Source organism: Diceros bicornis, chromosome 24 (assembly GCF_020826845.1).
Source record: "Diceros bicornis minor isolate mBicDic1 chromosome 24, mDicBic1.mat.cur, whole genome shotgun sequence".
Lineage (NCBI taxonomy): Eukaryota > Metazoa > Chordata > Mammalia > Perissodactyla > Rhinocerotidae > Diceros > Diceros bicornis.
Genome location: NC_080763.1, coordinates 25,123,984 through 25,408,604, shown reverse-complemented (window position 1 = coordinate 25,408,604; position 284,621 = coordinate 25,123,984). Strand labels below are relative to the sequence as shown.

Below are 284,621 nucleotides of genomic sequence, written 5' to 3'. Positions count from 1 at the left end.
TCAGGTATGGCTTACTTACTGTAAGTTATAGCTCACTGTACAGTTACTGTGTTGTATGGTGTTGCAATTACGTGTTTACAGGTCAATGTCTTCCTGCTAGACTGAGTTGATGGCAGTTGTGACTGATGAGAGCCAAAATTATATTCACATATTCAAACTAGAAAATCTTTATCTACAAGGACCTCTCATAGTATTGACACACTGTAGAGACCTAATAATTGACACGAAGAGTTGGGGGTGGGGGGAGTGCTGATTTTGGTGTAGAGAGCATTCCTGGCTGAGGGGATAGTATAGGCAAAGGCATGTGTGGGAGAACCTGGAATGTGGATGTATGAGAAACTGTGTTTTGAATGTCAAACTAAGAAGTTTGGTAGGCAGTAAGAAGTCCTGGGCAGTTTCTGAGCAGGGGAGTGACCAGAGTTTGCACAGCTGGCATTCTGTCAAAGTGTGATGAATGGATGAATGAAACAATGAGGATACGTCGGAATTACTCTCTGAATGTGTAATTATCTTTGGAACTGTTTCATATTTCCAGAGGATAAATTGACTGTTTTAAGTATTGGGGCTGCCTGTATGTTCTTAACTATGTGTGAAAGAATTGGAACACATAGATTTTATTCCTACGTAGTTTCTAATTTTGTTGAGGCAACATAAATACTTCAAACTTAGGGGCGTTTACAAAGCACTATACAGGTGAGTGGTGCTTGAGTTGTATGCAGATGTAGAAAAGAAAAGTAAACTGAGTAGCATAGAGTTAATCAGGAAATAATTCTTGGAGGAAGTAATAGGAGGAAATATCTGGGACAGAGTGGGACATTTGCCTCTACAGTTTGTTTAGAGGAGGACTGTACTAATTTATTCAAATTTTCAGTAGAATTTTCACAGTAGATAACATCAGCAGTTAAAACAGCTGAATCCTGCCATTTTCTTAACAAAAATTCAGCTGTGAGAGGGAAAGGAAAGGAAGGATCATTCAGTCTTATGGTAGATCATGCTTGTTTTCTGATGCTAGATTAGATGTAGTGAGAGAGGCAAATTTTAAAGTGTAACACTGGAAAGAGTGGAGGGAAAGTGCTTGCTTGGAATCATAAAATGCAAATATAATGTCACTTCCTCATTTCACAACCACATCCTTATTTTCTTCCTCATTCTGTTACAAAAGAGAGCCCTTGTAACTATTTATGCTAGTTTTTCATGTGTTGCTTTGGGTAGAACTGAAAGCACACGGTCCCACTAATAAAGATGAGTTAGCATGAGTTTGTTCTATTTTACATAAATTGCATAAAATTCTCGAAATTGTTTACTGCTTGCTCCTCTGTTATTAGTGGTATTTTGGGTGAGAATGTTGTTTTTTTCCAGTCTGTGGTTTATTTGTTATGTGAGGTGAAGCTAGTAGTCCAGAAACGTGTGTGATAGATCTAGCAAAAGCTTGAATTAATAAAAATGTTCTAACATCCAGATAGGAAATACTTAGGAATCTAAGGAGTAAATTATGGTAGGTAGTTAACACACACTTACTAAACTTTAAACCAACATTTTACCTCTTCAGTTTGTTGTTCATGATCAAATATTCAAAAATGGGAGGGGTAGGATACTGGGAAGGGACATTATGTGTCCACATTCTGATATATTTAATTTTCAAGATACAAAAGAAAGAAATCATTTGAAATCTATTAATAGATTCCTGGAAGGATTTTATTCTTGATCCCCTTCAAAAAGTAGCTTACTAAGAATATTCTGGTAATTGTCATTTTAGCAGTATCTTTGGAAACTATTAATGTAGTACAGTTGCTTGATGTTTTAAGCTGGGGGATTATCAATTGGTTTGTCTCTTTTAGTTCTATGGATTTAAAAAGAGGTCTACTTTCCATTGTTTTGTGGTATATGTGGGAACCTAGGACAGCAGTCATCTATTTTTTTAATAGCTTTATTGAGATATAATTTACATACCTTAAAAGTCACCCAATTAAAATGTACAATTGAGTGGTTTTTAGTATTATTTACAGAAGTGTGCAGCCAACACCATAATCTAATTTTATAATTGGATTTTCATCATCTGAAGAAAGAAACCCCATACCCATTAACAGTCACTCCTTCCTCCCCCTCCCCACTCTTGGCAACCACTGATCTAGTTTCTGACTCCAGACATTTCATATAAATGGGATCATATAACGTGTGATCTTTTGTGTCTGGCTTCTTTCACTTGGCATAATGTTTTTGAGGTTCATCCATGTTGTTGTATATTTCAGTAATTCATTCCTTTTTATTGCTGAATCATATTGCATTATATAGAGCAGTCTTCTGTTTTTATTTACTCTAGAGGTTTTTTTCTACTGGTAAGAAGTTGTATCCAAAATAAACCTTTTAAAAGAGTTTTGTAGTGCTTTACCACTTTATCTTTTTGCCTTAGTGACATTACTAGGCTTGCAACAGTTTCTCTGTCACCTGTTGGGCTTTTTTTTGTTTAGAGCAACAGTGTAGCCTTTTTTAGCAAGACGTTTTTGTCTTTTGAATCTTTTAGGCTTCTGTTTCTTTATTCAGCTTTTCTTTGCATTCAGCAATTTTGAACTGTTTTTTACTATTAACTGAGAATGTAAAAGTTTAAAGAACTGGTGCCCTGTCTGATATCCTAAGTCATTCCAAGTTTACATTGAGTATTGTTGGGGTGTTAAACTGGTAACCTGAGTTTAAAATGTTTATGAAAATAGGGCCGGCCGGGTGGCGCAAGCGGTTAAGTGCGCGCGCTCCCCTGCGGCGGCCCGGGGTTCACTGGTTCGGATCCCGGGCGCGCACCGACGCACTGCTTGGCAAGCCATGCTGTGGCGGCGTCCCATATAAAGTGGAGGAAGATGGGCACAGATGTTAGCCCAGGGCCGTCTTCCTCAGCAAAAAAAAGAGGAGGACTGGCGGATGTTAGCACAGGGCTGATCTCCTCACACACAAAAAAAATAAATAAAATAAAATAAAATGTTTATGAAAATGAAAAAATAAAGTTAAATGAAAATAGAATTCATGAATCCCTCAACAGTTCTTACATTCCAGTTTAAGAAACCATGTTGAGGTTTCCTTAGATTTTAAGCTGTATTTTGGTTTTATTTATGTTTCTTACTAAAGCATTTTGAAAATGCCATGGCAGCTTTGGTAGTAAGTACCTAAAAATGTAAAAAAGTTATCTACTCGACTTAAATCTGGCCATCCGGTAGAGCTTTTTAGAGATAGCACATGATGACTGGCTGGTCCTCTGCTCCTGTTGACTACACATTCAGTTTTGACTGCTAGGATTCTGGTGAGTCAACTGTACATCACTTTGTGCTCTGCTAGATCATTCCCAGTAGCATAAACGTGTTATTTCTCCCACCTTAAAAAACGCCTTCTCCTGGGCCGGCCCCGTGGCTTAGCGGTTAAGTGCACACGCTCCGCTGTTGGCGGCCCGGGTTCGGATCCCGGGCGTGCACCGACGCACCGCCTCTCCGGCCATGCTGAGGTCGCATCCCACATACAGCAACTAGAAGGATGTGCAGCTATGACATACAACTATCTACTGGGGCTTTGGGGGAAAAATAAACAAATAAATAAAATTATATAAAAAAAAAAAAACGCCTTCTCTTGATCCTACTTTCTCCTCCGTCTACTGCTTCATTCTTTCTTCCTTGTAGAGCAAACTTCCCTGACATAGCTGTGTCCGGTCTCTTGCTTCCTACTCTTTACTAAACCTACTTCAGTCAGGTTTTTGCCCCCACCACTTCAGCTAAAACAGTTCTTCTCAGGGTCACCCATGACACCTGTGTGGCAAAATCTAAGTCCTCTCTCTTTACCCTGTTTAACCTACCAGCAGCCTTTGACACAATTGATCTCTTCTCCTTCTAGAAGCATTTTCATCACTTGGTTTCCAGGATATTATAATTGCCTGGATAGTCTCCTGCCTTTCTGGCTGTATTCTCTCTTGCTGAATCCTCTCCATCTGCCCACCTTCTAAATGTTGATATGGGTGTAGCATAGGCTTCATCCTTAGTCCTCTTCTCTTCCCTTCCCATCTGTACTCACTCCCTTGTCATCCATTGTCATGGCTGTCAGTACTTCTTTATGCTGATAACTTCCAAATTTATGTCTCTAACACTGACTTCCTCAGTGGACTCTACCCCTGTATATCCAGCTGCCCACTTGACTTCTCCACGTAGGCATCTCAAACTTTGCATGTCTACAACTGAGCTGACATTCCCTTCTAACTGTCTAGATGTCTTCCCTATCTCCATGAATGACAATTCTCTACTGCCGGTTGCTTCGGCTAAAAATCTGAGGCGTTATCCTTGATTCTTCTTTCTGTCACACAACATTTACGGCCCATCAGGATATCCAAATTCAGCCACTTCTTATCAACCTCCATTATCACCTGGACATCATCTCCTCCTGCTTAGCCCCTCACTCATCTACTCCAGCCACACTGGCCCGTTTGCAGTTCCTTGCACACACCAAGTACATTTCTGCCTCACTGCCATTGCACTTGCTGCTCACCTGCCGGAAAACCTCTTCCTCCAGATAGTCTCATGGATAGTTCCCTTGATTCCTTTTCCTTCTTTATTCTACACCCTGGCCACTCTAGCTAAATTTTAGCATGACTCCAGCATTTTACATCCTCCCTCCTTGTTTGATTTTTGTTTCCATTAGTATTTTTCACTATCTTACATACTTTATATTTTATACATTTGTCTCATTTAGTATCTCTCTCTTCCCCAAAATATAAATTCCAGGAGGGCAGAGATTATTGTTATCTATTTATTTACTGCTGTATACCCAGTGCCTGGAAGAGTGCTTGGCACATATTAGACATTAGTAAATGTCTAAATAGGAATAGTATTGTGAGTGGTGGTAATAATAATGAAAAGTTTTGAGTCTTTTGAATTGAAGTATTCACAGGGGTGTGTGTGTCTGCGTGCGCGTGCGTGAATGCATATGTACATACAGACACACAGATGACTTGGTTTTAGATCTAAGGGAAACAACTGTCTCTAATCTTTAAATCTCATTTTATGCCTTCATGGAGAGGCATAGGAAGTGGCTTCCTGTTTATAACATTAAAAACAGGAAATAACAAACAGTAGTATGACTTATATGAACTGTAGGGAAAACTCTTAACAGTGGTTCAAAGATTTTAAAGTCACCGGTGTAATAACCTTTCACAGGTTATTTCACCTAATTTTCTTCATGAAATAGAGGTAAAGACAACATTGTTGGTTTACAAAATAACTACTCCTTGCTGTATAATGCTTTTTAACCATAGGATGACTCCATTTTCAACACTTCTTCAGGCAGGAATTATTTGGGATTTTTGAATTCTCTTAGTTTAAGTTTTGAAACAATTTGTTGTGTTTTAGCTGTTTATAGATATATTTTATGAGGTTATTTCCTTCTCAAGAAAAGACATTGCCAAAATAAAAATTCAAAACACTACAGACTTGTTTTTCACCAGCTGTCTTTGGTATGCAGGATTATGTTTATTATGGCCAAATGTCTTGAAATATTTCAGCAGTACTGTAGTAACCTGCAGACAGCATTGGTGTGTTTTTAAAGAAAAGCTTTCAGATGTATAGCCTTCAGTTTCAGTAGCTGAGAGTTCTGGAGCACCCTGATCTTTTCCAGATAGATAAGTGTCTTAGCACATTCAGACAAAGTGGATTTTCTTGTGATCACTTTAGGCTCGGTAAATTGGGATACACGTTATTGAGTTAGGCAGCTGAACAAAATCTGTCACATAAAACTTTCAGATAAATTGTGTGTCATAGAAAAAAATGTATGGGGTTAAGAACGTAGACTTTGAATTAGAAGACCTGGATCAGTTCCTGGCTCTGCCTCTGGCTCGTTCCCTAAGTGGAAAAGCCATTTTTCCTTTCTGAAAATGGGAGTAATCTTCTGTAAGAAGGTGCAGGGATATTTAAGAGAAAATATGTGTAATGCAAGACATATCGTAAGTACTCAGTAAATGGTAACTCTTGTTGCTATTGTAATTATGCATCATCTTTATCATCATCGTTTAAGAGTATTTGGATATCTTTGTTGGGCCAGAATTGCTCTTAACAAACATGGAAAATAGTTATAAAGTCAACTTCTGAAAGTGGTAGCACCCAGCCTTTAAGATCCCCTATAATCTTAAGGCCCTCGTAGGTACTAGAATAGGGAGTACCTGTTTATTTTAAACAATATAGGATATTTTCCAGAAGACTCAACCTCAAATAGGCTTAAACAACAAAGGATATTTATTGGCTAATTCATGACTACTTTTAGAAGGTCTTCGAGGATCCTTACGTAACATATCCATGAATTTGAGTTTTTCTCTGAGGCTAGTGAAGTCACTTAATAGGTGAGTACTTCAAGCCCAACAATCCAAGAGTAGTCTCCACTAGATATTGTTCTCTATGCATCATGTATGTGCACTACTATATGGGGTTTGTGAAAGGTCTTCAGGAAACGTGTCCATGAAGAGTGCATCCTTAAGGCTGTTTGAACTTGATTCTATCATTGCTCCTCACCTACCAGTTAGGTATTCTCTCTGGGCAAGCATCCCTTTACAGTACTTGTTATATTGTATCATAACTTTATCTATGGGCCTCCCCACCACACTAAGAGATCCTGGGAAGTGTCGAGGTTGTGTCTTACTCATTTTTATCTCCACTGCCTAGCTTAGTGCCTGGAGAGTACTGCTCAGTAAATGTTTGTTCAGTGACCGAGCAAACAAGTGTTAGGTCGGTCTTGACTAGTCATTTCACAGTGACTAAACTGAGGAGGAAGAAGAGGGGGATGGGGATGTGGAGTAGGCTGGGGGCCAGGTGGAGGAGGGTAGGAGTAGTGGGAGTGTCTTGTTTGCAAAGAGGACTGTCTTGTTCTTTAATGTATCCCAAGTCTAGCAAAAGTGTTCAATAAAAGATATTTGAATGAATGAGTGAAAAGATAAGTCCTCTAGTTTAACCCTAGTCCTAGAATGTTTAAAGTCCTAGAATGTTTAAAGTGTATGAGATATTTTTGGAAACAGATGCTCTCATTGCCTAGAACTGGAACCCCGAATAGCGATCCCCTTCCATCCCTTTTCTTACTTCATTGCTAAGCTGCTGGGAGTTTGGTTAGCTGCCCTCAGATCTCTCTACCAAACCTTCTCACTGCAGTCAAACTGCTACCTTGCCCACGAGTGCCTCTCCTGCCTTTCTGTCCCACCTGCTTTTGGTCTCTCCCATCCCTCACTGTGACAACTTCTTCACTCTATGCAAGTCTGTTCCCATCTCAAGGACTTAATTAATCTCTCATTGTAATGCTAAGGAGAGGTAGAGTTCCCTGATCTTGGCAGTCTCTGTTTAGGAGGTTGTAACCCATCCCTTCCCTCCTAACCACAGACAGCTGTGTCACTGGTTACCCAAAGCTCTACCCCATTTAGCCTGCAGCCCTTTTTCTGTCTTGGAGTTGGTAACCGTTCTGGTAGATAGGACCAGACTCTCTTAAGTTTTTCCTGATGTTTATATAGTAAAAACAAAAAATACTGCTCTTTGTTAATAAAAATTTGCCTGTGATGGAGTATTTCTCTCAAATATTTGAGTTAATACCTTCAACATTAATGTGCACTGTTTAGAAAGGTTATAAAGAAATGAAATCAAGAAGAATTAGTACTGTTTACCCTATTTGATGTGAATTGAAAAGGATCGGAGACAACTTTTTTGTTTTTTCCTTTGGGAAATAAGTGCATGGTAATAGCCGAAGGAAAGTCCTTAATTAGAATTTAGATGTCTCTGTTCCAGTTTTCATTCATCCAGGATTCTTGTTGGAAGAGGAGACTGTCAAAAGGGACATGCTGTTTAAGTAATACATTTCCAACTGTGATAGACACATTATCTCTGGCTATTTTCTCTTAAGGAAATGTAACTGTTAGAACCAATTGCTAGAGAGGTGGTATCAGGTCCTGCAATTTCCTAGAGTACTTTCTGACTCTGCTAGGCCTTATTTAAGGAGATTTTATGTTCTGAGACACTTATTTAGTAGGCACTTTAGAGTCCAGTGTCATAGAAGTTTATTAATTTTAAAGTTTTATGTAGAGTCTTCGTTAGCAATGAAATTCTTTACAGAATAAGGCTTAAACCTTGAATGTTTCGATTAACTTATTTTTTTTTTTAAGATTTTATTTATTTATTTTTCGCCCCCAAAGCCCCAGAAGATAGTTGTATGTCATAGTTGCACATCCTTCCAGTTGCTGTTATGTGGGACGCGGCCTCAGCATGGCCGGAGAAGCGGTGCATCGGTGCGCGCACGGGATCCGAACCGGGGCCGCCAGCAGCAGAGCACGCGCACTTAACCACTAAGCCACGGGGCCGACCCTCGATTAACTTATTTAACAGATTAATTTAGATTGGTACCAAGCCGAGATCTGAGGGCTGGCCGCTCAAGTGGTTTGCTGACTGTAGTAAAACTGTAGTACAGTTTTCTTTTTGTTTGGTTTTACCCTTTACCTTCAGGAGTTAAGTAGATCTCGTGTTCTGGTCATGTGTGTTCTGATCAGTGGTCATACTACATGGGACATAACATTATGCTTTCATTTTAGCTCCATTGTGACTTTTTTACAGACTTAAATTTTAATATAACTTAATTTCGGGGAGGAAAGAAAGGCTTTAAGTTCCCAGTCATGGGAATTCATTTTGAGAATCTTTTTTTTTTTTTGTTTATTTTAATTTTTTAAATTCCCACCCAAGGAAAGAAACCTGAGGTAGGTGTCTTTCTATAAGCTACATGTTAATGGTTCTTGTTTATCGTTTTTCTTTGGATTTGTTTCGTTTTGATCCTTGAAAATATAGAGAGGATAGAATCTTAATTTTGGGATTTTTTTTCTTGTTTGAAACTGGAATCGTAGGGGTTTTTATGGCATTTCCCCCAAGATTTTACTGCAGGGCGAGCAGAAGAGCAGTCTCTATTAGTTTATTAGGAAAGAAAACCATTCAATGACAGAATTGTACAACTAAGTTTTATTTTTATGAAGCCTACTTTATTAAGTTAAATTCTTTGACTCTGCATTCATGCTGGCAGGTGGTTATTTGCAACCGTTTCATATAGGTCAACCATCAAAGCTAATTGACCTGATTGAGTTGTTTTAAAATAAACATAGAGAATTGATGCCTTTCCAAATGTTTTCTATATCAGTTAATTCAATATAATTGACCTCTCATTCTCTTGTGCTCTTGCAACATGAAAAGGAAAGTTGTAAAAATTTTTAAAGTGACTCAGTTAAATTTATAGCATTCCACCATTTGTTGGCAGGACTTTGTGTCATTGTATCAGGATTTCGAAAACTTCTATACAAGGAACCTCTACATGAGGATTAGAGACAACTGGAATCGACCAATCTGTAGCGTGCCTGGAGCCAGGGTGGACATCATGGAGAGACAGTCTCATGATTACAACTGGTCGTTCAAGTGAGTCTCGGTCAGGAAATTATATGTTGACAACAACAAAAGAATTTCTTTACGTCAGAAAATATTCCATTGCAAATTGAATATTGTGTCAAAACAGCAATAAAAGCTGAGAGTACAATACAAGATGACTAGTTTCCTTTCATATTGTTCATTGTTATTGAGATTTTTAAAATACATTTCTTTTATTACATTTGATACTGTGATGGAGTATAATTGAAAACAAAATTTGATTCATTTAAAAAAACAAGAAAAAACAAAAATGTTCTATCTATTATGCCACTTACTAGAATCAAGTGTGTGAATTTATTTCTGGATATTTTGATTTCTCACATGATTCGAGGATATATAGAGTATTTTTACTTAAATGCATTGAATAGTTTAGAAAACTTTTTATATTTATAAAATTTTATTTTATTGTTTAGATTGCCTAAGTATTACATGATTGCAGTCATTAAAAAAAAAAAGACAAATAATATAGATAAACTGGAAGTCCCCTGTGACAGTTAACCACTGTCCCTCTGCAAATCCACCCCCCCACAAATCCTCACTCCCCAGAGGTACCCATTGTTACCAGCTTGTGTATTATTCTTCCAAATGTTTTCTATGGGCTATGAATGTAGTGTATCTACTGGGGTTACACACAGGTACTTTTTGATTTCAAAAAGTGGGATCATACTATAGAAATCTTTTTTTTTTTTTGTGAGGAGATCAGCCCTGAGCTAACATCCACCAATCCTCCTCCTTTTTTTTTTTTTTTGCTGAGGAAGACGGCCCTGGGCTAACATCGGTGCCCATCTTCCTCCACTTTATATGGGACGCCGCCACAGCATGGCTTACCAAGCAGTGCGTCGGTGCACGCCCGGGATCCGAACCAGCGAACCCCGGGCCGCCGCAGCGGAGCGCGCGCACTTAACCGCTTGCGCCACCGGGCCGGCCCCTAGAAATCTTTTTATTTTATTTATTCATTTATTTTTTTGAGGAAGATTGGCCCTGAGCTAACGTCTGTTGTCAACCTTCCTCCTTTTTTCCTTTTTTCTCCCCAAAGCCCCAGTAGATAGTTGTATGTCATAGTTGTACATCCTTCTAATTGCTCTATGTTCAATGCTGCTTTGGCGTGGCTTGATGAGCGGTGTGTAGGTCCGTGCCCAGCATCCAAACCAGCAAACCCCGGGCTTCTTAGCAGAGCACGCTAACTTAACTGCTCTGCCACCAGCCAGCCCCCTAGAAATCTTTTTACATCTTGTTTTTTTTTTTACTTTCTGACATATCAGTAATATCATCCTTGTGTATGTTCACAGCAAGCTCATTATTTGTAGTGGCTGCTTAGTATTCTACAGTATAGATACATATAGTGTATAGCAAGTTGGGCCGCATCATCCTATGTTAAAATCTCAGAGTTAAAACAGCAGCAGTTTATTTCTTATCCACACTTCACGTCCATCTTAAGTCGATGTGGCCTCTGAACCATGTTGTCCTCACTTGGGGGCCCAGGCTGACTGCGCTTCCACCATGTGGAGTGTCACTGGTTTGTGTGCCTGGGGAAGAGACATGGTAAATTGTGCAGTGACTCTTAAAGGATCCTTATGCATATATCCTTTCATATGCCTGGGGGAATTGCTGAGTCAGAGTCTGTATATCTGTTAATGGATAAGTACTGCCAAACTGCCTTCCAGAAAAAAGTATTGACTGATATTCTTTTCTACAGTGTATGAGACTGTCCTGGCCAACACTGAATGTAGTCAGTTTTTAAATCATTTTAACTTGATTTCCCTAATTGGTAGTGAGTTTGACTTGCTTTTCATCTAAACCATATTCTCCCTACTTCCCATATATGGTGCTTCCTTTTGTATTACCACTACACTTACTATCACATGTAGGTATTTGACTTGCTCGTGAGTTTCATGAACTTTTATGCTATTGGAATACAGGTACACAGGGAATATAATTAAAGGTGTTATAAACATGGGTTCCTACAACTATCTTGGATTTGCACGGAATACTGGATCATGTCAAGAAGCAGCTGCCAAAGTCCTAGAGCAGTATGGAGTTGGAGTGTGCAGCACCCGGCAGGAAATTGGTAAGTGTGGGCTATGTTTGGTTAGCTGAGGATGAGAGAATAATACTGATAGAGAGCTAGAATATTAAGCATCCAAATACATACTTTGCCATGTAGGTTACATCAGGTAAAGAATGCTTTGTGTTTCTGAAGTGATGGATGATTTTAATACTTTCAACACTTTTTGAGATATATTTATCTTTTCCATTATGTTATACATACAGAATAATTCTAGAAAAGTTCCGTAAGTATTTGTTTCATTTGTAACTTTAATGTTGACTTTACTGGGTTTTGCAAATGATAGTAGTTAAGCGTGCTGCTTACTTGTACTGAGTCTGTGGTGTGGGCATATGAGAGTTAATCTGTTGCCATACTGGTAAATTGGGGCTAATAATAATTCCTACCTTTTTTTTTTTTTTAATAATTTTATTTATTTTTACCCCCAAAGCCCCAGTAGATAGTTGTATGTCATAGCTGCACATCCTTCTAGTTGCTGTACGTGGGATGCGGCCTCAGCATGGCCGGAGAAGCAGTGCGTCGGTGCATGCCTAGGATCCGAACCCGGGCCACCAGCAGTGGAGCACGCGCCCTTAACCGCTAAGCCATGGGCCGGCCCAATAATTCCTACCTTATAGGGCTGTTTCAAGAATTAAATAAGCTAATTCAGTTAATTTTTATTTTTATTATTTTTTTGTGTGAGGAAAATCAGCCCTGAGCTAACATCTGCCAATCCTCCTCTTTTTTTTGCTGAGAAAGACTGGCCCTGGGCTAACATCCATGCCCATCTTCCTCCACTTTATATGGGATGCCGCCACAGCATGGCCTGACAAGCGGTGCGTCGGTGCGCACCCCGGATCCGAACCCGGGCCGCCAGTAGCAGAGCGTGCGCACTCAACCACCAAGCCATGGGGCCAGCCCCATACCTTACATCTTTATGGCGCTTTATATTTTATGAAGTGCTTGAACATATTATCTCTTGTGATCCTCACAACAATGTCATGAGGTAGATAGAGCAAATATTATTATTGATATTACTGATAAGAAACTGAGGCCCAGAGAGGTTAAATGACTTGCTTAAGCTTTCGGGACATGGTAGTATCCAAGTTCAGCAGTCTTCTTTCTCAGCATCTTTTCTCTCTGCGTGTAGCCAGTGTCATTGATCAGTGTTGTTTGGTCCTTCAGGATTTAAGTACTGATGTAAAACACAATACAAATTTACCAATCAGATCGAAGTGAGGGAACGTGCTTTTTAACCTGTCTTTTTCTACATAACAAACCATTCCAAAACTTAGTGGCTTAAAACAGAAACATACATTTGTGTATTTGCTTGTGATTTCTGCAGTTCTTCACATTTATCTCAGCTCCATGTGGTGTTGGGTGGAGCATTATGACTGAGAATAGAGTATCCAGGATGGCCTCACTCACATGTCTGGCACCTCAGCTGGGTAGTGGGATCAGCTGAGGGCTGCCAGAGCCTACCTCCACCCTTTCTTTCGTCTCTTATTCTCCACAGTCCCTGTCTCCACCTGGTCTCTCTTTACAACAGGCTAGTTAGACTGTTTTATATGGCAGCTAACTTCAAAAGTATAAAAGCAGATGTTGCCAGGCCTTTTAAGGCCTAGACCTGGAACTGGCCTGTGTGAACAGGAATTGGAGAAATTGTTGGCAATCCTCTTTACGGAAATTCCACCTCAGGTGCTGAATCTGAATTTATTCAGCTATTGTGTTCTTTATGAGCCAATACTCTTCATAATACTGACTCCTTCATAGAGCTTAGTCTGAAAAGGTTATAACATGTAATCATAACATGTAATCTATGATTTCTTTTTATAAAGTAATGAGTAGTTCTTAAATTAGGGATTTGGTGGTATTGACTTCGTTCACTTCTTCACACAGGAAACCTGGACAAGCATGAAGAACTAGAGAAGCTCGTGGCAAGTTTCTTGGGAGTAGAAGCTGCTATGGCATACGGCATGGGATTTGCAACAAATTCAATGAACATTCCGGCTCTCGTTGGCAAAGTAAGGCTTAGTCTTCATTTATGAAAACTTCCTCGTATATATCTTCTTTTGCTTTATAAAGCATTTAGAGCAAGCCAGAAGCTATTGTAAACTTTAGACTAAACATAGTTTACCCAAAGATATTTCTACCACAAATTTTTGGAAAAAAATATCCCGTGGAGACTTACATCAGTTGATGCTTTCTTGCTAGAACCCATGATCCTCTCCTCTTCCATTAGGGGACTCTTGCCTTCTTCGTTTCATACAGTTTTGAAGAGATTCTAATAAATAAAACCTCATAAAAGGCTAAAATTATGGAAGAAAGAATGTTTAGTTTAGAAAGATTTAACAGGTAGTTTTACCTAACTATAAAAATATGAAAATACATAGGTACCCTAATACTTGTTCTTACTGGAATGCATGTTGCTCAGAGACATATGGGCAAATTATGTGTATATATGTATAATACAGGTAATAATATAGGTTAAAAGTAATAATACAGGTTAGTAATAGTATAGGTTAAAAGCAATATATATACACATACACGTATGTGTGTGTTTATATGTGTGTATTTTATTTTCTATGGGTAGAGTTTGTGAGGGGACAGTACAAGAGAGAGGAGATAAGAGACTTTGTAAATCACATTTTAGCACTATCGACTTGAAAGGGTCCTCAAGGTTATTTATTCTCATTTTAACATTGCTTCTAAGAATGGTATATTGGAAAATCAGTGGATTAATGAGTCTGAAGACTTGAGTTTTTGTTTGATTGGTTATATGGTCAAATTTAGCTCCTTGACTGTGAGCATGTCACAACCATTCTGAGCCTCAAGTTTTCCTTTGTAAAATGAGGTACTTGGACTAGGTTAACTCTGAAGTCCTTTTCAGTTATATAAATGTATGGTTCCTCAAGGAACAAATGGGACAAATAGAAAACAAATAGCTAGAAGGAGATTTAAACCCAACTATGTTGATATTACCTTAAATGTAAATGGTTTATACATTCTAATTAGAAGGAAGAGATTGTCAGATTTCCACCAGAAACCTACTTTAAATTGAAAGTCACAGATAGGTTAAAAGTAAAAGATGGAAAAAGATATAGCATGCAAAGAATAATCAAAAGAATGTTGGAGTGACCATATTAATATAAACAAAGATTTCAGAGCAAGGAATATTTCTGGGGATAAAGAGGAACATTGCATAATGATAAAGGAGTTAATTCATTAAGAGGACATAACAATTTGAAATGTACAGACACCTAATAACACAGCTTCAAAATACAGGAAGCAAAAATTAATGAAACCGAAAGGAGAAATAGACATACAGAACTGTAATTAGAGATCTCAACACCCTTCTCAATAATTGATAGAAGAACTAGAAAGAAAATCAGCAAAGATATGTAACACTTGAAAAACAGTGTCAACCAACTTGACCTAATTAATGTTTATGAAGCACTTTACTCAACAACAGCAAAACATTTACCAAGATAGACCATTTTCTGGGCCGTTAAACAAGTCTTACCAAATTTAAAAGAATTGAAATTATTCAAAGTGTGTTCTCTAACCATAATGGAATCAAATCAGAAATCAGTAATGCAGGGCCGGCCCCGTGGCTTAGCGGTTAGGTGCGCGCGCTCCGCTGCTGGTGGCCCAGGTTCGGATCCTGGGCGCGCACCGATGCACCACTTGTCCTGCCATGCTGAGGCCGCGTCCCACATACAGCAGCTAGAAGGATGTGCAGCTCTGACATACAACTATCTACTGGGGCTTTGGGGGGAAGAAATAAATTAAAAAAAATTAAAAAAAAAAGAAATCAGTAATGCAGAGATGTCTGGAAAATCCTTGAATATTTGAAAATTAAACAATACACTTCTTAAATAACCCATAGGTCAAAGAAGAAAGGCAAAATAGAAAATATTTTTAACTAAGTGGAAATGTAAGATGTAATTTGTGGAATGAAGCTAAAGCAGTGCTTAGATGGAAATATATAGCTTTAAATGCTTATATTAGGAAAAAAGAAGAGTTTTGAGAAAATAGACAATAGGAGAATTCAGTGAAACCAAAGCTGGTTCTTTTTTTGTTTGTGTTTTGCTGAGAAAGATTAGCCCTGAGCTAACATCTGTGCCAATCTTCCTCTACTTTTTATGTGGGTCGCCACCACAGTGTAGCCGACGAGTGGTGTAGGTCCGCGCCTGGGCTCCAAACTTGAGAACCTGGGCTGCCAAAGCGGAATGTGCCAAACTTAACCACTCGGCCACGGAGCCAGCCCCCACCCCCTCTTTTTTTTTTTTTTTTGATGAGGAAGATTGTCCCTGAGCTAACATCTGTGGGACTCTTCCTCTGTTTTGCATAGGGGATGCCACCACAGCGTGGTTTGCTGAACAGTGTGTAGGTCCGCACTCTGTAGATCCAAACCTGGGAATCCTGGGACGCCAAAGTGGAGCTTGCGACCTTAGCCGCTACACCACTGGGCTGGCCCCCCAAAGCTAGTTCTTTGAGAAAGTGAATCAAATTTATAAATCTCTAACCAGACTGGTCAGGATGAAAAGAAAGAAGACACAAATTACCAGTAGGAGGACTGAGAGAGTGTACGTCACTACACAACCTGTGGACATTAAAAGGATAATAAGAAAATATTAAGAACAACTTTATGTCAGTAAAGTCAACAACTTAGATACAATGGACAAATTCTTTGAAAGACATAAATGTATGGTTCTTTGATTTCACGTTGATTATAATACATTGCTGTCCTTCATTTTGGCAGCATGAACCTGAAATTCTTATTTGGAATTTCTTAGAATTTTTTACACTAGAGGGTTAAATAATCTCATCCTGCCTTTCCCTGTATGCTTACAACCTCTAACAATCATTATCTAGAATTAGATTTCTTATATACAGGCATGGAAGATACTACCTTAAAGACATTCTAGATGAAATGTTATTAAATATCATTTAATACATTAAAGGCAGCAGCTAATCCAATTTCAGTATTTCTTTGAATCTGATACTAAATTTCTATGTGAGGTGGTTGGCAAGGGGTTAGCTTAGTGGCAGGGGAAGATGATATATTGATTAAGAGCATATGTTTTGGAAGCAGAAGCTTTGAATTGAGTCGCTTGCTATGTTTGTGACTGTGGCTGAGATTTGTAACTCCTGAACAGCAGTTTCCCCATATGTAAAATGGGGATAATAATAGTACCTACCTCACAGATTTGTTGTGAAGATTAAAAGTAATAATACATTTAAAACTCTTAACATAATGCCTGAAATATATTAAGCACTTAGATGTTAACTGGTGACATTTAATTTTTATTTTATTTTTGAACCAAGAATATAATAGAACCTTACAGTAGATTAGAAGAAAAAACGGAGTGATACACAGAAATGGTGAATAAGGCTATCTAAAAAGAAGATGATAAACAAAAAGAGCAAAATTATATTGTAGATTTTGCCAGGAAAGAAAATTAGTTGGAAAGAGAAGAAAATAAAATTGTGTGGAGGGAAAGGAAGGGGGGGGATCCTTTTAAGGTATAGTGGGATGCCCAGAGTGGTAAGTAAAGGATTTAGAGACTTGCAGAAGAGGAATTCAGCCTCTCTCTATTTTTTTTTTCCAGTTTCTCTCATTTTTTTCAATTTTAACACTATTTTCTTTTCTTTTCTTTTTTTTAATAATTTTTTATTTATTTATTTTTTCCCCCAAAGCCCCAGTAGATAGTTGTATGTCATAGTTGCACATCCTTCTAGTTGCTGTATGTGGGACGCGGCCTCAGCATGGCCAGAGAAGCGATGTGTCGGGGCACACCCGGGATCCAAACCCGGGCCACCAGCAGCGGAGCGCATGCACTTAACCGCTAAGCCACAGGGCTGGCCCCTAACACTATTTTCAAAGATAAATTTAGACTTAGAGAAGTATTGCAAACGAGCACGTAGAAAGACTCCAGCCCGGTGGCATAGTAGTTAAGTTCCTGCACTCCGCTTCTGCAGCCTGGGGTTTGCGGGTTTGGATACTGGGCTCGGACCTACACACCGCTCATCAAGCCATGCTGCGGCAGCGTCCCATATACAAAATAGAGGAAGAGTGACACAGATGTTAGCTCAGGGCTAATCTTCCTCACCAAGAAAAAAGTACAGAGAGTTCCTGTATGTCAGCTTCTCTTTATGTTAACGTCTTACATAACAGTGGAACATTTATCAAACCTAAATAGTACCTTGATATGGTACTGTTAACTAAAGTACAGAACTTATTTTGATTTCACCTGTTTTTCCACTGATAGCATTTTTCTGTTCCAGGATCCAGTCACGTGTCCACATTACATTTAGTTGTTGTATCTCCTCAGTCTTCTGCAATCTGTGACAGTTCCTGTCTTTCCTTGTCTTTCGTGACCTTGACTTCTTCTGAAGGAAGGGTTCTTCTTCTTTTTTTGAAAAAATTTTATTTGTGTGTGTGTGTGTGTGTGAGGAGTGTGTGAGGAGGATCAGCCCTGAGCTAACATCTGTAGCCAATCCTCCTCTTTTTGCTGAGGAAGACTGGCCCTGGGCTAATATCTGTGCCCATCTTCCTGTACTTGATGTGGGATGCCGCCACAGCATGGCTTGACAAGCGGTGCATTGGTGTGTGCCCAGAATCTGAACCTGCAAACCCCCGGCCGCTGAAGCAGAGCCCGCGTACTTAACCGCTACGCCAAGAGTTATTCTTCTAAGGAAGAGTTATTGCTTCTCCCCTATTTGTTTATATCAATATAGGTTCATGAATATTTTATTATCTGGGTCCAACACGACTGCTTTTTATATCATTGCTCACGTTGTTCTAGTTTCGGCCACTGGGAGATCTTTCAGGTGGGCTCCTGTGCCCTTTAAATATGTGCCCACCCATCCGTTGTTTTTTTTTTTTCTAAAGCACTTTCTTACTTTCTGTCATAGCAAGCTGCTCCAGGCTCTCTTTTCCGTAGCCTAGCCTTGGGGTCAACCAGTTCTCCATTGAACCCTGGTTCCTTTTATTGGAGGCTGGTATTTAGAAACCAGTGTCTGGTATGTTTATTGCTACAGGGGTGTCACGGCTTTTTGCCCCTCAGTTGACAGAGCTAGAAAAATATATGCAAGTGTACTAACTCATGCATGCACGCATGTGTTTGTGTGTGTGTGTGTGTGTATACATATGTATAAATTTTAAAACCATCAGTCCGTATTGGTACCTCCAACTCTACTTCTCTTCATTTATATTCTATACATTTTTAACTTGGTAGCTTTTTTATCTTAATAATAAAAACTTTACACACAATAAACATTTCAGACAGACAACTGCAGTTACAAGTTTCTTAAGTATCCCACTAAGAACACTCTGTAATAAATAGGCATCTGTATGACTATATATCTTCTCTCTTCCTTTTATTCTCATGGGAGCATGCTGATACTTCCTGAGCCTTACTTTTTTTGGTCTAATTGGATATTTTGAGGGCATTGTTGATAGAGAAAAACCTATTTCTGAGTTCACATCTTATGGATTGAAGGGCCCCATGAGATGTGGACAAGTAGGAATTGGGGAAGAAATAAAAACCTGAGAGCTTCTCAGACTTTTCTTGTTGCCTTAGCAGAAACCTATGTTTACCTGTTAAAATAAAGCTTGTTCAGGGATTTTAAGTGAGGCATGTACTCCATGTCACTGGGGAAAATGTTAACAAGTGGGATTCTCATTGGACTTTGGATTTGGTTAGGAGTGAGAGGAAGAATGCACTGTTTCCACAGACATTACTGCCTCAGCTGCCTTCTCCACCCAGCACATTTTCCATGAATAAAGTAGTACATCATACGAAAACTCATGTGGAATTCCATCAAACCAATGCAACTGAAAGCCTGTAAAGTCTATCTGATATATCAGATTTTAGTTGTAAATAAAAACCCGTTGCTATATATGTAAATAATAAGTCAATCACAGGACTGAAGAAATTGAATTAAAAGGTTAGAATTTTGCATCTACTTCTAAGTTAATTTTGAAAAAAAAATGATCATTGATACTTTTTTCTTCTTGAAATTGATAGCGTTGCTGTTGTAAATCTTTCCTTAATATGAAGTAATTATAATTAATGATTTTAGCATTTTGTAATTTGTGTAAGTAAAACTTTCCCCCTAGCTTCTTACCTTCCTATGCTTGTGGTTTTGCAGGGTTGCCTGATTCTGAGTGATGAGCTGAACCATGCATCACTGGTTCTAGGAGCCAGACTCTCAGGAGCAACCATTCGAATCTTCAAACACAACAGTGAGTTTCTCATGGAATTTGCATCTGGCCTTAGCGTTTAATATTCAGCAGTGGTAACATTGGTTACATTAATAATAGAAAATATAAATGAAGCTGAAGTAGCAACATTTAAAAGGTCCTTCTGGTTCAGTCTTTTAAAAGTTACTCTCTTCCTCGCTGGAATAAAAAGAGGCTGAAGGAAGCCTTTGGTGCAAAATATAATGTTCTCCTTTTTTTTGTGAGGAAGATTAGCCCCGAGCTAACGTCTGTTGCCAGTCCTCCTCTTTTTGCTGAGGAAGATTGGCCCTGGGCTAACATCCATGCCCGTCTTCCTCTACTTTATATGGGATGCCGTCACAGCATGGGTCGAAAAGCGGTGCGTCGGTCCGTGTGCGGCATCCGAACCGGCGAACCCCGGGCCACCAAAGTGGAGCACGAGAACTTAACCACTACGCCACCAGGCCAGCCCCTAACATTCTCCTTTTATTTGACTTTCAGCCTTTTCATCTTTTTTGTTTACAAGTCACTTGTTCAATATGCATTTACTAGATGCCTATGATATATTTACCATACTAGGAGTATTGAGATGAATAAAGGAGGATCCCTGATCTCAGGGATCTCTGACTGGTCAATGAAGAGACTATAGACAAACCAGTAGTTAGACTACAAAAGACAGATATTGAGATACTGTTATGAACAGATGCCGTAAAAGCACAGAAAAAGGTGGCACTAAGCCAAAATTTTTCTCTCTAAATGGAAATATCTGTGTTATTAAAATAATCATTTATAATAAAAATGCATAACTTTTGTAGTTAAAACACTCACATGTAGGGAGGAAAGATAACCAAGCTGTATGTTTAATATCATCTTTTACCAAAATGTGTTCATATACAGGCAAAAGTAGAATAATATAGTACACTCAAATGTTAGGTCTGTGCCTCTGGGTGGAAAGTTTATGGATGGTAATAGCTTTCTTCCTTTTGTCTTTGTCTTGTCTAAAATGTTTTGCAATGAGAATGATACAAACAGTATTTTGTTTCATGTAAATGGGATTTGTTAAACACCGTTGGGTAAACTGCTGATTTCTTACAGCCCATCGTGAACTTTGTTTGACAGTCCGTGTGACTCTCTCCTCCCCTAGTGACGGGGTGGCAGGCAGTGTCTGGAGGTGCCCTCATTCAGTCCGTCCCTCAGTTTGGACATCGAGGTTGTTTCTAAATTTTTCTACTTAGACAGTACTATACACACTCACATTTTTGCTCAATGGTCTGATTAGTGCCTTAGGATAAATGCCTAGCAGTCTTGTAATGCCTGGTTAAAAGAGTATAAAGTTTTTATACTTTTCCAAATTGTCTCCAAGCATTGTACACATTTTACTCAACAACATGACTGACTGTTTCTACTTACAGGCCAAAACAAAGATTTAAATCTTTCCTAATCTAATAAGTTAATGACATGTTAATTTTTATTTCTTTGATTAATAGATGTCGACCAACTTTTTATACAATTATTGTGTTTGTATTTCTTTGTAAATTGGCCATTTTCAAACTTTCTCTTTTTCCTGATTATAAGAGCCTTTTATATTAATTATTCTTTTATGTTGCAATATTTTTTTTTAACTTTGTTTTTAGTGTCTTGCTGTGCAGACTTATTAAAATGTTTATGTTGTCACACTTAATGTCTTAGGACTTTTGGATTTTGCATAATACCTTCTCCATTCTAAGATCATAAGGTTGTTCTCTTATATTTTCTTCTGGTAGTTTTGTGATATAATTTTTATTTAAATCTTTCATTTACATGGGATTTGGAGAGCATTATATGAGAGAGATACTAAATTTTTTTTCCTAAGTAGATAATATGGTCCAGCATTCTACTATAGATATTTCCTTTTATCTAAAATTTTGTTGAATCAATACTTATTTTTCTCTTCCTTTCTGTATATAAACAGAGAAAACTGAAACAATAAGTACGTTTTTACTTTTCTCCTGCTGGTTGCCACACCTTGCCCTCTACAGCAGGACTAGCAGCTTCTAATCGGACATGTTTACTTCTGTGGGAGCATCTCCTGTCTCTGGGTTAGGTAGCAGACAGATTGATTTGTTATAAATAACTGAAGGTGTAAACACAATCACAACCTTTGGCCATCTTATTTGTATTTGTGGTATGTGTTTTTATTACCTTATTTCTCTTTTCTACCAAAGTCCTTTTATGTAAAGAGCAAAATCATGTAAATTTGTAACTCACTCCTTCAGTGGTGAACAATAAAGAGTATAAAATCAGATTTTAGGATGGCGTGCCTCCCACCCCTGTTAAATACACCCTAGACTTAATATTGCCTAGATTTTTGGGGGGTTTTCTTAAGGGCATTATTTCAGAGCAAATATTTTAAGTATGAAGTCTATAGTGGTGGTAACAGTGTCTTCAAAGCATTTATCTTTAACAGGAAAATTATGATCCTCATTAATGGTGGTACCAGCCAAGTAGTTTTCTAGGCCTGGTAACCACCTTAAGGACCAACAGAGCCACAAGAACTTGGTTGGGTATAGACAGCTGATCAAGTTAACTGTGGAACAATCTCAACTGATTGCCAAGCTTGTTTAACACATAGATTCATGCACGCCTAGACCTAACCCACTACCAAGATAAAGCTGTTTGACAAGCATTTATTGCATATAATTTTCAGTAGGTGAAAGGAAATGGGGTATGCATTTTGAAGTTTTCCCCTATATTTGCTTTTTAGGGGGTATGTGTATTTGTAGTAGTTTATTCACACTCTCTCATTCAGTCTTCTTCATGCATTTATTTCTGAATGACTCACTAGGATTAAAGATACAATTGATTCTATAAATAGAAAAAAAGATAACTGAATGGCAAGGTATTTAACATGAAACATTAGTCATTTCATAAGCATACTGACCAACTGAATCAACTGTGCCACAGTCATTTAGTCAAGTTTCTATGGTTTTGAACATTTGTTCATGTTAGATAAGAATTTAAGTCAGGCTAGCAGAAGCTCGCCCATTTTGCCCTATCTTTTTTCTGCCCCATTCTAGTTATGTTACTGTCCTTTGCTATCTGAGACATAACTTCCTGAATAAGAAATGTGGAAATGTATATTTGCATTTCTGGAATAAACTTAGGAAAGAGAAAGGTACTTTGTGCTGAAATTCTGCTTTGTGTGCTGTAGATATGCAAAGCCTAGAGAAGCTGTTGAAAGATGCCATTGTTTATGGTCAGCCTCGGACTCGAAGGCCCTGGAAGAAAATTCTAATCCTCGTGGAGGGAATATATAGGTAATCCTGCTTTGTTATTCTTATCTTTCTGATTTGGCCCCATAAAGTCATAGAATTTTCAAGCTGAAGGGAACACTAATCTAGAGCCCTCTGGAAATAAGGAGACATGTTGATGACTTGTTACAATACCTGGAGGCGGAGTTAGCGCTACACCAGAGGTGCTCTTGTCTGGCTCTTCTTGATTCTGTCCATCATGCTGCAGGGTCTCCAAGTCCCCCTTCTATTTGGGTCCTTTATTTTTCTACTGTTGGTAGAGGGAATTTATACCTGGGGGCAAGAATTGGAATATGTTTTCTTTTTTTTTTTTTTTTGTGAGGAAGATCAGCCCTGAGCTAACATCCATGCCCATCTTCCTCTACTTTATATGGGACGCCGCCACAGCATGGCTTGACAAGTGGTGCGTCAGTGCGCGCCCGGGATCCGAACCTGCGAATCCCGGGCCGCCACAGCGGAGCGTGTGCGCTTAACCACTTGCACCACCGGGCCGGCACCTAGAATATGTTTTCTAATTACACACTATTTAATTTTAAGTAATGTTTTATTTTGGTTACCTATTTATAGCCCGTTCACTTATTCTCTTATCTCCTAATTTTTTTAATTCTTTTGTGTAATTTTAATAACATATGCAATGTGATGCAAAGTCTAATGTTGCCTATAATTACAAGCTTTAGAAGAATCTGCTGTGATCTTTATTTCTCTTTGGTGAATTAAGATCAGCCGTGTTCTGGTGCTTGTTTTAAAAAATGCAGTCTCCTTTCCCCTAGACATTTGCCTAGCCATGGCATCGTCTTACTTTGCCTGTTTAAAACCACTGGCAGAATTGTCAGAACATTTTAAAAAGCAGTAAACTTAAAAAATTAATAATCATAAAGTGGCCAACTCCTAATTTTGAGAGTTAGGAAGTCTCAGTGTATGTATTTTTTACCCTGTTTTGCCAGCATGGAGGGATCTATTGTTCGCCTCCCTGAAGTGATTGCCCTTAAGAAGAAATACAAGGCGTACTTGTATCTAGATGAAGCTCACAGCATTGGGGCTTTGGGCCCTACGGGTCGAGGTGTGGTGGATTACTTTGGCCTGGATCCTGAGGATGTGGACGTTATGATGGGAACATTCACCAAGAGCTTTGGTGCTGCTGGAGGATACATTGGAGGCAAGAAGGTAAGTGGGCTTGAGGAACTGAGCTATTTAAGATAAAGATACTGGCTACTAGATTTGGTGATTCACGTTTAACGGATAAGATCCCAAACTGGGATGTGGATCCCAAACTGTGATGTGGAGATCCTGAATTTATTTGTGGCTTAGGCTCATAGTGCCAGCAGGCATCACTTCAGCTGCCTGGTGAGTGACTGATGAACTAAGGCTGGTTCTGTTCATTGTTTGTTGTTTTCTTCTTTGAGCTTCGTTCTAAACTCCATGCTGGTCTGAGACACAGAGTACCCCCTTGTGTGAAAGAACACACAGTGGTGCTGCCTGTTTGCCACAGTCTTCTGTTGGATTTGAGTTGTGCTCACAATTTCAAAAGTAGTGGGGTTGTTGTGGGAGCCAGTGGGAACAGACGACCAGCAGTTCCCTGCCCTTGAACTCAAAGACATCTTGGGTGAGCCTAGAGACAGGAAGAAAAAGGATTATTTTGCTAGCTTTGGTGTACGATGAGGCATTGTATTTTTCAGTTTAAAAATTATATAGTGAACTCCGAGGCATTTGAGAATCAGTGTGGCATGGTGGAAATGGATGAGTCATGGAGACAGAGGCCAGGGTTTGAATATTTCCTTGCTAACTTTTGAGACTGTGGACAAAGCATTTAACCTTTCAACTTCCTTAACAGTGAAACAGAGAGAAATATGCCTAGCTTATAAGATTGTAGTCAAGTTTTAAAAAATAATGTATGTCTATGCTACAACATGGATGAACCTTGAAGGCATTATGTTAAGTTAAAGAAGTCAATCACAAAAGGTCACATATCGTATTATTTCTTTTATACGACATATCCAGAATAGGCAAATTGTAGAGACAGAAAGTAGCTTGGTGGTTGCCAGGGGCTGAGGGGATAGGGGAAGTGGAAAGTGACTGCTAATGGGTATGAAGTTTCTTTTCGAGGTAATGAAAATGTTCTAAAATTAGATAGTGATGAAAGTTGCACAGCTCTGTGAATATACTAAAAGCCACTGAATTGTACACTTTTAAAAAGTGAATACTACCGTATGTGAATTATATCTCAATAAAACTGTTGTTTTAAGAACTCTCTGCAGTGTTAGAAAAAAACAATGTATGTCAAGCATTTGTACGTGGCATGTGATAGATGCTCATAAATGTCCTTAATTCCTCTTTAACACCTGACATTGGGAGTCTGAAAGCATGGACTTTTATTAATGGATTGCCTTTTAGAGAAAACCCATTGTCAGTGGTTTTAGTCAAGTTTGGTAGATTTTTTTTTTTTTTTTGTGAGGAAGATCAGCCCTGAGCTAACATCCATGCTAATCCTCCTCTTTTTGCTGAGGAAGACCAGCTCTGAGCTAACATCTATTGCCAATCCTCCTCCTTTTTTTTTTTTTTTCTTCCCCAAAGCCCCAGTAAGATAGTTGTATGTCATAGTTGCACATCCTTCTAGTTGCTGTATGTGGGACGTGGCCTCAGCATGGCCGGAGAAGCCGTGCGTCGGTGCGCGCCCGGGATCCGAACCTGGGCCATCAGTAGCGGAGCGCGTGCACTTAACCGCTAAACCACGGGGCCGGCCGAGTTTGGTAGATTTTTGTCTTAAATTTTTGTTAATGGGACCAGGTTCACTTTGGAGAGTTGATTGCTTATTGGTAAGATTGTCGCTAAACCAAAAGATAGAAAAATAATACTCTGGGAGATCACTTAGGTATAGAATATTTTTATGCTTTTGTGGTTTTTTAGTATTTTTGAAGTGATAACGTTGTTTTATAGCCACGTTTTGTGTCTCCTTATTGGTTGTGGTACAGAAGCTTTTGTGTGCATATTGTGTTTAAAGGTTTAGTGAAGTTAAAAGGTATCAGAGAATAGCAATGTACAACTGATTGTTTTGAAATCCTTTTAACTGACAGAGAAGGTTTTTCTTATATTCATTGAGATGACTTTAGTGTTCTCATGAAAGACCCTGTGAATTTCTGCCACATTTATATCATTTTATAAATCTCTGTGTATCTGGAGGATATTTAGTGCCTTTAAAATTGATGTTAGAGAACTTTCTCTTATGTAGAGATGGGCTTTGCAGGCATAGGGTAAGATGCAGGTGCTGTTTTCTGTAATACTTAGAAGTAAATCATGTATCTGAAAGCAATTCAAACACTTTCTTGTTTAATTCACCATTGTAGATCTATTTATAACATTAAATGATATGTTCTCCAAATTTAGAGGGCTTCTTTAAAGCTAGTTTTTCTTTCTCCCACGTTGTGGTGTGTTTAGAAAACAAAACAAAGCCTAAGGACATTGCTGTGTGAGACCCAGGTGCTGGCAGGCTTTGACTGTGCTGGTTGACCTGATTAGTGACCCTGCTCCAGTGTTATTGCAGGCAGGAGCAGTCCACTCGCACCTGGAAGGAAGGCAGTGACATTGCCAGTGAATTCCAGCATTGCTCTAATGACTTCTTCTGTGAACTCCCCAGGAGCTGATAGACTATCTGCGAACACATTCTCATAGTGCCGTGTACGCCACGTCACTGTCACCACCTGTGGTGGAGCAAATTGTCACCTCTATGAAGTGCATCATGGGGCAGGATGGCACCACTCTTGGTAAGTCTTTCTTTTCTTGGAAAATTTCCTGAGCTCAATAAATACTTAGCAACTAAACATGGTCTTTTTCTTGAGCTTTTTTCCTAAAATGAGGAATCAGGTGTACTAACGGGCAGAGCTGGCAGGCGTGTGAGGCCTTGTTGTCTTTCTTTTTTTTGTGAGGAAGATCAGCCCTGAGGTAACATCCACGCCAATCCTCCTCTTTTTTTTTGCTGAGGAAGACTGGCCCTGGGCTAACATCTGTGCTCATCTTCCTCCACTTTATATGGGACGCCGCCACAGCATGGCCCGACAAGCGGTGCATTGGTGCGTGCCTGGGATCCGAACTTGGGCCGCCAGCAGCAGAGCTCGCGCACTTAACCGCTATGCCACGGGGCCAGCCCGGCCTTGTTTTCTATGAACACTTTTTGGTGGGTTTGATACACATGCCAACAGAACAAACCTGGCTCGCTCCCTGTTGCATTTTCTTGTCTACAGATGGTGAGGCTTTAAGCTGACCATTCTATCTGTCCTCAGAAGTCTTAGGTGATAAGCCTTCAGGGTCTTTATTGAATTGCACAATTTTATGTGAAGATGTTAATTCACTGTGTAGTGATGTTTCATTCCCATAGTATTTAAAAGCTCTTTCCGTGAATTAGTGTCTTTGATTTAATCCCTTTTAAAAGAGTTTCTAATTTAACATACAGTAGATAATAAAGGTCATCCTGAATCTGTTTGTTCTGTCTTTGGTGGGATTTGTAGTGGAAACTAGATGCCCTGACTTAGGCATACTAAAATGAGCAATAAAATGTGATGTTCACTTTCTGATATTTGATGCTAGAGGGCAGTGTTGAATGCAAAAGAGTTATAATAAAAGGGGAGCAATTGAATTTTTTTGTTTTTTCACTTTTAAAAGTATTTCCATTATGAGTATGAGATATACGTAATTTTACTTGTTGCTTTTTTAATGCTTCTAAAATCAGTTTTACTCCTGTAAAAGATTTTACTCTATCAGCCTTCAGCTCTCCACTCTTCAGTTATATAATATTTTGTGGTAAGATTGATTTGGTTTGTGTTGAAAAACAAGAAAGAAGTGGTATGTCTGATTTTTATTGATTTAAGCCTGTTTTCTTGAATCAGAATTTTACCTTAACATTTTTTCTGATGTGTGATATATCCTTGTTATCTCTAGAGAGAGGTTTTTGGAGATAGATTTTGAAAGTGTTGATCATCTTCAGTTTCATAAATTGATGGCTTGGGGAAGGAAATATTTAATTAATGTTGTGAACACAGCATGGAGCCTTGTGAGTAGCTCCCTGTTAACAGTAGCTACAATTTTATCTTCTCTTCTTCCTATATGGTGTTATTAGAAATAGTATCTGATATATATATATATATACACACACACACACATACATATATATATAGCTAGCACTTATCTAGTTATTTCACATGGATGCATCAACATTATTGATTCAGCACTCAGATTTAGGTAACTAAAGAATGAATGGCTAAGAGCTATCAGAGTTAACTCTGAATAATTTCTTCACCCTATCCTAGAGCATGGATCTATGTGACCTCTGGATAAATGACTTATCTGTACTAAATGATGAAATCTAGGCTCTGCTGGTAGTGAGAAAATGAAGTATGGTAATTAGATATAGGCTTTGGGTTAGCACTCGTTTTCCAGTTTATCTGTTGCCTCTCTCACCACCCCCTCAGCTTAGTGGTGTCAAACAACAGCCATCTTATCATGCTCACAGATTCTGCGGGTCACAGATTCGGTCAGGGCACAGCAGGGATGGCTGTCTTGGCTCCACAGTATCTGGGGCTTGAGCTTGGAAGACCCAAGCGGCTGGGGAAGACTCAGATGGCTGGAGGCTAAGATCATCTACAGGCTTCTTCACTCACATGTCGCCTGGGCCAGAGTGATTTGGAGGCTGGGCTCAGCTGAGACTGTTGACCAGAGCCCCTTCACGTGTCCTCCCCATGTGGCATGGGCTCCTCAGAGCATGGTGACTGGGTGTAAAGAGAGGATGCTTCAGAGAGCACATGTGCCCGAAGAACCTGCTGAAAGCTCCACACCTTTTCTGATCTGTCGTTAACAAGCGGGTCAGAAGGCCAGCCCATCAGGGCGTAGGAAATTTAAGACTCCACCTCAAACGGGAGGCGGGTCGGAGAATTTGTGGCCGTTTTTACAACTTGCCACTACCATCTTTTAAAGAATGTATTTTAAAAATTACTCCCTAAAACTTAATTAGTATGATAAACTTATGTTGGCTACCTTGTTTCTCTGCCAAAATAGAGGATAGTAAAAAAACTAACCATCAGTAGAGATAAATACCATTTCTCATAAAACCTGCTACCTGATCTTAATTAAATTTGGCTTGGTTTCTTTTAGATTTGAGTGTGTTAAGGTAATGCTTATTTTTATGGCATCATTGAGTGCATCTTGTTATTGTTTTTGTAGGAAAAAAGGTGTGAAGCACGCAGCGGCTTTTTGACTGTGCCTCAAGGTGACCTTTAAAAAGAGCTATCTGCAGGGCTGGCCCCGTGGCGTAGTGGTTAAGTTTGCGCGTTCCACTTTGGCGGCCCGGGGTTCGCAAGTTCGGATCCTGGGTGGCACGGACCTGCACGCTGCTCGTGAAGCCATGCTGTGGCAGCGTCCCATATACAAAATAGAGGAAGATTGGCACAGGTGTTAGCTCAGTGACAATCTTCCTCAAGAAAAAAGGGGGATGGGCAACAGACATTAGCTCAGGGCCAATCTTCCTCACCAAAAAAAAAAAAAAACCAGGTATCTGCAACTAATTACCTGATTGTTATTTTATAATAGAAATGGCCTGCCTTAAGAGAAACTTAATCTCTTACGTTGAGGACATTGAATTTCATTAATTCCACAAACACTGAGTATCTCACTATGCATTAGACCCTATGAATCAGAATCCACGGGAAGTGGACATACAAGCAGATCATTTGAGTGAAGTATATACTTGGGAGGTATTGGGGATGCATAGGATAGTGGGTTGTTGTATTAGTCACAGAGAGTACTGAAGCACAGAAGAATTAAAGTTTTATTAATTATTCACCAAATATCTGAGTGCCCGCTGTGTGTGCACTAGGTGCTGTTTCTAGGTACTTGTGATTTGTCAAAGAAGAAAACACCCCCAGATTCCTGCCTTTTGGGCTTTCTAGTGAGGGATATAAATTATACAGTGTGCTAGGAAATGGTAAGCACTCCAGGAAAAAGATAAGCAGGGAAGGTGAGGGCCCAGGAGTTCTGGGGACCCAGTTTGTAATTTTAAATAGGGTAGTCATTGAGAAGGTAAGATTTTAGCGAGGACTTGAAGGAGGTGAGGAGATAGCCCTGAAAATCCAGGGACAGAAGCCCCTGAGATGGAGGTGACTCTGTGTTCAGGAAGAGCAAGTAGGCCACAGTGGCCTGAGCATCTTAGGACGGGGAGAGTGAGTGAGGTGTGAGGGTAGAGGTTGTGCCGAGGGTGGAAGTTCTGACAGGAAGCAGTCTTGTCTTGTGAGGGTGTTCGGTTGACAGGAAAACACGTGCACACTGTTCTTTTGCCCGGGCTAGTATCAAATTCAAATTCCTGAATAGTTTCTGTGGGCTGCTCAGTATTGGCAGGCTTGTGGCCTGTTTCAAATAGGTTAAGAATTTTATTGATCCTTTAGATTTCATGAAAAGGTATGGAAAATAATGTGCCCATGATCCCATATTTTAATAATGTTAATATTTCACCCTATTTATCTCACTTTTTTTGAAAAAAAGATAGCTAAAACTTCTTTAGTGTCCTTTCCTGATTCTGTTTCTCTCACGCTTTCCCCAGAGATAATCACTATTCCGAAATTGTATCCTTCTATACTTTTATGCTTTTACTGCAAATATATTCATAAATAGTGTATAAGTATCCCCCACTGTTTGAAGGCTGAACGTCTATTTGTATAATGACTTGCAGAAATGCTTATGAGATTTAACTGTCTGAATGAAAACTCGCTGTAATACATCCTCATGTGCACACCACTGAAGATGCGTTCAGCTGCATGTGAGTCTGGGGAAGAGGCTGTAGAGTACACTTCCATCATGTTGCAGCTCTGTTCCTGATTGTACTGTGTCTCCTGTCCCCTGAGTTGTTTAAATGTGCAGTGTGTCAGTCATCTTCCCCATATCACTAATGCAAATGTCCTGTGACATGTGGAAAAGCCTCTGAAGAAAGTAGGTGAGCCTAAGAGGCCCAGAAAGTCTCTGCATTTGAAGGAAATGTAGGAGTGCTAACGCTTATTGAGACAAAAAATGCGCAAGTGGGAAATACGATGGGTTTCATACTGTGCGGTGTTACTGAGCGCTGCATGCAAGTGTGCCCAAATTTCTTAAGGGTTAAAATAGGAAATTTGTATTTTAGATGCTTCATTTTTTACAGAAATTTTTGGTAGATTATTATGTGGATATTTTTTTAGTAGCTTAGGGGAAAACTGGAGCTTTGGATGAGCCAAGAACATGTATTTTTTTCCCATTTTTAATCATGTAATATAGACTCTACTACCTGAAAATTCACACTCTGACACTCTTTTAGGAGCAGACTGGATTCCAGTAATGAGGATTGTCTATATTGTTTTGTGGTGTTTTTTTTTTTGTGAGGAAGATCGGCCCTGAGCTAACATCTGCTAATCCTCCTCTTTTTGCTGAGGAAGACTGGCCCTGGGCTAACATCCATGCCCATCTTCCGCCACTTTATATGATATGGGACACCGCCACAACATGGCTTGCCAAGTGGTGCATCGGTGCGCGCCCGGGATCCGAACCAGCGAACCCTGGGCCGCTGCAGTGGAGCAGGCGCACTCAACCGCTTGCGCCACTGGGCCGGCCCCTTGTTTTGTGTTTTTAAATGTTACATAAATTGGTCATATTATGGGAATCTTTCTACAACCTGCTTTATTTGCTTAATATTATTTGTTTGAGTTAACCTTGTTGAGTGTGAGGTTCTCATTTATTCCTTTTCACTGTTGTATAGTACTCCACACCGTATTACCACAGCTTTTTTGTTCATTACTCTGTCGGTGGGCATTTAGATCATGAGCTCTTTTTAGCTGTCACTTGGTACTGCAGCAACGATCTTTGTACACATCTCTTTTGCACGTGTGTGAGACTCTTTAGGGCACACACCTCATGGTGATATTTGTGGACCTCTTTAGAGGTTGCCAGATTCTTTCAAAAGTGCTTGTGCCAGTTTACTCTCCCATTCTAGTAGGAAAGTTACAGTTTGCCCCTGTCCATGCCTAAGAATATTAAAAGATAATGTTGATCCTTTTAATCTCTGTCTCTATGAGGTGTGTGAAACAGTATCTCATTGTAGTTTTTATTTGCATTTTCCTGATCATTAGTCATATTGGGCCATCTGTTTATATGGGTGTTTTTAGGAGTTCTCCATGTATTCTGGATAATAATTCTGTATTATTCTTTTCTCTCAAACTTAGAGAAATAACTTTTCTTTTAATTTTATGTATGGTGTTTTGTTTTATAAAAAGTTTTCCTTTCTAATATAGTAGAATTTATCAGTCTTTTCTGGACAATGTTTTGTGCCTTAAAAAATCTTTTCTTAACTCAGTGTCAAATATATCTTCTGTAAGTGTTTCTTGTTTTCTTCTACTTTATGTTAATTAATTTTTGGTATGTCTTTTTGCCTGGCCATATTTGTATGTATGTATGGTTTACTTTAGGGGCGTTACTCTTTTTCAGTTTCATCTTGGATTATCTAGGCTTTCTAGATTCATAAATTTAGAAACTGCACATTTTTTCAATTTTTATATGTTGAAGAAATTTAGAAAGAATCAGATTTGCATAAGAGCTACACCAATATTTCTGTCTTTCATTGAGTTTCAGTAGTGCTACGAATTGGAAATATGGGAAGCGAAAGATAACCCATATATGAACAGAAGGGACTGTTACATAATGATACTGAAATTGTACATTGGAGAACTCTTTCTCCACTTTGTGGTAAATATCTTACATATAATTTCTATTTAAGACTAAGGGAGGGCCGGCCCCGTGGCTTAGTGGTTAAGTGCATGCGCTCCGCTGCTGGCGGCCCGGGTTCGGATCTCGGGCGCGCACCGACGCACCGCTTCTCCGGCCATACTGGGGCCGCGTCCCACATACAGCAACTAGAAGGATGTGCAACTATGACATACAACTATCTACTGGGGCTTTGGGGGAAAAATAAATAAAATTATAAAAAAAAAAAAAAAAGACCAAGGGAAAAAAGATCATGCAATGTAAGTGCTTGGTCCTATGTTTTGTGTTGTTGTTGTTGTTTTTTTTTTGGTAAGGAAGATCAGCCCTGAGCTAACATCTATGCCAATCCTCCCCCTTTTTTTGCTGAGGAAGACTGGTCCTGGGCTAACATCTGTGCCCATCTTCCTCCACTTTATATGGGACACTGCCACAGCATGGCCTGACAAGGGGTGCGTTGGTGCACACCTGGGATCCGAACCTGGGCCGCCAGCAGCGGAGCGCACGCACTTAACCGCTAGGCCACGGGGCCAGCCCCGTTGTGTTGGTTTAAAGGAATATTAGAAATAAGAAGCTGGTTTCTGGGCCTGCCCTGTGGTTTAGCGGTTAAGTGTACGCGATCCGCTGTTGGCGGCCTGGGTTCAGATCCCGGGTGCGCATCGACGCACCGCTTCTCGCGCCATGCTGAGGCCGCGTCCCACATACAGCAACTAGAAGGATGTTCAGCTATGACATACAACTATCTACTGGGGCTTTGGGGGCGAAAAATAAATAAATAAAATTATATAAAAAAAAAAAAAGCTTGTTTCTTTTCATGCCCTTACACTCTAGTTTTCTGATTGCTGTTACTGGATGTACAAATTTTAAACATTTATTTGAATAAGTTCATTTTTGGCATAATATTTTCCCTTTATGTAGGATATAATAATTTTATTTACTTGTATGTTTTTTATTTCTCTGTTGTGTGAATGTGTTTCACCATAAGCAGTCCTTCTTGTGGGACCACTCCAGAAGGCTTTCTCGCACCAAACAGGATGCTAAACTAACGAATTCCGTTGCAAATGGGACTAAAGGCAGTGAAGAGTCACCAGGAACTTAATTTCCCTTTTTTTTCCTCTATGTCAGTTTCAGATAATTCAAAGAATTATTGGACCAGAGGCTTTAGATAAGCTACAGTTAGCATGGCATTTTTCTTGTTTTGTTGTTACACTTGACCGCTTGCATTCCTGTGTGCATGTTCTAATCTCATTACCGTACACCCTACCCCATTTGGGACTCAGCTTCACTTTTCTGAAGATACGGTTTTTGAAAAATATGTTCTTTTTAAGGTCGTGAGTTTACATATGTCTTCTCTAAGCTACTCTGTTGTTGGAGTTTTTAGCATTTTATATGTGGTTGTAAATTTGGAATTTTCGGAATTTGGAATTTTATTTGGAATTTCATCTTTGAGACTGATTTAGGAGCTTAAGGAGTTTGTATATTACCTCTGCTCAAGTATGTCTTATTTTCTTCTTTCTTGGCTCAATGTGGACCCTTATTGATTTGCAGTGCAGGTCTCTTGTTGCTGTACAGAGATCATCTTTCATATGTCCTTTATTTTTAAATGTACATATTGTTTCACTTTATGAAACTTCCTGCAACTTCCGGAAAAAATGAAAAATTTGAGCATTCTAGTCTTCCTGGGTGTTCTTGCTTTTCCCCACTGGCGTTAAGGGGCTGGGGACAGGGGAAGAGAACTAAAAAAATTATGAAAAAAAATCAATAATTTTATTTATTTGTTTGTTTGTTTGTTTGTTTATTTATTTATTTATTTATTTATTTAGTGAGGAAGACCAGCCCTGAGCTAACATCCATGCCAATCCTCCTCTTTTTGCTGAGAAAGGCTGGCTCTGAGCTAACATCCGTGCCCTTCTTCCTCCACTTTATATGGCATGCCGCCACAACATGGCCTGAGAAGCGGTGCATCGGTGTGCGCCCGGGATCCAAACCCAGGCCACCAGCAGCGGAGCACACGCAATTAACCACTACGCCATGGGGCCAGCCCCCAAAATCAATAATTTTAAGCGTTTGCTGCCAAATTCCATGAAGCAGAGCTTATAGTCCTGTGGCAGAGTTAATATTTCTGAGCATATTTTTAAATCTTTTTTCTCATTGTAAAACAATCACAAATTTGCAGAAAAGTTAGAGCACAAAGAACTTTTTTTCCTGAACCATTTGAAAATTAATTGCTGATCAGAAGCCTCATCATCCCAAATGCTTTAGTATTTTTTACAAAGATGTTTTCCTACGTAATCACAATACAACCATCCAAAGCAAGAAATTGACTAATACACTATTTAATTAACTGATATAAACATGAAATTAATTATTTCAATAACTAATATTGATACATTATTACTGTCTATTCCTCAGACTCCATTCAGGTCTTGGCAGTGTCCCAGTAATGTGGATGTGGTTCAGAATCACACATTGCATTTAGTTGTCACGTCTCTTTAGTCTTCAGTTACAGTTCCTCAGTCTGTCTTTGACTTGCATGATGTTGACACTTTTTTTTTTTAATAATTTTATTTATTTTTTTCCCCCAAAGCCCCAGTAGATAGTTGTATGTCATAGCTGCACATCCTTCTAGTTGCTGTATGTGGGACGCGGCCTCAGCATGGCCGGAGAAGCGGTGCGTCGGTGCACGCCTGGGATCCGAACCCGGGCCGGGCCGCCAGCAGCGAAGTGCGCGCACTTAACCGCTAAGCCCCGGGGCCGGCCCGATGTTGACACTTTTAACGATTATAGGCCAGTTATTTTATAGAATATTCCTCAATTTGGGTTCACCGAGTGTTTCCTCATGATTAGGATTCAGGATATGTATCTTTAACAGGAACATCACAGAAGTAATGCCCCATTTTTATGATTGCATCCTCTCTTTGTATTCTCAACTAAATATATCACTATCTTCAAGTTAGTTAGGCCTGAAATCTTAGTCAGCTGTCCCCGTATCTAACTCAGCTTTTGTTGATTCTGCCTGTCACTTCTGCGTATTCCTACTGCCACGTTACTATTTCAGGCCCTGGTTACCTATTGCTTAGACTAGTGCACCAACTGCCCTAACTGCCTTTTTCTTGCTCCAGTCTTTCCTCTACACAACCACTTGTTAATCTTCCTGACATACAGCTCTGTTTGTCATTGTCTGTTTAAAGATGCAGAATTAGAAAAGAGCAATCTTCAGTGACTCCGAGTCGCTTACAGAATAACATCCAAATTCTTTATGAGATGTTTAAGATCCTCTCTAGTTTGATTTTAGCTTAACCCATCTTTTTCTGTACCCTTCCATGTACCCTTATTGAAACCAATTTGGTCCCTCTGACAGAATGCTTATCCTCCTTATAGTCCCCCAAACTGTTCACTCTTCAGGGCCAACTGAAATGCTATGTCTTTTATGACACCTTTGTGTTAATACTTTTTTTCTTCCAAAAGCCGTATTTCACAACTTTATAATACCACAAATTTATAATTTTGTCTCACAGAGCCAGTTTGAACTGGCTGTGTTTGAACACAATATTTTCTTCAAACTGTGTATGCAAGTCAATCAGTAGACTAACATGCTAGATGTTACCATTGGTGTCTAGTCCTAAAATACTAAACATATAATGAAATCTCTAATTAAGCCTTACCTTTTCATTATAACTTGACTATCTCAAGTATTTTATGTTACTTGATTTTGATTTTTTTTGTCGTAACTGATCGTGCAGCTATAGCATAATTCTAATAAGTATAAAAGGTTTATTATTGCCACATTCAGCATGTCTAATAATTTTTGTTTTTGTCTCGAATGAATTAAGTTTCTGAGTCCTGTGTATCTTATGAGGACTAACACTTTACTTTTCCCTTTAGCAAACATTTTTGGTAATACAAGGATAAAACGTAATAAAGTATTAGAATAATGCTGTTACAGAAAGATGGAGACTTTATCAAAAATGAACTTTCAGTTAATAGGCAATATTATTGGGCATTAACTCCAAAAGCTAGTTGTTCATTGATGTAGAGATTTCACTGTATAATGTGTGAAAGTATGAGTTGTACCAAAGCTACGTGTATGAGAATTGACTAACGCTTTACTGTAATTTTTCCATGTATGTCATCTCCTCTATTAGATTATAAGTTCTTTGAGGGCTGGGACTCATGTCTTTCTCCTCCTTTGCATCTTAAATAGTATCTACTTCAAGACCTTAGAGTCAATAATTATTTATTTGACTTAATTATCCTCAAAGTTGTTATCTATCTTCCCCCAAGTAGAATATTAACTCCATGAAAACAGGGAGTTTTGCCACCTTGTTCACTTTATTCCTTCTGTTTAGAACCGTATTTGGCACATGCAGTAAATACTTGGTGAATGATTAAATGAGTAATCCTTTGGTGCCTTGAAGATAGGCAATAGAACGCTTAGTGACCTATGATTTAGTCCATTATTATCTTTTTTGTATTCTTAAACTCTGAGAAGTTAAGAAATCTATACACCTAGGGAGGATAAGATTGATCATTCACTCACACAGGATTATTCTTGAGCTGAAGCCTCATATATATTGACCAATGTGCTTAGATTTGTAGGATTTAGGAAAAAATATGTGGTAGATAAGGTTAATCATATATTTTTGGGTGTTTTTTTGTTTTTGTTTATTTTTTAGGTGAGGAAGATTGGCCCTGGGCTAACATTGGTGCCCATCTTTCTCTACTTTATATGTGGGACACCTGCCACAGCATGGCTTGATAAGTGGTGCATAGGTCTGTGCCCGGGATCCGAACCTGTGAACCCTGGGCACTGAAGCAGAGCACATGAACTTAACCACTATGCCATTGAGCCAGCCCCAATAATTTGTATTTTTTGTTTGTTTGTTTTTTGTGAGAAAGATCAGCCCTGAGCTAACATCCAATGCCAATCCTCCTCTTTTTTCCGAGGAAGATTGGCCCTGGGCTAACATCCGTGCCCATCTTCCTCTAGTTTATATGGGACGCCACCACAGCATGGCTCAACAAGCAGTGCGTTGGTGTGCGCCTGGGATCTGAACCTTCGAACCTTGGGCCGCTGGAGTGGAACTCGCACACTTAACTGCTGCGCCACCAGGCCTGCCGCTATTTTTTTAAATATAAATGCAGTCCTTGGTTTGATGCTGTTTCTGATTTTCTCTTAGTGGGAAAATCTTCTTACTTTCATGATACAGTTGGCTTGGCCTTCACTATCCCTAGCCAGGTCCTCTTGTAACTGGAAGCAGCTGTTTGTAAACTGCGCTAGAAAGCTTTCAGAGCCAGAGAAGCATTTGCTGCAGCCTAATTGGCAGGTGTTGTATCTCATTAATGATATAAATATGGAGACTAGTAATCATTGGAAGAATATTAAAAATCAAATTAGGATAGAGAAGCTGAACTTAGTTTCTTATAAATAGGACTTACAGATAAAGCATATTAGACTTGAATTAAGTAAATACTTGCTTGTCATTGAATACTTCAGTTGGGTTTTAGGGAACATTGTTTAGGGAACATTAACATCTATTCTATTCCAAGCAAAGATATGACCTGTGTCACACTGTAGGATTTGTGGCACTATGTGTTCACACAGTGACTACTATTCTCTCTCCAACTATGAGCTTAGCATGATTTTTTTCTTTTTTTCCCCAAACCAGAATTACTCAAACCTGAAATAGTTGTTTCATAATAATAATACTATGAGCTATGAAATGTTGAACAACTCTTGTTCATTTAAGGTTCATTTAAGGAAATCAAAACTAAAGTGTGACTTGAGTTGTTAGGGATTTAAAAAGGAGAAAACACTTAGCCTTGACACTTGGAAAACTGTCTTTTGTTTAACACAAGTGTGGTGAAATAATATACATTATTGCTTTTAATTAGTTTCTAATTTTTAGAGTCAGTTATAGGTGAAACATGGAAGGTTTAGCTATGGTAAATGTCAAAATGTACAAGTAGCTGACAGAAGGCATGAGGTATCGAAAGACGGGAAAGGAAGGTGAGGGACGTGCAAATATATCAGTCTCTATTGTCATCCTTGGTAGAGAGTCAGTAGATACTGTCTTAAGTTAGTAAGTCAGCACATTTTGAAGTTAAGAAACAGTCTTTAGATTTGTGAAGGTAACCAACCACTAGAAGACTTAGAAATGACTAGTAATATTATAAAAGTTGGTGGTGATTAGTGGAGGAAACATGGAAAGTAGTAGAAGTACAAATGCCTCATCTGGACACTATCTAGGGTTGGTGGAACAGGAAGCAGAGGTGTGAGTATCTTATTCATCATGGTGGTGGCAGGCTACTAGAAAAGCTGAAAACAGAACCTGGAGCTGCTTCCTGGGAATGGAAATGGAGGTGGCTGGGCAGAGGGGGGAAACTGCTATTTTTTATTCTTTGTTTTTTTTTTTTTAAACCACCACACTTTCTTTTCATTTCTCTTCTCTTCTTCTTCCCTTTTCTTCTTTTTTTTTTGATGCAATATTTTTTTTATTGTGAAGTTTTTGTTGTACGTTATTGTTTTATCAGTCACCATATAAGTGCATCCCTTCACCCCTTGTGCCCACCCCCCAGCCCCCAGAACCAAACAGTTCTGTGTGTTGGTTTATCTTCCACATATGAGTAAAATCATGCAGTGTTTGTCTTTCTCTTTCTGGCTTATTTCGCTTAACGTAATACCCTCCAGGCCCATCCATGTTGTTGCAAATGGGATGATTTTGTCTTTTTTTATGGCTGAGTAGTATTCCATGGTATATGTATACCACATCTTCTTTATCCAATCATCTGTCTCTGTTTTTTATTTAATAATATTCTGTACTCCTAGAATTTTATTTTACTGTGTGAATATATTACTTTATGATTAAAAATTTTTTATTAGATTCCAGAGTACATTAATAACATATATGAAATAAATCCTGCTTAAAACAAGATTGAAAGTTAGGCTTAAACAAAGAAACAAATAGTATGTGGTTGGTTATTAATAAATGTTTTCATCTTATTTGTGGGAAGACATATTGCTCTAAAACCTACAGCCTGCAAGGGGAGTTGAGATTCATTCCCTATCCCACTTTGTAAGCACTCCTTTCTTCTTCCAACCTTTCCCACATTTCGCTCCCCCATGCCTATCCTTTTCCCAAAGAGGAGAGGGACGTGTGACTAGATTGATGAGTAGATATGGAGAGACATCTTACATGGGAACCAAAAAAAGGTACTATTGGATGGGAATGGTGCTGCCAGTGTGCTTGTCCCTCGAGTGGACGTACGGAGTTAGAACAGGCTGGTGAGTAGTAAGTGAGACCTAGGAAATTCTGACAAATTCCACCAGACGTTTGAAATTCTGGTTTTACTTCACACATCACTAAGCCACGTCCAGTAATGGAAATTTAGCTGTAAGATCTATTTATGAATCAAGGCGAAGTGTCTGGCCAAAGTAACTAAAATTGTGCTTTTCCATTTTTCAGAGCTGTGCTTTGATGTATTTTATGGCCAAAGATGTGGTTAATAACATATTGCATAGCACCCAGCACAGTGTCTGACATCTAGTAGCCTTTTGCTAAATTTGCTGAAGGAATGAATGCACACATGATCCAGAAATATTAGAAAAAGGGTGGAGAATGTTCTTAAAGTACATCACTTGTGTAGTTGAATGTTAAGCCAGAATGGCCAAATCATCGAACAAAATTAACTAGATAGGTACATTTTACTAGATAAATTTAAAAATGATGACAGAAATAACTTTCTATGTAGAAAACTGTGCTTTTTGTACTTCTTAGTTTTGAAAAGAGCTGGGCCCATTCGGGTGGCTATTGGTATAGGAGAAAAAAAGAATACCTTGGGCAGATTAAGGTTTGTTTAATTAAAATTAGGGTTGGCTCATTTGAATTAATTCCTATAATAGACTTGTTAATGAGGTGTTAAATGATCCATCACCTTGAGAATCCCAGGAACTGTCAAAAACTAATTTAGGAGAACCGAGAAACTTTTTTTAAAACACTCCAAGATTTCCATGCTGAGGGGGCAGATCTGATAAAGAAAACAGTCTTTTTTTGAGGGATGGGGGGTCATAAAGAGAGAATTTCCTGCTTCTCCGAAGGGGGCTGACAGCTTTTAACAACCACTTGTTATGTTTGGCCAGTGCCTGGGTACGCTTTCTCCAAGCCCTGTGCTTTCTGAGCCCAGGAATATTTCGGTTCCAGTTTTTTCTTTATTATTATTTATCTGCTTTTACGTAATTTGCTTATTTCACTCTTAGAAATTCATCCAAATAAAAATCAAGTTTTCTAGTGAACAGTTTTATTCTCAGCCACCAGTACAGTTCAGCAGTGTGTCTTTTGTTGAGAGGCAGGCCAGATCCCTCCTGTCTTGTAACTTATTACATACAACACCATTAAAAAATATTTGTTTTTGCGTTTGTCAGACATTTATCAAGCATCTGTTCTGTATCCTGTGGTGGGTATGCTATTAAAGAGTGCAGAGTTGAACAATGCATGATCCTTGCCTTTGAAATAGTCTAGTGGTTGGAGTAGTATTCCAGGAAGGACTGGTCTCAAAGCCACGGATAAATTCTTGCTTTGTTCAGCTTCCCCTTTTCTCAGTTTCCTCTTTCCTTCTCCCTGAAAACCTCCTCCCTCACCCCTTAAACCTTAAACTTCTCAAACCTTAAACTTCTTTAAAGCCAGCTAACTATTTGAAGCAAACTCAGATCTTAGCAATCGTGCGTTCCTTATCAATCTAAGTGAATTTTTTCTGTAGAAGTTATCACTCTAGTAAATTACCAGCAATCAAAGAAAAGAAAGATTTCCTTTTGTAAAGTAGCCTCTTCATTATCTAACCCAAAGGGCTTTTAGGGCTTTTTTTTTTTTTTTTTTGATGAGGAATATTATCCCTGAGCTAACGTCTGTGCCAGTCTTCCTCTATTTTATATGTGCAACACTGCCACAGCATCGCTTGATGAGCCATGTGTGGATCCCCACCCAGGATCTGAACCCGTGAACCCTGGGCCGCTGAAGCGGAGCACTCGAACTTAACCACTACACCACTGGGCAGGCCCCCCAAAGGGCTTTGTAAACAATGGCTTAAGCCTTCTGAAATTAGCAAACGATATAACCACTTTACAGGTGGAGAAATTTGAGCTCACAAATGGGACCAAGTTTTCGCAGTATCTTGTCTCTGAATAGAATGTGGCTTTCCTAAACTCCATCCACTTCTACTTCTGAAGTTGCATTAATGATACTTAACATTTTATTAAAATGGACCATTTTATAACCTATTTTTAATTTTCTGATTTCTGGTCTGCTAATTTCCAAAAAAACAGCTAAGTTTAGTTATGAGTTATCAACCCTACAAATGAAAGCCCTTTGGGCATTTACCTACCTGTTTCCTCTCTATGGATCAGTAATCCCTTTCAGCTCCCTCTCTCCTTCAGAAATCTATTCTGAATACTCAAGAACTTCTGTGGTGTGGTCTGTCTGTCTCTTCTTTCACTCCCATCTCTTTCTTCCAAATCCAAATGCTAATAAACGTTTCTTGCAGCAAGAGTGGTCTCTCCTTTTGTGTCTTGTTTCGGAGTTTGTTTGAAGCTGGCTGTTAAGATGCCCACAGGCAGCAGGCTGGAAGCTAACCTTTGAACAAATGTAGACTTGTTCATTAAGTAGAATGTTGTTCTTAATACAAAACGTAAATAAGAAGTTTGAGTCTGTTCCCCTGGGACAGGAAAGGAGCCTTGAATGTTTTGGAGGAGATGTGGTAAGATAATAAAAGGAAACTGTAGGGGAGAAGGACCTATTCTTTACCTGCTGTGGGTCCTTTCTGGCTGGGCTATGAATTAGATTGACCTGAGACAGAATAACAGGAGAAAATCAAACAAAGCTTTATAACATGTACACAGGGGAAAGACCCAGGAAAAACTGGGTAACTTGCCAAAATGGTGGAGGTTCTCATCTTAAATACTGTCTTCAGGTAAAGACAAAGGAGGATGTTGGGGGTAGGGGTTTGGGATCTCACAGGGGAGGAAGGCAATTCACATGGAGATGGAAAAGCAAATGTTTGAGAATGTGGCCCCAGATAGAACTTCAACAAGATGGGCTTGTTGGTGCCTTTCTTATCACACCTATTTTACATTATACTATAGTTTCTCTTGTTATTAGCTCCTTCCTGGAACAGGCTTTCTATCTTAAATTCTTTTAGGCAATTAGTGGGGGGCAGGTCAAAGTTTCTTTCAGAGTCTTTTGTTCTTGAAAATAATCAAGATAAAGAGACATATTTTGAGGTGGCCAATTCTGATCCCCCACAAAACTAAACTCTTAATTAAAGTACTGTGAGTCAGGTTACTATTATTTATTTATTTTTTTTTAAGATTGAAGTGGGTGAATTATCTTAGTTTTATTTAATAATAAAATTTATTGTAAAGATTTTTTTCCACGATTCAATTTGTTCAGTTACCGTTTAGCTGAGACGGATGACCATTACTTCAGACTTTTCTTCTCATTACTTCTAATTTGTGACTTTTATAGCCCAGATTCTGTTTTGTTTGTTGAAGAAGAATAACTTTCTAAACCTGAACATGGTTGGAATTACTTTTTTCCCTCAGAATTATTTCTGAGGACTTTGTTTAGGAGACTTGATCCTAGCTTTTCATCAACTCTTTTGCTGCTTATTGCTACAAGCATACTTAATATGTATTAAAAAATGACAAGATAGATGGACTCTGTGCTGAATTAAGAACCAGATACCCTTCTGATGGCCTGCCAAATTTAAGAGCTTTCTGAATTGATAAAAAAAAATTGTCACCTATGGTTTTTCTAATTATCTAAATATTTGTATCTGCCTGCCATCTACTTTGGCAGTGGATTGAGGTTCAGAAGGACTTCATTAAGATGTACTCTTATAAACCCCTGTTCTCGAACTTTGTCCATGGATCACCTACATGAGAAGTACTTTTAGTATGATGGTTCCTAACTTTGCTTACACACAGGAAAGCTTAAAAATTAGTGATAATGCCGATGTCAGTGCCCCTTTGCAGACCCAGTGACCGTTTGGGGGTGAGGCCCCTGCAGGATATTATTTAAAAGCACTCCAGATGATTTTATTGTGCAGCCAAGGTTGAGCACCACTGCTGTAGAGCTTGTTAAAAACAAGGATTCTTGGCTGCTCCACCAGACCACTGAGTCTTGGTGGACAAGGCCCTAGAATAGGCATTTTAAAGAAAATCTCAGTTAATAATGCCAGCTAACTTTTAAGAGATTTAAGGGTTATCTCTTTTTTTGAGCTTGCTTACATCAAAGAGAATCAAAAGCAACTCTACTGATGAGTGGTAGTTGGGGAAAGAAAAGGAAATTGAAGGCAGATATGGGATCTCTTTCTTTTAAAAGAAAAAATCAGGGAAATGTTGGCTTGTGGAACAGGAGTTTGGTGGTAAAGCTAAGTTGCCAATTTTCGTTTTTGGAAATCTCAGTGCCTTGATGCTTCCTTGTAAAAGAGCTAGTGATGGGCCGGCCCCGTGGCTTAGGGGTTAAGTGCATGCGCTCCGCTACTGGCGGCCCGGGTTCGGATCCCAGGTACGCACCAACGCACCGCTTCTCCGGCCATGCTGAGGCCGCGTCCCACATACAGCAACTAGAAGGATGTGCAACTATGACATACAACTGTCTACAGGGGCTTTGGGGGAAAAAAGGAGAAGGATTGGCAGTGGATGTTAGCTCAGAGCCAGTCTTCCTCAGCAAAAAAAAAGAGGAGGATTAGCATGGATGTTAGCTCAGGGCTGATCTTCCTCACAAAAAATAAAATAAATAAATAAATGAAAGAGCTGGTGATCCTTGCTGAATGAATCAGGGGCATAGGTAGAGAAGTTGGAACCCAGTTAGGGGAGGGAGAAAGAGAACTGAGGATTCAGAGATCTATCATCAGGCTTCCTAAGGCTGGTTGGAATTATTTTTGTTTTACTTTTTTTTTTAATAGCTTATTAATTCAGAACCTCAGATTTTTGAGTATATAACCTAGAAATGGCCTTTCCCACTATAAACCTTTTTTTAAAAAAGTTCACTACTTGTCAGTTTGTGAAACTCTTGTTTATTGCCTTGCCTTCTGCCTCTAGAACTATTAGTTTAATTCCAAGCCTACCCTTTTTACTAGTGATTGCCTCATTTGCTACCCCTCTTCCTCTGAAGGTGGATGCTTGACGACACGACACATATTTCCTCATCCCTTTAGTTCTGTCTGAAAGTAGCCTGTGGTATGTTCCAGCCCTGAAGGAGGACAGTAGGATAGTCTTTGGACAAATTAAGACTTTCTGTCCCTACTGTAGCTGGCCCCTTTTAAAACTCAGTTCCTTAATTTTTCACAGGCCCTTGGTCTCCTTTCTTCCTTTTGTTTAGGGCCCTCTGTTTCTGGCTGTGCATTAGCAACCATCCTTTGAAATTCTTCATGATATTGAATCAACAGCTTTAAGCCTTGGCCCCTGCTGCTTGTTGCATATCCAGTGACAGCCCTCAGGAAATCCTAGTTTTTTGGCATTTAAATTAATTAAAAGATTAAGCTGCTGCTAAGGAAGGGATGATAACCATGCTTGTGAGAGGAATTTACTGTGCAGTGCTTGGTGTTAACAAAAGCTGCTCTAGTTGCAGATGGGAGAAAAGCAGTAGTCATATGGGAGAGTAGATTCAAATACTTGGACGCGTTCTTGGGGAGATAAAAAGCCGAAGGGCTGCTTTAGAACAGTGTCCCCAGGATGGGGAGAAGCAGGCTGTCTGCTTTGATGTTCATTAGCTTGACAGTTGCCCAAGCTGAGCACTTTGATATTTGTCTCCAGTCTAGCAAAATAGGGGCTGTGTCTAGGAGATGGGACACCTAGTTCCTACTCATTTTGCTTCAGTGTTACAGAGTTACTGAACTCTTGTTTCCTGGAAGTCCTTTATAAATATCCCTTTTACAAGACTGTTCCCTAGAGCACAAAAGTAGCTTGTAAAAACTGGTTGTGGGCCGGCCCCGTGGCTTGGTGGTTGGGCGCGCGTGCTTCGCTACTGGCGGCGCGGGTTCAGACCCCGGGCGCGCACTGACGCACCGCTTCTCCTGCCGTGCTAGGGCTGCATCCCGCATGCTGCAGCTGGAGGGGTGTGCAACTATAACATACAACTATCTACTGGGGCTTTGGGGGAAAAAAAGGAGGAGGATTGGTAATAGATGTTAGCTCAGAGCTGGTCTTCCTCAGCAAAAAAAAAAAAAGAAGAGGATTAGCATGGATGTTAGCTCAGGGCTGATCTTCCTCACACACACAAAAAAAGAGTTGGTTGAAGGTACATTTATTTTTCTCTTCCTTGGGTCTCTTAGGGGCCCAACAGAGATTTTCCAGTGCCATTTAGCTGGTACTTAAGGGGAACGTGTTATTAAAATCAGCCTGCCCTGCCTTTTAGCTGATGCTTCTTTTATTTTTGTTTTTGGTAACATTTTTAGACAAAATACTTTATCCTTCTTTCTCTGAAATCATGTGAAAAACATGAACAGATAAATTCAAATTCTAACATAGTGTGGTTTTAAAAATAGCTTCACTGATGTTTTCTCTTTACATCCCATGCTCTACTCTCTCTTCCACCCTTACTTCCTCCTCCAGTCTCATTTGGCTCTTTAAGATATTTTTAGATACAGTGATCTTAATTTCAACCTACATTTCTGTGACTGTTCACGGCAGTTAAAGAACAAAAGATGACCTTAAAGGTCAGTTGATTTCTGTGTTTACTGGCCTTCTTTTGTCCCTCTTTCTCCTTTCCAGTGAGCCAGGGATCCTATTCTTCATGGTACATCCTGTCTTGTGACAAGTGTATAAGTGCTGTGATGAGAGCTGAAAGTGTTGTCTGCTGCCTTCTCCCCCCACTTTAGAGCTGTTCAAAGAAAGTGACCGTTGATGATTGAGAAAGATGAGTGAAGGAGAGACTGCTTCTTTAACAAAGAAAATTTGATGACTTAGTTAAGAATTCATCCCTATTTTGCCCAGCCCACACACTAAGGTATCATCTAAATGTGGAAAAAGATATGTATATATATATATTGTTAAGTAGAAGTTCCTTCATGGTTTAACTTTGTTAATTATCAATATATTTCTTTTGGCATGGAAATCAATTTCAGTATCCATATACTCATAAGATTCGTAAGATAAGCAAAAATTATAAAAATTTTAACAAGTATCAAATGTTTGCCACTACTTACAGAAAGGTTTTTTTTTTCCATTAATGGATTTTTACCTCTACTTATTCAGTTTTTAATTATTTAGTGTACCCTGTTTTTTTGTTTTTTTTTAAAGTATGTTTATTTTGTTTGAGTGCGTAGTTTTTTTGTTTGTTTGTTTGTTTTGTGTGTGAGGAAGATCAGCCCTGAGCTAACATCCATGCTAATCTCTTTTTGCTGAGGAAGACCGGCTCTGAGCTAACGTCTATTGCCAATCCTCCTCCTTCCCCCACCCCCCAAAGCCCCAGTAGATAGTTGTATGTCATAGCTGCACATCCTTCTAGTTGCTGTGTGTGGGACGTGGCCTCAGCATGGCAGAAAAAGCAGTGCGTCGGTGTGCGCCCGGGATCCGAACCCGGGCCGCCATAGCGGAGCACGCGCGCTTAACTGCTAAACCACAGGGCTGGCCTGAGTGTACCTGGTTCTTGTGGAATGTATAGAGAGCATGGCTAGAAGATTTTTTGTTCTAAGATATTTGCCACTATATGTGATTTTGAGTAATGTGTACCCTTCAGTGTTTCCTAAACAACACCCTATCAATTATAGGGTTCTCTCTTCCCTGGAGACCTGGAGTGCTATTTTTGCAATTGGTAAAGAATAAAAGAAGTACTTGACAGTTTTTATATTTGGTGTGGGGAGGGGTTCGTTTCTCTTCTTTATAACCAAAACCATTTAAATGAAGTACAGTAATTGTATGGGTTAGTACTCTTTCCACTTCCATGCTTATTCTTCATGTGGTAGTAGTGGGGATTGTGACCATTTGGGGAGAGAAGTAGAAAGGAGATAGTGGAAGATAGATGGCTTTAACAGCAGTTAGAGGTTATTTTTAACAGCAGTTAGAGGTTATTTTTAACTTCTAAGTAAAAGTGTGGCCATTATTCAAGAAAATGTTGTTTTATTAAGTATCATCTAAGTCCCATTGGGGCTGGAATAACTTGGTCAAATGAATAGATGGCTGTCTCTTGGAGAGGATTCTAAGCTTTCTGAGACATCAAAGCTGCAATCATCATCATCAAGTATTTGGTGGGCTTTTCCTGTGCAGTATTTTTATAGAGAGATTATAAGGAATTGGCTCATGCACTTATAGAAGCTGATAAGTCTCAAGATCTGCAGTAGGCAAGCTGGAGACAGACCCAGGAGAACTGATGATGTAGTTCTAGTTTTAAGACCCAGGAAGAGCTAATGCTTCAGTTCGAGTCCAAAGGCAGGTAAAAAAAAAAAAAAGAAAAAACACCACAATGTCCCAGCTCCACTGTCAGGCAGGAGGAATTCCTTCTTACTTTGGAAGGCCTTTTTTTTTTTTTTTCTGTCGAGACCTTCAACTGATTGGATAAGGCCCACCCACATTAGAGAGGGCAATGCACTTTACTGTGGCCCAGTCAAGTTGGCTCATAAAATTAGCCATCATGCCATTCTCAGTTGATTAGCCCACTTTTTTGAGGGGTATAGGGATGGAAGATTGGTCCTGAGCTAACATCTGATGCCAGTGTTCCTCTTTTTGCTTGAGGAAGATTGTCCCTGAGCTAACATCTGTGCCACTCTTCCTCTATCTTGTGTATGGGATGCCGCCACAGCATGGCTTGATGAGTGGTGTGTAGGTCCACGCCCAGGATCTGAACCTGCGAACCCCAGGCCCCCGAAGCGGAGCACACAAACTTAACAACTAGGCCACCAGGCCAGCCCCAGCCGCTTTTTTGTGTGTGTGTGAGGAAGATCAGCCCTGAGCTAACATCTGATGCCAATCCTCCTCTTTTTGCTGAGCAAGATTGGCCCTGGGCTAACATCCGTGCCCATCTTCCTCTACTTTATATGGGACACCACACCACAGCGTGGCTTGACAAGCGGTGCCTCGGTGCACGCCTGGGATCTGAACCTGAAACTTCTGGGCTGCCGAAGCAGAATGCACGTACTTAACCACTGCACTACCGGTCCGGCCCCAGCCCACTTTTTTTGAATATTAAAATTTGCCTTCAAAGTTTTCCATCTTCAATAAAAGTAAATAAGTAAATAAATTCTATTCTAGGCCTGTCAACTTTTTTTTCTCCATATTGTGCTTGGCAGTGAAACTCTGGTTCCCTTGAAATATTGACAGTTTTATAATATTAAGTTCAATTAACTTTATATTTTACTTTCTATTCATTGATTTTTAGTTGGTCCCATACATGATGTTTATACCGTTGGCAATTTGCTAGAAAGTAGATCATTAATAACAGCCAAGAAGAACAAAAGAATTAATTTCAGAACTTTTTTATGATTCTAATTAATGGCAGTAAAAGACTAACAAAGTAAAACTCCTGTGAGTATGAAGTTTATGTTTGTGTGTACAAACATGAAGATGTGTTTTTATATTCTGACGTAAGTTTTGATTTTGGAATTCTTTTTATAAATAGTTTTACTTTGTTTGAGTCCTGTTGCTGCATGAATATGTGGAGCTCAGATCAATCTGTTAAGGATCCCAAATATGGGATTTTTAATACTACATTTAAATTTATTCACCTATTTATTCATTATTATTTTGTTTATAAAAGCAATACATGCTCATTTTCAAAAACCTAAATATTACAGATAGATGTCACAGAAAGTAAATAGAAATAACCAATGTCACTTGTTTGGTGTATAGTCTACAGGTTTCTTCTTTTGCATGCACATATATACAAATAATAATCTTTATTACTGTTATTTTTAGCAATAGCATATAAATAACACCACTTGATTAGACGAGTTTGACTGGTAGTCAATTATGGGAAGGAAGGAAATGAGGATATTTATTGCCTTTTTAGCAGTCATTGGGGACAGTTTCATTCTAGGGTTATTAGAATTTTGGCAAGAACAAAAAATAGATGAGTTCTGCCAAGACACCTCCCCTCCGCCAGTGTTGAATGGTGCTTAAGAATAACCAAAGAGAAGGAAATCACACTATGAGGGGGTGTCAGTTTGTGAATTCTCCATAAGTGGGGGCTTTAACAATGCCTAAACAAATGATAAATACCTAAGTTGTCTTGAATACCAGAATCTTGTCATTATGGTAAATGAAGTGTTCCATATTGTTCCTGCATTTATGTGCATACTTCCATCTGACAATTCCCCATATAAGGCTAATTTGTTATAATGTTAATTCTTTTGGAAGTATTTTTCTTCAAAAGACAACATAAAATAAGGCATTCTATTACTGTTCCTTGTTAATTTTCCCTCTAGAGCCAGTGAGAGCTGAGTGTAGCCAATTACCCTCCTAATCGTTTGTTTGTTTGTTTGTTTGCTTGTTTGTTTGTTTGTTTGCTGAGTAAGATTAGTCCTGAGTTGATATCTGTTGCCAATCTTCCTCTTTTTGCTTGAGGAAGATTTACCCTGAGCTAATATCTGTGCCAGTCTTCCTCTATTTTGTTTGTGGGTCACCACCACAGCATGGCCGCCAGTGAGTGGTGTAGGTCCACACCTGGGAACTGAACCCTGGGCCGCCAAAGCAGAGCGCACTGAACTTAAACCACTAGACCACGGGGCTTTTGACCAGGGAGAATTCCCTGCACAGAACACATATACTCTTGGCGGTCATCTCTTTCTCATGTGTGTTTTCTGTTTTGACCTATATGTAATGGCTGACAGATGTGTGCAAGTGAGAGAGCTATCACACAAATAAGGAATGGGTTATGCCAGGTGTTCAAATGCACATTTTATGACTCCTGGAGGTTTCTTCAAGGAAATGGTTGAGGACACAGCTAGTAATGGTCAGCAAGAAATAGAGTGAGTTAGTAAAGGCCTTTGATACTATATAAGGCATCATAGATGTCACTGCAGCCTGGGAGTAGTGACCAGTAGTTGTAAGAACAGTACTTGGACGAAACAGTGGTGTTACCGCCCAACGTGGGGCCTTCTGCTCACCGCAAGACATGCCAATAGTCAAGAGGCAAGGTGGTAGGAGAAAAAGGACTTTTTTATTACAGCTTGCTAGCAAGAGGGAAGATGGCCGACTCATGTCCAAAAGAACCATCTTAAGGGGGCACAAAATCTTATTACAGCATTGCGTTATTGGGGAGGGGGTTAGGAATGTTGACCTTCTGGTGTTACAGACTGGGAGTGCCATACCAGATCTTTCAGTTTTCACTGATGATGGCTATCAGCATAGATTCTCTGTTCAGGGGTCATTACATTCCTAAGGAGCTCAAAAAACAGTTATCATCTTATCGCAGCTGGGAGGTACATGCACAAGCAGAGGTTGTAAAATCTACAGAACAGTTAGATCTGCTAGAGGGTGCATATCCAGCTGGGTTAGTTTGTCAGAGGTCATTTGAAGTTACAATAGAGTTTTTCTTTTCTACAATATGGCTTCCCTTATGTCAACCTTGTCTTGAACTGGTATCAGTGGCATTGCCACTGATATCAGAAGCCTGCCGTTACTACTGGGATTCAGGAGAAGCAGTTGTCTCTGTTCCTTTTTAAAAGTACTTTTCATTAGAGATTATGCTGGAACACATTTCCATACAGACCCAACCTCTCCTAAAAGGGGTTTTGTGTATGTCCAGATCATGTAGTCTGTATACATAGAATCTCTGCATTTCTAAGCTCAAAAGAGTAATTTAAATGAAAACAGGCCATGATAAGGCATTGCTCTGAAGATGAATGTGCTGCTTTTGGTTAACTGCTTTGTTCTTATGTATATTTAAAATGATTGCAAACAAAGTTTATATTCTTGCTTAGTACAGTTATATTTTTGCATGTTCTTGGATTTTGCATGATACGTATATTTTTGGTTCTATGAACAGATTATTTATGGTACATATGTAATCATAATCCATCTCTGCAATTAAATATGTATATCAGTCATTTCCCCTCTCAGTGGAACTGGCATATATGGACTTATGCCAAAATTAAATGTTAGCAATAAGACGTTTGCTTTTAAAATAATAAAATATATTTCACACTCAAATGGGGATTTTTTGATTACCTGGGCACCATTGCTGCTGTACGTGACCCTTCCCCCATCTGCACAGTTGAGAGGATGTTGTTAAATTTATTTTATTAGCAGATAAGAGCTGGATCTGTTACATTTTTATATTTTTTAGTCTTTTTAAGACATATTATTCCTTTATTTGATACCTGATCTTTAAAACATCCAGAGAGACCTTCTTACCACCTCCTCTTTTTGGTTTTGGCTTTTTTATTAGTTTAAGCCACAATAAGAATTTCATTCATTCAGCAATCATTTTTTGACCATGTGCCAGCCATGAAAAATGACATAGTATCTTCAAAAGCTTCTTAAGGCAAAACATTCAGTTATTTTAATTCTCAAAATAAGGAACATCTCCTTAGTATTTCTTAGTACCTCCTGACCCTTTCTGTGTTTTAGTTTATTAATTTTTTTTTCTTTTGTGAGGAAGAGTAGCCCTGAGCTAACATCCGATGCCAATCCTCCTCTTTTTGCTGAGGAAGACTGGCCCTGGGCTAACATCCGTGCCCATCTTCCTCTACTTTGTATGGGACGCTGCCACAGCATGGCTTGACAAGTGGTGCGTCGGTGTGCGCCTGGGATCTGAACCCGCGAACCCCGGGCCGCCGAAGGGGAGCACGCGCACTTAACCGCTACACCACCGGGGTGGCGCCCAATTTATTAATTTTTATTCTCTCCTCTTTGGCATCTGATTAGACCTTAGAGTTAGAAGAGTCATTTGGCTTGTGTTTTCTCTTTTTGCTCAAGGTGTTTAATATCTCCTTAGAAGACAAAGTATATATACTCATCTATTCCTGGTTTTTTCTAATTTGAAGATGGAAGAATAATGCCTTAAAATATCATTATAGGTAAAATAATACAAATAAATAAAAATAATATAAATAATCTTATATATGTAAATATAAAATAATCAGTTTTTAAACACCATGTGTCGAGTATTTCATTAAGGGTTTTACATGCATTATCTCATTTAATCCTTAAAACAAGCTTATGAAGTAGATATCATCATCATCATCATTCCCATTTTGCAGATGAGGAAACTGGGGCTCAGTGAGGTTCAGTGACCTGGCCAAACCATACAGCTGGTAGGTGATGGAGGAGCCAGAATACAAACTCAGATAGTCTGACTTCAGAACCATATATACCACTAAAGAGCCAAACTAAAACTAATGAGTGAAACTTAGGAAGGTAGTGGAATTATTAATTCCTCTCTTTCTCAGATCTGCTTTTACTGCTTTGATGTGTTACCTCCAAAATGACTGTCTAATGGTTTCAGATTTTAATTTTTATTTATTTTATTTTTTTCCCCCAAAGCCCCAGTAGATAGTTATATGTCATAGTTGCACAGCCGTCTAGTTGCTGTATGTGGGACGTGGCCTCATCGTGGCCGGAGAAGTGGTGCATCGGTGCCCGCCCGGGATCCGAACCAGGGCCATCAGCAGCGGAGCGCGCGCACTTAACCGCCAAGCCACGGGGCTGGCCCTGGTTTCAGATTTTAAATATCCTCAATGCAAGCATTTCTTTATGCCCATTCCAGGTTATTAGGTGAGAGAATCACTTCAGCCCCGTTAAAGACCAGGTTTCCATCTTAAAGTAATTGAATATAGGTAATTCCGCTATATAATTCAAATTAGTTTGTACACATAAAAAGGTTTCCATTTTCTCGGAATCTTTCAACTTGAACATCTGCTGTGTATTCTTGCGGGAGGTACTAGGGGAAAAGAACCCACAGTGTTTGCCCTCACGCTTTGCAGTTTGTTTTGAGGACACAAGAGCACACATGAAAGGCATAAGAACAGAAACAGGAACTTATAAACAAGAGCAAATTAATGAAGTATGAAGTAGAGGCATGTCTTCAAGTGTGCCAGGAATTTTTCTGCAACCTGGTTTTTCACTTCTGTCCTTCATCTTTCACAGTGCTCTTGGCTCCTTTGGAGTTTTTAAGATTAGGAGTATAAGGGCCGCAACATCACCAGGTGATAGGAATTTCTTAGCTCCATTATCATCTTATGGGACCACTTTCATACGTGTGGCCCGTCGTTGACCAAAATATCGTGATGTGGTACATGACTGTGTTGTGATGGTTGCACAGCTCTATAAATATACTAAAAGCATTGAACTGTATACTTTAAGTAAGTAAATTGTGTAGTATGTGAATTACAGCGTGATTAAAAAAATTTGCCTCTAGTGAGTGTGCGTTGTGGTAAAATATACATAACATAAAATTTACCATTTTCACCAATTTTAGATCTACAGTTCAGTGGCATTAAGTACATTTTACAGTGTTGTGCAACCATCACCACTATCCATTTCCAGAAGCTTTTCATCTTCTCAAAGAGCAGTTAACTTTTAATGTGCCAATCCAAATTCGGAAGCTGTAGTCTTGACCTACTTAATTTTAAACCTTTAGACTCTAAAAATGCTTACTCCTCAAAAATTGTCTTGTTTCTCTAAAGTTTTTAGCCTTTTCCATTTGTTTCCCCTGAAACCTGCTTTTTCTTTTGTTCCCTATCTCAGACAATGGTATCACTATTTATGAAGTTCTCCAAAGAAGAAATCTCTATTGTATTTCTCTCCTTTATTCCATATATTTAATCACCAGAGTGTATAGATTGTGCTTCCTTAATCTCCTTGAACCTGTCTCCTTCTCCGTATCCCCACTGCTATTTACTTGACTTAGACTCTTGTCTACTTGCACCTGGATTTCGTAGCCAGTCATAGTAGAGGGATCAGTCAAACAAAAACAATTTGGAAGGATTAAGATAAATAAACAATGCTGAAAATTAGGAATAGGAGACATCCATGCAGAGGGTTCTAGTAAAATTTTATGGCTCTATGATGCCTTTCTTGAGTACTGGAGTTCACGTTGGTCTCTCCCTCCTATTCAAGATTCATTCATTCATTAAATATTTATTTAGTATCTCCTGTGTGCTTTAACAGTTTGCAACACTTCAGTCTGCCTTCAAAATATATATCCTCCGTCCACTTTTCATACCTATTGCTATCACCTTAGTCCGAGCCACCATCATCTCTCCCGTGCTCTCTCTGCTTCTGTCTTCGACTCTATTCTAAACAGCACTCAGGGTGATCCTGTTGAGACATAGGAGATCATATCAATCTTCTGTTAAGAACCCTCCCAGGGGGCTTCTCATGCCCCTTAAAGTCAGAGTCAAAGGCCCTTGTGCTCTGCCCTCTGTTGACCTCTCCCCTCACTGCCTCGGCTCCAACCGTGTGGTTTACTTGGCTCTTGGGAATGACAGGCGTGCTTTTGCTTCTGGGCCTTGGCGCTTTATGGAGATAGCACTTGGCTCATTCAGGTCATTTCTCAAAGGCCACTTTGAGGCATTTATCTTTTTTGTTATCCATCTCCCACACTGAAATGTAAGCTCCATGCAGGCAGGGTTTTTCGTCTCTTTTATTTGATAGAGTATATCCAAGGCCTAGAGCAGTGTCTGGCACATAGTGGTGGGTACACAAGATATATATGTTTAATATCTGCTTGCCTAGCACATAATATATTCTTCCCATTCTGTGTAGTCTTCCTGGTGATATTTTGGTGTCGTGACTGTGATACCGTACTTTTGTATCTCCTGTACTGCTAGCAAATATATACTGAAATAAATGAAATCTGTATTGTTTGATTATTTTTATGTACTAGCTTTCTGGGTTTTTTTAAAATAGTTTTATATCTTAGAGTTAGCTGCCTTGAGGCTTCAAAAATATTAGTAGCCCCCAAATTCAGCTTCTTTAGTGTTTGTTTTTAAGTTTCTCTAAGAAATCCTGGAGCATATTCACAACTACTCTATATGCACAGTTTCTTTTAACTCTTACTTGGTGAACTTATCCATGTAAATTGGGCGTCTTTCTCAAATATGAGCACTTTTGTTTTAATTTACAATATTGAATTTGATGAAATGGTTCATCATTTATATGGAGTAAATAATGTGATATGGAACAAATTTACATGTTCTATTGAGACCTTTATAGATATGCAAATTTTTTTTTTTTTAAATAGATAGCAGTTATAATGGGGATTTAAAATTCTGTTGGTTTCTTCTGAGTTCCCCAAAACCCCAAAGACTTCAGAATGTTTTTTATTATTGTTGGTATCAAATCTAAATGTTCACTTGCCAACCCACTTCCCCTTTTTTGGAAGAAGTAAAAGTTATTTTTGGATTAAGTGGAGTCAGGAATCCCAGCAATTGTCCCTATTAAAGGATATGCTTGCACATGTAAGGAATGTTCTGTTTACCTAAAGTTTACTAGGTTTAGGAACATCTTAGGCCCTGGTACAAGTCCAGCCTTCCTTAAACTGCCTGTCTGCGTATACTCCCTCTGCTCAGCTTCACCCCTTTTAAAACGGAAGTCAAACCCCCTACTTTCCAAAAGAACCCACCTTTCTATTCTAATTCACAAGTGTCAGTCTTAAGAAATTATTTTGCCAACATTACCATATTTGATCTTCAGAATTTCACATTCCAGTCTTCCTAGAAAACACACAGTTTCAGGAGAACCTTTGTTGTACGTTGATATAATGCTCACCCAGAGACCTTTAAGCTTTTTCAATGCCAAATTGACATTTTCAGTGAACATGAAGCATTGTTCATGCTTTAGTACTACAGTGGTGTCGTTTTAACTTTTTCTTTGCTGAATAGTTTTGTACTCCTTTGCACCCTAATAATTTCAATTATAGTGTCCCATAGCTCTCCTAAAAGGTGTCTTCGGTAGGCTGTCTGAACCAAATTTGTTAGCAATACTTTGTGCCAGCCTTTCATGAACCCCTCCATTTGGGCAAAGTATGTAGAAGAAAAACCTAATAGTAAAGCATCTAGGGGAGGGGCGAGCCCCGTGGCTTAGTGGTTAAGTGCACGCGCTCTGCTACTGGTGGCCCGGGTTTGGATCCCGGGCATGCACCGACGCACCGCTTCTCTGGCCGTGCTGAGGCCGCGTCCCACATACAACAACTAGAAGGATGTGCAACTACGACATACAACTATCTACTGGGGCTTTGGGGGGAAAAAAAAGGAGTAGGATTGGCAGTGGATGTTAGCTCAGAGCCGGTCTTCCTCAGCAAAACAAGAGGAGGATTAGCACGGATGTTAGCTCAGGGCTGATCTTCCTCACCAAAAAAATAAAATAAAATAAAGCATCTAGGGGAAAAAAAAAACTTTATGGGAATCAAAGTTGATGCACAGATGGAAAATAAATATTTGTATGGTCAGTATTGTCGGATTTGTGCATTCATTCATGTGATTATTTAAAAAGAGAAAGGAGGAAAGAAAGGAAGGGCCAGCCCCGTTGTGCTTTCATTTCCTCCCTCAGGGCAAGGGCCTTAACTCTGAAGTGCAGCTTTCGTAACACTTCCCCTGTCTTACAAATTCCTGGAACACCCACCGCCAAAAATTTCATTATTTTTCCAGGTTTGTCTTAAGCAACAAAGGCTAAGAGGAGAATGCCTGAGCCCACCCCTGTAATATCTAGATGGTTCTGCTTTGGTTTTGTTTTCTAAGTAAAAGAGTGATTATTAAATAGTAGTTGGATATTAAGATTATAAATTGAGGGATCAGAAGTTTAATCTCATTCCAGTTTTTTTTCAACTTCAGTTGACTTTCCAAGTATTTAAAATTTTATTTTTATTTTTATTGAAGTATTGGTATTTATAAAGAAAAATGCACAAATCTTAGGCATACAGTTCAATGAATAAATGTACACCTGGGTAACCACCACCCAGATCACGATGTAGAACATTTCCAGTATCCCGTAAGGCTGTCTTATGCCTCTTCCCAGCCCATTCTTTCTTGCCAGAGATAACCACTATTTTGACTTCTATCTCTATTTATTAGTTTTGCCCATTCTTGAACTTCATGTAAATGGAATCTAACATACAATACAGTACATATAATCACTGTTTTGAATCTGGTATATTTTATTCATCATGTCTCTGAGATTCATCTACATGTTTGGGTGGAATAATTTATTTTTGTTGCTGTCTAGTATCCCCTTGTTTAAATATGTTATAGTTTATCCATTCTGCTGATGGCCATTTGAGTTGTTTCCTGATTTGGGCTGTTATTAAGACATTCTCGTACATGTCTTTTGGTACACAATTTTGTTGAGTAAATATACCTGGGAATGGAATTGCTGGGTCTTAGAATAAGACATTTGTTAAGGTTCAGCATATATTGCCATTTTTACAAAGTACCAATTGACAGTCTCACTAGCAATGTACGAGTTCTATATTCTTGCCAACACTTGGTGTAGCCTTTCTAACTACTTGAAAAACACATTCCCGGGGCCGTCCCAGTGATATAGTGGTTAAGTTCACGCACTCTGCTTCGGTGGCCCTGGCGTTCACAGGTTCAGATCCCTCCTGCGGACCTACACTGCTTATCCAGCCATGCTGTGGCAGGCATCCCACATATAAAGTAGAGGAAGATGGGCATGGATGTTAGCCCAGGGCCAATCCTCCTCAGCAAAAAGAGGAGGATTGGCTACAGATGTTAGCTCAGTGCTAATCTTCCTCACTGAAAAAAAATTCCCATTGGGAGAAATTAGAGATGGAAGTAGGAAAAAAAAGAAGAAACGTTGTTTATTCTTACTCCAAATTAGGAACCATATCATTTTGTATTTAATGTTTATTCATTTCTTCCTTTTGCCCTGTCTTCCCAACCCAAATCAGTATTTTGAGAATATTTACTAAATTCCACCCAAGAAAAAAAATGTACATAAACGAGCAGGAAGAAGACTTAAATAAAGGGAAAGATATCTGTGCGCATGGGTTAGAGGACTTACTATTGTTAAGATGGCAGTACTTCCCAAGTTGAACTATAGATTCAACAATATCCCTATAAAAATCCCAGCTGCCTTTTTTGTGGAAATTGACAAGATGATCCTAAAATTCACATGGAAATGCAGGAGACCAGACTTGAAAAAGAGCCCAGTTGGAGGACTCACACGTCCCAAAGCTGTAGTATCAACAGTGTTGTACTGAAATAAGTATAGATATGTAAACCATGAAATAGAACTGAGAGTCTAGAAGTAAACTTTTTCATTTATGGTTAGTTGGTGTTCAACAAGACAATTCAATGGGGAAAGAGTAGTCTTTTTTTAATGAATAATTCTCAGACAACTGGATGTTGGACCTCTACTTCATACCATATACAAAAATAACTCAAAATGGATCAAACACCTAAATTGTAAGAGCTAAATTTAGAAAACTCTTAGAAGAAAACATAGATGTAAATCTTCATAACTGTGGATTAGGCAGTGGTTATGTAGTTATGACACCCAAAAGAACAAGCAACCAAAGAAAAACTGAGAAATTGGACTTAATCAAAATTAAAAGCTTTCGTTGTTTAAAGGACACCCCATCAAGAAAGTGAAAAGACAGCCCTCAGAATGGGAGGAAATTTTGCAAATCATATATATGATAGGAGTCTAGTATCCAGAATATATAAAGAAATCTTACAACTCAAATTAAAAACCCAGTTAAAACAACCCAATTTAAAAATGGGCAAAGGATTCAAATAGACGTTTCTCCAAAGAAGATATACAAATGTCCGATAAGCACAGAGGAGAAAGTACTCTGCAAACTTTACACCCTCTAGGATGGCTAAAATAAAAAGATGGACCATTACGTTATTGGGGAGGATCTAAGAAATTGGAACGCTCCTATACATGCCCAGTGAGAATGTCAAATGGCCCAGTGACTTCGGACAGCAATTTCCAGTTCTTCAAAAAGTGAAACATAGAGTTACCGCATGACCTGGAAATTCTATTCCAAGGTGTATATCTAACAGAATTGAAAACATATGTCCACATGACAACTTGCACATGAATATTTATAGCAGCATTATTCATGATAGCCAAAAAGTGAAAACATCCCAAATATGCATCGACTGATGAGTAGATAAACAAATGTGGTATATCCATACAACGAATATTATTCAGCTATAAAGAAGAATGAAGTGCTAATACATGCTACAACATGGATGAACCTTGAAAACATGTTAAATGAAAGAAGCCAGCCACAAAAGGTCACATATTACATGATTCCATTAATGTGAAATGTCCAGAATAGACAAATTCGTAGAGACAGAAAGTAGGTTAGTGGTTTGCTCAGGACAGTGGACAGAGGGGTTGGGGAGTGGTTGCTAATGAGTATAGAGTTTCTTCTGCGAGTGACGAATTAGATACTGGTGATGGTTGCACAACTTTGTTTTTGTTTTTTGTTTATTTTTCCCCCAAAGCCCCAGTAGATAGTTGTATGTCATAGTTGCACATCCTTCTAGTTGCTGTATGTGGGACACGGCCTCAGCATGGCTAGAGAAACGGTGCGTTGGTGTGTGCCCGGGATCCGAACCCGGGCCGCCAGCAGCGGAGCGTGCGTACTTAACCGCTAAGCCACGGGGCCAGCCCACAACTTTGTGAATATACTGAAATCCACTGAATTGTACATTTTAAAAGGATGAATTTTACAGGATGTGAATTATATCTCAATCAATAATAATAATAATAGAATGAGGAGAAAAACTCAAAAGAGTAGAATAATAGGGGAGTAAAATTTATTATGTAAGCATAATCATTTGTAACAGCCAAATTAATGGAATAGAAACAAAATTCCAGAAAGGAATCCAAAAATATGCAAGGAAAGGGTCTACTGAAGAGAGGACCTACTTAATCATAAGATATTGCCTTTTAATATACTGGTAATCAGTTAGCTCATATTTTATATTGGGTTTGCCCACGTGTGGTTTTGTCCTCTAAGTATATCAGATTGCCCCACATTTATATCTTCCTCTAGAATAAATATGGTCATTGAATCTAAGGGAGGTAAGAACATGCTCAAGATCACATAGCTAATGTGTATCCAACTCAGGTTTAAGGGTACAAGAGAAAAAAACCCATGGTCCCTTTGAAGAAATAACCCATAGGGCCAGTAGTAGTTCTCAACCAACCAGGAACAATGCTGCCTGCCTTAGACACATTTGGAAAAGTCTAGGGACATTTTTGGTGTCGCAGACTGAGCTATGGAGAGGTGCTATTGGCATTTATTGCCAAGAGGCCGGTGATTTTAAATGTTCTGCAGGGCACTGGACAGCCTTAACAACCAAGAATTGTCGTGCCCAAATCCAATAGCAGTCTTACTGAGAAACGCTGGCAATGGTGGACTGAAATTTTGCAGGATGCCTGCCGTTGGAAGATGGGGAATGAAAGAAATCTTAGGATGGAAATTGGAAGGGAGAATGCATAATGAAAGGAAGTCTCTGGGCACCACCTCTTTCTGTAGGAGCAGATGGAGCAGAGCTGGAGAATCAAGGAGGCCTGGTGTGGGCCCCCTGGGGTGGGGTGGTGGAGGCAGTGTTAGTGAAGGATTCCTAAGAGGCAAGTGAGTCTCCAGGGGATGGGCCCAGCAGGCACTGCCAGTTACTTATAATTAAACACAATGAGTCCCTTGTTCTCTCTTTACATTCCTGTTACCTAGCATTCCTTTTTTTCTGTCCTACTTAATACAGAAGCTAGAGTGGATCAGTGAATAGTGGTTAAAAGTACAGTCTTTGAAACCAGAAGAGCCAGGGAGTTCAAATCCTGGTTCCTCCACTTTGAGTTACGTAACCTTTCCGGGCATTAGTTTAGTTTCCTCAGCTGCAGAGTAACTGTTAAATTTGCCTCTGTTTCTAAAAGAGGGAGGTGAGCAAGCCTACTAAGTCTCTTCTTCCTCTCAGAAGTTACTGATGTGGTGTATGGAAGATGCTGTGGTTTAAGTGTTGAGCGTGAAAGGAATTTGAATTCTTCCTAGCCCAGGTTTACTTGTCTCTTTTGAAAGAGTCATTGTGATTGCATCTGAGGTTTTCTACCATGCAAACTACATACCGTTCTTGGAACTGCTGTAATAGCAATAGTTAAGGCACACCTGAGTCCTCCTTCACTAAGCCCCAAATAGTTCTGGCTGAGTTCTGTTGTCCAACGTTGGATTTAGATGTAGCACCACTAGTGCAAGAGAATGCCAGGTTAATTTAAATTAATATAGATCAACATGTTCTTGCATTCTCTTATGGTAGCCTCTAAAGTAGTATCTTATGAGGAGGTAAGGCTGGTTAGTAGTTGACTTGGTAATAGTTAGAGGTATAATAACTAAAGTGAAGTATAATTTTCCCGTGATTAGAAATTACTGGCAAAAGGAAAGGGAAGAAGCGTGTATACAGCTTGGCACTGTGTTTGCTGCGTGACATACTTTTTTTGCCTTAAAGGGAGTCAGTACTAAGAGCTTCCATAACTCCTGTGGGAATAGACTAGCCTTTGAAAATGTGGTTTACGTTTGATTTTACGTACGTAATATTGTAAACACCACAGAAGAGGTCTTTAAGATATAAGCTGCAGTTTTAGGTTTCAGTGGAGACATGTGCTTAATATAGGTGAAATGAACACTGAGAATGTCGGAGTTTTTTTATTCTGTTTTTTAAAAAAAGCTTTTCAAGAGCAAAACCACAGGAGTGAAACATGTTCCTTTTCACTCTGCAGTATAATCCAAAGTAAAATATTAGAAAAAATAACCTTACAAATAGCAAAAATAAGACCTTTTAAACTAAAAGATTGATAGTTAAGTTCAATTCTTAGACATAAAGTATTAAATTAAAGAGATACTATGTGAAATATCCACAATGTAATGTTTTGGATAGTATAAATTAGACCAAGGTCATGGGTTGTATTTTTCCATGTTTTATCCTACCTTATGTCACTTAACACCTAGTTACTGCTGAAAACTAACTGAATCCATTCTTAGGGCTGTCATTCTGCTTGGGGGACCCTAAACTAAGAAAACTCTTCATCTTTGAGATTGTGACCTTGAAGAAGACGCAGGGAGGGGGAAGAAGTTCTTCAATTTCAAATTCTCCCAGCCCATTGTAATTATTTGGAAAGTGTAAGTGTGGGGAGTAGCAGTAATTTTATTTTATTTTTCCCAGGAAGGCAGATTGTATCAGCATATCCAGGAAATCTAAGAAGATTAGGAGTTGGGCCGGCCCCGTGGCTTAGCAGTTGAGTGTGCGCTCTCCGCTACTGGCAGCCGGGGTTCGGATCCCAGCCGCGCACTGACGCACCGCTTCTCTGGCCATGCTGAGGCCGTGTCCCACATACAGCAACTAGAAGGATGTGCAGCTATGACATACAACTATCTACTGGGGCTTTGGGGGAAAAAATAAATAAATAAATAAAATTTAAAAATTTAGAAGATTAGGAGCTGTGTAATGGGGTATAATGTGAGTTAGGAGATCAACTCTGGCTGAACATCATTTTTATTTCTGTCCTTTATTTTCAAATATTTCAGTTAACACCGGAAATGTTATTTAGGAAGTTGCAGACTCAAACACATTTTATTGATTATAAGTTAAATAAAAGCTCATCAGCTAAGTTGAAAATTATATTGCTATTTAAGCAGGTAAGTACATGCTGTATTCTTTGAAGCGTAAGTTCTGAGTGGTTAGCACCAGAGCCATTTAAGACAAAGTGTCTGCTGCCTTTTGTGTCTCTTTCTTTATACATAGATGCTATCCTGGTTTTTTAACCAGTCCTGAGACTTCAGAAAATTTGTAGCTCATAGAACATTATCTGTTCTGATTGATACCTTTCTGGGTGGGCTTATGAAATTTTATTTGAGTAATAATACAGTAATTGCTTCAAACCTTAAGATTACATGGCTGATAATCTTGAGAAATCTGGATTAAGACTTGATAAAAATATTCTCTTTGAGGGCTGGCCCGGTGGCTTGGCGGTTAGGTGCACGCGCTCCGCTGCTGGCGGCCCGGGTTCGGATCCCGGGTGCGCACTGATGCACTGCTTCTCTGGCAATGCTGGGGCCGTGTCCCACATGCAGCAACTAGAAGGATGTGCAACTGTGGCGTACAGCTATCTACTGGGGGGCTTTGGGGAGAGAGAAAGGAGGAGGATTGGCAGTGGATGTTGGCTCAGAGCCGGTCTTCCTCACCAAAAAAAAAAAAAAAAAGAGGAGGATTGGCACGGATGTTAGCTCAGGGCTGATCTCCCTCACAAAAAAAAAAAAAAAATATTCTCTTTGAAAAAGACTGGGGCCGGCCCCGTGGCTTAGCGGTTAAGTGTGCGCGCTCCGCTGCTGGCGACCAGGGTTCGGATCCCGGGCGCGCACCAACGCACTGCAGCTCCAGCCATGCTGAGGCCGCGTCCCACATGCAGCAACTAGAAGGATGTGCAGCTGTGACATACAACTATCCACTGGGGCTTTGGGGGAAAAATAAATAAATAAATAAATTAGAAAAAAAGAAAAAGACTGGAATGCAGTTGGTACAGCTTCAAAATCTCTTTGGCAATGGTTAATAAATATAGCTCTCTAAATCTAATTCTGTTTTGTAAAAGTGATTCGAATTATCAATATATAGTGGTTATCAATAGTAGATAATTGTAATACTCTTTCCACCCACATCCTTCACCCTTTTTAGGCTTTCTCTTTCCTCAAAAGAGTTAAATCTAATGATGCCGTCACAACCTATTGATCCTTCATATCCATTAATGACCTTAATTAAAGTTACCTGCTACATTTTCTGAGAAATTAAATGAACTACACACGTGTTTACTTTTCTCTTTCATGCCGAGCTGTAGATTTTTATTGAAGAGGTTCTAAAAATGGTTTCTAACAAATTCTAAATTTTAACAAAGCATATTGAAGAAGTCCAAAAGGACAGCCACACAGTGAGGTTCATTTGTAAAGTTCAAGAGAGTCAGTACAAAGGTTTTCTCCAAATTGCTTTTATGCTTTTTACCACCCTCAAAAGTAAAGATTTATGTTTGAAACCAGATACTTGCTGCAATTCTGCAGTAAGAAAACGCCTTAGAACTGAGCTAGCAGATTAGACTTAAATAGCAATTATGCTTCTTGCATTAATATTAACTGGTATTTTATATAGTAATTTAATTCAAAATGGGTAACTGCGTTGTCTTTAAAATTCAGTATCACCTCAAGACTAAGGGATAACTACTTTCCAATATGTTTAAATGCCCAAGCTCACTGATTTGTCTGCAGTTATTTGGCTGCTTTTCCTGCTATCATCTTTGAAATTATTAGGTTGAACCACAAGAAATTGCCCTTTTTAGGTCGAAAATAGTCAAATATTGGCAGTTTCATGTTTCAGCCTCGTAGTTGAAACAAGATAAACAGACCACTTACCTCTGTGATTCACTCTGACCGCCACTTCTAATTTAGTTGACTTCTTTCTCTAGCACTGCTCCTGACTCGTCCGCTCAGTCCTTATTCCTCTGCTCACCAGGGAGGATTGCAGTTGACTCTTTAAGATGAGTGTGTTGGAAGAACTACTTTTCACTTGTCTCATGTTTGCCCTGTGTCTCCTTGGGCTCCTTCACCCATTCATCCCTTCCCCACTCATTTGCCAATGAGTACCGTTTTATTTTATTCTATTTTATTTGTTTATTTTTTTTGTGTGGAAGATCAGCCCTGAGCTAACATCTGTGCTAATCCTCCTCTTTTTGCTGAGGAAGACCGGCTCTGAGCTAACATCTATTGCCAATCCTCCTCCTTTTTTTCCCCAAAGCCCCAGTAGATAGCTGTATGTCATAGTTGCATATCCTTTTAGTTGCTGTATGTAGGACGTGGCCTCAGCATGGCTGGAGAAGCGGTGTGTCGGTGCACGCCCGGGATCCGAGCCCGGGCCACCAGTAGCAGAGCGCGTGCACTTAACGGCTAAGCCACGGGGCCGGCCCAATGAGTACCGTTTTAAAAATAAGATACAGATATTGTTACCCAGTAAAGGGTTAAATGCTTTAAAGTTTAAAGTACATAGTTTCTTGGTATGGTGTAGAAGAAAAAGCACTGAACTGAAGTCAGAAAACCTTGATCTGCCTCCTACTGAATGAAAGGCCTTAGAAAAAGTAACTTAACATCTGCAGACCTGTTTCTTTATGGGTAAAGTGTAAATAGTACATCCTTTTACCATATTCATCCAAAGTTAGGATCAAATGAAATCGAGCTATTAATTGCTAATTTTAGTAATTCTTCCCTTGTTTGAGTGTGACTAGGATGCTTAAATCTATATGAAGGAGAGAATTCTGTATAATCTGAGCTTTACAGCTGTCAAAATGAAGGTTGATAATCTCAACTCTGATGTTCATTAACATGTGAATGGATAAATTGTGGTATATCTTTACAAAGGAATACTATTCAGCAATAATAAGGATACATAAGTTGGAGATTTGTGTGTGTGTATGAGGAAGATCAGTCCTGAGCTAACATCCTCTGCCAATCCTCCTCTTTTTTTGCTGAGGAAGATTGGCCCCTGGGCTAACATCCATGCCCATCTTCCTCTACTTTATATGGGATGCCGCCACAGCATGGCTCGACAAGCGATGCATCGGTCCACGCCCGGGATCTCAATCTGCGAACCCCGGGCTGCCGAAGCAGAGCGTGTGAACCTAACCACTACGCCACCGGGCCGGCCCCTAAGTTGGGGATTTTAAGTGCCTATTCCCAGTATCTTCAAGTTGTATATGTGTTATTTAGATGTGTTTCCTTCTGGGACTCTTCTTGTCAGAACAGATGACAATGGTGAGACTTGAGATTTCTATTTCTTTCGTTAAATAACACTTGCCTAGAATGACATAGCAATTAGTAGAAAAGTTAGGGTCTAAATGTCAACATTTCTTCGTTTCCTTGATAATTTTTCTTGATATTCTTGGAATGAGAAAAATTTTTTTTTTATAATTTTTTTAATTTATTTTTTCCCCCAAAGCCCCAGTAGATAGTTGTATGTCATAGTTGCACATCCTTCTAGTTGCTGTATGTGGGACGTGGCCTCAGCATGGCCGGAGAAGCGGTGCGTCGGTGCGCACCCAGGATCCGAACCCAGGCTGCCAGCAGCAGAGCGCGCACACTAAGCCACAGGGCCGGCCCGAGAAAAATTTTTTTAACAGAAGCTGATTGGTTTGTGATAAGAAAAAGGTAGAAAGTTGCAAAATAATAAAGTGGGTGCTGGAAAAATTAATGTACAGTAATATGCAAATATCAATTTTTTAAAAACCATCTTTAATGAGGTATTATTTATATACAATAAAATTCATCAGTTTTTTTGTGTGTGTGTGTGAGGAAGATTAGCCCTGAGCTAACACCTGTTGCCAATCTTCCTCTTTTTTTGCTGAGGAAGATTGGCCCTGGGCTAATATCCGTGCCCATCTTCTTTACTTTATGTGGGACGCCTGCCACAGCATGGCTTGATATAAGCGGTGTGTAGGTCCACACCCGGGTCCGAACCCGTGAACTCTGGGCCACCGAAGTGGAGCGTGCAAACTTAACCACTATGCTGCCGGGGCAGCCCCAAAATTCATCAATTTTAAGTGTATAATTCCGTGAGTTTTGACAAATGTATATAGTCATGTAAGCATACCACAGTCAAGGTGTAGAATATTTTTGTTACCCCCACAAAGTTCCCTCATACCCCTTTGCTGTCAGTTGTCTCTCCATTCCCTGCAACCATTTATCTGTTTTCTGTGGCTATAATTATGTCTTTTTTAGAATTTCCTATAAATGAATTCACACAATATACAGTCTTTTGTGTCTGGCTTATTTACATAATGCTTTTGAGCTTCATCTGCATTGTTGCATGTATCAATTGTTTCTGTGTATTTTCTCTCTTCGTCTTATTTCCCTTACCTTTCTGAGTGTATGGAGCATACTCATAATAGCATTTTTTTTTTTTTTTCTGAGGGAGATCAGCCCTGAGCTAAGATCCGTGCTAATCCTCCTCTTTTTGTTTTTGCTGAGGAAGACTGGCTCTGAACTGACATCTATTGTCAAATCCTCCTCCTTCCCGCCCCCGCCCTGAAAGCCCCAGTAGATAGTTGCATGTCGTAGTTGCACATTCTTCTAGTTGCTGTATGTGGGACGCGGCCTCAGCATGGCCGGAGAAGTGGTGCGTCGGTGCGCGCCCGGGATCTGAACCCGGGCCGCCAGTAGCGGAGCGCGCGCACTTAACCGCTAAGCCACGGGGCTGGCCCAAGGTCCCTGGTCTTCTATCATGGCCCGAAGCGGAAGTCTCTGCTAAATGTAGAATAAGCACGTGTTGGTATTTTTAGGAAAAAATTAGGATACATGGCTAATCAATTCTCAGTGTACTTAAATATGACACACTTCAATGTCTGCTTTATTATTTGTAAGACATATGTCATAACTTAAGTGATGTACTTCATTGTTCACACTAACCTAAGCTTGAGTGCTATTCTCTGGTCAACTTGAAATTATTTACATAAAGAGCATTAATTTGGAGGGCCAGCCCCGTGGCTTGATGGTTAAGTGCGCGTGCTCCGCTACCGGCAGCCTGGGTTTGGATCCCAGGCGCGCACCGTCGCACCGCTTCTCCGGCCATGCTGAGGCCACATCCCACATACAGCAACTAGAAGGATGTGCAACTGTGACATACAACTATCTACTGGGGCTTTGGGGGGTGGGGGGAAGGAGGAGGATTGGCAATAGATGTTAGCTCAGGGCTGATCTTCCTCACAGAAAAAAAAAAAAAAAAACAAGAGTATTAATTTAGGGTTATTTGCAGCAACCTTATCCAGAGTAGTTTCCCATCAATGACAGGTATGTTAGTGTTCTAATTCTAAGGACATTTGTTAGCCATCTGTATTTCTGATTGATTAATTTATCTTTTGAACTGTATGATGTTTATATTTTTTTAAATATGGATTTGCTGGCTTTCTAATCTATGTCAGAAAATGACTGCAACCGTTTCCTATTTGTATTTGTGGTTGAGAAGACCCTGAAACAGTTCTTAACCCTTTGCGAGCTGATTTTTTTTTTTCTTTTCCTCCCCAAAGCCCCAGTGCGTGGTTGTATATCCTAGTTGTAAGTCCTTCTGGTTCTTCTATGTGAGCTGCCGCCACAGCATGGCAGCTGACAGACGGGTGGTGTGGTTCTGCGCCTGGGAACCAAACCCAGGCCCCTGAAGCCATGGGAGTGTGGGACTTGAACCACTAGGCCGTCAGGGCTGGCTCGTGGTCTTCTGAATTTATGCTTGCTCTCTGTAACAGAACAATTGTTGGGACATCTGTTTTGATTGACCTACCATGATGTCAAAACCAGGCCAAATATGTAGTTAGTTAGCAGTTAGAGAAACGTATGTTTTAATCCATTTGTGTTTTATGGAAGGTGAACCAAGTAGGGTGAAAAATAAGACTTTACATTATTATGGATATGCTGTTGCTGTCTGGTAGAAGTTTTAGGGAAATGGTAACATAAAATCAGACCCTTAAGAGGGAAATTTGGGGCTCTAACTGGCTCTATCTGTGTCTTATGTGTAAAATTATTTGCACCATAGTTAGTTGGAATGAGTATTGAAATTGAGAAACCTAGATTCTGGTCTCAGCTGTGCCACTCGTTACTGTGTGCCTGTAGGCCAGTCATTACCTTTGGGAGAATCTTCTAATCTATAAAATGAAGATAGTAATAAACATCCTACCTACTGTAAAGGGGTGGTAGACTGTTAAATGAGATGGTATTGATGAAAATGTTTGAGGATGCTCTTGTGCCATGGAAATATTTGTTGTTAAACTTTATTTTGTATGTTATTAAATCTGCTATCCACACCTCGTATGACAGAATACAATGCAATATATATTTGTTTTTACTTATAGTCCATACACTTTGCTCTGCAAAAATATTTTATGTGGGAATGGAAGAAACAAGACATAAGACTGATTGATAGAATGGAGACAGAGGAGATTGCTGTCTTTTTCTACTCCTTTTTTCTCAGTATTATTTTGTTTCCCTCCCCATGATTTTCCAGGCAAAGAGTGTATACAGCAGTTAGCAGAAAACACCAGGTATTTCAGGAGACGTCTGAAAGAAATGGGCTTCATCATCTATGGAAATGAAGATTCTCCAGTGGTGCCTTTGATGCTCTACATGCCAGCCAAAATTGGGTACCTTTTTTTGCAGATTACAATGGGTCTCTCATTAGACTTAAGGTTTCCGTGATGTGAGGCTCAGGCTTGTGTATTTTGTCAGGGAAAATTGTTTTGGCCTCATTATGTTAACCTTCATTTGCTAGATATGCCATAGATTAAATAGTAAATGTTTAATTTTGTAAATAGTAAATAGTACTACTTTGTAATAGTAAAACTAGTACTATTTTGTAATTTGTAAAATATGTTAACTTGTTAGTCTTTCTGTAAACAAACATTTGAGTTTAATGCACTCTTCTAGGGCATTGAGACAGATCAGTAAACAAATCACAAAAATAAAAATCCCTGTCCTCGTGGAGCTTATGTTCTAGAGGGGCAAGAGTCAGACAACCGTAATAAATAAATAGATGATGTAATACGATAGAAGGTGTTGAGTGCTATGGGAAAAACCAGAGCAGGACATCGGGGGTTGAGAGTGCCCTGTGGGCAGGCAGATTGCAGTATTCAATGGGGTGGTCAGGGTGAGCCTCAGTGGGGAGATGACGGCTGAGCTTGAGGGAGCTGAGAGTTAGGCACTTGGAGAAAGAAGCTTCTGTGAAAAGGCCGTAACACAGGAACAGGCTTAGCTGATGGAAGAACAGCAAGGAGGTGAGTGGAGCTGAAGTGCAGTGCCCAAGGGGGAGCAGTGAGCCACGAGGTCGGGGTGTGTTACTGCTCAGTTACCAGACATGCAGATTACACCAGCTGCTTTGGCTTGTGCAAGGTGTATATAATGGAAAGCCTTGCCCCAGAATAGCTTTCAAGGTATTTGAGAAGTCCAGATGTATAACAAAACCAGAAAACATTTGAAAAGCAAATATGAAGTGAACAAATAGAATTATTTGCAAAATAGTCATGTGCAAAATTGCACCAGAGATGTAAAATAAAGGAGTCATCTGCTTTAGTATAGGCTCAGTAAGAAAGACACATCTTTTCAGGTTTGTGAGTTTTGGCTAGATCTTAAATATAAAATTGGATAAGGATCATTTCTCAGGTTTAATTGAACTCATTAAAGGAGCAAATTTTTCTCTTTTTTGCTGAGGAAGATTGGCCCTGAGCTAACATCCATTGCCAATCTTCCTCTTTTTGCTTGAGGAAGATTGTCCCTGAGGTAATGTCTGTACCATCTTGTTCTATTTTGTATGTCTGATGCTACCACAGCGTGGCTTGATGAGTAATGTGTAGGTCTGCTCTCGGGATTTGAACCCACAAACCCTGGGCTACTGAAGCAGAGCATGCAAACTTAAACCACTACACCACCAGCCCCAAGGAGCAAATATTTTTATTCATCTTTGAATCCCCACTGCCCACCTGTTGCTGGCATCAGAGGGCACTCAGTAAATGTTTGTTAAAGTGAATATAGGAGGGAAAATTAAATTGGAGAACTTGGAAGTACGGTGATTTCAAAGATAGTAGGGGGGAAATTGGGAAAAGGTGCTCACTGAGGGAAAAAGAAGAGTTGGGTTTTCCACAGGGAGTCTACGGGCAGTTGGCATTATGGCCTTCAGAGAGGATGGTGGAAATGAACCCAAGCGAAGGTGTAGATTTTCCTCATTCTTCTTTAAATGGAATTATCATAAATGAACTTGAAGAGTTATCCGGTCTGGAGGACTGTGTCTAATCTGTTCTATACAGTTAAGCTGACTGTGTACATTATAATTAAGATTTAGAGAGGATGAGGCAGAATTGGAATAAAGCACTAGGCAGTTTGGGAGCATGTGCTGAAGATGCAGGGTACTCAGGCTCATCCTGACACAAAGGAAGTACGTTGAAGACGATGTGCTGGTACTGGAGGGAGTGCGGAGAGGCTGGTGCTAACGTAATTGGCTCCTAATGTAACTAAAACCTGTGAGATTTTTTATTCTCAAACAAATGCTTTAAACAGCTAAAGGAAAAGTCAAAACTGAATAAGGTAGGTCAACGATAGGAAAAGACGAACAACAACATAATTTATTAAATACAATTTACATGCAAGTTAGAATTGTGTTATTTAGACAAGATACAGATGTGGAGTAAGGTCACCTGCCACCAGTTTGGCTTGGGGTGGGGTGTTAAATAAGAATTGTGTAGTCTGGGTAATCAGCTGAAGCCTGGGGCTGAGCTGGCCTCAAAGACACCAAAGGAAACCCTGAATTCCAGAGACAGCTTGACACCCAAGTTGATCAAAGAAATGCCTGGTCTGGAGGGCTAATGTTGGTCGGCCATTCTGCCAGCATAAAGAGGTCCATGTTACAGCAGATCCTCTGCGTCCTTAATCTTAAGAATTTTTTAAACTGCCAAGCCTAACATTTCAAGGACCAGGTTTTAAACTCCAGTTCATTCTGAACCGCTGTTACATGTCAGGGACAGTTTAAGGCTACAATTGCAAATTACTTTAGGCAAGCTCTATTAAAAATTGGTCTCTGCCAACTATACTCTTTCACCTTTGTGAAGGAAACCACTTGGGAGAAGACCACTTTAGGGTTGAATAAAAGCAGTCTTTGTGAGTTGTCAGTTTTAACTTTAAAAGAAGTGAGAGGGAATTCCTAATAGAAGTCTCCAGTGCCTGTATGGCCTGCGAGTTTAAATCATTCGGGAGCACAGGGCTCTGTACTGCGTGCTTTATGACTCTTCCTGTTTCTTTTCCTTGTTCTCCCTTTGCAGCGCCTTCGGACGGGAGATGCTGAAGCGGAATATTGGTGTGGTTGTGGTGGGATTCCCTGCTACCCCAATTATTGAGTCCAGAGCCAGGTTTTGCCTGTCAGCAGCTCATACCAAAGAAATACTTGATACTGTGAGTAGACAGTTGCACTTTGATATAAATATACCTTACACTAAGAAGGCCTAGCATTAGATGTTAGCTCAGGGCTGAGCTTCCTCACAACAAAAAAAAAAAGAAGAAGGCCTGTATATCTGGTGAAATTAATCATCTGTTGATCCTGATGTTCTTTGAGCACCTGAGATATTTGCTGGTAAAATAGAGGAGGGAGTATGCAGTGCTGCCTAAAACATCGCTATTTACAAAAGAACTGCAAAACCGTTAGCATCGCCCACCAGACCCTGCACGATCAGGGCTCTGGGGAATTTTCTGGCTTCATCTTGTTCCACTCTCCCTCATTGTGGCCTCTACATCTGTGCAGTTCGCTTTCTACTCCAGCTGTTTCTACTCTAAGCTTTCTTGTATGTTGTTCTGTCTGTAGAGTTTTCTCTCTTGAGCCTTCGCTCCCCTTTGCCTGGCTGACTCCTACTCATCCTTCCTATCTCCACTTAAAGGAAACATGCTCAAGACTATTCCTAAACCCTCTTGCTTGACGTTTGCTTGGAATCTTAAGATTCCCCCTTAGTAAGTTCTTCACACCTCTAGTTATTGAATGGCAATCTTCTCCGTTAGATAAATCTTGAGGTTGGGGAATGAGTCTGTTTTGCTCATTCTGTGTCCCGAGGACCCACCACAGTGCCAGGCACATAGTGGGGGCTCATAGTTATTGCTGAGTTTAATTATTTAGAGTCTCTGAATACATTCTCATCTTTAGATGTTCTCTTAATGTGCTATTATTTCACACCTAGGAATTCAAACTTAAGTATTGCTTTCTGGGAGTTTGTAGAGCTCTACAACATGATATTTGCAAAAAATTAGTTGCTAGAAATATCCACTAATTCATTGGAGACCTACTAATCTTAAAGAATACTATTATGAATGCGTATTTTTAAAAGTTCATTATAGGGCCGGCCCCGTGGCTTGGCGGTTAAGTGCGCACGCTCTGCTGCTGGTGGCCCGGGGTTCGGATCCTGGGCGCGCACAGACGCACCACTTCTCCGGCCATGCTGAGGCCGCGTCCCACATACAGCAGCTAGAAGGATGTGCAGCTATGACATACAACTATCTACTGGGGCTTTGGGGGATAAAATAAATAAACAAAAATTAAAAAAAAAAAAGTTCATTATAACAATTTAATTGACATTTTATATTTCTGAACAGCTGAAGACTGATTTTTCTTCCCTATTTCTACATAGCAAAATTTCTGAGTGTATTTTAATCACATTCTGACACTGTGAAATTCGATTCAGTTTATTGACATTGTATCTTTGTTTTTCTTTTTCTTTATTTTGATTATGCCTTTCAGATTTTGTTTTTCAATAGATTTTCCCATTTCTCAAAACTCATACTGGTGAATTTCTGCATTGATTATTTTTTTTTTAACCTAGTAATATCAGCTTCTCTTCCATTCTACTCTGTTTGGATGTTTAGGAGTTTTGACATGCCTTTTAAAAAATTATCTGTGTCACTATAAGCGGTAGCTATAGTAATGCACTATGTTTTCTAACAGCAACTTTGACTCCTGAGAACTGTACACATTTGTGAAAGAATTTAGATGTAACCAGGATGTCTAAGTTAGATTTCTGTTGCCAACAAACATGTTTGCCAATTGAGAATTCTAATCCTTTTCATAAGATCCATTTGAGAGTTTTATTTGCCTTGCATTTAGTTGTTTTTTTTTTTTTTTTTTTTTTTTTTTTTTTTTTTTTTTTTTTTGTGAGGAGATCAGCCCTGTGCTAACATCCGCCAATCCTCCTCTTTTTTTGCCGAGGAAGACGGCCCTGGGCAACATCCGTGCCCATCCTCCTCCACTTTATATGGGACGCCGCCACAGCATGGCTTGCCAAAGCAGTGCGTCGGTGCGCGCCCAGGATCCGAACCAGCGAACCCCAGGCCGCCGCAGCGGAGTGCGCGCACCCAACCACTTGCGCCACCGGGCCGGCCCCTACATTTAGTTTTTTTAAGCATAAAGTGCATTTTTTTGAAACCATAGGTTTGTTGAAGTCATTTTGTCTTATGATGTTTTATGGGACTAAACATGAACATTATGAGATACAAATGAATTTTCATTTAGTAATGGACCCTGTGATATGATTCAATATGTAGAAAATGCCACAAAATCTGCAAAGAAGAAAACAACTTGCTAGAGCTAATAAACATATTTGGCAAAGTTGCAGAGTAAAAGATCAACACACAAAAATTAATGTTTCTATACACCAGCAATGAACAAATGAAAAGGAAATTAAGAAAATTTCATTTACAGTACCATCCAAAAGAATAAAATACTTAGGAATAAATTTAACCAAGGAGGTGAAAGACTTGCATACTGAAAACCATGAAAATATTGCTGAAAGAAATGAAAGAAGACTTAAATAAATGGAAAGACATCCCATGTTCACGGATTGGAAGATTTAATACTGTTCAGATGGCAGTACAGTGAGATCTATAGATCCGGTGCAATCCCTATCAAAATTCCAATGGCCTTTTTTACAGAAATGGAAAAGCTGGTCCTCAAATTCATATGGAACTGTAAGGGGACCCAGAGAGCCAAAACAGTATTGAGAAAGAAAATCAAAGTTGGAGGATTTAAACTTCCTGATTTTAAAACTTACTACAAAGCTGCAGTAATTAAAACAGTGGGGTACTAGCATAAAGATAGACATATAGACCAATGGAATAGAATTGAGAGTCCAAAATAAACCCAAGCATCTTTGGCCAATTGATTTTCAGTAAGGGAGCCAAGATTAGTTAATGGGGAAAGGACAGTCTTTTCAACAAATGGTGCTGGACAACTGGATAACCACATGCAAAAGAATGCAGTTGGACCCTTACAACATGGATGAACCTTGAAAACATTGTGCTAAGTGAAAGAAGCCAGACACAAAAGACCACATTTTTATGAAATGTCCAGAATAGGCAAATCCATAGAGTCAGAAAATAGATTGGTGGTTGTCAGGGCCTGTGGGGAGGGAGGAATGAAGTTATGGGTATGGGGTTTCTTTTTTGAGGTGATAACGCTTTAAAACTGAATAGTGATAAAAGTTCTCCAACTCTGTGAATATGTTAAGCAGCACTGAATTATACACTTTAAAAAGATAAATTTTGTGGCACGTGAGTTGTATCTCAGTAAAGCTGTTATTGGCTCAGGGGCATAGCTGTCCTAGAATATTCTCTTATGCAAGGACCATACTCACCCCTATAATTAACATTTTTTTTTTTCCTGAGAACCCATCTTACCCTGTGATCCAGAAGTTTAGTATAGACTATTTGCTAACAAATGCTGATACTTGTAATGGTTCCTTATTCCTAATTTAACCAGGTAACCCCACATAATGGCCAGCAGTTTCTAGTTACAATTTTATCTTTTATGTAAATAAAACCTTTTCATCTGAAATATTTGTTATGAGATGAGGAAATCTTGTAATCTAGATCCCTTTGGGCTACTGTGGGGTTTTTTCTGTCCCTATTCATTTTCTTTTTACATTGAAAAAATATTAGATTCTTCTGAAGTCAAAGTTCATAAATGTCCTATACTTCGTGATTTTAATAAGTCATGTGTTGTTTTAAATTAATAAGTCCTATATCAGAGGTCAGGGGAATAAATGGTTAATGGTTTCTCTCAGCTGAAATTCAATCTTAAATTGTTTCCATATGGAGCTTTCAATTAAATCGCTTCTCAAAGGTACCACTGTTCTGATAGCATATTGAAGTCCAGCTCTTATTTGCTTTTTGTATTTTTCATATTTGGAGTGGAGAATATTTTTTTCTAATGCTAAAATAAATAAGGAATACTATTTATTGGTGGTTTTTTCTCTCTACAAATACTGATTTTTAAAAGTTAAATTTAGTAACAGGTAAATGAGTCTTTTTACTAATAATCAACTGATTCCCTTTTCTGAAATAGAAGGTGTGCCTTTTCATATGGAGTTATAGCCAAAAGAGTAGACAGAAGATTGATAGGATGTGGTGGAAATTTGGAGAGTCACACTCAGTTACAGGGCTTCTACTGCCCGTGTCACCGTCTCAGTCTAATGAGATGGTGTCATAGATGGAGCCATTGTCTCCAAAGCTGAGGCCCATTCACTCCAGATTTGTTATTAGACCCACCAGGTAACATCCACAGGTGCTTGGGGAGTGAGTAGCAGGGCTGCAAAGCTGCCAGGAATTGAAAACTGCATTCTGTGACCTGTGCTGGGTGCTTTTATTAGAAAGACTTAGAACCTAAGGAGTCCAAAATTTTTGCTGTTTTCCTTGGATTTCTCTGAGAGGTATCTGGGGCTTAGAGTTTCCTTTTCCTTCCATTAAATTTTTTCTGAGAAATTCTGAATATATATCTCTTTCTTATATTGGGATCCTCTGTTCTGACTTCTGTGTGCTACTTTTTGGAAAGGTTAACTCTGTGAACTGACTATGATTCATGTACTTTGCTGTATGTATGTTATAGTTTAATACATATAAGAAAACATACATGGATTACCTCTACCAGGTAGGACTAGTGTAGCAATCAGAAAGAGACTTCATTTCATAACTTGTCCTAGTGTTTGAATTTTTTATAAGAAACTTACATTTTCTTTGAAAAATACAAGAGCAAGTTTTACAGAAGAGAAAGAAAGTTATACAGAGATAATTAGAGTTTTGATGGGAAGACAAGGTAATATCTCAAGGTTAGGATTTTGGAGTTTAAATCCCGGCTCTGCGCTTCCCTTGCTCCCTTCTCCACACTCAGTCCGTTACCTCCCAAGGGTATTCTCCTAGCGGCTTCCACTTTTTCTCACTAAGTCTGCGCAGCAGCCCACTCTGGGGACTCTCTTCATCTTGCATCTAGGAAGCATCTCAGCGCAGACTTCTCATTCATTTTCTGGTAGTGTGATAATAGAAAGAGCAAGTACTGAAGTAAAAAGGGGGAGACGACAAATTATAGCCCGCCTGGCAAGTTTGGGTGCGTATTCCTTTTTCAACCAAGCATATCCTACTTTGATGAATTATACCCTTTATCCTGCATGCCTGCTATTCACAACCCATTATGCATGATCCGCCTGACGGCCTTGCTCAAAGAGCAGCTCAGCGCACAGCTGTACTGTAGTCCGAGCAGAGTAAGTGCGCAAGACGTGAACAGTCCCATCAAAAGGGTAACCTTGCCATGATCATTTTAGAAAAATAAGGCTCCAGGCATGCCTGCATCCTGCTGGCTAACTAACCTCTGCCCTGTCTTCTATATTTTAGGCTTTAAAGGAGATAGATGAGGTTGGGGACCTATTGCAGCTGAAGTATTCTCGTCATCGGTTGGTACCTCTACTGGACAGGCCTTTTGACGAGACTACGTATGAAGAAACAGAAGACTGAGCCTTTTTGGTGCTCCCTTAGAGGAACTCTCCCTCACCCAGGACAGTGTGTGCCCTTTCTGAGCCAGTTCCAGGAACAACACTTCTGTGGCCATCTCATGTGAAAGACACGCCCTCAACTACTGATGGTGGCCACCTCGACTCAAAATGGCATTTTGTAAATAGTAGAAAACTGCTTCATACTCTTCCCTTGCTCCATTTCACCTTTAAAGAAAGAAGTGTCTCGCTTTGCTTTTTTGTCCATTAAAAAAAAGTTTTATCTGATAATTGTGAAATCATGCTGACCCTAGCCCAACTCGGTCTAACCACACAGGCCATTACCCTCTCTCAGCCACCTCGCAGACTGGGGCCCATCAAAAGCTCCTGCTGGCCCTGGCACTGCAACCTTGAGACTCGTGTGTCCCCCTGCCTAGGGAGCAAGTGCCTTCCACTTACTTCCAGTCCAGGTCTCAGAGGTCACCAACCTTGGACTCCTTAGTGAACCAGTCAAGGAATCACCCAAAGTGTTAAGTTTAGTCTCAAGTTTAGCCATTTAAGAAAAACAGTAAACTCTCGCATGGCTGAAATTCCCCCTCTTTGTTTAACTCCCCCTGGCCGGGTGCCTCCCGAGGCTTGGTCTTGTTCCATTTTGTTCTGGTCACCAGATTGATTTCTTCCTTCACCATCAAATATTTCTTCATAATGGTCACCATCTGAGGGTTTGTCCCATTTCTGGGTTCTTCCCAAGCTCTAAGCCAGGACTCCCACCCCCTATTTAAAACATGTAAATTATTTTAAAAGCACCCACATCCCACCCTGGTCAGACCTCTGTGGTGAAGCTGACTCTCCCACCTCACCGTTCTGTGTACAGAGCTGCTCAGTGCAGGGCCATGCACTCCTGCTCAGGTGAGCGGGCGGGGCGGGGCGGGCAGTGTGGAACAGTTGATGACTACCTGCAGAATGTCCGTGGTATGGTTCTTATTGCTTTCTACTTTTCAAAATTATGATGGCCTCTGCCTGGGTCTGGGTCCAGATTAGGATTTAAACTGATAAAGGAAAATGTTGGTAAATCCTCTGCTCAGAAATGATTTGTCACGTTCCTATTTAAGGATTAAAGTTGTTAACTTACCCTCTTTAGAAGCTGACCTATTTAAATATAACTCGTCTTGAGTGCTAGTTCTCTTTAATTCTTGATATCCTAAGATGATTCTAACTTGGCGTCTGGGTCTTAAGGTCTCCCTCTCTTTCCATTATCTTTTTTTTTTCTGGAGGAGTTCTGAACACGTATCTCTTTGCTAAACTGGGATCCTCTATTTTGGCTCTGGTTTCGTACCATGTAAGGGGACTTCTTTCAGAGAGCTTTATGCTGCTTGACCAAAGAACAAATGAAAATCACCATGTTAAAGTTCTTTTTTTCTGTTGACCAAAGCTTAAGTGAAGAAAACTTTTGACTTTATTATACCCAAGATCAGCTTATCTTTTGGTAGCCATCAAGTATTATAGGGGAAGGACTGGGAACAGAATGGAAAAACATTGAGTGAAAGTAGTTTTGCACGTCTCTATTTTTGAAATCACTGCTTTTATTGGTAAAAACTCTCAGTCCAAATTCCCCTGGGCATCTTGTATCAGCTGTGGTATGTGTGTGCAGATCCATGTTGTGGAGGGTGTAAGCAATATTATCGTTTGTGAAGTTTTGTTTTCATGTCTTAAGTTTTATCTTTGGTCGCTCTCAGCATCTGAGAGTCTTAAGCCCTTAAAATATTCCAAGGTTTTATTTTACTTTTTTAAAGAACAGAAAAGGGTAAGTAAAAGATCCAAGTAGAGATGCAGGGACTATATTTAGCATGTACAAGTTGAAGTAAAAAAAGAGATTGTAGCAACTAAGTCACGAGTCCTGTAAAATAAAACACATTGCTAACCTTTCCTGCACATCTAATTCCTCACCATAGAACCCATTAGAATACCAGGTAGCTTCTGCCCTGCTGTTACTATTTAATGGGGTAGAGTTTGCAGGAGTCACAAACTGTAAGCAATGAACTTATCCGCTAGTCTTGTTATTTTGGTTTGCATGAAGTCACTGCAATTTATAATGTCAGTTCGTGTGGGCATTTAAAAATATATATATATCACTTTGCTAATGCAAAGTTAATTCAGAATAAATGTAGTTAAGTTACAAGTTTATTTTGAAGAGACAAAACTGTGATCTATCCAGGACCTCTACTTTCTAGAGGACCAAGCATTATACATGCTGGTTGTCTCTTCTTGAAACTGTACTATAAATCCAGGGTCCAGTCATATCACATGTATCATATTTAACCAAGCACTTGGGGAAATACCAGTGTATGTCAATACAGTCATTGGGAATGAGTAGAAATCTGGGAGGGATAAGTATTGTTTAGTACATGGTTTAACACAGCCTGATTAAAGAACCTGATGGTGCCAGCTAACCCTTACACCAAAGCTGATCACTGGAGTCAGTCAGGAGAGCTGTGACTAATCTTCATCACTTCTTCCCATCCCTCTCTTTATTTGGCATTGCGTTTATCCACCTCAGGTCTATAAGACCTTTTTCTGCAGATCACGTCAGAAACCAGAAATTGATAACTAGGGCACGTCAAAATCACACACCAAGAATGGATTCAGGGGCAGTGGTGGGTTCTCCTCCCACCTTTATTGTGAAAGCTTTACCCCAGAATGGGGTGTATGTTCTAGAGCAAGTCAGTGTTGAAGGAGAACATTCAGGGGCAGGGTCTTGGGAGCATTTCTTAAACTTTTTGCATTGCTTTGGAAAATTTCTTCCCTTTAAAAGACATTCTGGTCTCCAGAACCCCAAAGTACTGCTTGCTTGTTAGAAGAACTCAACATCTTGGTCCTTTAGTCACTATCTTAAACTCTCATGATAGGGTGAGGATTTCAGATGGTCAGACGTGCTTCTTCCTCATGTGGTCGTGTAAGGTGAACAGAAATATCCCACATGACCACTAAGGGCTGTGGTAATCTGGGTAATCCTTGTTTTTTAAGAAAGTGTAGGGATGTGGCAAAACCGCCTAGAGAAGGTTGAATACAATTGACCGTCTCCTGGTTCTCTTCTATGAAGCATTGCTGTGACCTGATTCCCAGTGTGTCTTTCCTTTCTTGGTGTTCTAGGCAAGCCAAAATGGGTTTTAATCTCTACCTGCTGTAACCTGTGTGGTTAGAGAAGGGAGGTGAGCAATGGGTTTCCTTCTAACTGTGTGCCTTCATGCAGATCAAGAACTGTTGAGCATTTCACACAGGTGAAAGCAGCAGAGCCCAAAGGCCTTGTGAAGCAGTTAGGAAACTCAGGGTTCTTCCTGGCTCCTGAGCAGCTGTTGCTTAAATGCAGCCCCAGAACCTAGAGACGTGCTGCTCCCTGCTTAACATGGAAGCTCAGTGCCCAGAAGGCCTCTTCATCCATTAGGCCAGTTAGTCAGAATACCTTCCATGTGGAGAAAAGCATGTCCATTCTCTCCTCAGCTTTATCCACATGATATGTTGTGTTCAGGCTCCTAGCCAATTGCCATGTGCCCAGATAGCCAAATTAGAAGGCTGGCGTCTGCCTTATCATACAGAAGAAATCCTAGCACTAGCCAGTGATCCCTTGCCTTTTAATTGTGTAGAAAATGTTGTTGCCCCTTCTATCTTTTCCAGTGACTTCTGTTTTCTGAGGTCTTTTGCTATAGATTGAGTCTTTTCTGGGGAGGAAACCAGAGGGGCTGGTGTGAGCCCTTATTGAAAATGTTTGTTCTGGTCTTCTCTGGTGAGTCTGGAGGTATCACATACCCAGTCCACCCTTGGGAGTGGCTCGGTGTGGGGAGCTGTGGGCAGGGTCTGGTTTACTACATAGTACCCGCGGTAAATGGCCTTCAACTGTGATTCTTTGTGGTATGACGAGTTCTAATAAACTGACCCTAGAGAACGCAGTTGCTCTTAAACTGCAGTTACTGTGTTTTTTTTTTTTTTTTTTTTTTTTTTTTTGTGAGGAGATCAGCCCTGAGCTAACATCCGCCAATCCTCCTCTTTTTTTGCTGAGGAAGAGGGCCCTGGGCTAACATCTGTGCCCATCTTCCTCCACTTTATATGGGACGCCGCCACAGCATGGCCTACCAAGCAGTGCGTCGGTGCGCGCCCGGGATCCGAACCAGCGAACCCCGGGCCGCCGCAGCGGAGCGCGCGCACTTAACCGCTTGCGCCACCGGGCCGGCCCCCCAGTTACTGTGTTTTTAATGAAGGCATACCCCAAGCTCTGCTCTTCTAGAGCAGTTGTGGGGAGGTTGAATGAAAGGTGAAAACGAGCAGTGCCCTGATGATGTGCTCAGTGTCCTGCCTCCTTGCCGTCTGCAGTGGTGAGTGGACTCTTCGGTGCACAAGGAGCCTTGAGCCAAGTCAGAGTCTGCTTTTCCCAATATAATTCTCAAGTCTCTTGTGCAAAGCTTGGTCGCTTGGCCCAGGCCTTCCAGTGGAGTGTGGGGCATGTCACTGACTTGGGTGGAGTGGTAGCTTGTCTTTGCCTTTCACATTAGGTCTTGTTACTCAGTGATGTTGAACCAATGGTTGGAATGATGAAAAGCATCCTTGATGGTTCTTCACAGAATACTGGTGCAGTCACCGTGTCGATTCAGCCAGCGTGCCCACACAGTCTTGATGATCCCTCTCTGTATAAAGGTAGCTAACGTTAACAGAAAGGGGGAAGAGAGAGAATACGAACAGAGAAATAGCTTGTGGGAAGCTGAGATCTGTTTTGTTGGCCTGTATTTTTCCACTGACCAATTAACCTGTAAACTGGAATTTGCAAGAGGTGCTGTGATAACCCCTCTCTGTTGCTGTAATGCTCACGTAATCTGAGAAAGTGAGGAAAGGGGAATGTAAATAAAAATTTAAAAATTTTAGTCATGTGTTAAAATGTCACTCTTTCTTTGTCCCTTACCCCCGTCTCCCTTTTTACCAGGTGATTTTTTTTTTACTTTGTTGGATGACTGTGAAGCTATCAATAGCAGGTTGGGATAAGTGTGTCAGTTTTGAGAGTGCATGTTAAGAACCGAAGGGAACTTCTCGAGATGACTTCAGAATCATCCCATGCAAATATATTGTTTTCCACCAATAAAACATTCAGAAAGCTGTGTCTGCCTTTATTCATTCAGCCAATAAATACTGAGTGCTATTTCCATGCCAGGGACTGCACTGAACATTACCAATAACAGCAGCAAACAAAGAGATACGTTCCTACTTCCTAGTAAATAAATAAGCACATGAACATGTATATTTTACAAACTTAAGTGCAATGAAGGAGAAGTAAAGAGCATGATCAAAGATTGTAACCAGTATCTGGTTTAGTCAGAGGTGATAGAGAAAACTCTTCTAAGGAATGGAGGATCTGAAAGAAAGTGTGGTTGATGCTCCGTGAGCAAAGGGGAGAATGGTGAGGTGGTGCCTCAAAAAATTAAATGTAGAGGGGCTGGCTCGGTGGCGCAGTGGTTAACTGCACACGCTCTGCCTCGGCGGCCCAGGGTTTGCCAGTTTGGATTCCAGGCGCGCACCAAGGCACCGCTTGTCAAGCTATGCTGTGGTGGCATCCCATATAAAGTGGAGAAAGATGGGCACAGATGTTAGCCCAGGGCCAGTCTTCCTCAGCAAAAAGAGGAGGATTGGCCTGAATGTTAGCTCAGGGCTGAGCTTCCTCATGAAAAAAAAAAAAATTACAATACCAAGTGTTGGCAAAGATTGGGAATGCAAAATTCTACAACCATTTTTTTGAAAAAACAATTTGGCAGTTTTGGGGGGAGCAATTTCATTCACTCGAGAAGTGAAAGCATGTCCACACAAGGACTTGCACTTGAATATTCATAGCTGCCTTATTCATAATAGCCTCCAACTGGAGACACTTCAAATGCCATCACAGCAAATGGATAAACAAGTTGTAGAATGGTCATGTGATGGAATACTACTCAGTAATGAAAAGGAACACATTACTGATACCTTCAACTGATGTGAAACCAGCAAACAGCTATTGATGATGATTAAGCAGCTGGTAACTATGAGGGATTGGAATTTGCCGATTCAAAATATGTCTCTGCCTGAATGACATTTTGGCCCCCACCCCCACTAACTAACCAAAAGAGTTTGGGATGGGAGGCCTGCCCCCAGAACAGGCCATCACCATAGACATCTCCGGTGTCTGAGTGGGTCTGTGCTAAGCCCATTCTTAGTTCGGGTTACCCTTTGTGAGACACATTTACATTTGAAAAGCAAATCTCCATCTGTAAAGGTATCTGCTTCCCTGTACCAGGAAGAAGTGGGGGATGGCCTTACCTAGAAACTTATCAGAACAGAAGATGAGGACTTAAATCTGCATGATAAACTTACCCATTGTTAATTGTGCTGTTTAGGTAATATGCTGTCTAACTCCTACTAGATTCCTATAGGTAACATCCCCCTGGAGTCGGGGTCACCATGGTAATGGGTGTTTGAGCTATTTTTTCAGGAACTGAACCCCTTGTCCACTTTAGGCCGGATTGAGACCACCAACCCATCAGCTGGGCCCTTTTGGCAAGAGGTTGGAACCCCACCCTCAGGGCATGCTAATGCCGCCATTCTGTGAACATGTGTTCTACCAAGAGGCAAGAAGAAAGAGGTATGACTACTCTTGCTCTCGCAGATCATCAATTACCTCACCTCTCCTCACCTCAAATCATTTCAGACCACCTTGCCCCCTTCCCCATCAATACCCCTCAGTTCCTATTTTCAGGGAAGGGGGATTTGAGACTTGTTCTCCCGTTTTCCTCACTTGGCTGCCTTGTGATTAAACCCTCTCTCTCTGCAACCTCGTTGTCTCGGTGATTGGCTTTCCGGGTGGCGGGTAAAAAGGGACCAGGTGCCGTAACGGATGAATCTTAAAAACATGCTCAAAGAATACACAAATATGATTGCATTGACACAAAATTCTAGAGAGGCAAAACTAACCTTTGGTGACAGAGAGCGGATCAGTGGTTCCAAGAGCCAAGGGTGGGGAGGTGGAAATTAACTGTACAATGACTGTTAAAAGATAATTTTCAAAAAACAGTAACATCATGACTCTCTTACAGATATAAAAATGAACATGAGTTAAAGATTTTATTTAATTCCTTAATGAGGAAACTGGTAAGGGTATTACAACCAATTCAAAGGAGATATTGAAAAACACTTATAGATCAGGAATATTGAAATGAATGTGCAAATAAAGGCAAAACTGGTTTCTTCCACACTGGGGGAGGGAGGTCAATTGAACCTCTACAGAACAGGACAGAATTTGCATTTCTGTAGACAATTATTTTGCTTTGCTATTATTTACAACCTACGAAGCTGTGAAATAGCCAAAGACAATGAATGACTAGAATCAGATAACTGAAAGATGTACTGTATGTAGATAATGCATTGTTTTCTTTTTTTTTTAAAGCAATGAGTTTATTTATTTTTGTGTGTGTGTGAGGAAGATCAGCCCTGAGCTAACATCTGTGCTAATCCTCCTCTTTTTTCCCCCCAAAGCCCCAGCAGATAGTTGCATGTCAAAGCTGCACAGCCTTCTAGTTGCTGTATGTGGGACGCGGCCTCAGCATGGCCGGAGAAGCGGTGCGTCGGTGCACGCCCGGGATCCGAACCTGGGCCACCAGTAGCAGAGCGCACGCACTTAACCGCTAAGCCATGGGGCCGGCCCCGGTAATGCATTGTTTTCCACTGAAGCCTAATTGTTTTCCTACAGTGCACAGAAGGAAATCGGAGTGATGAGAAAGTTCTGTATCATAATCGGGGGGGGGGGGGCGGTTCTCTGGATGTACGCATTTGTCAAAACTCATTGAACTGTACAAGGAAGATAGGTGTGTTTATTGTATGTAAATTATATCTCAATGAATGAGATTACAAAAAGAAAAGATAACCAACAGCATGATGTGGGGAAGGAGTGAAAACAAGAGTGGATACAGCAGGACCCATCAGGACGCTATTGTGGCTGTCCAGGTCAGGGCGAGAGGGGCTCAGAGTAGAGTGGTAGTGACTGACTTGGAGACAGGTACACGTGAATGAATGAACTCTATCTTTGAACTCCTAGTTTGATCTGGTGAAAGGTGTAAAAGTCTGATGAAAAAACAAAATATTACGTTGGATGTGAAAATAGTTTTACCAAAAAAAAAAAAAAACTCCTAAAGAACAAAGTGGCCTTGAATATTTAGTCCAGTAAAAGCAATATGGTGTAGCATGTGTTCAAATGCTAGGTTTCTTTTGGCTAATATTTGTGTGTTTACCATGTACCAAGCATCTTATTAGGCTGAACCATATGACATTGCCAGTATTTGACCAAAAAATGTCAACTTCACATAGATCATCCTAATATAAATCCTTAACATAGATTCTTATTTACTCCTCACACCTGTGAGGTAGGTACCCCCCCCCCAAACACACACACACACACACACTGGTTTCTCAGAACTGTGTCCAGTACCCTGAGAGTTTTACTCTGGCTCAACCCAGATTCCTAGTTTTACCTCTATGGCTGGCTTTCTGGTCATCCTCCCCAGCACCTCCAGGGATCTGCTATCCCTGCCCCGAAACCTAGGCAGCCTTTGTGCTCCCTCCTATGGCCTGGGGTAGGCATCTTCCTAATGCCTCTGATTGCTCCTCACCCACCTGTCCAAACCACACCCCACCGCACCTGCACTGTCTCACTGCACTCATACTCCCTAATAGCCCACATCCAGGCCACTAAAATTGTCACTGCCCCTCAGAGTTCCTGATCTTTATCATAAGCTGAGGTTTTAATTTACGACCTGCGTGTTCTTCTACACATGAGGGTCCCTGCATGAGTGTCTCGCTGGAGGGGGTGGGTGGTCCCACCGTTTTATCCAGGATAAAACAGGAGACACCCAGTGGCAGGGCAGGATCTTCTGACCACTCCCTCAAACGTGTCTAGCTGCTGTCCTTCTGGGCCTTTATCCTTACAACTGAGTCTCAACTCTCTCCTGGTTTTTGAAGTGCTCTGAGAACAGCCCGAGGAAACTGGGCGCAGATTGGCAGGTGTTCATCTGGTCTCCACCTCCAGCAGCGGAGCTGGAAGAGCCTTGGGGGAGTGACTTCCAGGCCTTCCTCCCCCAGCAAAGCTACCTCGAGGCATAAATAAACATTTGCCCAAGATCTGAAGGCTCCCGCGTTGGGACTGAAGGCCGGGAGGCGGCCAGATCAAAGGGAGCCGCCTGGGGGCCAAGGCTGGTCCGGGAGCGCCGAGGGACCACCCCTCTGGGGAGGGAGGGGGACATCCCGGACGCTGACCCCGAGAGCAGCGCGGGCGTCCCCGCCGGAGCTGGGGCAGGAGAGGGCGGCAAGCCGCGCGCCCCCGCGGCCACCGGGCTCCCCTCGCGAGCCCCGCGCGCTGCTGCCCCGGAGGAGGCGCGGCGGGGCGCGCACAGACTCGGTGGAGCGGGTCGGAGGCGCCGGGCAGAGCAGCCTCGGGCGGGAGACGATGCCTCGATTGCCCGGCCGAGCGGGGCTCCTCCTCGGCGTCGTGCTGCTGACGGCGCTGCTGGCCGCGGGCCGAGGGCTCCCCCTGAGGACGCCGCGGGGCCCCGCGCCCCGGCCTCGGAGCCGCGCGAGGCTGGCGGAGGTGAGCGGGGGGCGCGGGGCTGCGGCGCGCTCGGTCCCCCTCCCCGGCCACCGCTCCGGCCGCTGGGTGAGCAGGAGCGGGGACGCGGGCAGCACCACCGAGGGCGGGGGCAGGGGCCGGCCCGGACGCCCCCGGGCACCGGGCGATGGCCGGGTGCGCCGGACTCCGGGAGCCCCCACTCCGGGGCCGTGTAGCGGGCCAGCCCAGGGCGAAACTTGACTTCTGTGCTGAGTGAGGCGCGCAGACACCCTGGAACGGCCCGGCTTCTTCTCTGGTCCGCCGGCCGCGCCCCATGCAGCTTCCTCGCCCTGAGCGAACCTCTCCTGCAGCGCCAGTCCAGGTGCGCGTCGCGAGAGAAGTCGGGAGGGGAGAGAGGAACGCGGCTCTTTGCAGCGTGGCGGGCCCGAGTTGCTGAGTTTCAGCCTGTCAAACGGTCCCCTGGTGCAGCCTCTTAAATCAAATCTGCAAAGGATTTGAGTCCCTTTGCGTGTGAATTGAGACAAGGTGAGGTAGTCAGTGGGGTCCTTCAACTTGCTCGGTGGGAGTGGTCAGCCAGGGCCGTTTATATTGTTATGCAGTTGGAAAAGCAGAAGAGGTCGCTAAGACGTAGGAGGGCACTTTCTTGGTGGCCTGTGAGTGGGCCTTGGGGGTGGATGTAAGACAGGAGTGAGACGGAAGACTGGCGTTAGCCATGGGGAGAAACCACGGTCTGGCAACACCTGTGGCTCCCGTCACCAGGGGTCAACGGTCCAGCTCATTTCCCCCTGGACTGGCGTGGACGTTCATCCCCAGGAGGACAAAACCCGCCAGACTTGTTTTGGGGGTATGCAGGAGCAGGCGGCTGGTGGGGTCCTGGCTCCTTCCCTGCACTGAGCTATTCTAGGAGGAAGCCAGAGTCGTTCTTCCCATTTTCCAGATGAGAACAGTGAGGGCCCCGCCGGGTGCAGGAGAGTGGGGAATGAGTGAGAGCCAAGCCTGGGCCGCTCTCAGTGCCCAGGCTGCTGAGGCCCTCCAGAGGCAATGGGGAGACAGGGCCCCCGGCCGCACTTTAGGGGGTCTCCGTGGACCAGTGTTTGTCCACATTTTTTTTCGTTACTGCCTCCCTAAGGAGCCTTTCAGACATTTCTTTTGTGTGTGTGTGTGTGTGTGAGGAAGATCAGCCCTGAGCTAACATCCATGCCAATCCTCCTCTTTTTGCTGAGGAAGACTGGCCCTGGGCTAACGTCTGTGCCCATCTTCCTCCACTTTATGTGGGACACCGCCACAGCATGGCCTGACAAGGGGTGCCTCGGTGCGCGCCCGGGATCCGAACCCGGGCCGCCAGCAGCGAAGCACACGCACTTAACCGCTATGCCACGTGGCCAGCCCCAGGACAGGTGTTCTTAAACAGGCTGGAGCCTCAGAATTTGCTTCAGAACATCACGGGAATGCACCTGCCCTGAGATCCTGCCTCAGAGGTGGGGGTCTTCACACCAGCTAAGATGTGAAGAGCCAGTACAGTGCCTGGCGAGAGGGGTTCTCTCCTCTCTCCCTCTGAGAACCATCTGTTACCACCTTTAGGTAACAGTCATTGCATGCTTCATGTTGGAGGCGGCTTTCTAACTCAACAACCCTGCAAGACAGGGACTGCATTTCCTTATTTACAGAGGGAGAAACTGAGGCAGATTAAGGAACCTGCCCAAGGTCACACAGCTGGTAAGTGTACACGTTGGGATTTGAACCCAGGCCATGTGGCCTCCAGCCTGCACTGGTTATCACCACATCCAGCTGCCAGACAAGATGGTGAAAGTGGATGTGCTTTGTGGATGTGGAGGGGCTTGCCGATAAAGGGTTATCATCACGAGCGTGTCCGTGCACGTGTGTGTGCACCGATGCATGGGCGCTGCGAGCAGACAGAGCTGAGTTTGAACCTGAGCTCCAATATTGTAACCTTCGAAACCTTACATAAATCCCTTGCCGTCTCTGAGCCGCCATAGCCTCATCGTTACCATAGAGATAGCCAGACTGGCCCCTCAGGGTCGCTGGCCTTTAGTCACTCAGCAATGATTTCTTGAGCTGCTGCAGGGCACCGGGCACTGTGCTAGGCATGGGATGCAGCGTGAACAAAGCAGATGAGCATTCCTTCTGGCTCCAGGCTCACCCTCTAGTTGGAGTGAGTGACAGAGGCACGTAAAGGGCCCAGGGCAGGCCTGGTCTGGAGGATGTGCTCAGGTGATGGTCACAGGCCTGGGCTCTGCCCGTAGACTCTCAGGCCTTACTTCACTTGCCAGTATCCCGTCCTGAGGGCTTTCGCTGGCACTAGGTGTGCCCTGAGCTGTACAAGGCAAGCCCCAAGTGCCTGGGGAGCAAATCCTCTCCCCACCCCAGCAGCTCACAACCAATGACTGGCAGAGTTGAGGTAAATAGCCCAACTCCCCCCAGGGGGTAACTGAGGCTTCCGGTGGGACTGAGCTTCAGTCGCCCACCGTGGTCACTAGATTGACGGAACATCTTTATGAGCTGCCTCCCCTCCCTGACTCGCTCCCCAACCCCGCATCGTGTCTCCTGGGATCACCTTCCCAAGGAACCACTTGCTCTTGAGTCCTTGTCTCAGGGTTGGCTTCTGAGGCAACCCACACTAAGACTGGATGGTGTGTTGTGTCCCCCCCGCCCCCACCCCCTCCCAGGAGTCCCCGGGGGCTCATGCAGAGGGCAGGAGGCTCCAGGAGCAGCCCCAGAGAAGGGCAGCATATGTGGCTGTGTTTAGCCAGGGCTGTCTGTGGCCTGTGCTCATCGTCTGGTCCAACTGGGCACCAGGGAGCAGAGAGGGTAGGAAGGCAGGAAAGGAACTTTCTGAGCACCTGCTGGATACCAGCTCTTTCCCATCACTGTTCCCATTTTACAGATAAGGACACTCACAGAGGTTATGTCCACTGCCAGGGTCCCACAGCTCAGATGCCAGCCACCACCAGGATTCAGACCCAGGCAGCCCGACTCTAGAGCAGGGTTTCTTTTTTTCTGTGAAATTTTTGTTGTACATTATCCTTTGTCAGTCACCATGTAAGTGCATCCCTCCACCCCTTGTGCCCACCCCCCACCTCCTAGCCCCTGATAACCACCAAACAGTTCTGTCTGTCCGTGTGTTGGTTTATTTTCCACATATGAGTGGAATCATGCACTGTTTGTCTTTCTGGCTTATTTTCTCAATATAATACCCTCCAGGTCCAACCATGTTGTTGCAAATGGGACGATTTTGTCTTTTTTTTATGGATGAGTAGTATTCCATGGTATATATATACCACATCTTCTTGATCCAATCATCAGTCAGGGGATGCTTGGGTTGCTTCCATGTCTTGGCTATAGTGAATAATGCTGCGATGAACATAGTGGTGCATAAGCCTCTTTGGATTGTTGATTTCAGGTTTGTTGGGTAGATGCCCAGTAGTAGGATAGCTGGATCATAAGGTAGTTCTATTTTTAATTTTTTCAGGAATCTCCATACTGTTTTCCATAAAGGTTGCACCAGTTTGCATTCCCACCAGCATTAGGGTTCCCATTTTAGAGCAGGGTTTCTTAACTGCAGCACCATTGACATTTTGGGCTGGGTCATTCTTGTTGTGAGCGCTGTGCTGTGCATTGTAGGACCTCTGGCCTCTATGCACTAGGTGCCAGTAGCACCCCTTTCCAATTGTGACAACCACACCTGTCTCCAGACATTGCCTAAAGTCCCCAGATGAGAACCCCTGCTTAGCCACCTGCCTACGGGCCGGGGGCATCCAGATCAGCCAGAAAGGCTGCATGACCCCGAACTCCTGCTGCCCAGAGGCTGCCTGTCCCTGTGCCCCAGAGGCTGCAGACAGAGGAATTGTGAAGCCAAGTCACAGGGACAGTTGGGGCTTTGGTGGAATTGTGGGTGGGAGCTGCCAGGAAGGCAGCATATGGGGATGTCCCCGGCCTCCAAGATTGGTCAGTGAGGCGGTCGAGTTGTTCCATTACTCACGTGCCCATCCACTCTGACCATCTAGACCAGAGCACTCTGACTCAGTGAGAGACTCTGGGGCCAGGTTGAGATGGGCCCACAGCTGCCCTGGGGTCACGTGATTAGTACAGGAGCCTTGGAGCCAGGCATCCGGGAACCACAGAAGGGGAGGTCAAAAGGGAGAGAAAGAAGATTCTGAATCTCTTTTCCAACCCAAGAAAAGAGTCAATGAGAGAGAGAAAAACTAGACTCCTTAAGCCCCTGATTTGTGAAGGGGACTCAGGGCTCTCACCTATAGTGTAAGAGCATGATGGCTAAGAGCGTGGGCTCTGTGCCCAGGTTGCCTGTGTGGCTCTACCACTAAACGTCTGTGTGACCTTGGTGAGTTGCTGGCCCTCTCTGTGCTTTAGTTTCCATTGTTAAAGTGGGGATCCAGCTAGCGCCTACCTCTGAGGGTTGTTGGGAGGATGAAGTGAGTGATTAAGTGTTTAGAATAGTGCTTGGCACACAGTAGATGCTGAGAAAGTGTTTGATAAATAAAATTCTGACAATCTTTCCAGGTAGGAATTATTATCCTCATTTTGCAGATCAAGTTGAATGAGCTAGTAAGAGGCAGAGCTGGGATTTTAACACAAGCTGATCTGACTCTCCAGAACCCATGTTTTCTCAGCCATACCACACTGCTCCGGGTGTGAGATGGGAGGTGGGGTCAAGGCTGAGGCCTGAGTGGGGCAGGGTGCACAGGCTCCCAGCCCCTGAGGTTCATAAGGCGGGCTCTGGATGGTGTTCTTTCTGCCCTGGCCTAGAGACCTGGGCAATGGCTGCAGCCTAGAGGTAGATGGACGGCCGCTGAGACCCCAGAGCACCACTGTCTAAGCAGGTGACCCCGGAAGCAGGAGGCAGGGACAGCCAGGATCTGCCTTCTGCTTACTACCTGAGCTGAAGCAAAGACAGTCTCGGTGTGGACTCCGTGGGCACTGGCTGGTGGAGGGAATTAACTGGAAGACAGACAGCCGTACAAACAGCCTGGAATAGGAAAAGGGGCCAGGCCCTGGGTGGGCAGGTGGAGGAAGGTAGCTATGGTCAGAGATGCTAAGGAGTATAGCCCCCACGTGGACGGCTTGGGAGGACCAGGTGGCAAGAGAACGTGCTGAGGGGCAGGGCCCAGGCCTGCCACCCGCTCCCCTGTAGGCCTTCCTGTGGCTTCCTGCCCTGACTTGAGGGCCCCAGTGTCCGTTCTCTGACAAGAGCCCCGGGGGATTCTGAGGCAGGTGGTCTGCAAACTGCGCTTTGGAACCACTACCTCAAACATCTCGCTTCCCTCTGGGCCTCAGTTTCTTCATCTGTAAAATGAGGAGGTTGGGTTGTGTTTCTTCCATATGTGGAAACCTGATTTAACGCTCCTCTCATGCCTCGTGTTGGCACCGTTTGTCCAAGGGCTTTGTGGACACAGCCTCACTCTGTGAGGGTGTGTTTGGATACACAGTCCCAGGGCAAGTGTGTGACCTGGGCAGACCCCAGGGCTCCTGAATCCCCCCTGACTGGCCTATTTTGGGTCTACGTTGGAGGAGCCCTGACCTCAGTCACCCCACCTCCCCCTCTCTCTCCGTCAGGTCTTGGCCTCCCCAGATCCCAGCTCTCCTAGAGAAGAGGAGGGGACACCACTGCTCCCCAGAACCCGCCTCCAGGCAGGGCCACACCAGCACAGGCGCCGGGCTCTCCCTGAGCCAGCAGCCCTGGCCCCCAACAAGGCAGCCCCTCCCGGGACCCTGGAAGACACTCCTTTGCTGCTGGAGCTGCAGAAGCTGCCAGGATTGGCCAACACAGACTTGAGTGCCCCAAACCCCAATATCCAGGTGAGAGCTTCAGAAGGGCCCTGGGCCCAGCGGACACCTGGAGAGGAGCTGGGCTGAATGGCTCAGCTCTGAGGTCAGGCATCCCCATCCTGTATTCCCTGGAGGGCAGGGGTCCCATGTGGGGTCTGAGAAGTGCTGTCCCTGTGGAGTAGTGGGAGGAGTACGTGCTCCTCCACTGTCTAGCTGCAGACCGTGAGCAGGTCACATGGTTCTTGGGGCCTCTGTTTCCTAGTCTATAGCAAGGGCTGTTGCATCAACCTGGCAGGGCTGTTGCAAGGACCAAGCGAGCAGAGAATGCTTCATGAGCTACAGGGGATTTGGGAATGTGGAGGGAAGCCTTGTGGAAAAAGCCTGAAGGTCTGATCTCGCCCAGGCCCAATGCCTTACTGCAGGCCCCTGAAGAAGTGGTTGAGGACTGAATGGGGTGGGCTGGTGGGGTGGGGGACTGCCCACCAGAGGGGCTTACAGGGAGAGGAAACTAGAGGGGTGCTGGAATTCCAGTTTACATACTCCACGGCTAGTCCTAAACCCTAATGGTAATAATTCTGCATTTTTGTGTAGCATCTACAGTTTGTAAAATACTTTCACCAAAAGAGAAAAGGCCACAAAAGTGTAGAACATAACATTGTTTTGTTTTTTTTTTGTGAGGCGATCAGCCCTAAGCTAACATCCATGCCAACCCTCCTCTTTTTTTGCTGAGGAAGACTGGCCCTGGGCTAACATGCGTGCCCAGCTTCCTCCACTTTATATGGGACGCCGCCACAGCATGGCTTGACAAGCAGTGCGTCGGTGCGCGCCTGGGATCCGAACCAGCAAACCGGGGGCTGCTGCAGCGGAGCGCACGCACTTAACTGCTTGCGCCACCGGGCCGACTCCTAGAACATAACATTCTAAAATTGTTTAAAAGTATATGCGTATGTATATGTGTGTGTGTATGTGTATAAAACCTGGAAGGTTAATCACCAAAATGTTATGTCAGTGATGGAATAGGGGTGATTTTCATTTTCTTCTTTGTAGTTTGCTGGGTTTTTTCCCCCAAATTTTGTTCAGTGACCTCCTATTACTTTATAATAACCCAAAAGGATGTTTTTAAAGTTCACTTTCCCATAAATGACTTCATGTTCCTTATTTCCCGTCCGAGTGTGGTGGAAGAGAGCTCCCCCGAGGGCTGCTGTGGGGATTTGCCCTCCTTGCTCTCATTTTCTGGCCCTACAACGAGGAAATGGTGGCGCAGGGCTGTTAGTGGCCCCTGAGGCTGGGCAGCCTCTGGGCTGGGGAGCCAGAATTCAAAGCCAGCTTCTCTTAAAATAGTGGGTCTCCACCCTGGCACATATTAGAGTCGCTGTGCCCGGCGCCACCTCAGACTGGTTAAATCCATGTCCGGGTGGGATCAGTGGGTCAGAAATCTCCAGGGGATTCCGCTGCACAGCCAGGTCTTAAACTGTGAACCATGTGCCCTGGGAGGCCAAGAAGGTTGGCCAAGAGAATAAGCTGGTTTGGAGGAGAGGCTGGGCCTCTCCCTGCTGCCCCTGTCCCTGCACTTGTCACCTCCCCTTTCCTTGAAGTCTGGCTCTGAGCCCTCCCTCACTGGCCAGCCTGGCGTCTGTCTCCCTGCAGGTGACCATCGAGGTGGCAGAGGACCCCCAGGCCGAGGTGGAGATGGACCTATTGGCCGAGCCCAGCAATCGCTGGCCCCAGGGCACCCCCAGCTGGCTGCCCGCCAAGGAGCTCTTTTGGCCCCTCTTCTGGGGCTACCTGGAGGGCGAGGAAGGGGGAACTGGTCTCAAGGGCAGAGCCCCAGGGGAACAGGAGGAGGAGGAGGTGGAGGAGGAGGACTACCCAGCAGAGTACAGTGAGAACAAGGACCAGGAGGGCAACGATGACGAAGAGGAGGAGGAGGAGGAGCCTGAGTTCAGTGGAGCCTCAGGCAGCTGGGAGCAGGGCTGGCTGGCCCCTGGGGACTGGGCCTTCAAGGACCCAGACAGCTACGGTGAGCGTCCCCGTGTTGGCATCTCCGGCTGCTGCTCCTGGAGGTCCTGGGTGGAGAGAGGTCCCAGAGCTTCCTGGGCAGGGTAGCTGGGAGGCCAGGAGCTTAGGCCTGTGCTAATACCGTCATCAGCCAAATAACATTACCCCTCGCTTGCAAAGTTTTTTCCCCAAACATTTGACCTTCCCCACAGTCCTGAGATCCCCTAAGCAAAATAGACTTTTGTTAATATTATATGTATTCATATCTATCGGTTTCCAACAAAAAATATTTATAATATTTTTTATAATTAAATAATTAAATATTAAATAATAAATTAAATAATAAATAAAAAATATTTATAATATTTCCAACGGAAATATTATAAATCCCACCACTCACAACTGACCTCATTTTCAGACTGTGTGGGTTTGAGTCCTGGCTCTGCCCCTTACCAGCTGAGTGACCTTGGGCAAGTTCCTTAACCTCTCTGTGCATCAGTTCCTTCCTGTATAAAATGGAGGATGGCACAACTCTTAGTGTGTAGGATTGGGTGTAGACGGTATTAAGCGAGTTAATACATTTAAAGCGCCAGCATATAGTAGACTAAGTATTGGCTATTTTTATTAGAAAACAGCGTAGACTGTTCAGAAAATATCACCTCAAGCCTGCCAGCCCCCTGACAGCCGTGTTTGTTTTTGCATATTGCCGTTCAGGTTTGCCCGGGTGCAGACATGTTTCAGGCAGAGCCGCAGCCCTTCTCCCCGGAGCCCTGGTGTGTCGTCATTGGATGGAGGTCCTATGATTAAGACTAAGTCATAGCAGGCTTTTCCCAATTCACCAAAATAATGTAAACTAACAGGCAGAACGTTCATGACTTTCAGCTTTTCTTCCGTTAATTTTCCTTAAACTCTCGGTGCCAGCCTGCTCGAGCCTGCCTGGGAAGCAAGGAGAGTGGTGGCTGGTCAGCGCTTCAGGGGTTCCACAGAGAGCCCTCGGGTCAGGCCCTGCACAGCCAGAGGGCTGCGAGTGTACTCATGGTGTATTTCAGGTCCCTCAGACCAGGACCGGGTCCCTAATGTGGGCAGCAGGGACATTCTTTAATACCCAATGCCAGAGAGGTATTGTCACCCTTGGTTTTGATTGACATGAAAACTATAGCTCAGAGATGTAGGGGACTTGCCCAAGGTCACACTGACAGGGTTCAGGTGGCCTCCAGCCCCAGAGTGGGCAGCTGGGCTTGTGCTGTCTCTGTAGGGAATTCTCTGTTGGTATTCACTGTGCGAGGGTACCCAGCTGAGGGGATGAGTGGGGGGGGGGGGGGTGTTGAAATCCAGTGCATGCTTTGTCCACTAGGCTGGTAGCTCTGGCACGAGATGCATCCTTCCGTGGAAGGGGTGCCTTTTGCTCATTTGCACCAGTGCACCCTGTGGGCTGTGCTCACTCACCCTGGCTCCCTGCCTCGCCCCAGGCTATGAGCTTCAAGAGGAGTGGAGCCCCTGGTCTCCCTGCAGTGGGAGCTGCGGCAGCAGCAGCCAATGGAGGACTCGGCCCTGTGGCTACGCCTGCGCTGCCACCGAGTCCCGTGCCTGTGACCTGCCCCCCTGTCCTGGTGAGACGAGCCCCAGCTCCTGCCTAGGGAGTGGCTTACACTCTGGGCTTGGTCCCCTGGGAATGTGGGCAATTGTACAAGAGGTGGGCTCGGAAGAGGGGATGCAGGAGGCTTCCAAACATGGTGGTCCTGCCTTGTCCCAGGCCTGTCCCAGATGCTGTGGGCACCAAGAGCCTAGTGAGGGCTGGGCTTCCCCATCAGGAGCACAGAGGTGCCCTGGGGCGCCACCAGCCTGGCCTCCTCTCTTCCCAAAGGCACCAAGGACGAGGACCCTTTGGGCTTCCCCAGTGAGGGGTGGAAGCTCCTGGCCCACAATGCTACGGACATGCTTGGCCCAGGTCAGTCGGGGGCGAGGCCCTACCCCTGGGGGTGTGGGGGACAACCTTTCTCGGGAGGGTGGAGCATCATTGCACGGGCAACCATCTCGCCTCCATCCACTGAGGCAGAGAGTACATCTTCCAGGTGGAAGGTTAGTCTCCCCGGCAAGGAGGCCCTAGCATTTCTGAGCCCCTGCTAGCCAGGCCCATTGCCCTTTCCCAGCCTGATATTCCTGCTGGGAAGAAGGTCTTGATGGGAACCAGAGCTTGGAGATCATCTGATGGGGCGTGTTCTCCCTGTCAGCAGGATGGGATGGGGACATTCTGGCTTCCACTCCCCGGTCACCCTTGGAGGCTCCTGGACAGGCTCTGTCTGGGGAGGTGGTGCTGTCAGAAACAGGTCAGGGTCCAGAACTCCAGGACTGCTCCTTCCAGTGGCTTAGAGAAGGGCTTGCTTCCCCCAGCACACTCTGCATCTGTATCTTTTGGTCTCACCTGCACCCCGCAAGGAGGCAGGCAGGTGCCGACAGCCCCCCTTGCAGAGGGGGCCTATGCTCAACACCACAGAAGCTCACTGAGCTGGTATTGTGCAGCTGGCACTGTGCAGGGCAGAGGATTCCCAGAAGACTGTGGCCCGGTACCTGCCCTCAAGGAGCTCAGGTCTCGGGAGAGACGCACATGACCAACTTGAGCACTGCACTGCAGAGTGTTCCCAAAAGGTCTGGAGGAAAAAGGAAGGAGCAATTTGTTCTGTGTGGCCAGAGTCAGAGGCCACATTTCCCAAGACAGAGAGAGGGGAAGAGGGCAGCATAGACAGAGGGGGCTACAGGGAGCCCAGAGAGACTGAGTCTGAGAAACACAGAGTTAAGAGCAAGTGGTTCTTACTGATTGGTTCAAACTGCTCTCCCTGCCCCTAAGCCACCCCAGCTCCTTCCCCAAGATCCCAGGATCTTTCTCACTATCCAGCGTCTAAAGGGACCATACCTGACACAGCAGTGGGCCTCCAGGCCCCTTCTCCAGCCCCTTGGCCAGTGTCCACTTTGAGCCGTGGTCTCTTGCTTCAGGTTGACTGGGTGGTGTGTGGTCGCCCCTGTCACCTGGTTGGACTGCCCCCAGCTTTGATGTGGGTCCTTCCCTCCTGCCCCTAAGGCCCTACCAAGCCACACCTTTGCACAGCTGGGGCGTGGGCCTTCTCTCTCCGTGTATTGGCCCTTGCTCAGCCCCCACTCGCCAATGGGCTGACTGGCTCCCCTCCCACACTTCCCTGCCCTCTGTAGATGTGGACAGCTGTGAGAAGTGGCTGAACTGCAAGAGTGACTCCCTAGCCGAGTACGTGAGCCGGGTGCTGCGGGACCTGCCCAGCTGCCCATGTGCATACCCGCTGGAGGCCGTGTACAGTGCCGTGAGCCTGCGGGACGAGCACCAGGGCCGCAGCTTCCGGTGGAGGGATGCCAGTGGCCCGCGGGAGCGCCTGGACGTCTACCAGCCCACGGCCCGCTTCTGCCTGCGCTCCCTGCTGTCCGTGGAGAGCAGCACCCTGGCCGCCCAGCACTGCTGCTATGACGCGGGCAGCCGGCTGCTGACCCGGGGCAAGGGCGCCGGCGCCCCCGACCTCGTCAGCACCGACTTCTCGCCTGAGCTGCACTTCAAGGTGGACACGCTGCCCTGGATCCTGTGTAAGGGGGACTGGAGTCGCTACCATGCTGTGCGGCCCCCCAACAACGGCCGGGCCTGCGCCGACAACCCTCCGGAGGAGGAGTACCTGGCCCAGTTGCAGGAGGCCAAGGAGTACTAATGAGGGTGCTGCTTTGCTAGAACTTTCCTTGCAGGCTCCTCACTCCGCCCCTGCCCAGACTGGGTGAGCACAAGGGCTCCCCTTGTGAGGCTGGTCTGGGGCCTGTGGACTGGAGGCAGGTCAGCACCCAGGTATCTGTGGGGTTGGGGAGAAGGTTGAAGGGTATATAGAGCCCAGGGTGAGGGGAGGGAGCTCAGCCCCCAGGGTCCCTGGGGGTGCAGGGGAAATGTGGGGGAGGGGCCTCCTCCTGCCTGCTGGAGGCGCTGTCCCAGCCTGGCCACTCGTTTTCTTCCTGGCCTCTTCTGCCCTGGCTCTGCTCACACCTGTGAGCTGGGCTCTCCACACACATCCTGATTCCCAGGACCTGCAGTGAATCACTCACCCCAACCCCGAGGGCCACTCCTTTCATCTGGCCCCACAGCTGCCCTTTGTCAGGCTGACATCCAGCCCTGCGTGACCAGCCCTCCTTACCTCTGGGTGGTTGCACATGGCTCTCTTGCCCCACCCCTGCTGGGAGCACTGCATAGGAGGGTTTTTCTCAGCTCCAAGCTGCCTTTTGGTGGACTCCACTTTAGTCTAGGGCTGAAGGCTCCAGATGGGAAATGGATCACGCAGTTCAGGTCCCTTTCTTTGTCCAGCCCACCTCTTCAGTCCAGATTCTAAGAATGTGTGGGGCTGGGAGATGGCACTGCCCCATGTGGGCACAACAGCCAGGCTTGGGGTGGGCTCAGAACCAGCTCAGGAGGATGTGTCATGTTCCTGTGGTGAGCTGGTAAACCAGTTTTGCAGCGGGGGGCGGGTGCTGATTTGTAGCATTTGGGCAATTTCTGTGGTGTAAATACTCCCACCATCACCTACTTCAGGCTCCCAACATGATGTCACTGGATGCGCAGAGCTCAGAGTTGGGAAGAGAGGCACATAATCGACTCTCCCAGTACAACTCGTGCCTCCTGCCTGCCTTCCCTCACCCCCCAAACACACTTCCTTGCCTTCTGTGGGGTTGAAATGCTGAAGTCCCAACTGTCCCTGTTCACAAAAGCCTCTGAAAGGTAGGAGACTTCAGTCCTAAACCCTAGACAGCTGCCCTGAAGCTCTCTGGGATCCTCAGCAATAAAGCACTTTGTTTTCAAATTCTGTCTGATAAAGAATTTGGGCCCCAGCAGAGCAGAGGGTGTAAGGAGCCCTTGCTTACAGCCCAAGCCAAGCTCCGTGGGTAGCGTCTGTGACTACCTAACCCAGCTGGGCAGGCAGAGCTCCTGGGGTGTAGAGGTTAGACTGGGAACGTGAGTTATCCCTACTCCACCTTGGGACGGGCTGCCTGGAGGCAGGGAGGAGCTGGCTGGACCTCAGGGGTGCATTTTCTCTAAGTTCTTTGGTCAGAGAAGTAAACTGCATTTACTGTACGAGGAAGTGGCCCCACTTCCCCAAGTAAGTTGCCCCAAAGGGATCCAACGCAGAGTTGCCCAGAGGACCACACCTGTAAGATGACAGAGGGGGACCTGTACCCTGCCTTGGTTGGTACCCTTATTAAACTCTCCACCATGACTCCTGGCATTTGGGGACGGACAGAGACACTTCAGGAAGTAGAATGAGGCAAGTGTGTCCAGAGTCGCCTCCCGGAGATGCTCAGAGAGCCAGATGTTTCCGATTACCATCACACTTGGAGGTAAATTTATTAGTCTGGTCCTGGACCACAGTCTAAAAATACTCTGAGGCAGCTAGAATATTGCAGGGTCGGAGAGGGCGGGATTTCGGGTCACCAGATGGGAGCAAATTCACTCCCTTTCTCTTGCCTGGGGAATTCAATACAATTAGCTTGGGCATGTTTTAATTATTTTTTAGCAGAAACTTTTTTTTAATAGCAAGATAGAGATATCCCAGCATCTGTTTTCACAGGAAACTGCTAATTCCCCTCCTTTCTTATATAACTTAACCTTGACACTTAGTCTAAATTTAATCGATACCTAGTGGTCATCTATTACCCAAACTGAATGTAGCCAGCCACATTTTTTTTTTAATTTTTATTTATTTATTTTTCCCCCAAAGCCCCAGTAGATAGTTGTATGTCATAGCTGCACGTCCTTCTAGTTGCTGTATGTGGGACGCGGCCTCAGCATGGCCTGAGAAGCGGTGCGTCGGTGCGCGCCCAGGATCCAAACCCAGGCCGCCAGCAGCGGAGCGCGCGCACTTAACCGCTAAGCCACAGGGCCGGCCCAGCCAGCCGCATTTTTAATCTGTAATCTAAGCGTCACGCTCAATTGCTACGATGTCAGGCCACAGATGAGAGAAACTAAAGAAAAGGGGGCTGGAAAGGATCTTTGACGGGGGCTGGGGAGTAGGTCAGCTATAAAATAGTGTTTATTCAAACTCTACAAAGGAGAAAGAGATGCTGTGTAGGTGCTGCGGGCTTAGGGAACACCTGTGCCTGAGGAGAAACAGGAACGGAGGAGTCAATGACCCTGTTGAAGGGAGGATTTTAGGAGCGGCTAGTATGAGAGCCAGGAGGGGGCCCCTCCCCCCGTTCTGGCCCGGTGTTTGTCATGTTGCTGGCTGGAGTAGCTGTTCCTCCTGTCCCGAACACCAGGAGCCGTCCGCGGCCATGCTTCCAAGCACGGGCACTACTGCTGTTTCTAACTTAGCTGCTCTGGCCACCTGGATGGTTTTGCCCAATTGTTCCCCCTCTGGCTTACCTCATAGAGGATCCTAGGCTGGCAAGACTGGTCAAATTGAATTCTTACTAGAGTTCAAAATAACCAATAGTACAAACCCTGCCAGATCCGGCTGACCTCCTGTGTCTCCTGGAAGACAGGATGTTTCAGATCCTCTGTCCCATTATTCACAAAAGGGACCCAAATGTGCTTCTTTGGCGCCTCCATTACAATTGGATTTTCTTAACATGTTGAGGTGCTTCTCAAAATGCATCCCTGATGTCAATATCACCTGGGATGTTTATTAAAATGTAAGTTCATGGGCCACACCCCCATCCACTAAGACTCTCTAGGGGTGGAGTCCACTTTGCTGCATTTAACAGGTTCCCCAGGTGGTTCTTAGGTGAGGTGAGCCCTTGGCCTAGGCTTTGCAATTTGGCCAATTGACGAGCTTTTCAACATAGTTCTTGCTCAAGGGAAAATGCTTGGGCTTATGAGTCCAGAAGTCAGCAGGTACCATTTGCGGAAAGTCACCAGGTGCCAGTGCTTCTACGTTCATCATCTCTAATGCTTTCACAAGGTACCTATTATACCCATTTTACAGATGAGGAAATTTGCCCATTTATTAGGAGGTGGCACATTTACAATTCAAACCCAAGTCCAGCCAAATCCACAGTTTTGTTTTTAGCTATGTCATACTGTGTTTCAGGCTCAAATGGCTAACCGAAACGCTGTCAGTAAAATGGCAGTGGTGAAAATTGGAACAGCCATCAGTGCTGGGGTTGGGCACTGTTCCTGAGCATGTCACGTGACAGGTACTTCGCCTGGTGCTTCTGTTTTTATTAAGGTATTTCTAAACTTCAGATCTTTTTCTAAGTATTCTGGAGTTGGTAACTCTCCAGCCAAGTGTGAAGGGCTCTTTTTTGTCACTGGTCTGTGTTAGGAGGGGCCTATAGATTTGATTCAAGCCAGTCCAGGTTCTTTATCAAAAGGCGTCTTTTTGGACCCCCAGGAGGCAGATATAATGCTGAATTAAATGCAAATTAGTTCAGTCCCACATTCACTTGAGTATTTCAAGCCAGAGGTGGCTTTTGGAGGGTCTAAATTATCCAGATCAGTAGTGATTTTCTGCTTTATTTAAATACATTTTGGCCAAGTCACGTGGGTAGGCTCAGCCTGCAGGCCTTGCTGCCAGCTAATAAAACAGGCAAAAATAGATGAAGGAACTGGCTGTAGCCGCAGGAGGTCGTGTCTGGATTCGAGGGCACTGACTCATGCTGGGGTGCACGAAGCTGGAACAGGGCGTGTCCAGGAAAGCGGCCCTCCCTGTTCAGGTGCTTACCTCTCCTGCAATGCGGCAGTCTGAAAACCCCACTAGAACATGTCCCCAGTACTTGGTCGGTGCTCAGTAAACTTGTTTAACGGAACCAGGTACATATGTAAAAATACTCTCACCAAGGACATTTCTTTCTTCCTGTTTCTACGAGTACTGAGAGGCCTGGAATTTGCTCCTCCAGGATGGATGCCTAACGTACTAGAAATGCACAGCTTCGTGGGGATGAACCCAGTGACAAGGCAGTAGACATAGTGGTTTAGACTCGAGCACTAGCTCTCCAGCTATGGTCCTTGTTCTAAATCCCAACTGCTAAATACCCGTTGTAGGGTCTGGGATGTTACTAAAGAAATCCAAGGCTTAGGTTCTTGTAAACAGCAACAATGGTACTATCTATTTCACAGGCCTGTCATGGGGGTTAAAGGAGCGAATGCAAGGCAACTGCATAGCATAGTGTCTGGTACATCATAACTGCTCAATAAACAGAAGCTGTCAGCCCAAGGTCCACGGTTCCTCTCCCCCAGGGTGGGAATCTCTTTCCACATCTCAATCCACCTGGTGATCTCTTCTACCCTGGGAGAGGATAAGAGGGCACAGACACTGGCAAGCCCAGGATGCCACCTCCACCAGCAGTAATGTCTGTTGGCACTGTTTACCCCAGAGCACCAACCCTCCCCTACTTTTCCCTCAGTGAGACTAGTTCAGGAACGCTTGGTGGTGAGAAGCAGGCTCCCTTCATGCCTCTTAATTACCTACACTTACCTAGAATAAAGATGAAACCCGTCTGTTTTTTTTTTATTCAAAATCAAGAGAATTCTTAGCACCAGCTACCCAATCAACACAGGTTCCAGACATGCACGTTTTTTAAATTACGTTTATTTAGCATATGTACACATAAAAGAGAAGTCACCCTCTGATCCCACCCAGCAGAAAACATGCACAAACCCAAGGTATACACGGAGAGAAGGGGCCCCGGCCCCAAGTTAGTGGTTGGGATGGTTCAATCCTGTTGAGTCACAAGCCCAATCAGGAGAGGGCTGGACTGAAGTGTTGGGCAGGCTGTAGCCCCCCGCTGCGGGCCCTAAAATAAGCGTGCGCCATAGCCAAAGGTCTGTCTGATGCCCTCGAAGTAGTACCGCTGCCAACCCTGCCGCGTCCTCTCTTCCTCAGGGGCAGGGATGCCCCGGCCTTCCATGCACAGCTCGGTCTCTCCACTCTTGTCAATGAAGGTCAAAGTGATGGTGGCAAAGTGTCCTGGGGAAAGGCAGAGGGGAGGGAGGTTGCAGATCCAGGGTTTCCATCTGGGTTTGAGACTAAGGGGAAAAGATAAAGTTCTAGGGGGTAATGGCAATAAACAAATATGCTTGCTTACCTTCTGGCCAAGATTTAAACCTCCACTTCATCACGATGTGTTTCTCAGGGACCTAAAATAGTCAGAGAGAGGTCAGTCTATACTACAGATTACCACGTACCCAATCCTAGCTAGGACTAGCCATCTGCCTTTCGTACAAAGTCTATCATCTGTGCAATTATACTACTTATGAGGACAAAGTGGACCACAGAGTCGGTAGCTTCTGCACTGATACTGGCGGTGGCTTCTCCCCTTACTCCTAACTCGGGTCTGGTCAACCGTGCCCAGTTGAAATTTCACTGCTGCCAGTGGAAAGCCATACGCCACCAATGTACTAACATCTCTTCCACGTTTGATTTCTCCAGGAAGAACTAATTTACTCCACTAAGGAAAAAATTCTAGGAAAGCAACAGAATTCAACTGCAGCATTCTTTTGAGAAACAAAAATGAAGTTTTACTAACCAAAGAGATAGAAGTCTTAATTTTACCTACAGAGTTGAAAAAGGAGAAATGTTACTCTTCTGACCAGAGAGGCTATATCCTGGGTCTGGGGCTAGCAGGTACTCACCAGATCAGTGAATTCTCCAGAGACGTTGCCATCTACCAGGTGAAACTTCCCACCTTTGTCTGCTTCTAACGTTGCAGGAGCATGGGTGAAGGCCTGAACGAGCTGTGGGGAAAACAAGGAGGTAGGGAGAAGACGCATGGCTCTCAGTGGGGCCCAGGGACGAACGCCAGCTGACACCTACATGCCTCAGCTCTCATTCCCAGAGATAACACTTTGCCCAATGACTAGCTTTACGTTCTAGTCTGTTCCACTACAGACCAGGCTTTGACTTGAGTAACTCTTCCTGAATCTAGATGCCATTACTTCAGATCCATTCACTTTTCTAACAAGAGCAGTTCCCAGTGGTTCCCACTTACATTACCCAAAACTAGTACAGAAGAGGGCAAATCCACTGTGATAAGTGGCTTGGACAAAACTGTTTTTCCTCTGCCTCTGCTAGTGTGAGGAAAGCCTCATGTTCCACTTATCAATACTTCCTCTGCACGCTGAGGGAATGCGCCCACAACCCAAGTCACGTGGAACGGCAGATGCCATGAGGTCTGAAGGAGAAGATAACACTTACCTCTTGGGTGGTGAAAACTCTATAGAGCTCCTCTGGAGACGTCAGGAAGGTTTCTCTAAGGGTGATCTTACAAGTGGGGATTTTGACACCAACAGGTTTGGTCTCGGTTTTTGAAGGAGCAGACTTGGCCTGTGGAAGTGGCAGTGAAAACTGTCAATTTAGAGTTAGGGTGATACCTCCACTAACATGGCTTTAGGGACAGACCTGCCATCATTCTCACAAAGGTTTTCACCTCCAAGGGAAATTATTCCAGGGGGTTAGAGGGAATCTGTGTGTATGGGTTTTTCAGTCACGAGCAAACTTTTCCAGAAAAATCCTCAATTCCCACTGAAAACCACCACTCTAGGTGAAGGAAGACTGATACTCATTTAAAAACCCATTGGCCAAAGGACACATCAAATCACTGGGCAAATCACTGGGCATTTCTGAAGAGCTCAGTGTAATTCTCAAACAGAATTTCTATGCTTAAATTGCTGGGAAGCAGACCCGCCCCCCCCCGCCCTGAATATGCTTCACTGTGGTGACAAAAAGGCAACAGGGCTGAAAACCAAGTGCTGAGCCTGAACCACACAAGTTCCAGCTCCAGAAAAAATAGTTGCTCATCCTGCAAATGGGGTGAACTTGATCAATTTCCTGATAGGTGAAGTTAGTGATCTAACCCGATACCTTGATGAGACCTCTAGTACCAAAGTATGAAATATAAACACCCTAGTTACAAATAGTACTGAAGATGTATATAGGTGAACACCATCCTGTGTTCATAACCTAACTGGTGTTAAATGCAATCTAGAGTCAGACTTTGAAGTCCTTGATGGTTTCCATTTGCTCTAGGGGTCTGTTATAATGAATAAAAACCAGGTTAAAGATGGGTAGACAGACAACAAAAGGCCAGGCATATCGTGGCCTCTCTAAAAAAGCACCACGAGGGTCCGCCTATTGGCGCAGCGGTTAAGTGCACATGCTCCACTTCAGCAGTCCGGGGGTTCGCAGGTTTGGATCCCAGGGTGCGCACTGATGCACCGCTTGTCAAGCCACGCTGTGGCGGCGTCCCATATAAAGTAGAGGAAGATGGGCACAGATGTTAGCCCAGGGCTGATCTTCCTCAGCAAAAAGAGGAGGATTGGCATCGGATGTTAGCTCGGGGCTAGTCTTCCTCATACACACACAAAAATATAAAAAGCATCACAAGCAGCTCATAGGCTGCTTTGGCTTAAAGGTTAGGGTCGGAGAGAAAGAGCTGAAATGTGGAATTAAGCAGGAGGCAGTGTCTCCACTCTCTTTCCAAACAGCCTCCCACCTCACCATGTGGGAATACCATTTACCTTGCGCTCCTCAGTTTTCAGTGCTGGCCGCCCCAGCTGGTCTACTGAGTCTCCATTCATTGTAGGCAAGATCATGCCCTGCGTGAACTCTGAAAAGATAAAATCCCAGCTCTTGGAGGTTATTTCCTAGTAGCTGAGACATGGGGCTTCATTATAGTCTGACTAACACAGCCATCTTAACCCCGAATGAGGTAATGACAAGGGAAGGAAGAGTCTATGTACTTTACGTCTTTACCTTTGGTCTATGCCAGACAGCTATCTGAGTGTACGCTACAGAATGCAGTAGATTCACTGTGATTATCTTAAACCCCCGACTCAATTAGAAACATTACGACTTGTTAAATGTACATGAGGTCTACTATGGATGGTGGCCGATGAATGTGGTGGCACTTTGAATGACTCCAAGAGTGGGGCAAGACGCCTCTGGATGCATAGTTAGCCCCCCTTCTCCACTCTGCCTCACCTCTGTGGAACAGCCACAACTCATTACGGCATCAGAGCACTGGTTCCCACCAAGAGAGTTATCATCTTCTATGCTGGTTCCCTTTGATGGTCATCATATGTACGCCAACACCAAGACCACTGGCAGAACAGGAATGCTAGGGGAGAGCTGAGCTCACTACTACTCCAATAACCCTCTCAACATCCCTGGAGAACACATATCAAAGACAGTCCAGGACTGTGCTCAAGTAGTGAGGCTGGGGATGCCCAGTCTTTACATCAGTGCTGCCCAACAGAAATATAATGTAATTTTAAATTTTCTAATAGCCACATCAAAGAGTTTAAAAAAGGTGAAATTAATTTTAGTAATATATTTAAGCCAATATATGCAAACTGTCATTTCAATGTTATCAATATCAAAAAATTATTGAGATATTTTACATTCTTTTTTTTGTACCAAGTCTTCAAAATCCAGTGTGTATTTTATACTCATAGCACATCTCAGTTTGGATTGACGACATTTCAAGTGCTCAACAGCCAACATATTAGACAGTGGCTCTCTAGATCTTTCCCTTACTCAGTTTATAGACTGACTTCAAGATGAAATAAGCCCCCACCCCCAAAATCTTTACCCATTTGCCAAAGAAAGGACTGTCAAGCCCCTTAATCAGAGTCTGACAGGTGGAAAACTATCTCCTCAAGGCATACATAACTACTCAAGGGATACCTGTTTTGAGGGTGCTGATGTAAATTCCCATTGCTTCTCTTAGAAGTTTCACCCCTTCTTCCTTCATTAAGGCCACGAGATTTGTGTCAGGCTCATCTTTGGCAAGGCTCACACTAATCTGAGTGAAAGATCAGAAGTAGGTGGTAAATAACTTGAGGGGCACCCACATTGTTGAATGTGGGTGCTGAGCAATCAGATAACTGCTGACATTTCCCAAGGAAATGCGTGAGGGTTGGGGTACTCAAGCAATCCCCATGAATGTTCCTGCTTGAGTTCTCTCTGCCAAGGCAAAGGTGGCTAACGTTAGAACCCATGTCACCAGCTAGAGCAACCTGGTGAAGTAAGCACAAGCTGCTCTGGAAGCTCCCAAAGGCAGCACAGGCCTAGAAAACCATCCTGGAGACTGGGGCTGTGAATGCCTGGGCCAAGCCTAGGCTTTCATCTGCAATGATAGCTCATTTTGCTCCTTTGAGAATAAGAGGATGTGGAAGACTCAGATGAGGCATTAGGAAGCACAAACCTCTACTTCATCCACGCTGTTTTCATCAGACAAATTGGGGATCTCCACATGTCCCTTGTACTGTACTCCAGCCTTAGAGGTACCTGTCAAGAGCAATGCAATGTCCTTAGTCTCCTCCTCTTCCAGGAAAGTATTCTGCTCTGGAGTCCTAACTACTACTCTGCTTACACTCCTTTTGGACAACTGAACCGACCCTCTTTATTCTGAGAGAATGCCACGTGCCAGATGCAACCAATCCTCCCCGCTTGCGCTGCCCCCCCACCCCCAAGAAATCTCTTTCCTCACTGGATTTCTTGAGACTAACTGTGTTATTACAGTGTGTGGATTCGGCACTAGCATGAAATCTGCCAGAGAGGACTTGGGTCAACAGCCAATACAGTCAGTTCCGCTAGAATGCTTGTTTTGAAAATACAGATTTGTTCCAATGCAATTGATATACTAGGGGACAATTTGATCATAACATGAATTTCACATTTGCCTATGTGATTTAATCCAAGAGAACCACTAGGTAAACACAAAACCACACCCACCTAAACCAAGTTGTATAGAAATACACAAAACACACACACCTCAAACATTTCTCTGCCAGTTACCTCAGTTCACCACGTGTGTTATGAGCCACGCCACCCACAACTGGTGTGGCAATATATCTTCTGATTTCAAGTAACCGTCCTCCACCACTTCACAGTAACCCACAAGCCACAACCCTCCCCCCCTTTTTTTGTTGTGAGGAAGATCAGCCCTGAGCTAACATCCGATGCCAATCCTCCTCTCCCCCCGCCCCCACCAGGAAGATTGGCCCTGGGCCATCTGTGCCCATCTTCCTCTACTTTATATGGGACGCCTCCACAGCATGGTTTGACAAGCAGTACGTCAGTGCACACCCGGGATCCGAACCTGTGAACCCTGGGCCGCCGCAGAAGAGTGCACACGCTTAACCGCTGCACCACCGGGCCAGCCCCTAGCCACAACTCTTCTGACGCCCACTCACACAAGTAAACTGCAGGTCTCTTTCAAGGTAAAGCACCATATTTATTGTATTATTTATGCATTTCTTACCATTTAACATATGTGAAACCGTGCTATCAATTTTTACGATCCTAAATTTTTAAAAATGTGTCACTGATGAAGCTTTTGGGTGTTGTGTCGTGTCCCTAACCCCAACTTCCCTATGAGCCCCATGGTTTTTGTCGAGTGATTTTGCATAATATGGTGATTTTTAGGAACACATATGTCATGTTATAACAGAACTGACTTTATTCCAAAATTAACAAAACATTTATTTATCTTCACTTCTCTAGGCCTCAGTTTCTCGATCTGTAAAAAGAGCACTGGGCAAGATAATACCTAAGGTTCCCTCCAGACTACTATGCTTGAGTAGCTAAACAAAAAAAAAAAAATCATGAACAGATATATCTACTTTTCCCTTTCTTATTACCACTCGAGAAATGTTTATTGAAGCACAAATTTATAGTCACACACAACCTTCATTAGCACAGTAGTTGAACTGTTAGATTCACCCTGGAGAGAGTAAAAAAAGATCAAGACCAAATAATCCCCGTCCCTAATTTTATTTATTTATTTTAAAGATTTTATTTATTTATTTTTTTCCCCCCAAAGCCCCAGTAGATAGTTGTATGTCATAGCTGCACAGCCTTCTAGTTGCTGTATGTGGGACGTGGCCTCAGCATGGCCGGAGAAGCGGTGCGTCGGCGCGCGCCCGGGATCCGGGCCCGGGCCGCCAGCAGCAGAGCGCGCGCACTTAACCACCAAGCCACGGGGCCAGCCCTTCCCGTCCCTAATTTTAAATCATCCAAGAAACAAAAGTACCTAGTCTGAGGATATGTGTGTCACCTTATGTACCAAGGCCCAAAGATTCAGCGACCCCGCTCTTTCACGGGTTGGGACCCATGAGACTCAGACAGAGGAAACCCATTTAGTGTCCCACAGTGGCAGAGAAATATCAGCACCCAATATTGCTTTCTACAGGCCTCCAAAGAAGCAGCGTCTGTCTCCTGTGAAAAGGTCATAACCTCTCAAAAACTGTTCTCTTTGCCTCCTTAACAGGTCTATCAAAACGCAGTTAACATCTACTCTAACAGCCCAGCATAGACTTACCTGTCCAGTTTAGTTTGATGCTCCACTCATAAAAGAAAATAAGTTTGCCTTTGCGATTGTTGATGGATGCCTCTCCATCAAGCTTATTCACTTCTGTCACCTCACACTTGCCTTCCTCATTTTGCACCTGCACTGCCAGGAACAGTGTTTTCAGCTTATCCGTGGACCAATTCGAAGCATCCCTCTCTGTCCTGAAAAACAAAAACAAAGCTATGGACCAGCAGCCAAATGGCGGATACATGCTTGCTCTATGCCAAGAGAATCCAAGGCTAAAGGACGCCAAATAATCTGAAAAGAAAAGAAAACCCTCAGTCCCATTCTATTATGTCCACAAATACGTTACTTTTTTAGGAAGACAAGGAGTCCCGTAATGTCAAAAAAGATAACTGCTGTCCAGAATGGTTACCAACTAAGTGGAAAATTAATGCTTTCCTTTCTCAGCATGATGCTGCTGGGGTCAGTATTTGACACTTTCACATGGCGCCCCCGTTCGACCAAGTGGTAAACTGTACACACCTTGCTGAGATCAGGAGCACAGACTGGGCCTGAGAATGCAGTATTTAGCTACAAGGTCCAGTAAGGAGCAAACCAATAATCTTCACCTGTCAAATTCCAGCTGTGCTATAAACGCCCTATCCATTCTGTGCCCTCTAAATGGCCATGAAAACAATGTAAGTCCAGGGCTTCAAAACAAAAATTAGGTCAAGTACTCTGTTAAGAGAACAGGATGCAGGCTGAGATATACAGAGGAAAAATCACTATCTGCCTCCCAACATACTAACTAGTAGAAACAACAGCAAAAGGAGCTGCAACAAGGTAAAAATACAGTAAAGGCTGTATGAACAAAGTTCAGCAGAGTTGAAAGATAACGAAACATTACTTCCGGAAGATTTCACGAAAGAGGGCAGGCTTTTTAGAGTGGTTAAGTTATAAAACCATGATTGCCCGGCAACCAGGGGCAGTTCCTAGAGTTACAACACAAGCAACCTAACAGTTCCGGGTGAGAGGCCATGGCGTCTTCAGCATCACTGAGCCCTCCAGAACACGTTCCAAACCTTCGCTCTCTGGACTGAGGCGGTGGTCCCCTGTGACCGACTTTTAATTTCACCCCTAAACCGCAAAACGGGAATTCCAGCTCTCTCGCCCCGAGCCTAACGCTGCAACCTCCCAACAGGACCCAAGGCGGCTTGGGTCTCACTGACTCCGCCGGCCACGTGTGGGAAGCATCTCTCCCGTTCAGGCTGGATGCAGCAGCTAAGACATTATGTTCTCGATCTCTGAAACCCCTCCTCTGGGGCGCAGTCCTCCACGCTGCTCCCCGCCGCCACCAAACACTGAAACGGAGGCCGGGGAGTGGAGGGGCCCGCGAATACAGACCCCTGAAACAGGAAGGACCCACCCCCATCTCCGGGCAGGGCTGCCTCGGCCCCAGTTTTGTCCCCGCCGAGGCTCCACGGAACCTGCAAGCCCGGCTCGGCCGCAGCGCTCCCGCGGCCTGTCCCGCCGGCCCTCACCAGTGCCAGTTGTTGACGTTGGTAGCGTCCGCCCGCTCCTCCACGATCCAGCGTGGGTCGCCCTCACCCCACTTGGCCATCGGCTCTCCTACCACGCCGCCACCAGCTCCCGAGCAGCCACAGTCACAGCCTCAGGACCGCTTGGTCCCAGCCGCCCAGCAGCGCCTAGAAACTACTAGAAGCGGCCGCACAACCTCCTGGCTTGCTTTTCCCTCCACCCCCCGCCCCCTCCCCGCCTTAACTTCCGGCTCCTCCTCGCTCCCGCCGGGTACTTCCGTTCCACCTCTGTGGCCCTTAGCTTCCGCCTGTTCTAGAGTTCCTCCAAGGTCCCCCAGGTTATTCTCAAAGGGGCCCCCAATGCAACCGCTCACACCACCATTCTTCACCCGTAGGGACACAAAGAACACATCACATTGTTTCCCTGGACCCTGAACTGGCCCTGCTGAGCCTCATGGGAGTTGTAGTCTTGTTGAGTGACCCGCTGGATAACGGCGGAATGTCGCGCTGAAAGTAAAGGAAACGACCTAGGCAGGGGACACTGGGGGGTTCTGGGAGCTGTAGTCAAGAAGCTCCGTGGCCTGTTCGGGAAGCCACTGGTGGCAGAGGCGGAAGGAACTACAACTTCCAGCATGCCCTGCGGCCTCTTTCTTGACTCACGCTCACCGCCCCCCCTCCTCCCGCCGCCTCTCCCCGAGACTATTCCGTTCCGCCCCTTTTTATGCCGCATAGGCCGACTAGAAAGGCTGCTCCAGTGGTGGAAGAGCCTGGCGCTGTCCTGAGAGGGAGGGCTCGGTGTGGAAGAGGTGAGGGTGCCTTAGACCGCTTCGGCCGCGTATCTGGCTGAGTCGAGCGTCTCCGCATCCTGGTCCATTCCCGCTATTGTCGGAAGCGTCCCTAGACCACCCCCCACCCTGCCTGACTCTTCTTCCAGTCGGAGCAACCCCTGGGCTGGGAGCCGGGGTACGCTCGGGGTTGAGGCTGTAAGTGAGCCCCGACATTTGATTCGGAAGGAGCATTTACTTGGCCAGGGATGTACCGGGCTGTGGCGACTGCGGTAGATCTGTTTGCCCGTAAAGTCTTCCTAGTGTAACCCACGTTCCCTGGTCTCCGTTCATAGCCTCAGCTGTGTAGGCCTGGCTCGGAAGATGATAACAGAATCTTAGTCTAACTTCTCAGTAGCTGCTTTCTGGATGTCCTGAGGCAGGGAGCGTGCTGGTTGTGGATTTTTTTTTTTTTTGCAGATGCCTCTGCTTTCTTTCCTTTGTCGTGTTCCTTTTCTCCCCTTGGATCTGCTACCCTGTCTTGTGGGCTCTCGGTTAAACTGCTGACGATAAGGACAAGCTTCTGAAGTATTTCAAATCATGTTGAAGCACCTTACTCTGTTACTCTTAAAATTGTACCTGTGTGCTTTCTAACTTGTATAGCCATTAAATCATTATCTCTTCACTTGCCAAGTAAATCCAGGTTCTGATTTGGGACTAGAAGTACAAAGTGATGTCAAGTATCCACTACCATTGTAGGGTTAAAAAAGATTACAGAAATTCTGGATTATTCGCTTTGTTAGACACATTGTGTGCCTATCTGTAGATATTAACAGAAGTTTTTTTTACTATAATGAAGTAATAACTTGCTTTACTTGTCCCCAGAGTGAAAAATAGTTGGAAGGACCATGCAAGTCAGAGTGGAAATGATGTAAGTGCCAGAATACCTGGATAGGAGGAGCAGTTAGCAAGGTGGCTTTGATACTTGGTCCTTTTGTGCCTCATTTCCCCCATCAGTGAAATGGAAATGGAATCTGCCAGGCCTACTTTACAGAGTTGTTCTGAGGATGACCAAGTGCTTTATAAACTGGCACCTGTGCCAGGTACGTTTACATGTTCTGTGCACACCTTCAGGGTTTGTGATGGCCACTCAGAATCTTTGTATCAAATTAATATTTTTTAATCTTTAGGATTCTTAAAAATATTTTCCTTCTAGCCTTTTCCAAGGTATCATGATGATTTATTAATAAAAGTTAATACTGAGCATTAATTTTGTGTCAGGTACTAAGTGCTTTATATGTATTAACTGGTTTAAGCCTCACAACAATCTTGTAAGCTAGGTTTCTGCTGTTACGCCCATTTTACAGATGAGAAAACCAAGATAGAAAGATGTCAGTAAGATATCCTATACTAAAAAGAACTCACATTTACTATTTACTTTCTGCTAGGCACTTTGTTAGGTGTTTCCTAAATCCTATATATTCTTCACTGCAACCCTGTGAGGTAGGATATCAGTTTCCCAAGGCTTACAAGTAAAATTGTTTACCTAGTTTGCTCAGAATTGGAGAAACCAAAGTTTGAACTCAGGGCTGACTAACTACAAATCCTATGCTTGTACCACTATGGGGGATGATTTCATTGTGTCTGTCAGCTTTTTTATTTGGTTTTGGCTCCCTGGAATTAAATATACAAAAGGATTTTTACTCCACGTCTGGGTTCAGTAGAAATCAGTTAGAGATATCTGACATGGGAAGGGATCAGATAGTAGAAAATTCCCACCATACCTTTGCCATCCCTTTATCCCCTGAAAAGAGTCAGGAAGAGGGAGTCAAGTGTGTTAAGGGCAATCAAAAGCCTCCTCAACAGTGCTGCCGACAAGCTTGTGTTGAGAAAGGTGCTATGGAAGGAAAAGCAAATTGAGCCTTTAGAATTGACAATATGTAGTCTTTGGAGTTATTTTTGGTGTTGTGGAAGTTTTGGTACCTAGTTCTCGGCTTAAAATAGTTTTCACTCTAATCCAGTTGGCATTGATAGTTTAGTTTGTAATTAATTCTAACGCAAAACTTTTTTTTCAGAGTGAAATCTAATTTTAGAGTAGTTATGAGTGGGACTTGCGGTGTTTTGACTGATTCTTTATATACTTTCATTTCGTGACCGTGCCCTCATTTCCCAAACTTTGGCCAATGCTTGTTAATAACTTAATCATGATTTGAAAATACAAGCAGGGTAATTCTGTTTCTTTTAATTGCTTTCATTCTTTCAGCCATTTAACAAACATACGTGAGAGCAAGATATTGATAGTTTTATTCACTGTAGTATTCCCAGAGCCTCGAACAGTGCTTCAGAGATGGTACTCAATAGATATACAGTGAATACATGAATGCGATTATTTGTTTTGTTCATGCTTTGATTGATCTTGTGTATTCAGCAAAGTTCATGATGCATTCTTATAACACTTGCTTGCCTTGTGCTATTACCTTTATACGTACCTGTGGTGAATACCCCAGCTCTGTTGTCAGGTCCGTCAGGAGAGGGGCTGTGTCTTGCACTTTTTAAATGTCCCTTACGACACCTGAGAGAGTGCTTTGAACAAAGTAGGTGTTCTAGGAATGAATGACTACTTGTGGGCAATTAGAGGATTGAAAGTATGGTTTAATCAGTTGGAGACCCAGGGAACTGATTTTATATGACAGGTTCAGTATTTGCTTTATCTGATTTTTTTATACATCCCTGATTACTGGGGGGAGTTTGTAGTGAAGGAACCTAATGATTTTGGAGCTCTTTTGGGGAGAATCCAGAAAGGGACCTATATCTGTCTTCCTCTCCAGATGAATCGGACAAAGGGTGATGAGGAGGAGTACTGGAACAGCTCCAAGTTCAAGGCTTTTACCTTTGATGATGAAGATGATGAGCTCTCACAGGTAGGTTTCCATGAACAATTGCTGAAGGTCGCACCCTCCTCCACAGTGCCAATCTAAAATTCCTTTCCCTTGCATCCTTGGAAACCTGGCTTTTGACCACGTCTCCATTAGGCTCAGAAATGTTTTGGATCAGATCTTTAGAAAAATCTTCATGGAAAAGAGCCAGAGGGATTGTAAAAACCAGCTCTCTGCCCTTCTTTACATTCTTAAGAAGATTCATTCCTTTCAGTTGTTTTTTTTTTTTTTTTTTTTGAGAACTCCAAGTCTTTTATTGTGATCTAATTTGTTATTTTGAAAGATGGACTGAATTGGAAGTTTTGCCTTTATAAAGTCTATTTTACAAATGGAGAAACAGATTCATTTTTGGAGAGATGGATAAACTCACTCAGGTTTACACAGCAGGTCATTGCCAGGAGTATGATTAGATCTCAAAAGTGGCTTTGAATCCTCCTAACTCTTTTGCCATTGGGTCTGCAGTGTTGGCTAAAAAGCAAATTGTTTTCTTGGCAAATATCTAGCAGGCTAGGCTTTCAATTGCAGAGGATGAAAGTGTTGGCCATCTTCAAGTCCCAATTCCTCAGCCTTCTTGGTTGCCAAGGAGAGGTGGGAAGTGGCGATTGCCTGAGTGCCCTGCCTTATGTCCCTCTGCAGTTAAAGGAATCCAAGCGAGCAGTGAATAGCCTTCGGGACTTCGTGGATGATGATGATGACGACGACCTGGAGAGAGTCAGCTGGGGTGGGGAACCTGTGGGAAGTAAGTAGAAGAGGCCCTAGGAGGGGATTGATATTCAGGGTTCTTGTCACTAATGAAGGCTCCACTTGTTTGTCTCCCGAATGCTTATCAGGAAAGGGAATGAGGTTAGACTATTTTCAGATAAGCATACATCTGGAAATTTAACCCCAGGAGAAGATACTTGGGGAAATACAGCAGTAGTTCCCATATGACTGTCTAGGTCTGCTGTTCTAGGGCTCATGCTGGGCTGGCTATTTCAGACTCTCTTGGGGTACTTGTTAAAATTAGATTCCTAGGCTTCACTCCAGAGACTGATTCAGTAGGTCTCAGGGGTGGGGATGGGGGTCTCAATTTGTAGTAAGTACTGCAAGTGCTTCTAATAGGCAGTCATAGTGGAGAACTACTGACTTAATTGCTCATAACTGCCTGGCAGTTATGACTTCCTTAACCACCAAGTCTCACTGTCTAGCTGTTATATAATACATACCACTTAACACCTTTGCAGAGTCCAATCTGATTTTGAAGAATATTTAAAAAAAATTTTTTTTCATAGGAAATACTATCACGTGATTTAAAAATCAAAAAGTACTTAAGGCATTACAGTGAAAAGTCTCCCTCCCACACTGTCATGCATCCACTCAGTTCTCAGTCCCTGCCTCCCAAAAAATAACTGCTGTTTGCTTCCTGTGTGTTCGTCTAAAGAGCCTTTTTACACTTGGAAAATCATATAAGAATGTGTATTCTTACCCCCTTTTCACAAAAATGGCAGCGTACTTTATACCCTGGTCTTTTCACTTGATAATACAGCTTGGAGCTCTTTCCAAATCACTACATAAAGAGCTTTCTCATTCTCTCCCTCTTTTTTTAAACAGCAGCATAATATTACATTGTATGGATTTATCATAATTTATTTAACCAGTCCACTATTGATGAACTTTAGATTGCTTCCAATCTTTTGTTGTTTATATTGCTATCAATAATCTTATATTCTGCCCATATCTGAGTATATGAAAATCAGTTCTTAGAGTGGAATTACTGGCAGAGGGAATTTGCATCTGTATTGGGTGGATATTGCCAAAGTGCCCTCCCCTGAGGTTGCACTGATTTATACTCCCTCAACAATGTCAGAGGGTTCTTGTTTCTGTGCTTTGCCAGCACAGAGTATTATCAAACTTTGGATCTTTGCCAGTCTGATGGGGGGCCAGTGGTATCTCAGTGTACTTTTACTTTGTAATTCTCTTATTAAGAGTGAGGTTGAGCATCTTTTCATATGTTTAATAGCCACTCGAATTTCCTTTTCTGTGATTCATTTATTTATTTCTTTTGCCCTGTTTTTCTGTTGATTAGTCTATTTGATTCTATCCCTTCTCCTAGCCCTGATTTTTGGAGTCCATGTCGGCCAAGGGACCAGGGCCTTATATACACCAGGGCCTCTTGTGAAAAGCTTTTGAGTTTGTTGGAATGCTTGTTGTCCAGGATTTATTTTGGAGGAGAATGACTGATTTAGTTCTTACTATCTCACAGGTATCTCATGGTCCATCAAAGAGACTGCTGGTACTAGTGGGTCAAACCATGAAGGGCGTGAACAGCTAAAGAGTCGAAACAGCTTCTCCTCCTATGCGCCACTACCTAAACCTACTTCTACCTACTCCCTGAGCAGCTTTTTTAGAGGTAAAGAGTAATGTTAAAGGGCCAGGGACGACTCCTTTTCTTTTTTCAGAAAAACACTCAGGCTGTAATTTTCAGTTACTCTTGCAGAAAAAAAGTATTGAAAGATAAAGAATCATCTTTGGAGCTGGCAGTGGGGATTAGGAGTGGGAGAAATGAGAGGAATTCAGAGAGGTTTGACTGGGTTTCTAGGACATGATGAACAAAATTGACATTAACCCTGTGACAGGTACTAAAGAAATTTGCCTAGGTCAGAATTCCTGCCTACCCCCATGCATTGCTGTTGGGAACACTTGTGCACTGCTGGAGGGAATGTAAAATGGTGCAGCCAATGTGGAAGACAGTGTGCAGTTCTTCAAAAAATCAACCATAGAATTACCATATGATCCAGCAATCCATTTACCAAAGAGAATTGAAAGCAGGGACTTAAACAGATATTTATATACCAGTGTTCATAGCAGCATCATTCAGAATTGCCAAAAAGTGGAGACAATGCAAACGTCCATTGATTTAGGAACAGATAAACAAAATATACATGCAATGGAATTTTATTCAGCCAAAAAGAAACAAAATTCTGAGATATGCTACAAGATAAATGAACCCTGAGGACTTTATGCTAAGTGAAATAAGCCAGACACAAAAAGACAAATATTGTATGATTCCACTTCTATGAGATACCTAAAATAGATTCAGAGAGACAAGTAGAATAGTGGTTACCAGGGGCTAGGGGCAAAGGGGAATGGGGAGTTATTGTTTAATGGGCACAGAGTCTCAGTTTGGGATGATAAAAAAGTTCTGGAGGTGGATAATGGTGATGGTTGTGCAATGTGAAGGTACTCAATGCCACTGAACTGCAGACTTAACAGTGGTTAAAATGGTCAATTTTATGTTATTTATATTTTACCGCAATTATAAAAGTTTTCCTCCCTGCCTTTTTTTTCATGGCACCTCGAATTTCTGAAGTTAAATAAAAGCTTTTTTTAAGCCTTAAGTTCCCATATTGTGTAATAAGTTTCCGTATACAGTATGTGCTTAACCAAGACTCAATGGCTCTGACTTGATCTGTTCACCTCTTCCCTCCTGTGTTCTTTACCTTTAGGGAGAACTAGACCTGGAAGTTTCCAGTCTCTTTCTGATGGTAGGCATTGACTCTCTTCTCTTGATTGCTGTGGGAGATGTTGCTGATTTGGGGTATGGTCTGGGGAGTCAAGGGGAAGGGTGGTGGTAATTAGATGAAATTTCTTCTGAGTCTGCCATCAGTATTAGAGAAATTTTTTGATACTGAGTAAGGAATATCATTTTGGCTACAGAATGTAGATCATTCTGGCTACAGGGGCAAGGGGTGACTTCTAGAGATACTGTCTTTGGAGAGGAACTGAGATCTGCTTTGGGCCATAAAGGTACCTTGGGACCCCACAAGTCAAAAGGTATGTGAGAAGGAAGCAGTAGAGGAAAGGAATGACAAGAAGATGCTGTCCTTCTGAACCAGCTGCCTGTTCTTTTTCAGCTTTGTCGGACACACCTGCCAAAAGCTATGCTCCAGAGCTGGGGAGACCCAAGGGAGAGTATAGGGTGAGTTATATCTTACACTGGTGTGACACTTTACACATTGTAAAGTGGTTTGATGTATATTATCTTGCTTGATCTTCCCAACTTTTTGAGCAGGTATTATTTTAACTTCCTCCTATAAATAAGAAAACTGAATTTCTAAACATTAGGGCTTGCCTGTGGTCTCACAGCTAGTAAATGGTAGAATTTGGATTCAAAAATCTCTATTTTCTGATTCAGTCCTAGCACACTTTCCTTGCCTAATATGCTGTCTTTTGAAGGCTTTACTTTGAAATTTTTGATCATCACTGTGGTCTGGAAACTTGGTGGAGCTCATATTTCATGCAGCACATAACAAAGCAAATTGATTGATGAAGAAGAAACTATATTGTAAGGTCCAGAAAAGGAACATCTCCCTCTTTTCTTCTTTTGACAAAGCTATTAATTAGAGTCCCAGATGTAACTAATTGCATCTAGGGATTGAAGTCTTGACCCATAAAGCATAGGGTTACTGGTTTTGTCAGTTAGTTCATTCCCTCTTTGATTCATTTCCTCCTGCCTGTATTGTCCCTGTTGTAGTTCTTTTCAGAAACTCAGAACAAAACCATCCCAGGTCTTCATTTTTTTCATCCATTCCCTCCCACAAAATATTTCCTCTTTAGGGACTAAGACTGAATTTGAGGTGAGGAGCTGCACACTGGTAATTATGGCCCCTTAACTCCCTGGGATTCACGTGTTGCTAATGTTCCAGGATTACAGCAATGACTGGAGCCCCAGTGACACAGTGCGGCGCCTCCGGAAGGGCAAGGTAAGGCCGCTGGAGAGAGAAGTCTTATAGGATTGTTTTAGAAACTGGCCAGCTTGTTCCCAAAGGGAGGATTTCTCAGCGTCTCCCTTCAGTTCTGTTTATTAAATGAAATGGTTTTCAGGAGGGGAATAAATCCACTAAGATGGAAAGTCAGCTGCAAAATTTCTGATTCTCCAGCGTTTAGTGTTGCTTTGATACGATAGTGGGGAAAGAGTGATGGATGAGAGAGTAAAGTACATTTCAGAATGAGAATGATCTTTTATGTTTAGATCTGTGATCCATTGCCAGTTAACTTTTGTATATGGTATCAGGTCAGAACTGAGGCTCATTTCTTTCCCATGTAATTCTCCATTTGTTCCAGCACTATTTGTTGAAAAGACTGTCCTCTCCCCCTTGAATTACCTTGGTGCCTTTGTCAAAAATCAATTAACTGTATATGTGTAGGTCTATTTCTGGACTCTTTATTCTAGTTAATTGATTTATTTATCTATGCTTATGCCATTACCACAGCCTTGATTATTGTATCTTTGTAGTAAATCTTGAAATCAGGTAATATAAGTCCTTCAACTTTGTTCTTCTCTTCCAAAATTGTTTTGGCTATTCTGGATCCTTTGTATTTCCATATAGATTTTATTTTATTTTATTTGTTTATTTTTTAAAGTATTTTATTTTATTTGTTTATTTATTTATTTTTTGAGGAAGATCAGCCCTGAGCTAACATCCGTGCCAATCCTCCCCTTTTTGCTGAGGAAGACCGGCTCCGAGCTAACATCTATTGCCAATCCTCCTCCTTTTTTTTTCCCCAAAGCCCCAGTAGATAGTTGTATGTCATAGCTGCACATCCTTCTAGTTGCTGTATGTGGGACGTGGCCTCAGCATGGCCGGAGAAGCAGTGCCTCAGTGTGTGCCCGGGATCCGAACCCGGGCCACCAGTAGTGGAGCGCGTGCCCTCAACCACTAAGCCCTGGGGCCGGCCCTCCATATAGATTTTAGAATCAGCTTGTCACTGTCTACAAAAGAGCTGCTGGGGTTTTGATTGGGATTGTATTGAATCTATAGATCAGTTTTGGGAGAACTGACATCGTAATAATTAATGGATCAAAGTGGCTCATAGACCTAAATGTAAGTGCTAAAACTATAAAACTTCTAGAAGAAAATATAGGTGAAAATCTTTGTGATCTTGGATTAGGCAAAAATTTATTACCAGGGACACAAAAAACATGAAACAAAAAAGAAAAATTGATAAAATGGACTTCATCAAAATTAAAGACTTTTGTTCTTTGAAAGCACTGTTAAAAACATGAAAAGACCACCATAGCTGGGAGAAAATATTTGCAAAATACATATATTATGAAGGATTTTAATCCAGAATATATAAATACTAATGAATTATTTTCAGTAATAAGATAAACAGTGCAATAAAAAATTGGCACAAGATTGACCAGTTATATCACAGAAAAGATATTGAATACCCAATAAACACTTGGAAAGATGCTCAACATTATTAGATATCAAGAAAATGTGAATTAAAACTGAGATACCAGTATACAGCCACTAGTGTGGCTAAATTTAGAAATACAAATCATACCAAGCATTGGGAGCATGTGGAGGAACTGGAACTCTGTTAACTGCTAGCAGGAAGGTAAAATGGTAAAACTACTTTGGAAAATAGTCTGGCAGTTTCTTACAAAGCTAAATATACACTTATTTTCACTCCTAGACATTTACAATCTAAGATAAATGAAAACATGTTCATACAAAGACTTGTACACAAATGTTCACAGCAGCTTTATTCATAATAGCCCCCAAAGTGGAAACAACCCAAATAAACATCAGCAGGTAAATGGATAAATAAATTGTGGTATGTCCATACAATGGAAAACTACTTACCGATAAATAGGAACAAACTATTGATACTCACAACAACACATAAATTCATCTCAGAAACATAATATTGAGTGAAAGAAGCCAGATACAAAAAAAGAAGCCAGATATTGTATGATTCTATTTTTCTGAAATTCTAGACAAGAGAAAACTTTAGTGACTGGAAACAGATGAGTGCTTGGCTGGGGATGGGAGGAGGGTATTGACGTTAACGTAGACAAGGGAACTTTTTAGGGTGATGGAAATGTTCTGTATCTTGATCGTGGTAGTAGTTACATGAAATTGTATAATTGTCAAAACTCACTGAACTGTACACTTAAATAGGGTAGATTTTATTGCATGTAAATTGTACCTCATTAAAAAGAGAACAAGTGATCTCTACCTGTTGATTTTGGCAAGACTTCATCAGGACAGTAGCATCTTCTAGGGCGTAGGCTGAACTAAAGAGGGTGTGGTGGGAACCTACTGTTTATATTATAGAGTGCTAGTGACCATAGTGTAAAAATAGAGAGACTCTCCTTGGGGACATTTCCTTTCATTCTTACCCATTCTTCAGTATTCAGTGACAAAGGAATAGAGGAAATGGTCTTCTTCCTTGCATACTAATTCTGTTCTTATCTTGTCAGGTCTGCTCACTAGAAAGATTCCGCTCCTTACAGGACAAGCTACAACTTCTAGAAGAAGCAGTTAGCATGCATGATGGAAATGTCATTACTGCAGTGAGTTGTGGGTTTTGTTTGTTGTTGTTTTCATTACTTTCTGAAAATCCAATCAGAAAAGACTAACGTTTTAGGTTAAATGTCAAATAAAGATTCTGGATTTCCTCTTGAAGTGTAGGAGTGTCAGTAATATGTGCTCTATGTCTCAGCTGGCAGGATGTACATTGTGTGTGGAACTCTTGATTATAATCAAGAAGCAGTAGGTTGGCTACTCTCTGTTCTAAAAAATAATCTGAGGGAGGAGAGATGTGAGAGCAGTCACTCTCAGAGGGAGGTGTCTCTCACCAGTATGGACACGGACAAGTGGACTCCCAAGACGCAGCTCAGTTCCAGATGTCCATCACTTGTCCTTCCATTGCATAGAGAAGTCTGTTTTCTGGACCTGGAAAGAGTCTAATGAGTTGCTGACCTCATTCCTAGACATCAGGTGCTCAGGGCAGGGCTTTGTGTTTGAAAGGTTGCACAGAGTAATTCATTCTTTGTTCTTGTTTCTCTAGGTTCTGATCTTCCTGAAGAGGACACTAAGCAAAGGTGAGCCTGGTCTGAAGGAAATCTGCAGTCAGCAATCTTCAGTCCTGCATTTGAGGGGAGAATGGCATTGTGGCTTTCATACCAGAATTCACCAGCATCAAGTGTGTTTCAGAGACAGCCGGGGTGGCCTGAGACCTCAGAGTACACATCACATCTCTGAGGCCAGTCATTCATCCTTTGGTGTGATAACTACGTTAACTATAAAACCCACTGTATTTACTGGACAGACAGATGGCTGTGTTGGTTTGAGGAAGTCAGGGTCAATGCTAAGTGCCTGCTGTTTGGGTTGGTGAGAAGTGAAGGCTGACTCAATGGCTAAGAGTTGCCCTGAACCATGGTGTGTGTTGATGGTGGATTGAACCATAGGGATGGGTACCATAAGAAAACCATTCCTAGCCTCTCATCGACTTTGAGGAGTTAATATTTGGAATGTGTGAGGAGGGAGACCAATTTCCACTTGAGTGATAGACTTATAATCTTTCCCCACCTACCTTCTTCCTGCCAGAGATCCTCTTCCGAGAGCTGGAGGTGCGACAGGTTGCCCTGCGACATCTCATTCACTTCCTTAAGGAAATAGGGGACCAAAAGCTGCTTTTGGACCTCTTTAGGTAAGAACTGATCATCTGACCCATAAAGTTTATCAGGTACTTTGTTCAAAGCACTTGGAGGGATACAAAGAAAGAGAAGACCCTGTCCTTTTTTTCTGGAAATGCTTTTTAGACAAGACACTGAAACGTGATGGGATAACTAATAATACACCACAGGCTGTGATAAGATGACAGTGTAGTTGGTGGTTAAGAATCAGGCTCTGGGGCCGGCCCCGTGGCTTAGCGGTTAGGTGTGTGCGCTCTGCTGCTGGCGGCCCGGGTTCAGATCCCGGGCACGCACCGACGCACTGCTTCTCTGGCCATGCTGAGGCCGCATCCCACATACAGCAACTAGAAGGATGTGCAGCTATGACATACAACTATCTACTGAGGCTTTGGGGGGAAAAATAAATAAATAAATAAAATTAAAAAAAAAAAAAAAAGATTCAGGCTCTGGAGTTAAACACGCCTGCATTGAATACTGGCTCCACTTAGTTCAAAGAGTGACCTTGAGCAAGTTACCCAACCTCTCCAAGCATCACTTTTCACATCTGTAAAATGGAGATGATGAACCTACCCCACAGGGTCATTATGAAGATTGAAAGAGTTAATGTTGTTTAAAGCACTTGGCATAATGCCTAGTCTGTAGTATTAATCAATATTTATTAAATATTTTCTGATAAAGAATAAAGGTATCTTGTATCACTTGGTCCCCAGTGATGGCAGTGAGAAGTACAGTGGAAGGGCAGAAGAGAAAATATAATTTTCAGTCAGGATACTGAGGAAAGCCTCATGGAAGCAGTTAGAAATTGAGTTGGGCCTAGGAGACTAGGGAGGATTCTGATAGGTGGAGAGGTAAGAAGCAGGCATATCTGCTGGGGGCTGCGGGAGTGGGGAGGGGCCATGATCTTCTATCGTGATTTCCTTCCCTATCTCATTCCAATCAGTACGGACTGTTTCCTACCCTTAGAGTAAACTGTATGCATGTTAATGTTCTTTCGTCAATGTCAGGGGCGAGGTCGGAACCTCTTTTTAGGCTGACACGTGGCCCAAGGTAACTCCAGTTACCCAGTGACTGCAGCACAGTGATGCGCTGCCCTGAAGACTGAGGTGGGGAAAGCAGGTCACCTGGTCAGGTCAGGATTACAGATGGTTAGCCAGGAGTTTGCAGAAGACATGTGCATCAAGGCAGGCTGTGCCCTCCCGCCCTCCCTTTCTTCCTTCCTTCCCAATCAACAAGACTTTGTTAAGCATCGCCTCTATGCTAGAGCAGTGTTGTTAATTATAGTGGTCCATTCAGAGTAAGAAGGAATCAGAAGACAAAAGTCCTTTTGCTCCAAGGCCTTACTGCCTTTTGGGGTAGACAGAACACACTGTATACTGTACATGAAAACAAGAGAGAACAATAGAGAAAATCTGTTTCTAAGATCGTACTGACAGAAAAGAGTGCTTTAATCTTTCAAAAAAAAGAAAAAACCCATAAGATTACTGTGGGCTACGGTTTTGTGGAGGCTCTGAGCCTTTCTGCCAGACTGTTAACGTGACAGAGTTATTAGTGCCCTGCAATGCCTTCTTGTCCTTGCTTTTCGCTCAGCTGGAGGAATTAGGGGAACAATGATATCTGATCCATCATGTGTTTTCAGAGGGTTGCTGGTGGTAGAAAGTTTGAGAAGAGAAGGGCTGGGCCGGCCCCATGGCTTAGCGGTTAAGTGCGTGCGCTCCGCTGCTGGCGGCCCGGGTTCAATCCCGGGCACGCACCAACGCACCGCTTCTCCGGCCATGCTGAGGCCACGTCCCACATACAGCAACTAGAAGGATGTGCAGCTATGACATACAACTATCTGCTGGGGCTTTGGGGGAAAAAATAAATAAATAAAATCAAAAAAAAAAAAAGAAGAGAAGGGCTTATCTTGTGTATGGAGGCAAATGAGTTTGAATTGTGTTCTTCTAGAGCAGTCATCCTATCTTGTGAGGTTATACTGCCACACATCAATAGATAAAAATGCCCTGCTCCCTTCTGCTTCTTCCCAGGTTCCTAGATAGAACAGAAGAGCTTGCGGTAAGTGTGGCCTTTGTTTCAGTTGGGGACCTATTTAACAGAAATCTAAGCCAAAACCCAGTCTCCAAGATCCCAGAATGATTGAGCTATCTCCATTCCTTTGGTATTGATTAGATCCAGAAGAGAGAGGCATCTGGGAAGCCTGAAAACTTTATCCAGATGATGTACTGTTCTGTTTCTTTCTATATGCTCTTTTGATTGGGCTTATGAATAAATATTTTTTTGAATAAATGAATGAAAACTAGCCTGATCAATTTGTAATTTATTTTTTAGTTTCTAGTTGTTTTCAATTCCTGGTTTGTGGGAGCTTTTGGGTTTTGGCTATTTCTAATATTAAAGAAAATTTTGAAATCTAAGAGGGATAAGAAACCAGATATAGGTCAAGAAGGAAGATAGGTCAAGCTGGTGGTGCACCCAGTACACATTTTGGCTGAGAGCTCACTGATCAAGTGTTAAAATTGATTTTTGGCAGATTTTCACCATCATAGAATGAACTCTTGGAATACAAGAATAAATCTGAAATTTTCCTAAAAATTTAATTGTATTATTGAAACGTTAGTGATCCATTTTTAAAAGCTTGATATTGTAGTGCAGGGGTAAAAATTCCTTGGTGCCATCAATGGCAGGATTTTTCCTTGAGTCAGTGTACTGCTTGCATGCACATTTGTGGGGATAGCAATGCTCACGCTCAGCTGGCACATTTAATAATATTGTAACCTTTGCACAGCGTATAATTTTGCACAGAGTATAATTCAGGAAAATGTTTTTCAGTAACATTTTGTAAAAGGAACTTGTACTTAATAATATTCAAGGCATGGTAAATCTCAAAAATCCTTTATCTTAATCTACTGAAAAGGATTGGCAGTCTGTCGTAATCATTTTGAAAAACTTTTTGTTTACATTTTTAATCTTCGTAGGTTTGAATCTATGAGGAATTTTCTTCATATAGCATTCTTATAAAGTTTGTTGTTTTGAAGTCTCATGATGAATGAAAATAAATGTGTTTTGGGTAACTCATTTTTATCTGAAACTTTCTTATTTTCTTTATAGTCTCTATTATCTTTGCATTGAAGATGATTTATCTTGCATGTTGTATATAAATTTGGAGTTTTCCAACCTTGTAAACTTGGGAAGTGGCAAAGCTGATAGTCTGCTTTTAGGTTATCCTCATAGAATATGAAGATTTCCCAAGTAGGACTTTTTCTTGAAAGACTTAAGGCCAAAACATTATAGCTCTTAAAGGTTACTTTCTTTAATATTAGGAATGACTATATACCAAATATTTTTGTATCAAATATTTTACAAAGATTAGATTATGATATAATGTAATGTGTTATTGTTTTATATTATCATTTACATTTTTATACACATTTGTTGGCTCTAAAATGATATACTGTCCTTCCTAAAGCCAATTCATTCTCTACATACTCATATTAACTGTCAATCTGTTTATTTTTTAATTCTTAGAAAGTTTTAATAATTGTATATAAAATTACAACTTTCACAATCATTAATTATCGCATCATTTAAACTTCAGTTCATTTTTTACTTTCAAAATAGAAAGCACATAAGGTTTTCTTTTGGAGTTATAAGTGGAACCTATAGTATTTGAATATGATTATTTAGCTATCAACAGTGAATCAGAATGACATGTCGTATTCATGTTACTGACATTGTTGATTGTCAGATATTTACAGGATCATGCTACCATTGATCATGTACAAGGTCAAGGATGCAAAAAATAATGTTGAAGTAGGCATTTAGCTCTTCGGCCTTTCAAAGGCTAAGACTGAAGCAAAAGCTGGTTTTGGTTAAGCACTGAAGCCAAAGCCAAACTTCCGAGTAAAGCAAGGTGCTCTGTCTACTTAGTGCTTCATTGTAGGTCAGCACTGCCCAATAGAACTTCCTACGGTGATGTGAATATTCTGTCTGTGCTGTCTGATATGGTAGCCACTAGTCACATGTAGCTATTGAGCACATAAAAAGTGACTAGTGCAACTAAGGACCTGAACTTTTTAAATTTTTATTTAATTAATTTAAATTTAAATATAAACAACCAAATGTGGCTAGTGGCTACCGTATTATATATTGCAGTTATAGGTAAACTAAAGAGTGATTCTTGAATCACTCTTTGCCCTCCCTCCATCCCCTCACCCAGTCCACACCCAGAAAAATCTCTGATAGTGAAGAATTTAGTTTTTAAGCGTGGAAAGTCTACTTACAGAGCTACCTTGCCCTTCTAAGGAGGCAAAAGAGCTCAAAACCTTTCTCTGTTTTTCGTAGCTATCCCATTATCGAGAGCACTTGAACATTCAGGACCCTGAGAAACGAAAAGAATTTCTTAAGACCTGCATTGGGTAAGTATTGGGAAGAAATGTTTTTAAGTAAAAATACTCTTTATATAGAGGAATTAAGAGACTAAAAGAGAGTGGAATGGATAGATAGTTGAAGGGAAAGGCTAACAATGGATCATACAAGCATCATTAAAGATAGTCTCATTCAGTGGTTCCAAATGCTAGTCCCCAGTAGAGTTTTCACCGATTGGTGGTAAACTGAGAAAAATAAAGACAACACAGAGAGTTTTTTTCTAAAGCTAAATTTATTTAATTTGAATGACTGCATTGTATCTGGGATGTTTTTCCCTCCCCCCATCCCCCTGTTTTGGTAGTAAAATGGGTTGTAATTTTTTTTTATGACCTTATATATTAAAATAAAAAATTGGCAACACTTTACCTTATATATTTTTTTCAATGTTACTAGTTCTTGAAACTGGAAAGTTGAAGAACCACTGATTCAGTGCAAGCTTTCATCCAGAATATAAATCCCTGTAAAAACCAGTCCCATATATTATCCTTCCAGTGATGGGGCGCTCACTGCTCTTGGAAGTAGCTCCATTTATTGTTGGACAGCCTTCATTATTGGAAAGTGCTTCCTTATATTGAGCTGAAACTTGCTTCCCTAGATCTTTCCAGACAGTTCTAGAGTCCACCCAGTAAGTATGGTGTATGGCAATAGTGCCAGGTCTACTGCTCCAGGGTCAGTGTTCCAAGTTGTTTCAGTCATTCCTCATGTGACATGATTTCTAGGCTTCACATTTAGAAATTTGTCTCTCTCAATGCAATCCTTAATTTTAATGTTCCAAATACTGAGCTATGTTATATGGCCTCTGGTAAACAAAGAGAAAAGTTAGAATAGTGAAATATCTGGAACTATTGCTGTCTCCCTTTATCTCTTCTAACAATTGGCTGTGGCTCACACTTCTCTGGGATAGTGTAATTAAATTTCAGAAATTTTCGTGGAATGAGTGGAGTAGGGGAAATAAGGCAGCACTTTCTAAATGATAAGATCTGTGAACTGGGAGTTTAAAATCTGGCTTCTGTTCCTGCCTTTAGCCATTGACTTACCATATGACTTTTAGGCAAGACACTGTTTGTCCCTCAACATCTTCATCAATATGATGTAGTATTGAAGATGGGACCCTTGACATTTATGTAGATCTTTGAGACCTTTACCAATCTACAAACATACCACCATGACATATAATTTAATTTTACCTTATTGCTCTGCAATAAAAAATGGCTAACAAATATAAGTGCCCCTTAAGGAGAGTTAAGCATTGATATTGAGCAATGACATGAAGCACAGTGCTTCACTGGGATGTGTATGATGGACAGTTAGCTAGGCCTGCTCACCAGCTAATGTGACTCATTCACCAAATGTTCCAACTCCCACAGTCAGAGGATTCTAATTCATTCCTCAGCAAAATCACTAATGACTATAGGTATTTTATGGACTTTCTGGATTCCTCTTGAATTGGCAAAACCTTAAATACAAAATCCCAGCCAAAGGTCTACTCTACTTTCTGCTTTCTCTCTCTGCCTTTCAGGGATGCTCTAAAGGTAAATTGAGATCAGATTTGTGATTCACCATGAGCCTCTTATGGTTACAGTGGTTATTTGGTTTAGTTGGGTTTGTTTCCTGATTGAGTAAAGAAAGAGGTACTAACCTTCTGGTCGTCTGTCAGTTTGCCATTTTCAGCAGAAGATTCTGCACACATACAGGACCATTACACACTCCTGGAACGTCAGATCATTATCGAGGTTAGACTCCTCATCTCTACATTTTCTGCTTCAATGCCAGTGTTCAGTGCCATTCAGCATCTAGGAGACTTCTATGCTCTGCCCATATATGTCATTTCCTATTACAGTCCTTAAAGAGCCTTTCATTTTCTCTCTCTACATGATAGCCCCCATCCCTCCATTGTTCTCAGGCATCCTTTGTCTTCTCATTCACTTTTAACCTGGAAGTATTTCTCTTCAACCCAGAACTCCCATTTCATTGCTACTTCTCTGGTCTTCCTCCATCCACCTTGTCATCATTTTATGAATTTTAAACTCCCTTGGGCTATCCTAGGCAATTTTCTTTCTTTTTGTCTTCTTTGCCTCTAGGGTAGGAAACAACTGCTATAGTATTAAAGGTTTCTCTCCTGCCTCTGCTCCATGGACATTGTTCTCTTTTTTCACTTGGCTCACTCCACCACAGGCAAATGATCGACATCTAGAATCAGCAGGACAGACTGAGATCTTCCGGAAGCACCCCCGGAAAGCTTCCATCCTCAACATGCCATTAGTGACAACGCTCTTCTACTCCTGCTTCTACCATTACACGGAGGCTGAGGTACAGGCAAAATGTGGAAGACAGACCCCACACACCCTCACTGCACAAGAGGAACTTAGTTTGAAGCCAGTATTTCAATGTACTCTATAAACAATGGGTGCATATAGTTCTCAGAAATCCACCTAGAAGCTTTCCTGGTCCTCAGCAGGGGAAGGCCAAGAGGGAAAAAGAGGTTTGTGAGGGCTTGCTTGGCTTCCAGTGAGCCGGCATGCTAGTGTAGCACATTCGGTCTCACCAGTGTTGGTCCCATAGCAGTCTCTGTTCAAAGGTCCATAATTTCAAATGTATTCGCACAATGTAGAGAAGAAGAACAGCAGAGTGTGAGGTATCTGTGGGTACTTTTTAAAAAAATTTTTTGAAGAGGTTTGAATTTAATGATCATAGGTGGACATGATCATAACGATCATAGGATTAGCATAAAATTGGGAAATACACCATGCTTATTAATCCAGTCCCATTAATCTGGATTGTGGTGATATCCTAGTAGACCCACTGGAGCTTTTCTCTTAAATTAATTTCTGGGTTTAAATGGTTACAGAGTGAAATGTAGAATGTATAGATAATGGAAAAGAAAATGGGAGATTGGGTGGTATTTGGGAAAGTCAGTAACACTAAAATTCCTTCTCCACTTTCATCCTAGGGGACATTCAGCAGTCCAGTCAACCTGAAGAAGACATTTAAGGTAGATATAAATTGGTCAGTGTTTGGTAAAGTAGTAGTAACCACATGGAGTGGATGTTGCTTTGTATCCCTACACAGTAAGTCTCTTGATACTCAAGGTTCAAGGTAGAAAGGAATGAGTTTGTGGTAAGTGAGAGAAGGCCTTAGCTGAATGGTCTGCAGCAGTGCTGGGGCTTGGAAATGAAGGGTTCTTGATGACCTGAGAGATTTATGGATTGTAAGGGGCAGAATCAACACCAGCGAATATTTTTGCCTATCTTCTCCAGAATTCTCAAGCACCTCCCCTGATGCATGTCTGCTTCCCTTTAATTTCCCCTGGTCTCTGCTTTCTAGATCCCAGACAAACAGTATGTGCTGACAGCCCTGGCTGCTCGTGCCAAGCTTCGAGCCTGGCAAGATGTAGATGCCCTCTTTACCACAAAGGTGGGTGCTCTGGACTGTTGCGTGCTGCTGATGCCGTGGAGTTATCGTCTTGTTATCCCATGCCTCATGGGAGTCTTAAGTTCTAGTTGCTGGTTTACAGTTTTCCCCCAACTTTCTATTTTCCAAAATTTCAAACCTAAAGAAAAGTTGAAAGAATAGTATAATGAAAAGTAATAGTCTTTACCTACTTCACGAATTTATTAACATTTTTGCCGTATTTGCTTTCTCTTTTTCTATGCTTTCTCCATGTGTATAGAAAAAGAGAAAGCAAATACACCTTTTTCTTTTGCTGAACCACTTGAAAGTAAGTTGCGGACATCATGACACTTCTCCCTTAAATGCTTAAGTGTTTATCTCGTTCATAACCACAATATTATTATCACTCTCAAGAAATTTAACATTAATATAATATCATCATAGATAATAGTCTGTATTTAAATTAGCTCTTTAGAGCTGTTTTGCGTTTGTTTGCCATCAGGATTTAATCAAGAATCTTGCATTACATTTGGTTGTCATGTCTCTACTGGTTTACATTTTAAATATCCATCTTTCTATTATGGATTTGAGAATTTTTTGTTTTTCTCTTTTGTTAGTTATTTAATTAGCTACATGAACTACCAAAGCAATACATGCCTGTGTCAAAATCAGACACTGTGTGAAAATATAGAGAGTAAAGAATGAAGTTCTCTTTCATTGTCCACCTGCTCCCATCTCACTCCCTTCCTCAAAGCAAACACTGTTAAAAATTTGATTGGTAACTTTCCAGACCTTTCCTCATGAATTTACAAAGAAACAGACCTTTTCTCTTGAATTTACAAATAAACATCTTTATATTTATATATGGTGTAATATATAAAGATGTAGAGGATAGGATTTTTCTACCCAAATTTAAGTTCATACTGCAAGTATTGTTAAGTAAATTGGTTATTTCATTTAACCAGACTTTTTTCTGCATTAGTGTCTATAGATCTAAGAACTTATTTCATACCTCTGACTCTTTTCCACCCTCTTAAGTTCCTTGTCTTTTCTGAAAAACTCATCTCTCTTCATTTCTCTATCGCCCACCTCCCGATCATCCACTCTCAACCACCGTGTTATTCTACTCTGACCATAAAGATATAGGGAGACTAGCTCAGAGTGTGTTTAGTATGTCTGGCCTAGCTGCTGCTGCCCCATCTTCTTTTTCAGAACTGGCTGGGCTACACGAAGAAGAGAGCACCTATTGGCTTCCATCGAGTTGTAGAAATTTTGCACAAGAACAGTGCCCCTGTCCAGGTAATGGCTCCTAAAGAGAGTTGGGTACAGGATCCTCTTGGAAACCTAATTTTTAGCCTCTTACTGGTCACTGATGGCAGACTTGACCTGCTCTGGTGTCATCTTAAAGGCAACATAATGGCTGTACTGGACTTTGAGATAGAAAAGGCCAGGGAGGGAAGTTCTCCTCTGCCTTGTAGAATAACCCCAGGTAGCCCTCTCTGAGGAATGTCTACTGTGTTTAGCCCGTGTGGAGTACTGACATACTGTTCAGGTGACACAGAAGGAGAGCTCACTGAGAAGGGACATCAAGGAGCAATGGGCACAGCACTGGGTCAGATCTAGAGCATGCCCATTGCTGGCATGGGTATCTAGCTCTAGGATAAGGGGGAATGCGCTCTTCCCTTCTTTACTGGGGGAGCATGGAAGTACTACATAGAATCTGCCTCATTTCCCATTGCAGAACTAATCCTGTGGTTGATGATGGGAATTGTAGATGTCAGATATTGAACTCTTTTGCCTTCTTTAGGAATTTTTTTCTACCTTTTAGAGCTCTCTGTTTTATGGGTCTGAGAATCATAAATCAGAAGTACCTCTTCCCACAGATATTACAGGAGTATGTCAATCTGGTAGAAGATGTGGATACAAAGTTGAACTTAGCCACCAAGTTCAAGTGCCATGATGTCGTCATTGATGTGAGTCCCCAAGAAAGAACCCTGAGTTAGACCCCCAGTGAAGAGTGGGGGATTTATTCCCTGTCCTCAGTCCGGAGATACAGCCGTCAATTTTGACTTAATGGACAAAATGGTCTGGCAAAAGTTAGTTTGGAGACCAGCATGCCTGTATTATAATCCCAGCCCTCTGACTGGTTTCTCTGCTTTTATAAATTTGTTGTACTTGGAGAATTCATAGAACTGAATCAAGCCACAGAAGCTCTGTAGACTTCTCTCCAACATGAAGTTCTGTGGGGGCTTGACCTCACTTTGATTTCACTATAGCCTCCTGGCCTCTTCTTGAAGTGGGAGTGACAAAAAGAGAAAAGGCTTCATAGAGAAGGCTAATTGGGAGTTTGTGTTGTTTGTCTATTTTGGTGTACAGACTTGCCGGGACCTGAAGGATCGTCAGCAGCTGTTGGCATATAGGAGTAAGGTGGATAAAGGATCTGCAGAGGAGGAGAAGATTGATGCCATTCTCAACAGCTCGGTGAGCAGCTATAGCTTACCTCTCCAGCAGTCTCAGGAGGCAGACAGTTCACAAAGTAGCGTCAAGTCTATATTCCCAAGGTCTGGGTGGGATTGCAGTTAGCTGAGCCACATGAAAATAAGGATCTCCTGTGGACCTAAAGGTCAAAAGCACTACTTGGAACAGCAGAAATTACTCCTGAGATGTGGGGTGATTTAAGGGTAATCTGGGGAGCTCAGGCTGAGACTTAACTGCAATGCTCTGACAATTGTTAAACATAGCACGTAGGAGGGACTAACTACTGGAAGTATAGAACAAAATGTTATAAATAGATTCAGAATATCCAGACTGAGGCGTTTCCTGGGGCTGGATATGACCTACCTGTGGGAAATAAAACAGTGTGGGTGAAGTAGATTTTAGCTGTTTGGGGAACACAGCTAGCTTGTCTCTCATAGCATGAAATCGCTGAGCTTTTTGTTAATATGGAGCTCAGTTCCCCATTAGATATTTTGGGACCTACCCTAGGGTCATCTAAAGCTAGCTAAGGAAGGCAGAACCAAAATAAATGCCCTAAATTAGCCCTAAGATACAGCATGGGTGTTTAATCCCTCTCTGAATAAATGAACTCCCCCACATATTAAAAAAAATTCTCCACCTCCCCCTCCATTCTTCTTTTCCTTACATTACCTAGCTGTGAGCCTTGTTTTATTGCATTCCCTCCCCCTCTCTGTAGGGATCAGTGAAAACTGATCATTGTTTGTTCTTTCCACAGCAAATTCGATGGAAGAATTAAGTGGCGTTAGCTAGCCTGAAACCTGTCTCATTTCTTCCTTTCCTACCTGTGAAAGTGGAGAGCGCTCTTCTTGGGGAGAGTCACAGCATCACATCGCTTGGGCCCGTCGTCAACAGGCAGTACCTGCTTACTCTTGGGACAGAAATCAGCACCTGGGCACAGATAGTTTCAGACTGCTCTTCTGTCCAAGGCCACCAACTAAGGGCTGAGACCTAAAACTCTGACTTATGAGAAGGATTCTCTCCACCTGGTGCTCACGTGAAGGTGGGAGTGATTTCTAGATTGGGCCCATATTGGGCAAGATCTCTCTTGGTCTGAGAAATGTGACTGCTCCAGAAAGAGTCTCCTAGACGAAGAGGTACAGGTGTCATAGGGTGGCCACTCCATTCCCCTCAGCTGATTATGACCCTGGACTTGGTGCTGAGCATTGGCAGTTTGCTCTAAATAAAGTCAGAACAGAACAGAAATGGCTCTCTCCCAGGGGCCTCAGGAAGGGCTGCCAGTGTTGCCAGGACCTGCTGGAGGCGCCCTCACCCCAGACTGCACAGAGCCCTCCCTGTTAGGACAGAGATTGTCCAGACGTTGTGTTTCTTCAGCCAGCGTCCTTCTGCTGCCCTAGTCTACCCTCTGTCCAGAAACTTGTAGTTCCTCTCTGACCTGCACACTGATGGCCTTGTGTGGGTGATGAGAACATCCTCCTTATCTTTTCCTCTACTTCTCCCACCCTAGACCCATAACCTTAATGGAGCTCAGATTCAGCAGTGCTGGAGAGCTCCCTTTATGCACAAATCTCATCATTTCACTAGGAGCTTCCAGAAGTTTCACCAGGGCTAAACTCAGCAGCATTTCTGACTGTTAGGATATTAAGATGGAGGTTTTAGTTTCACACTTGGTTTTTAAGAGGAGATTCTGTAACGTTAAATTCCTGCCCTGCACTAATATTAGCCTCTCTTCTCTGTCACTGAACTGGGTTTCCTGGACATGCCTAGTCTCCTAATAAAGCTGTTTCTTCCTTGGTGCCTTCTCTTTCTCTCCTGGTTGTTTTGTGCAGAATAATGAAATAATTGCCCTGGCTCTTGGGACCACTACAAGTCTGCCTCAGTGACTGCATTCAGCAGCCTGTCAACACATGTCCGGTTTTGGAGTAACAGTGCTTATGGGAAAGCAGGGCCGTGTGGTTAACAGAGGGAGCACTGAGCTGGGAGACTAAAGACCTGGCCTCTTGTCCCAGCTCTACCACTGTCAAGCTGTGTGATGCTGGGTGAGTCCCTTTCTCTCTGGACTCATTATCCTGATCTGTAATAGGAGGGCATGCTTCTCTCACAGGTTGTCTATGTTCCTGTGACTGTGGAGTGGCTGAAGTGGTAGGAAGAAAAGAGAAAATGCTCATATGGAGGCACACAGCATGCTTTAGGGCAATGTGGTTCTCAACTGGGGGCAGTTTTGCCCTCCAGGAGACGTGTGTCATTGTCTGGAGATACTTTTTTTTGGTGGGGGGGAGGATGATTGGCCCTGAGCTGACATCTGTGCCAGTCCTCTATTTTTTGTATGTGGGACACTGCCCCAGTGTGGCTTGATGAGCAGTGCGTAGGTCTGTGCCCAGGATCCAAACCTGTAAACCCTGGGCCGCCAAAGCAGAGTGCGCGAACTTAACTACTATGCCACCAGGCCGGCTCTTGGAGACACTTTTTTTTTTGTGTGTGGGAGGAAGATCAGCCCTGAGCTAACACCCGATGCCAATCCTTCTCTTTTTTGCTGAGGAAGATTGGCCCTGAGCTAACATCCGTGCCCATCTTTCTCTACTTTATATGGGATGCCTGCCACAGTGTAGCTTGATAAGTGGTGTGTAGGTCTGGGCCAGAGATCTGAACCTGTGAACCCCCGGCCGCTGAAGCGGAGTGCGCGAACTTAACCACTACACCACTGGGCCAGCCCCTGGAGACACTTTTTGTTACCACAACTGGATGGTGCTACTGGCATCTAGTGGATAGAGGCAAGGGATGTGGCTAAACATCCTGCAATACATGGGACAGCCCCTACAACAGAGAATTATCCTTCCCAAAACGTCAGTAATGCTAATGCTGAGAAACACTGCTTTCAGGGAATCAGACTCCAACTTTTGCTCCTCCTCTTTGCAATCCCCTTTGCAATTCCAGGTAACCTCACATTTGATTCCTTTCCTGATCATCTCTCTTGCTGTTAAAGAAATAGGAGCTTAATTTAGTAAATTGTGCTAAAGTTATTGGCTGATCTTCAGACAGTGGTAGCTTTATTTAGTGTATCAGCGTTCATTTAGAGAAGCAGATCTCTAGGAGTAAATATAGTCTATCTGTGCTAGCTATCTATCTAGTCTATATGTGGGATTCATTACCGAGATTTGCCCTTACTCAAGTATGGCAGTTGGTTAAACAGCCTCTGGAAGGGTGCCTTCAAGTCTGGCAGCAGAGCTGGAAATCCAGAGGGCAGGCAGTGGGGAAGGGAAGATGGATATAAAGTGAAGGAGCGCAGGGACAAGCTGGAGCCCATGGGGATGGACTAGAATCCGTGTCAGTTCTCACTGCCTGCAACCCTGATGAAGTGGGTGTCCTGCAGAAGCTAGCTGGTGGCCTTTGTCACAGAGCTGAACAGCCCTGGCCCAGGAGTGTGAGAAGCTGCAGGAGGATCCAGGGGAAGGTGTAGCAGTTGCAGGCTCAACTGCTGCCCCACACCAACAGGGTCACCAACAGACAATCAAAGTGCCTGCCCAACCTCGCACGCATAAATACAAAGTGGCTGCTGCTTCACTTCCACCCTCTAGAGCTTGCACAAAAATCTCTGCTTTGGAGCACTCTAACCAGAAACATACAGGGAAGGGAATTCTGGAAAATCTACGTTAGCCTAGCTAACTTGACGTATTAGAAAGCCACTGCCACCAGATCCCCATTTTCGAGAACGCGTAAGTGAAGGATGGGGCTAGGATCCATGTTGGTACAAGTAACTGGTGCTGCGTTGGTCGTGCTGACCTGGGAGGTTTTGAGCTCCTCTTTCCTCCGGAGTGGGAAACACGACTTGGAACATTTTAGTCTAAGGAAGTGTTTATTAGACTTGATGAGAACTTCCACGCGCCTCACTTCAAGTGCTGGAGACTGCTTTTAGAGAGATTGAGAAGGTGACATAACAGCCCTCCTATAAAAAGGATTAGAGAAGCCAGACATGAAAGGTCACATACTGTATGATTCCGTTTATGTGAAATATCCAGAAAAGGTAACATAGAGACAAAAAGCAGATGGTGATTGCCAGAGCCTGAGGGGGCGTGGGGAATGGGGAGTACAGTAGTCCCCCCTTATCCGTGGTTTCGCTTTCTGTGGTTTCAGTTACCTGCGGTCAGCTGAAGTCCAAAATATTAAATGGAAAATTCCAGAAATAATTCATAAATTTTAAATTGCTTGCTGTTCTGAGTAGTTGATGAAATCTTGTCCCATCCTGCTCCATCCTGCCCGGGACGTGAATCATCCCTTTGTCCAGTGCATCTGTGCTGTATATACTACTTGCCTGTTAGTCACTTAGTAGCATCTGTTATCAGATCACTGTCATGGTATCACAGTGCTTGTGTTCAAGTAACCATTACTTTACTTAATGTCTCCAAAGTGCAAGAGAAGTGATGCTGGCAATTTGCATATGCCAAAGAGAAGCTGTAAAGTGCTTCCTTTAAGCGAAAAGGTGAAAGTTCTCCACTTAACAAGAGAAGAAAGATTGCATGCTGAGGTTGCCAAGCTCTATGTTAACTTGTATTACAGTATATTGTTATAATTGTTCTATTTTATTATTGTTGTTAGTCTCTTACTGTGCCTAATTTATAAGTTAAACTTTATCATAGGTGTGTATTTATAGGAAAAAAGGTACTATAAAAAGGATTCGGCACTATCCACGCTTTCAGGCATCCACTGGGGGTCTTGGAACACACCCCCCGAGGATAAGGGGGCACTCTTGTAACAGCTTAATTGGTATAGAGTTTCCTTTAGGGGGAATGAAAATGTTTCGGAACTAGAGAGAGGTCGAGGTTGCACAGCATTGTGAATGTACTAAATTGTTCATTTTAAATGGCTACGTTATGTGAATTTCACCCCGATAAAAAAATTTTTTTAATTTACAAAGAGGATTAGAGATGAGTCGTTTTGAATTCTGATCTCAAGTTCGCCATTGCTATAAAATAGATTAGTTTTGAATATCTTTGATTTCTTTTTTTCCCAACTTTATTGAGGTATTAATTGACAAATAAAAATGGTATATATTTAAGGTGTCCAACGTGATGATTTGATATACGTTGTGAAATGATTACCATAATCAAGTTAATCAACATATCCTCACCTCACATAGTTACTTTTGTGTGTGTGTATGTGGTGAGAACACTTAAGATCTACTCTCTTAGCAAATTTCAGGTATACCATACAGTATTATTAATTCCAGTCATGATGCTGTACTTTAGATCCCCAGAACACATTCATCTTATTCATTGATTTTTTGAACACAAAAAGAAGGGGTTGGAAAAATAACTCCTTGAGTAGTGCTAAGATCTGTTTGATATTCCAGTCTGCAAAAAATCTAGAAATCCAGAACCTTTTGTTGGGAAAAGGCGGGTCCCATACTGCCCTGGTGGAGTGCTCCTGGAAGTAGTGAAAGGAATTCACGTCCTCATGTTGCAGGTCAGGAAAACCTCTATGTGGGGCTGGCCCCTTTAAGACTCAGAGACTGAAGTAATCTGGTAGCTAATGAGTCATAATGACAACTTTCTTGGGTAATTCTCCCTGGAAATTTAGTTCTTACCCTCCGGGGCCAGAAGGACTGAGGAGTAGGCATCTTCTCCTCAGTGTGGTTGGTAAGAGATATATGTAGATGGGCTTACACATCTCTGGCTTCATTTTCCAAAATCTAGATGTCCCTGCCCTAGACAGGAGACCATGATGTTTAGTTTGGGCTCTTTTCTAGCCTGAGGGGAACACAGAGTTTAGTGAGAGGGAAGAATTTCTTTGAAGTGTGGTCTGAGTGTTCAGTCCTATTTCTAAAACCTAGGAGGGAATGGGAGGAAGAAGGTCCTGGCCCAAGAGCACCTATGAAGCCCATTGCTACTGTCAATGCATCTGCTGAAAAAAGTGCTGGTAGCCGAACATTACTTTGGACTTTTGTTCAGGTTTTTCATGAATCCAGGTATTCCTGATTCACGGGTAGTCAGTGCTTAGGAATCCTCCAGGACTTCACTCAAAGGGAGAAGAGCTGCAAGTCAGAACCGGAAGGGAGAGGTGCTGAAGCCCACCATCATGAGAGCGTGTGACCTGGGCACACACCCTCCTGCCTAGACCCCCTCGTCTTCCAGGACAGGTAACCAAATTGATTGGTGTCTGTCGCTGCAGGAGATGGTGGCTTGGAAATGGACATGCTAGAGGACCTCGAGTCCCTGCAGTTTGAGTATGGGATTCGAGAGGAAGACCGCTGCTGGCTGTATTTGCAGGGCCGTTCTCGCGGGCTGATGATCAAGGCCTGTGCCCATGCAGCCTTCTTCTGCAAGCTATTCCGTAATCTGAGGTAAGCTAGGTCTCCAGGGTCAGGCAGATGGAGAAGAATCTCACTGTGGAGAATCCAAATGGCTTGAACTTCTTATATTGGAGGATAACTTTGACAGGAGGAGTGTCTTCCTACCTTTTCCAACCCCCAGTCAATCACTCCTGGCCTGAAAGCACCAGGGAAATGCATACCAGGCTCCCTTGGCAGCGGTTATGTAATAAAGCATGGCTTGTGTGATTTCCTTTCAGTGAGTGGATTGATTGAATGATCAATTCATTCATTCAATCACTCACTCATTGGGACCACCAGCTTGTCTTCCACAGCTACCAATGACTAGCTTTTCCATGGCTATTGGCTGAAAATCAGGTTTGTTCTTTCTTTCGGGCTGAGCTAATAGTGGAATGCTCCCTCACAGGAAAGCCATTTGGGACACTGGGGGTCCCTATGGCCGGGTGACTTTCTTGAAACCAGGAATACTGATTTGCAGAGAAGCTCTCAGTCTAGCCCTGGCTTCTGATATCTTAGTACAATGTGGCTTCAGACACTTAAATAGGAGGCATGTGAGAGCCAGGTACCTAGGACACGGATCCTGGATTCTGTAACTCCAGGTTATGCCTGGAGCATTTGTCCCCACCTCAGTCAACTTTTCTCTGAAGTTAGATCAACTCCTAGATGGTGGGACCAGATCTGAATTGAACATGTTATAGATACAGCAAGGAGGCAGGCTGTTCAATGAGTTTGCTGATTGGCTGACTGGTAAGGATGCATAAACCTACTGGTTTCATCCAAGATGACTGGTGAGAAACTAATATATGAAACTTCCAGGAGGCATTTTATATTTGGAAGGATCAGGCGCTGAAAGAAAACACTCTCTTTTCAACCAAGAGATAAGTCTTAAATAGAATGGGGCTTGTGATGCTTATCTGGAAGCTCTAGAGCTTTAAGACTCCAATTTTTACAGAAATACAAACTGTAAAATTGTTGTATAACATAAAACAATGCCTTGTGTGTTCAGAATTTGTTCATCTTGGGCCAAGGAAACATATCCAGAACCAACAATAAGTGAACTTCTGGAAAGAGTGGCCTCAAACACTCGATCTTCAATTTCAGGCCTGTTTTCCCATACAAACCATTTACTTTTATAAATCACAATGTTTGAAAAAAGCTGTTACCGGGCTGGCCCTGTGGCTTAGCGGTTAAGTGCGCCCGCTCTGCTGCTGGTGGCCCAGGTTCGGATCCCGGGCGCGCACCAACGCACCGCTTCTCCGGCCATGCTGAGGCCGCGTCCCACATACAGCAACTAGAAGGATGTGCAGCTATGACATACAACTATCTACTGGGGCTTTGCGGGGAAAATAAATAAATAAATATAATCTTAAAAAAAAAAAAGAAAAAAGCTGTTACCTAGTTTCCCGGATCTGTGCAGAATTGAAAGAGCAAACTAAAAAGAGTAGGTGTATGGTAGGAGAGGGGTGCACTTATCCTGATGGCAATGAAAATTGACAGCTGTCTGCATAGGAAACAAACAATGAAGGAACAGGCCCACAGTGTTCCCAGAGGATGTATAATAGTGGCTGTTCACAATGATGGTCCTGAGTCAACGAAACGGTTAAATATTCAGACCTTGTGTTTAAGAAGGCAGGGAAATGCACAATACATGTAACCAAAAAATCCTCATTTAAAAATATTTTAAACAAGTATTGGTTCCTTGAAGGAGTATGCTCTACTTTCTGGAAAATTCACTCAGGAGGAACATTTCATTCTCTTGTGACGCTGGATAAGTGGCACATAATTGGAATGCCTCATCTCTGAAGTACTTAAGGTGCCATCAGACCACCATATGAGGACGTTAAAGCAGAGAATGTCAGAGGGTGACAGCGAGAAGAGCTACAGGGTGTGCGTGTCTTTATGCATGTGTCTGTGTGTTCATTCTCCAGAGAATCATTACATGAGAAACAAACTTCCAAACGTCTCTCGACTGGATCTCTTGACGACGCTCCTGATGATGACGCGCTAAGGGCGGGCATCATTGGAGGCGGCCGCCTTGGGCAGCAGCTGGCTCACGCACTGCTTCAGCTTGTCCCCATCCCTGCTGAAGGTCTGCAGATCTCCACTCGGAGGCCAGAGGCCCTGGGTGAGGAGCAGTGTGTGGTAGAAAGGGGGCTTGGGTGTACTTTTTAGGAACTGACGAGGCCATTTTGAAAGGGTCCTTTGGAAGAGGAATCCTTGCGTGCAGCATGCTGAGTTCTCAGCTTGCTAGCCCTGAAACTAGCTAGAAAAATGGTTCTTTAACTTGTTCCTAAAACAACTTTCTTCTCCACTTAAATGTTTTATATCCATCTCTCCTCCCCATGTCCTTGGTGGTGAGATATCTTTCTGGGTCTTTGATACAGAGAAGCTTTCCAAACAGAGTTCAAATCTTCTAACTGGACCAGTTAGCAAGTAGTGGGTGTTAACCAGTTCCAAACATTTGGCCTTGTGTTTTTAAAAATAACATTTACTGAATTTGAAGAAATGTTTTGTAATGATTCCATTTACTAATCAGCAATCAGAACAGTGGTTGCTGCTGAGGAGACCGACAGAGGGAACTTTTGGGGGGATGGAAATGTTCTATATCCTGAGAGAGGTATAAGTTACATGGGTGTATGCATTTGTCAAAAATGAGCAAACTATATACTTCAGATCTGTGTGTTGCACTGTATGTAAATTATACTTCAATAATTTTTAAAATTAAAATATATGCATATTTTAGAAAATTTAGAAAATTACTCTATAGAGAAGTAAATAATAACTACCTATAATCCCTTTACCAGGGATATCATTCTTTTCCATTTTTTCTCTGATTATATCAGTAATTGATACTGTACAAAGTTGTTTGTGTCCTGCTTTTTTCACTTAATGTATGATGAGCATATTCTCATAAAATTTAACATTCTTCAAAATCATGATTTTAAGGTTGTATAGTATTCCAAAGTATGGTTGTATGATAATTTATGTAACTGTGCCTTATGTAGTTGGACTTCCTTGTACATAATTTTTAAAATAAAATTACTAGGTCAAAGAATAGGTACAGCTTTCTTAAGATATAATTTGTATATAATAAACTACACATTTTTAAAGTGTACAATTTGATGTTCTGACACATGTATACACCTGTGAAACCATCAGCACAATCAAGGTAAGGAACTTATCCTTCACTGCCAAATTTCCTTGTAATTTCTTTCTCTCTACCTCCCTGCAGCCCCCCTACCCAGGAAACCACTGATCTGATTTCTGTCACCACCGATTAGTTTGCATTTTCTAAAATTTTATATAAATGGAATCACTCAGTTTGTATTTTTTTTGGTGTGACTTTTTTCACTCTGCATGATTATTTTGAGATATATCCATGTTGTTTTACGTATTGATACTCTTTTTATTTCTGAGTAGTATTTCGTTGCATGAATATTTCACACTTTATTCATCTGTTGATCGACATTCAGGTTGTTTCCAGTTTTTGACTACTATGAACATTTGTGTACAAATATTAGCGTGGATAAATGCTTTAATTTTTCTTGGGTAAACACTTGTGAGTGGAATGGCTGGGTCATATGGTAGGTATACTTAATTTTCAAAGAAACTTCTAATATAGGTTTTCAAATTGACCTCCAAAAAAGGTTGTTTAGGTGTAAACTTTCACCAGCATTGGGTAAGAATACCCATTTTGCTATACTCTTGTCAATTCTTGGAATCTTTTTTTTTTATCACCATTTTAATATGCCTTTTAAATTTTTCTTATTTTAATAAGTCTTTCATTGATCACTGGAAGAGATGAATATTTTTATAGGTTTATTGCTATTTCATCTTTTTGGAGTTCTTTTCGTCCAATTTTTCTGTTGGAGTGCCTTATTTTTCTTATTGATTTGTAAATGTTCTTTCTATATTAAGGAAACAAAAAAAAATCTTACCACTCAAGGCATATTTCTTAAATCTCATCAATAGGACTAGTATATATGATATTTCAATACAGTGCATATATTCTTTGGGAAGCAATATGTTTATTGATAATAAAGTTACAGTTTTAGAATATCACTGCACATTATGTAAGGAAGCAAGAATTCAAAATGCTCAGCATCAGCTTCTACGCACTTTTGAGAACAACACTTGAAAGAAGCATGGAGGAGCCTGTTTTCTCAACTTCCTCTTTGTCCTATCCACCTCCAGGCTCATGAGTACCCAGGTGACCTCAGCACCAAGTTTATCATGTACTCTTGGTAGTTCTGATAAGAACTGACCTCTCCAATGTCTAATATTCTGTTTTCCAATAACACTTAAAACATACTACCATATGTGAGTTTACTACATTTTTACTTTCGAAAATCCATATTGCAATAAGTACAATCAAATGATTAACTAGAGTCAGCGTTTTCATGCAACTACATGAGTTATCACATTTCACTCTACTTTTATAAATATCTTATTAATGTTAAATTGTGTGTACTTTACTGAAACTGTACAGAGGAGTATAATTTTCCAAACTCCTTCCACTCTCTTAGTCTTTCCCACCGACCTACGCCAGTTAGCTGTGTACTTTTGGGCAAGTCACAGAACTTCTGGAAGCCTCAGCTTCCTCATCTATAATATAGGAATAATACTAGTCTCCGCCTCATAGGTCCTTGTGAGGATTCCCTTAGATCACGTGTGTAAAGTACATTGTACATTATCTGCCACACGTTAATCCTTCAGTGAATTGGAGCAGAAGGCTTCTTTAAGATATTTTTCTTCCTAAAAAAAAAAATCTGAAAAATTCTAGCATTTGGTCTGAAAGTAAGATAATGAGGAATTATCTTGTAATCTCAAGCACTGCTGCGATGGCCCTAGCTGCTTTAGTAATGGGTTAGGGATTGCTCCGTGGCTTTTAGGAGGCATGAGGAATCTCTTCTGATTGATGTGGAGACAAGACTTGAGATAAAAGCATTGTCATCTTCTCCCCAAAGTTGATGCTCAGGTCAAACTCCTGTGTACTGTGATCTTCGTCTTCCTTTCTCTCTCCAGCTGAGTTCCAGAAACTGGGAGTCCAGTGCTTCTACCATAACTCTTCTCTGGTGGCCTGGGCCAACGTGATATTCCTCTGCTGCCTGCCATCTCAGCTGCCTAACATCTGCGTGGAAATTCAAACCAGCCTGGACAAAGCCTGTATTGTGTACAGCTTTGTAGCTGCCGTCCCCATACCCAGGTATCTTGTTAGGGTGAGCACAGAACTGGCAGAACTGCTGTCTCCTCATCTCTGGCTTCGGCCTCCCGCCTCCAACCCAGCCCCTACCTCTTGGAGTTGGTCATTCCCAGTCATAAGGTGGAAGCAGCTTCATCAGCAGAAGGGCCCAGCCACCGTTTCTAATTGTGTCTTCCCCACTTCTTCACAAACAGTACTTGTGGGTGGGACATTTTCTTTGATGTGCAAATGTTTATAACTGCAATAGAGCATTGCTTCCCACTACTGGAAGCTGACGCGTGTTCCCCTTGCTCATCAACGAGAAGGGAAACCACCAGTCAAGAGCATGAAAAGTGACTGAGAGCACGTGTCAAAAATTGTTTTTATACCTCTGGTGTCTAGCCCAGTGCCAGGCACATGTTAACATTCAGTAAGTGTTTGCTGGGTGGATGGCTGAACCATCCCACAACAAGCAGTACCCTGAGCGCTGACCCACACCCTCATTTGCCTGGGAGCAGAGGCGTGCACAGGCGTCTGTCGTTGGGTTGGATGGGAACTCAGTGGATTATGTGGTGGTTTATTCCAGTCCTGGCCCCGCACTCCCTGTCTTGGTGGCTTTACTTTCAGGTTGAAACTCCTACTGAACCACACCAATATCTTGCGGCCTCAGTATCACTGTGGTGAAGATTTTGTCAACATCTGGGGGGCCAATAAGGACATCACAGCTGCTCTCCAAGATCCTGCAATTCTTCAGGCTACCTGTCCCTACAGTCCTGCTGGTAACGGCTCACCGTATTTTTGGCATCCTTCTGAAAATTACCCTCTTCTTGGCCTGTTGCTAGCTTATTAAATCCCTGTGTGTGTGTGTGTTGGAGGGTGTGAGGGGAAAGTATAAGTTAGATACATTCTCAGTTATTTAGGTTTTGTACGGGAACAGCTTTGGTGGCAAAAAGCAGGCTTTATTAGGGAAAGCTGAGAAGTCTCATTATTCCGACCCCTTAAGGATGAACTGGAAACAACCAGAGGAGAGAGCTGATTTAAACAGGAGGATGTAGTGTCTGGGACTAATATGGCTTTTCCCTGCTCTAATCTTGCAGTTTTCCCTAGTCCCTTCATCTTGAGAAGGACCTTTCTAGAGACTTCTAGAGATGCTTCTGCCATGAGCAATGTCTGCATTAGTCATACCTGTCCTCCCATGGCAGGGTCAACACATGCTGTGTTATAAAGGGCACAAACAGGGCTCTTGGCCCAGGAAAGAGGAGTGCCTGCTTATCTTGAGGTTCAGATGAGCAACCTGTCTTGGAAAAAAGGTGGCTGTTCACCATCTGGGGTTCATCCTAGGTTCCCTGCAAACTTTACTGGTGGTGCTAACTGGGATGTCCCTTCTCACTGATGTGTAGGGGGGATTATCCTCAATGTCAAGTGGTTGGAGGGAGTGTTCTATGCAGCCCTAAATCTCTGCACTGCCAAGGACATGCCTCACGCACAAGTGCTGCAGCTTCTGAGTGAACAGTTCCTCTCTGCGCACTTCGAAGACTGTGGGAAAGATGGAGCATCTTGCCCTAAATTTCAACTACTAGATTTTGTCAGCAAAGCCTATGCCAAGAACCTACTGCAGAAAAGGTAAGGTCTCAGACAGCTGGCCATTCTAATTTCTCCCACACTGTTGTCTTAGCAAATTCTTTTTCTCTTTCATGTTATCTTTAAAAATTTATAAAAATACATTCTTTTTTTTTTTAAGATTTTATTTATTTATTTCCCCCCCCCAAAGCCCCAGTAGATAGTTGTATGTCATAGTTGCACATCCTTCTAGTTGCTGTATGTGGGACGTGGCCTCAGCATGGCTGGAGAAGCGGTGTATCGGTGTGCACCCGGGATCCGAACCCGGGCTGCCAGCAGCGGAGCGCGCACACTTAACCACTAAGCCATGGGGCCGGCCCAAAAATAATACATTCTTAAAAAAAAATCCAACTAGTGGAAAAGTGAAAGCCATCCTTTGCCCTCCCATCCCATTTCATAGACTCTACCTCTAACAGTTTTTATATTTTTGTCTTTTTATCTATGCCTTTACAAACATATATTTATATTGTCATTATATTGTAATGTGAATGTATATAAATATTTTAGAAACATGGAGACTATATATACTGCTTTTTCACTTACTATGTTGTGGATACCATATACAGTCCTATCTACTTCATTTATGTGCAACTGCATAGGCATCCACTGGATACATTTAATTACATTTATTCATCCCATTTCTTCTTGAGGGCAATGTAGATCGCCCCTGTCCCAAATTTTGCATAAAGGGCTGCACTGAACATCCTCGTACTTACTTTGCACACTTGTACAAGTATTTCTGTTGGATAAATATCTACATGAATCTCTGGATCAGAGGTTATATATATTTAATGTTTGATAGATATTTCCAATTTGCTTATCAAAAACATGGTGTTCATTTACATTTCCACCAGTGGTGTAGGAGAGTGCCATTTCTCTACAGCTGATAACTATAAGATGTTTTTTTTTTTTGTGAGGAAGATTAGCCCTGAGCTAACATCTGTTGCCAATCCCCCCCCTTTTGCTGAGGAAGATTGGCCCTGGGCTAACATCTGTGCCCATCTTCCTCTACTTTATACGGGGGACGCCTGCCACAGCATGGCTTGATATGCGGTGCATAGGTCTGCGCCCGGGATCTGAACCTGTGAACCCCGGGCCGCCAAAGCAGAGCACACGAACTTAACCACTATTCCACCAGCCTGGCCCCCCTAAGATCAATCTTTTTAATCTTTGATAATCTAATAGGGAAAAATTGTTGCCCTTGTTACCAGTGACTTCCATGTCACTAAATTCACTGGACACTTTTAAGTCCTTTTCTTCCTTGACTAGTGACCATGCCGTCCTTCTTGAAGCAATCTCTTCTGTTGGCTTTCATGATACTCTCACCTTCTCCTCATCTTCTTCCTGTCTCTCTGGCCCCTCCTCTGCCAGCTCGTCTTCTGCCCCATCCTTAAATCTGGGAGTTTTCAGGACTCTGTCCTAGGCCTTCTTTTCTCTTCATTGTACACTTTGTCTACGGATGATCTTTTCCACATTGGGGACTTAGGTTGCCTTCTTTACACTGACAGCACTGACTCTGTATTTCTAGCCTAGATGTCAATTCCGTGCCCAGGTAAATTCGTACGCACCATCTCCACTCAAACTCAATGTGTCCAAAAGCATAACTGTTCTCATACCTGCTCTTCTGGTGTTTGTTATCTAATTACATGCTCGTTCACCAAGTTGTTCAAGCCAGAACCCTGGAAGTAATCCTTGATTCTTCCCTCTTTCTTATCTTTTTTATTCTAATTAATTATCAATGGCCTGTGTGATACATTTTCAGTTTGGGGATTTTCCATCCCCCTAATCCTGGGATTCCCTTTACCTCTCTCTTACACTGGATCTCTTTCCTGGATCCTTCTTCCTCTAGCATGGTTTACTCCCTCACTGTGGAAGATCATATCCTATTCCAGTAGCTTCCTTAGAAAAGGATGCATAGGAAGTAATTTTTATTTATTTATTTATTTGTTTGTTTATTTATTTATTTATTTACTTATTTGCTGAGGAACATTTGCCCTGAGCTAACATCTGTTCCAATCTTTTTTTTTTTCTTGAGGAAGATTAGCACTGAGCTAACATCTGTGCCAGTCTTCCTCTATTTTATATGTGGGTCACCACCACAGCGTGGCCGCCAACAAGTGGTGTACGTCAAGGCCTGGGAACCAAACCTGGGCTGCCGAAGCAGAGTGCGCTGAACTTAACCACTAGGCCATGGGGCCAGCCCCAGGAAGTAATTTTTAGAGACTATGTCTGAAAATGTTTTTATTCTCACCTAATATTTTATTAAGAACATAGCCAGGGATAGAATTCTAGGTTAGAAATAATTTTCCCTCAGAATTTTAAAGGCATTGCTTGGGCCGGCCCCGTGGCTTAGCGGTTGAGTGCATGCGCTCTGCTGCTGGCGGCCCGGGGTTCGGATCCCGGGCGCGCACCGACGCACCACTTCTCCTGCCATGCTGAGGCCTCGTCCCACATACAGCCACTAGAAGGATGTGCAACTATGACATACAACTATCTACTGGGGCTTTGGAGGAAAAAATAAATAAATAAATAAATAAAATCTATAAAAGCATTGCTCTATTCTCTTTCAGCTTTTAGTTGCTGTTGAGAAGTACAGTGCCATTCTAATTCTCAAATTCATCCTTTGTCTGAAACCTGTTTCTTTCTTTTCTCTCTGGAAGCTTATAGGATCTTTTGACCTCAGTATCCTGAAATTTTATGATATGTCATGATTTGGGTCTATTTTGACTCATTGTGTTGGGCACTTAGTGAGCCTTTCCTTTTTTTTTTTTCCCTTAACTTTAAAAAATACTGGAGCCAGCCCAGTGGCACAGCAGTTAAGTTTGTGTGCTGTGCTTTGGCAGCCCGGGGTTCACAAGTTCAAATCCCAGGTGTGGACCAATGCACTGCTCATCAAGCCATGTATGGCGGCGTCCCATATACAAAATAGAGGAAGATGGGCACAGATGTTAGCTCAGAGCCAGTCTTCCTCAGGAAAAAGAGGAGGATTGGCAACAGATGTTAGCTCAGAGCCAATCTTCCTCACACACACACACAAAAATACTGTGAAATATAACACATACACAGAAAAGTACATATTCCATAAATTCTTAAATATACAGTTTAATGAATTATTGTAAAGCAAATACCCATGTAAGTGCCACCCACAAAAGACACAGAACAGTCAGTGGTCCTTATCAATCTGATGTCAAGTTCTCCAATTTTCTCCAATTAAGTCGTCAATAATTTCCTCCCCTCCCCTCTGTTTTCTCTATTCTCTCTTTCTGAATATTTTATTAGTCAAATGTTGGACCTCCTGGACTGATCCTCTGATTTTCTTTATCTCTCCTATTTTCAGTATCTTTGTCTTTTTGCTTTGCTGAGAAATTTTCTCAACTATATTGTTTTTGCTATCATATTTCCATTTTTGCTATATTTTGATTTTCAAAGATTTTCTTTTAGGCTCTAAATATTCCTTTTTTATGTAGCATCCTGTTGTCATTTCACTGTGCAATACCATTTCTTATCCCTTTGAGAATGGAAATGATACAGGTTTCTTTTCTTCTCTGAAGAGTCTGTTTCCTCCAAGTTGCTTGCTTTCTTTTCTTTTTTTTGAGCTGTACCCCTTTTATTTTTCTGTTTAAAATCAAACAGAAAACAAACACACACCAATTCTGTTATGCACTAACATTGTCAAAGAACATCATTTGTGCAAGAGGACTAAGAACAGAAATGTGTTTACAGAGATCCAAACATAAGTGAGCGTCAGCGCCTCGCACCCAGCTTTCCGATGGGGCTCAGGAGGAGCCACTTCACAATTGCTGGGGCTAAACAAAGTTGCAGAATTCTTTGCCAGGTATTTGAGGAAATCATGAAGATAGTTCAGTAATAAAGCAAGGCTTTTCTCATCCAGAAGTGTATAGGCCAACATCACTCCAATTTGTACAAATAATCTCAGTCAATGTGGCGCTCCATACACCTGAGAATGGGTGCATGAGGGTGATCTGCGAGGATTTCAGCGTACTGTGGTCTCTCAAATTTGAGAGTAGCTGAGTGCCCAACATTACATTGAAGTATTCCTTTATCCCTGCCACAGCTTCATTAACAGCATACTCCTTACTGTCTGTGTTTCCTCGAGATTTCTCATAATTTGCATAATCCTCTAGGATGGAATCCACCTTCTTGGCAGGAAGATAAAAAAGCTGTTTTCACAGGGTAATTAACTCCCAGTCACCCACGAGCCACGGTTTTAGTTCTTCAGGTATCCTGACTTTAACTTCAACTCCGTTCATGAACGTTTCCTCGTTTTCGGCAGTAGAATCTACTCGGGCCCTTTTCTTGCGAGGAGGCTGAGGTTTCTCACTGGTACTGCCACCATCTCCATTTCCAGGTGTTTTCTGCTTGTGCTTTTTTTTTGTTTTCACTTCAACAGTTTTCTGTTGCAGACCAGATGTCTTCTTTCCTGGGGCAGCCCCTCTCATCCTCCCCTCTGCATATTGCTCCTGACTGGCTTTTTGAAGTTCTTGCTGTTTCTGCAGATTGGTGTTCACGTATTTGAGTACTCTGCTTTCTGGAACCCATTCATCCCAATTTGTATTCCACCCACTGCAATGTATAAAATATTTCACTTGTTTGTCCTTTATGGCAACCTTTACACACTTTGCTTCGTAAAGGAGAGGTCCATGAAAGCACAGCACACTCACCCTCCCGGAATTTAGGCTTCAGGTGCTGCTCCAGCACCATTTATAAGTGATTCTCCGCTGCCTCCTCCTTCTCCCACCAACCCCGTCTACCGCCCTCTGCTCTCTACCCTTCCAAGTTGCTTTCTGATCATTTATTTGGGTCTCTATCATTCATTTGAGAGGCTTTCTTCAAGTATATGGAGAACCTTGACTGTCTGCTCATATTTAAGATCCTGGTTACTAAAAAGTTCCTTGGAAACTCTGCGTTTGCTACTGTGGTCTTTACTACAGAGTGATTTGGTCAGCTGTTTCCTTGGGAAACCCTGGTATCTTGGTTTCAATATTCACAGGAATATTGGTGTCTCGAAGACTTTGGGACCCAACTTGGGGAAAGAAAGCTGCGTGTGTGTATAGGAAGAGAGGTGGTCGTATCATTCAGTACGTATTTTTTCACTTTATTTCCCCCTTTTCAGTATATCCCTACCCTCATCAGTGCCTATTGTCCCCCTGTCCAGAGATCCCCCATCTAACCCTCTCCAGAGAATAAACCTTCTGTTGGGGAGGGGGAGGGACAGTCTTCTGATTGTGCTGCGTTGGGTAGGGTACTGGGAGGGTCTCTCTCCTTTTTAAGATTTTCAACCCATCATCCTGTTTTTAGCCCCATCTTACCCCTACTTCCAGATGTACTTGGTCCACTACTTCCTGAGTCTTGTGGGTTCTATGATGTAAATGGACCGTGTCTTGGCTTTCCCTGTTACTGACTTAGGATTCAGTCATTATTTGTCCATATTCTTTCCAGCTTACAAACTTGTTGCTCTTGTGTTCTCATTCTCATTTTATGTTCCTGGCCTATTTTTCTTTTGGATTGTTTGCTTTTACTTATTGTTTTGTAGGAGGTTTTCAGTAGGAATATGTTATATGTATTAGAAATATTTTTCATATTATTTATCTTTCTTTTTAGTATCCTTTACTGTTCAGAGGATTCTAATTTTTATAATCAAAATTGTCAAATCACTTTTTTATGGCTTCAGGGTTTCAAGTCATAAAGACCATCTTCATCCCAAGATATTCTATATTTTCTTCTAATATCTTATTTTTAAAATATTCAAATCTTTAATCAATTTGAGATTTTTAATATCTTTTATTCATTTTGGAAAGCAAATTGGCCTAACACTATTTATAGAGTAGCCAATCTTTTCCTACCAATTTGAAATATGATTTTTATCATTGCTAAACTGCAAGATATTCATGGGTATATTTCTGAACTCTATTCTGAACTCTGGACCTATTTTTCTATTCCCACACTACAATTAATTACTGTACTGTGAATGTATATTTTGGCATCTAGTAGAGCAAGTCTTCGTCATTATTATTTTCCAAAATCTTAACCCTTCTCACACATTTATTCTTTTATGTGAACTTTTGAAAAATAACTTTAAAAATTAGGAAAGTAACAAATGTTTGTGGTAAAAGCATTATCAACTGAAATGTACCAAACAGAAAGTGAAAGTACCTCCCTCAAATCCCATTTTCCAGACGTAACTATTGTTGATATTTGCTGTGACAAATGAACTTGAAAATAGGCTATGTTTTTAATGTCAAATCTGGAGTAGGATGTTTGCTCTTGGCTTCTGGTACTTTTTATCAGGTTGAAATATTCCTTCTTAAATGAAAGAGTGATATGGGCCGGCCCCGTGGCTTAGCGGTTAAGTGCGCGCCCTCCGCTACTGGCGGCCTGGGTTCGGATCCCGGGCGCGCACAAACGCACCGCTTCTTCCGCCATGCTGAGGCCGCGTCCCACATACAGCAACTAGAAGGATGTGCAACTATGACATACAACTATCTACTGGGGCTTCGGGGGAAAAAAAAAAAAAGGAGCAGGATTGGCAATAGACGTTAGCTCAGAGCCGGTCCCCCTCAGCAAAAAAGAGGAGGATTGGCATGGATGTTAGCTCAGGGCTGATCTTCCTCACAAAAAAAAAAAAAAATGAAGGAGTGATAGAATGTCATCATTTTCCAATCTCTAATGCAATAACAAATCTAGGCAACACTAGGTGAAAGGTGATGGGGGAACTTTATAATGAATTAATCAGACTGAATCTACTAATCAGTCTTAACACTGCAAAAAGACAGACCATGTATTTCTGGTACTTTTTATCAGGTTGAACCATTCCTTCTTAAATGAAGGAGTGATAGAATATCATCACTTTCCAATCTCTAATGCAATAACAAATCCAGGCAACACTAGGTGAAAGGTGGTGGGGGAACTTTATAATGAATTAATCAGACTGAATCCACTAATCAGTCTTAACACTGCAAAAAGACAGATGATGTGTTTCTGGATAAAAATAGACAGATGCTAATGAAATATTCTTGCCAAAAAATCGAACCTGAATTTGATCAAGTGAATAGATATAATTACCTTTTCATAAGAAATTCAAGAGACAGGAAAGCGTTAAGTGACCTTGAGATGTAATCAGCAAAATCCAGAATGTAGGAAACTTTGAAGGACAAACAACCCAATTTCTTCAACAAATAAACTGCAAAGAAAAAAAAAGAAGGGGACCTTATAGATTAAAAAAAGACTTAAAGGTCACATTAACCAAAATGCATGGGTAGACTTGGTTTCATATTTCTCCCCTCCTTTAATTAATGTTGTAAACAACATAAATAGATTTCCTGCTATCAAGCTTTCCTTGCATTCTTAAAATAAACCCTATGTAATAATAACACTTCCAGATCCTTTTTCCTTGCATTTCATTTAAGACGTTTACATCTATACTCAAAAGTGAAATTGATACGTAGTTTTCAAATTTGGTATCAATGTTGTGTTAACCTTATAGAATTAGGAAGCCTATATCATTATGTTATGGAACAGTGTAAGTGACATAGGAATTATAGATTTCTTGAAGATTTGACTAAACTTAACTGTAGATCCCTTTGGTCCAAATATCTTTTGGGGGAGGCTGAAATTTGACTCTTTTCAGTTTTTCTAGTTTATGATCTATTCAGGTTTACTACTTCTTGAGTCAGTTTTGGTAATTCACATTTTCCTAGCAAAAATATTTCATTTTTATCTGGATTTCAAATTTGATGGCATAAAGTTGTACTTAATGTTTTCTTAATATCTCATTTTGCATGTCTAAGATTGTGTATGTTTTTTAAAAAATTTTTCTTGATTAAATTTGCTAGCAGCTTGTCTATTTTATTGATCTTTTAAAATAACCAGTTCACAGCTTCATTTATTAATTCTACCAGGCTATTGTTTTTGAATTCAAGCATTTCCATTTTTATCTTTAATAATTAGTTCCTTCCTCCTTTCTTTTGCTTTATTTTGTGGTTCTTTTTCTTAGCTTCTTGAATTAAATATTATGGATCATTTAATTTCAATCACATTACCATTATAAAAATAATGAAAGCTAAGAATGTCCATCTAACCTCTTCAGCTATGTGCTATTGGCCTTTGAAATAATGATTACATTGTTGGGCACAAAGTTCCTGTGTTATTAAAGTCTGCTACATCCTCCTACTCAAACTACCTGGGATCCATACCAACATCTGGCAGTTTGTTGAGAAACACAGAATCTGGGGCCCCACCCCAGATACATGGAAGCAAAATCTGCATTTTTACAAGATCTCAGTGATATGCACATTAATGTTGGAGAAATACTGCTCTACATTCTTTTTCATCAGATAATCTGTGAGAATGAGAAGGATGGCATATTAATATTTCCACTGTAATTGTAGTTTCTCAGATTCTCTTTATATTTCTAATAATCTTTGTTTTATAAAGTTTGAAGCCATATCATCTGATGAATAAAAGTTCATAATTTTTATATCTTCTTGGTGGATTACACTTTTTAATTGTATCCCCCCTTTTGTGAATTTAATTAATTAATTAATTAATTTTTTTCCCCCAAAGCCCCAGTAGATAGTTGTACATCATAGCTGCACATCCTTCTAGTTGCTGTATGTGGGACGCGGCCTCAGCATGGCCGGAGAAGCGGTGCGTCAGTGCGCGTCCGGGATCCGAACCCGGGCCGCCAGCAGCGGAGTGTGCGCACTTAACCGCTAAGCCATGGGGCTGGCCCAGTATCCCCCCCTTTTTTAAATTAAACTTTCTTTTGAGATTCATATGCAGTTGTTAAGAAACAATAAAAAGAAATCTTATGCACCCATTTATCCAGTTTCCTCCATTGGTACACACTATATATAGATATTGTAAAACAATAGTACACCACCACAACAAGGATACAGTCAAGATACAGAACAGTTCTATCACCAAGGGATCCTTTATGTTGGCCCCTCCTCCCCAACTTGGCAACCATTAATCTGTTCTCCATTTCTATGATTTTGTCATTTCAAGACTGTTATATAAATGGAATCATATAATATGCAACCTTTTGAGATTGGCCTGTTTAATTCAGCATAATTCTCTGGAGATTCATCACAATTGCTGTGTGTATCAGTAGTTTATTCCTTTTTATTGCTGAGTAGTAGCATGGCATGGATGTACCAGAGTTTGTTTAATCATTCACCTGTTGAATGACATCTGGGTTGTTTCCAGTTTTTGGCTATTATGAATAAAGCTATGAACATTCATGTACAGGTTTTGTGTGAATGTAAGTTTTCATTTCTCTGGGACAAAAGCTTAGGAATGCAATTCCTGGGTCATACGGTAGTTGTCTATTTTTTTAAGACACTGCCAAACTGTTCTTCAGAAGTAGTTGTACCATTTTACATTATCATTAGCAATGTATGATCCAGTTTCTCTGCATCCTTACAAGCATTTGGTGTTATCACTAATTTTTATTTTACCATTACACTTATAGATTAATTTGTGGAGAATTGATATCTTTATTATGTTGAGTTTTCCCATCCATGAACATACTATGTCTCTCCACTTATTTGCATCTTCTTTATTTCATCAACATTTTGTAGTTTTCAGTGTGCAAGTCCTGTACATGTTTTGTTAGATTTACACCTAAGTATTCCTTTTTTTTTTTTTTTTGTGAGGAAGATCAGCCCTGAGCTAACATCCATGCTAATCCTCGTCTTTTTGCTGAGCAAGACCAGCTCTGAGCTAACATCTATTGCCAATCCTCCTCCTTTTATTCCCCAAAGCCCCAGTAGGTAGTTGTATGTCATAGTTGCACATCCTTCTAGTTGCTGTATGTGGGACGCGGCCTCAGCATGGCCGGAGAAGTGGTGCATCGGTGCACACTCGAGATCCGATCCCGGGCCGCCAGTAGCAGAGCACGTGCACTTAACCGCTAAGCCACGGGGCTGGCCCCCTAAGTATTCCTTTTTGTATGTGTGAATGGAATTGCATTTTTAATTTCGGTGCCCCAGTGTTCATTGCTAATATATATAAATATAATTGATTTTTTTATGTTTATTTTGTACCCTACAACCTTGTTGAACTCATTTATTAGTTCTAGGAGATTTTTTTGTATATTCCTTGGGATTTTCTACATAGAAAATCATGTCATCTATAAATAGGGACAGTTTCATTTCCTCCTTTCCAATCTGTATGCCTTTTATTTCCTTTTCTTGCCTTAGTGCACTGGCTACAACTTCCAGTACTATGCTGAAAAGAGTGGTGAGAGCAGATATCCTTGCCTTACTCCTGATGTTTTTAACACTGTAACAACCCTATGTCTTAATGCTTTTTAACATTTAAATTCTGCTATACAATAATACTTAACACTGCCCCGTTTTCATTTGCATATTAACTTCTACTCCTTTCCCTATACAATTGAAGAGGATATCATTTTTTTAAAGAGGATATCTTAAAAGAAATGAGATCTTTTCCATTCTTAATGTCCATGATCCTCTTATGTATTCTCTTTCTAAATTCAAGGAAAATATACTGAAAAGGATGTCGATGTCATTATTAAAATCATTGTCTAATGATGAATTCCTCCCCAAACACACTTAGCAAAATATACATAAGTGTGAAAACTCATAAGTACAATTAAATCCACATATTGAATAGTTCCAGCTGAATTTTTAATTTAACCAGGAATTTTAATTAGTTTGATACAGAAAATGAAGAACCCTATTTCCAAGTGGAGGAAAACTTTCTTTAAAGGAAATGTTTCACAGCCAAATCAGATGTATGGAACAGACATTAAAAAGTAACAGTATTTGTTTATTTTTCACCCCAGGCCTTTCCCCTGGTTTGATCTGACTGCTGTGCAACTCAAGGAAACTCCCTTTAGCCAGCATCTCTCAACCAGTACTGCTCTCCAGGACCACCTTACCCAACTATACTGTGATTCATTTGGTATCTCTCTAACCAAAGAACAACAGCCAGTGGTTTCCACAGGCTCTCCATCCCAATAAGAGAAGAGACCTCAGGAATCAGGATTTTTTCTCCCTCTACACTGGTTGTGCCCTGATCATCACAAGTGACAGTGGGAGTCATGTGACTGTATGGTGTTTGCCATATGTTAGGCATTAAGGAATTAGAAAATTATACTGATGGTTCTTTAAAATGTAGAATAAAACAAGAGTTCCTTTACATCGCATATTTGGGTGTGTCTGGGTTTTGGAAGCAAACAAATGAAACTACCTAACCTCACACACTTAAGTAAGCTGCTTCCCCAGGAAAGCCTTGTTAATACAAATTCTTTCTCTTCTAAAAGCTAAATTAAATGAGTTATAATGTCATTATTAGACAGTTATATTCTGTAGCTTCTTTTCCTGTAGCAGTATGTAGCTGACAAATGATATAGCCTGATTGTCCTCCCATTTTGGATAGAGAAGTAAAATGTGTGGTAAAAATCTTAATTGAATTAAACTCATTTCATGCTTATTTCAGCTATCTATGACTGTTCTGGTACTATCTTATTTAAAGCTGTTCCCATTTAAACCCATAAAACCATCTTTAAAAATAGCTGGCACTTATATTAAATGGCTAAAAAGAATTTTGCAAATTATAGATCTTAGTCCTACAATGCAAATTTATTTCCTTTATGTTTTGCAAATACTTTGTCAATTATAAAAGAGTAGAAAACAACAGCAGTGACCATCAAGCTGAGAAAGGATGACACTGACTATGCTTTGTCATTGAACAGAACCATTGTTTGCTAAATGCTAAAGTGCTTTTCATCAAAACCATTCACTATACATATAAACCACCATGGTCTTAGGTTAATCATTTACATTTTTCTTTTTTGCATAATTGTGAGCCAGACAAACTCAATGGTGTGGTGTTGAATGATCTGAGATAAAATTTTGTTAGTTCAATTTGGGAAAAAATTAGGTTCATCATCAAATATTAACACTTGGGATACATACTAATTTGAGGCACTGTTCCTTCTCTCAGGAGGAAAAAAAAAGAAAGGGATTCCTTTGACTATTCATTCAAGTGTAGGGAACTGGACAGGGTACATCATTGCCCTTCTGAATTATGGAGGTCCCATAGTGGTTTTTAGGATTAAAAAGTCAGACTGGGAAGAGAAAGTGCAGTTAAGTCTGTAAAACCAGAGGGGAACTTGCGCCACTGAAGCAACAGGAAGTATTTTGTAATACGGAAACTAATAAACAGAAACCTCATTAAATAGGACTGGGGGTGGGGCAAACGGGAGAGCTCTCATGCCCTACTTTGATAGCAGAGCCCAACAGGAAGAAGAAAGACTTCCTCTTCTTGACTGGCAAGAAGCTCAGCCAATGAGAGACTGTCACAACTCAGCCAATGAAAAACCACTACACTTCCAACTTTCAATTCCTCCAGTGTACTTCTTTTATAATCGTCCTCCCAAATTCCTCTTCCCCTCTATAAAAGGGTTAGCTCTTCCCCTTGCTGCTTGGTACTTGCACGTAGCTCCCCATGGTTGCAGACCCTGAATTGCAATTCTTTGCTGATCCCAAATAAATCCATTTTTGGGGGAGAAATAATTGGCTGTCTCTTTATTTAGGTCAACAGTAATTTCTTTCGAGCAGTCCAGTCATGGGTAGACTCTGGCCTGAATTTCATTTTATAAAGGTCTGGAAGGGACCACATAAAAAAGCCTATGGTCAATGGTACTTCTATAAGCCATGTTGTTTGTAAGGAAAAATACCAATTGAAAAACATATATTTAAAAATTTTTTTTCTAATGCCAAAAGAGAAAAAGAACTTCCCCCTCCTTTTTCTTAAAACATTTCCTTTAGAAAACTTGTAATTTAAATCCTTTTTCTCTGTTTTTGAGATTTATGTAACTTTTTTAAAAAACTGAATAAGCCTTCTGCCATTTTAACATCCCAGGACTGTGTTTTGGGGGCCTTGGAGCTATCTCTTTGAAATGGGAGCATGGAGGAGGAGGGCACCTTGTCTCCCTGACTCTGTGGGAGTTTAGCCCAAGTGCCCTGCTCCAAGTAGTCACTTCCTGTTTGTTATAAAGATATGGAGAAGTTCTATTTTTCCTTTGGATACAGACAGTTAACTCACAGGTAATGGATTGTATCTGCCTGGCTAAATAAAAGGGTGAGACTTCCTTGTCTTTGCAACTCTTCAGTGGCTTACCTGTGATGTGCATCACAGTCTGATTTAATACGGATTCAATAATAAAACTGTTTCTTTTTCTACATTTCTACATTGTGGAGAGGATTATCTGGGTTGGCAGGAGATTTTGCTTTTAATTCTATTTCCCCAACATGTTCCTATTACCAGATACATTATTAGAATTTATCAGGAATTCTTACAATTACCCAGAAACAGAAATATTGCTATGTTTGTTTCAACAAGGGGCTAAATTGATACACAAATAAAGGGAAGGTGCTGTGACTCGGTGGGAGAACTAGGAATGGAACCAGCAGTTCTCACTCTGATCCTTAATGAAGAAGAGAAGAAGAAAATCCAAAAAGACCACACTTCTTCCCCCAACTAATTTAGTTTGATCTTTCAAGCTAAGTGAAATGGCTTTTCCCTATGGTTCAGAGTAATATAATGCTTCATTCTCTTCAGGGGCAGTTATTTGTGGAGCATAATCCTGTAATCCTGCTGCTTGCACAAATTCAGAGAAGGTCAAGGCATCAGATTTTACCCCGGTATGACCTTTCTGCTCTAAAAATAAGCCGATAGTGTCCCTATAGGGAAGGCTGATGCTGCGTCTGAATAATGGCTCTTCAATGCCCAGTAGCTCCCGAGTATGCTGAGAAATTACCTGAAATACAAGGATAATTTTTTAATGGGACTAATCTGAAAATACAACTAAATCAAAGTTTTACTTAGTTTCCTCGGACTCTTGAATGCTAACCCCTTTAGTTATTTCTATGGGAAAATAAAATAATGAAATGACAGACTGAAAGGCTAACTAGCCTGGCCTTATTTGATTTATTATCTTTTTAAAAGTACCACTTACAGATGTTTCCAGGCCCCTGCATCAGATGGCCATAGATGAGTTCATTTCTTTCTTTTGGCTGAGCAATCTGACCAACCATATGAGCAGATAATATGTTCAGATTAGGAGCCATGACTGTCTCTGAGAAGGTTAACAAATAACTTGTCTATAAGGGGCTCAGTTAATTTGCAACTAGAAAAAGAATCATTACTCAAATAATTATTCAATTTGTTTGACTAAAAATAAATCCCAAACAGTAAAAAGCAGACATTGAAGTTCCAGCTCTTTTCTTAGTATCCATACTTGTATATTCTTTTAAAAATCTTTTGCCACAATTTTCAGTGTCTCTAAAACATAATTGGTATTCATTAAGCACCATATCACTTGATATCCTAGATTAAACTGTCACTGCATTTTCAATTCTAGCTTTAATCATAGGTCTGTTATAACATTGCTATTTGAATTCATATTCTGCATCTGGATGAGAATGTAGTCCATGAAATTGCTGCTAGAACACAGCCAGAGGAGTATGTAGAATCTTTTTTTAGTTTAAAACTACTGGCCATAGTCACAAGGCTGTAAAATTCATGCCACAGACAATTCTAAACCTGATGCAAAACTGCCCATTAGCAATGTATTTTAGATAGGCAAGACATCTTTCTTCTCAAATCTTACTTGAATTGGTTTTGTTTAGACTCTACAGATGGTTTGTGGGTAAAAGAGAGAGTCTACATGGTTGCCTTGCATTCCCAGTGGGAATACTAATTGAGGTCTGTAGCAACTGAGGTTTCTGAGTTGAGATTCAAATTACTACAGGTGGCTCTCAAGAATTCTCATTTGTAATCAGTGCTGCTCAGCGTTGAGCACCTCCTTTGGTCAGCACCTCCCCAACTCTCCTTTAGAATGCCCCTTATGGGAAGAGGTTATTTCACAGATTCACTGAGGTTTACAGATGGCGCCCCCAGGAGGGATCTTGTAGTCATAAACACATTCGCTATTAACCAAAAGAGCTACGTGCTCACTGTTGGCCAAAGAGGCCAGTACTGTTTAATATTCAAATGTAGAAATTAAAAGTGTTATAAAGCTATTGGTTACATGTGGAATCTGGAAATATAACCTAACCAGCTCTCCTCTAATTCGGTGATTCTTAAGGTATGTCTGAGGTTCATGCATGGACCATGAGGGTCGTCTGATGGGCTATAAATTAATCTAAAACTGTGAGTTCTTTCTTTAGTTCTGATGAATAACAAGTAATAGACTTTATTTTTGCCTAAGACTTAAGGCAACTTACTAGTAACTTACTTCAGTTAGTAAGGATTATTAAAAATAGATATTCATGAAGATTATTAGAGTTTTTTAAGTATTCTTAATTCCACATTCTAGGATGGTGGCCCATACTCAATGCTTGGCATCACTGCAGAGCATCTACTTCACATGGTTTCAAGTAGATAATTGTAACACCTGTAGTTTTCAAGAAGATTCTATTATTATTATATCATCATTGTATCTTGTGTTGATCATGGTTTTTGAAGGCTGCTATTCTTGCTTTTATTTGTAAACTACTGATGGTTTTGTTTTATCATTACTAATTTATTACATACTGTTTAGTTACGTTAGAGTATGTAACTATGCACATTTGCAAAATTGGAACCTACAATTTACTTTAATTAAACCTAAAGACATAATTGTATGGTTCAAATATGAATCATCTATACCACTATTATTAGAGCAGATGTATAGTCGCCTTAAAATCTGCTTGTTGACTCATATAACAACATGGATCAATCTTAAATGTATTTTGCTAAGCGAAAGAAGCCAGACTCAAAGGCTACATATTATTTTATTCCATTTATGTGACATTCTAGAAAAAGGCAAAACTATAGGGACGAAAAACAGATTAATGGTTGCCAGAGATTGGGGTAGAGGGATGAACTGACTACAAAGCGGACACAAGGGAAATTTTAGGGTGATAGAATTGTTCTGTATAGCTCTGAGCTGGTAGATACATGACCCTGTGCATTTGTCAAAACCCATAGAACTGTACACCACAAGAGTGACTTGACCTTATGCAAATTTTTAAAAACTCAGGATATTTTGGGAACCCATGATGGCTTACAGGCTGTGGACAAATGAATCTACTATGACAAAGTAAGACATAATCTCATTGAAGAGGTAGAGAAGAAAGGAGCTGACCTAAATAACTTCAACTTTGAAAAAGAGTGCTTTATCTAAGTAGTGTAAGGCTAAAGACAAAAAGAACTGTACACAAACACTGTACCCTATTTGGTCAATTTGTTTCTCACAGGGATACCTATTTATAAATAAGGAGAGCCAGGTCTCTCACTGTCAGAGAAAGGAGTTATAAAGAAGCAAAAGGGCATAGGAAGGATGGGAAGACTAGAATGAAGCCTGTGGTGCTGGACTAGAGTCAGAGATACCAATATGAACTCATGCTTACAGAAATAAGATAGATATTTGTGTATACGTGGGTTAGTAGAGTGCCTAGAAGCGGTGACACCCCAGCAGAAACAAGCACAACTAGTGCTCACATCTTGGTTTCTAAACACAATTCTCTGATAAAAGCAACCACGGCTCCTTGGAGACATGGCTCCTTCTAGGGCTGCAGCAAGGAAAGTACAAAATGAGTCTGAAGTAATGTGTAGTGCCAGAAAGTGCTAAAAAAAATAAGGGGAGCATGTCAAAGGACACAGGAGCCAACCTGAAAGAGCCCTCAAATGGGGAAGAAGGGAGAATTAAATACAGAAGAGTTCCTTAAGAAGAGTTCCAAATAAACATGCAAGGAATGAGGGAAATAGAAAATCATTATTAGGACAACTTAGTAGTACTGCTGCAGGCAAGATCCACTGATGAATGCTAAAATTAGTGGGCAAAACTTTAAGGAGAAACAGGATATCTGAATAGCCTCAAACTATCTCCTGCAAAATATTTATTATCGTGGTGGTTTTACTATATGTCCGTAAACTCTTTGATACTCCTCCCTCCAGGAGGTGGAGCTTAATTCCCCTCTCTTTGAGTGTGGGCTGGACTTAGCAACTCACTTCTAATGAATAGGATATGAAAAGGGAAGGAGTAACCTTATAGTGAAGAAACCTGGCAGACACCACCTTAACCAAGTGATCAAGGTTAACATCTCCAGTAAATAACTCATGTTGAAATCATGTACTCCCAGATATGATGAGAAGGCTCATCACCTCTGTGATAGTCTCCCCCAAAAAGCATAACCTCATGGGAAACATGAGACAAACTAAAATTGAGGGAAATCTACAAAATACCTGACCACTACTCTTCAGTGTCAAGGTCAAGAAACACATAGAAAGATGAAGCAACTGTCACATATGGGAGGAGACCAAGGAAACATGACAGCTAAATGCAAGATGGTATCCCCAATTGGATCTTGGAACAAAAAAAGGACATCAATGGAAAAACTGCAGAAATCTGAATCAAGTCTATAGTTTAATAGTACTGTACTGACGTTAATTTCTTAGTTTCGATAAATGTACCATGGTTACATAGCATGTTAACATTAGGGGAAGCTGGGTTAAGAGCATACAGGAACTCTCTGTACTATCTTTGCAACTCTTCTGTAAAACTAAAATTATTTGAAAATTAAAAGTTAAAAAAATATTTTTGTCTAGTGATAACTGCTGACATTGTTAGTGATAATTGCTATGAATTTGTGCTATTTAAATAGTTTGCCACAAGGCATGTGTAGTAAAATTGCTGAGATGTTATAAGGCTTATAAGGCTACATTTTGTAATATAAAATCACACATATGAAAAGAATAGACAATTCATTTATGTTCTTCTCCAAATATTTATCACTGAGTTCTTTTGCTCACTTGAAGAATAGTTCAAAATATTTTGAGAATTATTTTCTAAGAGAGAAAGCTGAAGCAAGTGTAATGCTGTCTTGTCTAGCTTGTCCCTAGAGTAAAGAAGATTGACTTTCTCTCCCCTTTTAACCAACCTAATGCATCACTACAAACGGGAAGACAGGACAGCGGTTTCAAGGGCTCCCTTGGCCGGGTGAAAAGAAGAATTCGTGTTTCTTTCCTCCTGCACTCCTCACCAGTCTCACCTATACATTTAGCTCTTCTCTGGTCATCTCAGTATGTTGTAGGAAGGGCAAAGGAAAGGTGAGTTATTTCTGCAGGTGAAGGATGAGTAATTGCAAAATTAAGGAAGTAAAAGGAAATTGAAGAGAATAGAAACTGGCCATAAATTAACTGCAAGGCTTGTAAATAGGGTGCACAGGTCAAATGAGCTTCAATTTCTTAGCAGCACGTCCAGAATTCTGTACTCTCAAGCAACCTGCTCTTTCTCTGCTCTTCCCACTCTCCCAAAGCCCATGAATGATGATATGGGAAAGTTAGCATGACAAAAATAACTACATTGCTTAAGTGTTGTTATGGGATAAACTATGGATGTACTAGGTGCTATAATTAGAATGGCGGGATTAAAAATCCTTAGTATATCAGCATATTATACAATATATCAGCAGTAAGGAAGGTAACTATGGCATACTTAAGTTCATGTATGATCTCTAAAAAGTTACCTGTGTCATAGTGTATAATTAGTTTTATTATGTGGACGTAAGTGTCAAGTAAAGCTTATCTAACGTACCTTTGAATGTCTTGACCTTTATATTACTCTAGTGACCTCAAGGAGAGGCCACATTTGTCTGGTGACCTTGATAATAAGTATTCTAAAGTTTGCTTATTCAAACTTCTCAGGATATAAGGATCAATCACTGGGTTCATCATTTACTCTTGAGAATTTCAGATTTTTAAGACCTCTTGTTTCTTGCAAGACCAGAAAAAGCATAATTAGAATTTTTATTATTGCATGTTGATATTGTACTTTTGGAATTAGAATGTCCAGGAAACAAAATGAATTGGCAGACTCTTAAAAATGCTTTCTCATGATAAGAAGCTGAAATTCTTGGTACTTAAATGTTTCAGGAATTTGGATTACAAGTTACTATTTTGCTAATTTTGTTCCCTATTTTTATTCAGAAAATTCAATACACTATAAACATAAGTAGAAATTAGAGCTCATAAACACATTGTATTACCTTTGAACATAAAAAGAGTAAGATATTTAGCTGGTGGTACTTGGTAGCTGTGAGAAGGCCTGGTTGGAAATAACAATTTGTGATAAGTGATCCTTTTCTACATTATATATATGGAGGTTCATGGTTAGAAAAGTGTTCATTTAGAGAGGCAATATACTATAGTGGTTTATATTAGATTTTATTTATTTATTTTTTCCAAAGCCCCAGTAGATAGTTGTCTGTCATAGCTGCAGATCCTTCTAGTTGCTGTATGTGGGACGCGGCCTCAGCATGGCTGGAGAAGCGGTGCGTCGGTGCGCGCCTGGGATCCGAACCCAGGCCACTGGCAGCAGAGTGCGCGCACTTAACCGCTAAGCCACGGGGCCGGCCCAGTATAGTCGTTTAAAGAAAACATGGATTGGGAAGTCACACAGAAGGGACTTGAATCCTGGCTCTTAAACTTATTATCTGAATGATCTTGTGTAAGTTGCTTCATCTTTCTGCGCCTGTCTTCTCTTCTGTCAAATGGGGATTAAGTGAAATAATGTATGTTTAGTGCCCAACACACAGTAAACACTCAGAGAAGATAGCTATTAGTAGAGTTCAAGAGATTAAATGTTCACTTAGGACTATGTGTTCAATAATTTAAAAGAATTTCTTTATATCTTGTTGCCAGGAAAAAGGTTTAGGTATTAACAATATAATTTTCTTATTTTCTAAATCCTATGACTTATGGAATTATACGGTTGTAAGGCCTGATCAAGAGTCAGCTAGGAAACAAATTCCAGAGCCTACCCTAGATTTAACAAATCAAAATCTCTGGAGCCTGGAGCCTACGAATTTTTTTTTTCCCTAAATTTCATCTGATTCTGAAGACTATCCAAGTTTGAGAACCACTGAGGCAGAGCATTTATGGGGAAGAGTATAATCAATGAAACCACTGGTATGTGGGGGTGGGGGGTATTAAAGGAAAGGTTATAAATGAGATTATGTATGTGAAGCTTTGTAAACTATAAAACACTATAAATGGAGAGTACTGTTATGTAAAAGAATCATAATCATGGACTGTTGGTGCTGGAAAGATCTTAGGAAATTGAGGTCCAGAGAGCTTAATGCAACTTGTTTCAAAGTTAGGTAGCAAAGCAGGCAAAACACGTATGGTGTTATAAAACTGCCAGATGGGTGTTAGAGACATAAAACATATGAAGGCTTGGGAAGAGAGGTTACTGTGGGCTGGAAGGTCAGGAAAGACTTCGTGGGGAGAAGAGAATTGAGCTGGGTCCTGAAGGATGATTAAGATTCACATTAGTCATACAGGGGAAGGGGGAACTGAGCAAAGACACAGAGGGAGGAATGCACAAGATAGGTTTGTGAGGGTGTAGACCTGTGTGGCGGGAGCAGAAGACTCACGTAAAGGAGTGGTAGGGGAAAGAACGGTGGTTGAAGAAAACTTGTGGAGGGTCTTGAATCCTAAACTAAGAAGTTGAGACTATCTTGTTAGCAGAGGAGATCCAAAGGTTTCTGAGTTGTATATAAATACTTGAAAGGTGAGAGTCTAAAAGCAGAACCTTTGAATCCAAAGGGCCTATGGGCAGAGGCTAAAAGCAGGAGGCTAGTGGAATGTTCTAGGTATGAGGTGATAAAGGTCTGAACAAATACAAATGGAAAAATCAGATGCTATAGGAGGAACTGACAGTTCTTGGGATCTTGGTGGGGATCAAAGGAGAGAGAGGAAGCAACCACTGTGAGCCTGGGGGACTGGGAGGATGATATCACCACTGACAGAAACAGGAGGCCAGCTTAGAAGAAAAGGAGGTTGGTTTGAGACAGATGGTAGCATTGTTACAGTGCTCTATAGGGAAACTTTATACACAACTCACCTTCATGTCCTCAAAATCTGTTATCCCCATCTGAGGGAGGTTTGAGCAGTTTACATGGATGAGTTTTCGGCCACTGATGAAGTTTGTGGTAAAACACTCCTGTCGGTACAATGAGAACATCACTCAAAAGACATACAGCAAAGAGAGAGAGAGGGAGGGAGGGAGGGAGAGGGAGGAAGGGGAGGAGGCAGAGAAAGGGAGGGATCGAGGGAGGAAGGAAGGAAGGAAGGAGAGGAGGGAGGAAGGGAGGAAGGGAGGAAGGAAGGAGGGAAGGGGTAGGGAAGGAAGGAGAAAGGAAGGAATTAAAAAAGAGAGAGAAGGAGGAGAGGGAGAGAGGAAATAAATAAATCATGCTTGTCTCTGGTTCTATACTGAGAAAAATTTTAAATTTAATTTTAAATTAAATTCAGGGGCCGGCCCAGTGGCACAAGTGGTTAAGTGCACTCACTCTGCTTCAGTGGCCCAGGGTTCGTGGGTTCCGATCCCAGGTGCGCACCGATGCACTGCTTGTCATGCCATGCTGTGGCAGCGTCCCATATAAAGAAGAGGAAGATGGGCACAGATGTTAGCTCAGGGCTGATCTTCCTCACACACACACACACACACACAAATAATAATAAAAAAATAAATTAAATTCAAATTTAATAATGCCTCATACAGTCCATCTAAGCTCTTGATTAAATTTCATATTGTTCCTTAAATTTTTTTTTTTTTTTTTTTTGTGAGGGAGATCAGCCCTGAGCTAACATCCATGCTAATCCTCCTCTTTTTGCTGAGGAAGACCGGCTCTGAGCTAACATCTATTGCCAATCCTCCTCCTTTTCTCCCCCCCAAAGCCCCAGTAGATAGTTGTATGTCATAGTTGCACACCCTTCTAGTTGCTGTATGTGGGACGCGGCCTCAGCATGGCCGGACAAGCGGTGCATCGGTGGGCGCCGGGGATCCGAACCTGGGCCGCCAGTAGCGGAGGGCTCGCACTTAACCGCTAAGCCACCGGGCCGGCCCTCCTTGAATATTTTTTTGGCGTGATACAACCAGCGCTTCTTTCATGACTCAATTAGATTTTCAAGTATGGGGGTACAAAAGATTTCAGATCTTGTGTGGTTTTGTGGTAGCCTAAGAACATAGTTGGCATCAGTGAAATAAAAGGATTCACTCTATCTTTTAATAAAACTATTTTTGGTTAATTGGCTATTTAAATGAGTACTGTCAGGTGCTCATGATACATATGACATATTTGGGGCAGACACTTAAGATTAATAGTACAAGTTCAAGTTAAGGGAGCTGACACTAAAACAACAAAGTACCAAAAAGTCTACCTTGGACAAAATCTATTTAAAAACTACACTTTTCTATGAAAAGAGGCCTATATAAATTTCTTAGTCTTGATTCAAGGATTGCAGAGAAGTATAATTACTGGAATAAATAGGAAAAACAAAGAAATGTGACCCTCCCTTCCTCCACCTAAATACAAATATACATCAGTGGAAAGGCCAAAATTAAAATCCAAGATACCTCCACTATAGTCCAGGACTTTCCTATACTCCTTCTAGTGAAGAAGAGACAAGAGCTCAGAGAAGTGTAGAGGAATAAGAGGTAGAAGGATGAGAGTATGTGATTTCAAAAAACCTTATTTTTGTATACCTTGTATTGAGGGAAGCCTAGCTGGCTAATCCACTCTGCAACTTCCTCTGGGCTCCAGTTAAGATACTCAAATTGTAGCTCAATACTTCCTTTTGGCTGGGTTTCTTTGTCTTTAGGTTCCAGTTTCTTCAACTCTGGGGACAAATCTACAACTTTCTTTTCACTAAAGGACTCTCTTAACTCCCTCTGGGATTCTGAGGGATCTGAGTATAAGTCATTATTGGTATCAGTAAGTTCAAACAGTTTCTGGGGCTCTTGAGAAAACTCATAATCTGTACTCACTGAGTCTACTTCACTCACTGTAAGAGACCCTAACACAGAATCTCTTGTAACATTTTCAGTTTCTTTTACTGACAACTTTCTTGTTTGATAGTTGGAGTGCTCCTGATCACCCTTGTCTACAGAATGCTTAAATTTGATTGGTTCTGGCCCATCTTCTTTGCCAAATTCTACATATGTTTCTCTTCTAAGTAGTAGTTTGGCTTTATCTGGTAACTCTAGATCTTTCTCCTTAGTTGGTTCTGTTTGTGTCTTCTCTTGAACCTCTGATTTGGTCTTCTGTGGTAGCACTTGACCCATTTCCTCAGTTGATTTTGTTTTTTTTTTCCTTTGGAAACTCTGGTTTAGTCTGTTCTGGTGGCTCTAGACCTTTCTCTTCAGTTGACTCTCTTAGTGTCTCCTCTGATTTGGTCTTCTGTGGTGGTGCTAGTCTTGTCTCCTCAGTTGATTTTCTCTGCTTATCTTTCTGATCTGTTGGTTTAGTGTCCTCTGGTGGCTCTAGAACTTTCTCCATAGTTGAATTTCTTTGTGTCTCCTCTTGAATGTCTGCTTTGGTCTTTCCTGATGGCTCTAGACCCATTTCCTCAATTGGTTTTCTTGTTTTTTCCTCAGAAAATTCTGATTTGATCTCTTCTAATGGCTCTGGAACTTTCTCCTCAGTTGACTTTCTTCGTGTTTCCTCAGTAGACTTACTTGGTTTCTGGTCTGAAAACTCTGGTTTAGTCTGCTCAGATGGCTCTACCCCTTTCTCCTCAGTTGATTTTCTTTGTGTCTCTTCTGGAGGTGCTAGACCTGCCTCCTCCGTAGACTTTCTTGGTTTTTCCTTTGGAAAATCTGGTTTAGTCTGCTCAGATGGCTCAATCTTTTTCTCTTCAGGTGACTCTCTTTGTGTCTCCTCTGGAATCTCTAGTGTGGTCATCTTTGGTGGCTGTAGATCTGCCTCTTCAATTGATTTTCTTGGTTTCTCACTTAGAAATTCAGGTTTGCTCTGCTCTAGAGAGTCTAGATTTACTTCTTTATATTGCTCTCTAAATGATTCCTCCAGAACTTCTGGTTTGGTCTCTTCTACTAACTCTAACCTTGTCTCACTGATTGTGGCCCCTGAAACCTCAGACTCCGTTTCCTTTTCTAGATGTGTTTCTTTAGCTGACTCCATGAGTATATCCTCTGTAACATCTGGTTTAGCATCCTCTAGTGGTTCCAGGTCTGGTTCCTCAGGCTTTTCATCCATAGAGACCTCCAAATCGTTGAAAAGCTCTCCTCTCATCTCTCCGGATGTCTCTGACTTTACCTCTTGGGGAATCCCTGGCTCGGTCTTGCTAGAAAGGTCTATCTCGGACTCCTCGGGAATCTCTTCCTCCGACGTCCTGGCTGGTTTTAGGTGTGGGTGTACATTCTCAGCATTCTCTGGCGCCTCCTCTTGGGAGTCCTCTTCCTCCATCTCCGGCTGTGGCTCTTGGTCAATTTCTTCAGGTAGCTCCGGGCCTGCCTCTGCCGTGGTGTCTGGTTCGGCATCTTCAGCCATTTTGAGAGGTCCAGGCAGTTCTGGTCTCTCAGACGCCAGATCTCCTTCATCGTGGTCGGAATCATAATCTTCTGGGACTTCAGCCATGACGCAGATTAGCTGACGCGCCCAGGCCTCCTAGCAACCCCAACTTCCGATAGCGTCTCTATGGAGACCACGATTTCCGGCCGGGTCTTTCCGCATCGTCCCCCGGTTTTGTTTGCTCTTTCAAGCCCTGACTTGAAAAGCCGGCAAGCAGAAGCACGCAATAACCCTCCCGGCGCCCGGTCTCCAGCCTCCGCGGGCCGGAGCCCCTGCGACCGCTCGGGGGCCGTCGCGCCGCCCCTTCCGGCCCGCGGCTCCGCTCGGCTCTTCCCGGCGCGCCGCGGCCGCGCTCGCTCGCCCTTCGGCTGTTTCCGGAGCCGCTCGCGGCTGGCGGCGGAGGCGCTCCCGGCGCGGCTGCAGATGTCGGAGCGGCAGGCGGCTGAGGGGCCGGGCTTCTGGAGCCCCGCAGCCCGCCGAGGGCCGGCGTGCGGCGTCGGGGACGGCCCGGGAGCGGAGGGGAGCCAGGCGGCCGCCTCAGGTACGCAGTGCCGGGGCGCCGGCGGGTGGGTGCCGCCCGGCCTCGGGGCCCCGCACCCCGGCGCGAGGCTCCGCCGCGCTCTGCCCGGCGCCCCCCGGCGGAGCGGCCCCGCCTGGGCAGCCCCTTAGCGCGCGGAGCCCCTGCCTGCGCTGCTGTCCGGGCCCCGCTCCCCGGGGCCGCGACCCCCGCCCCTCTCCGGGCCCTGGGCTTCGCTCCAGGTCGTTATCTACTCCGGTTTCGAAATGCCCTGGTTCCGGCCCCGCTTCCTTTCTCAGATCGGCCCAGGTGGTAGTGACAGGGCCGCTCTGCCCCTGGTGCCTCCTGAGCTTCAGCACGCCCGCACATCACCCCTGGGCTGCCGGCCCCCACCCCTCTGGCCTCGTGGCCCCCCGCTTCTGGCTCCTCACCCCGATCCCCACCTCTGTCCCAGCCTTGCCACGCGCCTCTCTGCCCCCAGCCGGGGAGGCAGCCTCGCCTTCCTCTGTCCAGACCCCGCCTTGGCTCGAGCCTCCATCCTCTTCACCCCTCAGAGGGGGAGAGATGAAGCAGACTTGGACTAGGTAGCCTGGGGTGTTTTGAGTGAACCTGGTGGCCAGAGCAAAGGCAGGAAGTAGGAGCCGAAATAGGAACTTTGGCGACCTCTCTCATTCTGCAGGACCCTCCTCCTCTTGTTCGGGAGACTGTCTCCATTTCGACCCGCTCACATTCGGCCGTGTGCATTACTTCAGTGTCAGGGTCCACAGGCTCCAGGGTCCATCTCGCACCCTTTTACCTTTCAGCCCTCCTTCTGGATCACCACACACGATGTAACTAAAAGGATGCGCTTTGGAAGTACAAAAGGGTAGCGAGAGAGAACTGGTCTCACTAAATAGCAAGCATAAATTAATTTTCCAGGTCTGAAATTAAAAGACACCGTGAAGTATAGCGGTAGAGGTGGTGGCACGGTGCCTGGGCGGGAGTCTGAATCTTCAGTTTACTAATTAAGCGACCTTGGGCAAGTCACTTAACTAATCTATATCTGAGTTTTCTCATCTGTGAAATGTGAGTACTAATAGTCCCTGCCTAATCAGATTGCTGGGAAGATTACAGGAGCCACTGTGTGTGAGGCGCTTGGAGCCTGGCCCATGGTGCACACTATGCTGGTGTTATCCGCTGTTAGGAGAATAAGGTCTCTTTTTGCTGACCTACACTCCGTGTGCTGTTAGAGGAGGTGTCCCTGGATGTGTATCTTCTTGCATGGTGACTGTCTGCATCTTCTACTTCTGTCCCAAATATCTCCTGTCTCCTAATGCTGCTTCAGTCAAACACACACACACACACACCCACCCACCCACCCACCCACCCACCCCTACCTTTGAATCACCCAGCTTTTTCTTGTGACTTTATATTCTCTTACTTTAAAACATTTAACAATTTTTGTGTTTTTTTCTTGTTATGAACTCATACTTTATAGTAAATTAAAGATCGGTAGTATGTTTAACATAGCAATAGAAATTGTAAGCATAATTTCTGAAAGATTAAGCAAATGAAAACTCAGAAAGTCTCATAAACATCTGTCCCTTGCATATGTCAATATTTATAAATAAAAGCTTTTTTTAAACTTCCCCTTTAGGTCCTTGTGTGCTTATGGCACATACCCAAGCATTTTAAATAGAAAGGTCTTAAGAATAGACCAAGAATATATTGGAGGATAGTGGATTTGTCTCTGAGTGTGTCTGTTTCCCCCCCTTCAGATGGGTTCCTGCATTTTACTTTTTCCTCTCAGGATATTGATAGAGATACTTATGGTTATTTTCTTCCTCTTGCCCTCAGAAAGCAGGGTGAGTGTTGATTTCTTTTTATGTCAAATAGGGGTTTGTTATTGTAGCCCAGAGCAAGCTCTTAGCCTTCAGGTACAATTTGTTGCTAATAAAATAGTGGTCATGATAGCTTATATTAATTGAAGGTTTACTCTGTGCCAGAATGTGGAAAAAGATTTACTTATATTATCTGACTTAATCCTGTCAGCAATCATTTTCTCTCCATTTTACAGAAGGACAGACTACGGCCAAGAGAGGTTAACTTACTTGCTCAGGTTAGCTGTGGAGTTTTTACTGTCTATATGAAATTGTAACTTTGTTATGATGAAGGTTACAATCATTTATTTTTATTGGCCATTAATCAAATATTGGTACTCCATGGGGCCTGCCCCGTGGCTTAGGGGTTAAGTGCATGCACTCCGCTCCTGGCGGCCCGGGTTCGGATCCCGGGCGCGCACTGACGCACCACTTCTCTGGCCATGCTGAGGCCGCGTCCCACATACAGCCACTAGAAGGATGTGCATCTATGACATAAAACTATCTACGGGGGCTTTGGGGAAAAAAAAAGGAGGAGGATTGGCAATAGATGTTAGCTCAGAGCCCGTCTTCCTCAGCAAAGAGGAAGATTAGCATGGATGTTAGCTCAGGGCTGATCTTCCTTACACACACACAAAAAAAATTGGTACTCCAGGGCAGGTGATGGTCTTTGCCCTCAGGGTGTTTTTAGTTTGCTAAGATGAGAATACCACAGGAACAAAAGTCAACAATTCAAAACATTATATAATTGGGCATCTTTTATGACAGTTCTTGTTTGTTGTTGTTTTGTGTTTTTTTTTTGAGGAAGATTGGCCCTGAGCTAACATCTATTGCCAATCTTCCTCCTTTTTTCCTTTATTTTCCCCAAAGCCCCAGTAGATAGTTGTATGTCATAGTTGTACATCCTTCTAGTTGCTCTGTGTGGGAGGCCGCCTCAGCATGGCTTGATGAGCGGTGCTTAGGTCCACACCCGGAATCTGAACCTGTGAACCCCAGGCTGCTGAAGTGGAACACACGAACTTAACCAGTACGCCACTGGGCCAGCCCCCTATGACAGTTCTTTATTTAATTACCCCCCAAGAAACCTCCTTGAGGGTAGGAACAGAATCTATCTTGTCTATCTCCAAGAGGCCTTGATGTTGTAGAGATTCTGTAAATATTTACTGAGGCAAAGTCTCAATACAGAGACTTGGAGGAACATCAAATGAATATGAGGAATTAGGGTTGAGATAATCAAGAATGTTCCTTAGGTTAAAGCAGTGATTGTCAACAGGGAGCGATTTTGCCTCCCTCAGGGGACGTTTTGGTTGGCACAGCTGGGGAGGTGCTATTCCTGACATCTAGTGGGTAGAGGCCAAGGATGCTGCTAAACACCCTGTGATGTGCAGGACGGCCCCACAGCGAGGCATTATCAAATTATCTGGTCCCAAATGGCAGTAGTGCTGCTGCTGAGAAACCTTGTTAGAGTTAAGCTGGGTTTGCAAAGTGCTGTGGAAGTCATGCATTTGGCTTGGCTCAGAGTTATCTAGGCCTGGGAGTAAACTCAAAAAAACTGCTTCAAATTAGGAGTTTGAGTGGATTCTTCTGCCACCTTCTCTGGAAAATGATCCAATGAGTAAGCATTAGAGGCCTAAGAAAGAAATTGAAAGAAGTTTCTGTCATCCTCTTTTGGAGAGAAAACAGCAGTAAGAAATGGGCTTGGACATTCAGTTGTTATTGAATTAAGGGTTTTGATTTTTCAATGTATCTTATTCTTTCAAAGCAGGAATTTGTAATTATCCACAATAAACATAACTTGTTTTTTAAAAATATTCTCTGCAGAGAATACCTTTTGAGGGTCTTCATGTTTGTTACCTGAGGTTTTGGTGATAAAATAAGGAAAGGGTTTATGTTCTTCTTTATGAACTGTAATTGTTTTTAATAGTCCTTTTTTGGTGTGTGTGTGTGGCTGAGGAAGCTTCACCCTGAGCTAACATCTGTTGCCAGTCTTCCTCTTTTTTTTGCTTGAGGAAGATAAGCCCTGAGCTAACATCTGTGCCCATCTTCCTCTATTTGGTATGCAGGTCGCCGCCACAGCATGGCCATGACAAGTGGTGTAGGTCCACACCCAGGCCACCGAAGCGGAGCGTGTGGAACTTAACCACTACGTCACGGTGCTGGCCCTTTAATAGTCTTTTATTTGGGGCACCTGGGTCCTTCAATCTTCAAGAGGAGAGAGAGAACACTCTGTATGCCTCAGAAACTCTCTGAGGCATACATGTTGCATCACTTAAGAGGAGGCCTTTTTTTTTTTTAAGTTTAGGGAGCTTTGGGGGAAAATAAAGGGCAAAGTCTGTTATGACCCTGAAGTGAGCAGAACTTGTTTTGGTGTGTATGACCCTGAGAGCTATCAGTGCATTTAGATGTTAAGGACTGGAAACAGGTCGAGTGAACTTGCTCATGATTCTTACGTGGGACTTAGAGCAGTGCAGTAAGTCTTTCGGCAGTGGTGCAAATGTTGCATAGCTGTGGCTATTTCAATTTAAATTAAAACTTAAAAATTGGTGGCTACCATGTTGGATGGAGCAAAAGAGTGGAAGTCTGTGCCAAAGAGCCCATATGTTTTGTGGTTTTCTATTGCAGTTTCATGTCAAAATGGTATAAATTTGTCTGCTTGTGGTTTTTTTTTTTCTTACAGTGATTGTATTTTTATGGTATTGAGATAGCCAGTTAGTCCTGTCATAATTCAGTCCATAACAGAACAACCCAAGGTTTGTAATTTGAATGTCCGCTTAGGAGCACGTCTCACTCATAAGGGCTGAGGAGAAATTGGATCCCATGGTCTCTGGATAAGGGTGGAATATAAACTCAGCCAGTTTCTTTTTAAGCCTCTTGAGCCTATAACCACATAACCTGCTTTTGGTTCCTCGGCACTTGAATCTAAAAGGCCAAGCTAATTATCTCTTTGCAGCCTATTTAGTGAAGGGGAAGTCCTATGAGACCTGTTCTAAAGAACTCTGACCTGATATTCAAATGCTTAGAAGAAAGCTGCTTTTCCGTTCTCTTTGTAGAGAAAGTACAAAATTCGCTGTAAATTTAAACTGTAGTGTGATCAGAATGTCTGAAACCATATTCTGGTAACCTAGAAAGAAAACTCATATTTTAAAAACTGTTAAATCATTTTAAGAAAGTTTATTTTTTTCCCTCTCACCTTTGCTTTAGAGGCCATCAATTATAATTTGAGTTATTCTTGAGCTTCCATTTTCCCTTCTCCATTCATTGTTTCCAAGACTTTGGCCGTTCAGGTACCACAGTCATGATTTTTGCCATAATACATTCCAGTATTATTTGGTTATTATATTTTCTTTAAATTGACATTTAAAACTTTGTTTCATTCTAAATAATATCTGTGGTATTACTAGTTTGATATATCAATTTTTCCTTATACATATTTAAATACATACTCATTAAAATAAAAAAAAAGCATTTTTCCATATACCATCTAAATTTGCAAAACTTGTCCTGGTTTCTCTGGTCTCTTCTAGGAATACTTGTAGAATTGGTCTATATTTGGCTGACATATTAAAAGCTATACTATAGAAAAATTGGCTTTTTCTTCTTTATAGTGGTCTAAATTTCACTAAATAAATTTAGGAAACCTAAGAAGCTGTGTTTGTATTTGTTTTCTCTCTCTTTAAAACAGGGCTGTGTCTTCCACACTTTATACTTCTGGCAATAAACTTACATATTTCTTTCTCCTTTTCTTACTTCCTGCCTCTCTGAATCCAATTACAAGTTGTTTTACCAGTAGTTCTTACATAATTTAGTGTATACCTTTAAAAATCAAAAGCAGTTATCTCTTTTCACTTTTTTTCTGCATATATTAAATTGTTAAGATGCTATGAGAAGTGGCACTTAACATATGAAAAATGCTCAACCTAATTCGTAATAAGGGAAATGGAAATCATAACTACTCTGGGTAGTTCGATATCTCGCTATGTTGGTAAGAGGGTGCAGAAACAAACACTTTCACGCATTGCTGATGGGAGTGTAACTTGGTACAGATGCTATGGAGGGCATTTGTAAATATCCATCAAAATTACAATATATGCCCTCATTGATCCATTCCTTCCAGGAATTTATCCTATAGATTTATTCATGTGCCTGTTTAATGACACAAGCACAAGGTTATTATAGCATTGTTTGTAATGGTAAAGGATTAGAAAGGACATAAATATCCATTAATACGGAACTGGTTAAATAAATTATGGACTATCCGGCCAATGAAATATTAATCAGCCATACAAAAGAATGAGAGAGCTTTTCCTATATAGTTATAGAAAAGTCTCTGAGATATGAGTGGAAAAAACAAAGTGCACAGTAGTATGTCTAGTATACTCATTATTTGTGTAAAAATATGTGTATATACACACACACACACTTTTTTTATATATATAAAATATTTCTGGAAGACTACACAAAACCTAATAACATTTGTTGCTTTTGGAGGTGGGGACTGAGATGGGGAAAAGTTTTCACTGTACGGTCATGCGTTAACAACGGGGATACAATCTGAGAAATGCATCATTGTGCGACCATCATAGAGTGTACTTACACAAACCTAGATGACATAGCCTATTACACACCTAGGCTATATGGTACTAATCATATAGGACTGTCATCATATATGTGGTCCATCATTGACCAAAAACATCATTGTGCCGCGCATGACTGTATACTTTTACGCTTTTTGAATTTTGAATAATGTGGATATATTACGTATTCAGAAAAAATACAAATGTGTCATGAGATTCTTCACTGTGTTTATATTGTTAGAGCCATTCTATACATCTCTATTGCCTTTCTGCTCCTCAGGAACTGACCTTTTCTATCTTTTTTTCTCTCAGATGAATTTTTTATGAAATACAGGTTGTAAATCTCCTTAGAGATTTGTGCTAAGTTCTTTTCTGTCTAAAAATTCAACCTTATTGAAGTCTTCATTATGATTTCAGCAATAGGATAAGTAAAAGGGAGATAGAACCACTACTTAGATAGGCTCATACTGTTAGCCAATGACAGAAAGAAGGCAGACTTTTTAAACTTCTGTTTTGTTTCCATTTTATTCACTAAAGTATCTTCAAACTGAAAAAAGTAGAGAGGCAATATAGGTTTCTGTTTTGAGTAATGGCAGACTAGGTAATTGGGATCAGTTCTCCCACTAGGGACAATTAGAAAATAATTGTCGGAATATAAACATCTGCTTGAAGATCCTGGAGAGCTAGCAAAGATAGTGAAGAATTACCAGGCTATGGAAGGATGTACCATGTTCTTAGATTGGAAGACTCGATATTGTAGAGATGTCAGTTCTCCTCAACTTGATTTGTAGATAAAATGCAGCTCCAATAAAAATCCCAGCAGGGTTTTGGTGGTTTATTTGGGTGGAATTTGGCAAGCTGGTTCTAAAATATATATAGAAGTGAAAGGCCACAAATAGCAGGGATATTCAAGTGAGAACAGCAGGATGGAAAGATTATTTTAAAGCTTTTACAGAATAATCCAATAGGCCGTAGGAATAGAATAAAAGCCTAGAAACAAAATCTTTGATTTGCAACCAAGATTGTACTGTAGAGTAGTGAAGAAAGAATGGTAAATGTTAACTGGGACAGTTGAATATCCCAAGAGAAAAGAAAGAAGGAAAAGGAAAGAAACTTGATCCTTACCTCGTATACCATACACACAAAAAATCAACCCTAGTTGGATTGTAGATCAAAATGTGAAAGGCAATACAATAAGCTCCTAAAAATAATATAGGAGAATATTTTCTTGATCTCAATGTAGAGAAGGATATCTTAAACGGGACACACGAAGACTAATAAAAGATTGATAAATTTTGACTACATTAAAATTCATAATTTTGGTTCATCAAGGACACCATTAAAAGAGGGAGGAGGTAAATCACAGAGTGGAAGCAGGTATTTATAATGCATGTAATTGACAAAAGGTTTGTATCCAGAACTCCTATAAATAGTAAAAAGACAATCTAGCTTTTGGCTTTTGGCTCAGAGGAGGCCAAGGTGCAACTTTCTTCCATCATCCCTAATCCGAGTTCATCCAACACCAGCCACTTCCACCATGCTGCCTAAGTTCAACCCCAACGAGATCAAAGTTGTATACCTGAGGTGCACTGTTGGGGAAGTCAGTGCCACATCTGCCCTGGTCTCCAAGATCAGCCCCCTGAGTCTGTCTCCAAATAAGATTGGTGATGACATCGCCAAGGCAACCCTGATTGGAAGGCTCTGAGGATTACAGTAAAATTGACCTTTCAAAACAGGCCCAGATTGAGGTGGTACCTTCTGCCTCTGCCCTTATTATCAAAGCCCTAAAGGAACCACCAAGAGACAGAAAGAAGCAGAAGAACATTAATCACAGTGCAAATATCGGTTTTGACAAGACTGAACATTGCTGGACAGATGTGGCACCAATCTTTAGCTGGAGAACTCTCTGGAACGAGATTCTGGGGACTGCCCAGTCTGTGGGCTGCAGTGTTGGCTGCCACCCTCATGACATCATAGATGGCATTAATAGTGGTGCGGTGGAATGCCCAGCTAGTTAAGAGCTACAAAGAAAAATATTTCAGTAAAGGATCATTTGACCAAATAAATAAATAAATAAATAAAAAAGACAACCCAGTAGTAATATAGACAAGAGACTTGAACAGACACTTTACAAAAGGGGATTTCTAAATGGCCAAGAAACATGATAAGTCATCAGTAATATGCAAACTAAATGAGCATATACCCATCAGAGTGGCCCAAGTAAAAAATATTAATGTGACCAAGTATCAGAGAGGGTACAGAGTAATGGGAATGCTCCTCGATGCTACCAGGAGCACATATTTGGTACAATCGCTTTGGAAAATAGTTTTGCATTATTACCAAAGTTTATCATTCAAATTTCTATGACTCAACCATTCCATTCCTAGGTTTATATTCAGCATAAATGCATGCACATGTGTACCAAGAGACATGTACAAGAATATTCATAGCAGCATTATTCATAATATCCCAAAACAAGAAATAACCCAAATTTCATTAACAGTATATTGATAAATTATGGCATATTCGTGGAATATCATACAGTGATGAAAATGAACAAATGCACCCTCAACAACACGGATGAATCTTCCAAACATGATGTTGAGTGAAAGAAGCTAGACTTAAAACATTCTGTATCATTTCCCTTTGTATAGAGTTCAGAAAACAGGCAGAATGAAGTAACACTGTTTAGGAATGCATATTTAGGTGGCCCAACTATAAAGAAAAGCAAGGAAATAATTCCCATAAGTTAGGATAATGGTTATGGAGGAAGGAAGGGGATAATGATTGGGAGGATCATGAGTGGGGCTTCTGGAGTGCTAGGATGTTCTGTTTCTTGGTCTAGGTAGTTATATAGGTGTTTGCTTTGTGATAATTCATTGAGCTGCACACTTTTGTGTGCTTTTCTGTATGTGTGTTATATTTCACAATAGAAAAGATTTAAAGAGGAGTCAGTGTGTAATATAGTTATTAAGAGTGGTAGCTTTGGACTACCTGAGTCCATATCACTTCTATTCCTATTTGCTGGTCGTCTTGGGCAAGTTACTTGATTTTGCTGAGCCTCTATTTCTTAAACTATAAAAAGGAAGTAATAGTAGTATCAACTTCACTGGTTATGCAGTTCAGTGAGATTCAGTGAAGATTCAGTAGGATGATGCCTACAGAGTGCTTAGAAGGCAGTTGGCATATAGTAAGTGATCACCAAGTCTTGGCTATAATAATAAAGATGATCAGAATGAAGAAAGCGGGGCTGGCCCAGTGCCGTAGCGGTTAGGTACGCGCGCTCCACTGCTGGCGGCCTGGGTTCGGATCCCGGGTGTGCACCAACGCACCACTTGTCAGGCCATGCTGTGGCGGCATCCCATGTAAAGTGGAGGAAGATGGGCCCGGATGTTAGCTCAGGGCTGGTCTTCCTCAGCAAAAAGAGGAGGATTGGGGCCCCCCCGGTGGGGCAGCAGTTAAGTGCACGCACTCCCCTGCGGCGGCCTGGGGTTCGCTGGTTCGCCCCGGGTGCGCACAGACACACTGCTTGTCAAGCCATGCTGTGGCGGCGTCCCATATAAAGTAGAGGAAGATGGGCACAGATGTTAGCTCAGGGCCAAGCTTCCTCAAAAAAAGAGGAGGATTGGCATCAGATGTTATCTCAGGGCTGATCTTCCTCACAAAAAAAAACAGAAAAACAAAACAAACAAAGAGGAGGATTGGCATGGATGTTAGCTCAGGGCTGTCCTTCCTCAGACACACACAACCACACTAAATAAATTAATTAATTAATTAAAAAAATTAAAAAAAAAAGAATCAAGATAGGATATCTAGCTACTTTAAGTTCAGATTTCTGGACCCAGGCAAATTCTATCCAGGTATTTTGGTCAGAGTTCTTGGTTAGAAGCAATAGAAACTAATTCCGGCTGCCTTAAGCAGAAAGAGGGTTATTGGCAGGATACAGGCGGCTCCCCATTGTTAGAAGGCTGAGTAGACGCTAGAGGCGAAGCAGCAAGAACAGTTGGGTCAGGGCTCTTTGGCTGCCACTAGGTGAATTCTCTTTTTCCTTTGTTTCACTCCTATTTCAAATACTTAGTAGGAATATTTTAGGTCATGTGCTTGTTCCCTAACTTCCTAGGGCTGGAAAAAGAAGGATCTTCCATTCTGACTTCCATTGTGTACTGTTTACAATGTCAGTGCCTCCCAGGAGGAGAAGGTTGAGTATTTGAAGGACAAAACGTTGGCAGATGACTACTACATCTGGGTCCTGAAAGAACCTACAAATATAGTTTTGTGCCATCTTTAAGGGATGTCAGGGACTAGAAATGAACCTATGTACAGTGATCCTAAAGGGGAAGAGAAATTAGAATCTGGAATCTGTAGACCATTAAACTTGATACAACTTCTCAGCAAAGTTCTAAAATATGTCACAGATGGTTTGTGAACACTTAGTAAAGAAAATAAGAGTTGCCAGGAGCCAGCATGGGCATACTAAAAACAGATTTGACAACCTAACTATTTTCTAATTGAGTCCTCTCTACTCTATCTGAACTGTCACTCTTAGGTTCTCACCATCTCTCATGTGAACTTCTGCAGAGGCCTCCTATTTGATCTGGTAAAAATCCATCCTACCAACAGCTGTTGTAGAATTCCACCAAAAAAATACAAATTTGACCATGTAATTTCTTAGATTAAAATTCTTCATCACCTATGGGATAAAGGCCCTTCACAGTCTTCCATGCTGGACTGAAAGCTTCATGAGGGCCAGAACTTTATCTGCTTTAGTGTGTTATCTCCAGTACCTAGCATGGGGCCAGGCACCTGGTAGGAATTTGCTAAGTATTGAGTTAAATTTATGGGGCCTGTGTTTCTTGGCTCATCTCTCTGCACTCTTGCTGTACACACTGAACTGGCATGGTGTTTTATTTGTTTTACTAATATTTATTCTTTTTAAAATTTCTGTGAAATGCTTTTAAATACTTAAAATTTTTTTGTGTCTATAATACAGTATTGTTAATTATAGGGACAATATTGTACAGCAGATCTCTAGCACTTATTTATCTTACATAATTGAGGCTTTATTCCTATTGATTAGCAACTCCTCATTTCTCCCTCCTCCCAGTCCCTGGCATCTGCCATTCTACTCTGTTCTGTGAGTTTGACTATTTTAGATAACCTCATGTAAGTGGAATCATGCAATATGTGTCTTTCTATGCCTGGCTTATTTCACTTAGCATAATGTTCTCAAGGTTTGTCCACATTGTCACATATCGCAGGATTTCCTTCTTTTTAAAGAATATTATAATATTCCATTATGTGTGTGTGTGTGTGTGTGTGTGTGTGTATATATATATATATATATATATATACATACCACATTTTCTTCATCCATTCATCTGTCAATGGACGTTTAGGTTGTTTTCACATCTTGACTATGGTGACTAGTGCTGCAGTGAGCATGGGAGTGCTAATTCTCTTCAAGATCCTGATTTAAATTCTTTTGGATAAATACCTAGAAGTGGAATTGGTAGATCATATGGTAGTTCTATTTTTAATTTTTTGAGGAATATCTATACTGTTTTCTATAGTGGCTGTACTATTTTACATTCCCACCTACAGTGTACGCCAACAATGTACAAGGGTTCCAATTTCTACACATCCTCTCCACATCTTTTGTTTTTTTGATAATAGCCATCATTAACAGGTGTGAGGTGATATCTCATTGTAGTTTTGATTTACATTTCCTGAGATTAGTGACATTGAGCATCTTTTCATATACTTGTCCATTTGTATGTCTTCTTTGGAGAAATGTCTATTCAAGTCTTTAGCCCATTTTTAAATTGGGTTATTGGGTTTCTTTTGCTGAGTTATAGGAATTCCTTATATATTTTGGAAATTCACCCCTTATCTGACATATGGTTGGCAAATATTTTCTCTCATTCCATAGGTTTCACTCTGTTAATTGTTTCCTTTCCTATGCAGAAGCTTTTCAGTTCGATGTAGTCCACTTGTCTATTTTTGCTTTTGTTACCTGTGCTTTTTGGTGTCATATCCATAAAATCATCACTAAGGCCAGTGTCATGAAGCTTTTCCCCTATGTTTTCTTCTAGGAGTTTTACAGTTTCAGCTCTTATGTTTAAGTTTTTAATCCATTTTGAGTTGATTTTTGTATGGTGTGAGATAAGGGTCCAATTTCATTCTTTTGCATGTGGATATCCAGTTTTTCCAACACCATTTGTTGAAGAGACTGTCCTTTCCCCATTGTGTATTCGTGGCACTCTGTCAAAGATCAGTTGACCATAATTGTGTGGATTGATTTCTGAGCTCTTATTCTGTTTCATTAGTCTATATGTCTCTTTATGCCCATACTGTACTGTTTTACTTACTGTAGCTTTGTAATATATTTTGAAATCAGGAAGTGTGATGTCTCCAGTTTTGTTCTTCTTTCTTAAGATTGCTTTGACTATTCAGGGTCTTTTTGTGGTTCCATGTGAATTTTAGTATTTTTTTATTTCTTTTTTTTTTTTTTTAAAGATTTTATTTATTTATTTTTCCCCCAAAGCCCCGGTAGATAGTTGTATGTCGTAGTTGCACATCCATTCTAGTTGCTGTATGTGGGACGCGGCCTCAGCATGGCCGGAGAAGTGGTGTCGGGGTGCTCGCCCGGGATCCGAACCCGGGCCGCCAGCAGCAGAGCGCGCGCACTTAACCGCTAAGCCACGGGGCTGGCCCCAGTATTTTTTTATTTCTGTAAAAAATGTTGTTGGGATTTTGATAGGGATTGCGTTGAATCTGTAGATTGCTTTGGGTAATGTGGACATTTTAACAATATTAAGTTCCAATCTATGAACATGGAATGTCTTTCCATTTGTTTGCGGCTTCACTCATTTTTTTCCATCAATGTTGTGTAGTTTTCTCTGTGGTATTTTTTTGTATCCTTGCTTTTGCTCATTCAGTCCCCTCTCCCTGCAATGCCCTTTCCCACTTGAGTTGGTCAAGTCCTACTCATTCTTTTTTTTTTTTTAATTATTTATTTATTTATTTATTTTTTTCCCCAAAGCCCCAGTAGATAGTTGTATGTAATAGCTGCACATCTTTCTAGTTGCTGTATGTGGGACACAGCCTCAGCATGGCCGGAGAAGCAGTGCATCGGTGCGCGCCTGGGATCCGAACCTGGGCCGCCGGCAGCGGAGCGCGCGCACTTAACCGCTAAGCCACGGGGCCGGCCCCTACTCATTCTTTAAGATAGCTTGTCATCTCTTTTAGGAAACCTTTTTTGACACCTTTCTTCCCTAAATTAGTTAAGTACGCCCTGTGTTCCTATGATATCTAGTGCATAATTCTATTCTAAATAACACCACATTTATATTACAGTTGTCTCTTTATGAGTTTCTCTTCCTCAGTAGCCTGAGCTCTTTGGCATAAATCATGTCTAATTTAACTCTGTATTCCCAATGTGGAATACAGTACTTGGCACACAGCAGAGGCCCAGTAAAGACCTGTTGAATGAATTAGGCCAAGTCATTAACTCATGGTTCCCTTTTTGATGTGGTTGCTGTGTATATAGGATATTTTGATTTTGGCAAAATGTTTGGTGAAGTGATATCCCAAGGGCAGATTCAGTGGGCTGCTTCAAATGGATAAATATCATTGTTGAGTGAATAAGGTAGATTAAGCAGTTTGTATGGTATCACCTCATGTTTTTAACCAAAAACAAAGCATGAAAGAGTTTGTTTTGACATGAATTATCAAAGGATTGTAAATTAAAACAGTAATGCCTTATCATGTTTTATCTATCAGATTGTCAAAGACTATAAGGAATAGGGTTAGTGAGAATGTGGGAAAATGGTCAACACTCGTTCACTGCTAGTAGAAGTGAAATTTGGAGAGAAATTGGGCAACGTGTATATGTATAAAAGTCTTAATGTGTAGACAAGGCATGTCAATTCTGAGCATTTGTCCTAAGGAAATAAAGTGAAAAGAGGTTATTATATGAAAAAAAAGCTCTAATGCATTAAAAAATGAGGAGTACAAATTAAGATAGAGGTACTATTGCTCACATATCAAGTTCTGTCAATATTCAAAAACTTTGACAACATAATCTTGTGTAGAATTTGTGGAGAAGCAGGCACGCACCTATTCCTGATGAGAATGTAAAATGATACAATTTCTATAGAGAAGAATTTAGTCTAGAAATTCTACTACTAGGAATTTGTCCCAAAGACACCCTGGCAAAAATATGAAATATGCACAAGGCATTGTAGCACAATTTGTAATGTTAATAGCCTGGAAATAACCCAAATGTCCACTGGTAGGGACATCACTGTGGTGTACTGATGGTCTTCACAAGGTGCAGAAGAACATGTATTTGTTTCCTAAGAAAAGAGGTAAAATATGAGTAAATGCATATATATTTGCTTATATTTTCAAAAAGAAATAATGGAAGATTAAATTAAAAAGCTGATAAAAATAGTCGTCTATAGGAGAAGAGAAGATAGACTTCTCTGAATATTCCCTTTTTTTTAAAGATTTTATTTATTTATTTATTTCCCCCCCAAAGCCCCAGTAGATAGCTGTATGTCACAGCTGCACATCCTTCTAGTTGCTGTATGTGGGACGTGGCCTCAGCATGGCCAGAGAAGCGGTGCGTCGGTGCGTGCCCGTGATCCGAACCGGGCCGCCAGCAGCGGAGCGCGCACCTAACCGCTAAGCCACGGGGCCGGCCCTGAATATTCCCTTTAAGAAAAAGTTTTGACTTTGGAAACATGAACATGATTTATGTCAATATAAATGAATAAATAATAAATCCAAAAGAATCTCTAAAAATCAAAACAAAATGAAACAAATGAGCTTTGTGGCATAACCAGAAGTTGGTGGCAAGACCACATGTATAGTTATTAATTCAAGTAGTATTTCAAGTTTTAAAATAGTAAAATTTGGCAGAACATGTCCACTGGGATATATCATAGGTATAAAAAGAACTGCAAGTAAATCTTAACCTCCAATTTAGTAACCATATTCTTAGTAATATTATTATTATTCTTTTACAACTATTATATTTATATTGTAGAGTAAAGCAAGTATGTATTTATGTGAATATTATTAGGATCTAAGATTTTCCACAAGAGACCAAGAAATATAAAAATAAAATTAAAGGTAGCTAAAAATCCCTGAATTGGATTTAATCTGAATTGGAAGTATTTGGATGAATTCATGATATGTGTATGTGTGTTTGTGTGTGTATGTATGTATGTGTGATATTTTACATAGATTATAGTCTCTAAATACCTTTTATCATGAGAAAGAACCAGTACTCTTTAGAGAAATCGCTGATTCCAGATCTGGGGCAGGGCATTTATAAGATGAGCTTGGAACTTGTCTGTAAACAAGACTACTGGGGTCGTATTAAAAGGACACAGGAGCCAACTCTAAGGAGCTCCCACTGCCCAAGACTAGGAAAACTTGAAACACATAAAATATGTTAAAATCCACGTGTTTCTAACAATACTTCAAAAAATAAATAAATGGAGATTGCTGTGGTTCTTACTCTATTCTGACAATTGGGAAAGACTCAGTCCTTTATCCTGCCTCTCTTTTATGAATAATACTTCAGAGTAACCAAATAGTTGATGAGGGGAACTTATTTTTTATACAAGAATTCTAACTAATAACTTTAGAAATTGCTAGAATTAGAAAAGTCCTTTTCTAGCCTTTAGCAAAATGATGGATCTATTTTAGACAATGATCATGAATGGCTGCTAAAGCCATTAGGTGAATTAGGCTGAAAACAAGAACCCAGTGATCAGTCTTTACATCATTAAAGTTGTGACCACCATAGATTATGTGCTTCCTGATGTGATACAGTAGGAATTACATGCACCATGTTTGCAGTATTCTTGTGAGAACAAAACTGAACCTGAATCTAAGTAAGCCTCTAGATCAACACTGTCCAGTGGAATTTTCTTTGATGATGAAAATGTTTCTGTGCTGTACAGTACAGTAGCCACTAGCAACTTGTGGCTGTTGAGTACTTGAAATGTAGCTAGTAACACCAAGGGACTGAATTTTACCTTATACTTAATTTTTTTTTTTTTTTTGGTGAGGAAGATTGGCTCTGGGCTAATATCCATGCCTATCTTCCTCTACTTTATATATGGGATGCCTACCACAGCCTGGCTTGATAAGCAGTGTGTAGGTCTGCGCCCAGGATCCAAGCCTGTGAACCCTGGGCCACTGCTGGAATGGATCACACGAACTTAACCACTACGCCATCAGGCCGGCCCCTGTATTTAATTTTAATTAATTTAAATTTAGCCACATGTGCAGGTCGCTACAGTATTAGCCCAGCTCTAGATCTATGACCAGTTTACAGATAACATAGTGGATAGAAGAATCTGTTAAAGGGACATCATGAAAATGCAATCAGCCAAATTCAGAATGTGGGAAATCTGCAGGTCACATGATCTTTTAATTTTTATTTCAACAAATATATTGTATGAAAAACAATGGAGTGAAGATTGATAGAGATTAAGAGACTTAAGATACATATAAACTAAATTTAGTGTGTGAACCTTACTTGGATCTTGATTCAAACAAACCAGCTGTTAAAAAAACATCTGTGATGCAATTGGAGAAATTTCAGCATAGACTGGGTTTTAAATGATTTTAAGGAATTGCCAATTTTGTGGGAGTGATAGTGGTATTGTACCTATGTTGAAAGTCTTTTTCTTTAGAGATATATTCTAAATGGATATAGTGTTGTCTGGGCTGTGCTTTAAATAATCCACTGTGTATGTGGTGGTGGAGCAGGGAGGTAGAGGATGGATGAAACAAGATGTGAGTAAGATGTTGTTGAGAAGATAGGTAACGGGAATTTGTTCCACTATTCTCTAATTTTGTGTATATTTAAAATTTTCTAAAATAAGGAAGTTTTTACCTAGTAATTAATATAATTAAAATATATAAAGAATAACAAGGGAATAATTTACTCAAAATTCAGAATAGGAGGAAATATGATTGGGAAGGGGCATTACACAAGGGAGCTTTAAATTTTAATGTACTAATAATTAACCTAGTTAGGGAGTATGCAGGTATTGGTATTATTATTAACATTTTTAGCTCAGTGTCTGCTTTTCATGCAGTATTTCATATGTATCATATATTTCATGATAAAAAGTAAAAAGAAAGAGAGCTTATTGTTAGGACAAAAAGCAGTCTTACAGAATCCAATTGCAGGAAGCACAGTTGGACCTCATGGGAATTAGAAAGTGGTCAGGTAGCCTCTCTGCATCTGTTTTGCTCCTGGACCCCGTGGTCCCTTGTTTCTTCTCTTTGCTTGTGTGCATCGTTTTCCTGTCTCTGACAGTTGTTTTCTCTGCTTAGTCATCTGCTTTTATGTGGCCTATAAAGGCTTCTCCCAAACGGCAGGCTCAGTCCCTGACCCCACTAAGGCTCTTCGGTCTGTTTTATTCTCGTATACCGTCTCCAGATGTTTGGGAAGAAAATTGGACTGATTTGGGCAGGTGTTCACCCAAAACCAATGAGCTATGGCCAGCACAGTATATCTTGGTCACAAGGTCTGCCCCTTCCAAGGCTGTGAACAGGCAAAGTTCTTAAGAAAAGGTTGTGGACAACTCTAATACAACATCATTGTCTATAAGGGTGAAAGATTTGAAACAACCTCTAGCTGTAACAATAGAGGCTTGGGGATTGGTCAAAGAAGTTATGGTATAGCCTATGGGATAGTCTGCAGCCATTTGTGACAACATGGATGGACATTGAGGGTATAATGCAAAGTGAAATAAGTCAGAGGGAGAAGGTCAAATACCGTATGATTTCCTTCATTAAGTAGTAGATAATAACAACAATAAACAAACACATAGGGACAGAGATTGGATTGGTGGTTGCCGGGGGAGAGCGGGGGAGGGAGGGAGGTGAAGGGGATGGTTCGGTACATGTGTGTGGTGATGGGTTTTAGTTGGTGTTTTGGTGGTGAACATGATGTAATCTGTGCAGAAGTGGAGGTGTAGTGATGTACACCTGAAATTTTTACAATGTTGTAAACCAATGTTACTGCAATAAACAAAAAATTAAAAAAAAAAGATTCTAGAAATAAGAATACTACGATCAGAAAAAAAAAAATTATGATATAGCCCCATTTTTATTGACCCCGAAAAATGTTCATGAATAATGTTTGATAACATTTGGTGCATGTCCTTTCAGAAATATAAATAAATAAATAAATATATGTTTGTATTGAACCCTAGAATGAGTGGAAACTATGAAACATTAATGGAATAATTAATGAAAAACTGTGTTTTGGAGAATCCTGAGCTAGTGGGATTACACAGTATTACAACTGATCAACTTGTGGTACAGTATTGTCCGGTAGAACCTGTGGTCTCCATGCCTCACACAAAGTTGATGGCTGGGGATGGGGGAAAATATATAAATATATAGATGGATATGCATGTACGTCTATGTGTGTACGTACGGACACATATATATACATATGTAAGTATATATATAAATATATTTCTGAAAGGATATGCACCAAAATGTAAACAATGGTTATCTTTGGCTAGTGGGATTGTTGTGGTTTTTTGTGTTTTTTTGCTTATCTATATTTCCTGATTTTTCTACACTGAATAATGGATTATTTGTATATCAAAGTCCGGAAGGGTAAATGCAAAATGTTTTCTAATTTGTATTTAATTTGTTCTACGGTGAGCAAAGCATATGTTAGTGTAATTTCAAAAAGCTAATTTGAAATAAATCATATGGATATGTAAAGTCCTGCATTTAAGTTAAAAAGTCAATTATTTTCCAAAAATCTGTTTCAAAAATAGAGCATAGGAGAATCTGGGCTTGGAATAAGTTTATTTTTGTAAGCCCTGGACATCTTGATTGACTTACTTAGGCCAACAGGGTAAGTTTTCAGTTAAAAAAAAATGTAATGCCTGGTTAAGGTATTATGTCAAGAAATATTGTGTCCTTATAAGAGAGTTGTTGTCTCAGTGTACTCTGCATGGATTAGGACACATCTGACAAAGTTGTCCCTTTTAGCTCCTTACTTTAAATGGGACAAAGTGGGACAGCTAATTGGTCAGCATGGTCAGAAATCATCTTAGGGATGATTGGGAGAACTGAGATGGTCAGCCTGGGAAGGAACTTGCTGGAAATGTGATAGTAGGCTGTAAATATTTGAAAGGATATTGTGGAGGCGGAGTGATCGAAGAGCAGAATTTATTAGGAAGCAGATTTTACTTAGGTCAACATAGGGAAGAACTTCCTATTCTCATTATCCCTCGGTGAAAAGGGCATCTTCACAGAGTGGCAGAGACTGGAGAACATCTGACGATGGTCTTAGACTCAGTTCCTTTGTTGAGAGGTGTAAGAAAAGCTCACTTCTTCTCCTGTTTCTCCTTGACTCTCACACTACTACCACACTCACAATACTTTTGACACCAGGTATGTGGGGTTTTTTCCCCCATACCAAGCAATTCTGTGACACCAGCTGGGTGTCCTACAATCTAACTCAATTCTGACACTCTACCTGGAGATAGCATCTGACCCCACAGGTTAAGGGCTCAGTCCTGCAGGTGTCCCCCCTCTACACACACACTTCAGAGGTCAATTGCTAGTAGTAGGTCCCCAGGTTGCCTACAACTTCTGTCCAACTTGGCTACAAATTGGAGGTTCCTATGCCTTCTCCTCCTTGAATTTGATTATTATTATTATTTTTTTTGGTGAGGAAGGTTAGCCCTGAGCTAACATCTGTTGCCAGTCCTCCTCTTTTTGCTGAGGAAGATTGGCCCTGGGCTAACATCCATGCCCATCTTCCTCTACTTTATATATGGGGTGCCCCCACAGCATGGCTTGATAAGTGGTGCGTATGTCCGCGCCTGGGATCCGAACCTGCGAATCCCGGGCTGCCAAAGCAGTGCGTGCAAACTTAACCACTATGCCACCAGCCAGCGCCAGGATTCGATTATTTTTTAGAACAGCTCACAGAACTCAGGGAAACACTTATTTACGTTTACCAGTTTATTAAAGGATACGGTAAAGGATACAGATGAACAGCCAGATGAAGAGATACGTAGATGAGGTCTGGGAGGGTATGGAGTGCAGGAGCTTCTGTCTCTGTGGAGTTGGGGCGCGTCACCCTCCTGGTATATGGATGTGTTCACCAATCTGGAACCTCTCCAAACCACATACTTCTGGGATTTTTATGGAGGCTTCATCATGTAGGAATGACCAATCATTAACTCTATTTCCTGCCCCTCTCTCCTCTCTGGAGAATGGGAGGTGGAGCTGAAAATCATGCTTCTAATCATGGCTTGGTCCTTCTGGTGAGCAGCCCCCATCCAGGAGCCCAAGAGTCACCTCATTAGAACAAAAGACACTCCTGTCACCCACGAAATTCCCAGGGATTTAGGAACTCTGTGTCAGGATCCAGGGTCAAAAACCAATATTAGAGGGCCGGCCCCGTGGCTTAGCGGTTAAGTGTGCACGCTCCGCTGCTGGTGGCCCGGGTTCGGATCCCAGGCGCACACCGACGTACCGCTTCTCCGGCCATGCTGAGGCCGCGTCCCATATACATCAACTAGAAGGATGTGCAGCTATGACATACAACTATCTACTGGGGCTTTGGGGGGAAAACAATAAATAAAAATAAAATCTTTAAAAAAAAAAAGACAATATTAGAGCAAAAGATGCTTCTAGTGCTCTTATCACTTAGGAAATTATAAGGGTTTTGGGAGTTCTGTGCCAGGAACTGGGGGCAGAGACTAATATATATATTGTCTATTATCTCACAAGAGGAAAATTGGGTGGCATAAGCTATAAGGTCGCTCTACCTATGAGAGTGTGAATTGATGAAAAAGATCTCATTCACACACATAAAAAGAGACTAGATTAAAGCTGGATCACAGATATTTGCCTGTCATTTGCACTTTTATGTTGCTACTAAACTCTGAAACCTTCATTGTTTGAGGTTGTATTTTGTATTGAGAAGTCGACTTGGGGCTTCAGTTTCTTGCTATCTTAACTAGAGGAGGTTAAACCAGGGGTTATCTAAATACACTGAACCGTATGCTTTTCTGAGTGCTCAAGGAAAGGCCAAGCAAATAAACGGTGAAACTTAGTAGCTCCTAATGGTTAAGAGCATGAGAGCCTGAGTTTGAATCCTGTGTCTATATCTTAGTTTCCTGACCTGCAAAATGGCTATGAAAATATCAGCCATGGGCTTGTTGTGAGCTTGGGAACATGGTCTTCATTATGTGTCTCACCTATGTACTCCTTGAGGGCACCTAACATTTATTCAAGAAGTCATTGATGAATGAGTGAGTGAGTAAATGAATGAAGTTAGAAGAATCCTTTACCTGACCCTGGATACAGTGATGTGAGCTTATTGAATCTACAGGTGGCACTCTGTACTTTGACACTGAATCCCAGTTCATCTCATCCTGCATCCCACTCTGCCCGCTATGTTCTGCCTAATTTAACCATTTGCTTTTTGAGAAATGTGATTCTTGAATTAGGATTAATTCTGTGGGGACTTGTTTTAGAAAATTATTTTTTTATGTATCAGTTATGATTGTCTGAAAAGATTTGGATGTGATGACTTGAATAATTTATGTACAGGGCCTCCCAGAGTATAAAGTTTATGCCCAGAATATTTTTAAAAAGAGAAAATTGGTTGAAACTGCCAGGTTTTTTTTAAAGATACAAGGTAATTATGATTGTATTCCCTCTCAGATATTGAATTTTTCTTCCCATGATTTTCTAGATAATGAAGATCTGGAAAACACTAAGGTCACCTCTCCAGTGGCTTCTGCCTCTGATCCAGAACCCAATTCCTCACCCTACAGGTAGGGACAGCAACTACTTTGGATAAAATGCTTTTAGAGGTTTTATCTTCTGAAATCAGGAATTAATGAATTAAGAAGTGGACAGCGACTTTAAGGGAGAAGACAAGTTGAAGTGAAGGGTATGGATGATTTTGTTATTAATTAATCAATCCTTTAAGTGTGTTTAAGGGCAATATCAGACCTATTTCAGGTTATAAAATTTTATTTTACTCTTAGAGAATAAAACTGTAACAAATCATGTACTGTCTTAATTTATCTTCTCCTGAAGACCAGGTTCAAATGTTAAGACATTTAAAGTGGATCCCAGTTGGACTTGCAAGAGAAAGTGTCTGGTTTCTACCCATAAAGTGCATATACACACACACACACACACTTAGACACACACGTGATTGGAGGTAGTTTTTTATTATGTAATTTTCAGATTAATCCATTATGATTACCTTCAGGTTTTCATTCTTGATTTCCTTCTCATCCATCTCATCCACCCACCATCACTGATACCAAGTGTGTAACAGAAAGGGAACAGTTGTACTGAGCCCTAGAATGAGTGCAAACCACAAACCATTAATGGAATAATTAATGAAAAACTGTATTTTGGAGAACCCTAAGCAAGTGGGTATTATAGTCCAACTGATTAACTCATGGTACAGTATTGTCCAGTAGAACCTGCAGTCTCCATGCCCCACACAAAGTTGATGGCTGGGGGTAGGAGGGAATGTTGAGATATTTTTAAAATCTGTTACTTCTTGAATTCTATTTAGAAGTTCTTTCTTTGTACCTTTATATTTGGAATAAAGCTTTTCCCCCAGAATTCAAATGATGGAAGATAATAATGATTAATATAATTATAATATAGTTGCTAATAATAATATAACAGCCGTACTTTATTGGATGTTTCTCTGTAATAATGATAAAATAGTTACTTTTTATCAAATATTTCTATTTGCTCAATACTATACTAGGTGTTAAAATGTATTATCTCATTTTCCTCATAACAACCCTAATGAAATAAATATACCATTTGTTTTTTTTTAAGATGAGGGAAATCAAATACTGAATCCAATAATTTGCCCAAGGTCACACAGCTTTAGGTTTGTGATAAACTCTAAAGCTTGTTCTCATAAGTAGCGATAGAAAGGTTTTGAGTTCTATGCTGAGAGCTACTGGGCTGTTATATATAACAATCCTTTTAGAAGACACAGCCTCCCCAAGGCTTTGATTTTTTGAGATAATTCATGTTCTCATCAAATCCCCTGAGAAGAACTCCTTTCCATCTTCCTGCCACCACCCTTTTTCTGCACAGATTGATTTGAAGGATCCTTGGGAGATGGGTTTTGGCACAGAACTGTTTTTTCCTCCTAAGAGTGAATAATTTTTTTGAGTGAGGAACATAGGACATTCTTAGACAAAAGGAGATTTAAAGTTTTGTTTCTGAAATCTAGTGTGAAGAAAAAAATCCAGTGAGCGTGGTGGCTAATGTGTTGTGTTTGTGCTTTGCATATATTGGAAATGGAAACAGCACAGCTCTCTATCTCTTCTAGTGAGGCTGGCCGGCTGGCCAGGCTCTCTCCTCCATTTGGGATGGCCTCCCTTGTCCAGGTCAGCACAAACCAGAAGGCTCACAGTGGAAGTTTTTCCTTTACGTGGTTTATCGTCGGCATCAAGTGATTTGCAGTTGATGTTTCCCAAAATATCTTTCATTATTTCTTCGGAGCATAAAATGCTAATGTGAATATTAAATTTATGTGGCTCTTGCATGTTCTGTTTAAAGTATTATTTTTTATATGTGAACCATATTGCACAAAATCAAAGAAGAGACTAAATTTTAGATACCATATACAGTAAGGTCAGGCTAATAGTTCAGATTAACTGTTGTATTCTCACATTCCAAATATTCCTCTTTTGTTCCCAAACAAAAATTAACTTATTCATTTGTTCATTCAACAAATATTTATTGAGTGTCTACTATGTATTCATTTAACAGCTATTTGTTGAGAGCCTAATGTGTACCTGGCAATATTCTAGGGACTGAAGATACCATAAATGAACAGACAGTCCAAGTCCCTGGTCTCATGGAGCTTATATTCTAATGGGGGAGGCAGACAGAAAACAAGTATAAATCAAATTTCATAGAACCTAAGTTGCCATCAACTATAAGATGTACTGGTATTTTCTGTGCCACCAAGAAAGGAAAAAATGGCCAAGACAGAGAGTCTAATAGGAGACTCCCCTTATGGAGCTGGGACACCAAAAGCCTGCACCTTGAGTGGAAAGATAAACAAGGAAAAAAAATCCCTGCACACAGAAAAGGACAGCAAGGAAATTTGAATGTCTCAACCTTGGCAAAGTGTAAGAGGAGGAAAGAATATCTCCCCTGAGAATATGAACCACAAATCTGTAGTCACCAGTTTGTTGTCTAAACTCGCTCTGCCAGTGTTGTCTAAACAAAACCCTTAAACAGAACTTAATTTCAAGTTGACCTAGTTGGTAGCCCTCCTGAGTACTGGCAGAAGCAAATACAAATCTCCTGGGGAAAGACTCACTGTCAGTCCAGTTCTGTGGCAGTTTTAAAACACCACCAATTTTAACATAACTGAAATCCCACATTTCAGTTGTATTAAAATCTGAAAACAGATATGCATCTTGCAATCAACAAAATATGGCACATAATATGTCAGGCAGTAAGTGCACAGTGAAGAGAAGTGAAGCGGGGTAAGAGTGTAAAGAGTGACGGGGCCAGGCAGGGTGAGCTGTTTTATATACGGACGTCTGGGAAACCTCCCCGAAGGTGATGGCTGAGCAGAACCCTGAAGGAAGGAAGCCATGAGGTAACTAGGGGAAGAGGATTCTAGGCAGAGGTGACAGCAGGTGCAAAAACCCTCCAGTGGAGAGTGCTTGAGGTGTCTGAGGACTCTCAGAGATTCAAGAAGCCATTGTAACTGGAGTGGACTGGGCAAGGCGAGATGAGGTCATTCTAGGAGATGGGGTCGGAGTGCAAAGGACCTTAGCGTTCCATATGACAGGCTTGGCTGTGGATGCTGTGCAGAGGGAGGAAGACGTAGTCCTTGCCATCAAGCTCATCTTTTTTTTTTGTTTTTATAATTTTATTTATTTATTTTTTCCCCCAAAGCCCCAGTAGATAGTTGTATGTCATAGCTGCACATCCTTCTAGTTGTTGTAGGTGGGACGTGGCCTCAGCATGGCCGGACAAGCGGTGTGTGGGTGTACGCCTGGGATCCGAACCTGGGCTGACAGCAGCGGAGCGCACACACTTAACCGCTAAGCCACGGGGCTGGCCCAAGCTCATCTTCTAATAGAGGAGACAGATAATAATAGTGTCAAGAAACAAAAATGGACTGTAAATTTCTGAGTTTGAGGGTAAATATGCTCACAGCCTAGACCAATTTACAATTTACGCAGGATTACCCAAGCAAACCCATACAAATCAACAGTATCCCACAGCTCTGATTTTCATAGTAACTGCCTCTTGTTTGTTCTGAGTGACTTGGATATTCCAAAAGTTGGCTCTGTTTTATCTGAAGAAGAGGTAATTTATAGACTTGGAGTGAGCAAGAAAGAAACTGATAAAGACCAAAATAAGCCCTCTGTTTCCCCTGTGGTTTATAGGACTGTTTCCAGTCATTCACTCAATTTTTCTGAGGAAACGATGCCCTAAAGCAGTGGTTCTCAAACCTCAAATTCTTTTTTTTTTTTTTTTTTTGGTGAGGAAGACCAGCCCTGAGCTAACATCGATGCCAAGCCTCCTCTTTTTGCTGAGGAAGATTGGCCCTGGGCTAACATGCGTGCCCATCTTCCTCTACTTTATATGGGATGCCGCCACAGCATGGCTTAACAAGTAGTGCCTCGGTGCGCGCCCGGGATCTGAACTGGCGAACCCTGGGCCGCCGCAGCAGAGCGCGCGCGCTTAACCACTTGCGCCACTGGGCCCGCCCCCTCAAACCTTTACATTCTTGAAAATTATTGAGGACCCCAAAGAATTTTTGTTTATGTGGATTATATCTATCAGTGTTTACTATATTAGAAATTAGAACTGAAAAATTAAAAAATAGTTATTGGTTCATTTAAAATAACAATAATGAACTTATTACATGTTAATATAAATAATATTTTTAATGAAAAATAACTATTTTCAAAAGCAAAAATAATTTAGTGAGAAGAGAGATGTTGTAAATCTCTTTAAGGTCTGGCTTAACAAAAGACAGTTGGATTCTCAGATCTGCTTCTGCATTCATTCTGTTGTGATATCCCATGTCATGTAGTCTCTGGAAAACTCCACTGTATGCTCTTGAAAAGATGAGAAGGAAAAAAGGCAGATCGTATTTTAGAGTTATTATGAAAAAGTTTTGACTTCACCGGCTCCCCTGAAAGAGTCTTAAGGACCCCAGGGGTCCCTGGACCCTACTTTGATGGCTGCTGCTCTGAAAAATCCATGCCACCTTTTGTTGTTTCCAAGAGGCCTGGGGTATTGTGCTACAGCCCTGCCACTTAACTCACTTCTAGTCTCTCTGGAAGCCAGGGGAAATGGAAGAGAGCATAAATTATTCCCTTGCTTCTTTAAAACCAACTGTTCAAATAGTTGTCTTTTAAGTCATTGAAATAGTAGATTAATGTGCTTAAAAAAGGAAAGAAAGTGATTACCTTTTTTTATTACCCAGTGAACTGGATATGATGTGGATATCAGTGATAGGGTGTGAAATGGAAATGCTGAGAGACTTTGCACTACGATAATCAGTGTGCACTTCCTTTGTTTTCGTGATCAATTTCTGGCTTAGGCCTCCTTCCTTTGCTTCTGACCAGTGGCTTTATGTGTAGAACAGAACTGGGATTCTAACTCTTCCTTTTCTGAAATTCTGTGTAGAGCAAATGGCATGGGTCCCAGAGTGAGGAATAAAACCAGACCTGCAGTCCATCTCATGACTGAGCTGTGTGTTTACCGTGGTTCTTGGAGCCTGGGACCTGGCTTTCTTAGTCTTTGGGCCCTCACATGCTGTCATCACTTTACTGTGGGCCAGTTCAGCCCCGGGCAGAGATCAGCTAAAGTGACAGTAGACCTAAGTGCCAGAGTAAAGCAGGGGTTGTAGGTGGTGTCTTTTGAAGGTTGTTTTATTTCTGAGTTTCTCCAGGACTACTGTGCCTTTTAAAAGAGTGCTTGCATTGACATGCTGTCTTCCTCTGAGAGGCTACAGACGGTATCCCCAGGGAGTGAGGATGCCCCGGAAGATCTGCGGAAAGCAGCTGGAGCCTTGGAGGCTCCGGCCTTGGTGGAACGGGAACTGCAGCCTACAGACCAGGCCCGGGTCCTCAACAAGGTAAGGAGCACATTTTCACGCTCTCTTTGAAAAGCAGGAGTTTGTGGCCCCAGAATTTAGATATGTACGGATGGGTTGGAATTAGAAAGCACTGTGAGGGTGGCTCACAGAATTCTCTTTGCTCTTTTAGGGCATCTCATCTTTAATTATTTGGAGAATGGTTATGTGTATCTCCCACAGAGCCCATCACCTATTCAAAAAATGAAATGTTAGGATGAATGTTTACATGTTATCTAAAATCCTCTTGTTGTAAGGAGCCGTAAACCATTGGACTGTGTTTTACCCTCACTTTTTTTGTGGTAGATCTATTCAGTATTTATGGTAAAGATGCCATAGAAGTAGTATGGATAGCAGTGTTCCTCTTGCCATGGAGGAATGAGTTGTTTGTATCATTATTAACATAAAATAACAAATGGTATTAGTATCAATAAAGACAACATCAAACATTATAATTACATTTGTATAATGCTTTATAGTTTACAAAGCTTTTTTTTTTTTTTTTTTTTTTTTGTGAGATCAGCCCTGTGCTAACATCCGCCAATCCTCCTCTCTTTTTGCTGAGGAAGACGGCCCTGGGCTAACATCTGTCCCCATCTTCCTCCACTTTATATGGGACGCCGCCACAGCATGGCTTGCCAAGCAGTGCGTCGGTCTGTGCCCATCTTCCTCCACTTTATATGGGACGCTGCCACAGCATGGCTTGCCAAGCAGTGCGTCGGTGCGCGCCCGGGATCCGAACCAGCGAACCCCGGGCCGCCGCAGCGGAGCGCGCGCACTTAACCGCTTGCGCCACCAGGCCGGCCCCAGTTTACAAAGCATTTTTATCCACAATACTTTATCTACTCCTGAGAACAACCCTATAGCTAGGTACCATTATGTCCCCGTTTTACAGATGAGGAAACTGAGGCTAAGAGCTGTTAGTGACTTTACTAAGGCTATGCAGCTAATAAGTTGCAAGTTAAATTCTTTGTTTAGCCTTCTAGAAAAGGAAAGATTCATTCAAGCAAATTAGCCACAGTGTGATTCACCTCATTTAGCAGTGGAGATAAGAACTGAAGGACTGGGGCCGGCCTGGTGGCGTAGCGGTTAAATTAGCTCGTTCTACTTCGGCGGCCAGGGGTCTGCTGGTTTGGATCCTGGGCACAGACCTACTCACTGCTCATCAAGTCATGCTGAGAGGGTGTCCCACATAGAAGAGCTACAACTCTACAACTATGGTACACAACTACGTGCTGGGGCATTGGGGAGAAAAAAGAAAAAAAGGAAGATTGGCAACATGTTAGTACAAGGCCAATCTTCCTCAAAAAAAAAAAAAAAAGAAGAAGAGCTGAAGGACTTATTCTCCAGAAACAGATAATTATGAGAGTACAGTCTGGGAGGATGACAAAATTTATTTATTATTTCTTGCAGGTATAATTCTGGTTTCTGAACTGGACTGCTGTCTCACTGATGCACTCTCCCATGTTGGCAGTAGGCGAACATTTCTTCTTGAATTGCCTGCTGACTGCTGGGAGAAGGAGCGAGACATTAAAGCATAAGAGCATAAAATGGGAACACTAATCCGAGTGATTTGAAGTGAAAGCCACTAGGGAGAGACTGCAGGCTCCTGCCATGGGATAGCAAGGGCTTTGAGTATCAAGTGACATTTTTACTCTTCCTTGCAGGTTAGATGTCTGGCAGCAAATATATTCTTTAAATGCAAATCCTGGGGCTGGTCTAAGGGGAAATTGTAATTATTTTTAGAACACTGTTAGTGAATGAGACAACCTATAGGATGAGACATCCAAGGTGTGCCATGGATGAGAGAGAGGAGACAGAGACAGAGAATATAAACCAGATTCTCTCTGCAGTGCTGTAGTGGATTGATTGGCAGTGATCTGGAAGTGACCTTTGAATGGGAATTGTAGCAGAAGGATGTGTGGCAGAGTGGGAGCTGAGCTAACCCTGGGTGCAAGAGCTGTCATGAGAGGAGCTGCAGGAAGGTACTGTGCCAGCCGAGGCAAGACCAAGGCGTGGCCTAGAAATGCTGTTGATGCAAAAGACAGTAGCAAACTTTGAGGATGTTTGTGGGCAAGGATTTTATAAAGGGTCTGGAGTGGGAAAGTTGCAAATGGTAGGCGAGAACAAGGAAGAATCTTTAGACTAGGTAACATTTTGGTGTCATTAAAAGAAAATTAGTAGAATTTATTAGAAACCTCTACCTAGAGGAAAGAGAAGGAATGTTGAAGAGCACATTAGGCTTTGAGTTGGGAGAGTGGAGGTAATAGGTCAAGAGTGGGCAGCTTTCATTTGGAAAGACGCTAATTAGAATCTGCCACTCTAACATGTCCTTTAACCAGAATTCTGTTGTGCAGATGGCCGAGTACCAGGTTCCACAAAGGTCTGGGGACATCGTTATGATCCAGTCTGAGCACACGGGAGCTATAGATATTCTTTCAGCTGATTTGGAATCTGCAGATCTTCTGGGGGACCACAGGAAAGGTGAGACCTTCGGGAGTGTGGAAGGTGGTTTTTTTGGTTCCCAGAGGGTGCTTAAAGAAAGGCAGGCAGACAGATAGAAGGACAGAAAGAAAGTGACTTGTGAAAGGAAGTCAAAGAAGCCAGTAGAAAGAATGTCTTTGACTGTGACAACCTCCCTAAGCAAAATGCCAGATGTGGCAGCATTTCCTCTTGGTTTCTCAATAGTAAGCTGCCTGTCCTTTCAGTCTCCCCACCTCTGATGGCTCCTCCGTGCATCTGGACCTTTGCCAAGATGAAGGAATTCAAAAGCAAGCTGGGCAAAGAGAAGAACAGCCGTCTGGTGGTGAAGCGGGGTGAGGTGGTGACCATCCGAGTTCCTACCCACCCAGAGGGGAAGCGTGTCTGCTGGGAGTTTGCGACCGATGACTATGACATTGGCTTTGGAGTTTATTTTGACTGGACCCCTGTAACCAGCACTGACATAACTGTGCAGGTCAGTGATTCCAGTGAGGATGAAGATGAAGATGAGGAAGAGGACGAGGAGATTGAAGGTAAATTTAATTTTAACCTAATTTGCAGTTTCCTTTTCTGGCTCAACCTAATTTCTAGTGGTCACTTCCTGTGTTGTACCCGTCCTCCTCTTCCTTAGAATGCAGGTGAGGAATCCCTTTCAGCATTGCAAGCTGAGTTGAGTGATGCAGGCCAAAGTCAGACCCTCAAAGAACATTTGGGTGGGGTTGGGTTGGTATGGATTCTTTTCCTTTTAATCAGTACCTGCTGTTTCTCCAACATCTCCTTGGGGACGGGGATAGGCTGGGGCCAGCGAAAGGGGTGGGTCAGTGCTGCTGTATGAGAGGCAGTGTTTTTCAGATCACATATAAACCTGAGATTGTTTTACATTTCTCTTTTAGTTTTGAGATATTTACATTTATTCATGGTCTGGAGCCAAACGGGGTGATTACAATTTGCTAAATGTACCTGTTCTCAAACTGTCACAGCCGGATGACTACTGTTTACTTCTTTATTTCATGCCTAGAGCAGTTTCAAAAGTAGTCTCTGTGCTCCGGGCCAGTTGTTACTTTCAGTGCCTACTCAGGAGGGCCCTGAGACTTTTTTTTTTTGTAATATAAGAGTAGGTTCTAAGCACTGGCCTTATTTCTTGATTTTCTTGTATAATCTTAAAGTCAATCCCTTAACTTGCTTGTACATGAAAATGCAAGTCTGCAGGGAAATCTTCAGGTACTTGGGGAAGAGAACCTCAGATCTTGTTTGCTGCTCTTCAGGAGGCCAAGTGGAAGTTCTAGGTCACTATGCAGAGTGTGTTTGTCTGCATTTCCTGCCTCCATTAGCTAGTTCTTTCCACTGTTGAATGAAAGGATGTCAGAATCTTCCCTTCTAAGTGTCTTTTTCTCCCCCTTGGAAATGTCCAGATTCTTCTGGAGCTAGCTAGGCTCTATAAGTCTAAATCCTTGTTTCTCAGTGGAGACGTTATTGGCATTTGGGATGGGATGCTTCTTTGTTGAGCAGGTACTATCCAGATGTTGAGCAGTCCTGGACCCTTGGGCATTAGATGCCAATATCACCCGTTAGTCACTGTGATAGCCAAAAAGGCCACCAGACATTTCCAAATGCCTGTAGGAGGGCAATAGCATCCCTCTGGGTGAAAGCCACTAGGTAACCTGGTTCATTCTCCTACCTTCCGGTAGGACTTATTTGGTCTATGAACTCATACCTAGACACTCTCCCATTTTGCTCTTGCAGACCCTGTCCCAGTTGGAGATGTGGAGAGAGGCTCCAGGAGCTCCCTGCGAGGTCGCTATGGGGAGGTCATGCCTGTGTACCGGCGGGACAGCCACCGAGACGTGCAGGCTGGCAGCCACGACTACCCCGGTGAGGGCATCTACCTGCTCAAGTTTGACAACTCCTACTCCCTGCTACGCAACAAGACTCTCTACTTCCACATCTACTACACTAGCTGAAGGCCAGCTGGGACAGGAGGCAGGCGGGTGTTTGCTGGCTGGAGCAGGCTGCCAGCTGGGGCCTCTTGCTCTGGATAGGCAAGAGCTGCAAGTTGAGCGTGAGGCTCCTGACCCTCACGCCCTGCCTGGCATGCCTGGCTGTCACCCCCATGTAGCTTTTCCCCCTTCTTGGCTTCTGCAGGTGGTGGTCTAGTGCCCCTGTTCTGTGGTCCCTGACTTGTGCTCTTCTTGCTTCAGACTCCAGCAAAATCCCTCTGTGAAGGAACCCATAAGGCAAGCCTAAAAGGAAGTCGGGTGTTGTCTTTAAAAAATAAGTTTGTTTTGGTACAAGGTATATTATTCCAATGGCTGCTCTCTCCTCTCCCAGAGCCTTTATTGCAGACGTGTTTAGTGGCACCCACTCTCTTCACTTTTCAAAAGGGCTGGAAGAGGGAAAAGCACATTGTCCATGAAGGAACCCAGTCTCTTGGACAGAGAAAGCTCTGTCCAGCCTCTCACCACTGCCACATTCCCGCCTGCTGGTTCTTCGTGGTCTCTAGCACAGGCTGGGAGCCCTCGCTGCCTTTGGAGGGGTGTTACTAGTCCTGATGGTTCAACTCTGCCTCTGTCCCTCCTCTCTTCCCTTTCCTAAGTCTGTGTCTGCCATTATAGCAAGAACTTCCATGCAATCTAAAGTGATGATCAATGTAGTCTAAGATCTGGGGGAAAAAACTGCCTCCATCACTTCCTGCTTCAAGAGGTAGTGTCCCTTCCCAAGGGCACTGGTGGTTGAAGGGGAAAGGGTGGAAATTAGGTACTGGATTGATCTCAGAACTCACATCTTTGAAAGTCAAGTGTCACTAAATTGTTTTAAATCAGAGAAGGAGGGGTATAATCTGAGATGGAAGGTTAAAAAAAAAACCAAAAACAACACTCCAGATTTACTACCACTCTTTTTTTTTTTTTTTGTCTGTAGAGTAGGAGTGTTACTTAGAAATTTTGCTTTGGAACCAATCAGATTTCCACAGTTTCTGGATGTAGGTTTCTTGCATTGAGGGCTTAAAGCTTTTGGTGTTCAGAGTCTCTTAGGAAAGGTGATAATGAAGCTTCGCCGTTGCTGCTGGTTGGATTTCTGCTTTACCAGGCCAAAGCTTGCATTTCCCTGGTGACGGCCTTTCCCACTCCATTAACCCTGAGGCCCAGAGTGCCACAGGGGCCTGCAGCCAGTGGTCACCAGAGCAGCAGGGTGGGGGGTCTCAGGCAGAGGGGGAGGTAGAGAAGGGACCATCGCAGTTGTCTATACCTCCTTGTTTCTTATTCCTTGTGTCAAGTCTGTTACTGCCTTAGAATTTTGAGGAATATTAGATTTATTTATTACTTTATTTATTTTTTTGGCACATTTCATTTTGCCTTTGAAACAGTTTCCATCTGTTTCTCAGAAGGCTTCCGTCTGTTCTGAGCCATTGAGGCCACTTCTATGGAGTTAAAGATGATGATTTTAGGAGAAGTTGGGAAGTGATAATATTCCATCCCTGCAGGTCAGTCCTGTCATGCTCTGGGAGAGTCTGCCCCTTCTGAGTTGAATGATGCCAACCTACCCCAGCACTCCCCATAAGGAATTCTAGGTTGTGAGGGAATCTGCCCATTCGCCCAGGACTGAGTGCAGAGGAACTGACTAGCCAATCAGAGATATCCTGTGATTCCAGGATTTTAAAGTCCTTTGCCTACTCTGAGGAGTCACCTTCTTCATGACATTGCCTTTGGCTCATTCCTCCCTTGTGTGGGTGCCTCACACCAAGCCTCTCCTCCCTCTAGGAGCAGGAACTCAAAGAACAGGGCTCCTCACAATAGGTCTGCAGTAGCATCTACGCCACGAACAAAGGGCAATGCAGCCTCCACCTTCTGTTTCCTGGGAGCAAAGCCTCAAATCGGATAGGATGTTGTGGATTGCCATAGCATCCCCCTTCTCTGAGCGGCATCGTACCTCCATTATTTTATATTTAAGTGCATTTTATAGGGGATTACCCTGGCCAAAATTTATATACCTTGTAAGAAATTAGAAATTATTTTAGTGACTGTCTATTTGGGTGGTGAAAAGCAAACTTGCTGTGCGTCATCCCATCAGGTAGCCAAGTGACCAGTCTTTTATCACTGAAGTTGAGTCATGCCTTAGCTGATTGAATATAATCTTTATAAAAGAATTTTCTACTGAGCTGTTCTCCAGTCAGCTAAAGCCTTGCTTAATTTCCCTGTTTATTTTTAACTTCTGACTTCCTCTTAAAATGGAGCTCAGGCCACAGCAAGCTTCGTGGGATAACACTTATTGTTTATTTTTGCCATGAGATTCTCTGTACTTATTTTCTTTGGAATCCTAGTTCTCTTGCATCATCGAAGCCTGAGGGACTTGTTCCCACGGCCTCTGTGTGCCTCTTATTGTCTGGTCACTTTTGAAGTCTTTGACATTGTTAGATTTCATTCTATACTGGTGTTTCACTAACAGTCATGGTTTCTTTGTTCCATTAGCACAAAATAGCTAAGATATTTTCACTATCTAATTCATTCGCTATTCTCATATTAAATTTCTGAAATTACAGAACTTTAGGGAGAAAATATTATTTACTGAAGCATAGGTAATAGTATACTGAGAATTTCATAGCCCAGCAAATCCTAAGAGGTAGTCATTTCCTTAGTCTCTCCATGTCCAAGTTTATAGAACCAAACAGTGAAATGAAAATCATTTGCTTTCACCCTCACCCCGTTCTCTAGAGCACAAATAAATATTAACAAACATTCAAAAGAAAGTGCTTCAGAGTAGGAGAGAGCCTAGAATTCTCTACTCAGAGTGGCTGAGCTCTTAAATTACTTCAGTTTGTTTAGTTTTGCTAGTTTGTTGAGAGATGGGGCTTTTAGAAAGGAAGACATGTTTAAAGGGTTAATTTTTTCCCACATTTTTTATGAAAAATTTTCAGCAAACAGAAAACTTAAGTATATAGTAAACACCCTTAGGTATAATTACCACATAGGTTTTAAAATGTAAATGTTAAACTGCTAATTTTGTGTGTGTGTGAGGAAGATCAGCCCTGAGCTAACATCCATGCCAATCCTCCTCTTTTTGCTGAGGAAGACTGGCCCTGGGCTAACATCCGTGCCCATCTTCCTCCACTTTATATGGGACGCCGCCACAGCGTGACCTGTTAAGTGGTGCATCAGTGCGCGCCTGGGATCTGAACCCGGGCTGCCAGCAGCGGAACGTGAGCACTTAACCGCTACGCAACGGGGCCCGCCTCCTAAAGTGCTAATTTTTAAACAAAGATGATCCCACCATTTCTCTTCCTTTTGCCAGGTGTCTAAGAGTATGTTTCCTGCACAGACATCAGCTCTCCTATGTCTGAGAGCCCCTGGTTTTTTAGCGGATTTGTTTCATTCAACATGAGTTATCTGGGAGGTGGTCTTCATAAAAAGGTTTCTTGGTCTCCATCTTTCAAAACTCATGCTCAGGCCATAATTTCTGCTGTTTTCTTCTCTAACTAGCATGTCAGCGTGAGGGTAATTGTGAAGCTGCTCTGGAAGGACTTTATTCTAATCTCCGTTGCTTTATGACACATCCTCAGGACTCTGAAATTAAAACTCAATCTTCAGACAATATGTAGCTTTACAATGGAAGTAGGTAGCGACTTGAAATTAGGCCACTCTTATTTTTTTCTTGATTGATTCATGCACTTTAAAAATACTTTTATCTATTATTTAGGAAAGAAAATCTCAGACTTTTAAAAAGTATATATTGTCCCTTTATATAATATGTATATGGAAGTTAAATCTGAAAACTCACTGTGTTATATTAATCAGTGGGATTAAATATTATTGTAAAACTTATCATTTATAGAAAGTATCTGAGTTTGTATGTTTTTGATGAGCCCTACCCAGTCCCTCTTTGAAAGAATTAGGTGAAACCCAAACACTAAAGTCTGTATTTTTGTGTTTATTTTTTAAGACCCCTTTTCTGCAAAAGATTGCATTGTAACCCCAGAGTACATGGTTCTAAGGTACACAGTTGCGTGACCTTAATATTTACATAAAAGACTATTGTTTTAGAGGAAGGGGCATGAATGAAACATGAGAACATGAGGCTTGAGAACTGCCTTTTTAAATCGATAGTAAAGAATGAAAACAGAATAAAATGAGGGGAAGAGAGAAAAGCTGTCAAATATATCCTGGAATTTTGCTCATATCCTGATTTCATTTAGTTATTTAGTTTGCATTTCATTAGTTGGAATTGTTCTTTAAGCCAGAGGCTTCACTGGTTCTCACTGAGCTTGTTGGAGAACTCCCAAAGTCACTTTGCTGTCTTTTCCAACAGGATCGACTTTAGGAATATTTTTGAGTAGGTCTCCTTTGCTAAGTGTAATCCTGACCTGAGGATTGATTTCATCTCAATATTCTCTGGAATCTACAAGTCTAGTGCCAAGAAAAAAGATGGTGAGATTAGAAAGAGGCTGGGAGGAGTTCCGGTTGTGTCACTATAGCCTCAGTTGGTTGTGACTATGGCCAAGAAAAGGATGAAATAGGTTATTTTTGACCAACATCACAGAAAAACCTCAAGCCACAAGAGTATGTTTGTGAACAAGCTGTGCCCCCTGTAGGCTGACCTCCCTGTGAGGTGTAGGAATCACCGTCTTCTTTAATCTGCGTGGGATGGTCATACACACGCAGGAAATGGAACAAACCAAACGACGCAGCTGGGTCTCCCTTTAAGAGCTTCCACTTAATTGGATTGGTGGTTACCAGAGGGGAAGGGCGAGGGAGGAGGGTGAAAGGGATAATTCGGTACATGTGTGTGGTGATGGGTTGTAATTAGTATTTGGGTGGTGAACATGATGTAATCTATGCAGAAATAGAAGTATAATGATGTACACCTGAAATTTTTACAATGTTATAAACCAATGTTACTGCAATAAACAAAAAATTAAAAAAAAAAGAGCTTCCATTTAGAATTTCTCCTGGGTCTAAAAGGTCCACATCAACCTCTTTAACTAGTCTCTTTCCACTTGGCTAAAAGTATAGAACTCGTGGAAACCTGAATCGGCTGGAAAAGGGAAGAGCACCATTCCTGTAGAATCTCAGTGTTGAAAGTGAGTTTCTGTCTGAAGAAGGGTAATTTCTTTTTGTTGTTGTTGTTGTGAGGGGTAACTTCTTAAGGGATTTATGTTCTTTAGAGAGCAAGTCATTGTGTGTTCGATTGTGCTCAGGGAGCCATAGTGCATGATTCTTTGGGGAGTAAGTAGGGAATGGATGTCTAAAACCAATCACAAGCTGGGTGCTTTCCATCAACCCAGTATATAGTGAGTATCCATAGGGCCAAAGTCCCAGTTTTCACACACATGGGATCCTATCCACACAGCTGAGAGACAGAGAGAGGGACTAGGCTCCCTCCATTTCTCTCTGATGTCTTGATTAATTATGGTATCATTTAGCACTGGCAGCGTGGTATCCAGGGCCTCTGTTTACCTCATTAACCAGAATTAAATAATAGTGTGAATTGAGTAGATAAAGCAATCAACCTTGGTTGGAAGTAGGGCAGGGGAGGGATTATGATTTATAGTCTCATATTGGGATAGCTGGGTAACTTGTGTATGACTGTGCAACTGGAACTCTTGGTAACCTTACCAACTCAGTGAAGGGGATGTGACAGTGTATACTGATGAGGACAACAAATTAATTGAGTTGAGTAATAAATAGAGCAAGCCATCCATCTATGGGCACTATATTCTGTCACTGGCTGTAAGTGCAATTTCAGTGTGAGTTTGCAGTTCTTCTGCGTTCTCTGGAGAACTCTGAGAGCTGGTTCCTGGTAGCCTCTTTTCTGGAATGGGGGGAGGCACCCAGACAAGAACTGCTTTGGCTCAGTTGGGTTCCTGGTGATGGTCAGTGTCACCCTTTTGCTCTGTCTAACCCACCCAGCATCTGTGGACGCTCCTTTGACATCAACCCAGTCATTTAGATTATGAGGTTAGGGTGGGATTTGGGACTCAAAGGGTGAGAGAAACTTTGCTAAGTGTTGTGTGGCCAGATTTCAGAAATCACTTCTCCCTCTGAAGTGTTGCATTGTCGCTGTCTGAGCCACGAAGGCCACACAAACCCCTCCTGTTTGAATCTCTTGTCTCTAAGCTAAGAAAACCCAATTGCCTAAAGCCTTGATAGTGGGGTTCATTTACAAATAGTCATTCTCTCAAAAACTAAGTCCAAAGGCAAGACGCTGGCTTTGAAATTATTTGTGGTCCTGGTCACTGGTTTGAACTCATGATCTGATTTCTAGTATACATACTTTGATTCCTTTCAGCCCCCAGGCATGTGGACCAGAGTTAATTTCATGGCTTTTCTTCACTCCTTGTGAAGAGAATATGCCCCAGAAATCCAGAGAGACAGTCTTCTTTCTTCCCCAGTTTTCTGTCACTTTAAGCAGGTAGTTTTGGCTTATCTAGGGGTAAAAGAACATATGTGAAATGACTTCCAGGGGACAAAGTGCATTTTCTAAAAGTTCTGATATAGGGTTATGAATAATTCTAAAGTTTTGGTTTGAAATATTCTAGTATATAGAATTACAGAAGAGCCCTTAACTCATAGTTTAAGGAGCTCTCTTCCTGAATTCTCTTCCTTACTCAGGTTTGAAATACCTCTGTCTAAAAATGTTCCTTGTTATTTGTTGTTATTGTTGATTTTTAGGTTCAGGCCAAGAATCATCTGGAAAATATTAATTCCTTCTCTTATGTCTTAAGCAGTACATTTTACTAAGAAATTTCATATTAAAAACTCTACTAACATCCTTTTCTGAGATTATTATCCAATAAATGAATTTGTTTTCATTTAGTCAAGTTGAATTATTTCCATTTAGCCATGTTCAAGAGCAAGTAAAGTCTGGAGAAAGCAATTTTGTGACCCATGACTCTGGTGTATCCGTTTTCCCTTAATAATGGGAAGTGTTTTGAAATTCCCAGAAGAAAGCTGCTTTGTAATCAAAGTGATAGATTATAAGAAAGCCAAACTTTGGGTAAAGAGAATTGGAATAGAGGGAGGTGCTTGAAGATTTCCTAAACTACTTTATGCTATTTAGCTTATATTTCTGAAAAGCCTGCTTTGGTGCTCTGCACTGAGATGTATCAGTTGCTTGAAAGATAATCATGTTTTCCTGGTAAATGTTTAAGCAATTGGCAACGACAAAGGCATTCTTTCCTGATTGTTCTATATCATGCACTGACGCAGACATTACAAAAAAAGGTGTGGAAGGGAAACAGCGTCACAGTCTTTTCTTTAAAATACAAAAGTATCCCGACCAATCATTTATTACAGTCAACTTGTTGTACATGTCTGCCATCATGAGAAATGCTGTCAACATCTCCTATGATTTCTAAGTTAAGAGCTCTGTACCAAATGTTATTTAATCCTTATGTCTTGCTGAGTGGTTTTGCCTTTAACATACCATGTTTTACCACCCCGTGGCACTGAATGTGTTGCTGTGATACACAGATGATCCTGAGCTATGGTTCCTTAAATAGTTCAGTTCTTGTGTTTTTATATCATGTAACAGTTTTGTGATGCTTTTGTGCATTCTTTGTCTTCTCTTCAGAGTTTTGAAATCTGTCATAAATAAACTTTTTCACTATGCACCTGAAACATTTGAGTTATATCTTAATGAACCTGATTTACATTAAAAAATTTTTTATTCATCTCTCCTCTGCATCTTAGAAGGAAAGGTATTCTATAAACTTGTGTGAATTATTTTATAATCTAGTAAGATTATAAAAATTAAGAAAAATTAACAATTAAGAAAAGATTGAGCATAAGATTAATAATAGATCTTTCATGTGCATTTTAATTTATGGCAGAGTATTACGAACTAGGAGCTGGGTTTGGCCCAAGGACAGAAAAGTTGGGTTTAGAGTAATGGTTACTAAATAGAACATCATTGAGTTTTGTCAGTATTTGGTCCCCAATGATGTTCATTTTCCAATGAACTTAACTCTGTTCAAATTTGGAACCAGTACTTTGGACCCCATGGTAATCATTAACACAGTCTGGACAATATTAGTTCAGCCTATTTTCATTTACAAAAATGACACCATAAGAGATCTTTGACATCTCTTAAAATACTGCCCCTGCACATCCCTGGTATCTGTTACAGATGAGAAGGACTCACATCTGAGCAGGGAGGGGGTGCCATTTAAGTGTTTTCTTTAGTGATATCTGTGGTTCTAAGATGAGCCTGGTAGATCTTCCTCTGCTTTCCTTGGCAACACATTTTAGAGGCTGACATATAAAAGGGAAGAGATCTGAAATAATTGTGAGTTAAATGAATATAATCTGCCTACCAAACTACCCCACAACCAACAGTAAAAAGCCCAGGCAGACTCCATGTAGCTAGGGGTCTTGAATGAGTTATATTTGGGTGTGCTGAATGTAGTATGTCACTGCTAACACACAGCATATTGAAGGTGATTTTTTAACTTTTAAAAGCACTCATACTGTCCTGTCATTGACCCTGATGTAGTTCAGGTTGATATAAGGCAGCTCACACATTGCAGCTCTTGATATTCAGCCTGATGTTCTTCAATTGTGTAGTTCTGGCTTAAACTCTGGCTTAAAATCTTAGTTCAGGGTTTTCTCCCGAAGTGGAACAATGCCTGCTAGTGACCTTGGAACCAAGAGCTAAATAAGTTATGTTTAAAAGTTAGGAGAAGCCAATAAAACGAGTCTTTATCTTACGGATGTGTGTATCAGCCTGCTTGTCTAATTAGTTTACTTTCCTTAATGGATATGTAAAATTGCTTTGGAACAAAATCCTAGTATATATTTTGCTTTGTTCTCAAGTATTTCCTGGCATCACCTGCTTCCTTCCTTCATCCTTCTAAAGTATTTGCCAGGACTTACTACTTCCACAGTTAGAAGACTCGCCACATCTAAATACCAGTTATCAGGCCACTCCAACATCCTTTCTTCATCCACTGTGGCCACTCCCACTGTGGGAAGACCACAGATCAGGTATCCCCGTGGCCTCTAGCTTACCAGGTTCAGGTGTCTGCTGATTGTTCTTCACAGATCTGACAACTGATGTGGAAATGAAGAAGGACTTTTTTTTTTTTTTGGTGAGGAAGATTAGCCCTGAGCTAACATCTGTTGCCAGTCCTCTTTTTGCTGAGGAAGATTGGCCCTGGGCTAACATCCATGCCCATCTTCTATTTATATGTGGGATGCCTGCTACAGCATGGCTTGATAAGTGGTGCATATGTCTGCGCCCGGGATCCGAACCTGTCAACCCCGGGCCACCAAAGCAGAACATGCGAACTTAACCACTACACCATTGGAGTGGCCCCTCTTTTTTTAAAAATTGGAATAATTTATTATTCTAACAAAAGTACAAAGTGTGGAAAATTAGTGTATTTGAATCATTTCAGAGAGTAGAGAAAGTTTCATACCAACAGATTTCAGTTTTTAGCATCTTTGAAAAGAAATATTCAGAGTTAAGGCAAGTGGTGTGCAGGCCTCTGCCTGCCTGTGGTGATGTCCTCTGACTCAGGGTGTGCAGTTCATAGAACAGTGCGGTCGCTGGGAGTTTTCTCTACATTGTGAGAGGGTCTTACAAAAAACACACTTAAAGAGAAGAGAAAGGCATTCACTGAATTCATGGCTGGTGGTTAGAAGATGGAAGAGAGAAGTTGAGACAAAAGGAGAAAGATCACGGCTGGACGAGGAGGTCAAATAGAGTCCGAAGGTACTGACAATGCAGTACGTGGTCCTGTTCTCCCATCATATGGTGCAGCTGCCATCAGGAGAGCTGTCCCAGAAGCAAGAACTTGCCGTGTGTAATCTTGCTCCATTCTTCTGCCTAATTACACAGGTCACAATTGTATTTAAACCGTTTTCCCAGCTTGGTGAGTTCGCTTCCAGTCTGTTCGACCACGTTTGTGGTCCACTGATTCACTTTGCTGTGCCGATAGGGATTGCCACCACCTGTGGTTTCTATGGCCTCGTTTACAATGTTCCTCACTTCATCAACAACAAAAGCAGTCTCCTCGGCAGCCTGGTAGTCTTCCATCTTTCCTCCTGCGTGTCGCCGCCGCCTCCCTAGGACTTGACTTTTACCACCCACTCGGCCTTTGGAGAGAAGCTCCTACTACAAAATATCCCCTAAGTAGGTGATGATCTTGGATTGAGAGAGATATCTGACCCCTGAAAATAAGACTTGATTTGCGGACTTGAGGGAGTTGCAGAGGAGGTAGTTTTCAAAACCCTTTATAGAAGCTTAATTATTGCTAAGCCTTGGAGCCATTTGGCCTGACCTCTAGAGGAAAGTCTATGCACTCGGAGAAATATGTGCTCCTTCATGATCTTCTAGGGCCCCTGAAAGAGAAGAGAGACATTCAGGGAGGGGAGAGGGGGTAGCCAGCCACGGTTGTACAGGAAAGATAACTTTCAATTTAACAGGCACTTATGGAGCAAGGCTAGTCACCTTGCTTGGTACTGGGTTAACAGAGGCGAGTCAGGAGTGCAGCCCTAGAGGAGCTTGAGCCAACTCTGCTCTCATGAAAGAGAAATGCATCCTCTTACTCCCTAGAGCACAGCTAAGTTCCTCTGGGAATAGAGAAGAGGGTTCTCCTCTCTCCCTTGTAGCCAGTCCCAGGGCCCTGGAGGATGGTTCCCTCTGGGGAGGGGCTGAGGCCAACAAAGTCTCAGGTCTCCACAGTCCTGAACAGCAGGGCAGCTAACCATGTTGATTAGGACTCCATGGAGGTCCCGGGGCTGGGAACACACCATAGCCTCACTCTGACTCAGAACTGCAGGCCCACAAGCCAGAGAGACTGCTGTCTCGCATGAGCTGTGGTCATTCAGTGAGGCCACAACCTCTACTCATCCCACTGCCCCCTCCCGCTGCACACTCCTTTTCCATCCCTCAGTTGATCATGAGTGGTGGCTCCCCTGGGCCTGCCTTCTCTCTGTAGCCCTCCCATTTCCTTCTCCCCAGCTCCCCTCACTTTCTCACAGCCTCGGTCTCCGAAGCTCACAGGAGACACCAGGAGAGTTGTTGTAGGTCCTTGAGAGCTGGGGTGGTCCTGGGTTGGTTCTCTCCTTGGTTCTGAGAGAAGAAGGTGGCAAGGATTGTTCCCAGCTCTGGCTTTCAGACCAGCTTGTGTTGCTACGGACTGTGGAGAGCTCCCATGGCTTAGGTTCTAGCTTTAAAATACAAAAATCTCCTTTACAAAAACATCATGAGACCAGGAGATGGACTATTGTCCTGCTAAAGCCAGTGCAGCTGAGAACCACAAAGCTTTAGTCAGTTACCTCCTCTGGGTGCTGCATGTAATCGATGTGGGGCAAGTGCAGGAACCCAGCACTTTCCAGGTGAGTTACCCCAAAGGAGCCTGGAGTGTTTCTTTGGCTTAGATAGATTTCCGTTTTTGTGCAGAAAGACAAGTTTGTCTGGATTTGGGGGTTGGGGATTTGGGGAAAACCAGATGAAAAAGGAAGACCTCAGAAATGTCGCCGCCTCCAAGGATCTCTGCTGAGCCCAGAGGAAAAGCCACAGCATTTGTTCTCTACCCTTCCCACCCAACCAGGGCTGATTTGCACGTTTCATTTGACACATACCAGAAAACTCCTGTTTAACTAGAGGAGCTGAACTATGGGAAAAATATGTAAAATGAGTTTTGTGCATTCAATGAAGGATGGTTTCTAAATGTTTGATAACAGAGGCTGTATCCTCTTTACCTGATTTAGATTTCCTTAAAATCCATTAAGCTTTGCCACCAGTTTTAGGATGACTGATGGAGCCCCAGTTAAACAGGTTAATATTTTGATGTTGCCTGGGTTGAGATGTGTCAACTCTTGGAAGTCATCTTGGGTCAGACAGACAAGCAGATAGGCAACAGACTCAATGTCGAGCAGCAGAATTAGAGCCAGTCAATTAAATTTCCAGGAGTAAGTGGAGGGACATACGCTCAATAAGAGCATGGGCCATGTCTGCCATACTCCCAGTCACACAGCGACACATCCCAGCTCCCAGCCTGTGGGAGTCACCTGAGAGGGCTCACTGCGTGCTGGTGGACATGGAATAGAGGGAAGTGGTAAGTCCATCAGCCCCCAGATTGTTTTCTTCTAGGAAACATCACAGTTCACCCTCTCATTATATCTAGCTCGCTCTAGAATCATTCAGGGCAGGGAGTGGTCTCAGGTTGTGTCTGTTTCTGTACCTTGTCCTAGATGTGGATTCTATCTAGTTCTCTCACTTCCCAGAAGTCTCTTGGGTTTCTCTGTTGCCTGAAGATGAGAGTGGGAAGAGGAAGGGGGCAGGGCCTGGTAACCTCAGCAGTGTTGGAAATCATTTTGGATTATTTGGGCTCCCAAGGCGCCTGTTGGTGAGAGACAGAGCCAGCTGCCTCATTAATCCCAGGAAAGTGGCAGCAGCACCCCACCTGGCCAATCCTAGTCCCTGAGGCTGGCCTGCTGCTTTTCACTGATTCCACTGTCTCTCCAGGGCCAGGGAGGCACACTGCTTGGGGGAGTTGGAGAAGCACAGCCTGAAGTGTAGAGCCACCCTCCTTTCCCCGGAGTTCATTCTGTCTTTAAGATCCACAGGAGTGGGGCCAGCCCCGTGGTATAGTGGTTAAGTTTGGCACGCTCCACTTCAGTGGCCCAGGTTCACGGGTTCGGATCCCAGGCATGGACCTACACCACTCGTCAGCCATGCTGTGGTGGCGACCCACACATAAAGCAGAGGAAGACTGGCACAGGTGTTAGTTTAGGGCTAATCTTCCTCAGGTAAAAAAAAAAAAAAAAGAAATCCACAGGACCTTTAATCACCTTAAATTTCAAATGTCCAAATCAGGTGACAATCCCTGATCCCTGGGCTGAGGAGATTAGTCTCATCTCAAGTAAAGGCTTCTTGGAGAGAGCCCAGGTGAGGCTTATCCAGCCAGGCAAGTCAGGAAAAGGGTCCAGATGGCAGCAGGGAAGGACAGGAGGTACCACTGATTCTCTCTCATCATTACTGTGTCTCATCTACCTTTCTCTGCTTCTCTCTGGCTCTACCTTGGGAACAAGAGTGGCCCACTTTGGTCATTGTAGAGCCTGGAACCCAGGTCATCTAAGAGAGGAAAGACCACAAGGGAGCCCAGGATGAGAGGGAAGAACTAGGTGCTCTGGGATTGGCGCTAAAGAAAAGGGACTCAAGGCTGAGAAAGGTGGCTTCCATTTGAACCAGACACATATATCTCAATTCTCTGTTTAAACCTCAGCCATGCAGGGGGAAGTGAAATCTCAGGTATGGGACATAAAGGTCATCTTGTTTCACTCCCAGAAGGGATCCCAGTCTCCCTACAATATTTCTGCCAAGAGGTGATCCTGGTTCTGGTTGAACATTGCCAGGCATGGGAAGCCAAGTTACCTGATCAGTCTTCTGAGTTTGCCTGGCCAGTAGCTGTTCACACTGCCCTCAGAGTCTGCCTCCAGTTCCCAGGACCATTCATGACTGGATTTACCCTAAGTGCCTAATCCTGGGACTGGTCCAGAGAATGCTGCCCCTGAAACTGAGGGACCAGGTTGAGAGGGCCAACTTCCCTCTCAGTGCTGCAGTGGAACACTTAACAATGGTACCATTCCTAGCCCTGGGAACTCAGCTGGTCACAAAATGCTTTCTTTCCTGCTTCTTATATCTATTCCCTTCTGGATCTTGTCTGATTCTCTCAGGCAGGCTTTTGGGCTTATTTGTCTTCTTTCCCTTATGGGTCTCAGGGGCCAGGCCTACCAGAGGGTGGGCAGACCTCCTGTCCTGGTCCAGACACAGGGAGGTTCCAGCAAGGAATCTTCTGGAACTCAGTCCAGCTCAGCCTTAACTGAACAACCTGGGCTTTAGTTAATTATCAAATTTCAGTGTGGGCACTCTTTGGAGTCAGATACAGTAGAGAGGATGGGAAGAGGTGCACAGACATTTTATGGCTCTCTGGTGAACTGGCCAGGCATTTTAGTTTACATTCTCAATTCATCTTCATGATTGTGTGACACAGATAGGAGGTAATGTTCCCGCCTACCTCTCTCCCAGCATCCTCCCACCCCACCCTGCCCACGTTTGACAGACGAAGGGACTAAGGCAGGAGGAGGTTCAGTCGGAAGGCAGATCCGGGGCTAGAGTTCAAGTTCAAGGGCTAGTAGTTCAAGTCTCCTGCCTCTCCAGTTGGGGCTCACTCATCTCTAGGCCTGTTCAGCCCAGCCAGCTTCTGCTCCTGCACTCCCGCCCTGTTCCTGCACCAGTGGGGCACAGTTTGAGGCTAGGCCCTCAGCTCGGGGGGAGTATCTGGCTGCCGGCAGGGGTGAGACACTTGGAAGGCCTCCAAGGCCAGCAGCGACTTGTTGATGCGGCTGATGGTAGGGTAGGGAGTGAAGTCCACCTTGAACCTGCAGCAGAGAAACACCGTGTAAGCCAAGGTCGGCAAGCGCACAGGCAGACTGCCTGCGCAGAGGCAGAAACACAGAGGCAGGGCTGGATGAGGTCCCTGGGCGGTCCAGGGAAGGAACAGGAAGGCAGCCCTGCCAGGCGGCGTAGCCTTATTCACAGGCAGCTCTCTGGGGATGGCAGGTCTCGTGCAGTATCATCTAGCATCTCTATTACTTCCTGTTCCTATTTCAAGCAATGGCTATTTATTGAGAACCTACCATGTGTAAGGCACAGTGCCAGGCATTTATATATACAGTTTATTTCTCCACCCATGTCATAAGCTTCCTGGGGGCAGAGAATGTGTCATACATTTCTGTATCCCTCATGGTGCCTAGTGCGATGCCTTCCACAGAGAAGTTCTCATTCATGCCTTACTGAGGGGCTGATGGAGGAAAGCAGAGGTCGAGCTCACTGCTGGGCAGACACACCACGTCTAGGGACAGGAGGCTCCTGGGGTGGCTTTTTCTAGGGGTATCCAGCAGGTGAGCTGCCTCCTCTTAGAAGAAGGGGCTATGCAGCAACGCCTGAGCTGCGGTGGGCACAGGAGGGGGCATTCCACTGATTTCTTCTGCCTTGTCTCTTCCAGGCCAAAGTGGCTGGTGTGGCCTGGCAGAGGTGGTTCCTTGGCCAGTCGGGGAGAGTCTCTGCATGAGATGCTACTTCAGTAGCAGGAGTCGGGGCCTGACTATGGGAGGAGGCTGTGCATTTTGAGGGCAGGAGCCAGGAGGAAGAGGGAGGGTGGCGGGGCTCTCTCTTACCTTTCAGCATTTGCCACCTGAGGCACTAAGCACAGATCAGCCATGGACACCTGAAAGAGGGTTGGGTGGGTTCACATCAGGATGTGCACCCCAGACTGGGACCGGGCTAGGTGTGTCCAGTGGTGACGGATATATGGGGTGCCAGCCCCTGATGTTCCCATCTGCTTCTGGCTCTTCCATCCCATCCCCATGCCCCACCTCCACCTCCCCCGGGCCTGTCTGGGTCTGTCCCGAGAACTGATGCGCTTCTCCAAGGCCGTGCTCCAGTAGCCCGGACAACCAACTCTGTGGATGGCCAGAGTTTGATTGCCTCAGCAGATGTTACTGTGGTTGTTAAAAACCACCATCACAGGCCCTTAGCGAGGGCTCCCAGATGGGAGGAGATGCCTCAGGGTGGGGATGGGGGCCTTGGAACGAGAGTTACCCCAAGGCCAAGGCCTTAGCCTATAGGTGTCAAGTGCCCCTGAACCCTAGAATCTCAGAATCGGGAGGCAACGGAGATATCATCTAGTCAAATCCCTCATCTGATGCCTGGACCACCTCCTCATCTCAGAGATGAGGTCTTCAGCTTGAAGACCTCCAGGAATGAGAAACTCACTTCCTCTTGAGGCAGCTGACTTCCTCATGAGGAGCTCCCCATGAGCTAACTTGTGCTTGGCACAGAGAGGATGACCTTGGGTCCCGCATCTCCCCCACCCCACCTGCAGATGCCTCCTCAGGAAGCTCTCTGAGCAGCACCTGCCCTGGGGTGGATGGAGACGGTTGAATGTAAGTGGAAGATGGCAGCCTGAGGTCAGCATGAGGGCGGAGGCCACTGTGGGCACGCCTGAGAGGGCTTACCTCGTCTCCCACACAGTACTTCCCGGCTGTGCCCCGCAGAATCTGCTCCAGAGCTGTGGGGAGGCCATAAGAATAATCTTACTCTGGGCACAAAAAGGGATCGGCCTTTCTGGGCCTTGGCCTCCATAGTTATGAAATGGGTGGCTATCTGAGGGACCAGCTGGGGCATGTGTGTTGGAGGGAATGTGGCAGCCAGATCTGGAGAGAGTTGTAGGGACATGGGGACGAGATGACGTCTGCCTGGGCTCCTCAAGTCCAGACGCCATTCTCTCCCCTGGAGGGGACAAGACCTGAAGCTGACCTGCGGCTGGCCAAGGCAGCAGCTCTCACACTGACGGGCTGGCACTTTGCTGGCCCTGGTTTCCTGGCTGGAGTGGGCAGTGAAGCAGAGATCAGGCCATCCAGCTCCCAAGGGCTGTGGGCCTCAGGTACTGAGGTCCCAGGAGTGCCAGAAGTTCAGGCCAGGTTTGGATGCTGCCCAGCCCTGCCCCCACTCCCTCATCCATGCCACTGTCAAGACCAAAGAGCCTGGGAGGCTGTTTCAGATGCCCAGGGCCCTGGACTCGAGGGCCATTTCTCTGAGAGGTTACCTTGGAATAGCTCGCAGGACTAAGAACTCACCATTAAAGCCAAAACTGATGACCTCCTGGGCCCAGGTCAGCTGGTTCTCCTGTCCCACTTGCTTCAGGACAGACAGGTTCTGTGCAGCCCAAGGAAGACCTGTGATTGGCTTTGGGAGCCAGGCTGAGCCTGCCCACTCAGCCAAGCCCCCTCAGGGAAGCTCAGTTCCCATGTGTCCCTGGCTGTGCACCTATCCTACCCTGAGCTGTGTGAGCTCCTTCCTTTTATCAGGGCCCTGAGGTTGGCTATCTCAGGCTGCCCCACTGCCCCCTGTAGTGTGGAAGCCTGTGACTCTGGCAGAGATGTGCAAGGGTGGGGGCACAGGACGCTGCCATGGCTGTGATGGGTGTGGCTCAACTCAAGGCCTATCTCCCTTGCATCCAATGCTTCTCCTTTACATGGTCCCTTGTGGGGAGAGGGAGTGTGATACAGGACAGGGGGTGGGATGGGGCAGGTGCAGAGGACTGGTTTTCAGGAGATTTGGACTCTGGTTCCATCCTTGCATTTCTGGAGCCATTTCACTTCTGGGCTTCAGTTTCCTCATCTGTAAAATGGGGATGTCTGAGTGCTTCAACCTCCTTTGTTGAAAAAGACAAAGTGACATGGGGGTGGGGGCACAGGTGCACAGTCAGGGGTCCTGGGCTCCGGTCCTTGCCCTGCCACTACTTAGCTGAGTGACTGCTAAGTCACTCCACCTTCCTGGGGCTATTTTCTTATCTGCAAAGTCAGGGGTTAGCACAGATGAATGGTTTTATTACTTATTTTTTAAAAAATAAAATCTTGTGAGAATTCCAATCTATCATACAGAACAGATGAAAGGGAGGCTGCTCTGGCTAAAGGCGGGAGGCCTGGCCCAGTGCTGCTCAGCCTCCCCTGCGACGTGGCCCTTTCCCTACCTCGATCGTCTCTGGACCCAGTGGAGGCTGGATCCCTCCCCACTCTGCCACGTGGTCTAGATCTAAGCCCCTGAGACTCCGCCGTCTGCTGCCACCCCAACCCCCAAGCTGGGCACCTCCCTGTGGGCTCGCCACAGCCATTATGTGAGTGTTTGAAGGTAAGAGCGTGCGAGGGGAAATGAGTGTGAGAAGTGTGCAAGTGTACAAGTACCACACCTGCAGGGGCTGGATGCCACTGGTAATGAGGTCGGAAATCATGCGCACTTGGGCCCTCTTCTTTGGGTCCTGAGGCAGGAGTCGCGGAGTGGGCCGAGTCTCCTCCAGGTACTCAATGATGGCCAGCTGTCCAGAGGGGAGCAGTGAGGCATGGAGAGGGCCTGGGACCCCTGGACCAAGGGGACAGGGCCAGCAAACTCCTCCTCCTCGCCCTCCTCAGCTGGGCCCTGTGAAGCCAAGAGGCTCCCCAGGGAGATGAGCCCTTTCTGGACCCCTGTCCTGCAGAACTTGGTTCCCCATATGCTTGAGTCTCCTTTTACTTCCCAAAACAACTAACCCTCTCTCCCTCCCTCCTTTGCTCCCTCTGACAAATATTTACTGTGTCCCTACTAAGTGCCAGGCGCTTGGCCACACACAGGCAAGGAAGAGCTGTGACGTCCTCTCGCTCAGGGCACCACTCTCATGAGGGGCCTCCCAGGCCCTGCACTCACTGACTGGCCAATGGTGATTCCATCAATCTTCAGGGCCGGCACCTGCTTCATGGGATTCAGTGCCTGGAATTCCTCAGAGAACTGTGGAGACAAGACCCTGGTGGGCTGGGCAGCCTGGCCTGAGTTGGCTACAGCGGAACCCGGCGAGCAGGAAGACCCCAGGCCTGCTGGCCACCTGCACCTCCCTCCCCTGGGGAAGGCCCTGGCTCCTAGGCCCAGGGGGATAACTGGGGGTCCGTGCAGTATCCCAAACCCCAGAGCCTGCTGAGCTACAGGCTTCATCCCAATGGCCTGGGTATGTCTTTTCCCTTCACCTCACACTGTGGCCACCAAGGCACATCCAGAGGGCCCAGTATGGGCAAGGACCCACTCATCACCCACCCTCCAGGGGTCAGGCCCTGAGAGGCCAGGCTGTGGTACGAAGCTGGGAACCTGGGCCCTTCCCACAGCTCCTCTTGCTGCACAGCTTGCCTCCCTGTCCCACAGGGAGAGCCAGCAGGTTCACCTCTTCGGGGCAGAAGTCTGCACTCCCTGCCGGATCCGTCTCCAAGGCCTCTAACACCTGCACTGTGACCTGGAAGTGGCCTCCTTACCTGTTGTCCCCCATCCTTTACGAGGTTGATGGGTATCGTCTCATAGTCGATGCTTTTCAAGGCCAGAGCTAGGGGAGACCACAGACAGCAGAGTCGGGGGAGAGCCTCTGGCTACACTTCCCGGGGCAACATGAGGCTGCAGAGGGATGCTTCTTTCTCCACACCGCTGGGTGGCCAAGGTCCAGCTTGGCCCTATCCCCTTCTCTCTAGCTTTCCTTGTCACCACCCACTCCCCTACCCAAGGTCCAGGATGCTCTGCCTCTCGTGCCCCCGAACTCTTAGAGCCTTACTCTCCATACACCCAACGGGACCCTCATGCCCCTGGGTGGTGCTATAAAGGTGTGTGTCTTGGCACACTGTGGGCTCCTGGAGGACGGCAAGGAAGTGTCCTGTTCATCTCTGCCCTGTCCAGGGCCTTAAACAGTGGCGAGCAGGGCTTATCTGTCGGAGACATGCAATTATTCCCCCAGGAAGTCATCTATGGGCCAAGGGAAGGTGTTCAAGTGACCACACAGGGCATGCACAGGCAGATGACAGTCTTTTTCTGTTTAGAGAAAAATCCGTCTCTAATCCACTTTCTCTGTTCTCAGGGCTGCTTACTACAGATTCCAAGCTGGGCATCAGGGCTCTTTGGGGGTCTCAGAGCATTTGCTGTGAATCCCAGTGCCCAGATTTCCATGCCCTTTGATGTTTTCCCCTGGCAAGGCGGGGGCAGAAATGCTTAGTCAACCCTAGTGGAGAAGACTATGTGTGTATGCACGCACACTTGTGCATTAACTATGGCGATGGCCGGTCTCGGGGAAGGGCAAAGGAGTGAGGGGAGGAGGAGGAAACATGTCATAGTCTAAAGAGAGCCTGAGAGACACGGGCCTCCTCCTCAGCACTGGTCAGCTCCACTCTGAGAGTGAAAGTGGGCGGGGCCAAGCGGGAGAGGCCAATGCATGCAGGCCCTACAGAAATAGCACTCATGTTGCTCTGGCTTCTGGCCCAGACAGGGCAGAGGCTCTGGGCCCACGGAAGGCATCTTCTTGAAGCAATGTGTCCTCTGGCACCCCAGTGCTCTTGCCTACTGATTCCAGCAAAGACCAAGTGACTGTGGGATGGGGGAGGGTCATGGAGGCTGGCTTCCCAGTTAGGGCCAGGCTCCCAGAAGCAGGCTGCTTGGGTTCAAATTTCATTACATTCATTTGCCAGCTGTGTGGCTTGGGCAAGTAACTTCATGAGCCTCGGTGCCTCAGTTTTCCCATCTGACAGCATAGTGTAGTAGTTAAGAAAACGGACTGTGGAGCCAGACTAGCTGGTTCCAGCTCTGCCTCTTACTAGCTACATAATCTTGGGCAAGTTATTTAACCTCCTTGTGCCTCAGTTTCCTCATCTGTACAACGGGGACATTGTACTATCACCTCCCTCCTGGGTTGCTGAGGTTTAAATGGAACCATGCACACTAAAGCACTCAGCAGAGTTCCCCCTCAGTATGAGCTGCCAGGACTATGACCTTTGCTAAGGGCTGGGTTAAGCTGAGGGAGGGAAGGCTCAAACTAGGACGAAACCAAAGGGCTCCACTTTCTGCTTCCCCAAAGCCTCAGAGATTAATGCTGGCCAGTTCTGTTTAATTTTCCAGGTCAAATAAGATAAGAACTAAGGAAGGCCAGCTGTTCCCTCCAGTTACTAAGGACCTCTGGATTTTGTGAGCCTGCTTTAAGCATGGTTGCTAAGGTGGTTAGGAGAGCAGCGTGGGAGAGGTGGTGGGCCCAAGAGAAAAAACAACCTTCCCTTCCCGCCACCCCCACTCTCCTCTTTTGGATCTCCTAGGTGTAGGTGCCACTCGGGGCTGAGGGCTCCAGGAGACTGGGATGCTGGTTGCTGGGGTGGTGCCCTGTCTGACAGAGCACTCCTTCTGTCCCAAGCCAGCTTCTCATCCAGGGCTCTCACCCCACCCACGCTCTTGGTGGAGGCACAGCTCTTACCAATTCGAACTCTCCATGAGCAGGAGCTTCGGAAATAGGAATAGAGGATGGGCTGAGGAGAGAGAGGATAAGGATACACATTAACCCATGCTCAGTGGCTATTAGCCCCAGGAACCCACTAGAGAGGAGGCAACAGCTCCCGGCCAGGGGCCTCCAAGCCAGCACTATTTCTTCCCATCCTGCCAGGCCTCCTTCCTTAAGCCTGCATCTGAGCGACTCAGGCCAGACTCAGAGCTCTCTAGGTCAGAGGCCTGGGAGTCATGTGGAGTCCCTCAGCTCCAAACTGCAGCATCAGGCTTTCCTGAGGTGTGAGGGGCCCCCAAAGGGGCAGCCAGCCTGCAAGTGCCTTCCTTACCTTGCGAGACTCAGTCATGGTCCCGTGGTGACCCTTGGACTCTCACAGAGCTGTGGGGCAGGGGGCGGAACCCTGAAGGGGTGGATCCCAGGAGCCAATGGGGAAGCTGGGCTAGACAGGGGTCAGGGGACCTTTGACTCTGGTCAGAAGGGGTATCTCTTTCCAACTCATAGGAAGTTTTTTATGCTCCTGCTGGAGCCAGGTTTAGTGTCCTGGGCAGACAGGATGGCCTGGTTTTGAAGCAGTAGTTCAGGTGGTGCAGTGGGCTGGGAGCTGGCATACCCGGGGTCTGGTCCCAGTGCAGGAACTAGCTCTGCATGAGCTTGGACAAATCCCTGCCTTTTCTAGTCTTTGGCTCCCTCATCTGTAAAAAGAACGGCTGCCCTAAAATGATAGCTTAATTCCTTCCAGCAGTGGCAGAAAGACCAGGAATTCTAATTTTTTGATGCTTTGGTACCCATCTCTTTCAACCCACCATCCACCAGTCCTCTAGGCTCTCAGTTGGTCTCATAAAAACAGCTCAGGGATATGCCCATTGACTCCTATGCTGAGGTCACAAGCTGGTAATCCATAGTGTTCTGTTTGGTCTACACCGTATGTAAAAATGTTTCAATTAGGTGTCAACATTAAAAAATCAGGATGGGGGCCGGCCCCGTGGTCTAGTGGTTAAGTTCATGTGCTCCACTTCGGCAGCCTGGGTTCAGTTCTCGGGCATAGACCTACACCACTCGTTGGTGGCCGTGCTGTGGTGGGGACCCACATACAAAATAGAGGAAGAGAGGAACAGATGTTAGCTCAGGGCAAATCTTTCTCAGGGGAAAAAAAAAAAAAAGGTGAGCCTAGACATAAAATCTGGAGAGAACCATGCAATAAACAAATATTTAAAAAAAAAATCAGGATGTTTCATATGTAAATCCTGTTGTCTGTTTTTTCTTTAAAAAATCTGGAGACAGTGGACTCAGGTTCCTGAATAGCAGCAATTGATTGGAGAAAATTAATGGCCCCCTTCAGAAAGGGCACGCCCTCTCTCATCTACCAGGGCCCCTACCTGGCCCACTTCTCTCATTTTTTGTTACCTTGAGGCCCCCAGAGGCAGCTGAGTATGTGACCTCTCCTTTAAAGTATAAGGGACTCAAAGTTAATTTCTCTGGTGCTTCTTGGGTAACCAGCATTTTAAGGCAGGACCCAGGACACAGTTACCAGTAATTTACACTCACGAATCTTCTGGCAGACACATGTGTATCCCTGTGGAGAACTCAACAGAATTTCTTAGATCACCCCTGACTACCATCCCTCTGACTACAGATATTTCACTCAAGTTCCCTCCCTTCCACACCCCCAGCACACCAAGCTGCTATCTGACTCTGCTTTCATCATCCCTGAACTACCAACTCTACCTCTAGGTGATCAAGGGCACAAGTGGGAACCTGGGCCTTCCCAGGCTGGTTCCCAAGCCTGGGCGTTCCAGTCTATACTGAAGGCACCTTTTGTGGGGAGAGAAGATGGTCCTGGCATGGAGGGCAGGTGATGTGCAGCAGGTGTCCCTGGAAGGTGAGGAGTTGAGTGACCACAACCGGATGTACCCTATCCAGAGGTGCATCGCTTTCCTTACCTGGTCAGGCTGGAGGAGTCCCTGGGGCCAAGAGACAGGGACTGCTGGTGAGGGATGGGACCACTAGAGAGCCACAGACATTAGCTGAGAATCCTTGAAGAAATGTCTTACCTAATTACTAAATGTTACACCTTTGACGTGTATTAAGGATGACCACAGAGTCACAGTAAATGCCACTGTAACCACGGGCCCATTTAGAGCCAGTTTGAACAGACCTCATCTCTGATCAACAAAGTGATTAAGGATTGTCTTTCAGAAAAACTGCAAAGTCACGCAGCCAGGGCGTGCGCAACAGAAGAAATCATGACCTGAAACAACCTTGGAACCAAGAGCCTCCTTCCCACGGAACCCAAGGACCAGGAGATGACCGGAACTTGAAAGCCCAGTTCTTATCAGAAGAGAGGGGTCCCTCATTCAGGAAGATCCGGTGTTAAAATTCCTTCCCAATTTCATCATAGATATTTAGAACCTCATCATAAATGTTTAAAACCTTACCATAAATACCTGAAGCCCACCAATGGAAACCTGTCCCACCAGCATGTCTGCGTGCCAACCTGTTCCCGCTAACCTCTTAAATTTTGTCCCAAATCCTGAATCGAGGAGACAGATCTGAGGGCACACGCCGCCCATCTCCCTGGAGATGGATCTTGCAGAATAAAAAGCTGATTTCTCCCCTCAAAGGCTGGTGCCATAATTAATTGGCTCGTTTATGCGCATCGGGCAGAGAACCCCAATTTTGTGCGGTAACATCACTGCCCTCAGGTTTCCTCATGGGCCATCAGGAGACATAATGGAGGGCAGTTTCTGCTTTCTCTTACCAGATAACCATATAAACCAACCCGTGTTCCTTTTTGCACTTGCACAGCTAAGTTTTACGGCTAAGAGTATTCATCTCATCACCACTCCTGAAGGAATTCTGATTCCAATTCAAATATGGATTCTAACCACTCCAGCAGATTTTATTTTCAAACCATCTCTTACACATGATTTTAGAGAAAGACTGCTAAAATCCCGTTTGGGAGTGGGAGGACTATAAAACATTCAAGTGATGCTATATCCCACCTGATGTGCCTGCCACCTTCCTTTGAGCTACAACAGCGGTTCTCAAACTTTAGTAAGACTCATCCAGGGCGCTTATTAAATATGCAGCTTCTTGGGCCCCTTCCTCCAGAGACTGATACAGTGGCTCTGGGGCGGGCCCGGGAAGTGCAAATTAAACCCGGGAAGCTGCCCAGGCGATTGTGATGACTTAAAGTAGCACTGCCTCCCATCGCCCCTGGTGCTCTCTTAAAAATGCAAACAACCCTGCAAGGCCGTCCGTCAACTGCTAGGACCTGTCGGGCCGACGGGCTGGGAAAGGAGCACGCAGAGCAGTGCGGATAAGAGTGGCGAGTGACGATCTTTGGAAGGCCTAGGGGAGGGGAAGGGGAGTGACAGGTGAAGCGCGCGGTCCCAGTCCTGGCAGAACCTCAGGTCCCGGCAAGCAGCGCGCAGGCGCAGAGTGGGGCTGGCGCGCTGCACCGCACGCCGGGAGTCGTTGTCGGAGCTGTGGGCGGGGCCGAGCAGCTCACCTTTGACCCCGCCCCCCAGGGTTCCTCAGGGTCTCTAAATAGCGCCCCTCTCCCCGGACGTGTGGCACAGACCTTCCCCGCCTGCATCTCGTACTTCGGGCCACCCCTCTTCTAGGCCAGGGAACTTCGCGCCTGGGACTCTCCGACTCGTCGACGATTGAGGCCCAGTGAGACCCGACACGTCAGAACCTAGGCGTTCGTCTGGGTAAAGCGAGGGCTGGTCTAGAATGATCTGTACGGTCTCTTCTGGCTCGCCTCGTCCTGCCGCCACGCCCCCACTCCCGGCGCTGCTGGGACTTGCAGTTCCTTGAGCCCGTTTCCCCGGCCCGGCGCGCCCGGCCCTCGCGGCCCGTCATGCTCTGCGCCACTAGCCGCCTCCTAGCGGCGACGGCGCTCCCCGCCCAGCCCAGAGGCGGGGGCCCCGCGCCCCGCTGCCGGCGCAGGGAACTACATTTCCCAGGGCACCCCGAGCTGTCCCTTTGTGACTTCTTGACGGGGCAGCTCGTAAGACCTAGCGTGCCTGCGGGCCGGAGGGCCATCCTGAGGAGGGGAAGGATGCCGCCGGCGGTGGGCAGGGGCCTGGCAGGGTCCGAACTGCGTCCCCGGAGGGGCTGCTGTGGGCCCCAGGCCGCTAGGGCCTTGGGCCCGGATGTGGCCACAGAGGCTGCAGCGCGCAGCCTCAAACGGCCTGCTCCGGGCTCGCGGCGCTTCGAGGCGGCCGCCCGGTGGGCCCTGCTGGCCCTGGTGACGCTGCTGTCCTTCGCCACCCGCTTCCACCGTCTGGACGAGCCGCCGCACATCTGGTGAGTGACAGGAGGGACTCGGCGGGCGCCATGGCAACCGGGTGGGCGGGGACGCGCCCTCTGATTGGTCCGGGGGCACGGAGGGGGCGGGATTCATGGGAGGAGGGGCGGGGCCGCGCTGGAGGGGAAACTGAGGTTTCTGGTGGTTGCCACTGGCCAGGTGCAGTGTCTGTGAGACGAATCTTTTTGCTGTGGGGGGTGGAAGTGGGATTCCTTAGGACCTGAGGAAGCAGTTGGGTTATGTTGCAGTGTCTTACCGGGCTCTCAAACTGTGGCTTTTAAAGGTGCTTTGAAGTTTCCAAGGAGAATGGGAAATTCTTAGTACAGGTTTTTCTAAGGCCTGAGTTCCTAATCTGCAGGATTTCCGGGCATCAACAGAGGGGAAAATTCCTAACTGAGTGCCTTCATCCTCGGGAGCAGGGACAACTTGTGTGTCCAAGGATGGTGACAAGTGTCCCAGGAAGCAGGTCTGGGGTCATCCTGTGAGGAGAGACTTGTTTTCTTAAAGTTTTTGTCTTGTAGGACTCAGTTTCAGGAGTCAGATTTCATTAGATAAGCTTAAAAAGTCTCTAGCTGGAAGGAGGAAGAGTTTTACACAATCTGAAAATGGTTAATTTGTCAGGCCAACAAGTGATATCATGTTTTCTCAGTATCGCTGAGGAGAAAGTTAGTGTAGGAAATGTTAGAGATGGAACTCCTTGACCAAGAGTCAAGCAAGCAAGCTACCCAACTATCAGGTTACCCTACTTGGAAGTTAATAAATTAGCTCCTTATTGTTTCATGAGTACCGGCAGAAGACACGAGACTCCTGGGTCTGAGACAAAGGACTTATTACTCACAGGCACAGGAAGCAGGATGAACTTCATGTTGGATTCAGTTTCTCATGCCCTCAAGTCCCACAGAGTGACGCTGTGGGCTCAGATGGATGACTGCACGTACAGTGGGTTGCCTCGCAGCTAAGGAACAACAAGCTTGGGGAATCTACTGTTTTGTGTCAAGCATTAAGCAAGCTTACTCTTTGTCCTGGAGAGAGACATTAACTCATCTCTCAAGGTTGCTTGGTGCAAACACAACTCTGAGAAATGGCCCAGGTAAAGTGCAGTCAGGGCCTCGCACTCTTGCCATACCCAGCGAGATGTGTGGAAGTACAAGAGACCCATGGAGGATTGTCTCTCCCAACAGTCTCACCCCTTGATCCTACACTGTCTTGGCTTCTAGCCGATTTTCACATGAATATGCAACTCTTTTGGCTACTCTGATTAACCTGGCTGACAGAGGCAGGAACCAGATCTGTTCAGTTTGTCTCATACAGCATTTAAGGCTACACTCAGCAAGACTCAAAGCAGCAGGATGAGGCCAACCTGTGGTGTTAACCTCAACCATGCCCTCCAGGGTTCTGGATTCAGCCACCTGTGAATAATTGTGTGGGGGGTGGAGGGAGGGAAGGACCGGTAAGTCTTATTTCAGATAGCTGGAAAGTAGTCTAAGACCAGTCTGTTATCTATTATGATCTGTGCACAGGTGTTCAGACCCCTGATCTTTGGTGTCATGGCTAATAATTACAATGGGTCCCTTCATTTAAAAAGAAAAAAAGCAACTCCCGTGCCTGATGGAAAGACATTCCATGGCCCATTCTTCCTGTCATCCTAGCATATTACCTGAAGAGGTGCAGGTCACTCCAGTTCAGGATTTTTTGTTAAATTTTATTTGGATCACCATTAAATTTGATTTAGATCACCATTACAGTGGTTTGGTTAAGCCACATGGGCAGTGAGTGTCACTGAGTGGTTGCCGCCCCAATCACTATTCAAGGCATAGCCTAAGGCCTGTAGGGTGTCAGGAGAAGCATATGAATTTGTATCAGTCAGACTGATAGAAGGTTGTGCTGGTCTGTGTTTGCACACAGATGAGGGAGGTCCATATTTGGGAGTTGGTGTTGATGTCATCAGGCAAATCAGAGCAGGTCAGATTGTCAGCTATAGCTGCCACTTGACTTATTAGTACCATATGAATGTTTTGCTAGGGTGGGTGCTGGGCCTAGGGGACAAAGAGACCATTGTTTCCCTTCTCTTTACATTTCCAGGAGTCTAAGATATTCTCTTCCCAGGTGCCAGGGTTGTTTCTGTCCTTCCAATGCCATATAATCAGTGTGTCCCACTCTAGTACCTGTAACTTCACCTTTTCTCCAATTATCCTCTACTAATATCCAGACCTTTTTGCCAAAGGCCTTGTTAGAAAATTGACAGGGACTCATTATTAATGTCTCCCACCTTGGCCCATGTGAGCCACTGTAGGGGGACTTGACAAGCTGTGTACTCAACCAAGTGATCATTATCTTTATGCTCTAGAACCATGTCACTCCAACAACAAAATCCAGGTGACTGAATGAGAATTAAATTTGAATCCCATAGACATCCCCAGGCTGATCTGGAGTTGCTGTTAGGGGAAAGAAAGACAAATCATACCCAGGAATACTCGAGGAAGAATCTCAAATTTTCAAAATACGTTTATATAATCTACTCCTTTTGTCCTGATCATCACCCAGTTGGTGGCCAAGAGGAGATGAAACCTTTCTGGTGATGACTGTATTAGGTGACCAAACTGCTTTACTGAGGTGTGTGAACCAGGAGGAGGTGAGGGAAGCAGAAATCTTTTTGAGAAGACTATTCAGTGCTTGACAATATCAGATGCCTGTGGATGGTAGGGAGTGTGGAATGTCATCAGATACCTTGACTATTTGCCCATTATTGCTTGGCCGTTGCAAAAAAAGGTACACTATTGTCAGACTGTAGATGGTTTGGAAAGCTGAAAACATAACTTTTTTTTTTCTTTTTTTGCTGAGGAAGATTCACCCTGAGCTAACATCTGTTGCCAATCTTCCTCTTTTTTGGCTTGAGGAAGGTTGTCCCGGAGCTAATAACATCTGTGCCAGTCCTCCTCTGTTTTGTATGTGGGTTGCTGCCACAGCATGGCTGACGAGTGGTGTAGGTCCGTGCCCAAGATCTGAACCTGTGAACCCAGACCGCTGAAGTGGTGCCGCCGAACTCAACCACTGCGCCACAGGGCTGGCCCCCGACATAGTTTTGTTTTAAGCGCCACAGTGGTATATTTAGACTCAGATGATTGGACTGGAACAACATCATCAACACCATAACCTGAGAAAGTGTTAGCAGCAGTGAGGCATCGGTGATAATCTGGAAAGTCCTGATATAGTCAGTTTCCTTGGAGTGGGCAGGGTCAATGCCCTGGGTAATGTGGCTGCCTTTACTGCAGACAAACAGGCCAGCTTTTGACAGGCGTCACAAGTCACGACAGTGCAGTGGTGGCTTCTGCTTCAGAAACATACAGTCCTTTACTTCGTGCCCAGCCTGTTATGGTGGATGTGTTGGTACACTGATGAATCCAGATGGCAACGGCAGTAGTCTGGGTGGTGCAGCTTGATCAGCAGCTTGATTCCCGTCAGTCTTACCAGAATGCCAGCCCTTACCATGGGCATCTACATGAGTGGCCCAGAGTGTCCCATCGGCAGGCAACCATGACTTTCTTCAACAGTTCTTTACTCTGAAGAGGGGTATTTTTAATTTCTCAGTGTATGGTCTTCCAAGTGGCACACGAGATGGCTAGGCTAATGGCAAAAGCTCAAGAGTCAATAAAAATATAACTTGTCTGTTTCTTAGGAGTATTGTCTGAGGCAAGAGTGATGACTTTCAGTTCAGACCTTTATGCCGATCAACTCTTACCACAGTCAGCCTTCCAGAGTTGTCACTGGGGCTGGGTGACTACTGCTGCCCAGTGGACACCTTCAGCTTTTAATGTGGCGTAGCGGTCAGTGAACCAGGCACAGGCACTGAGAGGAACCTCTGTGAATCAAGGGCCCTACTGAGGCAGCGGCTTTCCTTCAGGTGGTGGAGTGGAAGATAATTTCTCTCAGAGAGGGTGCTGCAATCTCTTCATGTAAAATCAAGATGCCGCTAGGGCCATGCTGGCTATCCTCTTGAACATACCTTTTACATGTGACCAGCAAGGCTTGTTGAGCCCTTCTTTTGTTATCCATAGATTGGGGCAATATCAGGCCCAAGAGTCCTAAGGTCTTCATGGGTCAGGCATTCAATTTCAACAAGAGTTTAGTAGTAGGTTGACAGCTGCCCCTTTTAGGAAGTATGTACTTGGTGCCTGTGTCCAGCAGATGGCGCTGTTGTCCTGGAGACTGGCCTCTCTCTAGCAGCCATTATGTCTTGGAAGCTATGATTTCCCTCTCTCTTTTTGGGATTTATATTATTTTTCAACCACCCAGGAGGGGACAAGATCACCTCTCAACACACAGCAGTCTGTCAATGGGATAGTCCTCTTTGACACTGATAGGATCAATACCAGTTATACATTCAGCAGTGGGAGCCACAACAATAGTACAAGGGCACTACCCACAAGGTCACTTTACCTTCCCTTCCCCAATTGGAATTGACTCAGACCCTATCAGTTGAATTTGGACACTTTTTACCCCTCGAACTAACGCGTCTAATAGGCCTGCATCAGGAGCTACAGTGACAGCCACCCAGAGATTATGCCGTTCCCCAGTGGGGAGTGTGGGGAGTGCTGGATGCAGGGGGAGGGAAGGTTAGGATAGGCTTGGCACCTCTTCCTCCCAGTGAACTTACCTGTGTCTGGTGAGCCCCCGGGCTTAGGGGCCCTTTTCCTTCAGTCCCCGTACACACTGTTGTGGCTCTCCCTGTAGACCTCAGCACCTTTGGTAACCCTTGCACCTAGCAAGTCCTCCCCCCAGCCCATGGGATTGAGTAGGGTGGCGATATGGGCCCCTGTATCCGATGGAGCCCTGAGTTTGAGTCCCTCTCCTCCCTGGAGATCCCCAGTGTACTAGGATGGGTGTATATGGCCTTCAGTCCCCTTTAGGGACAGGAAGACCTTGGCCCCACCTTTTATCATCTTACTCTTTGAAACAGCTGAGATTGTGGTGGGGGGGGGATCATGTGCCACAGAGGGAGAGAGTGGCTCTGAGCCACTAAGGAAGGCACATTCACTTTTGGCTTGAGCACACAGCACAAAGATCTTTCAAAGTTTTCGTTTTACCCTAAGTTCTATATTGAGTAACAAGGTTCTTACTGCTAACACCATTTATGTAAGCTTTAGAGGTTCTTGGTTCAGCAGCCACATCCATATTGCCTTTTGGCTGGGGCTGCTAGGCTTGCTGCCCCATTGTCATGATGACTTCTCGTCCTCCTTTTGCGCAGAAGAGAGTGAGCAGTAACCAAGGGTTACTGTAATCAGACAGTAATCAGTACAGTACAGTAACCAGACGGTTCGTTTCAATCCTGCCTCTCTCCACTCAGCCTCATTAGTAGGTAGGACAGTGGGGGACTCTTACTACCTCCCTTGCCCACCACTTGGGCAAGAGCATTCACTACCAGATTCCAGGGGGTCTTCTCATATCCCCTAATCTAGCCTGTGGGGGCCCTTGTCCTTTCTCTTACAGGAAGCTATGTCTCAGCATCCTGTGCTTGTCACCCAAAACTGTCAGGGTCTGGGATTTTATTTTACCCTACTTGCAAACTAATAAGTTAGCCTGTCTCTTTTATGGATGCTGGCAGAAGACAAAGTCCTGAATCAGAGATACAGGACGTTATTTCTCATGGCACAGCAAACAGGATGAGCATCAGCATGTTGGCATCAGTTCCTCTTGCCCCCAAAGTCCCATGTGACGCCGTGGGTCTGGGTGAATGCCTGTATGTGCAGTGGGTTGCATCACAGCTGAGGAATACTGAGCTTGGGGAGTCTACTGTTTTATAATAAGCAGCAAACGAGACTGTTCTCTGTCCCAAAGGGAGAGGCCAGCTCTTCCCTCAAGGTTGCTTGTTGCAAACACGACCCTGAGAAATGGCCCGAGTACAGAGCAGTCAGGACTTTGCATTCTTGGCATACCCTGCAAGGTCTGTGGGAGCAAGAAAGAGCCAGGGAGCACTCTCTCCCAACACAAACATGCAATGAAAGCCAAGAGGAAATGTAAATATTACTACTAGTTTGACTTGGGAAATTTTTGAAGTAAAAACCTCATACTCCTTTGCCAGTATGTTTCCAAACAGACTTCAGAACTAACCACAGATGTTGGGACAGTTTAAATAGGGCCCAGCATGTGTGGGATGTTATAGTCTACAGGGTTCTTTCGCATGTGTTATCTGATTTGTGCCCTGATACCTCCCTGTGAGGGGGACGTGGCAGACACTATTATTGTCTTCATAGTGTAGTGAGAAAAGAGACCCAGAGAGGGTGAGTGATTTTGCCAGGTCATGCTGTGAGTAAGTGGTGGAGCTGGGACTGGATCTCTCTCTGCAAATCTGTCTTGTCACACTGCTTGGAAGTTATTTCTCTCTTTGACATCACCATGCCACTCTCCTTACTTCATGTCAAACAGTGTGCTTCACATATGCAGAAGTAATTTACTCGTCTGCCTATCTATTGGACCCACTGAGTGAAAAAAAAAAAAGAACCGTACGTTTTTGGGGAAAGCGTGTTTTGCACCTAATGTTGTAGGTTGGTAATAACTGTGTGTGGAAGCTGACCTGATGGATAGTCACTAGAAAGCAACCGTTCTTCTGAGCTACGGGGAGAGACTGACAAACAGCAATGGCCAGGCTCTGCTGGATAACTGGGCTGCTGCTGTAAAGCCCTCATGTAGGGTGTGAAAAGGTTTATGTGGTTGTATAGAAGAACAAGATTTTTGCATTTTGTTTAAAAGCTAATATATTAGAATCATTGGTTTACTTGCAAAATAATTTATGCATTGAGGATAGGTTTTAGATAGGCTCTTAGTAAGAAAGCCCTGAATTTGTATATACTAGTTAGTTTATTATAATAAGATCAGTGAGTTCGGAGTCAGCAGGTTAATTATCACAAGATTGATGAGCAAAATCATACTCCTGTGACACCCGTGGTTTAAAGGCTGTTACTGATCAGTAGCCCACAGGGTAGTTTGTAATAACAATAGAAATGTAGTTTCTAGTAGCAAAATAGGCTCAGGGTTAGAAGTGAACAGACTTGGAAGAAAACTCTTGCTATAAACCTTTCTATAGTATAGGAAAACTCTTGTGCTTTTAAAGTAAAACTCAAGATACAGAATGAGTATAGATTTAACTTAAGTTTTTGGTAACTTTTATGGTAAATATTTTCTAACTTTTCTTATCTATCTAAATGAAGGTTAATGACCACCTGATGTTTTGCTTCAAAACATTTGTCAAAAGCTTTTTTTCTTTTAATCCAAATTTTCTCTTTAATTGCTTGAAACTCATAGCCTTTGGTTTTGACAGTAATTTTAACCATGCTTTGTTAAGGCTATTTGGGTTGTATGCTAATTTAAAGTTCTCATTTCTCTTTCTGTTTTCCCCTTAGTTGGGATGAGACTCACTTTGGAAAAATGGGAAGTTACTATATCAACCGAACCTTTTTCTTTGATGTGCACCCGCCTCTGGGAAAGGTGAGCAGTGTGGTGAATGACAGCTCTCTCCTAAGGGTTGGAACCAAGTCTCAGTTTTAGATTTAATTCTTGAGCCTGTAGAAAGAATTCCCTGACATTCCAGACCAGCTGCTTTCATGGAAAATCTTTGGTGTTTTTAGGAGTCCTCTGGGCTCAGAAATGGAGTGTCCATCAACTAATGGATGGATAAACAAAATTTGGTATATATATACAGTGGAATACTATTCAGCCATAAGAAGGGAGCGAAGTACTGATACATGCTACAACATGGATGAATCTTGTAAACATTATGATAAGTGAAAGAAGTCAGACACAAAAGGCTACATATTGTATGATGCCATTTATATGAAATACCAGAATTGGCAAATCCGTAGAGACAGAAACTAGATTAGTAGTTGCCAGGATCTGGGGGGAGGGAGGATTGGGGAGTGACTGCAAATGGGTATGGAGTTTCTTTTTGGGGTGATGAAATGTTCTGGAATTAGGTAATGGTGGTGGTTGTGGAACCTTGTGAATATACTAAAAAGCACTGGATTGTACACTTTAAGATGGTGAATTTTATGGTATATGAATTTTATCTCAATTGAAAAAAAGAAAAAAGAAATGAGAGCAGGAATATGTACATAAAGCAGAAATAGCTTCAGGGAGCTGATTATCCACAAGGGAGCCAAACTCCTTCCCCGCCCCCTCCCCACTCCCAGCATGCACATTGTTTGCCCTGTACCTCTCGCCTGTTTTACAATTAGAAATTCCACCAATCAGAATTCATTTTACTCTTTTAAAAACAGACACCTCTGAGAAGGCTAATGGATTAGCCCTGGCATTCCCTCAGTCCTTTCTTCCTAACTGTAGGCTGTGATCTTTGGCATCAAGGGGACAGGAATTTGCCTCTTATGAAGTCGGGGAGTGATCTTGGAGTATGGAGTAATTAGGGATGAAGGCAGGGGGTGAGGGGAGGCAGGGGTGGTGATCTGTGACAGATGGACTTAGAGAAGCGAGAGCAAGGGCTTGGGACCAGGGAGAAGGCCCCTGCAAGTGGGAGGGGTGGAGAGAGAGGGATGTGGAATAGGTGGCCTATTTCAAAATTAGCTCTGAGCCCAGAGGAGTAGAAAATGTTATGCCTCTTCCTGTATCCTTTAGAAGATAACAACAATAAAAATAAGAGCAGTTGAACACTCAGTCTATTCTAGTTACTATAGATGCATTATCTTATGTAATCCTCAGAAAAACTCTATGAAGTAGGTACAGTTCTATCCCCATTTTGCAGATGGGGAAACTGGGACACAGAGAGGATAAGTAGTTTGCAGTGGGAGGAAAGCTAGTAAGTGGCAGAGTCAAGGTTCAGACTGGCTTAGAGTCTGCCCTCAGAACCATTACACCACACCGCGTCATGAGCTTGCCTTGCCCCAGTACTCACACTACAGCTGTTACTACCATAGAATTAAGCAACAGAACGTGTTGAATGTTTGTATTAGGTTAGCCTGGGAACCAGACGTCTGGTGGAGGTTTTTCATAGGAAGCCCAGACCAGTCTTTCAGCTGGGGACTGTCTGTCCATTTTTGGAGTCCCCTAGTGCTCAGCACAGTGAAGACATGCATGTGGGAGACACTGGCTGATTTGTTTTTACTGAAGCCTTGCCTTCCTCACATCCGGCCCCTGTGTGAAGGGAGAAATGTGAGCCTTCTTTCTAAGGCTGCCCCCTGGGAGTTCTGTCCCTCGGCCCCCTACTTGATCTCCTGATGGTCCCCTGCTCTACCTGGTTGAAAGAGAGTAATAAGCAAATACCCTGTGAGAGAGAGCAAAGTAGCTTTCATAGGTTCTGAAGCCAAGCCAGTCAAAGAATCAAAAAGCCCCTTGAAGTGGCGAGTGGGAAGTTTTCTCCTGCAGGACTGAGGCCAGTGTTCATCACTTCACACTGGCCCCTAGCCCTGGGTACCTGGGTGCTCCACTCAAATAGGTACTTTTAAAAGAAATAAAAATGCCTGCACATAATAAAAATGTGATCAGTACAGAAGGAAGTAAAAGGTCAAAAGCGGGGCCGGCCCGGTGGCGCAAGTGGTTGAGTGCGTGCACTCTGCTGCTGCGGCCCGGGGTTTGCCAGTTCGGATCCGGGGCACACATTGACGCACCGTTTGTTAGGCCATGCTGTGGCAGCGTCCCATATAAAGTAGAAGAAGATAGGCACGGATGTTAGCCCAGGGCCAGTCTTCCTCAGCAAAAAAGAGGAGGATTGGCAGATGTTAGCTCAGAGCTGGTCCTCCTCACACACACAAAAAGGTCAAAAGCTACCTTTCCCAACTTTTCTATTCCTCAGAGATAACGATGGTCACCTTTGTTAACAGTTTTTTCTATCTCCTCTCAGAAATTTCTCTATGCAAATATAAGTGTAAATGTATTTATACGTGTACACATGAACAACACTATATATACAAATGGGATCAGACTAAACTTGTTCAACAACTTGTATTTTAAACGTGGTATATCTTAACTTCTTTCCTCATTAGCACATAAAAATGTACCCCATTCTTTATAATGGTGATGTATTATCCCATTATACAGATGTGCCATAAATTATTTTACCCCTCTTCAATTGGTGGGCATTTAATGTTATTTCCAGTTTTTAGCCATTACAAAAGATATTGCATTGACCATCCTTGTACATCTATCTTTTCATAGTTGTGCAGGTGTATCTAAAAGATTCTCAGCAGCCAAACTAGAGAGTCAGAGAATACAGACATTTAAATTTGTGTTAGATATTACTAAGTTTTCCTGCAAAAATATTGTAATCATACATACTCCCACCAACAGTGTATGAGGGCGCTTGCTTCCCCCACATCATTGCCAGCACTGATGTGATCATACTTTCAAAACCTTGCCAATTTGAGACTAAAAAATGGTATATCACTGTTTTCATTTGCATGTCTTGATGAGTTAGGTTGAACATTTTCTTCATGTTTATTAGCCATTTGTATTTTGTTTTATATGAATTTGCCCATATTTCTAGTAGATTTATCTTTTTTTGTTGATTTCAATGAGTGATTTAGTTAGGAAATTAGTTCAGGGCTACTGTTGACCTTAAGGGAACTGAATTTTGAGTGCCTGTTAAGTGCTTGGCATAGTGCCAGATGTTTTACCGACAACATCACCTCTAATCCTCACAACCCTCTGCAAGGAAGGTTTATTGCCTGTAGTTCAGAGATAGTAAGTGTTGTCCACAATCAGAGAGCTAGTATGTGGGGCACTGAGATCCAAACCATCTGTGCATTTCTTCACTCTACCAGATTAGCCAAGCGGTCTGGGAGTTTATACCAGCACCAGCTGGGTTTGTCCTCTGAGATCCCAGGTGGGAATGGGCATCCGTTTGATTGTCACCTGTCAGTTTTAGTTCATGTAGGTATTTGGATGGCTCTGTCTTTTCAATACCTTATATTGCTTTATATTAAATTAATTATGCTAAGTTAACTTCTGAGCCTTGGGATTCTTCTTTTTCTTTTAAAACAAGGCTTTGTAATCATTTACTGCTGAACTTGGGCTTCTGTACATTGACATGGAACTATAGAGAGTGACTCTGTTTAGAACTACTTGAAGAAAAAAGTGAGTTGGTTAGTGGTCCAAATCTGAGCCCCCACAAGCAGTGTTGCTGGGAGGGGCTTTCCTGACACAGCTTTTCTGTCCCCCCACACAATGTAACCTGAGCACAGGGGTCAGGCTGGGACAGCCTGGACTGTTACAGATGCTTGGTATTTGCTGACAATTTTTATAATAAACTGCTTCTGATTGCTTGGGTGGAAAAGAGAATTTTACACTGTTGATGGCCAAGGAAAGACAGAAATGAAGAAGCTGAGCCTCTTGAATGTCTTGAAGGATTCACAACTCACAGTCTCAGTTTAGAGTTGATTTGTTCTGGTTTAGGACTTGCTAAGGCTGCCTTCCTTTGGAATACTGGAAATAGGAGAAACCAGTCTCTAGCCTTTTGGCATTTTTTCCACTGGGACTGTTCTCTTCCCCTCTGCGGAAATGCGTCTGTCTTTGCACTTCTCTTTCCCATTTTCTTGCCTTCTCCCTATTCCTGGTGTGTAGCTAGCTCCTTGGCCACTTTTCTTTCTCCTCATTCTGACTTGGAACCCCAATTTCCTTTCAGTGGGCCAGTCTTCTGGGAATCAGCCCCTGCCCATGGCCTCCCCCAGAAGCTGTCATGTTTTATTTCTTAGCAAATGAATAAGGCTGCATGAGAGAGCCTGTCACTGGCCCTGCCCTTCAAATTGTGGGATTTCTTTCTTCCTAAGTGTTCAATCTACACTGTTCTCAAGAACTTGGCCTTAATACAATAGAGGATTTGTTTCAAGCAGTGAGCTCTATAGACAAAAGATTCTTTGCTCTGTAACAGCTGCAGGAGAAAATGTCACACTGGCAACTCCTTCCATGGACAGTTGTCAAGGGAAGCTGAAGTCTGGGTGCAGCTGGGGGGAAGTCCAGGGGACAGAGGAATCTTCTTAAAGATCTCTCATGTTTTTATTTGTTCTCCTTTCTCCTCAGATGCTGATAGGTCTTGCTGGCTACCTGAGTGGATATGATGGTACCTTTTTGTTCCAGAAGCCTGGGGACAAATATGAGCATCACAACTACATGGGAATGAGAGGAGTAAGGCTTCCTGACTTGATATAGGCTGACTGAACCCTGGGCCCACACTCAGTCAGAAATGTTACAGTTGGAAGCCCTGGAGTGGTGGCAGATGTTGATAAAGGGACTTTGGAGTGGTAGGGGGAGGGGAGGATGATTGGACCCACATCCTGTAGTCGAGATTCAGATACAGAGATTCAGAACTAGGGTGAGTGAGAAGGGAGGGGGAGGCCACAGATAGTACAGAGATTACATAGATAGGAGCAAGCACACACTGTGACCTGTTACCTGCCCACGTGAGGCATCAGACTTCAGCTTGGAGAGCAGCCTGGGACCCAGGCAGCCAGGAGTCTCTTGCAGCCCTGACGTTGGCCTCAGCACGCTGGCAAGCTACATGTTCTTCCTCTCTGCGGCCACAATTGCTTGAGTATTGCCTGCCTCTGAGGGCCTTTTTTAAAGATTTCAGCATCCCTCACCCCTGTCACCAGGTTCATACTTCTTGCCCCATGAAGTTTTCAGGCACACAGAAGGGGTTTTCCAGTCTTTTAAGGGAGGCCATGTATTTGCTCTGAGTCCCAGCACCAGCCTTAATGGAGCATGGCAGGGCCTAAACACTCGACTCTGTTGGACTCCATAGCTGTAGCTAAATGAAACCTGCAGAAACTGACCTCCAACGTGGAGTTCTCAGAGCAGGTGGCATTTACAAGCTCCTTTCCTTGAGGAGCTCAAAGCACTTCAGATAAATGCTATGTGCTTATTTGAGCTAACCATTGGATGATTTGCATGGTCGTATCATGCCCTATTAAACAAGGAATGTCCCCTACCCTCAAGTTCGTATTCTTAAGTGATTCTGTGTCTTCCTAATGACTTTTGAACACCACATAGCATACATAATTGGATATAACCCTGACTCACTGTGGGCTTGCTATGGAAATTGAAATGGCCAAATATAACAGCCTCATTCCCTTCACACTAGGACACATTACTTTCTGTTGACAAAAATTGACAGCCGAAATGTGAGAATTTCCAATCCCCTGGGCTTGTGTATTTACTTTGATGGGCAGGGTAGGGAGGTGGAGAGATGGCTGGTGGTTAAAAACATAACAAAACAAAACAAAAGCCCTCCAGCTACTGAAGTGTCAATCAATCTTTTTTCCAAAATCAAAATACAACCTGTAGATTAAAGAGTAGTTTCTGGTGTGATTGAAGAAAAGAGCCAAGGGAGAAATAACAGAAATAACATTAGAATTCTCTAAAATATTAAAACACCTTTAGAGAGGTCTTTTTCAACTTGTACCCATAGTTTTGTAATGGAAGCTAATGTTTATTGAGTACTTTCTGTGTGTTAATGAAACTTGAGCTCATTTAACCTTCAGAGTACACCCTATGAGGTAGGAACTCTTATTTTTCACATTACACGCATGGGGAGGCTGAGATTCAGAGATCTGACTTTCTCAAGGTCACAGTTAGCAGTGATGGGGCAGTGCAACCCTGGAGTCCCCACTTGAAACCACTGTGCCATCCTACCCACAGCTTGCCGGCTAGACTTTGCTGATTTCATGTCCGTGTACAAGTTGGTGCTCAACGGGGACATAAATGTTGCTTGATTTGATGCATCACTGTTAACACCGTCCGTTTCTTATTTATAGATAGTCCAGGTGATTTTAGATCACCAAGTCATGGCTTCATTGGGGTCCTCCATCTTAAACATTAGCTAGTACCAAATCAAGCAGGTCCCTGATGTTTAGTTTAGCTGGTTATTTGATTTCCTTCCGTAGTTCTGTGCTTTCCTTGGTTCCTTGCTGGTCCCCTTTGCCTACCTCACGGTATTGGAGCTGTCCAGGTCCCTCCCGGCAGCACTGCTCTCCGCTGCCCTCCTCACCTTTGGTAAGTTGTCTTATTCCACGTTTCTTGGGAAATTGACTGCCACACTATGAATGTAGCTGGAAGTCAATACATTCAAGGATCCTTCCTATCTCTGGGCCCAGTTCTTAAGTGACTTTAGGATTGGGTAGATATATTATAAATCTCATTTTATTCACTAGTAATACTTAGATATATAAATACTTATATATAGCAAGCCTTTATATTATTGGAGAGGAGAATTGGCATGGGTAATCCCAAGGAATGGATTATCTCCCAGTTATCCACATTTGAGTTTGGAATGGATAATAAGATAAATTTGTGTGTGTGTGTGTGTTTGAAGGAGGCTTATAACTCTAATTCTGCTTCTCTTAGGTTACTGTCAAGATTGGTTTGCATTCCTTAAACTAATTTCAACTGAATCTAAGGGCAAATGCCTCAGAAGTAGCTGGGCAGCAGGGGATCGCAAAATGGGAACTTAAATATTTTCTGTGGATAATCCTCACATGGATAAATGAGAGATGATCCCTAGAAATTGATCCTGTTGCTATTCTTGTTCTTAGGAAAGTGAATTCGTGATTTCATAGAGCTTAACATTTAAAGAAGTCCAGACGAATTTAGATGGGTATTTTAGGGGTGATTCTGGCTTTGTTTTGCCAGATATGTTGCAAGATTATAGGGTCTCTGTAGAGAACTGGTGGCTTTTTCCTCATGTCTTTAATTTCCGTTTTCAGTTATTCATCCATTCAGCATTTATTCATTTTTCATTCAACAACTGTTTTTCAAGCATCTACCCTGTGCCAGACCACTTTTCTTGGTACTGATGAGGTACTGTGCTGTCGTGGAGCTTACCCACTAGTGGGGCAGACAGTAAATAAGCAAGTAAATTATAAGTCTGTAATGTAGCATCTTAAGCAGCACATGCAATGTAGAAAATAGAGCAGGGTAAGGGATAGAGTAATGAAGATGATTCTATTTTAGGTAGGGTGGTCAATGAAGAGCTCCCTGAGGAGGTGGCCTTGAGCAGAGACCTGAGTGAAGCAAAAGATTAAGCCATGCAGAGATCTGAGGGAAGAGTGTTCAGGCAGAGGGAACAGCATGTGTGGTGGTCCTGGTGTGAGACAGCACATGTGCATTCAAAGAACAGCAGGAAGGCCAGTGTGGCCAGTGGCGTGAATGAGGTGGAGGGAATTGGGAGAGGAGGTTGGATGGGTAGGGAGACCATGCAGGCTTTGGCAGCCGTCTTGAGGTGTCTGTTAGTCTGAGTGAGATGGGAAGACGTTGGAGGCTTTAAGCAAGGGCATGATGTAATGAAATTTTGTTTTAAAAAAAATCCCTTTGGTACCTGTAAGGAGAATAAACTCCCAACGGAAACCTCATGTAAAATGGTAAGACTCTATCCTAGGTGTAGGTAGTTTGTGGCTATATAAGCAGGGTGACAGAACTCCCTTTCTGATGGTGGAAATGAGGAAGAGCCCTCGTCTCAGGACTGCTCTATCTGACTGAATGACATGATCCTTTCTTGGGTCAAGGGCTTGAAAGCAGTGTGAGATACTGTTTCATATCATTGGGCTTTGGTGTGCTCCAAAGCTGTGGCCTTCCACGTTCCCGATGATCAGTGATGGCTCAGTGGCCCGTCTAATCTTGACTGCACAAATGCTCACATGCAATTAGTGCAGGAGGACTGTTTCTTGTTGCTGGGGCATTTGGTTCTCAGGGGGGGTCCCTCTCTGATTCTACTTTTTGACCACTGAGCTCGTGTTTTTCAGACACAGGATGCCTCACTTTGTCCCAGTACATCCTTCTTGATCCCATCTTGATGTTCTTCATCATGGCTGCCATGCTGAGCATGGTCAAGTACAACTCCTGTGCTGACAGGTCAGAAACACCATCTTTGTGGGGGGTGGGGTCAGAAACTGTGGCAGCTCCGGAATTTCTATAATAGACAGGGACAGGGTGGGTGCCTAGAGGACTTATCTTGAAGCTGAGTTTAAGGCAAGCATACTTTTTTTTTTTTTTTTAACTTAGATTGCCCATTTTAGATCATTAAAATAGATTTTAAAAAGTTTTCTGTAGATACTTTTATTTTTGCTTTGTATACATAAGACTAAGAAAATGTCAATTGTCTTTCTCAAGAATATTATTATTATTATTTTTACAGTGGGGATGGATTTGGGTACATATGGGTTTGTGGATATTATGGAGGGATCCTAATGCCTTCCCCCACCTCACCATCCTATAAGCCACCCGTTGACACCAATGCTGGTTAGGAGATCCCAGGACAACTTTATCCTTCACATCATCAGTCCTAGAGGGCAGGGCACCAGGATCAGTAGTGCTTGGGAACTGTTTGTCTCCCTGCCCTCAGTGGTTGCATTCAGTCCTGACCTAATGATGGGAATAATGTATATAAAGGCTGGCTAGAATGGTCCATACCAATCAGGAGGATCCCTGCAGGCCCTGGTCAGTTCGAAAGCTGTTCTGGAGGGCCTGCCTCTGAGAGAGTTGAACAGGTCATTCATTCTATTCAAACCAAAAGAGCTGGCTCCGCCTAGGCTTTTCCAGAAGTCGACTTGGCCAAGCTCATTAAATTACTTTATGCTAATAAAGCCTGATCCAGTGACCAGTAGGTTTTTCTGGCGTTGGGTTATCTTCTGCTTCTACCACATCCCCTTCCACCTGCCATTTTTTGAATACATACTATGTGCCAGGTACTGTGCTAGGAGTTGGAGGTATAGAGGTGCGTAGGTCTTGGCTAGTAAGGAGCATTCACTCTGGCAGGGGAGGTAGCCAGATAATCAGAAAATTGCAGCACAGAGTACTAGGTGCTATAAGTATAGCACACCTTGGAACCAACTACTGGGGTTAGAACCATGCTCCACTGCTTGCTAGCGATATTACTTAACCTCTCTGTACTTCGATTTCCTCATGTGTAAAAAGAGGCTAATAATAGGACCTACCTCATGGGGTTGTAGTGAAGGTTAAAGAGTCAGTATGTGTAAAGTGCTTGGAACAGTACCTGACACATAGTAAGTACTCAATAATTGCTGGCTTTTACAGGGCCCAGAGGTGACACAAAGGAGAGGGCTGTCTGAATCCAGCGGGCTTCTCTGGATTTTCCTTTTACTTCCGTGTGATTGGTCACTGCTGAAGCCTCTTGCTTACTTTAAGCCCTATGCTTAGCCAGGAAAGGTGTGGCCCCTCTCCCCAGAAAAAGATCCTGCTCACTCTCGCGCTGTGCTGCCTGCAGTTTCAGGGGCTTCACAGACCGCTCCCTGCTTGGAGCCATGCCATGGTCCCCTGAGTTGGGAACCCTTAAGATAGAGGGCTCAGCACAGCCTCTGAGTCAGAGAACCTCTGCCCTTTCCCACTGCTGCACTTGCTTTGAGTTTGGTTCCAGCTGCCAACTGAACTTATGTTGTTGGTTTTCAGGCCCTTCTCTGCCCCCTGGTGGTTCTGGCTCAGCCTGACTGGCGTGAATCTGGCTGGTGCTTTAGGGGTCAAGTTTGTTGGCCTCTTTGTCATCCTGCAAGTGGGGTGGAACACTGTTTCAGACCTTTGGCACCTGTTTGGAGACCTCAGTCTTTCATTGGTGAGCACCCAAGTGTTTGTAGAAATGTCTTTGCTCCCTGTTATTGCTCAGCAGAGCCAGTGGCCTTTCTCTGTCTCTGCTGTAGGCGGCAGAGTGGATGTGTTCTGGGCCCAGGTGGGCTGGATCTGGCTGCCCTCTGTAGGCATCATGACAGCAGGGAGTGGGCCATGGCTGAGAGGCCAGAGAGGTATAAAGGGAGAAGATGGACTAACATCCTTGGAATTCTCTTTTGGCATTTGTTTCTGTGTTGTTTTTTAAATGCTCTACAAACTACCCAGCCAAGGAATTCTGTCCAGCTGGGCTCATGCCAAATATATGGCAGACCCTGACTGCATGGGACCTTAGGTAAAATGGGTGGGATGACTTTCTGAACTCACAATTTTTTTTTCCTGACCCAGGGTCTCCAGATTTGGAGGCCAGTAAGGGCCTTTAGGGTTTATTACACTATTATTTATTAAGAGCTGATTTTGTGTCAGGCACTATTCAAAATGCTTTACCTTCATATCTCATTTACTTCTCATAACAATCCTTTGAGGTAGGTAGTTATTACCCTCTCTTTACAAATGAGGAACTCGAGACCTAGAGAGGTAATAACGTTCCCAAGGTCATACGAGTAGTAAAAGGTAGATCTAGGATTCAGACTCAAGGGTGGCTAACTCCAGGCCTCAACTGCTTTGCTATACTGCTTCTCCATCACCTCTGAACTAAAGTCCCAACAAGTTTGTTTTTTCATTCAGAAAATATAGACAGACCATCCACTGAGTGTGAAACACGGAATATACAGATGAATAAAACAAAGATTCCTGCCCTCTAGAGACAATGGAGAGAGAGAAATAAATTAACAGGCAATTATAATCTGGCCAACAAGTACTGTGAGAGCAGAGGAGAGCACCAGCCCAGTCTCAGGCGATCCAGGAAGGCTTCTGGGAGGAAGCTGAGGCCTGAAGTTAAAATAAGGAGCAGTTGTCCGTGTGGTGGGTGGGGCTAGCACAGGAAGCATGAGGAAGTACAGGGAGTTCAGTGTGACTGGGATGTAGAGGGGACTAATGAGTGACAATGCTGAAGATGCAGGCAAGGCCTTGTCGGCAGCACAGTAACAGTCTTCCTGGGTGAGGGCCTGGACAGGCAGCAGAGGGCTGACCCATGTTCAACCCCCTGCAGTGCTTGGGTGGTGGGGTGTTATGGAAAGGCTTAAGGTTTACACATATTCTTCTTTCTTGTTGGCCATTAGTGTTTTAACTTTTTATGATATGACTTATACATGAAAACTTGTGTGTAACGCACATATAAGGCATGAGGAATGCCTAGCACCCCACACTGGCTCTGTTTGCAGGTAACCATGGGAAAACACCTGACTGCTCGTATCCTGTGCCTCATAGTGCTGCCCCTGGCTCTCTACACAGCCACTTACGCTGTTCACTTCATGGTGCTGAATAAAAGGTACAGCAGAGCCTTTCCAGACTCTTGCTTCTGGTCTTCTGTTGCCTCTAAGCCCGTGCATGGGCCCTGTGATTTCCTTGGTCTGTGGTTGGGATGATAGGAGGGAGACCCAGGGTTTTTTCCTGTTTGTTTCCTCCTCTGTTCTATCTTTTGGGTATCCAAAGGTCTCAGAAAGGCCAGCACCCTGACCTGAAGGAAGAGGAGAATTTCCTAATAGCTAAACTGCCCTTTGTCTTTAAACAAAGTCCCTTGTGCTTAACAGGGATGGGCCACCATAGGGGCGTGCAGTTGGAGTGAGGATAATAATACAATAACACCAGCTGCAGCTCCCATTTCACAAATAGCTGCTGAGTGTCGAGAACTATGTTCAGCATTTTGTGCACATTATCTCATTTAATCATAATCATTTTTGAGTTCTTTTGATTTTTTTTTAAATTCTCAATTTATAAATGAGGAACAGAGGCTAAACCGAGTTAGGTACTTCCTAAGGTCACCTTGCTAGTAAGTGGCTGAGTTGGGATTTGGACCCCAGTTTCTCTGACTCTATCACCTGTGTCTGTCCCCTGATAGCACACTGCCACTCCGGTTGTACCTCTTGTAAACTAACTGCACAGAGCTCTTCCTAGGGTTCCTAGGAAATCACAAGTTCACTCCGTTAACTTGGCTGTCTGCTGCTCCTCCTTTCCCCACAGTGGTCCTGGTGATGGTTTCTTCAGTTCTGCCTTCCAGGCCCGGCTTTCAGGGAACAACCTTCACAATGCTTCCGTCCCTGAACGTGAGTGTCTCTTGGCCTTTACGAAGGTAGAAGGCAGAAGGGTTTCCTGGGAGTTGAATTGGAAAACACGAGTATGATAGCTTGAGTTTTTTTAGCCTGTATATGGCAAAGTGGGAGAAAGATCCAGTTAGATCTCGTATGAGCATTCAAGAGAGGGAGTCGGGGCACAGGAAGTGCAGAGGAAGACGTCCTGAGCTATGAGCTCTTTGACCCTAAGGAACAACTTCTCCGTTGTGGCGGGGGAAGCATCCAGGCCAGCTCTGTGGGAAGGCCAGCCAGAGAGAATCTGGTAAAAGAACAAGGCCCTTCAGGGCTAGTGGTCAGTTTCCACCACAGTGTTCTGTGACTCACATCCGTTCACTTATTCACAGATAGTAACTGAGCAAATGTTAACCACACTGGAGGCTATAGATGGATGCCTTCCAGAGTATAGAGTCTAGTGTAGAGGGTCTCTACCTGATATGACCGTGTGTGTTAAGTATATAAAGAGGGAACACAGAGCTATGGGAACCGAAGGTGTGAGAGATCACTTCTGCCAGGGGGTTGGAGGGGATCAGATGTACATAGAGAAAGTTGCCTTGGAGTCAGGCCCTGGAAGAATGGGTAGATTTCAACAGATGGAGAGGAAGGAGAGGGCATATTGGGCAGAAGGGACAGCATGATCAAAGCCAAGAACAGGGAAAAACCTAAGGCACAGGTTATGTGCAGAAAAGTACTGGAAGATAAGGTTGAAAAGATAGGTTGGGCCCAGATTATGAGGGTTTGAAAAGTTTGGATGAGGTATTCGAGTTCATTAAACAGACAGTGGAGACCCAGGGGGAGGTCTTTGAGCAGGGAGGAGGCCAGGAAAGCTGTACTGTAGGGAGATGACACTGGTGGAAAAGTATAGGATGGGTAGGGAGGAGATGGGATTGGAGACTGGGGATATCCTCTGGAAAGCTATTGCAGGGACTCGAGTTGGGCATGGTGGTAGCAGCCACAGGGGAAGGGAAACTGGCAAATACAAGGGAGATTGGACATGGAAAGCAAGGAAGAAAGATGTCACTGAGGACTTGAGCCCAATCGCTGAAGACTTGCCTTTCCTGAAGTCAAGGACTATGTATTTCAGTCTCTCCAGTGCCTTGCATGGTGCCTAGAACACCGTGGGCCCTCCAAGACCATGGAAAGAATGAGAAATAGGAAATCAGGTAAAAAAGTTGGTTTGGAAAGGCCGATATTGGGTTCCACATTTGAGAGATTGACTTTCAGATGCTTGGGGAAATCTGTGCAGTGGGGCCAGCAGGCTTGGGGCTGATGCTTTCAAAGGAGCAATCAGTTAAGTAAAGTGGTAATTAATGCTGTGGCAGTGGCTGTGATCTGTAAGGAAACTGTAGAAAGAGAAAGAGAACAGGGCTGAGGTCAGGTCATTGGGGAATGCAGGAGGAAGGAGGTAGAGGAGGAGCAGTCCGTGAGGGAGTATGGGATTGAGAAGGGGGAACACAGAGCATTTCAGGAAGCAAAGGTGGTCAGCAGTGTGCAGGGCTGCATATGTTGGCCTGCAAGAGAACTTAGAAAAATGGAACTGTGAAGTTTAGCAAATTCCTACTCATTATTTAAAATGCCTAGCTCAGCTGTGATCTCTTCCATCAAGCCATCCTCTTTTACTCTTTGGGTGAGAATTCATCCTACACTGCTCTGGGCTCCCACATGTCACACATTGTCACACCTTTGCTGGAGCATTTGCCCACTGTCATGTGTCCCGGTTCAGAGCCAAGACTGGACTCTGCCAGGGCCGCAGCCAGGCCTCCTCCACTTCACTGTGTAATTGATATAGTGTGTTGACCAAATGAATGAACAAAAGGAGACAGGAGTAGGCCATTGTTGGTGGACCTGTTTCAGTGGAGTCAGGGTTGGTGGGGCAGCCAGATTACAGGGGGTTGAGAAGAGGGACAGTAGTAAGGAAAAGAGGCTTCTCAATAACCCAGGGCCTGCGAGAGGAGGGGATGCTCTTGGGTAAGCTGTTCACTCTGGGGTGGTGGTGTTTTTTTTTAATTCAGTGTAAAAAACCCCCAAACACCACTGAACAGTTACTTTGTATGGTACTAGATTCAAAAGGCACAAAAGGATATATAGTGAAAAGTCTATCTTAACAGTCTATCATAAGATTATATCTTGGAGAACATTCCAGATGAAGACGTAAAATGCTTCTTCCTTCTTTATTCCACTGAATGTATGTATAGACCTTGACTGAAGGACAAGTTGTTTCTAATCTTTTGCTATTACAAACAGTGCCTTGATAGTAACATTGTTAATACCCAGCTTCTTCTGAAGTCCTTAGGAGGGAGGGGGGAGGGCAGCGCATAAGTGAGACCCTGTAGTGAACTCCCTCTTGAGTAGGCTCCATTGGAGTGAGAGGGCCACTGGCATTCTACTTTAGACAGCCATGGAGTCTGTTAGAGCGTTACTGAGTCCTGTGGCTTCGGAGGCCCCTCCCAGTCAGGGGCAGCCTCTAGCACGGTGCCAGCGCCCACCCTCCACTGTCTTCCTTCCCCCCAGACCTGGCCTATGGCTCTGTGATCACTGTGAAGAACCTGCGGATGGCCATCGGCTATCTCCACTCCCACAGGCACCTGTACCCTGAGGGCGTTGGCGCCCGCCAGCAGCAGGTCAGTGAGCCTCTGTGCACTTGTGTTGCAGCAACACCAAACTGCCGTGACTGACTCCGCCATTCTCTTTCTTGCTTCCTGTTCTTTTTCTGTGCTGTTTCCTTGCTTGAAGCATTCTTCCTCCTCCTGCACCCTTCTCTTTCTTCTGGCTAACTCCACCTTTTTAGGCTTCAGCTTAGGTTTCCCCTCTGACCATCATGACCCACCTCTACCTGGTGCTGGGTTAGGTGCCTCTTGTATGAGGGGCTTTCTTGGCACCCTTTACAGGTGTGTGTGGTAACCCTTTTCACATCGAATTGTGAGTGCTTGTCTCTTCCTGTCTCTTTTCTACATGACTGCTAGCTCCTGGAAGGCTCCAGTGCCTAGCACAGTGCCTGGCATGAAGGGGATGATGAGTAGAGTGTAGTGGTTATAAACACAGACCTGAGAACCAGACTAGATTATCTGGGTTTGAATCCTGGTTCCATTAGAGTATGACTTTGAACAAATTCCTTAACCTTTCTGTGCTTCAGTATCCTCATCTTTAATGGGGGAAAATATATAGTACCTCTCTCCACCATAGGATTGTTGTGAGGATTAAATGAGATAATACATGTAAATTGCACAATGGAGGGTTAGCCATGAGTGTTTTCTGAATGAGTGAGCGACACCATGTCAGTGTCCATGTTAAGGAGTGTTAGGTGTGGCTGTGGTTGACGGTGTCTGAGGGAGAAGAAGAATGTTGCAGAGGTTGGTGGGGCCAGATTGTGGAGAGGCCTTACATGTTACAGTAGATTCGACTTCATTCTGTAGACACGGGGAGGCATTGAAAGTTATTAAGGAATGGCAAGATGCGATTAGATTTCTAGTTTGGAAAGATAACTCCAGCAAGAGTGTGACGGATTGACAAGGGAGACAGACTGGAGGCAAGGAACCAGGTAGGCGGCAATAATCATGACAAAGGATGGTGACTGGAGTCAAAGACCATGGGAATAGAGGTGGGAACTGAATCAGGAAACACTTCACAGGTCGAATGTCAGGGCCTGGTTACTGATGGATGTCAGGGATGAGCTAAGTCCAAGTCTATGGTTTGGAGGTCAAGGTGTATGTGTGATAATGCTGTTTCACCATGATCAGAAATGGAGGAGGCAGAATGGCTTTGGAGATGAGAGAGTTTCCTTTGTATATTTTAGGTATGGGGCTTGTCTCAGGAGAGAGATGTGAGTGCGTAGCCTGTGGGTGTTAGCGACACAGTGGGATGGGTGACATTGCCCAGAAAGGATGTGCAGAGGGAGGAGAGCCAGTGAAGGAACCCTGAGGAACAGCAGCATTTAAGGCAGTGGTAAAGGCACTCAGAGTGGTGCTAGTAGAAGAGGCTGAGAAGGAGGGATTGAACAGGGAGGTTGGAGGAGAACTAGAGGAGAGTACAGGGAAGAGAGAGTCTCCAGGAGGTGGAGAGCGTCAGCAGTTCAAGTGCTGCAAGACCTCAGCGAAGGTGAGGCCTTTGAACGGCAATATAGGAGGCCTGTAACTGACCAGGATAGTTTCTGTGGAGTGGTGAGGGCAGAAGTCTCAGAGGCAGGGACGTAAGAAGTAATGAGAGGTGAGGAAGTGGAGGGTGTAGGGCAGGCTGTTGTTCTGAGAAGCTTGGAAAAGAAGTTTCTCTTCTTGCAAAATGATCAATATCTTTACTTTGCAAAAAATCTTTGCTTCTCAAAATACTTTATTATTATTTCCTTATGTACTAGTTTATTAGAAAGTTGACCCAGAGTATTGGGTTTTAGTATCAGTTTCTCATTCTTGATTCTCCACTTATCTCTAGCCCAGTGGTTCTCAGCCCTGGCTGCACATTAGAATCCACTGGAGAGCTTTTAAAAAATTCTAATGCCTTGGCTCCACCCTAAAGATTCTGACTTAATTGGTCTAGGATGGGGCCCATGTATTGTGCATTTTCGTTTTGGTTTTAAGGTCTCCAGAAGAGTCTAATGTACAGCCAGGGCAGAAAACTACAGCTAGTCCTTCCATGGTGATGCCTTGCTACAGGCATCATGTAGAAGATCAAGTTACAGACGTGGTGACCAGGAACACTTACAGTGGGCAAGGGGAGAGAAAGGCCGAGTTCTGAAAGGCTGTATTAAGCTTGTCCTAGTGTTTGCAGCCCGTGTGTGGAGGCATGAAATCATGGTGGTATAGAGGGACCTCACTGGGCCAAGGGACGGGAGCAACTGACTTTGTCATCGATTCAGCCAGTTTCATCATCTGTAAATTGAGGGGATTGGATTCAATAACCTATAGTGGCCCCCCCTGCCCTGCAATTTAATGTCTTGTCAACAACTCTAGGTCTCGATTTTTAAATGTTTTTAAAGCATAATGTTTATAAAATAAAATTGGAAAATATACAAAAGTATAAAAAAGAAAAGCTACATGTAATCCCAGAAGATCAGTGTTCATCCACACAGTTGGATGTACAACATCCTGTTGTAATAGGATACCTATGTTCCTAGGAGACTTCATGTTATAAAAAACTCCACTGTAAAAACAAGTGTTTCAATGGGAAAAAAGGCCATGGACTATACTCAAAACCAAGAAGTAATTTTTCTTATAGGAATTTTAGTAGTAATGATTTTTGTAAAAAACAAAAATGCACAGAGTGCACACACGAGCACCACAAAGCCTTAACCTCCTTGGGCAAATCCAAGCTGGGTTGACTATATGTAGCTTTTGTTCAGGAGTGTGGACTTAATTTCTCTTTGGCTACCAAAACTTTTTAGCTTCTTGTTATTCTTTTTTTTTTTTTTTATAAAGATTTTATTTATTTATTTTTCCCCCCAAAGCCCCAGTAGATAGTTGTATGTCATAGCTGCACATCCTTCTAGTTGCTGTATGTGGGACGCGGCCTCAGCATGGCCGGAGAAGTGGTGCCTCAGCACGCGCCCGGGATCCGAACCCGGGCCGCCAGCAGCGGAGTGCGTGCACTTAACCACTAAGCCACGGGGCCGGCCCCTTCTTGTTATTCTTAATACCATTATCCCTAATTTTTTTCTGAGAAAGCAAAAGCCACTGAAATAAAGCAGCCACAATACATGCGTAATTTTTTTCCTAAATGCTAATTTCAAATCTCTTTGCAAGTAAATCAGTCATATTTTGTCCTATTGGAGTTGTAAAAACTCACGTTGTAAGAGAAATGCCTATGTTTCTGTTGTTTCAGAGTGTTGATGTACTTGTTTACATAATTGACATAATTGTGTATAGTCTCTATCCTGGGAGCATTGGAGTTAGCTGCCTGGGTTTGAATTCTGTCTCTCCAGCTAATAAGCTGTGTGACATTGAGCAAATTACTTAACCTCAGTTTCCTTGTAAGTATGGTAGGGATAAGCACAGTACATACACATAGAGATAAGACTTGCCCAGTGCTTAGAACAGTACCTGGTGATAAGTGGTAGCCATTTTTAGCATCAGCGTTTTGTAAGCCTTATCCTATGCTGGTAAAAAATGCTCTGAAACATTTCCTGTGGCTGTGTAATATTCTGTCCTGTGGACATACCGTCATGTTAACTATTTCTCTATTATTGGACATTTATACTGTTTCCAGGCTTTTGCTGTTAGATTAATCACAGTGTTACATGCACGTGCACATGCATACACACACACACACACACACATAATTTTAAAAAATCAGTGTATGCAAAATGGCTATGGGCTAAAACTTCAGGCTTCTGGGACAAGATATTTATGGAGCTCTTTAGTTTCATTTGGCCACACCCTAGAAAATATAATAGCATGAATTTTTCATTTAGAAAGTTTGAGACATGATCTTAATTACTTTTTAAAATGCACTAAATCCTCTTTGTGTGCTGGAGACTGTGTTACACAGGGTATCATGGTCCCTCCCTCTAGGAGGCTGGAACTTTACAGACGAGATGCAGAAAGATACAGAGACAAATCAAAAAGGCCCTTGTGGGAAAAGGCCTCTAAATGCAGAAGGAAGGAGAGATTATCCCTCCCCAGTGCTACTCCTGAGCCCCACTGGGAAACATGGCCCCTTGGGTCGGTGGCTGGGAATTCTGAACAAGGTTTAGCAATGTTGGTTTGCTGTTGATTGTCCTGTGGCTGGCTGTGCTGATAGTGATGGTGTTCTCCCTCCCACCTCTTCCTCCCTCCCCCACATTCCCACCCAGGTCACCACCTATTTGCACAAGGACTACAACAACCTGTGGATTATCAAGAAACATAATACAAACTCAGGTAATGTGGTAGGGAATTGATGCTTCATGTGTTATTACTTACTTTGAGCCCTCCTTAACATTTTTCATGCCTCCAGAAGAATGCTACTACGATGGGCTTTCCTGAGCAGTCTTTGACTGCATCTTTGCTGATCTCAGTTACCCTTTCAACAGTTATTTGTTGAGCGCCTACTGTGTTACAAGCACTGTTGTCGGCATAGGGGATAAGCAGTGAGCAAGACAGGTAAGATCTTGCTCGTAGAGCTGTCCTTTTGAAGCTAGAGAGCGGGGCCAAGGCTCAGACTTGATCCAGAAGAGGTTACCTGGACATGCTGCCCAGGGGCTGGTGAGTAGCCCCAGCTGAGGCTGCTGAGGCAGCCCCATAGCGGCTGTTCTCATTTCTGATTTAGAGCACACCAAGCCTTGCAGACACTTGAGCTGCAGCATATGGTTGTCTTGATGTGATAGAGTGCTGCAGTCATCCCTGGACTGGGCCAGTCAGTTGTGGGTCTGAGGGCCTGCCGCCCTGTGGCCAGGCTTGTCTAGGCTGGTGCCTGGGACCTCACTTGATGCCTGCTGGTCTGCCCCTGACGGGCCTGGGCAAAGCTGTTCTAAAGCACACCTATCGGGCTCTCAGGGCTTTATGACATGGGCTATGTCTGGATCTTCCTTTCTTTGGTCAGACAGCTAGCTACCTGCAGGCTGTGCCTTCTGCTGCAGCCTAGAGGAGAACAGAGCATCTCCTGCTCGGTTCTGAGGCCCTGCTGATTGTCCTATGCCACAGGTATTCCCGGTGACTCCTCAGCAAACACCACCTGGCTCAGCCTGTCTCGAGTCAGCTGCTCCTGAGACTTTGTGGGGAAGTGGGCAGCTGCTCATCTAAATTCACCTTCTTTGTTCTCTTCCCCACCTCCTTTTATTGCCATGGTTTTTAGACTAGAAATGTGGCATACATAACCACTGTCTTTGCATCTTTGGTAATATAAATTATGACACCGTTGGGCAGGATCTATTTCTATACCTTTATAATACTGGTGTCAATCGTGTTTTGATCCAACAGGCCAAACATAAGTGGTCTATCACAACGAGAGGTTATGAGGAAAGACCAGCTTTACTTCTGAAGTCACGTGGGCACGGACCAAATCTTTGAATATCCTTGGTGTGTCATTCCATTGTGGCTTCTTGGTTAAGACAGTTGCATTTCACCCAAGCGACTAAGGATTGGTTTGAAGGCAGATAGCTACAGGCACTTTGGGTAGTGGGAACTGTATAGACTAAGATCTTTGTGTTCTTGATGGTTGTAAACATCCCTCCCCGTCAAATCCATGTGAAATAAAACTTCCCTCCCCATTGACTTATGTGATTTGTCATCTTGCTGATTAATCTCTTTAAGAGACCTTAAAAGCCCACATAGGAGTGGGCATCTCTACAGCTGAGTTCTCTAATTCTCTTGAGAGCCAGTGATTTGTGCTGGCAAATGTCTCTTTCCTGACCTTGAGTGTTAGCGTCTCGCTGTTTGGAACAGAAATTTGCAAGGATCCTTCTGTGTTGCTATTACTACTGCTGATTCCTTTCCCATTGTCATCACCTTTCTAGATCCTGATCAATCTTGACTTCTAGATAATACAGAAGTAGTCCCTTTCTTTCATCATTTCCTTACTTTCTTCACCTCACACTGAGCAGGTGTATTGCCAGAGACAAGATAATCACTGGTAAAATATGCAGAGTTTAACATTCGATTTTGAAGAAAGCTGGGCAAATGGTCATTTGCATGGAATTAATTTTTGGAAAACTCTATTATTACTACTGAAAGGAAAATCTTATTATTTGGCTCCCCAGCTTAAAAATCCTCCAGAGGGGGCTTCAGTGACTGTCACGTAAAGGCCGGACTTCCTAGCCTGGCATCCACAGTCTGGCCCCACTTGTTCACATCCTCATCTGTTCCCACTCTCCTTCCTGCCCACCCACCCTAACCATGTGAAACCATTTGCCATTGATCAAATGAGTTTTGTTCTTTCATACCTCTGTGCTTTGACCCTCCTTGTTCACCTGACAAGATTCTCCCCCTCCGTTAAGCGTCTTTTCAAGATACCCTTCTCTAATCCTCTGAGACAGTTAGGGGCCTTTCTCTTTGGTCTCACAGCACTGTCGGTACCTCTAGCACTTACCATGTTGTACGATAACTCTTTACCTATAGGCCCTCAATTCATACTAGCCTAATGAGTGAATGATTTCAGATATCAATGATTGTTTCTTCTGGGCAGATCCCCTCGACCCTTCATTCCCCGTGGAGTTTGTAAGACATGGAGACATCATTCGCCTAGAACACAAAGAGTAAGTATATTTGTTGTTTGGGCTAAATGAGTGGTGTGGACACCAGAGATAGGGAGTTCTTTTAAGCTGCAAACAGAAGTCAGATTTGGATGAGGCTTCAGTAAATGGAACAAGACTGCTGTGCTGGAATGGGAGAACCATTTTATGAAGGTTGGTGAAATAAGCAGGCCAGCCTTTGCCAGCCTATTTTGGCTTTCAGGAGCTTTGAACTTCGAAGGTACCTTTCAGTTTCCCTTTTCCTAGAGGAAAAAAGAAAAATTTGAGTTTCCCAAAGCTGCTTCTTAAGTGGCTGCCTTTAGGAAGACATTAGAGTCTGTTTCTGAGAATACAGCAAACTAATTTAAACAACCAATGTTCTCACCGAAAATGACTAAAAATGCTGGAATAATATAAAAACATCTTCTTGAAAACATCAAAGAGTTGACAAGACAGTAAGGAGTTACCAGACCAAATTCTAAGTGAAAGGGGGAATCCAGAGAAATAAGTGGGACACTGAGGCCACTTCTCACAGTCTTTGGTTTTGACTGCCTCTTGAGAGAAGGAGTTTTAAAATCAAAGCTTCAGGAGCCAGCCCTGGTGGCCTGGTAGTTAAAGTTTGGCGTGCTCCACTTTGGAGGCCTGGGTTTGGTTCCTGGGTGCAGAACCACACCATTCGTCTATCAGTAGCCATGCTGTGGTGGCAGCTCATATAGAAGAACTAGAAGGACTTACAACTAGAATATACAACTATGTACTGGGGCTTTGGGGAGGAAAAAAAAAAAGAGGAAGATTGGCAACATTTGGTAACTCAGGGCGAATCTTTCCCAGCAAAAAAAAAAAAAAAAAAAATCAAAGCGGTAGGCTCACCTGAAGTGGTAGATTTAAGTGATTCTTCCCCAAAATTTGGAACCCCAAAAGACTTAGGGTAAGGATAAATCTGCCCTATCCACCTGCATCCAGGAAAAGTTAGTTTGGCACTAAGCTGAGTGTGTTTGGGAGGGCTTGGAAAGGGGGCAGGGGTGGGTGAGGGTAACTTGTTCCTGAGAAGTTGTAACTACCAGTTGATCCTCACGTGGATTTGCAGCCCAAATTCATTTCACCTGGATGGTCTCAAAATCTTCAAGCCATGAATTTAAATGAACATGATCCTAGACTGGTAGTGTCTGCTAGGTGCCTGGCTAAAAGCGAATGTAAATCCTCTTTTGGGAAAGACGTTGTCATCCATTTCCATACATAGTTTTTCAGTGACAGTGAATAGTACACAGTTGAAAATAACTAAGCACACAAGGAAATAGGATACCATGTGCAAGAACGAACAGGAACAATAGACAGCAGAAGCAGCCCTGCAAAAATTTTGTACACTGGAATTATCAGATACAGATTTTTTTAAAAATCAGGGAGTATATATATATAGAGAGAGAAAAGCTATGAGCAGTGGTTTTTTTCTAGTTAGTAGCATTATGGATACTTAAAATTTTTATTTTATTATTATTAACTTTATTAATAAATTAAAATTTATGCATTATTAAGTTTTATTTTTGCAAATTTTCACAATGAAAGTTACTTCTTTTAAAAGTAAGGATTATTATAAAAAGCACAAAGTAAATAAAAGCTAAATTAAACCCCCCATAGATCCCCACTTTATAAAACTGGTGGTGGAAGTAGAAAGAGTAAATGGAAGGGAGGAGATTTCCCTATCTCAGGCATAGATTGGAGATTACAAATTTCAATTTCCTTCTCCTCAAACCTATGTTATAAGGCAGGCAAGCTAAGTGCTTCAAAGCCACCACATGTGTTGTCACCACCCCCCACCTGAAGTTCGCCCCTTTTTTGGCATGGAGTCCAGTATCCCATCTGTCCCTCCTGGTTTGGAGAATTCTCCAGTTCTCTGAGTATTTCTTGTGAGTAAATAGGCAAGAAGTTCCTGATATGTTGGACTTATAGTTCAGATTCTAATTTTTCTTATCCTAACAGATGACTCTGAGTGTCCTTGGAAAAAGAAGAAACATTGCACATCTCTTTTCTTCAGGATAACGAGACTTCTCTCTTTTAACTTCCAGGACTTCTCGGAACTTGCACAGTCACTATCATGAGGCCCCCCTGACGCGGAAGCACTATCAGGTCACTGGCTATGGCATAGTAAGTGAGCAACTGGAGTCTGAGCAGGATGTAAAAAACTGTGGGGCTTGGCTTAGGGCCTTGTGGAACACATGGGGAAACACATCCTCCCCAAAACTCTGAAATGTTCCTAAGAATTGGAGGCTGCACAGGGACTCTCTTGACATTTGGGAACTTTTTGGCTAGGCTTGCTGTGGGAAAAGCAGCCTGTGAAGTCTGTTTGTCTCCATCTCTCTCCTCTCATAATAACCATTCCATTTTTGTGTTCTGACACTTAATAAATGTCAAATATGGATACTATTTGGGTTCCTTTTAAAATCACATTAGGCATAGGAGCCACGGACCCACAATATGACCCCAGATGAATATGTAAGTTTACCCATTGCCAGATCCCAAATTCTCTTTGGCTTTATTTTTAAGGATTACTTCTCTGTTCTTCAGAGGGATGTTAACCATATTGCTTTTGGATTTTTGCTGCCTTGGGGTGATGCAGTTAATAGAGGAAGCTCTATGAGTACTTATGGCTTGGGGAGTAATTTGAAAACAAAAACAACTAGTAGGCAACTAGACTTAGGACTATGAGTTACATTCTTCTCCAGGGCCGTTGATACATCAGTAAAGATTCTCGGTTCCTTAAGATGGACTTCCCAACCCTCTTTCTATTTGCTTGTCTCATAGTGTACTAGAGCCAAGACTCTGAGCTTCATCTTTTTTCTTGTGGGCATCCCCTGAGGAGAATTAGACACAACTGTCTTAATTTCCAGACTATGATATCCAGGCCAGACGTTCCTGGCTTAGATGAGTGAGTGTCCAGATGGCCAAGGTAATGGATGCAAATGGCCCAGATCTATTTATTTCTTTTGGCCCACAGTGGTGTCTTGAGTTTGGTTTACAGGCAAAAATATCTATTGAGAATTTAAACTCTAGTCCTATGAAGTGAAGAATTGGACTTCAGGTTCCAGGAGTTATACTACTTTTCTTGGTTGTAGTAGTGAGTACTCGGGCAAAGTCCATCACTTGGAATATTTCTATGACCCTCTGTTCCCTTTCCCACCTCAGCATTGAGGCTGATTTGGTCTTTGACCTTTGTAAGATGGTGGCATCTGAAAGGGTGGCCATCTTCCTTTTCTGACACATCTTCTCTAGAGTCATCTTACTTTCTTTGTATTTTTTTCTTGATTTATATGGCAGAATGGGACAGGGGACTCAAATGATTTCTGGCGGATTGAGGTTGTAAACAGAAAATTTGGAAACCGGATCAAAGTGCTGAGAAGTCGAATTCGCTTCATCCATCTGGTCACAGGTTGTGTCCTGGGCTCTTCAGGAAAAGTCCTGCCCAAGTGGTGAGTCTTTGGGGTTTTCATGTTCCAGTCGAGGCTCACGCTTTCCTTTCACAAGGAATACGTCAGAAGCTTCCATTTCCCGATTGTCAATGTTCACCTCATGTTGCTTATTTTTAGTGGTAGATGGAGGGAGAAAAGGCATCAGGTGTGTTATAGAGCACAGAGCTCCAGAGTTCCTTTGGTGTTTTATGTGTGCTGATAGTTGAACATTTGTACATCTGGCTTATGATAACTTGCTGGATCTATGTGTCTTTCTAAAATGGGAATACTGTATGCTAGACTACTCCCAGGATAGTCGTGGAATAGAAAAGTGTGAGATTGAAAAAAGCATGGCCACTGGGTTGAAAAGAGAGGGGTTCCATGGATTTAAGAGCAGTCATCAGTGCTGCTCTCTGGTGGGTTTCAGGTCTTCTGAGAGACATCTGTCACTTTTTACAGGGGCTGGGAGCAGTTGGAAGTTACTTGCACTCCATACCTGAAGGAGACCCTCAACTCCATCTGGAATGTGGAGGACCATATCAATCCCAAACGTGAGTGAGATCACTTCCTGGGCTGGCTCTGAAGGGAAACATTTATAAGTAACTCTTATCTTAGAAAAATAAACCTTTATAGACTCTGCTGCCACGTTATCTTATTGTTGCCATTTTCTTCCTTTTTAAACCTAATCTGTTCATATGAGTTGTCTAGATAGGTGCTCCTTCTTCTTCCCATCTACTTAACCTTCCCATTCGTCTCCTCCCTAAAGTGACCAGTGACCTCGCTTGCGGTCGGAGCTAGTGCCTCTTCTCGTTTTCCTTGCCTCTCACTGGATTTGATTCTTCTCCTCCTTGCCGCCTGTAGTGCAGGTCCATTTGTCTCGTCTCCTTCTGGGCTCTTCTGTCTCCTGCACCATGGGCATCTCCCTACCTTAAGGCTTAGAGGCTTAAGCCCCAGTGTAGAGCTCCTCCCCTCCCTACATCCAGCCAACACTTTTACAGAAAGCGATAGCCACAGCCCTTGATCTGATCCCCATATCTATACTCCAGGCTCCAATTGGACATTTCCGCTTTACTGTCATCTTCAACTCAGTGAGTCTTTGGGTTCATCATCTGTCCTCCTAAACTATCCTCTTCAGGCTTCTGCTTGATGTCTCCTCTCTGTGCTTCCCACTTTGTTTGTTTTACCGCCTAATTTAACAAACCAGCTAATTAATTAACTAATTAGACAACTCTTTATTGAGTACGATGGGAACCATGTGGGGCCCTGGGGATCTACTGGTGGATCAGATAGACTTGGTCCCTGTCCTCACAGACCTTCTGCCTGTTGGAGGAGAGCAGCATTTGAGCCAGTACCACAATGAAGAGTGATGGTGCCGAGAGATATGGGAGCACCAGGGGACACGCCTTGTCGTCTGTTGCTTTTGTATTTCTCAGAATGCCTGATAAATACTTAATACAACCTAAATGAAGGATCAAGAATTGGGCTAAGCTTTCTTCCATCGCCTCAACACTCTCCCCTACTTGTCAGTCAGCTTGTCAGGAAGGCTACCCCCAGATTCTGGCAGCAGTGTGAATACCATGGATAGCCGTGAGAGAAAATGTGTGACAAAGGTTTTCTCCTCTGTCATTGCTTTTTCTAGTGCCAAACATCAGCCTGGATGTGCTGCAGCCCAGTTTTCCTGAGATCTTGCTGGAGTCCCACATGGTGATGATCCGGGTACTGTGGCCCTCTCCATTTGATGACTTCTCTAAGAGCTCTTGGCTATCCACAAATTTGGATCACAAATCACTAGCCATGGTATAGATCCACTGCCCCCTTGTGGAGGACTCTGAAAGTGTCCTCCACTGAAGGTGTCTTCACTTACTGGTTTACTTGGTTTTCAAAGGCATTTCCCTTATCACAGAATGATGATGGTGATGATGATGATAACAATGATGACACCAGTGAACACTTCTGTAGCTCTCACGTTCCAGGCACTACTCTAAGCACTGTACCTTTGTTAACTTATTTAATACTTATTACAATCCTACAGAGATTATTGTTCCTAGTTTACAGATGAGGGAATTGAGGCAGAGAGGTTAAGGAACTTGCCCAAGGTCACGCAGCTAAATGTAAGAGGTGGATCTAGGCTTCAGAGCCCGGCTTACAGGCTGTCAGAGTCAGTGCTAGTTACTACTGCACTCCTCTGCCTCTAAGTGGGTCTCAAATCTGTTCCAGTGGCAGAGCCCCTGAAAATCAGAGTGCTCTTGGTTGAAGATCATGAGACATTCATGGTTCATACCATCATATGACGTCAGGATCAGTTAGGATGAATAGCTAATTTGAGTGTGTTGTTTGTGTGCAGCATAAATCCCGACTGTGAGCCCACTCCTGTTCCTGGACAGAAACTCACTGTTTAGGGGGCATGGTTGATTCTTTGTAAGGTTTTCTAAGACTCCTTGTTTTTACTCTCTATCTTAGCATCTTATCTTATCTGTCGTAGCATCAAAGGTTTAAGAATGATTAAGAGAGGAAATCTTTAAATTGAGAAAATTCTACCCACTAGCTTAAATTTTCCCCTGTGAATTGGAGAAACTCTGCTGCAGTTTTGATGTTTAGGGGAAGACCCCTTCCCTCTGATTTATGGAAAACCAGTGTTCTGCAGGAACGATGTTTAAGAAGCACTGTATCTGAAGCCAGATCTGTGATTATCACTCCAGCCACAGGGTTGCAGAGAGGTGTAGCAGTTGTTATTTTCCCCTTAGTGAGCCATTGTCAAGTGGACTTTTGTGGAAGTGATTATGTAAGCAGTGCTCAGTAAATATAGTTGACTTATTTCACCAGATTAAATTGAAAAATTCAAATTTTGTCATTTCTGCACATTGGGAGGTGATGAGTTGACATTAAGCAATCTCTGGGTCACTTCTTCTCTGACTCTCTGCTTGTAGCTGTCACTGTGTCCTGATGGCATGGCTCTTTTGAATATGTGCCTGTCAGTCAAAATACCATTCTAGGTCTCGGTAGAATTTTAAGACTAAGTCTAAATAGTCTCATTTCTTCTTTCATTATCTAAGAGGTAGAGTCAAAGAAGAAAAGGGACATAAGGGAGTTTTCTTATTCAACTGATGTAGAGTCAGGATAGGGCGAGAGACCAAAATAGTTTAGACTACAGAAAATGCAGGGGAGAGGGCTTTTCTGCCCTCTGAGTGGAGGGCCTAAGTCCGGGGCAGAGAAGGCTGCCACACCTGGTAAGTTTAGCTGGAATGAGCCCACTCTGGATTTTTAGCATAGAGAACAATGTACAAATGCAGATGCCTATAATGGTTACAGATTTTTCCTTCCTTCCAGGAAGGAAAGTAAGGAGCTGGATTTCTCAGTTTAATGTAGTGAATAGGATGCCCTTGGCTTGTTATAGCTCTGGCTGGAGTCCCTGAGTTTGGGACTGAACTGTACCGGTTTGAAGGAATTGATTTCCCTCAGCAGTTGCTCCGGGGTCCAGAATGATTCCTTCTTTATTCTGAGGCCCTTCAGATGGCGATAATGGTTCAGGGGCTGTACAGCTGGCCCCTTTGGGTCTGATACCCCTCATGGGACTTTTGACCTTGGGGGAGCAACCCAGTCACCATAGGGAGACCTGCAAATGATTCCCAACCCTTTGAGAAGTTGGATTAGTAAGGCACTGGGTCGTGGTTCACTGACCACCCAGTGAAGACCTTCTGGATCCTTCTTGGGCTAGATCAGTGGTTCTCAACAGAGAGCGATTCTGCTCCCCAGCAGATATTTGGTAATGTCTGGAGTCATTTTTGGTTGGCATAACTGAGGGGTAGGGGTGCTTCTGGCATCTAGTGAGTAGAGGCCATGGATGCTGAACGTCCTAGACTATACAAGACAGCCCCACACCAAAGCCTTCTCCAGCCCAAAATGTCGACAGTGCCGAGGTGCAGAATTCTCCATCTACCTCAGAGCACCTTACTCCTCTTCTCAGGAGATGCCTTCTCAGGTTGTCTTGATAATGAAATGACACCAGGCCTGCCTGGTGGTTAGTATCCTATCCTGATCCTTCTTATTTTAGCAAAGGCCTGATTTTGCTGTGTAGAAACATGTTGTTGCATTTTCTTGGCTACTGGATTAAAGGGGCTGAGTCTGGCTCCTTCAGGCTAAAATGTACATTCTCACCTGCATGATATCACTCCCAGTGGGTAAAATGTGTTCTTGGAGGGCAGAAAACCTCTTAACTTTTTAATGTGTAAAGTATAGATATTCATACAGTATATCAACAGATTGACGGTATAGCTATGGTATTAAAATGTCATGGGAGGCATTTAGGAAAAAAAAGTCTAAAAAGTCTTGGGGAGGCAATAATGAAAAAAAAGTTGAGAAACACTAGGCTAAAGTAACTTTTTCAAAGTCCAGGAACTCATCAGAGTTTCTGGTTTGCTGTTTGAAATTGGCCTCCCGAGGGAACAAATAGGTCAGCCCTGATTTTATATCCCCCTACCAGCACTCTTGACACCTTATCCTTGGTCTGGAAGAGGGGTCTATGTTCTGTGCTCGTGGGCAACAGTGCCTCATTCCTCTTTCTCACCAGCATAGAGGACTGTCTCTGGTGGACATGGAGGCTTGCTGTTGGGAGCAGTAAGGCAGTTGTAAGCAGGTGGACAGCGACTGAGAATGAGCGCCTGATTCTTCCCTGTGAGGGAGAGAGAGGAGGGGAGTTTTCTCTTGACACTTGGCCATATATCAGCCATACCTGTGCCTCATATTTCTGTCAGCGCTCCAGATCTCTGCCTTGACTAGCTTTTCTTTGCCACTTTCCTGCAGGGGAACAATGGCCTCAAACCCAAGGACAATGAGTTTACATCCAAACCCTGGCACTGGCCTGTCAACTATCAGGTAGGGCCCAAGGCTAGAGCTCCTCCTGGGAAATGGAGCCAAGAAAGGGACCGTTGAGACTTGGTGGAGATGGGGTGTGCTGGGGTGACAGGGCGAGGCCTCGCCTAGCATGGGGTGGCTAGAGATGGGGCTCTGTTTTCTGCCCGGATTCTGACCCAGCCTTCCCAGAGAGCTCACATAGAACTTGCACATTCTGAGCCTCCTGTCCAGGCTCTCTGTCTGTGAAAGGTAACCAGTCTTCCTCCCCCTGGAACGCATGTGGCTGGGATGAGCTGGGCCCTGGATCAGCAGAGTGTCCTCTGCTCCACAGGGCCTGCGCTTCTCAGGAATCAATGACACGGACTTCCGAGTGTATCTGCTTGGCAACCCGGTGAGTGCCCGGTGCGTCCCGGTTTGGGCCCTTGAGCCCTTGAGCTGTGCCTGTGGAGCGCTGCCGCTTTCCTCTCACCTCCTGTTCTCATTTCCACGCAGGTGGTTTGGTGGCTGAATCTGTTGAGCATTGCCCTCTACCTGCTCTCAGGGAGCATCATTGCTGTAGCTGTGCAGAGAGGGGCACATCTGCCTGCGGAGGTTGAAGGTCAGGTCCTTGGTCTCCCTCCCCTGACTGTCCAGCTGCCAGGGGTCTGCACTCAGGGGGCCCTGCGTGCTGATGGGCCATCCTTTGCCTTCACCCCCTACTCTTTCCCTTCTCTTTTGCTTTTTAAAGCTCACAGTCACCAAATGCCCAGGGCTATGTTAAACACTACATCCTCCCAACAATGCTATAGGGTAGGGATTATTACCCCCATTTTATGGATTGCAAAACAAAGGCACAGAGAAGTTAAGAAACTTGTCCCAGGACATATACTAGTAAGTGACAGAGCTGAGGTTCCAACCCGAGCAGTCTGACTTCAGAGCCTTCACTTTTCACCTCTATGCTCTATGTAGAGCTGCCCTTCTTTTCTGTTCTGTCCCCTCCTTGTTCCATGGCCTTGTCCTTTAGTAGAGTACAAGGGGTAGAGAGGAGCCCCCAGGGCACGGTCTGTGGGTTCCCATCCTCTGCTGCCCCTGGTGACTTGAGCTGCCAGGCCATGGCCCACAGTATCTAAGACATTCACACAGGCTCTCTGCCCTTGCAGCTCCCTGTCTGAACAGCCATAGTTCTGGACCCCCCTCTTTCCCACCTCCGTCCTCATCTCTGACCTTGCCTCTGTCCTGTCTGCCGCTGCAGAGAGCTGTGTGGCAGCAAAGATGTGGGAGATGGAGGGGAGGGGGGAAGCCATCTGTAGGGTGTGCAGGATGTTGGTTTCTTTAGAGGCTGGCTGCCTTCTGTCCAGACACCAGCATCAGGCCTCCTGCTGTGTTTGACGCCCCTGCCATGGATGCTGACGCCTAACCGGGCTGGGGAGTGAGCAGGGCTTTCGAAAGCCAGTTACTCCTCTCTTCTGCCAGCTGCTGTCCGGTTGTTTGGCTTGGTTCAGATGAGGGAAGGAAGGCCAGATAGGATGATGTGGCTCATTCAAGTCACACAGCAAGTAAGGGGCAGAGCTAGACTAGACCCCAGGATCTCTTCCCCTCCCTGTCTGCTGACTGGGGCTGTGCTGCTTGGGCCCCAGGGCTGTCCCAGGTCCTGCTGCGAGGAGGCGGTCAGCTCCTGCTTGGCTGGACGCTCCATTACTTCCCGTTTTTCCTGATGGGCCGGATCCTCTACTTCCACCATTACTTCCCAGCCATGCTTTTCTCCAGCATGTTGACAGGTCGGTGCTGCCCACCGGGACTTGAGTGATAAGGGTGGGGGATGGGGAGGAGGAAGAGGCATCGTGGAGCAGCGGTGCTAAGAGTGAATCTCTCTGCTCCCCTTACCTGGGGTGGCTCCTTTCTGCTGCATCCGCAGAAGTCATCCTCTGACAGACTGGCGCTAGGTGTCGCTTCTTTCCACCAGGTGTTCTGTGGGACACTCTCCTGCGGCTCTGTGCCTGGAGCCTGTCCTCATCTTCCCTGGCCAGGGGTGTACATGTGGTGGGAATTCTGAGCCTGCTCCTGGGAACTGCCTACAGGTGAGCATCCCCTACACCTTGCATTTCTGCCACCCACCCCCAACCCTGATGCCTCAGCCCTGGGTGCATTTTAGAATCCCCTGGGGTGCTTTAAAAGCATACTGGTGCCTGGGCCCCATCTCCAGAGGTTCTGATTCAGTTGAGCCCAGTTTGGGCCCCATCAGCCACAGTTTTCAAAGCTCCCCTGGTGGCCCTAACGTGCAGCCAGATAGGAGAAACACAGGGCTAACTCTGCATTCTTTCCTTTTGCCCATGCTTCCCAGCGTTTGTACCACCCAGCACACCTGGAAGGGTGCCCCTCTTTAGTCACCGTGGCTCCCTACTGAAACAGCTCTCAGTGGGGTGAGGGAGAGGGTGGGTAGAGGAGCGTGGGGGGGTGTGGTGTGGCTCAGAATACTTGGAAGGAGGGAGTTGTTTGGAAGCTGCCTCTCCTCTCCTCACCTTGTCAGTCTCGCAGATCCCCTATTGAGAATCACTGGCCTTTAGGGGCCAGGGAGGCAACATAAAAGTGTGAACAGGGAATGGTGGAGCCTGTGACCTGAGAGCATTTCCCCATTTTAACAAATACTCTGGGCCAAACAGCCGGTGACCAGACCCCTGGACTGGTCTCTCCCCTGGGCCTCTTGGGAAGAGCACTTTCCTTTGTTGTCATTAAGTCAGCATCTACTAAGCTCTCAGACTACAGTGTGCCCAAACGACAAACTCAGACAGATGTGGTGGTGAACAGGAATGGGTCTGGTAGGTGAAGATCTGATGAGCTCCAGCAGGAGGAGCTGCATTTCAAAGATCTGTAGGGCCCCCTGCCGCTGCTGAGGCCCTGGGATGCCAACGGCCTCCTTTTGGCTTCTCTCTCACAGCTTCTACCTCTTCCATCCTCTGGCTTATGGGATGGTTGGTCCCCTAGCCCAGGACCCCCGAAGTCCGATGGCAGGACTAAGGTGGCTGGAATCATGGGACTTTTGAGGCCGCTGCAAGGACCCCAGCCTGAGTCCAGGGACTTCCTGGGGACAGCGAGCTGTGAAGCCAGTCCCTGGACCCTCCCAGCTGTGGAGGAAGATGCTTGAGGAGTCTGAGGAGTTCTGCTGTCTGCCAGGACCAAGCTCTGGGAGCATACCCAGAATTTAACACAACACTGGAGAGAGCCATGGCTCTGTCTGCAGAGGTTCCACTGCTGGGGATGGCTCAGCAGCAGAGGACAACTCTCTCAGGACCGTTTCCCTGAATGTGCAACATGAGGAAGGATGAGTGTGCGAGAGAGTGGGTGTGAGTGTGTGGGAGTGTGAGGGTACACTTGTCCATATACCTGTGAAATACAGACCGTGACTGTGGACAGCTGAGTGTTATAAACTCCAAGAAATAGTCCAGGGCTACAGTAGTATTTTCTGGTATTTTTTTCACACTGGATTTGGTTTATAAGTAAGATCCCTCAAAAATTCTCTGACCTCCGAGAGGGCTGAGATCGCTGACCTCACCTTGGGCTATCACTGAGGGCAGAGCAGAAGGGACCGGCAAAGCTGTGCTGTCCTTCTTCCCACAAACAAAGCCAGCGGGAGGGTTGGCCTCCCAGCTGCTTCCCCATGTGGCTGCTGCTGGGAAGTCTCTTCTGTGGCAGCGGGTGGCTGGAACTTCCTGCCTGCAGTGTGCACAGAGGACTGGGCTCCAGAGCCCAAGAACTCACCAGCCCTTGGTTGGCCCTCCTCAGCCCTTGGTTCCTTGCTTTCTGAGAATGTCACACTGTGAGGTTGGTGGGAGGAATGGCGTCCTATCCTTGGCTGCTCTGTGTTCCCAGGCCCTGCGTGCCAGAAGTGGTTTCTCACTGCCCATCCCTTACTTTCTACATCCAGCCTGACTCGAGGACAGGACAGATGCATTCTCCTCATGGCTGGGAGAGCCTTTGGGGCCCCTTTCTTAGCACTTGAGATAGATGTGCGGCAGAGCAGGGGTGTGTGGTGCTGGCCTGAGGTCCCAGTGGGGTGCTGGGGTGTGGACTGCCCCAGCCAGTCTGGGCTGATGTTCCTGTCACTCGCTAGGCATTCCCCATTTTTACTTCTCTAGTCCTTCCCTGCTGACACCCCGTTTTACGCCATTTTATTTTCCTTTCTCTGTGTCACTGTTCCACCAATCTCTTTCTCCCCAAAGACCCTAGAAATGCATCACAGCTTCTACTCTCTACCACTTTGAAGCCCAAGCAGGAAGCTCACAGCTATTCCTTTTGCTTCCTCCCCAAAGGAATGGGATTAAGAAAACCCTTGGGTTAGACCCAAACCAACCCAAAGCCAGCCCCTCAGCTTGCCTCCCTCCTCCCAGTGCATGACAGAATATTTGTTTGTCTCAGAGGACTGTGGTGCTTCAAGGTTTAATGATGAATGTCTGCCACACACCATCTTCCCTCCTCTATAGCCCCCACCAGCTCTGACAGGGTCAGAGCTCTTTAGAGCAGCTTCGGGAGGCGGTTGCCACGGAGACTGGAAATTGGTCCCAGGGACAGGCTGTGCTACCTACTGGGTGGTGGGGAGGGAAGCTTCTGGCCATGCTTGGATGTTCAGACCAACCATCATTAATGTTAATAGAGGAAATGCAGCAATGTCAAAAGCAAGGCAGGTTTGTTAAATTAGATCTGGGGCCTGATGACCTCCCTCTTCCAGGGCTACAGCCCTTTTGACTTCCCCCAGCAGGAAGCGCTGCCTGTGTGCTGAGTCTGGGCTGCTTGCTTAATTGCATTTCTGGAAGGGAAAGAGAGCAGGGATGGAGAACCTCTGCTCACCCCTTTCAACCCACCAATCTCCCTCCCCTCCTCCCCACAGGCAGAGTTGGTTTCTTCTGAGCTGGGTGGGGGCAGCCATCTGGGTGGGCTCTCCTGGAGGTAGCATGCAGGAATCTGTGCTTGGCTCTTAGCTGAGAACAGTGGCCCACGATGACAACCAGGAGGCGGCTGATGATCCCTTGTGCCTTCTTATTTCCTAATGGGATCTTGTTGGAAGGGAGGAGCTCTGAAGGAGCTAAAGGGGCAGCCACTCGGAGTGAGGGGGAGGAAGGAGAAAGCTCAGCCAGTTTCTGCCTGTCCCTCCCTCCTGATCTGGCCACACTGGGGACAAAGGGTTCCTCTGTCCCTTCCACTGCTCTCCAAGGATGGGAGAATTGTCTGCCCACTCCCTCCTCTACCTCCTTGCCCAGACTGGCAGATACTTCTCTGGGGACAAGGCCACGTGGGTTGATGCAGCTTCAAGTGCCCAGGTTCTGTTGTTGGAAGATGCTGCGGAGAGGGGCTGGCAGAGTGGTGCTCCAAATATGGACTCCAGCCCCCAAGAATTGGCAGAAATGTGACATGCCCCACAAACTTGGTGGTGGAGGAAGAAGACTTCTGTTAGCCCAACCTCCAGCCAGCTTCTTGTGCCACGTTTTATATTAAAAAAATTTTTTCCACGGATAATCAGAGGATAATTTGTAATAAATAGCTCTTATTTTCAATGCTATGTTGTTCTTGTTGTACTTAATTGAATCTGACTTGCCCTCTGGCTCCCAGAAGGAAGAGAAGAATGTTTTGACTACAAGAACCATTCCATTGTGTCTCAAGTCTGAGGCCATTCTAATTCCAGCAGAGGCCCTGGGCTGCGAAGGTGAGCCTAATGACCCAGAGGGCATTTGGGCCCTCTCACCTACAAGGTTACTTGAGTAATGTTGGTTATTATTTTGATTTTCTTAAACTTATTCCAAAATAAGTAGGAAGCTGGACCTTATTTTTTCTCTTTTAACCTGCCCACACAAGTATAGAAAGGAGTGAAAGATAACAGTTGTCCACTTCTGAGACAGCTGAATAGCCCAGAATTGTAGCAACTTCCATTCTGCTTCCCCAAGACTCCCATCTTGACAGGGGTCTTCTGTTATCAGGAGTCACGTTTAGGTCCGAAGGGGGCAAGAGCTGACTTGTGTTGGACAGTAGGTGGGGGAGGAGAGAAGTAGCACTGCACTGTGAAATTGGGGGTCTTCTGGGCTGCCTGACTCCTGTGCCCCTTAGGACCCAGAGTAGCTGGAGTCAGGGAAGGGGAGGGCATGCAGATCTTCAGGAGGTGGAAAATGCCTAGGATAGGCAGGTTAGAGAAGGACCAGACACTTCTTGACTAGCGCAGCTTAGTTTACCAAGTCCCGACACATCTGTGACACTTCATCCTCATAAAGACCCTGTGAAGTCAGGGCTGTTTTTGTCCTCGTTCTACCCATGAGAGATTCAATTGCTTGCCTGAGGTCCCATGATCAATAAATAGTAGAGCCAGGACTAGGCGCCAAGTTGGGCTTTTTCTGCATCTCCAGCCGGGTCCTGGGACTAGAAGCACCTTCCCAGAACAACCTGGCAGCTCTGGGTCGCCTGGGGAGAAGGCGTGGACTTGGTTCAGAGGTGTCCAGGTTTAGCATGTTCCTTTGTACATTCTGCTTAACGCATGGACAGCTCATCTAGCGCCCGGTGTTTCCTGGTGCACCTAGACCAGTTTTCTGAGGAAAAAGCCCTGATTTGTGGCATTTTTCCAATTTCCATGGTGTCAATACTCCCACCATGGCCTATTTCAGGCTACCAACCTGATGTCACTGAAAGATGCTCACATTTGGCTCTCACAAGCCATCTAAGAGCCTGCCATTGACCTAGGCCCAGGGACATTGGCTTTGAACTGTGGAGGCAGCTCTTGGTCACAGCCCCTCATTAAAATGAGGGAGGCAGTGGAGCATGGAGGCCTGGAGGATGGGACAGAGTGAAACCTGAGGTCAAATCCTGGCCCCACCGTTTATTAACTATGTGACCTTGAGCTAGTTACTTAACCTCTCTGCCTCTGTTTCCTCAACAGTAAAACAATAAATAGTACCTACTTCGTAGTTATTGTGAGGGTGAAAAGAGTTAATGGTGCAAAGTACCTTGCACAGGGCCTGGACAAGAATGCTCAGTACGTGCTAGCTCTGGATTACTGTTGACGAGAAATTGACCTCAGTGACGGCACTGGCTCTAGAACAGTACTTGAACACTCCCCTTGATTAGAACCTCCTGCCCAAGTCTCGGGCAGATGCCAGGCAGGGAGGGGAGCTCCTGTGACTTTCCCCAGCCTCTCAAATGTGGAATCAGACCCTCCATCTCCTGGTTGGAATACACCACCCTGAGTGCTTAGGCCCAGCCAGAGTCTCAGGCCTTTTCTCTAAGGGGAGCAGAGATTAGAGTACACTTAGCTCTCTCCTCTGGCCTCCTGCTGGCTCTAGAAGTGCTGAGTGAGTGCTGACTCCACCACTTACTAGCTGAGGCCATTAACTCCCGTTAACTTATCAGACCCCAGACCCTGTCCAAAGGAGAAAGGAGGCAAGACGGGTCCCGAGTGTAGACTGATGCCAGGAAGGGCAACCTGGGTGGAGTGGGAAGCCTTAGACGAGTCAGGTGGCCTACACGGAGCATCAGGCACCTGGGCACTGAAAGGTAGAGGTCACCGGAGACATATGTCGCCTCCCCACCATCCCCCCATGACCTGCTGACCTGGCTGCAGGGCCCAGGATGCCAAACTGGAAGTCTAGTCCTCAAGTACCCTGGCCACCTTCTTCCTTCAGCCCTTAGTCCCTTCATGCTCTTACTTGGGGATCTCACAGACTCTTTAGGACACAAGCCAGGCTGCCTCACAGTCTTTCTCTCCTGCTCCAGCCCAGAGACCCCAGAGATATGTGGGGAGATGGGGAAGAGAGGAATAGGATGTACTCCAAACTCCTGAGTCCTTGGACGAGGGAGAGCAGCTAGGTGGTTTCATCGGGCTTGGCTGTGAGCAGGAAAGAAGAGTTCTGCTGAGACCCTCAGTCCTGACTCAGGGCCAGAAGGAGTTCTAGAAGGCAAGGACTCAGCACTCCATGCCTAGCACAGGGTTAGGCGTGGAGCCTCAGCCTGTCCATCACCAGTGGCCCTGGAACACTCACCTTGTATTCATGGAACCATAGGAGGTGGACTGAAAGGCCCCCTAGAGACCTTGCTACCCAACCTCCTTACTGTACAGCTGAGGAACTGGAGAGAGACAAGTGGGCAGACTGAGAGGACACAGGCTCAGAGACATGAAATAATGAAAGATAAATGAGGGTTTTGCTCTTCAAAACCTGCCCACCAGAACTGGGCTGGGGCCTGGGGAACTTTCATGCTTGAAAGAGAAAGGTTTAAGTGGAATTGACAGGTGACCAACTTCACACCCTGAATGGCAAGCATGAGATTCTGTTACCAGAACTTCAATTTAAACTTGTTAAAGAGTCTATTAAAAATCGTGGAATGGTGGAATGTTCGGGCATAACTCCGTCAGTGTCCAGGTAGTACAATGCTCATAGCTGCTGCACCTGGACCCCACCCTGGCCAAGCAGATTGGGGTTAGAATGGAGCTCACAGATTTCTAAAGATGGAGTCTCAAGAGAACCCAGGCCAGGCTGGAAATGGCTGCCGTCTTGGCCCTGTCCCTAAGGCTGAGAGCCAGGGTGGCGCCCAACGTGCAGGGTGCCTCAGTCAGAGCCAGAGCTAGAGCAGAGAGTCCCTCAACCTCAGCCTAGTCACACAGGTAGGCGCCCTGGCATCCCCAGATCAGCCCACGGGGCAGAAGGAAGCAGACCGTGTGCCAAGGGGATGGCAAACTCAAATGCCTCCAGGCGGTGTTTGAGTGGGCTTTGTGGAGAGGTGGGCCTGCAGAGCCTACCTGAGGCGATCAAATTCAACACGGCGCCCTAACTTGTAAATGGTAAAATTACCACCAGTTTCCGCATGAGAAACAGGCCCGGAGAGGCTCGACGATTTCCGTTAAGCTCTGAAGCCCGGGCATTTCCCATGCCACCAGGTCGCCCCTGGCCAGAGCCGGTTGCCCAGAGGTGCGCGGCTTGATGGACCGGAGGGGGGCGGGGGTCGCGGTTGCTTTAAAGCGCCCCAGCCAGGGCGGCGCGGGGAGGGGCGCTCTCGAAGCCGCGGGGCGCAGCGGCCGGAGTGGGGTCCCTCGGAAGCGCCAGCAGGGCCCGCAAGGCGGGGGAGCCTCCACCTAGGGCGGGGAAGGAGCGGTTGCTGGACCCCGCCCCGCCGAGGCGCGCGGGCCGTAGGGGGTGCGGAGTGGCCCGCGTCGCCGCGGAGATGGCGCGCCACGTGCGGTGACGGTGCCCGCGCCCCGAGGGTCCCAGCTCTGCGCCCTGCGTTCCCGGGCGAGCATGGAGCGCCCCGAGCCCGAGCTGATCCGGGAGAGCTGGCGGGCGGTAAGCCGCAGCCCGCTGGAGCATGGCACCGTCCTGTTCGCCAGGTGAGGTCGGCCCGAGCGCCCCGGGGTGCGGGAGGCGGGGTGCCTCGGTATGAATGGGTTCCAGGCGGCTGGACCAGCACCAGAGGAGGGAAAACTGACCCGCTGCCTTGGCTCTGGGGCGCCTCCAGATGTGCGCCAGAGGAGCGGGGCCGGCGACGGGTGGCGCAGCCCCTTCTTCTCTTCCCCGGGCGGTGAGCGCGTCCTGCGAGCCAGCACTGCACATCCCGCTCCCAAGCCGGCTCACTGGGGGCGGGCGGGGGTCCTCTCCGCCGGAACTCCTTACACTCGGGCTAGCGGATGGGGTCCCCACTGCGCCCTCTCCCCGACTCTATGCTTCCTGTGTGTTTGTTCCTGGGGTGTTGACTGCAGGGGTGTCCCCCCGCTGTCAGTACAGGGAGACTGAGATGCCCCGAGGGCCCGTGCAGGGAGGGTGCCGGGCGCCTGGCGGGGCCTGGGTCCGGGCCCCAGGAGTGTGCGCTTCCAGCAACCAACAGGAGGAGAAGCCTTTTCCAGGAAAGGACCAGGCTAGAATCAGAGAACTGCCAGGGAAGGGAGGACAGGCACCCAAGTCTGGCCCCAGGGGAGAGGGGGTAGGGGGTGCGCAGACCCCAAGGGGGAAGGGGAGGCCAGTCTTCAACCTTAGCTGAGGGTCTCTGGGTAACCCCTCTGCCTTCACAAAGAGGCAGCACTCCCTTTCACCATGGTTTTTCCGGAGCCTTGACTCCCTAAGCCAGCCCAGAACTTCTGAGGAACCTTTTGCAAAACCTCCCCCCAAACAAAAGAGGAATAAATTCCCAGTTACACAAAAACCCAATGAGCCCTCCCAGAGGTGGCTGAGGGCTTCTGCTTGTGCCTCCAGGTTCTCCCCAAGCCCACTGTTTTCTCAGGCACCCTCTGAGGCTCTCTACTCCCAAGCTGCGTGACCTTAGGCAAATTACTTAACTTCTCTGGGCTTCTGTTTCCTCCTCTATAAAATTGTGATGACAGTTGTACCCACTGCTTAGGATCCCACAGTGTACCCCCTGTGAGGAATACACGAGTTCACCACGTGTAAAGTACTCAATGCTCAGTTAAGTGTAGGGAGTTCTTAATATTATTATTATCATCACTGGCTGGAGCCCCCTTAGACATGATGAGACTGGGAGGTTCTGACTCAAGAGGGGGAGGGGTGGGGAGAGAGTGGGGGGTGGGGAGAGAAAGAGAGACAGAGAGAGAGAGAAGTGTTTTCCTCTCCCCACAGTGTAAGCCCAGGCTTCCTGTTTGAGGACCCCTTCCTGTCCCAGTCCACACCCCTCAACTGTTTATGGAGGGCTACTATATGCCAGGTCCTGTGAGAGGCCTGGGGACACATTGCTCTTTCCCGGATGCCCCTCAGAGCCTGCAGAAGAGGCGAGAAGGGGGCGCCAGCAAAGCTGGCAGAGGGGTCAGTGCCAGCTTGGAGGGTGTGCTGTAGTGGCCCAGCCCCACCCCACTGCTGGAAGCCAGGGCTGATGCGGCCGGCGGGGCCTGCAGGGGCTGACACCTGGGCCTCTCCCCGCAGGCTGTTTGACCTGGAGCCCAACCTGCTGCCCCTCTTCCAGTACAACTGCCGCCAGTTCTCCAGCCCAGAGGACTGCCTCTCTTCTCCCGAGTTCCTGGACCACATCAGGAAGGTGAGGGGAAGTCGGAGCCCAGGGGGCCTCTGGGATCCAGGAGGGCGCCTTCCTGGGAGAGTGAGGGCCTCGGGAGAGGGGAAATTACTTCTGCCCCAGGCCTGGTGTTACTCCCCTCCTTCTGCTCCCCACGTCAGGGGCATCTGCTCCTTTCCCTCTGCACGGAGCCGGGCCCAGTCGGGGGCACCAGTCAGCCCTCTCCCCTCCTGTGCTCTGCCAGCTGGTCCCAGCACTGTTGTTGTCCTCGGCCTCATCCCCTGGCTCCTGTAGGTGGTGTTGGCACTGATCCACTAGGGGTCATTTCCCTATGAAAACCAAGCTGGGATTTTCTTAGAGGCTCGTGACTCTCACAGGGCCTCAGTTTCCCCTCATCCCAGGCAAACAACAGTGTCCAGCAGGCACGTTTAGGGCTTTGAGCCCTCAGAGGAGAGGGGCTTCTTTCACGGTGTAACATTGGTAGTTTGGCCACCACATGTTTGGCGCCTACTGGTGCCAACACAGGTTGCCTTGCGTTTCTGATCCTGGAAAACTGAGGGTCCTGGTCACCTCTGACTTCTGGTTGGGATCCTCAGGTTCCGGAGGGTTGCTCTGGCCTCTGTTTCACTGCTGCCTCGGCCTTGGCAGGTGATGCTGGTGATTGATGCTGCGGTGACCAATGTGGAGGACCTGTCCTCGCTGGAGGAGTACCTTGCTGGCCTGGGCAGGAAGCACCGTGCGGTGGGCGTGAAGCTCAGCTCCTTCTCGGTGGGTAAAGGGTCTCTTCCTCTCTCTGGAGCCCCTGACATGAGACTGCCTCTCTCTCCCAGTCCTCCCCTTCCACCTGTTCTCTTTTCCCATTCCCACACTCTCAAATGACCAGGGCTCGGGGCCTGCACCTGTTACTTACCTGCTGTGTGACCCTGGCACTGCCTTGACCTTTCTGAGTCTCCAAATTTCTCCAAACCATAGAAATTTAAGGAGCCTTTAGGATTAGCTGGTCTGCTCAGTTTTCTATTGCTGTGTATATAACCATACCCAAACAAACTGGCTTAAAACAATGACTTGTGATTCCTCTGGGCTCAGCAGGGCGGTTCTTCTGTTCCACATGGTATGGCTGGAGTCACTCATGCACTGCATTCAGCTGGGAGCTCGGCTGGGGCTGGGTCCAAGATGGCCTGTCTTCCTGTGGGATCTCTCTCTGTGTGGCCTCTTGTCATTTGGTGGTGTAGCCAAGCTTCTTTACAGAGTGGCAGCTGAGTTCCAAGAGGACAAGTCTCCAAGTGCCAGTGCTCATCCAGCCTCAGCTGGCATCACTCTTGCTAACGCCCCATTGGCCAGAGTCGCACAGATGAGCCCAGTGTCTAGGTGGGAGGACCCTGCTCAAGGGCGTGAACCCTTGAGGTGAGGTTCACTGGGGGCCACTGACGTGACAGTCTGCCACATAGGCCAGTCACCTTGCCAGATGGTAAGCACCTTGAGCAAGGGACCGAGTTTGTCTTATTGTCCTCTCCATCCCCAGCACTAGCACAGTGCCTGGTCTTTAGTGGATATTCAGTAAATATTTGTGAAATAAATAAACCCTATTTTATTATAATTAATAATAACAAATGAGAACCATTATTATTGTTGAAGGCTTACTGTGTACAGATGCTGTGCTAAGAGCTTTTTATAGAGATCTCATTTAAGCATCCCAACAATCTGATGAGTTGGAACTTTTACTTTGCCTGTTTTACTGATGAAGCAGCTGAGGCTCAGACAGGTTACATAACTTGCTCAAGGTCACACAGCTCATAAATGGTGAAGTCAGAAAGTGAAGTCAGGTCCATCTGGTTGCAGACCCCGGGCTCCTAACACCATGATTGCTGCTTTGCAGAGGAGGAAACTGAGGCTGGGGGCAAGACTTTGCTTGATCTGAGCTGGGGGTCAGAGGCAATGCCTCGGCCCCTCTCATGGAGTGATCGAAAGGCTAGGAGTGGAGTGAAATGCTCTGTTCACTATAAAGCCACCCAGTTAAGGGGAAGAGTGGGCACAGTATGGTACCCAAGGATGGGGGCAGAATCCTGCTCAGGAAGCGTGGACCCTGCAGAGGAGAGAAGAAAGCCCAGGAGTCCTTATCAGCCCCAGGCCTCAGTGTTCTCACCTGTGGGATGGAGCGATGCTTTCTTGCCCTCGGGAATGACAAGGTGCCCCTTGCCTCTGCAGACGGTGGGTGAGTCCCTGCTCTACATGCTGGAGAAGTGCCTGGGCCCCGCCTTCACACCAGCCATGCGGGCCGCCTGGAGCCAGCTCTATGGGGCCGTGGTACAGGCCATGAGTCAAGGCTGGGATGGCGAGTAAGAGGCGGCCTCTGCCCAGCAGTTTCCGCCTCACAGCCCCCGTCTCTCTGTGTCTGTTTATCTGTGTCTGTAGTAGCCCAGGCTCCCCTAGGCCTGCCTGCATCTTGGTCCTTGTCCCCTTGGCTGTACTGGAGAGATGAAGGAGCAGGGCTGGGTCTCAATCCCCTCCACCCCCAGCTGCAGACAGGAGTGGGTTTTCCTTCAGGAAGGGGCTTCCAGATTTCCTCACACCCCCAAAACGCTTCTTGCTCTCTAACATCCCCTTCTCCACCATGAGGAGGAGCAGCGTTTGGTGCAGCAGTGGCACAGGGCCGGGAAGGGATAGGGCTTTGAGAGAAGGGGCTCTGCTGTCAGCCACCCTTCTCAGGTGAGCCTGGGCCAAGGTGGGCAGTTGATGGCTGAGCATCAGGCACCTCCCATCTTGCCTGCCTTCAATGCCTTTCCCTCCCAGGGGCCTTTGCTTCTCACAAGGAAAGAGGAGGGACAGCTTGAGCCTTCCTGGTGGAATCAGAGGCTCAGGGAACGGCTGAGGAAGGAGAGGGACCTGGATTTGTGATGGGGGTCATCTGAGTCTCAGGGGCCTTACTTAGAGGCCCCCTGACAGAGTAGTTTTTCTTTTGTGGTGTCTCCCTTCCCTCATTCAGCACTTCTGGTGGGAGCTCCCTTATTATCGCTCTGTAGGAGCCAGGGTGGGGTGGCGCTGGGGAAGGGCAAGGAGGGAGGGGTGGCTTCATTCCAACGAGACCTGAGTTCGGTGGCTCTTCCTCACCACCCCACTCCAGCAGGGCCTGGATCTTATCTCCCTGACCCTCCTTTCTGCCTCTGCCCACACCAACTGCGGGTCCACAGCTCCCTGTATATAGTCACGTGTCACTGAACGACGGGGATATGTTGTGAGAAATGCGTCATTAGGCGATTTCGTCACTGTGCGAATGCCATAGAGTGTATTTCACAAACCTAGATGGTATAGCCTACTACACACCTAGGCTATATGGTACTAAGCGTATGGAACCATCATATATGCAGTCTGTTGTTGGCCAAAATGTCGTTATGTGGCGCATGACTGTATAACACCCAGTGTGTGCCTGTACTTAGGCTGCTGGTTAGAAGAGAAAGCAGCTGGAGAAGCCCTCTGCCCTCACCCTGAGCCATCTGCAGTTTTATCTTTTGCTCTGTGCTGTGGTTGTATAAACTCCTGAGGAATAAACCTGTTCTATGTGCCTCTCTGACCTCCAAGAGTGGTCTTTTCTTGGGTGTCAGCTTGTGGCCAGATAAAGCTGCAGGGCGGTGGATCTAGGGCAAGACAGGAGGATGGGGTCAGGAGGGCCAGGGCCAGAGTGGGTGGAAAAGAAGGGAGAGGGCTGAGGAAGCCAGTGGTGGAGATGGAGCTTGGGGGTCTCTGGTGGAAACTGGCTGGCAGGGTACCAAACTCAGTCTCTCTTCCTCCTGGGCACACAGCTGGACTACATTTCCCAGACTCCCTTGCAATTAGATAGGGCATGTGACCAAGTTCTGGCGCCAATAGAATGTGTGGATGTGTGTGCCACTTTCAGACCTGGCCCCCTAAAACTCCTGCATGCTCCTCTGTGCTTCGTCATCCTTTCCTGGCTTGATGCAGATCTCACAGTGGTCCTGAGGACGATGTGTTGAATGTGGCAGAGCCACAGGGTGGAAGGAGCCTGGTCCCTGAATCACTGCGTGGAGGAGAGCACCCACTAATCAGAAGTGCCTGGGGTGGTGGGTGGCCGGGCACTTCTCCAGCATGCAGAGCAGGGACTGACCCATTTTCAATTTTACAAGAAAGAGACATAAACTTCTATTGTGTTTGTACCATTATACATTTAGGGGGTTGGTTGCGTATGACACACACTCACACTATTCCAGAGTCTGAAGCAGTTCATTGGTCAGGGGTCTGGGAGCCTACCTGCTGATGGACAAGGTGAGGCCGGGGATAGGAATGGGCCAAGTGCCAGGACAGCAGCAAAGGTCACCAAAGACTTGTAGGGTCTCTGAGGAAAGCTTCTAGATCCTCCTTGGAGGGGTGGGTGCCAATCCCAGGGCAGGCTTTTTAAGGCGATTAAATGAATTCACCTGGAGTGTACACTGGAGTTGAAGAGTAGGTGTGAGAGTGTGTAAGTGTGTGTGTGTGTCGGGGGGGGTCAGGAGGAGCAGGCAGACAGCAATGGTAGAGAGACAGCCAGGGGCATGGGGAGGGAGCAGCATTACGAGTGGGCATCATCTGAGCAGGCTTGGGGTTACCCCCACGTGCTCCTAGACTCCAAGGAGTGGGAGGAGGCTGTACCTGGGCCCGCTGCCCTTGCCTTGAGGCTTTGGTTTTCTCAGCCAAGACCAATGTCACTGGTGCCAGAAGGGCCGCCCTAGCTCCCAGCTGGGGCCTGATTTTCGTTAAGCTCAGATGGCCGGGCCTGCCAGGCTGTGTGACTGCAGACACCGGGTCTGGAACATGTTAGGAATGTTTTTCCCAATGTGGCACCAAAAGCATTTTTCCTGAGCTCTGCAGGCTCCAGTGAGAGAGAGCCTCCTCCACTGTGTAAGCTGATGGCAGCTCAGACTGAGGTGGCCATGCCTGGCCTACGGCTCCCTAATGTTTGACACCCGCTCAGGTGACCGGGGTGACCCAGCTTTGGAAAGGCCAAACACCCTCCTCTGATGTGCCTTGAGCCATCCTGAGCCTGAGTGAAAGCACTCCTCTTAAAGGCCATTCTTCCGCTTGTGCGTGTGTGCATGCATGTGTGTGCGCTTGCACGCATGTGTGTATGAGGAGTAGTTGCTTTCTCCTCTATTCCAGGTCTCAGCCCTGTAATCTTCTCTCTCCTGTATTCCTCCTCGTTCTATCAGCCCACATCTCCATCTTATACAAGGAACCACCCCTCCCTCTGCCCCTCCCCTCTCCAGCTACCACTGTGTTTCTTTGCTTCCTTTGATAACAAAACTCTTCAAAGAGTTGTCTTTCCTTGCTGTTTTCATTTCCTCAGTCCTTTGAGAGAAGGGGAACCTATTTCAACCAGGCTTTCAAGCCCACCCCTAATCTGTTACCATCGAGGTCACCAACAGCCTCCATCCTGCCAAATTCAGGGTCATGTCTCAGCCGTCATCTTGCTCTTCTGCTCAGCAGCACTTGGAAGACTTGATCACTCTTTCCTTTATTTTAAAATTTTTATTATGGAAAAATGTTAATATTCACAAAAATCAGAGCCTAGTGAATCTCCACTTACCCTTCACCCAGCATCAGCGATGAGCAACTCAAGATCTCCCTTGCCTCTTTTATTTTGCTGGAGAGTTTTAAGGCAAATCCCAGACTTCACGTTCTTTCACCTATAAAGTCTTCCATATGAATTTCTAGCTGATACTTTTTCACCTCTTAACTCATGCCATCAATATACCTACCAAGATGAACAGCGTCTCCTCAACATTGCCTAATGCCCAGTCCATATTCAAATTTTCCTGATGTCTCAAAGATGTCTTTCTACCGCTGGTTTGTTCAACTCAAGATGCAATCAAGGGCCACACATTGCATCTACACCTTCCATTCTCGACTAGCCTCTCTCCCATTCCCCCTTGCCATGGATTTGTGGGAGAAACCCGGTAATTTGTCTGATGGCATGTCCAGCATTCTGACTTAGCTGATGCTTCTTCATGGCATCTTTGAACTCACTCCTCTGTGCCCCGTATTTACTGTCAAGTGTGGTTAGAGCTGGGGCTCCCTCCTTCCTTTTTGAGTCCCTTTCTCTCCTTGGCCTTCAGGACACCTGGTTTTCCTCCTTCCTCGCTGCTGCTCCTTCTCAGTCTCCCTTGTGGATTCCCCTCCCCATCTCGCTTGGAACTCCTCTTACCTCCACTTGCTCCCATAGAGGTCTCAGCCAGTCCCCTGGTTTAACCACCACCCAGATGCTGATGACTGCAAAGTTCACATCTCCAGCCTACATTTTCCCTACTCGACTCCTGTATCCAGCCACCTGCCCAGTGTCCCCACGAGGCACCTCAAATGTAACACGACCAAAAGAGACTTGGTATTTTCTCCAGACCTGTTCCTTCCAGCATCCTCTGCTAG

The 284,621-nt window shown here is 43.6% G+C and overlaps 10 protein-coding genes and 3 pseudogenes across 21 annotated transcripts in view; 8 read left to right on the top strand and 5 right to left on the bottom strand.

Moving 5' to 3' along the window:
- Positions 1–79,160, top strand: part of SPTLC2 (serine palmitoyltransferase long chain base subunit 2) — a 131,893-nt gene extending 52,733 nt beyond the window's left edge. For all 5 annotated transcript variants that reach the window (XM_058567441.1, XM_058567442.1, XM_058567440.1 and 2 more), the window contains exons 3-12: positions 9,286–9,440; positions 11,369–11,517; positions 13,393–13,517; positions 19,654–19,747; positions 22,914–23,019; positions 23,958–24,177; positions 26,645–26,771; positions 69,757–69,892; positions 72,557–72,686; positions 77,934–79,160. In XM_058567441.1, coding sequence (XP_058423424.1) covers positions 9,286–9,440; positions 11,369–11,517; positions 13,393–13,517; positions 19,654–19,747; positions 22,914–23,019; positions 23,958–24,177; positions 26,645–26,771; positions 69,757–69,892; positions 72,557–72,686; positions 77,934–78,053 — 1,362 coding nt within the window. In that variant the 3' untranslated portion in view covers positions 78,054–79,160. The remainder of the gene's footprint in view (positions 1–9,285; positions 9,441–11,368; positions 11,518–13,392; positions 13,518–19,653; positions 19,748–22,913; positions 23,020–23,957; positions 24,178–26,644; positions 26,772–69,756; positions 69,893–72,556; positions 72,687–77,933) is intronic.
- Positions 79,161–86,561: 7,401 nt separating this feature from the next.
- Positions 86,562–101,516, top strand: ISM2 (isthmin 2). Of its 5 annotated transcripts, XM_058567448.1 has the most exons (6): positions 86,564–87,674; positions 93,246–93,488; positions 95,106–95,478; positions 96,926–97,066; positions 97,321–97,404; positions 98,661–101,516. In XM_058567448.1, exons 1-6 carry the CDS (start codon positions 87,534–87,536, stop codon positions 99,176–99,178), a joined length of 1,500 nt encoding a protein of 499 aa, XP_058423431.1. In that variant the 5' UTR covers positions 86,564–87,533; the 3' UTR covers positions 99,179–101,516. The 5 variants fall into 5 exon arrangements, with proteins under 5 accessions (XP_058423432.1, XP_058423435.1, XP_058423431.1 ...); XM_058567449.1 differs by lacking the exon at positions 97,321–97,404 and having other exon boundaries at positions 86,562–87,674; XM_058567452.1 differs by lacking the exon at positions 93,246–93,488 and having other exon boundaries at positions 86,563–87,674.
- Positions 101,517–104,015: 2,499 nt separating this feature from the next.
- On the bottom strand, positions 104,016–112,488 carry AHSA1 (activator of HSP90 ATPase activity 1). Its single transcript, XM_058567457.1, has 9 exons — positions 112,283–112,488; positions 110,769–110,959; positions 108,651–108,733; positions 108,131–108,248; positions 106,963–107,051; positions 105,641–105,769; positions 105,079–105,180; positions 104,532–104,583; positions 104,016–104,413 (listed from the first exon to the last, which is right to left on the bottom strand). The coding sequence occupies exons 1-9, from the start codon at positions 112,360–112,362 to the stop codon at positions 104,241–104,243; spliced, it is 1,017 nt and encodes a 338-aa protein (XP_058423440.1). The 5' UTR covers positions 112,363–112,488; the 3' UTR covers positions 104,016–104,240.
- Positions 112,489–112,987: 499 nt separating this feature from the next.
- Positions 112,988–136,529, top strand: VIPAS39 (VPS33B interacting protein, apical-basolateral polarity regulator, spe-39 homolog). Of its 3 annotated transcripts, XM_058567447.1 has the most exons (21): positions 112,988–113,085; positions 113,929–113,974; positions 115,872–115,964; positions 116,616–116,718; positions 118,222–118,368; positions 119,465–119,503; positions 119,873–119,937; positions 120,665–120,721; positions 123,232–123,324; positions 123,822–123,855; positions 124,361–124,463; positions 126,474–126,501; positions 128,785–128,858; positions 130,526–130,601; positions 131,044–131,178; positions 131,819–131,860; positions 132,193–132,282; positions 133,471–133,557; positions 134,142–134,231; positions 134,635–134,739; positions 135,491–136,529. In XM_058567447.1, exons 3-21 carry the CDS (start codon positions 115,872–115,874, stop codon positions 135,509–135,511), a joined length of 1,482 nt encoding a protein of 493 aa, XP_058423430.1. In that variant the 5' UTR covers positions 112,988–113,085; positions 113,929–113,974; the 3' UTR covers positions 135,512–136,529. The 3 variants fall into 3 exon arrangements, with proteins under 3 accessions (XP_058423430.1, XP_058423429.1, XP_058423428.1); XM_058567446.1 differs by lacking the exon at positions 113,929–113,974; XM_058567445.1 differs by lacking the exons at positions 112,988–113,085; positions 113,929–113,974 and adding an exon at positions 114,004–114,146.
- A 4,369-nt stretch (positions 136,530–140,898) lies between these two features.
- Positions 140,899–159,004, top strand: NOXRED1 (NADP dependent oxidoreductase domain containing 1). The gene is made up of 6 exons (XM_058567458.1): positions 140,899–141,070; positions 142,987–143,183; positions 146,084–146,264; positions 146,868–147,019; positions 147,641–147,863; positions 158,692–159,004. The coding sequence occupies exons 1-6, from the start codon at positions 140,916–140,918 to the stop codon at positions 158,867–158,869; spliced, it is 1,086 nt and encodes a 361-aa protein (XP_058423441.1). The 5' UTR covers positions 140,899–140,915; the 3' UTR covers positions 158,870–159,004.
- Positions 151,528–152,545, bottom strand: LOC131420982 (mortality factor 4-like protein 1; annotated as a pseudogene).
- Positions 159,005–160,130: 1,126 nt separating the features above from the next.
- On the bottom strand, positions 160,131–172,493 carry SAMD15 (sterile alpha motif domain containing 15). The gene is given in 4 exon segments (XM_058567439.1): positions 160,131–161,673; positions 168,805–168,903; positions 170,449–171,057; positions 171,059–172,493. Coding segments are annotated over 4 exon segments (2,226 nt in total). The 5' UTR covers positions 172,340–172,493; the 3' UTR covers positions 160,131–161,436.
- A 188-nt stretch (positions 172,494–172,681) lies between these two features.
- TMED8 (transmembrane p24 trafficking protein family member 8) lies at positions 172,682–209,955 on the top strand. Its single transcript, XM_058567456.1, has 6 exons — positions 172,682–172,814; positions 194,996–195,077; positions 200,278–200,407; positions 202,762–202,888; positions 203,113–203,418; positions 204,629–209,955. Exons 1-6 carry the CDS (start codon positions 172,697–172,699, stop codon positions 204,844–204,846), a joined length of 981 nt encoding a protein of 326 aa, XP_058423439.1. The 5' UTR covers positions 172,682–172,696; the 3' UTR covers positions 204,847–209,955.
- On the top strand, positions 178,513–181,241 carry LOC131420983 (large ribosomal subunit protein uL11-like; annotated as a pseudogene).
- Positions 209,956–214,308: 4,353 nt separating the features above from the next.
- On the bottom strand, positions 214,309–215,305 carry LOC131421268 (dynein light chain Tctex-type 1-like; annotated as a pseudogene).
- Positions 215,306–218,279: 2,974 nt separating this feature from the next.
- GSTZ1 (glutathione S-transferase zeta 1) lies at positions 218,280–229,373 on the bottom strand. Its single transcript, XM_058567437.1, has 9 exons — positions 229,297–229,373; positions 225,687–225,738; positions 223,720–223,787; positions 223,127–223,207; positions 222,636–222,761; positions 221,524–221,602; positions 220,903–220,955; positions 220,063–220,112; positions 218,280–219,264 (listed from the first exon to the last, which is right to left on the bottom strand). The coding sequence occupies exons 1-9, from the start codon at positions 229,309–229,311 to the stop codon at positions 219,138–219,140; spliced, it is 651 nt and encodes a 216-aa protein (XP_058423420.1). The 5' UTR covers positions 229,312–229,373; the 3' UTR covers positions 218,280–219,137.
- Positions 229,374–229,578: 205 nt separating this feature from the next.
- On the top strand, positions 229,579–272,760 carry POMT2 (protein O-mannosyltransferase 2). 2 transcript variants are annotated; one of them, XM_058567435.1, is made up of 21 exons: positions 229,579–230,027; positions 237,426–237,510; positions 242,047–242,151; positions 243,909–244,017; positions 245,763–245,871; positions 247,426–247,585; positions 248,919–249,025; positions 249,718–249,800; positions 252,336–252,445; positions 256,603–256,669; positions 258,912–258,981; positions 261,021–261,099; positions 262,270–262,421; positions 262,860–262,951; positions 264,040–264,116; positions 267,201–267,272; positions 267,583–267,642; positions 267,744–267,849; positions 268,868–269,008; positions 269,194–269,308; positions 270,166–272,760. In XM_058567435.1, the coding sequence occupies exons 1-21, from the start codon at positions 229,579–229,581 to the stop codon at positions 270,269–270,271; spliced, it is 2,454 nt and encodes an 817-aa protein (XP_058423418.1). In that variant the 3' UTR covers positions 270,272–272,760. The 2 variants fall into 2 exon arrangements, with proteins under 2 accessions (XP_058423418.1, XP_058423419.1); XM_058567436.1 differs by lacking the exons at positions 245,763–245,871; positions 247,426–247,585; positions 248,919–249,025; positions 249,718–249,800.
- Positions 272,761–276,318: 3,558 nt separating this feature from the next.
- On the top strand, positions 276,319–281,407 carry NGB (neuroglobin). Its single transcript, XM_058567434.1, has 4 exons — positions 276,319–276,582; positions 278,123–278,234; positions 278,859–278,978; positions 280,416–281,407. The coding sequence occupies exons 1-4, from the start codon at positions 276,494–276,496 to the stop codon at positions 280,548–280,550; spliced, it is 456 nt and encodes a 151-aa protein (XP_058423417.1). The 5' UTR covers positions 276,319–276,493; the 3' UTR covers positions 280,551–281,407.
- Positions 281,408–284,621: the final 3,214 nt, after the last annotated feature.

Coding starts and splice junctions, on each gene's coding strand:
- ISM2 (XM_058567448.1), top strand. CDS start 87,534: ATGCCTCGATTGCCCGGCCGAGCGGGGCTCCTCCTCGGCGTCGTGCTG. Junction 95,479..96,925: donor CAAGGACCCAGACAGCTACG/GTGAGCGTCCCC, acceptor GCCTCGCCCCAG/GCTATGAGCTTCAAGAGGAG. Junction 97,405..98,660: donor TACGGACATGCTTGGCCCAG/GTCAGTCGGGGG, acceptor TGCCCTCTGTAG/ATGTGGACAGCTGTGAGAAG.
- POMT2 (XM_058567435.1), top strand. CDS start 229,579: ATGCTCTGCGCCACTAGCCGCCTCCTAGCGGCGACGGCGCTCCCCGCC. Junction 244,018..245,762: donor CGCTGCCCTCCTCACCTTTG/GTAAGTTGTCTT, acceptor CGTGTTTTTCAG/ACACAGGATGCCTCACTTTG. Junction 267,643..267,743: donor TGTATCTGCTTGGCAACCCG/GTGAGTGCCCGG, acceptor ATTTCCACGCAG/GTGGTTTGGTGGCTGAATCT.
- NGB (XM_058567434.1), top strand. CDS start 276,494: ATGGAGCGCCCCGAGCCCGAGCTGATCCGGGAGAGCTGGCGGGCGGTA. Junction 276,583..278,122: donor GGCACCGTCCTGTTCGCCAG/GTGAGGTCGGCC, acceptor CTCTCCCCGCAG/GCTGTTTGACCTGGAGCCCA. Junction 278,979..280,415: donor TGAAGCTCAGCTCCTTCTCG/GTGGGTAAAGGG, acceptor TTGCCTCTGCAG/ACGGTGGGTGAGTCCCTGCT.
- NOXRED1 (XM_058567458.1), top strand. CDS start 140,916: ATGGACATGCTAGAGGACCTCGAGTCCCTGCAGTTTGAGTATGGGATT. Junction 143,184..146,083: donor TCGGAGGCCAGAGGCCCTGG/GTGAGGAGCAGT, acceptor TTCTCTCTCCAG/CTGAGTTCCAGAAACTGGGA. Junction 147,864..158,691: donor AAGAACCTACTGCAGAAAAG/GTAAGGTCTCAG, acceptor TTTTCACCCCAG/GCCTTTCCCCTGGTTTGATC.
- AHSA1 (XM_058567457.1), bottom strand. CDS start 112,362: ATGGCCAAGTGGGGTGAGGGCGACCCACGCTGGATCGTGGAGGAGCGG. Junction 110,960..112,282: donor AACGTCAACAACTGGCACTG/GTGAGGGCCGGC, acceptor TTTGTTTTTCAG/GACAGAGAGGGATGCTTCGA. Junction 108,249..108,650: donor ACAGCGTGGATGAAGTAGAG/GTTTGTGCTTCC, acceptor TCTTTCACTCAG/ATTAGTGTGAGCCTTGCCAA.
- VIPAS39 (XM_058567445.1), top strand. CDS start 114,111: ATGACCAAGTGCTTTATAAACTGGCACCTGTGCCAG. Junction 123,325..123,821: donor ATGGAAATGTCATTACTGCA/GTGAGTTGTGGG, acceptor TTGTTTCTCTAG/GTTCTGATCTTCCTGAAGAG. Junction 134,232..134,634: donor GCCATGATGTCGTCATTGAT/GTGAGTCCCCAA, acceptor TTTGGTGTACAG/ACTTGCCGGGACCTGAAGGA.
- TMED8 (XM_058567456.1), top strand. CDS start 172,697: ATGTCGGAGCGGCAGGCGGCTGAGGGGCCGGGCTTCTGGAGCCCCGCA. Junction 172,815..194,995: donor GAGCCAGGCGGCCGCCTCAG/GTACGCAGTGCC, acceptor ATGATTTTCTAG/ATAATGAAGATCTGGAAAAC. Junction 202,889..203,112: donor TCTGGGGGACCACAGGAAAG/GTGAGACCTTCG, acceptor CTGTCCTTTCAG/TCTCCCCACCTCTGATGGCT.
- GSTZ1 (XM_058567437.1), bottom strand. Junction 221,603..222,635: donor GTGGCATCCAGCCCCTGCAG/GTGTGGTACTTG, acceptor TGGGCTGCACAG/AACCTGTCTGTCCTGAAGCA. Junction 220,113..220,902: donor AGTACTGTGTGGGAGACGAG/GTAAGCCCTCTC, acceptor ACCCTCTTTCAG/GTGTCCATGGCTGATCTGTG.